Genomic DNA, 251,492 nt, shown 5'->3' on the forward strand with positions numbered 1-251,492 from the left:
GGCCGGGGATTTAGCTCAGTGGTTCCGCTGCCTGCTGCGCAAGCACAAGGACCCGAGTTCGATCACCGGTACCAAAAGAAAAAAAAAAAAAAAGACTAGCAAACTTTGGACCAGGGATTTAGCTCAGTGGTTCCAGCGCCTGCCTCACAAGCACAAGGTCCCAAGTTCGATCCTTGTTACTAAAAAAAGAGTCTAAATACATATACACAACATGTATGTGGGCATGAAAGCCTCTCCCCCACTTGATTCTGGAAGCAGGAGAGGTAAACCATTGTGGGAGAAAAAACAGACGTCTAACCTTGCCACTTTGTTTTTGTTGCATCCTACCGGAGTGTTAGGACAGAGGGGAGACAAAAGGTAATTGAGCTGGGATTCTGGGGAAGCATTTCTTAAGTGAATAAAAGGCCACAGTGATGAGTTCAGTGGCAGAGGGAGTTCCCAAACGTATCTCCAGAGAATATGGAGTGAACCTAAATAGAAAGACTTTCTTTTTCAAAAATGCATAAAATGCTAGGTTTAATATTAGCCTCGCGCAGGTGACAAGCGGTTTTCTGTTTGGACCTCAGAGCACAACCTCGGGTGTTGGGGTTCACAGAATGGCAGAGCGGGAATTGTGCGCCATCTACTGGCTGCAGCAGCAAGGAGCGCCCTGCGCTTCGGGAGCAGAGCCAGGCAGCAGATCGTGCCATGTTTAGTCCAGAGGGCTTTGCGAGCCCCACTGCTTCAAAGAAAAATAACAAAGTGCATATGCTTTGTGCCCATTTCCCAGCTTTCCTCCCCCAGTTATCCTTTGGAAGAAACTGCAGAGGAAAAGAAATGAAACTGTTCCCTTAGGAACGCAGGGATTGGGGGGGGGGGGTGCTGTACCCTCGGCTTCAGAAAAGGCTTTAACTCATTCTGAGATCCTCCACCCCCTCAGCTCAGCTACTTGATGAGAGTGTCGGATACTGGGGCCCAAGGGGCTGGCCAGAAACAAAGGGACGGCGGGACAAGGTCGCCGCAGACTGAGCCAGCAGGCTGCACTGGGGTCCGGTCCAAACCCGGCACGGAGCAGGCGGGAGACGAAGGCCCACCTTCCTCTGTGTCCCAGCCTGCTGCTGGATTGAGGAACAGCCTCCCTCGGGCAGCCTCTGTCTCCCAGGCCCACAAGAGTGTCTCTTTTTGGAGGGGCCTAGTTTCTGGCAGTGGCTCCCCAACCCCTCTTCAGACAACACAAAACCTCAGTCCTCGCTGCCTTCACGACTTCCCAGTAGGGCGCGGCTTCTCTGACCCAAGCAGACACTTTGGGCAGAAGGCCCCTGAATGGCCGCTGAGAAGTCCCCACTTCCAAGGCATTCCGAGAACCACAGGATTATCTGTTTCACAGCGTTGGCACAGCAAAGCCAAAATCCACTCCAGGACCCAAATTAGGAACAGTCTCTTAGCTATCATGTTCAAAGAATGGTACAGCACCTCCCTTACTTGTATGAGGATTCTGGCATGTGACTTGATCAAAATGGGAAGCCATTCCCTTAGGGAAAGCACAGTGACATCAGGTTAGCCGGCGCGACGGTGACAGCACAGTGGTGTCCCCCTTACCCCTTCCTTGGGAGATCTGCAGCCCCATCACCCACCCAGCGTGGCAGTAGGAGCTCTGCCAGCAAGGCAGAGGCTGGCCCTTCATTCACCCCACAGACTTGGGGCTGCCATCTCAAAACCATGACAATCTTCTTAAAGAAAACCAAAAGCACATGTTTTCGAAAGGATTTAATGACTTTTTTAAGATGAGGCAAGAGACACTGTATTGGATTAATCCCAGATTATCTCCATTTTGCCAAATGCCCTTAAAATCAAAATAATATCAAGAAGAAAAAACACAAGCACACTCTGAATGCATTTTGAAGCCTTACAAAATTTAGCAGAAGGAACTGTATTATGGATTTGCATGGGTTTAGATTTTAAATTACTTAAAACCAGAGAATAACCTCTATATGAAAGAGTCAGGTATGGGTGTATTACACAGCATACAAGAATGGTGGATAGAACAGAGATTTCGAGTATATCTATGACACCATGTCCTTTCTTTCAGAAACTCTTTGACATTTAAGTTCCCTTTTTTTTGGAAACTAAATCTTAACCACCTCTTGTAGATTCACTTAATGACGCGACATCTAAGCGGGTGTGTTTGAGGAGGTGTTGATAACATAGGAGGTGAGGCTCTGTGGAGAGCAAGATGATGTGCCTTGATATGTCCTTGTGCATTCTTTCTGTGCTGACTACATCTCTCTTGTTAAAGCATCAGCTCCTCCTGGAAAGCCTTTGCTTTTCTTCCTGCTCCACAGTTCGGGGCCCTAACACAGAGCTTTATAGAGAGCCAGTACTTGGCAATTGCTCCTAATGGACCCACCTCAATTTCTAAGGGACTCGGGCAAATCCAGAACAACTTCTCTTGGCTCCCATTTGGGACCTGGATCCCAGGGGAGGACACAGGTCTTCCCTGTGATCCCAGAGTCCTCCCTAGTACCACCTCCCTCATGTTGGCCTTGTCATAGACAGGACCTTACCACAGGCCTTGCATCTAGATTCTGGCTGGTAATTCCAGTTGCCTTTTGCACTCCTTTTGGATCTCTAAAGCTGTGTTCTCAGATTACGACCAGCACCTGTTTGCCTAGGCTGCTAAGCACTGGCGCCCTGTCTCTCTCTCCTGGGCTCCTGGCTATTTTATCTCATCTTCAACTCCTTGGGTATAAGTGATTTGCTGATTGTGACAGACATTACTGATTATTGCTCACCTTTGTATACCCAATTACCTGGCATATACAAAAGTAAAGTATACAATAAATGTACAAAAAACAAACAAAACAATAAATAGATGATACTAGTTTTTCTCAATTGGCATCACTTCTTGAGCGGGGTCTATAACTCTCCAGAACCAATTCATGCCTAACAAGTACATTGTGCACCTAGTCTCAGCGTCTCCTGACTTCTGTCTTCCCTTATAGATACAAATCCAGAGATAGGTTAATGTTCCACAGTGATTCCTCAGAGGGCCCATTCTAGTAGGCAAGTACTTAACCAGGCCTGAGTCTTTCAGAAGTAGCATCTAGTCATGAGAAGACAGCCATTCCACTGGTGAGTTTGCAATCTGTAGCAGACATGATAGAGACAATTTTCAGACCTAGCCTCCCCTAGACCATCATTTGATTTAATCATCATTTGAAAGTGTTTGCTTTGTCCAAGACACTCATTTAATCCTTATAACAATTCTATGGTTTATCATTTAATTTGACCCACAAGAAAATTGAGACAGAGTGATGTTCAGTCACTGTCCAAAGTCACACAGGGGGAGGGCTGGCATTACACTTGGGCAGGCAGGTGCCAAAGCCCACAGCTTGTTCTCCAGGATACACTGACTCCCCACACTGTGACCACTCTTATGTTTATTCTAGTCACCTTGTCAAGAAAGAAGGCAAGGGTCATTTTGCACAAGGTCAAATTTATACCAAATATGAAACTCCAAAACCAACGCTACCGAGTATGTCCATCTATTCTGTTCCCCAACAAAATACTACTTAATGTATAACAAACCTTCCACTGACAGGTAAGACTGAAGCCATAGGGATTCAGAGAAGAGGCCAACTGGATAGTGCTTTAAGAGGAAAAATGGAAAGGCTATGCTATCCTGGTGAGGGAGAGATTAGAGAGGAGGCAGAGTCCAGGATGGCTTCTGTGCTCTTGGTGCTGTCTCCTTGAGCAAATGATGGTGTCTTCAGCAAAGATGAAGAGTATAAGCATAAGAGGAACTTCGGGGAGGGAAAAAGCAGGGACAATGACTTACTTCTGTATGTGCTGAAAAATACAAAGATAATTAAGACATGATCTGTCCAAAAGTGCACATAATGTAAATGATAGCACCTTTGCAAAATTGTGGAACAATTTGAAGACATTTTAGACCTATAGAAATTTTCATTTACCTAAAATTTGAATATATCCTTTTCACAGGATATATCATCGAATGCACACTATTACACAAACTTTGATGATTTTGTGTCTCTAACTTACACATGGACATGATTATGTTTCCAAGATCTGGGGCCATACTTCTGTCTAGGACAGTCCAGGAGGTAAAGGGCCATCTGTGCTCCAGATTCCTCTTCATCTTCCCAGGAGGCTTCCAGGGCACCACGCTGCAACAAAGGAGCTCCTGCCAGGCAGGCCCCAGGTGTTGGAAGGCATGCTCAGACGTGGTCTGTACCTCACCCAGGAGAACCAGGCCAGCTGGGCCCTGCTCAGAGGCATTCAAGATTGAGACCAAAATTTTGATTTAAAGCAAAACATGTCTGGAGTAAAGGAATCACAAGAGCTAACATTACAAAAATGCATGAGATGCTTTCCTAAGATTAAAAACATGCATTGAATACATCTCTTCAGCCTTGCATGGCCATCAGAGGAAATACAAGAGCACTCGAATAAGAACAGGGAGGAGCACCTAGATAATCTCTAGGGGAGGCACCCATTAATGGACAGTAGCATATGTTCCATGTAGCCAGTTTTCCAATGACACACACTCAGGTTTTTATGATCACTCTTCCTCTGGCTTTCCCATTCCAACCTCCAAGAGAGTCCATGGAAAATCTACACCTACTCCTCTAACAAAGCACCCGTGGGCATTGAATATGCTATCAGCAGGAGCCTTCATTGTGTTCAGTGTAATTGGAATACAACCTATCCAAAGTGTCTTCCTAATGAGTACATAGGGGCTAAAGTTGCCAGCAAAGAAAAATACAGGACTTCTAGTTAAATTCAAATTTTAAGTAAACAATTATTTTTTTTTAGTACAGGGATGTTTCATGGGCTATGTGGAGATATATGTACTATAAAATCATTTTTATAGATTTAAATTTGAATTTAACTGGGAATTCTATATTATATCTGGCAACCCTATGTGAGGTCCAAAAGTGTTTAGATTTTGACAGATTTGGGGCTTAAAAATTAGGACCTTGTTAAAAGCCAATGCTGATTGCACAGGTCTGGAGGAGGGCTAAGGATTCTACATTTTGATCTGGAGGAGGGCTAGAGATTTTACATTTTTAACACATTCTTTGGTAATGCGAACACGGCTGCCTCACCAACCACATTTTTTTAGCAGCAAAGGCTTAAGCCACAATGACATTTGTAGTTTATTTAACAAGAAGAAAAGGAGGCAGTTCAAGACTTGTCCATCCAGTAGCTCAGTGATATCATCATACACCCATCTTTCTATCCATTCCAGTGGTTTGCCAGTAAAATGTAATAACTAGCAAGAGATGATATTTGCCAATTTTCATGGTGTAAATACTCCCCACCATGGTTACTTTCAACCTACCAATGTGATGCCAACTGACTTGGAAAACTACTGAAAATTTCACAATCAAATTTCAAGGGCCAGTATAAACTGGCTTCAATACACCACTGAATACAGGGCTGTGATCCCAGGGTAAAGGCAAGATTAGTCCCCATAGGCATATGTTCTGAGCCCATGAGTTCTCAGCTGGGCAGATTCATGGCAAGTCAGCACCATTCTGTTCAAGGCCAATGGCTGAGCAGCAGATCTTATACCTGGTTTACCTTGTCCTACATGGTTGAGGACTCTTTCATGGTTAAAAATTCTGTTTCTCTGTGAGAGGGAAAGAAAAGAAAGGAAGGATAGAAAAAAGGAAGGGAAAGAGGGAGGGAGGGTAGGAGGAAAAGAAAGAAAAAAAGAACAATAAAAGGTGAATATGCAGAATATGGTCCATTGAACACATGCATATTGAGTACCTCTGATGTCCCAGACCCAATGGCATAGTGAACAAAACAGCTAGAATCCCTTTCTTTAGTGTTTACCATCCAAAACCAGAGTTGATGCCCCAACTGAAAAGCATGAAGTATTCAGTGTGAAAGTGGGACCAAAGCATAAAGAATATACAACTATACAAAGCACAAATATGGTCACTCCATGCGGAAAAGGATTTTTGTCCATTTTGCTCATATCTTTATTCTCAGCACCTCTCACTGCCTAATGTTTAAAGCTCAACTGTGATCTCTGAAAAGATGCAGGTAAAGTCATTCCATGGTGCAGTATCTTGGCTCTGTGTTCAGAACAGGAGGGGAGCCAGAATTTGAAAGATCCACATTGAATGACAGGTGAGGGCTCGTGTTGTAATAGATGTTCCCTGTAAGCCTCGTGAGATCATAGGTGGACTTTTAAGAGTGACTGGATTAGGAGGGCATTTTAGCTAATTGTGTTAGGAGGTGGGGTCTGGTCAGAAGAGGTCACTGACCTAGAGGGTGCATCTCCCTTCCTGACTCTTCTCTTCCCTCTGTGCTTTACACCCTCCACAAGGTGACCAACTTTTCCTCTCTAGGCCCCTCTGCCATGTTGCCCTGCCATGGGACCAGCCAACTACAGACTAAAAACATGATCCAATATAAACCTTGCCTCTTTTAAGTTATGAGTGTCGGATATTTCATCCCAGCAATCAGGAAAGTGGCTCAGACAGTGCACTAGAGTGATGTTCCTGTAAGAAGCCACAGAATCAAGAATTGACATCTGCTGCCTGTGAGGTTCTTCACTTAGTTCAGAAAATTCCCATCAAATTTATAGTAAAGCCTAACTAGGACAGCTGTTAAGAGGCTAGAAATACCCAGAGCCTGGCAGAGGGCTCTTGGTCTCTGTGTTTCCTGGCATTTCCCCTAATTCACAAGAAATTAGCCTGCAGCAAAGGAAAGCCATTCGACCCTCATGTGTGGTTCTCCCAGGCTGTGTCTTCTTTCTATGCATAGATTCCCTTCCCTTAATGTTGAACTATCTCCCCTTCTACTCTGACCTTCATATTCTAACAACCCCTTGTGCAATGGATACTAAATAAAAGAAAAGAAAAAGGTCTGGGTTTTAATCCTGAGGGTGAGTGCTAAGCTCCAGGTCAGTAGACTCACGTGAACACACAGATGGTCTAGGAGAAAGCTCGTTCTCTAATAGGAGTCTCTGTTGGCTAGAAATTCTCTCCACTTCTGGAGAAAAGATCCTAAGGAGATGAGCTTCTTTAGGTTAATAGCAGTGAAATGAGTAATATTTCTGGATTTTCCCCCTAATTTTATGAAACTAGTTAAGATTAAGGTTCAAAACTCTATAGATTAAATTGTGTCTCCCAGAACTCACAATGAAGGCCCAACCCTGATGTGATGACGTGTATTTGGAGATGGGGCCTTTTGGAGATAACTGTATAAGAGGTCATGAAGGACGTGATGTCCTCATAAAAAGAGAGAGGGGGAGACAGACATATTATCTCCACAGGTACACCAAGGAGAGATCAGCTAAGGACCCAACAAGAAGGTGCCTGTCTGCAATCCAGGAAAGGAGCCCTTACTAGAACATAACCACACTAACATTCTGGTTCAGACTCCTAGCTCCCAGAATTATAAGAAAATAAATTCCTGTTGTATAGCCATCAAATGTGTGATATTTTGTGAGAGCAGCCTGAGAACACTAATACAAAATTATTTGAGACACATACAAGGCAAAAAAATCTGTAGACTGCTTTGAAGAAATGGTCACTCAGACCTCCTTCCAAAACCACACATCAGATTTCCCTGGAACAAGCTGTTGCTGGCTGCAAAGGTGTAGGGGCCACCATCTCCTCTTCCCTGCTACAGCAAAGACCAATAAGAGAGCTACACGCACCCAACTCTCCTGCACACTGTGCCAGCCTATGGGAAGTCAACAGTTAAACTACAGTACAAGCTGGATGTGGTGGTCCACACCTGTAATCACAGCCCTAGGGAGGCTGAGGCAGGAAGATCATTGCAAATTCAATGCCACCCTGAGTTACATAATGAATTCCAAGCCAGTCTACACTACATAGTGAAACCCTGCCTTTAACAAAGAACTTATAAAATAAGTAAATGAATCTGATGCTAGCAAAACACAATTTTTAAAGGCAGGTGGATGGAAAGGGGGGAAAAAGAATTGAAATGTGTTATGTACATGTACCAAGTCCCCACAATAAATGTAATCATTAGGTACTGCAAATACGTAGTAATAAAAATTTTCAAAAAACAAATGAAAAAAAAAAAAACCACCAGCATAAGTTTCATTTGTTTTTATCGCTGCTCCAACCCTCTATTATAGGAACTGCAGCCTCAACCAGAGGTCCTATCTGCCCCTGCAGAACAAATGCTAGGTGTACCTAGAGGACAATGTGATCCCAGACTTCTCCCTTTCAAAAACTCCCCCTGGTGAAATGCTAGTGAGGTATCTGCCCCGGAAGAAGCAGCCACTTGAAGCCACCCCGTGTCCTCCAGAGTCCTCCCCACCCAAAGCTGCCTGCAACCCTTGGCTCATGTGTGGAATCATATCACTCCAACTTCTGCTCCTGTGGTCATATCTCAGACCCTTACAGTCTTGCCTCCTTATTTTCCTTATAAGGAGTTATAAGAGAACACTATGCAAAGCTGTATACCAACAAATTAGATAACCTAGTTAAAATGTACAAGTTCCCAGAAAAACAAAAACTATCAAAATTGACTCCGGAAGAAATAAAGAGTCTGAAGAGATTGAGTTAGTAATTTAAGACTTCCCAAAAAGAAAGCCTCTGAGCAGATGCCTTCACTCAGGAATTCTGCTAAACATTTAAAAAAATACCAATCTTTCACAAAGTCTTCCCAAAATATAGAAGAGGAAAATTTTCCCTACTTGTTGCCTCTGTGTTAGTCCAGTATTACACCAATATCTTACTAGAACAATATATACCAAAAGGAATAAAAGACCACTATCCCCTAAGAATATAGGCACAAAAATCTTTAACTAAATACTTGCCAACCAAATCCAGAAACACATGACAAGTATTATACACCATGACCCACATGTGACATTTACTCCAGGAAAGCAAAGTGGGTTTAGCAACCAATAGTCAATGCAGTATACCATACAAATAAAATAAAGGATAAAAGCCACACCGTCATCTCAATAGATGCAGGGAAGGCATTTGACAAAATCCAACCCCCTTCCATTATAAAAACAAACAGCAAACAAGGCATCAGAGAGAACTTCCCTAGCCGGTCAAAGGAATCTATGAAAAGCCCATAGCTGAGCTCATACTTAATGGTGAAAGCCATTGCCCTAACCTCTGGAACAAGGCAAGAATACTCGCACTCCTACCTCTGTTCAGGACTGTACTGGTGGTTCTAGTCAATAAATTGGCAAGGGGGGTAAAAGGGATCCAGATTGCAAAGGAGAAGTAAAACTACCTCTACCACAGCCACAGCCTGAGTGTCCTAACCGCACTGCAACCCAGCGCCTCTCTCTGCTCAGACGCCCCTCTTTACTCCTCCCACTTTACCTCTGTGATAAACTGCCTGCCTGTAAATCTCAGCATTTACCTCCAGGAATCCTGCAAGAAAGGCAGATATGTAAATGAAATTTGTTTTGTGAACTGTGATGTGCTATTCAAATGTTTCACATGGTCACACCTGCCTGCGAGTGCATGGAATGGGCAAATCATCAGTAACAAACCAGCTGCTGTGTATTCCAATTAGCTCAGTGGACCCAGCCTCCCCCCTTCTTCACCACTTCTCGTGCCAACATTTCCTTTAACCACTATGCAAGCTCACTACCTTTCCAGATGCATGCACTAGCTCCTGAAAGCCACTGCTGTCCTTTTTTTAACCAACACCTTTATAATCCCTGCCTGGTCTCTACAGCATTGTGCCATATCTCTGCAGAAACAGAATCATGATGCATCTTCAGAGCAAATAACCCACCATCTTGCCATGGCCCATGAAAGTGCTCTGAGGCTCTTTTCTTTTTCCTGGGCTCTGGGCAGCGGCCTCTCCAAGGAGGAGCATGAAGCCACATGTGTCTCAGAATTAAAGTCCCTGATAGCCAGAAAAAGAAATGATGGAGGAGGGAGATATTCCTTTTCCAACACCAAATGAGTTGAATCTTAAGACAAATGGGAAAACAGCACCATCAAAGGAGACAAAGATACTGATCAGTAGGGGATGGGGTTGGATAGAAAAAGCTAATGATTAAAATGATATGGAGAGGAAAAGGGGGAAGACTACACCAAAAATCCTAAATGTAGATGGGAGTTTTAAATATATTTATGTGCTTATGTTATTACTTTTACTTGAAAAAAAACCTCCATCTGAAGAAAAAAGAGGAGGAAAAAGCAACTTTAAAAATTGCATGCTTCAGGGAGGGGCAGGGGAAAGGAAAGAAGGGAAAGGAAAAATGATGAGAAATGGAAAAAATGGAAGGAAAGTCTTTGTAAATAGGGAAGGGTGGAGGGGGTGAAAGGAGGGCTAGGAATGGGGAAAAAATAAGAACCAAGATGCATTATGTAAAGGTACAATTCCCAATGAGAAATGTAATTGTGCTGTATGCCTAAAATATACCAATAAAAGAAATTAACCAAAAAAAATTGCATGCTTCAGGCATGTGGAAATCTACTGTCTGCCAGCATCGGGCATGGTATTTACTTAGGCCATATTCCACTTGAATTTAGAATTGTCACTTAGTAATTTAAAATGACAAGAAAAATTATATAATGGATGTGTGCCTGATTTCTCCTTCTCACATCCCACAATAAGGGAGAAGGGTCTGAAGGCTTTTGGCTATTCTCTCAACAGAAGGAACAAAGACTTTGAAAAGAGAAAAGTTAGGTTTGGTTTCTGTTCCATGACCTGAAACTGATTCAACCCAGGAAGAGAAGAAGCACACTCTGAGGGCATTGGCCTGGGGCAGAAGGATGGACTGGTGCTGCCAGGGTCTGCACTTTTGGGTCTCATATGTTGAAACCTACTCAGCAGTGTGAGGAATTAGGAGGTGGGGCCTTTGGAAGGTGATTAGGACATGAGTGCCTACAAGGACAGAAAATAGTCTAAACAGAAAGGCAATCACAGGCAATAGAAATGGACACGACTACCATGTGGGTGTTACAAATTCGAAATAGTAGTTGCCTTATCTAAGCACAGAAAAGTTAGAGGAACTTCTTGGGTTTTTTATTCCTAAGAGTTCAAATCTAAATGTGACCTCATTTTTTATGAACGATTGGGCCAGAAAGCTGAAATTGAAGCAGAAACAGTGGGAGGCTCCCTCAGAAAGATATAAGGAACATTCTATGGGGACACCTGGGACAGGTTGACTGTCAGAAGACTGCTGGCTTCGGCCAGCTGAGGGAGCCCAGTAGGTCCCACTAGGTTGCAGTGTGTTTTCAAAGAAGCACCCATAGATGCCTCTACTGAAGGCCTGAGGCATTAGATCTTTGGCATAGGACGGAGTCAGCACAAAGAAGAGGACAGCTCCTACCCCTCCACCACCACTACCCTGCTCTTAGTCCCACTAATCCTTTGGGAAAGGTGAACAAAAAGGGAAATGTCCTTACTTCCTGGGCAGTTTGAAGTGTCTGAGACATCACTGGATGAGATTCAATTCCCAGGAGCTTCCTTGATTCTTTTATGCCTTTCCTAGAATCAGAGTTCTGAGATTTAAACTTTTATAGACAATAAAGTTATATCTTTACACACTCAAATTTGTGGGTATAAAATTTGTAACACTCAGGAATAAGAAAGCTGGTCCCCACACCAACTAGAAACCTGAGGTTTTCTGACAGATATGTGTGGAGTAACTCTGGAAAATATTAAGATTGAAATGAACAGAATGAACAATAATGAGTGAAAAATATGACTTCTCTATGAAGCAAACCATTCCCCAAAACACCCATCCCTGTCCCAGTGACAATGGTCAACACTCATTGCATGCTTGTGAACTACCACAAAATACCTGCTGCATAAAATCTAAATAATAGCTCATGATTTTCGAGGCATAATTTCTTTTTCATGCATTTTATCCACCACAAACAAATGAGTTATATTCAGAAAATAAAGTTAGCCAGAAAACAGATCATTCAAATTTTCAATCTACTGAGTTTCAATAAACCCCTTACTATGCCAGTGTTTATGTCTGGAGAGATAGATGCCCTCCAAAAAGTTTAATTAAACATTACGTGGTAAGTACTATAAAGAAAAATGGAAGCCAGGCATGGCGGTGCACACCTGTGACAGATCTCCACCCTCTGGGAGGGGGAGGCAGGATGATCACAAATTCAATCACAGCCCGAGCATGTGGACAAATTACCAAAATCTTATCTCAAAATTTAAAAAGTTAATTAATGCTGGAGATAGAGCTGAGTGTGAAGCCCTGAATTCAAACCACAGTACAAGAGAGGGGCTGGGAGGAGGGGAAAGAAGAAAGGAAGAGAGGGAGAGGGAGAGAGGAGGAGAAAGAAAGAGAAAGAGAGAGAAAAGGGAACAAAGGAGCTAGGTAAAGGAACATGGAGAGTAGCACATGTCAGGTTAAATATTCAGGGAAAGCTTCCCTGATAAAGTGACTTTCGAGTAGTTATTAATACAGAGAAGGAATAAGTTACTGGCTACCAAAGAAAGAGCGCTCCAAGCAAAAGGAATAATCAGTTCAAAAACCCAGAAGTCCAAGTATTTGAAGACCAGGAAGGAAGCCACTGGAGAAGAAGCGAGTGAGGAAAGGCAGGAGATGGTAGGGGATGAGGACAAACAGAGAGTGCTGGAAGCCATTCTCTAGGGCCTGGGGCCATAGGAAGGACTTTGAGGCCTGATTCTGAGGCAATGGGAAGCCACTATAGAGCTGAAGAGAAGAATGGGATGATATGCCTGGCTGCTGTGTTTACAATCAACTATGAAAGGTTACAAATTAAAATGGAAAGGCTGCTGAGAAGCTTTACACAAGTCTACCCTAGAAATCATATTGAACCATAGGGTTGGCTAAAAAAAATGGTCATATTTAGAATGTGAAAAAGGCAGAATCAGTAGGATTTGTTGATGGATTAAATATGGAATATGAAGGAAACAGTCAAACACAACTCCCAAATTTTTGGCCTACAATTATCATTTGCTGAAAACTAGCTTTTAAAAAAGCAGCTTGACAGAAAAAAAAATCAAGCTGGAAATGCCAAGTAGATAAAGTATATTTTAGTCTATGACACAGAAAAAGGGTTAGGACTGAGCATAGTATATGAATGGAATTCATCAACATATGGATGGTATTTAAAGCATAAAGCTATGTCCTTTATGGTTCCTCAAGAGTAAATTTTTCCTGAAGGACTTCCAAACTTATGAAAATAATGTTGTCAGTTTACAGCCTTAAAAATCAAACTCATAGAATAGATATTCTTTAGTCTTTTACATCAGTCAAAAATATTTCAGCAAGATAAAAAAAATAATAAACTAGTTCTATCATGAAAGATAGTGTTCCAGCGAGGGAAGGTCAAACATCCAGATTTCTTGAAATTTTAAAGCAAGAGACTAATATTTCCGTTCTTATTGTTTTCATTCGCTGTATGGTACATATTAAAAATATTTCTGCTCAGTTTTCTGAAGCTGACTCTAGACAAACATCACAGATAAACTTGTTAAAATCATTCAGTAAATATGTGTTAAGTATTCATCATTGCTGATTAATAGAATTGTTAAAACAAATAGAAGGGAACAAATTCAACAATTTGTGTTCTTCTCCATGCTGCTTGAGTCATGGAAGCATTTTATAAAACCTTACATCATTGTTAACACCTGTTAAAATAATTACTTAGGAGGCCATTAGCTAGAGGCAGCTCCAGTGCCTTTGGATCCCACACAAGCAAACTAAAACCCTATATTTGGTGTAATCAATCATATTCTAAGAAAATGGAACTCAAACTTAACCAATCAGAAGCTGCAACTGATCTCTAACTAGTGACTTTCCACTATAATGATCCATAAGGCTACTGTTCCACCTTAACCAACCAAGGGATTTTTTTTTTTTTGCCAATGCCCTTCCAGTTTGGACCTGCCCAATTCAAGCATTGCTGTTTGCACAAATAAACCCTTCAATATTTTAATGTGCCTCAGTTTACCTTTTAACACCCCTATTCAAGATTTTCTTGAAGCATAGGGGACATTTGCCAAATATTTACTAATCGAAGATAAAAGGAGCAAAGTGAATTATGATTTCTCACAGATATCACAACACAAGTGAATGAATAAGCTAAATTTGAACAAGAAAAAGCACTAGTGCTCACTCCAGCAGCACATATACTGAAAAAGAAAAGGGAAAGCTTTCTTATGGCAAAGCTAGACGAGTATAAAAATTTATATTGAAATTTTAAAACTTTTATTATACATGTAAATAATAATGATTTTATATATTTTTCTAACACAAATCAATATGCAGAAGATTTTAACATGATTGACAGTATTGTGTGAATCTTTAAAAAATTTGGAAAACACTAATGATCAATTTAAAGTTCCTTTTCAATGTATGTAATATCTCTTTGAATTTGATATTAACTAATACATTACTTCAGTTGGTGAATTTATTTAACTTGAACAGATATCATTTTTGTTTTGTTTTGTTTATGGTGCTGAGGATTGGATCCAGGACCTTGCACATGTAAGGTAAACACTGTACCACTGAGCCGCACCCCTAGCCCCACATACAGTTTTACGTTTCTTTTTAATTCTTAATGTGGCCACCAGAAAATTTAAAATAATATATGTAAGGGCTGAGGATGTCACTCAGTGGTTGCATTCATGCTTAGCATCTGGGAGACACTAGGTTCAATCTCTAACGTCATAGGGGAAAAAATGTAGCCTAAGATATGGGTGGCAGTGAATGTACTTGTAGTGAGAAAGTTTCTACATAAGCCGTATGTATTGGATATGAAATGCTTAAATAGAAACACCTTTAAGGCTAGGTAAAAGGCTGAAGTTCATTGTTTTGTTTTTACCAATAAGACATTTATTTTTTGCTGAGACGTTAAGCAGAAACTTTTTTCCACTTAAAAGTATCACACTCTCTGCTAGCAACAAACTTGACAAATTTGACAGAGAGGATACAAATGATAAAGTACTAAAAACTAAACTTTCAAATTAAAGAGAGAAAGCATATCCCCAATATATTAAAGTGAACTCATATTTATATAAGCATTTCATAAAGAAATCAACATACTTGAACAAGATTTATATATCTATCTACTACCTTGAACAACTATACTAGCCAAGATCAATTCCCCATGTTTTGTAATAAGAGTACTAGAGTAGCAAGTACAGCATAGACTATAATGAACATATAGAAGACAGTGAAGAAAGTCAGAAGGAAAAGTGGACTAGCCCCAAACAGAAGCCAGGCCATTCTATTAGGCATGCATGTCAGGGCTAAGCACTGCCCTCACTACAGCTCACCTGAACACTTCCCAAATCAGGAAATAACCAAACATACTTACATCCACACTCAGACTACACAGCCTAGTCTAAGAATAATACAGGATGCAGATCACTTGGCAGATATATTGATGATACCTTTAATATCTTCAAAATATTTAAAAGAGAAATGGCCAGATGATCAGTTATCTGGCCTTGAGTCCATCACTGGAGGGTATTACTTTCCCTATCTAGAATTTCTTTCTCTTCTTTCTCTCTTTTCTCTCTCTCTCTCTCTCTCTCTCTCCTCTTTCTCTCTCTCCTCTCACTTCTCAGCCATCAGAATCTCCTAAGTAGCCTGAATACATGTACATTTCCACCTCTGAGGGAGTCTTGTTATTATGAGTGGGAGAAAATGAGGATGATCTCAAACAGGAAGTTTGTTACTCAGTTCTTGCAAAACTCTCAGGCTGAGTCCCACACATTGTTCTCCTCATTCACCCTACACTCCACCTCAGTCCCCAGCCAGTTTAGAACCACTGGACTAGATAAATCACCATGGTCCTCCCCAACTAAAATCCTGATTCTATGACTCACTGACTCATGAAATAATCTAATGGATATGGCATAGTACAAGAGATCTCCTGCCCAATGAATCCAGTGACATTCGACCGTAAATAGCCTTCAGAGGATAATGAAGTTCTTGTGACTGAACACTCTCCCCTCCCCCTGGAAAACCTTCAACAACCTCCCTTTAACTCATTCAAATCAGTTTCGCATACAAACCAGAACCAAACTGGGAAATTAAACCTAGCAGACAGAAATGCACTACACATTTGCAGAATAAGCACATACAAAGTACAAAAATCAGTTTTTATTATGAAATTTGTAAAAGCAACTCATTTCCAATTTGGAATCTTCTTCCTAATGAAATCATTTTTCTCATCCTCCAGCTGCATTGGGCGGGTGAGCTATCACAGTCCTCACTGTCAGAACTCGAGTTCCACAGAAGTCGAGGACTAAATGAGCTGCTCTCTCACCATACAGATCCAATGGCAGGCACCTGTGATCTGGGGAAAGAGTGATAACAGAATCTCTGGAACCTGACATCTCCCCTCCTGACATTTCTTGACAGGTAGACTCAGTATTTGTGTAAGTGAGCAAATTCACATTAGGGGTCTCCTGGGAGAAGAGGAAGGTGACCCTAACCTTAGGATATTTGGGATGATCCTACTGAATGCCTGGTGATGTAAAAAGACACTAAGGACCCAAGACAGAGCAGAAGTCTGGAGTGATCCTGTCTTTCAAAACAAGGGCCTGAAGCCTGGGGAAAGGGATTATGCCAGGGCAGGACATGGCTGAGTCTAGAAGGTTCTCATGACCCAACCTGTTATGTGAGTCCAATTATACCAACATGAAAGCAATTGGGATTCTGGGCACACAGCCCCTTTGAGGCCTACATAGAGATCTGATGCAGCCAACAGATTGTTGCCAATGAGACATGTGTGGCCCAAAGAAGGAATGCAAGAAAGATTCCAGGGAAGAAAGCAGGCAGGAAAAGACATGGACTTACTTAACCAAAGCAAGAACTCCTAAAAACAGGACCCATCATCAAGCCAATGAGATTGTGCACCAACCCTTTTACATAAAATACACCCTGGAGTTTCCTGAGACATTCAAGGTAGATTACTCCTCAAGAAAGAATAACTTACTATATTAAGAAAATATGTTAGAACTAGGAAAACATTTATTTGGAGAGAAAGTTAGTGGCTTAAAAAGTTATATTTTTTTAATTTAAAAAGGCTAAATTATTCTATAATTTAGAAGAAGTTTCTTTGAGTGAAGGATTTTTTTTTAAATTGATGTATTTTTGTGCCTTAATATTTATTTCACTTTTAATAAAATGCTTTGTGAAATTTTGAAAAAAAAAAAGAAAGAATAACTTTCTCATAATATGCAACTCTAGGGTGGATCCCAAAAGATTTAAGGAGAGGGATATGACTGTATTCCCTAGCTGGAAAAGCAACATGTATGAACATGCATGTTATTTTAAAGGAGCATGACATATGAAAGAGTAAGAAATATAAATTCTTACATATGTCGATTTTCATTTAAGTTTTTGGGGTTTTTTTTTGTACCAGGAATCAAACTCTGGACCTTGAGCTTGTGAGGTAGGCCATAGGACAACTGAGCTAAATCCCCCCCGGCCCTCACTTAAGTGTTTATGTGTTGATTCAAATATTTATTCACTTATTCAATAAAGACGTGTCAAAAATTGATTGTGTACCAGAACTATGGGTACTAAGTAGAGTAATACACTGCCTAGCTCTCAAGGGTTCCTTAGTGTAGTCAGAGAAAACAAGAAATTACAGCTCAACTTGGTAAGTGCTATCCTTGAGAAATGACCAACGGACTATGGAGGCCCAGATTAATATCAGAAGGAAGAAGATTTACTTCTCCCTTCTCTGACCACTGTTCAATCTCCTTCATATCCCCTTCCTTGTGCATCAATCATAGGAAGGGAAGCCACTGAAGAAGAAGAGAGAAAGTAGAATGCTCACCAATGAAGAATGGCCAAGTCAGATAAACATTGATGATCCTCTTGGATTTAGTCCTTAAAAGGTCATGGGTAAATCATTCAAAAAAGTACTTTTTTAAAATATTGCAATCTTTGAATTTTAGTGAGTTGGGACCCAACATGATGGTGCCTTTGATAGAATTTAATAGAGAAATTGTGCTAATTGTCTAGAGTATCCTACAAATAGTAGCTATTATTATTCCAACTGTGTATCTCGGTTACTTTCAGTCTAAAGTCAGAGCTACTTTTGGAGCTACTCTACATTTGGAAAAACCCTTTTCCCAGGACAAAGATCTCATTCCTCATTTGTGGAGATAGCTAGATCAAGTGCGTAGCCTATATTCCCTCCTCTGTAAAGTACAGATTTTGCGCAGGGAAAGTCTCTGTCTATAAAGCCGAGGGGTTAGGAATGCTTGTCCTTGAAAAATGACAAAGGAAACGCCTTCTTTAATTAATTCTGTTACCTCTGTGTCAGCCAACCTCTCTGAATTCCCAGAATTAACATGGCTTTTTCATACTGAGGCTAAGAAAGAGAGAAAATGATTTCTAATTCTCCCAGTTCCATCCGCAGAGATATTCCTTCAGCTCCTCCTCATTATGTCCTACCCCTCCTCCAAGGAGCTTTATGGGAATTAAAAGTGAAAAAATGAGGCTTCATGACAAAAGCTTTACAAGCAAGCACATCACACCAAAAAAAGTCATTGGTGGATACAGTCACTTATCAAACTTTACCTTGGTGTAATGTCAACTGCCCATTCAATTTTCCTTTAAAAATTCACAGATGTTTGTGGGGCAATAACTGTAAGTCCACTGGCAGCTAATCTGTTTTTACAAAGTGCAAGAGTCGCCATCTAAAACCTATAAACTGTCACAGTTTGTCATCATTGCAAAGATGTGGTCATTATTTAAATTAGACTGTATGATTTTTTTTCCCTCTGTGATGGCTTTTCAGATGGTGATATGTCATACCAAGTCACAATAAACTGGTGTTAAACATTCTCAACACATTAGTCTTCCCCATAATTTGGTGCTTTCAGGAAAGCATACCAATGACATAAACAGGATTTTGTCGCTATTTATGCCTGCCAAAAAAAATCCAATGAAATATATTTGACATAATTACCTGAATATGAGCTGAGTGTTCTGGCTTCTGTGTGTAAAGAAAAAATAAACAGGCCTTACTTATTGCCAGCTAGGGTGGATTCTTCACCAGAAGTCTCTTTTGGGTTTTTGTCTTGTTCTGTTTGTTTTTAATTTATTGCATTTTTATTACTACATTTTTGCAGCACATAACGATCATATTCATCATGGTCAGTTGGTACATGTACATAACACATCTTAATTCTTTCTACTTCCCCTTTCCTCAACCTTCCCCTCCCTTCATCTCTTGGTCCCTTCCCTTTTGCAAAAGATCTATCTCCCTGTTTCCTACTATATATCTTTTATTTTGTTCTTTAAATTATTTATACTTTGGGATTATTTTCAATATGGGAGAAAATAATCCCCATATTTGTTTAGTATTCAAGAGTTCATCAGGCCTTAAGTGACATAATCTAATTTAATTTTCAAATAATGGCCTACCTTAGAAGAATACACATTTTCATCACTATTCTCATTTTGCACATGGGGAAATTGTGGCTCAGAACATTTTTGGTGACTCATTCAAGGTTACAAAAAGTCAATAAATGACCAAAAAACCAAAACCCAATCTTCTGTCTTCAGAACTTCTCCTTAATAAAGGCTGTTGTTGAGCCTTTCCTGGCTTTAATCTCTTTTGTGTGGTGAGTTTATTTTAAGTGCTTTAAAGAAATAAGCAGTCAAGTTCAACAGACAGAACCTTAGTGCAGTGGTCTACAATCTCAGTCCACTTCTCATGCTGCATATGAGAATCACCCAGAGGAATGTTTAAAAATCCTAATTCCCAAGTCAAGTCATTCTCCCGCCTAGAGAAATCAGATCATCTCAGAGTGGGAGCAGATGTCAGCAATGTTTTTAACTCCCAAGAGATTAAAAACTGTGCAGCCAAATGCATTTGTTCTCAAAACTGTTGCATTAGAATCCCCTGAGACGCTTGTTCAATAGCAGTGTACTTTATGCTAGATTTGAGTTTTTGGACAGGTAGATGGTTAGGTGCCTCAGGTTGTTTTGTTTTGTTTTGTTTTGGTACCCGGGATCAACCTCGGGTCCTTGCACTTGTGCAGCAGGTGGCGAAACTGCTGAGCTAAATCCCCTGCCCTAGGTGCCTCAGTTTTTATGAAGTTTTTCCACTGATCTTGGTTGAGAACCATTACTTTGGGGGTTAAAATCAGCTTTTAAATTAGTTCAACTTAGATTTGATAATTCCGGCACTTGTCATCTGTGTCACTCGGTCTAAACAAGTTAGTTAACCTCTCCAAGCTTCAGTTTCCTTACCTATAAAGAGGAGATAATAGAAGTTTTATCCTTTACACTTGTCTTGACATCCAATGATACAATGTTGTGATTCTCACCAGGATCAGCAGCAACAGTATCACCCAAGACATGTGAGAAACACAGAACTGACCAGATCCCACACCTGCTGAAGAGTCAGAAACTCTGAGGGTGGGGCCCAACGGTATTTCTCAAGGAGCCTTTTGAAATGGTTGTTCTATATGCTAAACTCTGATTGTTGCTGCAGTGCTGGAAAAGTGATTAGTCCCGTGCCTGCTGCACAGCAAGTACTCAACAAATACTGGATTTTAGGTTGCGATTTTTCTCATTACTATCATCATCCCCAATGATGTGCAAAGCTTCCAAAAGTAACTCCGAAAGTTATGGCTGGAAATGAAATTACAAAAGGAAGAACAGGCTCAATGTCAAGATTGTGGCTATAATTTCCAGCACAAATGGTCTTTGCCCTCATGACCCATTCAACATTCCTAATAAATTATAATGATCTGATTGTATCATTTCTTTCTGTAAAAGCCCAGCAATAGCCACACGCAGTACCTTACAGCATGCTTGTAATTTAACTATACAGGAGGCTGAGGCAGGCAAATTGCAAGGTTCAAGGCCAGCCTGGGTAATTTAACAAGATCATCTCAAAAATAAAAAATAAAAAAGGTTATAGAATAGCACTCCTTGGATTCAAACCCCAGTACTGGAAAAAAGAAACAAGCAGCATACAACTATCAATAGTGTTGTTTAATTGCCCATAGTAAAGAGTCTAAAGTCTAACCTTCCCTTTTTCAACAGACAGGTGTATATACCTCTCTCTTTCCTTGTATATGAGTCATATTTTGCAGCAGGTGGCCAAACCACTGAGCTTTTTTTTTTTTTTTTTTTTTTTGCTACTGGGGATTGAACTTGGGTCCTTGCGAAACATCACTGGTCATTCGAGAGATGCAAATGAAAACAATGCTGAGATTCCACCTCAACCCAGAAAGAATGGCTGCTATCATGAAATCAACCAATAACAAATGCTGGCAGGGCTGTGGAGAAAGAGGAACCCTGCTCCACTGCTGGTGGGAGTGTAGACTGGTGCAAGCACTGTGGACATCAATATGGAGATACCTCAAAGAACTAGGACTGGAAGTCCCATTTGACCCCGCTATTCCACTGCTGGGGATCTTCCCCAAAGAATTAAAAGAATCCCACCACAGTGATATATGTGCACCCATGTTCATAGCAGCACAGTTTGTGATAGCTAAAACTTAGAAGCAGCCCAAATGCCCATGACCTGGAGACTGGATAAAGAAAATGTGGTTTTTTAATAAAATGGAGTACTACCCAGCCATAAAAAATGAGAAATTAGAGACATTTATAGCTAAGTGGATGCACATTCAGGCCATACTCTTAAGTGACATAAGTAGGACACACATGTGTAAATACTGAATAATTTCTCTGGTGTGAGAAATTGAAAGTGTAAATGAGGACATGTTTCTATCTCTTGATTCGTGAAAATTACCCTACGAATAATCATCATCTCTCCCGAAAAGAAGAAACTACAAAATAAGTCAAGTAGTTAGATGAAATAGAACTGCTGAAATTCTACTGTGTTGGAGTTTTGTACATGAACAAAACAGACCTTACCCATAACTTAATAAGGGGTAACAGGGAAAAACAGACATTAAACAAATGTGTGCCAAATTCTACAAAAGACGAGTAGGAGGTGCCAAGGGACACTATTGTGTGGTACGTGACCTGGTGTGCATGATAGTAGGTGGTGGGGGTTCAGAGGGTTAAATGTGATGTTTAACCTGCAATTGAAGATGACTAGAAGCTAGGCAGGAAGAAAGAGCATGGAGGAGGAGGATGTGAGCATTCCCACTAGTGGGAATAACAAGTGCAAGGTTCCCAAAGTGGAAGGGCACATGATGCATCCGGAGATGGTGTGCCCAGCACACGTGAGAGTGGAGGGTACCTGCCCACTCAGCCTCCTCAAAGACATCAGACTGAAGTGGCAGCCATTTAAGCCAATACTGGGACCATTCTGTGTCTGAGAACCCAAGCACTTGTCGGTAAGTCATGTTGTTTACACTTTGGGAAACTAATGAATGAATGGCCTTAAACAAAATCTAAAGTCCTTGGAATATTTGGAGTTCCAGAATTCCAAATTTGATTTTAAAAATCATTAAAAGTTAGGCCAGAGGCTGGTAAAAAAATGTGACGAAGAGTTAAAAAAAAAAAAAATTAATTTTACCCTAAGAAAGATGAAAAGCAATCTTCTATTGATCTTTTATTTTTGAAAGGCTTTGAAAGAAGATGATCTATTTTCATCATCTCCATTAGGAACAGAAGAAAGGTTCTGAAACAGCAATACTAAAAACATATATTTGTATGAAATAATTTCTTGACAATAAAGAGAATTAAATTAAATTAAATTGTAGGGCTGTTACAAAGGGAGAATAAGTGGTTCCCTGAAGGCATATATAATATATATTCTATATTATATATTATATATGCTATTCTACCTGGAAGCAGATGGTGAACTACAGTATTTCTTCAAGTAGCCTACTATACTGTGAAGTCCATTTCAAGAAAACTAATATCCAATATAAATAAATTGGTACAACAGTGTCATCTAGTGGAAAACTCAAGAATAACACTCCATATACCAATATATGTCTATAAAAGCTAGATGCAAACTTGTTCCAAAATTATATTTTTCCATTCACGACAGCCACATGCACTAAAGGCAAAACAAGTTTCAAATCATCAGGTTGATTAATGACAAATCCTAGAGAGGGAAGTGGCAGATTGTAAGTATTTTGATAGTCACAGTTGAAAGGCCAAATTCAGATAAAATTGGAATGCTTTAATTAAATTCTCAACAGCCACACTCTTAATGTGTGTCTGGGGGTTTCCATATTTGAAAACCAAGGGGAAATCTCTGTTGCAGAGATAAAGGGGAATTACTGATTAGTTGTTGTTGGAAAGCTAAAATGATTGCAGAGTCCTGAGGTTGCCCTCCTTAGAGTCTCTTCAAGATGACTCCTAGAGAGTCTTAGGAGAGACATGTCAGAAGATGGTCTTCCTCATCATAGGTCCCAAAACTCAGCTTTGTCAGAACATTCAGAAATTACTTGGATTTGCAAGCAGTGTCTCTAGGCCAATAGTCAATTTGAATAGACAGGGTTCTTATAAAAACTGGATGAGATAACAAGAATGACATCCATGTAGAAACGACATGCCAGTTGTCAATGTACCACCTCAGTAACCTACATCTATCCTTTATTTTTTGTTCTGCTATAGGAAGCTGGATCCTATGTTTCTCACTTACAGCTTGCTAAATGACAAAGTTTGAACTCTGTCAGTAGAGGGTGCTGGCAGGAGTTTTGCCCTCTGCTTCTTTCCCTGGTACCCTCTGGGCAGGTTCTGCAACTGGTGTGGCCTCCATAGCACCCATGCGCAACTATGCAAACAGCTTCTCTAGAGCCTGGTTCCTGGGGCGCAAGTTGGCCAGCAGAACATGGCACCATCCATGCCTGGCTTTCCACAGCTTCTGGTGAAGTGCCACTGGCCTGGCACCTGCACGCACATGGCTTCCCTGAGACTCCTTTTAGGGGATCTAAGCCTCAGTAAACTCCATCATTTTAAAAGCCACAATAGTCCTCCAATAAAGCCTGGATGTCAAGCTTGGGGTGAGGGTTGGGAGTGGGGTACAGGCTTTCCATACCTAGTCCTTCCTCAGGTTCTCTTTCTTAATCCTTTGCACCTACTATCCCTGTATACGCTAAAGTTCTTTTCACTCCTCGGCACTGGTCCCCATTACTTCAGTTTCCTTTTACAGTTAGTAGATCATTTAATTAGATATCCTCTTTCAAACTACTCTGTGGTTTAAGACTCCTGATTGGACCAATTGACACACCATAGAGTAAATGGTAGCTAGGAACAGACCCAAGTTTTGTGGGATCTGAATTTTGCATAATTTGTTGTCCCTTCAAAAGGAATAATATGCCGGGGATTTAGCTCAGTGGTTTCACCGCCTGCTGCGCAAGCACAAGGACCAGAGTTTGATTCCTGGTACTAAAAAAAAAAAAAAAAAGGAATATGAAATTATTAATAATTAGACACAGAATCTTAGAAGGATCTTGTGCAAATAAGAGATTCTAACATTAGCTTCACAGTAAGTCACTCCTGATGGTAACCATTGTTTATATTAGAAGAAGAGTGTGTGGAATGCATAAATCTCACATTTGATCATTATCTTCTTTGGTATCATAGTATTTGGAAAGCAGAATTAGTCACCAGAGATGTACAGCATTTTAAAGAATGGCTCATCAAAGAATAAGTCTGGCTATTGGGCTCTGTCTGATGTGTGCCTTTGCCTTTATGTGCTCCCCACCCACTCCATGCCCATCAGATCTTGGCTTCTTGGATCCTTTTCTAACGCTTCAAGTCTCAGTTAAGAGGCACTTTGCTTTCGTATTGTCTTCTGCCCTGCTGTCCTGGATGCAGCTATTTTTTTTTTTTTTACTTATGGACAAAGAAAGCTTGAAACAAATCTTAGGAGGTATTCACCAAACTGAAATGTACATATGTATCTGTGTTTCTATCGCCTAGTGCAGTGTGCACATCAGATATTCAGTAAATGTTGTATGCATTGAACTGACTCAAATGATGCGGATTTCAGACATGCTTGAGATGAGTCTGTGCCCACTCTTTCTAATTATCCCTCTAATTCAAAGCCCTAATGGGTGAAATTACTAAGACAAAATAAAGTACCATCTCTCAGATTAAATTCTACAGACACTGGTCTTAGATTGCACAAGCACGTGTTAATCTGACAAAGTAAGTGCCTCGAAATCAGAAAAGATTCTACAGCTCAGCATAGAAGAGAATAGGTATCAGAGGACAAAATACATCTAAAAAGCATTTTTAAATCATTTGCTCTTAAATTATAACACAAAGGATATATCCACAGTGAGTCATTTTCCATCTTTTATTCTTCCAGTAAAAAGAAAGCCCATTTCCTAGACAGTCTAGATCATTCTAAGTGCAAAAGGCTTGGAATTTTCTATTACTATTTCTTAGTTACTTTATCAAATGCTAGTGTTCCAAACTGTTCAAATTTATTCCACCAACTCACCAAGTCAGCTAGCCAACCAGTCAATATAGAAGCTCGCTAAGCATAGTTCTAATTTCAGGAATCCCTCATTCTAATCTGATTGATCGTCCTTTCTTTCTCTACATTGTTTCTCAAAGTAAACCAAAACTTATTTTCCATCATACATGGCCCTAGAAGCCCCTCCCCAAATAGATTCAAACTCTCAAACTCAGTAAAGTTGCATAGGTTGTGTCAAACACAAACATTTGAAATCATGATAATAAACTTGATCTGTGGTCCATCTAGTGTAGATGTACTCAGAATGCTTCCATGATTCCATTTCTTGTCCATTAAACCAAAATACTGTAGCTCTGTTTGCTACAGTGATCATCATTTCTAGTCAGAGCCAGGGTATAAGGCTCTATTGGTTAAATTAGAAGGAATACTATTATCATTATCCTCTCACCAACACTCCAACCAACAAAGGCAGGAGTATAAATAACACAGTCACCAGCTGCCAACACAAAGAATGAAGGGGGGAAATGACGTGTTTATCTATAAACAACAACAAAAAGAAAATAAGGGTAACTATACTCTTCCACCTTGACTTGTATTACTTAGGGAGAAAAATGACTGGTACAAATATTTACTGGGGTCATTAGCTGTTTGATATTTTTAAAAAATAAAGGCAAACTATGACATGAAGGTGGATTATCATAGTTAAAGACTAAAAGCAAAATCAGAATTCTCCTTCCAGCTGGGTGTGTGGCATACGCCTATAATCCCAGCATTTGGGAGGTTGAGGCAGGAGGATCACCAAGAGTTCAAAACCATCCTGGGCTACATAGTGAGTTCAAGGATGGTCTGAACTACATGGTGAAGCCTTGTCTTAAAAAAAAAAATTCTCTTCCATGTACATAATGTAATATATCTGGAGTTTTGGAAAAATTAACTATCACAGAAAGCATATAACTAGATGGAGCCCTAGTGGTCTGAGTATTTCATGCTACACATGGGAGCTAGGTCTCTTAGATGCTACCAACAATTCATATAGCTATCAATGCAAAAATTGCAATGGTACATGCATATCCATGTTTATAACAGCACAATTCATACTAGCTAAATCTTGGAAGCAGCCCCTGTCCATCAATGGATGAATGGATAAAGAATAGGTAGTATTTATATGCAACTGAGTGCTATTCTATCATAAAGAAAGACAAACTTGAGTCACTGTAGGAAAATGGATGCACCTTGAGGCTGACTGTAAGGGAAATAAATCAGGCATAAAACTTAAATATCATGCCGTTTCTCTGAGAAACCCAAAATATAAATCAAGAGCAGAATAAGAGAGAGATATTAGGAATTAGGGAAACAGATCTTCTGTAAAAGGGAAGGGGGGGGCAAAAGATGGAGGAAAGAGAGGGTGGAAGGGAATGCAAAGAAGCTGTGTAATGCACATGTACCAGCTCCCCACAGGGAATGTAATCATTATGCATTGCAAACACACACTAATAAAAAATAAAAATTGGGGAAAAAAGAAACGAGTTCTTCCCTGTAACTTGCCATGTACACAGTAAACTCGGGCTACAAATGAACTAGCTGAATAAAATACCGAAAATAGCATGACAGTTTGCTCGTGTACCAGTCGCCTGAGAAGTTAACTTGCACAGTAAATCAGGGGGTGGCTATCATCCCTGCACTCGGTCCTTCCCACAGAGGACTGGCTCCATAGCCCAGGAAGCGCTGTTTTGATTGTGACAGTACCTTTGAGGCAGAGGCTTCTATTCTTAGTAACTCTCTTGCCCACTTAGTCCACTTGGGGAGAGCAGAGGAATAAATGGAAAACTATGATTGCAAGTAATCATATTCTCAAATTTGTCTTTGCATCAAATCTCTTAACCCTTTAATAGACACAGCATTTGAAACGTCTTCTTTTGATCTTTGAATATTTGAAATAGTTTCCCCCAAAGCATATGAAACTGATCCTAAGTTTAGCTTCAAGAGAAATGGAATGAATATCAAGCATATTAACTCACTCAGGTCATGGTACCTCTCTCCCTGCTTTGTGTTGTGATGTTAAATATAAGTACTATTAAAGTACTAATGAATGCACTAATTACATAAGCTTTAATAGACTTGAACAGAGAATGGTGGTTTCTCCCTATAAGTACCTAATTTACTAGAGGAAGGCTAAATTAGGGAGCAGAGATGACTGGAACTGAGTAATTATCTGCTAGACAAAACAGAATGTAGATGTATAAAGAAAATTGAATTTGCCCAAGTTGGTGAACATCAACATAGGAAACGTTCTCATTTCATTTTGAAACATCTTATTTCTGAGACATCCCTACATAGAGAGTATAAGATGTCCTTCAACTGCAATGAGTATTTCTAAATAATATGTTCCATAAAGTTTAATAGAGTCAATTTATAGAGTCAATAATTGTAACTTTATGGAGTGAGATTTATAAATTAACTCTATTTGAGAAGGGAAAAAATGTCAGCCCACACAAGAATTTTACTTTGCAAAAGAAAACTTAAATATTGAATATCTCTTAGAAGAAACTAATCTTCACCTGTGTTTGTCAAGCAGCATTATTGAGAAAACCAGTATGTCCAACACCAGACTTGTACATCCTAAGGTTCTTTCCATGTAATGCCATATAATGACAATAATTCACCAAAATGTGTCACTCTCCTTGGTGCATTTGGTCCAGTTTGGAGTCTCAAAGGCTCAGCAAATCACTTTTATCAGAACACAAACCACGGGTTCATTCTTCATGAGTAGATTCACAAAAACCTAGCCTCTGAGACTAATGTATCTGTATAGCCATGTTCACAGCAGCATTATTCACAATAGCTACAAAGTGGAAGAAACCCAAGTATCTATCTACAGAGGAATTAAAAAGCAAAATGTGGTATATATGCACATGGTGAGATATTATTCAACTTTAAAAAGGAAGGAAATTCTGACACCTGCTACCACTTGAATGAACCTTGAAAACATTATGCTATGTTGCAAGGACAAACCAGTCACACACACACACGCATGCACACACACACACGCATGTGTGTGCACACACACACACACTAAATACTATATGATTCCACTTATACTCATAGGCAAATGTATAGAGAGAGAGTAGAATGGGGATTACCAGGGGCTGGGGCAGGGAGGGATAGGAGGTCATTGTTTGATGGGTGCAGAGCTTCATTCTGCAAGATGAAGAGAGTTCTGCCTGTGGGCAGGTGGTGGTGATGGTTACACAACAGTGTGAAGGTAGTCAATGGCACTGAACTGTATGCTTCAAATGGTTAAGATGCAAAATTTTAGCTCCTAGAGCAGAGAAGCTGAGACGGTCCCAGTACCCGGAAGGAAGCTCCCCCGCCGCCATCCCAATCTCCTAGGGCAGAGAAGCTGAGCCGGTCCTAGCACATGGAAGGAAGCTCCCCCACCACCAATCCAAGCTCCTAGGGCAGAGAAGGTGAGCTGTGCAGGCGCCAGAAGCACCACCTCCACGTCAAAATGAGAAGACACGTAAACAAGCCTCAGAAACAGTCTTCTGGATCACCTACAGCAACCCCAAAGGGAAACAAGATGGGACAAACTGATACTCAACCACCTGGACTCTCTGAGCTGGCAACAAAAGAGGATCTGGGAAAAATGAAATCACAAATAATTACTCAGATAACACCAAAGATTTTCCTCATGGTGCAAGCCATGATTAATAAATCTAGAGAGGACACAGATAAAAAAATAGAGGATCTGAGGAACATGATGGAATCCCAACATAAGAAACAAATGGAATCCATAAAACAGATGCAAATAGATTTCCAGAACATGAAAAACTCCATTGAAAGTCTACACAGCAGAATGAACCAATGTGAGGATAGAATTTCAGATACAGAAGAAAAGATTCCAATTAGTGACCAGGAAAAGAAAAATTGCTTTAAAATTGTAAAGGAACGTGAGATATCAATCCAGAAGCTGCTAGACGACGAAAAGAAGAATAACATAAGACTGATTGGAGTCAATGAAGAAAGAGGACAGAGTGCACATGACATAAAAAAACTGTTCACACAAGTGATGGCAGAAAACTTCCCAAGGAGGGGAAAAGAACTTGACATACAGATGAGTGAGGCATATAGGACTCCAACTAGCCTTGATCAAAAAAAATCCACACATAGGCATATAATAGTTAGGATTCCACAAATCCAACAGAAGAACAAAATTCTACAAGCAGTGAGAGAAAAGAAACAAATCACATACAAAGGAAAGCCCATCAGAATCACAGCAGACTTCTCAAACCATCAAGACAAGAAGAGCTTGGAGTAACATATTCCAAGCCCTAAAAGTAAACAGCCTCCAACCCAGATTGATGTACCCTGCAAAACTATCTTTCAAAATTGATGGAGAAATAAGATACTTTCATGATAAAGACCACCTCAGGAACTTCATGAATATCAAACCGGCACTCCAAAAAATTTTGGACAATACCCTAGGAAAAGACAATAAGGATCACAACCCCAGGAAACCCAACAGAATGAATCCACTGGGTGTGACAAATTAAACGCAAAGGGGGAGAATCCAACAAAAAGAAAAAGTCATGACAAGGCTTTTAAAACTTTTGACTTCATCTCCCTAATGAGTGTATAATTCAATCTTGTTATTGTACTGATTAGGATTTTTCTGATTCTAGAGTTGCACACCTTTCCTTGTGCTGTACTGGCTATTTATCATCCTCTTGTGTCTACATTTTAATTGGGTTGTCTATTAATGAGCTCTAAGAATTCTTTATATATTCTGGTCATAGGTTATATGCATTGTAAATATGGTCTGTTTAAGGACTACTTTTCATTTTAATGATGTCATTTAAAGTTTTAAATTTTGATGGAATCTCATTTATCAATTTTTTTCTTTTATACATCATGGTTTTTGTATCCTAGGTAGTTCTTGCCTACACTGAATTCATAAATATTTTCCCTTATAATTTCTTCTTAAAGTTTTATACTTTTAGGCTTCCTTATTTAGGTTCATAGATCCCTTCAAGTTATTTTCATGTATGGAAAAAAAGGTTGAGGTTAATTTTTTATATACGGATATCAGGAGTTCTAGTGCCATTTGCTGAAAACACTATCACTTCCTCGGCTCTTGAATTGAGTTTATATACTATAAAATGCTAATGTTAAATAATCTTTCAAAACTCAGTGGACCATATATGTGTGGTTCTATTTCTAGATTCTCTGTTTTATTCCAATCATCTATATGTCTTTCCTTACACCAACACTGCCTTGATTACTGTAGCTTTAGAAGTCTTAAAATTAGGTAACTAAATGTCTTCCAACACTGTTTTTGTTTTTGTTTTTAACTTTTCTAGGTCCTTTGCACTCCTACGTAACTTTTAAATTTCAATATCCAATTCTTCATTTATAGCAAGTATACACAGACCTGAATTTTTATATATACCTTGTGTTTTCTAATCCTGCTAAATTCAAATACAAGTTCTAGGGGATCCTCGAGATTTCTTAGTATTTTCTCTGTAGATGGTCATTTCATCTACATGTAAAGATTTTGCTTCTGCCTTGCCAGTCCTATCCTAATTGTGTCATTTTATTGCCAGACTATTTTGGTGGGGCCTAGGTTTCAAAGTTTAATGGACAGATAAAGAGTAAGTGTATGCCCTTGTTCCCCACCTTAAGGAGAAAGCATTGTATCGTCTCCATTCATATAAGGCATTCTCACTGGAAGTATGGAGCACATGTCTTTAATCTGTTGAGAAGGTTCTGTTCTACTTCTGGTCTCCTGATAGCTTTTACCATGAACAGCTGCAGAATTTAGTCCAATAATTTTTCTCCAACTAGTGACAGGATCATATGGCTTTTTCCTTTCCTCTGTTCAAATGATGACTTTTGGGGGTGGATCTTCCAATGCTGAACCAACACTGCCATCTCTATAACAAAACCACTTTCTACATCCTGCCAGATCTGACTTCTAAGAGTTTGTTTTGTTAAACAAATTTCTATCTATGTTCATACTTTTTTCTTCTATTATCTTTATCCAGTTTTAGGATTAGCACAATGTTGAGTTCCTAAAATGAGGGGAGAAGTGTTCCTTCTTTTTTCTGCTTTAATTATTTGATATAATTTATCAGTTAAAATGTTTATGAGCCGGCTGTTGTCATATAGGTAGGTTTTCAAGCTAGGAATATATTTTCTTTAATAGGTGCTATTCAAATTTTATATTTCCTCCAGAGTTAGTTTCATTAATTTGTCTTCCAAGGTACTTCTTACAAGTTGTCAAATTTATTTCAAAACAGATTTTTGAAATATGCTTTCTATATCCTTTTAAATTCTCTAAAATCTGTGGTAATGTCTCCTAGATCTTGATATTATAATTTAAAAAATGTGTAATTGATATTGTGAAACAGGAAGAAAAGGTATAAAGGTGCAGGGGAAGTGGGAGGGGTAGGGGAATGGAAAACAGGGAAAAGAAAATATATGAGAAAAGGAAAAAAATGGAAACAAATTCTTTGCAAATAGGGAAGGGTGGAGGGGGTGAAGGGAGCACAAGGGAAGGGGAAAAAAAAAGAACCAAGATACTCATGTAAAGGTGCAAGATCCCAATGATGAACGTAACTGTATTTTATACCGAAAATGTACCAATAAACTTAATGGGAAAAAAAAAGATGCAAAATTTTATGTTGCATATTATTTTATCACAATTAAAACATTTGGAATCCTGTTTTTAATTTATATTAAAAAACAGAACTGTGGCAGGAACTTGAATACTTCCACTTGTATACCTACTCTCGTATTTGTGTCTGACAAAAAAGCTAAAATATAAATAGGATGCCTTTTAACAAGAGGGAATACAATGATGCTGATGTTTAGGGCAGCTGTCCAACACAGATGACACATCAGCCTCACAATAGGAACAGACTTGCCAGAAGGGCCAGAACACATGGACTCTGAAGACCAGCACTCCCTGAATTCATCTTAACAATAAGGACAGCCTTGCAAAGGTTTCCTCAAGTTGGACCTGCCACAAACCTGTGTGATTTCCTTTCTTCTAAGACTAGCCAATCCTTTTTTGGATTAACCTAATCTTTCTTTAACTATGTGAATACATTCAATTAGATCACAGTCTAAGCTTTCAGATCCAGAAAGTACTCTGCTTAACATGACCTTAGAGATGATAATGAAAATTGTTCATTTCACTTCAAAGAACTCTTTCTCTTATTTATGAGATTTCAGAGATACTTCATTTTAGTGCTGAGGTCTCAATGGCCCTGAACTACATGATAGTAAATAAAATATTTAGTTTAAATCAATTTTTTTCTGCATTACACTGTTGGCAAATCAAATTTTTTCTGCATTATACTACTGGTGTTTAGGAGGGTCGGCATAGACTCTATATCAAGGACTCATCAATTACGATAAATGAGAATTACTGACAGATTTGAAAACGAGAATATAAGGAAGTGAGAAAATATAATTAAATATGAAATAAAGAAAAAGAAATTAAAATCTTGTATGTTATAAAGTAAATATGTATAGAACAGATGCTATTATTAAAAGCTAGGTGGCTTCAAGATGTCAACAAAACTTGTTAGGACAAAGCTGTTTATTGTCTTCCATGATAAGGGAGAATGTCAGCTCAGAGGGCTTTGCTTTTGTCTCCAACAAAAACTTGGCTTAAGTTGTGGATTTCAACATGGCACTTATTAAGACTGGGTGATGATCATGATACAGTAGTTTAAGGTTGTTCTTAAGAGCAAGATGAGGAGTTTGAAGAATCTTTGGGATAAAAACTGTCTATGGAAAAGTTTGGGAGTATCTTTGGGGAATTTCCTGTAATGAGCAATAAAATAATTTTCCTGGACAAAAGTGTCTTGGAATTATAAAATTATTCCAAAAGCAGAACAGTAAAATCATTTAATATAGAACATAAATTGTAAGATGTCGCTTCTGGGCCTTTTGGCTAAGATCAAGTGTAGTATCTGTTCTTATCAGTTTAATAAATTGTAAGATATGCATGGCCTCAGTTCTCAGGATGTGTATATGTATAGTATACTGTACGTGATACAGTTCATCAGTTGCTATGCATATTACACAACTCCAGGGAGCACCATCCACAGTGCAGTCTTTGTAAATAATGTTTCTGGACTATTCAGTGCAACAATCCTATTATATTTATATCATTACTATAATATATTCAATATGATATATATACTATAGTATCCTATGTATGATTTACATTATACATAGTGCATATCGTACACATATCTATGACAAAAGGTAAAGCACTAGAGGGCTTTCACAACGTACAAAGTGTTACTCCATATGTTCTACTTTTTTCATAGAAAAGTGTCTTAGTCACTTTCTCACTGAGGGGTCACAATACCCAATGACCAAAATTTAAAGAACAGGTTTCTTTTGGCTCATTTTTAGAAGTTTCAGTACTTTCGTGGTTGGCTAGATCCAAGCAGAAGCAGCATGCCTCATGGCAGCCAGGAAGCAGAGAGTCAGCAAGGATCTGGAAAGGCAGATACACCCTCCCGGCACCACTCACAGCCACTGGCCTCTTCTGACTGGACCCCACCCCACAACAGAAGTCAGCTACAATGTCCCATAATCCAATCACCTTCCAAACACATGAGGAGGCTTTCAAGACCATTTAGATCTATACTATAACAAAAGGTGAATTTGTTAGACAAGAACTGGCAGAAAATTCAAGAGAGGGAACTTCTTGAGGTCCCAAAATCTTGCAAAGTGCTTGACCCATGCAAGGCCATCAAGAAACATAAAATGCTACATAAAACTACACCTACCTACAGTTGGAAATGTTTGTGATTTTTTTCATCTGTTGTCTCTTTCCTGCTACCTATGGGAAGATCTAGAAAATGAAAGGAGCAGAATGTACATGTGTCGATGTGTTTGTCTTTTTCTTTCCAGTCATCAGCAAAAGTGTTTATTGAGAAAGCAGTTGAAAACTTTTATGAATGTTTCTTAAATTGTCTTTGTTTTCTAGATTCTATTAGGAAGAATTACCATTACCTCGATTTTAAGCAGTAGCAATCCAACCCATTTAGGTTTTGTTTAAAGATTTCTAAATAAGAACTTCTTCTCTCTCAAAAAGTGACAAAATTAAATCAAAAAGTCGAGGAAACTGCAACAATGTATTTATTTGAAATGAACCAGACATTACATTAACCAGATGAAGATGTAAAATGTGTGCAGCATAACTGGTGCAACATTTTAAAAAATCACAAATGAAAAAAAAAATCATTTTCAAAAGAAAATGCTGTAGCCAAGTCACCTATGAACACCATATTGCAACTCATGTTGACTAAACTTCCAGAATAAAGTTTACTTTAAACTTAATAACAAAAAAGATTTCCTTCCCCAACTAAAAGATCCCTTGGCTCCCAACTGCATATCACATCCTTAAGGCAGATTTCATCACCTGACAGTAAGAAGATGATATTTGTCATTCTTGTTAGAAAAAAAAAGCAAACCCTCCTACAAATAAGGAAAATTCTAGGAAACTCAAGCAACTGATCTCTTAGTGGCCCTCAACTAAATGGGGCACCTAGAATCAACATTCTCTAGAACCTAGAACTTACAGTAAGTTTACTTATTAGTAAGACTTTATTGTCATTTAAGAAACCTCCTGGATTCAAGGGCATGCTGATCTGTAATGAGTCATTACATACACACTGAAGGGGTTTCAGATGTTTTTCATCTGCTCATCAAGATTTCCTGAAACCTGTACTCTTGCCCGCTATAATAAATTTCAGCTTATGTATAACAAACTCTCTTTGAAGAAAATCACCACAAATAACCCATCTGTGGAAATATAAGTACTACAAAAGAGCAGTGATGATAAATACTGTTTGGAAAGGCAAAAATGCTACATTAATTTTCAGAGGCACTATTGTAAAATCATCTATGAAATGGAAAACTGCATGTCTTCTTTGAAAATGACTTTCCTTCCATATAGCCAGCAATGCTTGAATGTCCTCTAATAAGCTATTTGTAGGTGACGGAAGTTGGGAGCCCAAATGCAGAACTGTAGGGTTTTTGCTGAGCTGGTGTAACTTTACTCTTCATCCCAGTGGATTTCAATGGTTTGTTCCTAAACATTCCACAGTTCTAAATTTTCAAATGAAAGGGGAAAATGGCTAAGTGCTTATTAGAGTCTCTCAACTGGCCAAGAGGGGAGGGGAGATCTCAAAACAACAAGTCATTTTTGGAAAATCAATCATAATTGTATTTCATTATCCTAAATTGACGGTAGAAAGAACTAAATTGAGAGGTGTCACAATTTAATGGGGAAATGGCTAAACCTTGTCACTTGTTATCTGTTGCTCACTACCATGTAAGTCATTTAAATAAAAAGGCAGAAAACTTATCAGAATAATTTAGGTCCTATATCAGCGGTGGCGAACCTATGGCACATGTGCCGAGGCAGGCTGCTTGTATCACTGAAAGCTCTAAAAGGTGCTTGCTTTGACAGCACATATACTGAAAGCTCTAAAAGGTTCATCATTAGTGTCCTAAATTATATTTTTGAGCCCTGATATTTTCAAACAATGCTGGTCTAATTTACTATAAAATTAGCAACCTTCTTCTTTTTCTTTACCTTGAGCTGGAGAGACTCAGACACAATGTCCTGCTTTCTCTTCCTGTACTTCTAAAGTGAAGCCTAATCAGACTCACAATGCATGAAGATACAATGTGATAACTGGCACAAAGCAGGGAGGGGGAAAAAAAGCCCCTAACTTCCTTAAAAACCAACAGGATCATGACTAGCAACCATTCTCCTCCTATAGACAATGTCAGCAGAACTGAAGACAGATACACATAAAGTAACATAAATGGTTCCACCTTTCCACCATCAAGTGAAACATGCTGTTCTTTGGAGAAAAAAATACATTCATTTTTTTCAAGTATATCTAAATATACAAAGATGCTCTATCTTTATTTCACTATAAAGACAAAAAGATTTCACATATGCCCAAGGAGAATTCCATTTGAACTTCCCTTGGGTGTAGATTTCATGAAGTTCTGACTGAAAAATAATTGCTCTTAATATATGTCTACTCATTTTATTTGAAAGTGTGAACCCTTTATGTCTATTTTATATATATGTACATAGTCAGCAACAAGAAAAACCAGTCTATATCTGTACAATGGCATAGGATTGGCTTGCTCTAATGAAAGCCAGGTCTGCCTGCTGACCTGGCTCAGCACTGGTGGTAAGTGGTTCCTCCAACTTGGGTGTCCTGCCAGGCCACTGGCATACAGGCTCTTTCTCTCTGGGGTTCTAAGGAGCACCTTCTGCTGCAACCGCAAGTCTTGAATTATGGCTTATTTCCTGTCTTGGCTTTGTTGTTAGGGTTGCAGTTTAGTTCTCTCAGCAGTGATTCACAATTGGCTAGGGCATCCGCTGGCAGAAGCTTCTGGATTTGCTCCACAGTCTTTTGATAAGCCATTTTTTCCTGTTCCAGGGTCCGGATTAAAGTCTTCATTTTGGTCTCTCTGGTCAAAAGATTTTCCAGATTTGATTCCAGGGACTGAATCTTAGCATGAGCCACCTATTTGGCAAGGGGAAAAAAAATCCTCCAAATCAAAAATTTGAAGAGTCTCGTTGTTTATTGTAACAGCAGCCAGGCCTCATTATATTAACTAATTATATCAAATTATTTAATAAAATATTATAAGATGCAAATGTTGTGAGAACAGATTTTTAAGTCACTCAAAAATATAACTATTACCACTAACATGATTCATCTCTCACTGACTGCACCAATAATGCGATGCTGAATCACCACCCTACATGCTGGGGTCCTCAAGCCACACCCACTGGGGTTCCTCTGAGTGAGTGAGGTCTGGCCTTGGTGAAGGAGAAACAGGAGATTTCTGATGTGATCTTCCAGTACTCAAAGCCCTCTGCCTGGAAATGCAGGGTTCTCTAAACATATACTTAGGATCCTATCAGTTTTGATGGGAGTCAAGGGTGCCCAAGAAATTTGATGACTACACCACAGTGTCACTGAAAACTCTGTAACAATTAAGAACAATTATTAACATTAAACAGGTGCAAATTCTCCTTCTCTAATAAGGAGATGCTCAATTAATCATTCTTGAAATGTCCGAGTAATAAGGGACAATACACTGACTGCTTTTTTAAAAAGAGATTATGTTGGCTGTGTTTTCAATAGAAAAAAATGATAAAACTTTTTATAAGCCAGAGATAATATAAGATGACGTAAAGGAAGTTAAGTGCTATTCTTAGGGACTACGTTGTAGAAGCCTTATTTCTAAGCTGTTTTCCATCCTAGCTGGTCTTGCTAGGGGATTCATCAAATAGAGTCACGTTTGAGTGTTTTCTAGGTTGGAGAAGTTGCAGTGCTGGGGAAATGGGGCTAAAAGGGGGCAGCTGTGGGTGAGCAGAACTCAAGGAGCCATTCGGAACTTAAATTCCAACTCAGGGCTCATCTGCCCCCATAAGCTTCTCCTGCTGACATGGTTTGGACATAGGTAGAGTGTGTCCTCCATGGGCCCCTGTATCAGAAGGGTGGTCATCAGTGAGGTGATATTACAGGTGGGATGATTTTTGAGAGGTGGGGCCTTGGCGAGTGGTCCCCAGACCATTGAGGGAGCTGCCCCAGAAAGGGATTATGACAGTTTTCACAGGTCTGTGGTTAGTTGAGGTGAGAGGGTTGTTATCAAAGAGCAAGACTGGCCCCTCTGAATCCAAGTAATCTCTCCCTCTCCCACAGTCTTTCACTATGATGCCACTTGCCAGGGGGGCCCGTCAGAAAGAGCACCATGCTGTTTAGATTTTCAGCCTCCAAAACTGAGATTTAAAAAAAAAAACCCTCTTCCTGATAAGTTACTAGGTTTCAGATATTTCATTGCATACCCAAAACTGGCAACTTCCACTCCCCTGATCATTGTTAAGCCCAGCCCCTCAAGGCATAAATAAAGACCACTTATCATACTAGTTGCAGAGACAGAATACTACTTTATAATAATTGTTTACTGTATCTGTGTGTATTTATATAAATATTTGAGATTTTATTTTCCGGAGTAGTTGTAAACTCCTGGATGGCAGGAACTATATGCTTGATGTTTTCATTCCACTCACCCAGAAACATCTTCTCTTTCCATTTCTATTTTACCCTAGATAATTCTCATCATCCACATTTTTTTGCACATGTCTTCTGGCTGGCCGTCCTACCTGGCTCTTGCCGTCCTAATCTGTCTCCATCAAGCTTTCCAAACTGATCTTTATAATGCATTCAGGAGGCATTCATGGATTTCTCTGGTCAAATCTTTATTTCTTTACCTGTAGTTTTTCTAGGAGGTCCATGTTCTGTCTTTTCAGTTGGCTGTTGGCCCTCTCCAGCTTCTCCAAAGGTTCATTATCCTCACAGGCATATGAAGATTCCTGGAGTTCATCCTGCAACACATGGTATTCTACCTCATAGGCATGTAACTGTTTAGAAATATCCATCTCAAAAACCTGCAAGGGAAACACCCAAGGTTAGTCTGGTCTTCAGTACCAACATTCTCTCTGTATATGCTGTGCATGCAACAACATTCTATCTGTGTACCCCATATCTGTTTCCAAATACTTATTAATGAGGAACATTAAAGCATACAAAAAGGAAAATAGATAGATGTGACTCTCAATACAAGGACAATTAGATCACAGACTATTTGTACCCAACAGAGACATTCTCATAGCAAGATTAAGGCATGAAAATAAATTAAGTCAATATTTTGCAATCAAAATAAAAACATTAGTTATTGAGCAATTATTTCTAAGTTAGAGATGATTATTGCTAATTAGTAAGCAAAACTGCATAGGTTATGTCTATGATACAGAGACTAAAAACATTTCTAATTTATTTGTCAATGGAGCAGAAAGGTCTTAAAAAATGGTTTCACCCACTTGCTCTTCTACATGAGCCTTTTGTGAGTCATTTACATATCCTACTACACAGAGAATCCTCAAAATTGTGCACCCTGGTTTAACTGGGCTGCTGCCACTCATCTATATTATTACCAAAAAGGAAGAGGTTCGTTTAAAAGTTAGAGGACAGGCAACCCTTCCTTAGTCTAGACATGCTGGAGGAGGTGAGGCAGCACTGTGATTTAAGCAAGGTTGTCTGATACTGTGGAGTATCAGATACTGTGGAGAACAAAAAAACATTAAAAAAAATCTGACCTTACTACTTATTAGAGATACTCAAGTATTAGAATTTTAATAAGGGAATTTCTGGACTAACTAGTCATCCTCTGAAACAGCATAATCTTTTCCTTGCCTAGCTGGTACAGGTATGATGTACCATTACACACCCATTAAAAATGATATGCACATGCCTGTAATCCTCTTGGAGGCTGAGGCAGCAGGGCTGGGGATATTGCTCAGAGTAAAGGTCCTGAATTTAGCCCCAGTACGGTGAATGATGGTGGGGATTAGGGATCTGTTTCTATAAGCATGAAAAAAGTCCAACACTTTAAACATATTTTAATTAAAAATTAAGTCGTACAATAGAATTTACAGTACAGTTTCAGTTATGTAAAAGTGTATACATATTTACATATGTATATAAACAGATATATGTGTAGCAGGCCACTTCAAAGATTATCATCCTAGATATTCATTCTATAGTTACTTTTACTTTCCTTTTTGTGCTTTTCGGAACAATTTGCATTTTTTATAATGTCCGTAAATAAAACTCATCAAGGTCTCTTTCAATATCAGGAGTTCATTCCACAGTTAATTAACTCCAACAGTCAGGCAGCTCTCTCTAATATCAAATCCAAAAATACCTAACTATAAATTCTCTCCATTAATCCTAGTCGTAATCTGTAAAACCAGACAATTCCTTCATTAATTTTGAAGACAAGTAACATCTGATTTCAATCTTCCCAAACCACAATTTCCAACAGCTTACCAGTAAAATAAAGTGCTGAAGAATTAGTAAACAAATAAATACGTAGAAAAAATCTATACTTTCCTGCTTACAGAGTATCTTAATATATTGCTTCCTGGCCTTTTGGCTAAGATCAAATGTAGTATTTGTTCTATCAGACTATCTTAATACATAAAACTGATATTTACAGAATAATTTGTGATTTAGATTTCATGCAGTGGAAAGATTATTTTATATATGATAATACAATGAAGAGTTCATATTAGAGTATTAATTGGAGCATATGAAATACGTTAACTTATAATTTGCAAACATAATAGGACCAATTATTATTGTTTCCTTTTTGGAAGACTTAAGGTCATCCAAAGTCACACAGCTAAGAGGTGGCAAGGCATCAGAATACATTTCAAACCCCCTTCTCTTCTCTAAATTCCATCTTCTTTCTGTTATCCCAATTGCCTTCAGAAAAGTGCTAATCTTGATCAGTGTACATAAGCACGACTGTAGGATCTACAGGTCTGCTCTGAAGGTTGCTAATTTCATCTGAACAACATCAATATTTAACTACCCATATCCAGTCCCTATGAAGAGCCAGGGACTAAATCTATGGTGTGCAGGTTCCTTTTCGTTTACTTCCCAGAGCCTCTCTCTGCTCTCATCCCCTCTGTCTCCCAGGACCAGGCCCCAGTGAACTTCATGCCCTATGCTTCCTTCCTGACTGCTTCTGGTTGGGTTTGGTCAAGGGCAGGTGCTAGCAGGAGATTAGAAGGTGCAGGGCCAGGTGGGGGTACAGTATTTCTCCCTGGGCCCTTGCCTGCTTAGTTTATCAAGACCACAGTAACTGCCCTTCCTCCATAGTTCCAACTCTCATAGGTCCTGATCACCATTAAAGGTGTGATCTACAGTGAATGTTCAAATTTTTAAAAAATTATTACAGTAAAAGACACATTGCCATTAACCGCCCTGAAAAACACTCCCCCTCACTTTGAACACACTTTTTCCATTATCCTTGTCACTTCTGAAGTAGTTCTGGAAGTTTTCTTTCATGTCTTTGCATTGTCATGGCTGCCTCAATGTTCTGCGTCAATTTAAACATTTACCTTTCATAGTAATTTTGACTTTAGGAAAGAGCAAGGAGTTGCAAGGTGCCAGATCCGGTGAATAAGGTGGATAAGGACACACCATAATGTTTTTATGAGCCTGCCTTTTTGTTGGATGGCACCAAGCAGCAACATTCACTGTAGTTTTGATCACACTTCATAAAGATACAAATGCAAGAGGACCTCCAGAGCTGGTTCAGAAAGTAGCCAGAATGATAGGATAAGTGTATTTGAACCAGGAGGGAGTATGTTGAAGAGGACTGATGGCAATGTGTCTTTCACTGTAATAATTTTTTTAATTTAAGCATTCACTGTATATTTTGATTATCCCTGTACATTTTCCACTCGCCCCTTCACTACCAGGGTAAGGAGCAGCTTCCCTCTGTTGTACTTCCTAGACAAATGGACATCTGTTTTGATTCCCTCAACCCTCCCCACACTTCTGTAAATGGTCCTATCATTGGACTCAGCAGAGAGAAACTCCCTCCTGATGCAAGTTTCACAAAACTTCCTGGAACATTATCATCCTATTTCGGAGCTGAGAAATAATACAGTTCAGAAGATAAGGATGGCAAGTGCATTCCACACGACAAAGAAAAGACTTACTGACACAGTCATGTCAATCAATAAATTTTAATGAAAAAATGTTAGAAGATGATACAAACCAATACTTTCCAAACCTTATGTTCTCTCATTACATGACCTCCTTGTATATTGTACAACAGAATTGATGGTATGAAAAAAGTAGGTAGATCTCATTGTATTCTCAGATCTTCCTGACTCTGTGCGGTCTATCTATGGTCTCAGGACTGGTTAAATTGAAAGGATTCCTGAAAAACTCATGAAGTAACAGTAACCCATATTTCCTGTGCTACCCAGGAAATGCCACACAGACAATGTCGCTTGTAGAAATTTTGAAATATTTTATTTCTAAGAAAATCTGATCAAACAACAAACAATCTTGAAGAAAATCATACCTGTCGAGCAAAACTATATTTTAATGCAAAAGCATTTAATATATAGCCAGTAGAGAAACTGCTGTAATCTTATATTTTATTATTATTATTGTTTAAATCATACCTGGGTAATAATTTTTTCCATTTCAGAAGTGTTCATATCAGGTAACCTGCTTTTTAGGAATTCAACAATACTCTCAAAGTTTTCACATTGCATTATAAGTGTCTCTTGACTGCTTAGCAGGCTCAGAGCAACCTTAAATATAACTTCAGTTCCCTGAAGAAAAATAATATCTAAAAGAAGAGACAATTTTCATGATCAAAACTGTGCACCCACTATCATAAAAAGAGTACTCTTTGTGTTAAAGGTGTGTGTGTGTGTGTGTGTGTGTGTTTTTATTCCTGAAGTAGAACTAGAGATTATTTTGCAAAAGAAAACATCAAAATCACATAGCTTTTATAAAAAAATTATTTGACAAACAGATGTCTGAATATTTCCCATACTTATTAGAAATATCAGATAAGGCTAAGGTAAAAAGGACAAATTATATATATATATGGTTATCTATGCATTGGTTATAATTTGAATAGCAAATTTAGCAGAGGATCAGTAAACCTCAAAGATCCAACTAATATTTAAATTTTCCTACACAATAGAATATAAAAAATCAACATAACCAATTATTATTCAAACTCTCATAATAGAAAAGAAAATGAGCCAGTTAATATGTAAATCTATATGAGGAGAAAATTGAAGAAAAAAAGCTTTAATAATAAAATCAAAACAAGAGTCAGAAGAAAAAAAAAGAAAAGCTTACTCTAAACTGATTGCTTGCAAATACAAACATGCAATAGTTTTGAAAATAAAATGGCATGAAAATTTTTCTCAATATATATTCTTTTGTTAAAAATATACAGTGGAGGGCTGGGGATTTAGCTCAGTGGCACCGCACCTGCCTCACAAGCACAAGGTCCTGAGTTTGATCTCCAGCACAAAAAAATACAGTGGAGGGTCTTTAAAAAGGGAAATGTCTAGGAATTATTTCAGACATGGTCATTCTTTTTGGTCTTGCATTGTTTCATTTCATGACAGTCTCTATTTTTCACTGAATTCAAAGGAAAAGATTGAGTAATTATCATGCAGCTGATAGTTTCAGTTATAATCTCATAGCAAGAGACAATTAGGAACATTTGTTTCTTGAACCCTTGGTATCAACCTTCCAAGGATAAGTCAATGAGAGATACCACAAAATATCTGTCAAATTTGACATAGAAATACATATATAAAAGGATTGTATATATTTCTCTGAAAACTAGATATATAAAAAGACTTTTAGAAGATTCATTAATAGGAATTCAACCTCCAGAGAAAATTTCACTAGAGACAAAAATCATGTCTATTATGTAAACAAGAGAAATCTGGCAACCATTTGATTTAGTGCAACTTGATTTTATGCTTTTGTTACAATTTGTTTACAAATCATATTTCAACTAATGTAGTGTTTTTTAAAACCACAGCCTTCCCCGTAAGACTGAAAATTATAATCTGTTATATGCACAAGTTACACGTACATCTTCAAAACTGAAGTTTCCCCAAGAAATATTTTTCCTATTTGTTATCTTTAATATTTTCACTGAGTTCTATTTTATGTCATTTTTTAAAATGCTGGTAATGACCTAAAAGTGGGCCAATACTTTAATTTGACCAAAAGCGCCAATTTACCAAAAGCACAGTTGTGAATGAATACTGATGACTTTCACCATGGCTACCAGATAGACAAGCAGAATAAAAACCTGTGGGAAGGCCCGGGGATTTAGCTCGGTGGTTACCCTGGCTGCCTCGCAAATGCAAGGACCCGAGTTCGATTCCCCAGTACCAAAAAAAAACCCCAAAAACAAGCAAACAGAAAACCTGTGGGAACCCTGTCTGCCACTACTGAGAGCCCAAACAACATCATTAGAACAAACCTCTACTGATGAGTTGTTGTTGTTTTTAATTTTTTGTTTGTTTGTTTTTTAAAAGACAGACTTAGACAAACCTAAAGAAAAACTTGTAAACAGAATTAGAGGCCCCAACAGGAGCATAAAATATATCATACTTTCTTTTGTCCTAGTTTCAAGCACCATTATCTGAGCAAGATAGGTGCTCAATAACTTCCCCGGTCTATGTTTAATGTTTCCCCCAGAGCCACCCAATTTTAGAAGTGGCAACAAGCCCTGAACAGGCATGAAAGAAGTGTCACTTAATCATGAAACAGGAATCAAAGTCAAATTGAAATATCCCATTAAAAGTAACACTGATAATAAGTATTTCCATTGACCCAGTTAGAGAAGATGGTTCTCTGTGTTTTGAACCCACATTCAAGAAGACAATTGGAAAAGGGGAAAAAAGAACAAAACAAAATAGAGGTATGAAGATGTACTGAAAAACCATATGATGTATGTCCCTCATTTGATTTTCAAAACTATACTTTAATTCTTAAGCAAAAATAAAAACAAGAGCTCCATTATAGTTTGCTCAAATACGGGTCCATTTTTTTCTACTGAATCTTAATTTTATGTAAGATTAATAAGGCTTTAACTTGCAGAATAGAACCAACCACATTTATTTAACTCTACTAGCAATTTGCTGTTCTGTGTAACACATGATAAAATAGTTGATGTACCACATGGCTAGAAGTATATTTCCTGGAATAAACAACACTACCCACTTAATAAGAGTTTCTTACCAAAAACTCTGGCTACAAATCCTAATGGAAACTGAGAGGCAAACAATGTAAGGAACCAAGGGGCAGCGTAAAGACTGGGGCTGATTTCATTTTCTTCAAGGTGATTGTAGAGCTCTCTGTGGTAGTCATGGAGGAGCCTGGACAGCTGGTACATTTGAATCTACAGTTAATTTGGAGAAGAAAAATGAAATATACATTTTTGATTTATATAAAATATACTAACTTGACGTATTCTAACATTTAATAACAATTCATATATATTCAGTAAGTAGTAACAGTATGACTTTATTTTAATTATGATTTTAAAGTTGATATTCAAGTCCAAGTTCACTCACCTGAGTTTATAAAGCCAGTCACTCTAAGTCTATCTAAGTCTCTTGAGCAAGGTTTTCTATTATGGTTGTTTGAGTATCATGGACATACATGGAAATAATAGTTTCCCTCTTGAAGAGGGCATTGTTTTTGGAATTTAATTTGAACTCTCCTGGTCCCCATTATAAAGATCGTATATGGGGCTGGGGATGTAGCTCAGTGGCACAGCACCTGCCTCGAAAGCACAAGATCCTGAGTTTGATCCCCAGTACCAAAAAACAAACAAACAAACAAACAAAGACCCTATATGTTCACTGCAGAAGCAAAGCTTGGCTTTATTTTCAGGGCTCAGAATTTGATTTATAACGGAGTTCTGGCTAAGGCCCACAGGACAAGCTGCATTGCTAAGATGGAATGGAGGCTTAGAATGTCCCGGGACAAGAAGCTTGAGATGTTTCTTCTAATATCCAAGTTATTCCAGCAACATGTTTTTCACAACAAAGGGGATTAAAATAAAAAGTGCAGCTGTTTCTGAATATTTCTAGAATTAGAAGGGAAAATATTTCATTTGTCTACTGAGTTGATTAACAGCATTTCAAAAAATATTTTACAGACATTGCATGAGAACTTTCAAATTCTTCTGTCTGTGACATTAAACATAAAGCAAATGTAAATAATAAATTTGTGAGTGTGCTTTAAATTTTTATCCACACAGATAATGGATGAGTGATGGACCCATGTCAATGATATAAGCTTGACATTTTGGTGTAAAACGTAAATAATGTTTCATTAAAATCAGAAGAATTTCTTTCCTAAGAAGAAATCCTTAAAATATCACCCTTATAAAGGCAGCACTATGAAAATACCTATAACCTAATATATTTTGAATTTAGTAATTCTTTCCAGAGCATAAATCTATAAAAGAGGTGACACCTTGGGTGAAAAAATTCTTAAAATACTATACAAAAATACCCGCCTACCTCGCAAGCGCAAGGACCCGAGTTCGATCCCCGGTACCAAAAAAAAAAAAATACTATACAAAAATACAGCAAATTATGTTTGATTGTTATCTACAATACATAAATTTGGAAACTAAGTTTCCACAGAAACTGTAAAAGGAAATCAAAGAGCCACAGGAAGTCATAACTATAAAATAAGCAGCTTAGCTGAAGTCAAACACAGAAGTTTTTAAATGTGACTAATATCTCAATAAGTCAAGTTGAAAAAAATCATACATTTTCCTTATGGTTCAGAAATGAGACATAGTGGCACTTATCAACAGGAGAATTGGTGTTTTGGAAACTAATTCTTTGGAAGCCAAGCAAGTGTAATTAGCAGAGAAAAAAGAAAGTATTTCATCACAGACATTCTGATTTTCTTGTACAACTGTGATCATAACAAAGAAGCAATGTGCAGTGTCAAATATTTTTTAAAGGATCTTACTTTACACCTCTCCCCCAACTCCCATCTTCTAAACTTGGGATTGAGGACATTTCTTCCATCATCATCTATTTAGGCCGAGGAAGAAAAGAAAATTCAAGCTTCTTTCAAGAGAAGCTTTAATAATAAAATCCTATTTGTTAAAAATGAATAATCTCCAATTATTCTTTATCAATAACATGGCAAAACTCCAGATGAAAGAGATAAAAGTCAAGGAAGATGCAGAGATAAGGGAGAAGAAGAAAAGATGGAGAAAGAAAAGACTAATGACTTCCGTGAAAAAAGTATTACTTTACACTCAACATAGAAATCAGTAGATACAAAACATGAGAAAATATAAATATTTGAAGTTGAAAGAGAACGCAATCTCATTTTACAGATAAGGTAAGTGAGACATGAGTGTACCCAAGCTCACCACCAGTGAAGCAAGAAATCAGAAACCCTATCAAGAAAATCTAAGCCCACTGGAATAGGCATTTAGGTACACTTCTGAAAGCTGTATTGATTGAAACAAAACACTAATTTCTTGTTCTAGTAAGTGAAAATATTTTATACCTCACTTTATAAAGTCCAAAGATCTATCTACTCTCTTAAAATTAAAGTTCCATAAGGTCTTTAATATTGTAGCCTATAAGAATGTTGCCATCAAAGATTTACAAGTATCCATTTTCAAAATTAGCGATACAAACTATTTCATGCTAATTGCAAGTAATGTTAATTTATGAGTTTTTGTCATGTCAAATAGATAAAGAATTTTTCAGTGGAGAAATTGTTGCATTTCAAAACTATGATAGCTGCATCTTTTTGTTATGGTCCACAATCAAACACTATTCACAGGTACTTTTCATGCTTTGAAAACAAAATTATTTTCAGAATGGGATTAAAGCTAGGACCTTCACACTGAGCTAGCTCTCCAACCTCCTTCCCCTTTTTATTTTTAGACAGAGTCTTCCTAAGTCTCTAAATTACCCAAGCTGAGCTTGCATTTGTAATCTTCCCACCTCTGTCTCCCAAAGTTCTGGAATTACAGGCCTGCACCACCAGGTCTGGCCACCATTCTTTGAAACTCTAATGACAGCTATCAAATTGTTGTTCCTAAAAGTCTGAGTTAAGGCCTTACAATGATGCCAATGAAGTATAAGCAAACTGTTTAGGAAAAAAGTGAAAGATGAAACATTTCATAGTCATTATTTGACCTGTTAATAGAGGAATGAATACTCATCAGCTAGCTACCAAGTTACTGCAATTATGTGTCCTGGGAAACACACCCTGTGTACTCCAAAGTAAACTAAAACATGCCCCATTCATTTGCCCAAGTTCTAAGAAACTAAGTACAAACTTCTTTCATTGTTAACTCCAACTCAGAAGAGAGCTGGTGCCAAGACTGCTGGTAAGAGCCTCCCATGAAAAGCCACCCTCATGAAAAGCCACCACCTCACCTGAAGTGACGTCATGTCCGGTCTGTACTGCTTACGGAAACCTAGGTCATACATGAGAAATTTCAGCATTTCAAAGGCTTGCTCTTCACTCATGTGGAGAAGCAGGACTCCAGCCACGAAGCTGATCCCCTGACAGTAGCCCACTTCTTTGTCCAGCAAAGAATACGCTTTCAGAAGGTTAAAGAGTGATAGCTGCCCTGCCCCAAGCTGTACTGAAAAGTAAGGATGAGTAGGAAACGTCCTTCCTGCAGAGGAAAAGTAGAGAAAATTGTTTTCAGATGTTCTGATACTGTGGAGACCAGAGTAAAAACACAATTCATGCAATTCAGTAAGCTCCAAAAATAAATGAACACTCTCAAATGAGTAAGTTGAGCAAGTGTTGCTTCATCTAGGACTCAATCTTTTTATCTGTCTCTATCAAGTCTTATATGCCAGGCTACCACCCTAACTCCACATATATGATACAAGGGCAAACAATTTTTGCTAGCCAGTACTTCTTTCTAGCAAAACAATAAAATAAAATCCACAAACATATCCAGGACAGATCATAGGAGAATAGAACATAAAATTTATCCTGACTATAATTCAAGACAAGTTCTAAGTGCATATAAAGATCATCCTCTAATTGAAATCAGGATTCTATTAAGAGGCATCATGTTATTTAAAAAGAAGTCTTGGTAGTCCATAAGGAGAAGTATCCCTACTTTTCTTGTAATAGGACTTTCCAGTTTTTGTTTTGCTTTGTGTTCAGTTTATCATTAGGAAATATTTCTTTTTCAAATATCCTTTGGTGTTTGTTCGTCAAAATACTTACATAAACCATGTAGGCCCCCTTTTCTTTCAACATATCCAAAAAAGGACACATATATGTCCAATGAAAGCAAAGAAAGTAAAAGGTTGTGCTAATTTCAAATAAATTCCCCTGTAAAGCTTACCTCTGAGTGTAAAGTTACAAGGCAGATGCCAGCTAGCAAATGAACTCAGTCCTGCTCCCCTAAAACGCTGGTACTAAGCACTAACACAAATCAATCTTCTCCACCAAGGCTGTATACGCTGGTCCAGGATTTCCTTTGTACTACACATGAAATGACTTGTGAAATGATTACTCATGTTAGTTAGAATTTGGAAGAATGATAGATTTTAAAATGTTTTCTACTACATAGGCTTAAAAGTGATTTTTTTAAAGGAACTGATAAGATTAAGTGTGCAGAGTAAGGGAAAGAAAAGAGAAAATAACAAGAATATGCTGCAGAAACACAGATGGCTACAAACAGAGTGAACGAAGCAATTTTTAAAAGTATCAATTTACTTTCTCACTTAAAAATTTTTCTAAAGAAAACTATAAATACACTGTCTATCCACAAAGCTTGACTTTAGCTCCATTTCTGTCTCACCAGCCTGTCCCCGAAAACTGATCTCATCATCTCCCTCATTATTAGCATATGTGGGTCTATCGTGATTGGAACCCCTCAATTGTTTGTGTTTTTTTTGGTACCGGGGATCGAACTTGGGACCTTGCACCTACAAGGAAGGTGCCAGAACCACTGAGCTAAATCCCTGGCCCTCAATCCTGGTTTTTACCACTAATTTATGGTCATAGATCTACAGCTCTGCACAGGACCCTAGGGACTGGTTAGTCCAAAGTCCCCACCTAACAGGGAAGATTGAGAGGCAGAAGCAAAGCAACTAGTCTAAGATCACAGTTAGTGGTAAAATCAGGACAACAACACAAGTGTTCAGTTTCTGAACTGTGCCCATTTAAATTTTATTGCACCCAAAAAGGATTTAATTGAGCTAGGCTCTTTCCCAACAAAAGCTGCTTGCTATCCAAAAGGAACAGAGGTTAAAAACTCAGGTTTGGTCAGTGATATTTTTATGTTCTAACGTAAGATTATGACAAATACAAAGCAATCCCCTATTTACCCTCAGGGGCTTGAGTAACATATCTGGCCACCTGAAATGTATCACAACTTTCAGTACTCAAGAAACAGTCAAATAGCAACGTTTAGGTATTTTAAAATAATAAAGTTTGTTTAATAGGTTAAGAGAAAAATAGTATAATTTTTAAATCATACCATTTTTATTTTCCACAATTTATTTGAAATTCAGCGTTAAAAAGATTGCTTTATGGTGCTGATACTGACAATTCTCCCCCAGACATAAGTACTCATCCATCAGCAATGAAACAGTTTTCCATCCATGTGATAGGTGGTGTTCATGATTTCCACATCACCTCTTATTGTATTGCTTTTTTTCTGGGGGTTCTAAAAAGCGATCCCCTCCTTTCTTTTTGTGAAGAGTGGGCTAGGTCCACCTGGCACTGGCTGCATCTACACCTGCATGCTTCCCAGAGCCATCCAATCACTCCTGGGGCCAGAGGCAGGCAACTATTGCATTGCTCTTGAAAAAGATACCTAAAGACTTATTTTTATCAGTTTGTCCAAGAATTCTTAAAACATCTTTGTTAAATTTTTTGGTCTCCATTTAACCCATTTTAACTTAATTCAACATCAGCACTGGTTAAGATATAAATTGCCCATCCCAAACAAAAGTCATTTGTTCAAAATACAGTATCTGAGGGTGCCCCATAATATGACCTTTGTAGTGGGTCAACTATAAGATGATTCCTTTTTCAGAGAGAAAGTTTTGGGTGAAAACTTCCATTTTATACTCAGACATTTGTGGTACCTTCGGAAGAGAAGAAGGCTAGCAACTCTGCAGGTACCAACAGATCCTCTCCATCGATGCCAACCAACAAAAAACTTGTTCATTTGCATAATTATAATCAGTGACACACATACCCAAATCCACAAGAATCGCATGCTGCTGAGCAGTGAGCTGCTTTAGAAGCTCCTTGTAGGATGTGTCAGGAGGTTGGTGTTTATTAGGCAGTCTGTGTCTCAGACGGTATTGTAAAGCTAGGAACTGCCAAATTTCTCCTCGTCGACTTTTGGGAACTCCTATAACCAAAGAGAGATTAAAAACAAAGCAAAAAAAAAAAAAAACAAAGCCTTGAGCCCTGGAATAAAGTTGTTAAACTGTAGTTGGTGAACTACGTAACTCTTGAAAGCAAGCAACTGTCCTGTCCTGCATGCCATCCTCAGGTCACACAGTACAATATGGTGACAAGTGTGTTTTGACAAGTTTAATTCTATAGCTCCTGACATCTTGCAAATAAAAGCCTTCAAACGATGATAATAATAGCTATATTAGCAATAACATCAACCAATAGATTGACCACCTAATTAAAGATTTATTAAGAATTTTTAACTACTGAACATTGTCATTCAAAAAGAGAAAAATGCTATGAGATAGCTAATTACTGTTAGTACCACTTTACAGATGGGAAAGTTGGTACAGAAAGAATTTAAGCAAATTTCCCAAGTTCACACGGCTAGTAAGTGCATACAAAATTAGAACTCTGAAAGTCTGGTTATAGAAGCCAAATCCTGTAATCCCAAAATTTATTATTGCCTAATTCACCTTTTATTTGGCTTGATGACAGCAACAAATGCTAATCCTCACATTATAATTTCTAAGTGTTTGTCATCCACAAGTAATTTTGTAAAAATATAATGAAAACACATTCTTATATAGTCATAAAAGAACAAAATAATAAAAGTAGTAAACATAATAAGAGGGTATAACTAAAGCATTCTAGAACTGCATTCAGCCATTATGAAGAAACTGCTTAGCACTTACAGTGAAATACTAACCCTATTATGCTTAAAATACAAAGAATATCATTTGAAAGTATGCTAAAATTATGTTTTCATTCGAAGAGACAGGAAGTAAGTGTGGGAAGGACAAAACTTTAATCCTATATTGTGTAGGTAACTTTATTTCACTCACTTAAGAGTTTTCAGTTCATTAACCTAGATCTGAACACGTTCCTTAGCTCCAGCTGGTTAAGGGAAAGTTTAAAGGCAGTAATCTCTTCTGACTGATCCCAGTGTTTGCGAAAGGTAGAAATGTTATCATCCAGCAGGTAAAGCTCAGGTTTGACCTGATTTATAAGCCCCTCACCAGAATACAGCTCCAAGCTACCTTTGTTAGCCCCATTTCCTGCCATACGACAGAAGACTGTGGTTATGTTCACTCCTCGAATGTCTTGCTCCTGCTGTTGCCTTTATGGAATTCCAAAATTTGATGGCCCCAACTATTACTGTTCATCTCTCTGATAAGCCTGAGCGTCATTTTTTCTGCTGAAACTTTCACTGTCATCTTTAAGAACAATCAATCCTTTTTTGCATACAATTTGATTCATATTGAAATGTTGCCATGTTGGTTTACATTTAACTCTGGACTCTACGCTTGTCCATTTTCCCCAATGTAGATGGTGAGTTCCTCTGGAACAGTGAGCATACTTTCATCTCTGAAGGATGAATATATCTTGCTACTTAAACATTTGTTGAATGAATGAAAGCATATAAAATGTCATTTTTAGAGAATAGCTTTCATTAGTTCATTAATAAATCACTGTTAATATGACTTGGCTGTTTTTCTACCCATGCAACAACAAATTTCCAAGGAGTTAATTCATGTTAATTAAACAAACATTAGTTGGGCTGCTAGTATGTAGTGGAACACAGAGAAGGCACTGAGGATATCTCATCTCAGACAGGTGAATAAACCCATTCTCAAGAAAATCAGTCTAATTCATCGATCCACCCAACCATCCACCATCCATGCACCCATCCATCCAATAAGTAACTTGTGTAAGATACTATCTTGGGAGCTAGCTGTGCAGGTGGAGCAAGAAAAACACTAAACAAACATAAACATTAGTATAAAATTATAAATTATGATAAGTATCATTGATTATGAGAAAGAATAATAAAACAACAGATTTATTTTGGTTGTGAGGACCAGGGATGGTGCTCTGAGGAAATGGTAAGAGAGAATAGAAATCTCCAGGTTGAGAGCGTTGGCAACAATCACTTCAGGAAGAGGGTTGTGTGAGGGACCTAAGAGGCACAGAGGGAAGGGAGGAGAAAAGAGGACTAAGAAGAGGGAATGGAAAAGAGGGGAAACAGGGAGAAGTAGAGAGGTAAGGAAGGAAGAGTCAAAGAAGGACTGGAACACTCCATGGAAGAACTAGCCCGGGACCCAAAGTAGTTCAGCCTCTCTGCAGGACACAGTACAAAGCAGAAAAAGCAGAAATGGCATCAGACAGATGGAAGAAGGAAAGATCATGGAGGCCATGGGTGCAATGTGAAGAAGTTTAAATTGTATCTATAAGGAAAAGGAATTGAGCACCCCTAAAACATCTTTAAAAGTCATACCAAAGAATGGTGAGACCTACAGCTCACATACATTCCATTAAACCACTATTTTCTCTCCCAAATAATGTACTCAACAAAAATCTTTAGGATTTCCAAATATTCAAGGAAAAAGAATAAGATACTGGGCTTGTAAACATGGCATTTTACAAAATAAATGTTATTTTAATCTAAAGTGTACAACAGTTTCACCCATTATCACAGGCTTTTAAAACAAGATTATCAGATTTCTTGGGGTATTCTGTAATTTTTATTTTATAGCCAGTTTATGCAAACCATGGGAGACTCTCGTTTTAATAATTTAAATCTGGGTCACATAAATTGCACACAAAATATTCATATTTTTGTTTTAATTTTTAAGTGTTTAAATATCAGGCATTAAAATATCAGGTAATAACACAAGAGTAAATAAAATATGGTGGCTCTATAAAAATCATTTCTCCAAAGTAAATGAAGCTGGGTGCGGTGGCGCAGGCCTGTAATCCCAGCACTCGGGAGGCTGAGGTAGGAGGATTGCTCCAAGTTCGAGGCCAGCCTGGGCTACATAGTGAGTTCAGGGCCAGCCTGAACTACAAAGGGAGAACGTGCCTCAAAAAAAAAAAAGTAAATGAAGGAATGAGAGGATAGAGAGGAAAACGACTGCTTAATAAGGCAAATCTGTATATATAAATACATACATTGTATATAAATATACATTAATATATAATAATATATAATATACATGATTGTATACACACATTCATATAAATATACACACGTTAATATACAACTCTGACAAAATGATGGAAATGAGTCAAGTTTGTAAGTACAAGCTATTGTCATGGCAGTGATCAAAGATTTGTACCAAGGCAAGCACTTCTTCCTTGGTAAAAGCTGAAGATAGCTGGCTGAAGCAAGCAGGAGAGTATAGAAAAGAGGTCTGCCACCTCCTCAGGGGCAGTGTCTCCATCAGCACTATTTTTTTTTTACCAACTACATTACCAAAGTACAAGCAGAAATAAATTACTTTCCTTCCTTTATAAGCAAAACCACAAAGACAAAATTATGTCTGAACTACAAAAATCAAAAACTTCTCTGAGGTTTTTTCTGAAAAAGAAAGATTATTGAAATTAGCATGAATACCTTCTTTGAGAGTAGTATGAATATCTTCCATATCACATCTAATTTTTGCTCTGCAGTTTAACAGCTTCTTATCCCATGTTATTAAGACCTCCTTCTGACATACTCCGACCTCTTCATAGTCTAACTTCACTTTCCTAGACTGGAGTTCATCTCTTCTTGCTAAAAAAGAAAATAAATTTATTAAGAGCAATGTGTTTGAAAACAGTATTTTAAACATTTTACAGTATTAATAAAATCATACTCAATGACTGTTAGAGATCAATCACTAAAATCAAAAACTTTTTTAAAAAATTAGGACAATATATAAGGCCCAAATGACCTTGAGTCATTTCATATGAGAAAATATATGCAATAATTTTCTAAGGAGGTTTTACCCTATATCTTATACATAATAACTCTGCTAAGCATTAAAAAACAAACCATGTGGCTATGTCATAACCTCAACTTGCTCACAAATGTAATACCTCAAAAGTGACTGCTTACATCATTATAAACACCATTTAAGTGTTAATATTTTATATATGATATATGTAAGACCATTGCTTCATGCTAACCTTAACTTGAAAAATATTTAACCATGCTAACCTCATCCACTTTTTTCTATTTCCAGAGTTATTCCCCCTGCCCTTACCAGTGTGTTTCACCATTCCTTTTTTAACAATCTTTCCATTTTGGTGCTACAAATTGAACCCAATACCTTGTGCATAGCAAGTGCATACTCTATCACTGAGCTACAACCCCAGCCTCTAGTTTTAATAATCTTAAAAATTCATTTCACTGAAATTAACACTAATTCAACTTTTTAAATAATATAGCACTCTTTTCCATTTGATGGCCAAAATTTGGGTTCAGAACTCATTAAAATACTTGCCCACAAAAGCAACCAGTATCTTGACTTATTTATCCTGATTAACTGACTCCAAAAGAGGAAAAGAAAACACAGACATGTGAGCATACTTTCATTAGGGTCCCCCTGAACAGGAATCTTGAAGAGTGGGCAGTATGCTCTGACACTCCTTGTGCCTCCCTGGGCCCCTTACCTTCTGCAACACAAATCTTTGTTATGCTTCCAAAATTCTCGACAGCACAAAACCAAAAGCAAAAGGAATGTTACTCTTTGTTTAGTGTGTTTGAAACCAATTCCAAAGGGTTTAAATATTTTAAAAACAGACTGTTCTTCAAGCAGCACAGCAAAATACACTCAAGAGGAATCACACTACAGAAGTATTCCTCCTAGATACCACTAGATGGCTTTCTAACACAGTTTAGCTTTGCTTCTCAGTATTTGCTTTATATTTCTCTATAATAACCAAAGAATTTTTCAAAAGAGGAGTATGTTTATTAAAGCTAATAATAAGCAATACTGCATACAGCTTTTTCCTTCTCTGGATCATTGTCCATTTAAGACAATCTGAAAAACCCACTTTATGCTACAATATGCCTTTAGAATACAATACTAAGCTTTAATATTCCCTCAATTAGATAACTGTAAAGAACCCTAAAGAAATAATGATTATTGCTTAGAATTTCAATAGGTTAAATTACTTCTGGCTTTGTTATTTAAGTGCAGAAGTACACAGAACTGATAAAGCTTTCTTGGAGAATATTCTAAACATCAGCTCCTTCCTTTCTTATACTTTAAAATGATACAGTATAGCAGAGCTCCATGTAGACATGTAATCATTTCTATTAAAGCCATCTATTTCTTTAACACCCACAGCTAAGAATACGTGGCATATGCAGAAGACCCCAAGAGCCAAGAGGAACAAATGTAAGTCCCAGAACTTGTTCTGCTAGTCTGTCATTGGCCTAGGGTCAATGTCTTACCTTCCCCAAAGTAGTCACTAACTACTGCAGGCTACAGGATGAAGAATCCAGCTAAACAATCCTATGGCTGTGTTCTGCTCAATCAGTTAATGATTATAAAACTTCCTTTGGTATTTAATAAGATTTTTATTTCTACATACTCCCTACTGAAATATAATTTCATACTTTAAATTTTTTCACCTATTTTTTCTGTTTATGAGTTAGTTCAAGATATAACCAACTGCTTAAAAATATGAATTCCTGCTGAGATTTTTGAAAACTTGAGTGAGTAAATACACATTTTGTTACACAGAATTTTTAAAAGCCATGTCAATGACAATTAATTGAATTTTGTTTTTAAAGAAAAGATTGACTTCCTAAGAATATTCAACAGTTCATGGTTTTTATTCTGCTAAAAATATAGCAATAAAAATAAACAGGTCTTTGCAAACTAAATAAATACTGTTAAAATAAAACTGATTTGAATATAGGTGTAGTAACAACAGATACTAAACTCAGAAATATGTACATCTGTATTTATAAAGCTTTTAGAAAGATAACAAAATAAAAGCCAATGAAAGAGAAACCAATAACCTTAAAAGTCAAAGGATCCACTTAAGCAAAATAATTCATTTCACAGATGTAAAAAACAAGGCCATTTTAGGTGAAGCAACTTAGGTTAAAAGCTTTCACACATTTTTTAGATTTTGGTACTTGTGTAGGCATCTCGTGTGGTTCTATCAACACTGGCAAACTCATTCTTTCAAAAGGCTGAAAAACACATTCTAAAGTATTTAGTATCATAAACAGCAGTCACACAAATTATACAATAGCTATTATAAATTATTTAATTATAAAATTATTGACTTGAATGATTTTCAAATAGAAAATTTATAAAACATTAACAAAAAAATAGGAATTCTGATTTGATGACAGATTTTTTTAATAATTAATTGAAAAAGAAGAAAATTTGCTTGTTCATATTTAAAGGTTTCTCTTAACGCACAATGATATTAAAATTTCCAAATCAAATACACTGATTTCAGGTTATCTACATTCTTTATTACCCAAATGTAGTCTAAAAGCTCCTGATATTTTGACTCTATTAAACAAAAATGCACATAGATGAAGCTGATCTTTTCCATTTCAGAATCATTTAACAAAATGGAAATAAATCATTATAATCCACACATATATACAAAGCAAGTATGAGTGCAAATGTAGACTTCAGCCCTGTTTGAATAGCTAACCTTCAAGTTTCTGGTTTTCTTTCTCCATTCGAAGCAACAAGATTTGTTGATGTATTGCTTTTTTCCACAAACTCTTTAGTTCTTTTGATTTCTTTTTTTCTTCAACCTTTCCTGGGTCATCATCACTGGACAAGAATATAACCAGCGGTTCCTCCTCCATGGTGGGAGCAAGAGGCGACAGTGGCAAAAGCTCATTCCTGTCCAGTCCATCTGCAGAGAAGAAAACCGTGAGAAGCATTCCTTAGTAGTAACCCAGACTACAGAAGTTTTTTCTGGCATCAACAGTCTCTCATCTTAATTTTTCCACATTTAAAGGTGTTCACAAAGCCACTTTCCAAGCAACTATTAGTTTCCAGAACTAATAAATTTAAGTAAAGTCACTAGACTGAATTCCCCTTCTAGATTTCCCTCTCACAGTGAAATAAAAGCATATGTCATCTCACCACTTCTTCTTTCTACACAAAGAGACCTGGAAAAGGGCTGTTCCAAAATGAACTGGGCTTTCCAACACTTCTGCAATTCTTCTATGTGTCTTCTTTGGCTATGCAAAGCAGGACTGCATGGGAAGGTACAATATTTGTGATTTCCTAGGGTCCACAAGCACCATCAGAGTCCTCAGAAGGGCAGCTGAGCAATGCTGGGCCCTTCCTGGCTAAGTGTTGAATGCCAGTGCTCCCTCCCCCTGCAAAATTTTCTTAACTGATCTGGAGTTCATTCCCTTTCCATTCTGGGCCATTTTCCACATACTTCCAATTATTTTCCTATTAATAAACATGATCATATCTCTTAAAACATGTCAATGACTGCTGCTAGTCCAGAGCACAAAGTGCAGGCTCCTGGGAACAGCACAGATAGCTGTCACACTCTGGTCTCACATCTCAATCTCCACGTTATGTGCCCTACATGCTCTTTCTCACAATTCTCTGACCCACAAAGTTCTCTCACATGACTCTGAAACATTGCTAAGATATGTTTCTTCCTGTGATGATTTTAAATATTTAATTTTTTCTGCGAAGCAGTCTCTGACTATCCTAGGCAGAGTTAATTTTATCTTTAGTAATGCAAATCACGTTCTTTTTCTTTTTGTAATTCACTTACCTCTGCCCTAATTTATAATCTCATGTTTTGTTGTCTTTTTCTAGATTATTGAGTTGACACTCAGAACATTTGATTTTTGGCTCTCTTAGTTTTAGATGACACATTCGTGGCTATGAAATGTCCTCTAAATAGCATGCGGTTGTGAGATGCAGGGTATGGATCATGATACTTTATGCCTTCTAGTTTCTAGGAGTAAGTAAAGTTTGAAGAAAATATCAAATTTTTCAGTCATCTTTTTTTTTGTAGTGGTAGGGATCAAACCCAAGGCTTTGTGTCGGCTATGTAGTGCTCTACGACTGAGCTACACTCACAACCCCAGTTGTCTCTTAATCTTTCCTTCTGTCTGTCCATCCATCCTTCCCTCCTTCCTATCCTTCCCTCTTTTATTTTCCACTGTGATCAAAGAATACGGTAGACATGATCATGATTGTCTAGAACTTACTAAAATATCTTTTTGGCCAAGTACATAATTAATTTTATGAATGTTTTATATATGCTAAAAATGAATGAATTTTCTCTGCAAAGGAAAAGTTCTATATAAATATTAGATCAAGCTTCTTCAGTTCTGGTACTCAAATATATATTTATATTTAATTTTCCTATATTTAATTTTCAGACAGGAATATGTTAAAAACTCCTAGGAGAGCTACTGGTTTTCTCCCTCAAAATTCTTTTAAGTAACATTTTCCAGCTCTCAAGGCTATATAATAATGCATGTTCTCATTACTGTTATATCTTTTTGTTTAATGATATAATTATCACTTTGGATGTTTCTGCTCTACATTCTAATAGGTTTAATATTTGAAGAAAGTTGCCATGCTCTCTCTTTTGATTGACATTTACCAAATGCAATATATTCAACTTTTATTGTTCAACATATGTATGTCATTTTCTTTTATATATCACTTTTACAAAAGACTGTACTCTGTATTGCTTCTCTAATAATTAAAAAAATGTTCTCTAATAATTAAAAAAATTTTCTAGCACTATTATAGTTCCCTATGCATTATGAAATAGGTCCAAAATGGGTTTTGGAAACTCATTCATTTATTCATTCAATAAGCATGTACTAAAGTACTGAATATCTAGTGTGTTCTGATGATACCTGAGAAGAAAACCAACTACATTAGATATAGAAAGAGAAGTTATTTTTTCCCCTATAATCTCTTAAATCTCCTGAATCAAGTGTTTCTGTTATATCCCCTAATTTAGGACACCACGAGGGGAAATTCTTCAGTGGTTACCACACAGACCTGGGTGCTGCATTGCTGAGGGAGACTTATTCATGGGAGATGCAACCCGCAGGAAAATGCGCTGCCGCCAGGAGATTCTGCGAGGAATGACAGGCGTTCCCCCAACACTTAGGGACTCGTTGCTACAGGTGGATGAGGTCCGTTTCCTCCCTTCTCCATCACTGCAGAATGCCAATGAATGTTTAATTTGTAGGGAAAATTGTGTAACATAGTACTTCACAACCTAATGGTAGCACACAAGCCATTCACAAGTTCTGCCACGGGCAAGCACAAGGCACAGGTGACATGGACCAATGCGTCACTAGCACATTGGTCCCCCAGGCCATCACATCCTGGGAAAACTGCAATCCAGGCAATAAGCCCAGCCATGATATGCTCACCTGTTTCTACTTATTCCTCAAGCAGTCCTGGTTCTAATCTGAAGAACAGAAGTACTTATACTGAGGAGTAGACGTTACTTAAGTAATGAACTTGTACTTTCCCAAAGACGTAAAATAAAATAGTTTATTCTAAACAATGTAAATGTTCCATAAAATGACCAAAAAGAGCTTTTCTTATAGCTAAGATAGTCTAATCTAGTAAAGACAGATTCTATCTGTAACTGTTAGGATCTGTCTATAATTGTTATTAGAATTAGTAGCTATTAATACAGCTATTAGTAGCTGGATCATGGCAAAAAATAACCTGTAAATAAGCAGAATAGTCAACCCTGAGATTATTGTTAGGTATATTAAGGGTGGAAAAATGGGAGTTAAATAAGGTTGGATAAGTGAAGTTTAAACAATATTAACTAGAATTCTTTACAGCAGAACTTCTTAAAGACAGTTTAACGCTGGCCTGCACTGTGATGCTCCATCAGGGAAATACTGTATAGAAATTCTTCGACTTAGTTAATATAATTGATTCTTGACTCATTATTCCCAATGTTTTTAAGGGAGTAGGAGATATCACACTTTAGTGCTTTGTAAAACTCACATGTGGAAATACTGGTCTGCTCTAAGAATCTCATTTCCTAAGAAAGATCATTCTGAGTGATGTTAGGCCTATATGCAATAAAAGGTCATCATTACTATGGTTTAGATTTAAAATATCCACAGAGTCTCCTGAGTTCCAAAGTGGAGTTTTCAAAGGGTGATTGGATCATAAGGGCTCTAATTTCATTCATGGATTAATCCATTGATGAGATCATAACTTGATGGAATTATTGGTAAGTAATGGAATTTAGGAGGTAGGAGCAGTTGAAAGGACTGAGTCACACAGGCATGACCTTGGGGACTATATCTGACCCGTGGCCCATTCCTATCCAGTTCATTCCCTCTGCCTCTGCTTCTTCACTGCCATGAGGTGACCACTTTTCCTCTACTATGTTCTTTGGCATGATATTTCTGCCTCACTATAGGCCTAGAATGAAGCCATGTGACCATGAACTGAAATCTCTGAAACAGTGAGCCAAAATAAATCTTTCTTCCTTTAAAATATTCTCAGGTATTTCATAACAGTGACAGAAAGTTGACTCAAAGTTACTTTTGAGATCCAGGCTGTCTGCAGCTAGCAGAAATACAATAATTGTTGTTCTTAAGTGATAGGAATATTTTACCTTTTTAAGTTTCACAATCTGTGAGCTTTCCTGAGAGAATGGTGAAAATGTCAGTACATATTCACATGTGATGACAACCACAAGTGAAGGTGTAAGATATCTAATGGAATCAAGAAGTCCACTACTTAGGTAAGAAATAAAACTCAGAAAATCTACAAGTCTCTCAGACACTCAACAGAACTCAATAGTGCTGAGGTAATTAACATGAAGAGAGCAATTCAAAACCACCTGTTACATTTTTATTTATCCTATGTTTCCATATTTTCAGTTATCAGGCAGTTTTTATTTCTAGTCTAAATCTATCATGCTAGGAATATCACTTTTGAATTGGCTAAATTAAGGGTAAGAAAAGGACATACTCATGAGCTGGTATGCAAGAAGCAAATATGGTATGCTATACAATTTTAGAACATAGCTGATACATACATTTCAATATAGTCACACCCTTCTGTTATGTATCCTGGATAAATTGTAACCCTACTAGGCATCCAATATCCCTACAATACTGATAAATAACCTTTATGTTTACTTTGGAAAGCAGTGATTCAAGTATTTTCCTTTTATTATCTGTGATTCTGGTGTTCTCTGTATAATAGGTATATCTTGATAAATACTCTTAAGAGTATTCTGTATCTTCATTTTCATAGCACTATTTCACTGGGATTATTTGCTAAATACCCAGATCAGGGGTATACTGCAGCAATATATAGTATTATAGTGTACTTCTACTATAGTACCAGTAACAGGCAAATAAACACTCAACAAATAATCATTGAATAAATTAATACTTTATGAAACCATGTGAAATATTAACTCAGAAGGTTAAATAAAAGGGACAAAAAACTATTGGCTGTACTAACATGTCAAGAATAAATAAAAGCTCTACCCTCTTCAAACCCTTTATAGGTAGTCACAACTTTAAGACTTTCTAGCAGAAAGTTCTAGAAGCTGTTTCCCCAAACTGTGAATTGAGCTGCTGATGGCAATGGTAGCATCCACAATGACAAAACTCTTAACAAACAACAAAAAGCATCTTGTCCTAGTAAGTGCTGTTCCTGCCTTACAAGATGGCATCTAATTTATAACTTATGATTCGAAAGCTAAATTAAATATTCATGTTAAAGCAATTTACAGGATAAATATTCAACAAATATTAGTTTCTCTTTAGACTTTTAGGAACTTTACAAAACAAACCAAAAGATTCTGAAATGTTGATATTTTAATGCTGGAATTAAAACATCTTTTTAAAATATCATCTTCCAATTCACTGTTAATGACATATAAAGTGTTTAGAGAGTACTAAAAATAAAACTGAGCAGCACCCTTATCAGTTTAATTATTACCTGTAAAATGTAAGATTTGAAAAGAAATATGCTAAAAATAAATTCAGAAAATATTCTGACATTAGCCTATTATTATATTTTTTAAAATTTCATTACATCTAAAATTTTAAACCCCATAATCTGAATAAACTGTCAAGTGACAGATTTTTCCTTCACATATATGGAATTTAATGGCCAGTGTCAGCCAAAACTTAGTATTCAAAATATAAGAATAATACACCAAAAGGAAGAACTTACATAACAGACCAATGGCCCTTTATCTTGTACTAAAAAACTATTTTATGAAAAAGAAGCTTAGTTGCTGAGGTAAGGTGAAAGCTGCTCTGCTTCATTTAATAAGAAAAGATAAGTATTCAGAAGTTGGGCTCCTGACAATGCAACTTAACAACAATTCAGTGTTTAACAGATACTTAGCCAGTAATCTAACACTCTTAAGGTGGTAATTTCAAGAGCCAAGCCTTTATGAAACACACTGTGCATTGAAATTCCTAGATCCCAATTTGGACACTACTCTAGTAAGGGGGCGGGAGGGTTCTTAGTTTTATTTCTGGTTTTTTACTGCATTAGTTTTCACTTTAACTTCTCCTTTAATTAAACTTAGCATATAAGCCAAGGGTAATGCCTATTTTCTAAGTGAAAATAAAACAAAACAACGTGTGCTGTATACTATAATAATAATGCTAAGGCTCAAAAAAAGCACATACTACATACCAGGCATTGTTCTAAAATTTTACACAAATGAATTAATTTCATCCTCACAGCAACCATATAGGGTAAATGTTATTACTATTCTCATTTTAAGTGAGACAACTGAGGTAGAAGAAGGCTAAGTAATTTGCCAATAATCACAAAAATAATAAGGGAAGGAGGCAGGACTCAAACTCAGGAGGTCCAGAATCCAGACACTTAGGCACCATGGTTCATCGTGCTGATGTAAACACTCTGCATTAGTTTCTACAAAATCTGTAAGATCCTAAAACCAGGGCCGGGGATTTAGCTCAGTGGCACCATGCCTGCCTCGCAAGTGCAAGGTTCTGAGTTCGATCCCCTAAAACCAAAGCTGTTACAAGTCTCAGGATTCTCTGTATTTTAGTAAAAAATTCAGTCTCTAATTAGCATTAAATCTTTCAGTTGATTATTTTTCTTTCCATTTTTTAATGGAATAATTTTAATTCAGCAAAAAATAAGTTCAAAGCACTACAAGTGCTTTATTTCTGTAAATGTCTCACTTTGCTTTGAAATAAATGCAATTTAAAATATAGCTATTTATTTTAAATAGAAGTACTAAATAAAAGACACCTTAATATAGAACATACATATATTGACATTATAATCATCTTTATATTTTAAAGTAATAAATTACAGTTACTCCCTTATTTTTTCATATAATCTTTTACCTCCTTCTTTGGTGTTTTGGAATATGAAGATATACTTTATAAAACTGCTTCCCAACAGTCATAATCAGGAAAATTACTGTGCTAGAATTTCTTCTATTAGAAATTTATAAAATTAAAGGCAAATAACTAGGAAGGAAATACAATTCACACACATTTTTTGTGTTGGTATATTCTATATGTATTGCCAATTAATAAAGAACCCCAATCCGTAAACACAAATGAAGGCTTAGAAGCGGAGAAAATACCTCATGTTATGTACATCACCATGTTGGTTTCCAAGTACTCTGTACACAGCATCTATCAAAAGCTATAGATATAACAGGAACACCCTCAAGCTTCAAAATAACTTTAATATTTCCTTAAACAGTATCACATCAATTACTAAATTAACATTATACTTACTATGTGAACAAAGACTTCTTAATGCCCACTTGCCTACTTTAGTAAGAATTCATTCACTGGTTACCATACAAAATGAAGATCTTCTAATGACCACCTTCCTCTTAGGGGAACATAGCTACACTCTCCCAAAGTAAGCTGTTCTGCCAGTTTTACAAAAATGTTCTGCTGAGCAACAAACTGCCTCCCACCCTCCTCCAACTCCTCAGCACCAACTAAAACTACTAGCCTCATGAAGCCCAAATAAATGACTACACATTGGCTACATTTATATCTAAATCACAATGTATTACAATTGAAGATAAATAACAAAAATCAATTAAACTGATAACTATTTAATAGAAAGCTGAAAAGGGGTTCTCTCTATAAAATGCCTTAAGAAAGCCTGCACTGAACAACATACTGATGAAGTTTAACTTTTGTTCTACAGGATCCACAGTACAATTTAACTCAGAATTGCAATAAGTGCACTAATACTTTATATAAGTTCTATGTTTCCACTGGGTACACATCTGTCATTCTATGGAAAAGCTTTACTAACTAAATAAAACTGAGGTTGACCAACTGTAATACATAGTAACCTGAAATGTGAGTCAAAAGAGATAGATTAGTCAGTGGAACAATGTGTAGGAAAAAAGACTGAAGAAAACAAAGAGTTTTATTTCCTAAACTCTACACACTGAATGCAGATATTTTTTAAATGCTTTGTACATTGAAATTTAAAATATCTGTAGGTAGCTCATATGTTACTTCACATTCTTATAGCCTAAGATAAAATGATACCCAACAAAATACAAAACCTCTCTGAGGCTGAATCTAATCATGTGTAAAGTAAGGCTAGACAATCCCTAAGGAAATAAACAATTCTAATTCTATGCCTAAGACAGAACCTCAAAAGGCAAAAGGCAAAAGGCAAAACAAACATTTCAACTGGACTTTTAAAACTAGATAAAATTATTTTTTAAATGGTCAGACATCCAACCCCCAAAAAAATATATATAGGTCAATTACAAGTCTTTAGAAATAAGCTCCTTTTTATCTCACAATATGGCCGAAACAATTTTCTGAACATTTTTCTCTTCTTGTATAGCTCACTCTAATGGAATCTTTACTACCATGTTTTTACTGCAGATGTTAAAAAATCTAAACATTAGTAGCCTCAAATAGGAAGACGGGTATGCATATTTCTCATGGGAGCCTGTGAGATAAGCAAAATGTAGAAACTGGAACAAAGCAGAGAGTAGAAGTTCATGGTTAAATTGTTCAGCAGTGATTCTGAATTTCTCCACAGAAAGCATGTGAGTCATGAGGAAGAGGTGTCACCACAACGTGGTGAGACTTCCATAATAAGAAACTAGGTATTTTCTTGCATCCAGACCAATGCAACATCTGCAAGGCTTTAGCAGTCTCTCAAAGCGACCAATGTGACAGGAATTAAGATGAACAAAAACACAGTAATACTTCCCATTTAGTGAAAAAGATTCCATGAGTATGTTTCAAAATGCTCCTTTCTCCATTTTTTTGACATTTGGAAGAAACTCCTCATATGGGCATATGTATGTCTCAACTAGTAAATTCACTTTTATTAATTTAAAATCAAAATTAGGCCTTTAATTGAAGGAAAGGAAATTTCATCTGTAAGGAAATTTCAACATGGAATAGAGTAGAAACAGGGTATTTGTTTGCAATCAACATTTTATATGGCTATTTGTCTCTGTTTATACGAAGGATAACATTTCCCTCTGGGTGGATCTCAGAGCATGCAAAGTGACAGCATGCGTTCAGGAGACAATCTAAACTCAGGGTGAGTAGAAGAACTTGAGAATTTTTTACATGAAAATATTTAGATATCTAATCACCTTGATTCTGAAGCAGTATCCTGTCTAGTATAACAGAAAAACAAGGAATTGCATTAGCACGCAGACTGTCCAAAATCAGGACTTTGAATAAAAAGGCATTTCTACAAGTCACCAGTAAGTTACAGATAAGGTTACTTCAACAGTGAGCTATAATGAATAATTATGCTGTTTTTAATCAATGGATACAAGAAAACTATCAAACCAAAACTATATTATAAGTACTTCATCAGGAAAAGTCTTATTTTCTCATTAAGAAGTTTTATAAATGGGTAGAAATAATGAGTACTATTTTTTAAAAACCATCATTTTCCTTTGACCAATGTAAGTTAACACAAATATTTTTTAAATATAAGCTTAAAATCTAAGAAGCAGTTTTAAGGGGTAAAAAAGATATCTGTTGATAGAAAGGAAACATTACATTTGACAAAGGGATGTTATAAAAATACACCATCATGCAGAACTGTTTTTAAATACTAATTCAAAATAAGATGAAACAAAAAAGACAAATTTTCCTTCCTTTATCATTTCAACTCTGCAAATGAATTCACAGCCAGCATGCTTAAAAGAAATAATCTAACATGTTTTATATATTCAGGATAGTAGTCTTGGAGAATGTTGTTTAACCTGAATTTAAAATTTCAAATTAATATATTTTAAAAAGTAATAGTCTGATTAGCCTACATCCTTCCCTATTTAAACTACGCATATTTAGAGATTCATTTCATGCAACTAATAAGATATAGGAACCCAAGTGAGAAGAACATTATAATTGGTAGCAACAGGAATCTCCTTCCCTCATTATTCCAGATAGTTCCAGATATCATGGTAATTATGTGTACACAATGTTCACTCTGAAACAAGTGGAAATGAGAGATGTAGAGTTCAGAAACCACTAGATTAAAATCATGCTCTTGAACATCTTTATTCTTAGAAGATACACTCTAAAGTATTGAGTAAAGGACGTGTGGTATCCAACTTATTTACATATGGTCTAAATGAAGATATTTATATATAAACAAATACATATATGGTATGTGATCAAAACATATAGTAAAAGTTTAAATTTTAAAAATGTATTACAATAAGAGACACATTGCCATTAATACTCCTCAAAATACTCCCCCATTGAACACACTTATCCCATTATCCTAACCACTTTATGAAGCAGTTCTGGAAATCTTTTCATGAGTGTCTTTAGTTGTACTATCATGGCTGCCTCAGCATTATGAATCAATTCAAGATGTTTACTTTCACGGTCATTTTGACTTTGGGAAAGAGCCAGAAGATCCATGGATGAGGACCATTCTTAATGTTTTTATGAGCCTGCCTTTCTGTCGGATGACACTGGGTAGCAGCATTTACTGTATTTTTTTTAAATCATGCCTATTAAAGACATGCAAAATGACAAAAAATAAAGTGGCAAGAATGATGGGATAAGTGTGTTCAAAGTGAGGGAGAAAAAGGCAAATGGGAATATTTTGCGGGGGATTAATAACAATGTATCTTTATCATAATAATTCTTTCTATTTCAACATTCACCGTATGTCTGATCATATTTCATATATACATCTATAAAAATGATTAATCCAGATAAAGGATTAAAAAGAATCCTTTGTAATATTTTTGTAACTGTTCTGTAAATTTGAAATTATTTCAAAATACAAATAAACCACTTTCACCAAATTATAACTAGTAAATATATGTGTAAGTGACTTACTAGGTGAAGAAAACCTGAGTATATTTTGTCCAATAATTTTACTACTGTGTAACTATTCATCAATAATGCATATGTATGTGCAACTAACAATATGTACAATAAGACAGCACTCCTTTCAAAAGCAGAAGCCTAGACACCACCACCTGTCCTCCGGGAGAGCATGGATAAATTGTGATATATTAAGTAGAATTCTATACAGCAATAAACTAAAGTACAAATAAAAACAGGAATTAATCTCATAAACTAATGTCAGGTAAAGCAGCCTAATATGAAAGAACTGTCTAATATGAAAGACATTGTCTCTTCCCATTTGTATATAAAGTATAACGTGCACACCTAACTGATGATATGAGAGGTCAGTCTGGCAGTTATGGGTGGGAAAATGAGAGCTTCTTTAGACTGCTGGTAGCCTTCCGTTCTTACCTGAGCAGCAGAACACAGTGATGGTCCCTCTCCGATGGCCCCCTGAGCTGTATGCTTATGATTGGTGCTTTTCAATGAAAGAGTTGTTTTTTCCTAAGTGTACTTTTGGCCTATTAATTCTAAGCTGTCAAGCTAAAAGAAAAATGCACAACAAAATGACTCCGATTTGAGAATTTCTCATAACCAAGAAAACATTTAAAAGAACTGGAAATAGAATGATTTTTAGTGACCCTGAATGTTTAAATATATCACTTCAAATAATAAAACTTCCAAAAAATGAAGTTTTTCAACCCAAATCTAATACATATTTACCTTTTGACTTTAATACTCTTGTGAGGTATTGAGGGATATGAGAAACTATTGGCAAAAATAATACATACATTTAAGCTGGAATTCCTAAAAGCAAAAGAATAACCTTCTATTAAACAATATAAGTGATCTTTTTAAAAAAGTCACTTCTTTTGTAGTCTACATCCTATTCTTAGCCAACCTTTGACCTTCCCGCTGGCTATTTCTAATTGTCACTTTTCAGACACTACTGTTTCAGGAAGGATACCAGAACTCCCTCTTGCTCACTTTAAATATAACAATAAGAAAATGGAAATAGGCTTGACTGAAACTACCATATTCTTATTAACAGGCAGTATTAAAGGGATAAGGTAAAGTGGTATTTTTAAGTGTGTACATTCTTTATTCTCTAAATTCATGGCATATTTCAGATATATTACAATATTTTTGTAGCTAACTTTCTTTAAAACTGCTCTCACAATGATATCCATGAAAACTCCTTAAAATAAATTCTCTATTATCATTATCAGAAATCAGATTCAGTGCTCAAACATAACTTTGTACTAATTCAAAGCAAAGTTCAGAGGCATAATTATAGTAATTCAATGTTAATAATCTTTCTTAGAGTGAAAATAAATTGACACACTTGGACAAAAGATACTCCAAAGTAACTTAAGGATTGGCCTAATTGACTAATTCAGGAGGGCCATCTAGTTATATGCTAATTTTTAGAATTTCCTAAGTCTAAAAGAAAATAGGCCAAAAGCTATTCAAGATTTTGGTGGCACACAGGTTGGCTGAAGGCATGTTTTTCTATCCTTGACTACAAGAACTGCCAATTATCAAATAACTAGAAGTAGCCCAAATGTCCATTCTTAAGAGTGGATAAAATGTGGTGTATTAAACGGGCGACTATACAGCAATAAAAATGAATGAGGCAAGCTAGATAGCAAAAAAGAATGAATCTCACAGACTCTGGGGCCAACAATAACCCATTTAGAAGGGTTCTGAATTAGCCTACCACTTTTCAGAGGCTTCCAACACTCCACTAAGAATATGAATAATTGATATAATTTTGGCATAATTTAAATGAAAAAAAAAGCAATTCTCCAAAGATTGCAACACCTAATTTCATGTAGCTAAAAGGAAAACCAAGAAGATTTAATAGGCTATATACATTTTCCATACCAGGAACAGAAATAAAACAAAACAGAATAGCTACAAGATTCAGGAAATTCCCCCAAACTGTGTGAGAGTTCTTGTCAACATGATCCTGTACCCAGACTCAGAAAAGTAAGTCTGTCATTGAAAAACAAAAGCTATGTCTAGGAAATAATCTACATACTTATGTATATACTCCATATACTTATGTATCGGCTGTTTTAATCAGTGGTTTTTGGGTTCCCTAAAACACACGCAGAGAAGCTAAGGAAAAAAGTATGATCAGGGAAGGTTTGCTAAGTATGTGTTAACACCAGTTCTTGCTCCAAACACTACAAAGTTCAGACTCTGGGGTCTGAGGTAAAGAAACACAAATAATATGAAAAAAAGCCAAAAAAGATAATCAAGTCATCAAAAAGCGTTGAAACTACTGGTTTAAACGTTCTTAATAAAATTAATTGGAATTGAAATCACTATATTAGAAAACACTATATTAGAACAAACACACAGAAGGATGCATAAATATCACTCCAAAATTAATCAGCCACTTTTTAGTAACTTATCAGCGTATCACGGCAGAAAATTTGGCTTTGCAAACAAAGGGCACTGATCTCACCTGATTTCATGTTCATACTGTGGGGACAGTCTACCTGAATTCTGGTAAAAGCTTTTCAGGAAAGAAGGGGCAGAGAAGGAAGGGGCAGAGAAGGAAGTGTGGAGGCTTGGAAGACTGGAGGAAGAGTTACTCTCCTTGTGTATGCGTCGAACTGACGGAAGGAGGCTGAGTACAGAAAATACAGCAAATTTGTCTTAATTTATATTTCAGCAAAATCTTCATTCACTATGCAAAAGCATATAAACAGGTTCTTGCTATTAATTTAAAGGCTAAGGGATGTTTCAAAGGCTAAGGGATGGATCTTACACAGGAAAGAAAAAGGGGACCATGCAGTTGTCTATGTGGGTGACTGCCTTACTATCTGAATTCCTCACCTACAAAATATCGCTGTGTTCATCTCTTAAAAAATTCTTAATAATTTTAGGACAAAAATTGTGGTTTTTTATGCAAAAGACACATTGAGGAAAAAAAGCAGAAAGCACAAATAATGATAGGAAAACAAGTTCCAGAAGGAAAGCATGATTAGGAGTAGTTAAAGACTTTAAACACTTCTAAATATTGAAAAACAACATGTTTGGTTGTTGGACATTATCATATCTTTGGCTTAACCAATATTAATGTCAGGTGTGTTCTTTTCTGAAGCCTGTGGAATTAACTATGGGTTAATCCAAAGCCCTAAGTTTCCCACACAGGTCTTTTTCTTTTTAATAAAATTCTTTGTATGGCAAGTTTTTATAATGAAACAACAGCATTTTTCTATATAGACAGAAACTATTTGAACTTATAGATTATAAAAATGTAGAAAACATAGGGAAGAACTGAAATATCATGTATAGTTTGAAATAACTGATGTTTTAATTCTTGAAAATAATGTTTCCTGGAAAAATAAATGTATTACCCTGTATAAATATAACTGAAGTAATCATTTTAAAAATCATAGTATGTTTATGAATACTTAATCTCCTTCATACATAAAAATCTGTGGACAATTAACTCTGTTGACTCATTTATTTTTACATTATACATATCTTATTTTTAACTTTCAAATCATGTAGAAAACAATAAGAATAAAACTGTATCCTTAAAAGCATGCTAGTAGGTTGGGCAATCCCAACATTGGACAGCTAAGGCAAGAGTATTCCAAGTTTGAGACCAGGCTGGGCAATTTAGTGAGACCCTGACTCAAAATAAATTAAAAAGAGCTAAAGATGTTGCTCAGTACAAATGTTCTGGGTTCAATTCCTGGTACTGCAACAACAACAACAAAAATGCTAGAAAATTGGATAACACTCAATGTAATAATTAGCCTTTTTAGTCAAGTTGTTACTTGAAATTTTGTTTTTATTTTTCTGCAATGGGCATCCTTAGCTAATCCTGTTTTCTGTATCAAACCCATAGGTAAAGAAGAGAAACAAGATTAGCTCTAAGATATGATTCTATCTGAACTTCATGGTAAGAAATATAACCATTCCTCATTTCCAGCCTTACTTCTTTTACTATTTCTCATCACATGTCAAAGAATTTATTAAATTATTATTAAACACCATATAAGATCATTTATAATGGACATTGCCTACAATTACAGTATATACACCTTTTTTAAATGACATCATTTTATTTTAGATAAAATTTATTGCAATTTTCATATCTAGCTTTAATTTATTGTGTAACAAAATACAGCCAATTTTCTCACATATGAAGGTAACTCAGATGTTACTTTAACCCAGGTACTCTACTGTAGGCCAACAGGAAGTTCTACTGCTTTGTCATTTTCAAATTTGCTGACTGATTTTTTTGTAGCCATCACTGAGACTGAGTAATATGTGTTGTCAGTAAGTTTTCAGAAAAAAACAACTACGTATCTTACTTTTTCTATTTTTCTGAGAGAAAAAAAGTTTCTATCCCAAATGCATTCTCTTTTCTTTCTGGATGTGCCTCAACCTTGCCCCATTTCCCTCAGTCACTGAAGGAAAGAAAAACAATTTATTTTCTACAGTCTTTCTAAAAACTAAATGCTGGCAACAGTAGGAAACGATGACTCCAGAGTGACCATACAGGGTCACAGGGGAATTGGATCTCACACCCTGCACAGAGGTCTGGACTTACCTGCACTGCTCGCTGGAGCTCTGCCTCAGCAGAGGGGAGCGCACCCCATGGGCCCTCAAGTCCTGCAGGTTCAGCTTCCTCTTTGAACTTGATGGTGGATGGCTGAATGTGTGCGCTCTTCTTCTAAACTGAGGCGAGTCGGAATCCTCCTCAGGGAATGCTTGCCATGCAGAGGACAGCGGGGAGGCTGGTGGTGTTCCTGGTGGAGAGTCCCCTGGTGAGTAGTCCTGAAACGCAAGCACATGTGAGGTCTTTCATTCCTACTTACAAGGGTCACAGCAGAGCTGCTGAAACCCAGAGGTCAACAGCCACAGGGCGTCTCATCTTCCTCTGAGTCATGACAAAACATATTTTTTTTCCTTTTACTCAATCTATGGTGAAGATTAATCAGTATCACCACAACCCACTGCTTCTGATAAGCAGTTGTAAGGCAGCATCTGTCAAGATAGGCCAGAAAGTGAAAAGGATGATAAGAAAAGGTATTCTTTCCCGTAAAGTGCTGTGGTCAAAGGCAACTGTATTTTTCTCATTGTTAGAGATGAAAAGAGACCAAGATCAAAGAAGGCAGAGCCTGTGTCTACATATCTCCTAATTTCCATGGCATATCATTGCATGCTTCCTGTACTGTCAAAACAATATCACAGTCCCTAAGTGTCCAAGTCTCATGGCAAAGACTTTAGAAAAATAAAGTGAAGTTTGTTAAGCATCTTTCTTCACTCTGGATGTTTCCATCCAACTACACTCTCCCTAAGGTAAATTCCTATAAAACAAATGAAAAACAGGAAATGAATAAAAAGTCAGCTATGCTGGAATGCATGTCCTACTACACGAATAGAATAGACATCATAAATCCTTCAATTCAATTAGGTATGCTGTTTATACTTTCCTAAATTTGCAGGCACTACTATAAAAAGGTTCAGCTTGATAAACATGGGTTAGGGATAATAGTCTCATAGCTGGGCTAATTCCCAAATCTATCAACAAAATGTTTAATAAAAAATGTTAATATTGTCCCATTTGAAAATACTGCAGGGGGAGCGGGGATTTAGCTCAGCGGTTCTGCCGCCTGCCCCACAAGCACAAGGACCTGAGTTCAATCCCCGTTACCAAAAAAAAAAAAAAATGGAGTTTCATAATTATTATTTGGGGCCTGGGATTTAGCTCAGTGGTTCCGCCACCTGCCTCGCAAGCTCAAGGATCAGAGTTCAATCCCCAGTACCAAAAAAAAAAAAAAAATACTGCATATGCCTCAGGTCACATGTTGCACAATATGAGAAAAAGAAAACAAAACCTACTGAGAGTTGTCTAGGACATAATGAGGTGATGATCATTCATACCTTTTATTGTCATATCACTGATATGATAAAAAAATGAGAGGGAAAGTAAAACAGAACAACAACAACATGAAAATCACTGTCCCAGTATAATAATTACATAGTTCATTTTATATGGATTTGGATCAATGGATGCTCATATACTGTCCTCCCAGCAGCCTGTCTACCAATGGCAAATACCTGAAAGAGCTCAGTGATAGCCTATGAGGGAGGCGCTCTGTCCTAGCAGGGAAAAGCTTAGCTGAATTAAGAACATGCTAATACCCAGATTATTATTAAGATAATATTTATTTTTTAAAGGATTCATATAAATTAGGCATGCATATTACTATATCAGTGAGGGGTTTTGCTCAGTTGCACTTTGCATTAAACAAAAGGGAGCTTTGATTAGATACCTTCTCTGAAGCAAGACTGTTAGACCGTTCAAAGCTGTCCACACTTCCAAGCCGACCTCTCATTCTGTTAGCTCCCTAGTGAAGAGAATAAAAGTAATCCTTTTTATATGGTCTGCATTTTTACTTTAAAACTACAGAAGGCAATCTGTGGTTGCCTCTCCATGTGAGCACTGAATCAATCCTTTGTGCTTCACTCATTTGTCAGCTATTTAACTAACTATTACATGGAACTACAGTATTACCAATCTATTGACATTATTTCTAAGTCAGCTGTTAGATAACAAAATACTCAGATCAAGCATTTGAAGTGATTTTAGTTAAAATGTTAAATATTATTCATTCATAAGATCAGTGAAAACTCTAATAATTTTGCACCTCCTACAGATAAATACAAATGTGGAAGCTACAGCAAAATGAATTTTAAAAAATTATAAAGATAATAATGGTTTAAGGCACACAACTTCCAAACTGTGTATTAGTCAGCACAATCCACATTATAGGATTATAACAAATAGATTAAAAATAAAATAGAAAACTGCCATCACAAATTTATTAATTTTGCTTCATTCATTATTGGTAAATTGGTTTTATTTTTTTAGTTCTGAGGATTGAACTCAGGGCCTCTTGCTTGCATGCACTCTACCACTGAGCTATATCAACGCTTTTAATTTTTATTTCTGAGACAGGGTCTTGCTAAATTACCCAAGCTAGGCTCAAATTTACAAGCTTCCTGACTCAGCCTCCTGAGTACCTGTGATTACAGGTGTGAGCCACCCACCCAGCAGTAAATTGAATCTTTTTGGTGTAGATATCAAAAGCGATCAAAGAGGGCCCTAAGAGATTGTCTTGCCTATTCCCCTCACTTTACAAAGGAAGGAAGGAAGGAAGGAGGGAGGGAGGGAGGGAGGGGAGGGGAGGGGAGGGGAGAAGGGAGGGGGAGGGGAGGGAGGGGGGAGGGAGGAAGGAAGGAGGGGAGGGAGGGAGGAAGGAAGGAGGGGAGGGAGGGAGGGAGGGAGGAAGGAAGGAAGGAAGGAAGGAAGGAAGGAAGGAAGGAAGGAAGGAAGGAAGGAAGGCTGACTAATGAAAGATAGGATACTACGGCAGGTTAGGAACCACATAATAAGAAAGTCTTAAGAGACCAAACACTGACTGAGGAGTTCTACATAACGCTAAAACAAATAAAAAGGTTCTAAAAGGAATGACTGGAAGTAAATGTCAGGTTGATGTGCCAGTGAGTCCAAAAAGAAAGCATGTACAACATTTGCATAGTACTTCATAGTTTTAAAGTTTGTCTCCATACATATGTGGGTTTAATGGAGGGAGCAAAGGAGATTAACTCATTTTAATTTTTAAAGTAATATCTAGACAAAATTTCAGAAGTCCAATTGTACTATCAAAGTTTATAAGCAAAAGTGGCAGTCAGCATCTTCTCCCACACTTTGAAACTCATTCCCCCAAACTAAATCTTGAAATTATCTATATTGATGCTTCTAGGATTCACCTCATATTACTATTCCCTAATCTTTCCATTTCAGGTGCTATCTGTTGACTTCTTCCTCTAGAAGATGACATTTTAGTACTCTTACTTCATTACCCACCTGGACTCCTCACACACACATTTCTCTCTCTCCTCCCTCAATATATATAGTTCCATCACAAGTTTCACTATCAGTGGCATGTACTTAGATTATTACAATTTGGTAAATACTGTTTGCAGCTAAGTTACACATTTGCTAGAATTACATCTAACCACACCTCATTTCTTGTTTCTTGTGGAATTAATGATTCCTTCAGCAATTAGGAATTTATTACAAAACTCTCCAGTAGATCACCTATGATCAAACATCATGAAACAACAATTAAGAGTTTTTTTCTTTATCTTTGTCATTATGTTATGTCATTATTTCTTTATATTTGTCATTATGGAGACATCTGCATTCTTGCCCTAATCTGGACTTCACCTGATAGATCTCTCCTAGTACACTGTCCACTCTCAACTTAGAAATTTCTTTGAGCCTCTCTCTTATGTTGAAATGAATTTCTGTCTCCTTGATTCTATGACTTCCTCTTTTTCAGTTTACGTCCTCATTTTGATTGAACATATTCTTCAGGTGCTTTCTGAGAAAAGGGAGACTGGGAGGTAACTTAACTTACATGCCTTTAAATTTCATTATTCTATGCTTATCTTTCATTACTAGTTTTGCTGAATATACAATTCTCATTGGTAATTTCCTTCATCATACGTCAGCATTGCTCAAGTGTCCTGTGGTTCAGAGGTCAAGTGCCACTGAAAATCATGAACCTATTGCCTGTGTAAACGACCAGTTGTTTCTTTTTGAAACAGAATCTAAGTTTACCCTTGGGCACTCTGAAACTTCACAATCATGTGCCCTGGCATTACTTTTATTCAGTTGTTCTAATGTACAACGTCTTAACCCATTAAATCTGAAAACTCATGTTCATTAGCTCTAAGAAATATTTTTAATTACTTCTTTTAAAATTCCCTGCATGCATTTTCTCTTTCTGGAGCACCCACCAATTGGTTTTTGGATTTCCAGACTGATCTTTTAATTTTTGGCTTGTTCTGTTTTTTCTTTTTTTTGGTACCGGGGCTTGAACTCAGGACCAACATTTTGCAGGGGGGGGGTGGGGGGGTTACCAGAGTTCGAACTCGGGACCTTGCACTTGGCAAGGCAGGCGGTGGAACTACTGAGATAAATCCCCGGCCCCTCACCTGACTTTCTATGTGGACAATATCATCTTGTTTCACAGAAGCATATTTATTCTTTTCCATACATAATGTATTAACTATACAGTAGTTATGACAATAGTTATCACTAATAAAATTAATAACTGCATCTGATATTACTGAATGCATTTATCATGGGCCATACATTGTGTGAAGCATTTTGCAATGGATTATCTCAATCCTCACAACAATTCTGTGGGGTAGGTATAATTATTTACCTCAACTTCATAGACAAAGATACTGAAGTTCTGATAAATTATGCTGTCCAAGTTTACACAGCTACAGGCCAGAGCAGCACTGTGAACACCATAAGCACAATTTAAAAGAGAAGTTATTAAGCCCTTTCTCAATACTGCCACTCTAAAATGGAGTTTAGTGAAAAACAGAGTTACAAATAAAATAACCTACATTGGTTAAGTGAAATTTTTGCAAATGTCCTTGTACCTCCTCAAGGTTCTTTCAGTTCTTAAATTCTATGCTATATCAAACATACTTCTAGAAATAAACTAGTAAATTATTGGGTTAGTGTGTGTGGTAAAGAGGAAAACAGTAAAGACCAAGTTGCTTTCTGACATTTTTGGCTGCTACATATACGGCAAAATGTCTGGTACCTCAAACAGGTAATTTGCTCATATCAGAGAAAGTAGTCAGATAAGTACCAACCATTTCCATTATTAGAAAAACAATTTAAATTATACATTTTACTCATTGTGATATTTTATGTCATTTTTGCACAAAGAAGAATAAACTTATTTTAAACTATACCACCATCATTAATTTATTGATTTCCACAGGTAGACAGTAGATTCTATATTGCAGAAAGTGTGAAATAAGGGCTTATTTTCAAAAGGACTAGCACTTTATATTAGTATTTGTTTTGAAAAATTTCAACAAGCAACAGCAACAAAGTCAGAATACAGGATTTTGTCTTTTACCTTTGAATGACAATTTTTTCAGTTTCACTACATAATGCTTTTGTAATTCATAGTGGAACCCTTTCCCTTTGACCTACTTTTTACTGTTTATGAGCTGAGCTTCAAAGCTTTTTGTAAAACAGATCCTACAACTGTTCTTAGCTAAATAAAATATTTTGATATATAAAAATGGCTGCAATTATGAGCTAAACTCTACAACTGGAATGTGAATTTTCTACCATACAACTCAGAGGGAAAAAATAACAAGCTGTAGTACCCAAAGCCCTTTTGCTATGTACCTTTTAACACAAGTTTCCAGCCTTCTTAGCAAGTCTATTCTGCTGCATATGGCACAAATAAGATCTTGTTAGGTCATAAAATTTATGACATCTGGCATCACTTTGGGATACAAAAGGTACCATATTCACCTTGACCAAAATAGATTAGCTGTGCCCTTTCTGGGAGTCATCACAGCAATTCAAGGCATGCAGAAGAGGACCTTTAAAATCAGCCATGTGCACACTGTAGAGAAGGCCAACGTACTAAATTAAAATAAAACAGCACCACTCTAATGGTGCTATTCTATAAATGATAGAGCTTTTGAGCTTACTATTGGACATGCCAACTCAGATATGCAGTATAATGTTTCCCTCACATACTGACATTTAATCCTTAGAATAATGTGAGGTAAGTTGGAATTGCTATGTGGTTTTTACAAGTGAGTAAATTACATGGCTTAGAAAAACAAATTGTCCAAGTTCAAAAATATAAAATCTGCTAGGGCCAGATCTTGCCTTCAGGTCCCCTGACTGGCTATTTAATGTTCTTTCTAACAAAATAAAATTATTAAACTGTGTTCCATCCTGGCAGATTATACCATTGGATACTGGTTCCCTGTTTATGGTATTAGTACCAAAAAAAAAAAGAATTAGAGTGGTAGCTCTCCAACTTCAGCGTCAGTTGGAAGACTTGTTAAAAACCAGATTAGTGGGCCGGGGATTTAGCTCAGTGGTGCCGCCACCCGCCTCGCAAGCACAAGGTCCCGAGTTCCATCCCCAGTACCAAAAAAAAAACAAAAAACCAAAAAAACCCCAAAAAAACCTAGATTACTTGACCCCAACTATAAAATTCTGTATAAGTAGGCCAAGATTTTATATGTCTATTATTCCCAGATAATACCAATGATGCTTGTGTGTGGCCATAATTTAAGAACAAATAGCCATCTGGAGCAGGGACAATCACAAATAACAAGTTACAAAATTAAGACAATTTATTAAATCACTAGTAGAGGTTCTAAATTACACAAGTGTCACTGTCTCACATGCTAGGTATTTTCTTACAGTGAAGGTTGGGTTGGGCCTCGACATCTGCACAAATTTTGGAAAAGTCCATAAATGCTGCTGTTCACAGGACTAAGACTGAAGAGACAAATGGGCAGATTCGATTAGATCCACAGGAGTGCTCATTTCTATGAAATTAGTTCTTTGCTAAAATAAAAGTGGTCATTCTCTTTAGTAAGGCTATTATTTTTTAAAAAAGAAAATTGCAAATATTGTCAAGAATATAGATAAAATGGAATCTTCATGGATTGCTGGTGGGAATGAAAAAAATGATGCATCTAGCAAAGGACACAACCAGCAGAGTGAAGAAACAACATATAGAATGGGGAAAAAATTTTGCCAACTACTCCTCAGGCAGAGAACTGGTATCTATAATATATGAAGAACTCAAAAAATTAAGACTCCCCAAAATTAAAGACCCAATAAGAAATGGGTAACTAAAATGAATGACACTGCTAAGAAAAAGTACAAATGGCCAATAAATACATGAAAAAAATGTTCAACATATCTGGCCACTAGAGAAATGCAAATTAAAACAATCCTGAGATTTCCGTTTACACCAGAAAGAATGGATATCATCAAAAAAATAAATAATAACAAATGCTTGTAAGGCTGTGGGGAAAAAGGAACCCTTCCACATGGTTAATGAAAATGTAAACTAGTAACAACTATTATGGAAATCAGTATAGGGATTCCTCAAAAAACTAAAACTAGAAATTCCATTCGGCCCAGCTATTCCCATTCTAGTTATCTTCGTGAAAGAGTTAAAGATATCCTATTACAGTGATACCTGCACACCCATATTTATAGCCGCACGATTCATAAAAGCTAAATCTTGAAAGCGGCCTATATGTTCATCGACAGATGAAGAGATAAACAAAATGTGGCATTTATAAACAAAGGAGTATTGGTCTGTCAAAAGGATAAATGTGTGTCATTTGTAGGAAAATGGATACACCTTGAGACCATAATGTTAAGTGAAATAAATCAGACACACAAGCTTAAATAACACATGGTTTCTCTTATATGAAAAACCCAAAATATAAATAAAGAACAAAATAAAAGATAATAAGAAAAAGGGAGACGATCTTTTGCAAAAGGGAAGAGGTCCAAGAGACAGAAGGGGAAGGAGGAGGGAAAGGGATGAAAAAAAGAATTAAGATTTGTTGTGCGCATGTACCAACTCCACATGAGAAGTGTAATTATCATATACTGTAAATATGTACCAATAAAAAGATAAAAGCTTTTTAAAAAGTTGCATCCTCTATGAAAATCAACATGATTTCTTTCCCAAATAAGATATTCTCAAAATAAAAATACAGTTACCATGTATTTCAACAAATTCCACTTCTGGGTACATGCTCAAAAGAACTGAAAGCAAGGACTCATATATTTGTAACCCATATTCATGATAATATTATTCACAGCAGCTAGAGGTGGAAGCATCCCAAGAATACTCTGATAGAAAACTGAATAAACAAAATGTGGTACATACATATGCAGAATATTATTTGGCATTAAAAATTCTGAAACATGCTACAACCTTGAAGATATTATGCTAAATGAAGTAAGCTAGTCACAAAAGGTCAAATATTGTATGATTTTACTTATAATGAGATTCCCAGAGAAGTCAAATTCATAAACACAGAAGGCAGAATGAATGGTAGTTGCTAGGAACTGGGGGTGGGGGATAAAGAATAAAGAGTTAGTATTAAATGTTTGGGAAGATGAAAAATGCTCTGAAGATGGGATAGTGTTAATGGCTGAACAACAATATGAACATAGTTACTGCCACTGAACTCTACCTTTAAAAAAGTTAAAATGAAAAGTTTTATATTAGTGTATGTGTATTTTACCAAAATAAAAAAGAAAATAGCTACAGATGTAGCTCACTGGGAGACCACTTGCCTAGCATGTACAAGGTCCTGTGTTCAATCTCCAGCACTGCCAATCAATCAATCAGTATACTGACAAGGCCTTAATTCTCTTTTTCTTCAGATCTACCCTCTGAATCTTCTCTGGAGATTGTGTTAACTGAGGGTGTGACCTGCATTTCATGAAGGACAAGTAGAAATGAATGTTTTACTAGCTTGAGTCAGTGCTTTACATAGCCATCTACTCCTTTTTTTTTTTTTTTTAGTTTAACAGTTAAAAAATACTCTCCTCCACTTCTGAGAAGACAGGATACCATTCTTTTATATCCAAACATGTATTTCTTTGACAATATACATCATTAATTTATAGCCTATGACTTTCAGCTTTTGTAATGAAGAGCTTCCCAACCTTTCAAACCCTAGCCTGTCTATAATAACATATTTTAAAATTCTGGGTTCTGCCAAGGATTTAGCTCAGTGGTTCCGGCGCCTGCCTCGCAAGCGCAAGGTCCCAAGCTCGATCCCTGGTACCAAAAAAAAAAAAAAAGTAAAAATTCTGGGTTCTCACAAAGATTTTTTTAAAAGACCTTGATTTTGTACCTTTTGAATATATTTTTATAATGACAAGATAATTTTTAATTTATTTGATTTGTATAAGACTGTTGTCTTTGTTTCCATGAAACAAGTAAGCACTTTTGCTTCAGAGAATCATAGCCAGTTCTTTATTTTAATGAACTTACTTTAAATTGGGTAAAAAAAGGTAAAGCTGGATTCTAACCAGGTGTGGTAGTTAAGGTGGAGTTTCCGCTTGACTGGCTTTGGGATCCAACCCAGGGGATTGATGAAACACACTTCTAGGTGTATTTGGGTGGGTCAAGGAAGCACTGCCTTGGGATTCTATGTCTGGTCACCCCCCCCACTCCCTCTCTGGCACTGTTCCCCTGCTCTGCTTCCCAGCCACCATGAACTAAGCAGGTTTGCTCAATTATGAGCATCTGCCATGATGTTTATGCCTTGTAGCCTACCAACCATGTAGTCAATCTCCTGAATTTATGAACTAAATTAAACTTTTCCTCCTTTAAACTGTGGATATGGGGTATTATATCTCATTGAAAGGAAAGTGAACTAATAAAGCAGGCATTCTGGCATACAACAGTGTTCCTCAGTGATTTTTTCTGTTTGTTTAGGAACGGACTTTTGTTCATTTTTGGACTTAGAAAGGAAGCAAACAAAGAGAAATGGAAGGCAGGTGAAAGATAGGGTACTAATTTATAAATTTTGAAGGAAAAGGGCATGAAAATTTTATGAACAGCTGCATTAACATACTGCTGATGAATCTCCCAGGTATTCTTATCTGAGAGTCTGTTTTCTACTGATATAACAATGGCATTCGCAAAATTCTAGCAAAGAAATAAAAACACCACAACACCAAGTCCTTAATGCTCTATTGAACGAACATGGAAAAATTCAAAATGTATTCAATTATCTGAATAAACATGTTCTCATAATGTTGTTAATGCTCAACAGCCCTAAATACATTCTTTAAAATGAGAGTTAAATTGTTTCAGAGCCTCTCTCAAACTCTTATGAATTTATATCACCTCTTTAAAGGCACTTAAAGATTCCTTGAAAAATATAATTATAGACTAAAAGTGAAATTTTCTTTCTATAGTAAGAAGGCCAAGAAAGTTTTTTTAAAAAGTCATTAAGAGCATCTCTAAGAGCATCTTTGGGGGGGGGGGGGGGTACCGGGGATCGAACTCAGGACCTTGCACTTGCAAGGAAGGTGGCAGAACCACTGAGCTAAATCCCCAGTCCCTAAGGGCATCTTTTGAAACTACTGAAGAGTTAAAACACCTACCACCAAACCAGTCTGATTACCTGGTATATACATGAAATGTATTGTGTAAAGAAAAGGCAATTATCGACAGTACAATGGTGGTATTTCTGACCCAATGACAGTCTGAAGTATGGATTGATATGAACAACAACCAAATAAAACCACCCGAAGGGACTGTGTAAAGTATGTATGACAAACAAGTTTACAAGAAATGATTTTGCTTTGCTTTTCTTCTGAAAATAATCTCTAATGTAAAGTTATCAGTACAGATTTTCGAAGACTATGAATAATTTGAATAAAGAAAATAAGGTTTCAACATCTTGAAATATTTTAGTGTGCATTTTCTATAATCAAGGACTTTCTCTAACATATTACTTATGATCAAAATATACAGTGACTGCTTAACTAAAAATTTTTTAAAACTTACTACAATAAAAGACATGTTGCCATTAATCCCCCTCAAAACACTCCACCTGGCTTTGAACACACTTATCCCATCATTCTTGCCACTTTCTGAAGCAATTCTGGACATTTGTGAGCACCTTTTTATGGATGCTTCAATGTCCTGTATCAATTTGAAATGTTTACAGCAATTTCTGTCAAACAGAAGGATAATGGTATTCACCTTATACACCAAATCTAGCACCATATAACTTTGGGCTTTTCCCCAACATAAAAACGACCACAAAAAGTAAACATTTTGATTCGATTCAAGACATTGAGGCACCCATAACAGCACAACTAAAGACACTCATGAAAAAGGACTTCCAGAACTGCTTCAGAAAGTGACAAAGATATGAGATATGTGTGTTCAAGGTAAGGGGGAATATTCTAATAAGGATTAATGGCAAGTGACTTTTGGTATAATAATTTTTTAATTAAACATTCACCGTATTTTTTTCTCAACTGCTCAACTTCATATATCAGAGAAAATAAATTTAGAAAAGGAATCTTATTTTGAGAGATTATCTTAAATAGTATTAACTAAATTAAAGTTACCTTAGAAGGTTTTTTAAAGGAAATCTTCAATGAAGCAGCTGAGAATGAAGCAAAACAGAAAACAGAAGCATGTTTAGCTTAAAAATTCTCATTTTAATCTTACCCTTGAGAAGATATTTTCCAGGGAGCTAGTTAAGGATCTCTTTGCTTTATTTTTCAGAATGTCAAGTTTGAACCTTCCACTGCTTGTAGCATTTTCTGGGACTGCACTGTTTGAAATAGTCTAGAGAAAGAAAAATAAGAGTAATTTTATTTTGGACAAATTGAAGGTTAAATGAGGCTTAAAACTAAACCATTAAAAAACACAAGAATTCTTCAGTAGCTCTATTAAGAAGTAATAATTTAGGTTCCACTCTGTGGACACAAAGATTGCAATGTTTAACACTTAATATTATAAGTAATAAAAAGACAAAAATAAGATCTTTTCTTTCCACTAAAATATTCCTCCTTCATTTAACAAAAATCAAACTTGAGATGTCAATTTTCCCCCGTTTGGTTATTAACTACCACCATCCCTTTCCAAGGTGTTTGTTTTATATCTAAATTACCAAAAAAAAAAATCCAAAGGAAATAAGTTTCAAAGAGCAAAGCACTTTGCACACACAAAAAAACTGGATTCTAGTAATGCCTCTGTCATAATTCCATTTTTGTTTTGTTTTGTTTTCTGGAGGCAAAGACTCATTACATAATTCAGGCTGGCACTGAACACATGGCAATCCTCCCACCTCAGCCTTCTGAGTGCTGGGATACAGGCGCACACCACCATGCCCAGCTCATAACACCATTTTCATTTGTGAGAAGGTGATTTATTCTCTACATTAATAAGTTTTCATTGATAGTACTAAGCCATAGTAGAGTCTGTGAAGCATCCATTACATTAGGTTCTCTTTATCCTACTGAAGGGAGCAGCTCCTATGAGCTCAAAAACTTTCAAGAGATAACTCTTATAATTTGCTAAGAGAGAGCACAACAACATAACAAATATTGAATAGGTAAGCATGAATATTGACGACAGATCTCAGTGGTAAGAGGAAAGGATACACAGGATTCAGACAGGCAGAAGAAAAGAGACAAAGACTTCCCCAGAATGGGAGTTGGTTGTTGGCAAAATCATAACTAGATTTGTTTAAAGGACAGAGCCAGTGGGTAAAATCAATGGCAACAGTGGAAGACAACAAGAGAAACTGCAGCTGGAGGAAAAACCCTGAATGGTCTTATGTGTTGAGTAAATAGGAAGAATGCTGACCTGCACTTATAAGGACAGAAGCAACCCTGTCAAAATCGTGCTTTAGGGAAATTTATCTTAAGGGAGTGTTCAAAAACACCTAAAGATCAGGGAAATCAGAGACTGAAAGATCAAACCAGATGAGTGGCTTTAGCACAGTCCAAACAAGAGGCAATAAAGGCCCACACCAGTGCCAGCTCTGTCAAATCATTCAAGAAGTTACTGATGCAAGACATATAGTGATATAAAGACCTAACAGGAATTAGTGTTCCAAAACGGTTAGCTTACTGTGATCTCCTTCAGTTCTGTTGTATTTGTCTTGGTTTAACTCTGTGCAAAAGGGAATAAACTCTAGACCATGTGCACACAAATGCCAACCTTTAGTTTGCAGGGAGGGCACATGTACTACCACTGCTTCCTCCTCATTTTCATCATCTGGGCCATCTAAGCTTTCGATTTCACGTGAATTCGAAAAAAACAAGTAATGGACTAACATAACTAAACATGCATGGTCATTCTACATCATGAACACATATGACTGCTTCTTTTAAGCAAAACCATAAATTCACTCATATTTTAAAACTATTATTTTGTCAATGTGCCAGTGCCTGCCACCATTTCCTATAAAGCTCCTAAAATGCTGGGCTGGGAGAGGAGGAAGGATCTGATAGGACACTAGCCCTGAAGGAGAAATGCCTTTCCTATTTTAGACAGACACATATATTCGTAACAAAAGTAGGTCAGGGAGAAAATATCCTCTCACCAATGGGCCGTCCCCAATATGTACATGTGTCTTCTGCTTGGCTTCACACAGCTGCCTCAGGTGTAAAATCACAAGTTCATTTTCTTCCTGGTCACTGATTGGCTTCATTTTCTGTTGAACAGACAAACCCAAGAGTGCACTGTGGCAACACAGCTCCTCTCACTTTATTCTCACTTAGTTTTATCTGTTTGGCAGATAAACATAGATATAACAATGGCTTTCTAGTTCAACCATATAGTCCCAGAGGACATATAACTTTAACTTCAGACAGAGGAATGAAAAAGGGAATTCACAGCAACAGGATCTCTCATTCCTTATATTTTATTAATGAGAACTACAAATAATGGTACCTGAACTCGTTCAAAGATGTCAGCTTGCTCATTATCTGTCAGTGATGAGAGATGCCTCTGTATTACGAGCTTGGCTCTTGGCGGGTAGAGACCTAAGAAAAGGATGAGGGAAACCATGAAGTAGAGACATCATAGTACTATGCCCTTGCCAGCAGGCTCCTGAATGTTAATAACCTCAAGGAGATGTGTCCCTGTCTATAATGAACCTCACAGCGCAACACAGAGATAACGAAGAGAAACCTCTCTACCAAATCAACAGCCCCTTAAACACTCATGGAGTTAAAATTACTAACAATTTCTAAATGATATCATGCACAACTAGGTATGACTTAACACCTCAACAAGCATAGCCACCAAAGATCCTCATAGGTGAATTAACATTATCCTAGGATCTGGCCTAGAAACAAAAGCCAAAATATCTAAGCTTACAACTTGATGTTTAAGTAATAAAAAATAATTAATAAAATAGAGGGCAGGACTACAGATGAGAAAATGACCTTTCTCCCCTTTGTGGCTCTTGAACTGTGGAAATAAAAGTACGGCATCAGTATTAAATGCACTTTTAATGCCACTGTTTTACAAAGAAATTGTTAGCTTCTTTACAGTGTGCAATTTATAGTTCCTTCATATTTTTATACTCAATCTGTATTAAGTCCTTTGGGGGAAATTTTCCATGAATACATTTCTGATTTTATTTTTTTAAAGAGAAAGTTTAATTTACGGTTACAATAATTCAAGTGATCATTCATTTTTAAGAATAGATCTTTCAACACATAGTTAAGTGCAACTTACAGTATTACTACTGTATTTTGATATAAAGAGCATATCTAGCTATACATAATATTTAATAAATCTTATCAGTGAGGGGCTGGGGATGTACCTTGCACATGCTAAGACTTGGGATTGATTCCTAGTACCACAAAAACAAAATGAAACAAAAAAGCCCTTATAGATGAACTGGCATTTTTAAGTCATCTGCTATTACAAGCCTATCTTTCACAACTGCAGTGAAATACATTATAAGATGTTAAGCCATAATTTGAATATTTTTCATGTATTCATTAGTTCTATTTACAAAGTGTAATGCAAAGTGACTAAAAATATTATTTATTTTGCTAAGTTGTATCATATAATTTACAAATAATATCATAGTCTGTAAGTATATTGCTCAATTTTCTAACTATTTCAAGAATATAAGTGGTGACTGCTAATTAAAATAAAATGAAGTGTTCGTATTTAGCTACGTTTTAAGGTAAAAAATTATTTAGAACTCTACAGGCACTATAGGCACTTTAAACTACCCATTGTTTTAAAAGAAGCAGAATTTCCACTACAACTGCCAGATACATGCAGAATTGGCCTATTGTAAAGGCAATACTGCTACCCCTGTTCTAGGTCACTGTATCACATGGAATTTAGTTACATTCCATACTTCAAACAGTGTCTGAAAAACCTCTCAACTCCATCTTTGTGCAACATATAGCAAAACTCTGTGAAAATCTCTGCAATCACATATGGAAAACAAAAATGCATTTTGATGGTAGTATACTACTCATGATCCTAGCTTAGTATTTTCTGGAAAACTCTACCAAAACAAGCATAACACTGGGTTTCACAAACACAGCCCTTACTTTTCTACTGTAAATTTTTACTTTATCATAATAGTAGCTGGCTGTGTGTCTCAGTATCTTTCCCTGAGGGATAGAGGAAGTAATCCTTATGTTTACCCAGTTGGTATGACAAATGGAAAGGTGTATGCACCTGTGCAAAAGTGTCAAACTGGAATTTTCACTGACATTTTCCTCCGCCTAACAGGTTTTCCATATGTTTACCTAAGCATCACACAGGGTATATAATACACACTAACCACTCTAGGATTTGTTTTTTCAAAGTTTTCTTTTAATTTTTCTGGTAGAAGTAGCCCAATTCAGTTCAATGACACGTGGAAAACCAAATTTACAAGTTTTGGAGCGGGTAAAAAATGAATCATCAATTTACTCATGCATGGATGAAGATGATCCATTACGGTAACATACATGTTTTCATAACAGAAGAGTAGTGTGCATGGATGATGATGACTTTGACATTGGCCATGTGAACGAAAGTACCTGTGACAGTGAAATGGAGCAAGAATCGACTGATACAGACACAGGGAATGCAGACCTCTTTGGATTCAGATGACAAAAGAAAAAGCAATGTGAGTGTATATTTGACTAGTTGAAATGTTAAAAAATGGTCACACAACCAAATGGAATGATCCAATGTTAGAACTAGGTCCAAAAATATAGTGAGGACCCCTTGCCAGGGGTGAAATCTATTGGACAGAATGCCAGCACTCCCATTCAATGTTAGAAATTGTTAACAGATGAAATGCTACAAGATGTAAAATACACAAAGACTGAAACACAAGTAAAACATTCTGTATACACCAATAGCCATACTCAGAAATGTATTTATTATGATACTCACTAGCTGAACTGAAAGCATTCACAGGTCTGCTGTACTTAGCAGGGCTTTCTCATGGTAACTGAAGGAATGTAAACTAAATGACTTATGGAAGAGCAATGGGTGTGGGCTTGAGGTCTGTAGAATAACAACAACACTGAAGGGATTTGGTTTCCTTCAAAATTGAAGTTTGATGACAAAACTACCCCCTAAAAAAAGAAAAAAACTGATAATCTGGCTGCTACCCAGTCACTGTTTGATAGATTTGTGAGTAATTGCCAAGCAATTTACACACCATCTGAATACATGACTATTGATGAACATCTTGCAGAATTTCATGGCTGCTGTAACTTCAGGGAGTGCATGGCAAAAAAACCCTTCAAAATATGGCATAAAAACTTATGCCCTTGTAGATGCAAAGACTTACTATGCTTTCAATTTAGAAATTTCTCCTGGAACTCTGCTACTAGGTCCTTATTTATATATTAATACAGTGAATGATGCCATGAACAGGCTTGTTGCTCCCACCTCCCAAACTAATTAGAATGCAATATTTGACAATTGGTTCACCAGTTTCTAATAGATATTATGGTTTCTCACAGAGCACAAGTTGACCAGTGTAGGAACTGTACACAGGAACAAAGCAGAAATTACAAATGAAGTACTGCAATTTCAAAACAGAGAACTATATAGTACAATCTTTGGATTTCAGAAAGATTTACATTGGCCTCATATATTGCAAAGAAAAACAAACAGGTAATGCTGATGTCAACATTGCACCATGATGAAAATATTGATAGGGAAACCTCAACAAAATGGAAGTCTGAGATGGAAACTTTCTACAACAAAACCAAAGACAGAGTAGTTGTTGTTGATGAGTTATGCAGCAACTATGATGTCACTTGAAACACAAAGCATTGGCCAATGGTTATGTTTTACTCAATCCTAAACATGTGTGGCATAAATAATTTGATAGTTTAAAAAGAAAATAACAAGTGCAAAATACCATGGAGAAATTTTCTTACTGGGACTGGAACTCATAAGAGATCATTTACGGCAGAGAAAAAAAAATGTTTGTATTCAAGAAACTACACCAAAAAATTGTGGAACACACTGGTGAGAGGACAGGTGAACAAGCAGGCCCAGCAATCCAAAGACCTACTATGACAATAGGAAAACCAAAAAGATGTGAACTGTTCCCTGCAAGAAAGGACAGGAAGATAAAATGTACATGCAATCAGTATAAGCATTACTTGGGTATGGAACATGAAATTTTCATGTATGAAGACTGCCTTGGGGATATGAAGGTGATCTGGCTGGAACATCTGTCACCCCATTGACTGCCAGGGTTGATACAGCTAATGTGGCTGGCTAAACAGTTGTCCCCTTCTCCTTCACCACTCCATGTGTGTCCCTCCTGAAGCTGCACGCTCAGTGGAAAAGGACGACCACCTCCAATAGAGGAGGACCATTTCCTTGGTCAAGGGTATACAAGGAGATGTGCTCCCCTGCTAGAACCTCCAAATGAGCTCGCAAGACCGCCTTCCGTGTGACAATTGAAGCAAAGGTTATTTCTGTTGTACAGTTCTATTGGTATTTTCATTGTAGTTCATGTAGGTTTTTATTTATGATGTTATCTTTTAGGTTTTGTAAGCAAGTAAAAACTGATGTGCAAATGTTGATGTTTATTCTAAATGTGCAATACATATTAAGAATTTAATACTTTGTTTTAAAACCCCAACAGTGTATTTCACAGATCTAGAGAAAACAATCCAAAAATTCATTTGGAACCAGAAGAGACCTAGAATAGCAAAAGCAATTTGAGGCAACAGAGACATAAGAGGGGGTATCACAAACCCCAACTTGAAACTATACTACAAAGCCACTGTGATAAAAACAGCATGGTACTGGCAAAGAAACAGACCAGAGAATCAGTGGAATAGATAAGAAGATACAGAAACAACTCCAGACATACTCAGCTACCTCATCTTTGACAATGGAGCCAACCATCCTCACTTGAGGAAAGACAGCCTCTTTAATAAATGGTGTTGGAAAAACTGGATTTCAACTTGCCAAAGATTAAAACTAGACCCCTATCTTTCACCATGCACTAAACTAAAATCGAAATAAATTAAAGATCTAAATATTAAAACAGAAACACTAAACTTGCTGGAAGATAAGTTAGGTAGATCTCTTGAAGATATTGGCATAGGAAAAATCTTTATGAACAAACCCTCAGTAGCAAGGGAACTAGCACAAAGGATCAACAATTGGGATCTCATCTTATTAAAAAGCTTCTGCACTGCAAGAGAAGCCACCAACAGAGATAAGAGACATCCTACAATGTGGGAAAAAAAATTTTACCAGCTGTTCCTCAGACAAAGGTCTACTATCTAGAATATATAAAGAATTGAAAAAAAATCAGACCCCCCCCGTCAAAATATAAAGACCCAATTCAAAAATGGGCATCTGAAATGAACAGACATTTCTCAGACAAAGAAGTAAAAGCAGCAAATAAATATATGAAAAAATGTTCAACATCACCAGTCATTCAAGAGATGGAGATGAAAACAACACTGAGATTCCACCTCACCCCAGTAAGAATGGCTGCTATCAAGAAATCAACCAATACTGGCAGGGTTGTGGGGAGAAAGGAACCCTTCTTTATTGTTGGTGGGAGTGCAGACTGGTGCCCACTGTGGAAATCAATATGGAGATACCCCAAACAACTAGGATTAGAAGTCCCATTTGACCCAGCTATTTTTCTTCTGGGTATCTTCCCAAAAGAATTAAAAGAATCATACCACAGTGATATATGCTCACCTATGTTTATAGCAGCACAGTTTGTAATAGCTAAAACTTCAAAACAGCCCAAATGCCCATCAACTGGAGAGTGGAAAAAGAAGATGTGGTTTTTCTATAAAATGGAGTGCTACTCAGCCATAAAGAACGAGGAACTAGAAACATTTATAGCTAAGTGGTTGCACATTGAGGCCATACTCTTAAGTGAAATAAATAGGACACACATCTGTAAATACCGAATAGTTTCTCTGGTGTGAAAAACTAAAAGTGTAAATAAGGATCAAAATGTATAACTGATATTGTGAAACAGGAAGAAAAGGTCTAAAGGAGTAGGGGAAGAGCGAGACATAGGGGACAGAAAAGAAGGGAAAAGAAAAAATACAGGAAAGAAAAAAATGGAAACAAAGTTTTTGTAAATAGGGAAGGAAGCGGGGGTTGAAGGGCGGGCAGGTGAACGGGGAAAAAATAAGAACCAAGATACATCATGTACAGGTACAAGATCCCAATGATGACTGTAACTGTATTGTATACCTAAAATGTACCAATAAACTTAATGAAAAAAAAGAATTTAATATTTTATTTTATTAATATTTTATGTTCCTGTCAACTAGACATTGTATAATACAATAAGAACCTCCTGACAAAACAGCCAGAACAGTGAGATCTCAAGTACGTCCTACTTTTGCCAGGAAAGCATAATACGTATGCTGTCAGTGTAAGTGATACTTGTGTATGGAACGTGCTGCTGTCATATGTGATGACTGTCTCAGGTGTGATAAATGAAGTAAAGATTTTTTTTGTAGAGTGCCATTGGTATTTTCATTGCATTTCACATAGGTTTTTATTTATTATGTTCTTTTTTAGACTTTGTACACCAAAAACAAGTCAAATGTTGAAAATTTTGATGCTTTTATATAAACACTCAATAAATATTAAAAATGCAATATTTTTGTAGGGGTTTTGCTATTAATTACTCACTTTAATATAAAACTCAAAATTTAAATTAATAATCATCAATATAAATATTCTAAAGAATGAACATGGGTTTGATACACCTATATTGTACCTTTATGACAAAAAATGTGTTATGTCCCCCTTAAAAGGCTTTGAATAAACTGATATTAATTCACATCCCAAAATGATAAGAAGAAACTGATGAAAGGCTTGTACACAGGCTGTGGGAGACCAGGGCAATGAAACAACTGCACACAATGGGGAACCTTGATTCGATCCTGAAACCAAAAAGCCACTAATGAGAAAGCTGATAAAGATCAAATGAAGTGTTTCTTCTGTATAACAGCACTGCATCAAAGTTAATTTCCTGTTCTGATTATTGGCACTCTGCTATATATAACATGTTACAACAGGGGAGGAATATTTATAATAACTCTGCAAATATTCTGTAACTCTGTAAGATCAAAGTTTTTTTTAACTATATATATATATATATATATATATATTTTTTTTTGGTACCAAGGATCGAACTCGGGTCCTTGTAACTAATATATTATTCCATATATTCTTCCAGATATAGCGCATACATATATATATATATATATACATATATATATATATAGTTACTTAGTACATGCTATTTAGCAAAATATTTTTTCACTCAACAATATAATTTTAAGATATATCATGTTGACATAGAGTTCAAATTCATTCCTATCAATTGCTTCTTTATATGACTATACTTCAATTATAGTATTGATGAACTTTCAGGTTTTTTCCAATATTACATTAGCTACATAATACAACCATGAAAATGTCACCTTTTACACACATATGTTAAGTTTTTTCTTATCAAGATATGGAACTTTTGGTTAACAAGGCACGTGCAATTTTAGGTTAATTAGTTTATATTAGTTAATTCTCCCCCAGAAATTGGCTATACCAATTCACAGTTCATAAGTATTACGTAAATATACCAATATCCCTAAAATTTCTCTAATAGTTGATCTCATGAGTATCTTATTGTTCCAAATGAGAAAAAGTAAGATTCAGCAACTTCTCATTTTCATTACTGGACTGTTTAATTTCCTTTTCTGAGAAATGTTTTTAATATGACTTGCACAATTGTCTAAAGGATAGTTGTATCTTTTTCTTATAAAGTGTTTACAAATTTTGGATATTCATCTGCTATCTCTTCATTTGTTGCTTACTATTTTGCTTCGAAATAAGCAGTTATTATTGTGTAAATATGTTAAATTTTTCATTAAGTCAAATCTGCTAGTCTTATTTTAATAGTTTTTGCATTTTTTTGTAGCTTACTAAAAGAAATAAGAATATTCTTTTTTTCCTTTAATGATTTTAATATTTGGTTTGTTTACACTGAGATTCCTGATCTACCTGGGATGCCTTTTAAGTTGGATAAGTGGAAGAGATTTTTGGCCCTGTGGATACCTAATTGTCCCAACATCATCTCCTTGGTAATTCAGCTCCCCAATCCCGACAGAAATTTACCATGCTCCCTTGATCATACATAAAAGATTATTCTATTTTTGTGTTTTTCCATTTTATGTCTTTCAAAATAATGTGCATTCTATAAAATTATGGCTGTGAATTTTTAAATCTGAGTATTAAATTGAAGTAGCGTTAGATCACGCAGTTGTGTGGGTAACGCTGCTGCTCATCACTGTTGCTGCCATATGCCTCTGATTCTGCTGTCTACAGAACAGAAATTTTATCTTGCATTTACAATAAGTAGAGATATCTTTCTCTTTTGTTCTGAAGTTTGTACTCTTTCCATCTATTACGCTGAATTAAATTACTCCCAGTGCCTGTCATCTACTCTGGACTGAAATCTTTCTAGGCACACAGGCCATATCTCAAACATTTGTGCATCGCAGTCCCCAGCACATCGCCTGGTCCACAGCAGACACTTAATATACTTTTATTAAATTCTGTCTCTCCTTTCGTGCAGTAGTTTTCAACATTTTTTGTTAGGAGAGATAATGAGAAGAAAGGGAAGATGAGCCATAGGATCACCGGTCCTTTGTGCCCTCCCTCTTGCTCAGAACACATTTTTTTAAAAACCTGCTTCATGATTATCACCTCCACGATCTGTCATTCACAAATGCCCCTAAAAGCCAAGCAAATTTCACTACAGTTCCACATTTTTAGAGAAAAAGAGTAAACACACATCACCACGTAAGAGGAAACAGAAGAATTAAACACACTGTGTTGGCTTTGCCTCCCTTCATTTGTCCAACAAATATTTGCTCAGTTCTCACTGTGCACACAGCAGGGAGTTAAGAACTGTGGGAAATACAGGTCCCTTCCTTAAGGGCATTCAGAAAGGAAAAAAGGAGAGAGAGACAGAGAGAGAAAGTGAAGCACCTAGAAGAGACTGACAGCCCACTCAAGTCTGACTGGACATGAAAGATGATTCTCTGGGTTCTTCTTTCCTATAGAAACAAAGAACTATTCAATGACAGTAGGGACTCTCATTTCCCAAATGCCAAAGCAAACTCCACTTTGCAAGGCCAAGTTATACTGTACCTTCAATCCTTTCACAGAGCTTATGCAGAGAGTGCATAGGGCAGGCCTCACACAGCTTGATCTGGGTCTTGGCACTCTGCAGGGCTGCAGCCGTGCTGAAAGCCTGCTTCAGAGTCAGCATGACCTCATCAACCTACAAGAAGGAACAAAATGCAGCTATACAAGTTGGCTTTCATGGAAACACTAAAAACCCAACAGCAATGTGAGCCTTTATGGATGCAGACTAAATAATAAATAATAGAATTTTGATGGCTACAGAGCTAGCAGAGAAAATATTAAGTCTGGAAGTTAGACCTTTCATCCATATAACTGAAAGCTGGGTGAAATAAGATTATTTCAGTGTGTGTAATGCAATATTCACCTTTACCAGGGTGCTATTTTCAAATTGCATGGAGGGCTACACTATCCCAGTCAGTTTAATTAGTAGACCAGGTTTTTGTTTAATTTAAGTTTATCAGATAAAGCCCTCTTTGGAAGTTTTGTCTGCCATATACAGTACAAAGAACAAGGAAATAGGTTTAACATTCACTTGTGTTACTAAGTATTCTTCTTGCTTTAATGTTCTAAGTCATTTTTAGTGTAAAACCAAACAAGATATTGTTGAAGTGACATTTGAGAGGAAACGAGTTCTATTTCAATGGCAGAAAATGACTATGAATATTGCTAGTCTTATCACTACAGCTTCAGATTTATTATGATTCCAATTCTGATTTATGGTACTAGAAAATGACATCACAGTGTCTGATAGCAAAGTCTCACCACCAGGCTAGGAGCTTGAAAACTGCCAACTGGTTTCTTTCTTACTTTTTTGTTGAGCCAGTCAAGAAATCTGAATGCAACCTGCTGATTTCATGGTTGCTTCTTTGAGACCAACTAACAGCTAGCTCATCCTTTGGCCCTGAAACCACATCAGTCTGCATGTCCTTTTCTATGACACAATCACCAATGTAAGATGTGATTTTTCCCACACACTGTGGAACTTAGATCAAACTCTAAAACCTATATGACAGAGCTATTGAATCCATGCTTGGAAAATCATTTTTTCTCTCTTTTTCCCCCTATATCCTGGTTTAAGAATAAACTATTATTTAAAGAATTTTATCTATTTCTCCATGTGAGTGTATGAGGAAACTGGAATAAAAAGAAACTTTACTCAATATTACTGAAAGCAGAGATCAAACACTAAGAAGTTAGCCTTCATTCTGATGTTTTATATTAGGAACCTTAAAAAGGCTTAAGAATAATTTCACAGCATTCCATAAATAAAAATAAATTATTCCATGTTATACTATAATTAAAAATAAAAACTTTTAATACTTAGAACTAAAGCACAGCATGTTTAATGTCTTCACATTTTTATTTCATTTGCCTTGTTATATATTCAAAGGCAATTTAATTATTTACACAGACGTTCATTTCTATTTTCTTGTTTTTCATTTATTTAAGATACTAAGAGTTAGTAACTGGCCTAGTAATATAAATAGCTTTCATAGAGGTTACTAGTTATTTAATAATTCTGCATTGTAAAAAGCCTCATGGATGTGCAAGCACAAGGACCCAAGTTCGATCCCTGGTACCAAAAAAAAAAGCCTCATGGAATTATTGAGTATTTGTGTTATCATCATTAATTCTCATTGAAACAAGAGGCTACTTCAATGGTGTCTAAAATACGGAGGACAACATCATCTGGCCAAAAATATTACTACAAACTTTATTTGATTAATAAAATGTTAAATGTTTTATTTTCCAAAATGTATCACTTTTTCCAGATGACCTATAAAGTCTATCATGACGTCAGTGTGACTAAAAGTTCAAATTAGTTCACTATAACTACAACAAGAAAAAAAATCATAGTCATGTCAAAAAGTTAAAAGCAAAGTTATAAGCAAAGATAAATCAACTATATGCAAACAAAAACAAAGTATTCTTGGCACTGACATCCAGAAAAATTACATTCCCAGTAAAAAGCATGAAGTTAGACAAAGAAAGTTAATTTATGATAATAAAGGAGAAATCTATAATAAATATAACACTCATAAATATTATACACCAAACAGTATTATATAGCATTTTAGAATAAGTCTAAGAATCATACATGTGTAAAGACTTCAAAAGATCTAACTCTCTGGAAAAACTTAAAATTTCATACTATCTAATAAGGTATGGCCTCAATCCTATTTTAACACTTATTAACAACGACATGGTCTATTTCAGCTCTGTATGTGTTAGGTTTTTAAGCCCATGTACTACATTCTATACTGAGTGTAAGTTCTCACATGCCAAAGTTACATCGTACACTTCTTCTTGGGCTAAATGATGTCAATTATATTGTGTCTTTCTTCAGATGAGATACTCTTCATAGATTACTGCTTTTCTCTCAAGCATCTGCAACTTTTCATGTAAAACAAATCCCAAACTTGAACTTACGTCTTCACCTGCTATCCTTCTTAGGTTGCTTGTTCCTTAACTGTTAAGCAATTTACTTTTAAAAGTAGAATCCATACCACATATAAAAGAAAGATGTCCTACAATATCTACCTCATTCTTCATAAATACGCTAATATTTCATTTCTAATTAAATACCATGCTTATTTTATTAACTATTAACCTCATATAAATTCAGAATCTTATGTAGCACTGATTTTTTCTTTCCTCCTTTTCATTATATCTTTCTTGCCTATTTTTTCTCTGAATTTATGCCATTTAGATTTTGTCTACAAGTAGCTGTAGTTTGCACTTTGTTCCATACTCTTTAAATTAATTTTAGAGAAAGTACTTTTATTTATTTTTATTGTAATGTAATACAAGTAGATATTAATAAAGAAAAGATAAAAATGGTTCTATGAAAAAATAATTTTTCATAACAAAAATAATTGGAGAGTAACAGTGCTAAAAACAGTGTATCATGATTTTAAGAGAATATGTTTTCATCTGTTAATCTATCTATCTTTTCCTACAAATTTCAAGAGTTAGCTTAATAAGATTATTTTATTTTATTTTTTTTGGTTTTTTTGTTTTTTGGTACCAGGGATCGAACTTGGGTCCTTGAGCTTGCACAGCAGGTGGCAAAACCACTGAACTAAATCCCCGGCCCAATAAGATTAGTTTAAAAAGACCTGTGCCTGTATAGCTCTCAGAAGGAAGGAAGGAAGAAAAGGGAGGAAGAAAGGTAGAAATGGAGGGTGGGAGGGGAGCATTAAACATTTAAACTTCCTGTGTAACTCTCCATGGTCCCTCAGAACACTAATTTATACCAACTGTTACAAAGAAGCAAAAGAAAATGCTAACTGTGTGTTCTTGCTACCCAGAATAAGTGTCAGCATGTGTGGTTTTGCAGTATTTTCATCTTGTACAACTGCCAAACCACATCAATCATAACACTGCTTAGACCCATATTACTTATAATTGGCTATTTTGTTTTGTTCCATTTGTCATTTGTTTGAGCCATTCCCAATTATGCAGGAAATACACATTTTTTTCTTCTGGCTTGTAGTTCTGATGTCTCACGATTTAGGTAAGATGCCTACTGATAAAATGAAATAGGGTTTGAATGAGCCTTCTTAAGAACAAAGCCAAAGCTCAGAAGCCATACTGCTTCAAGTAACAGGAACTGAACGGTGTGCCCAGCCAGCACCGCTGAGTGCCTTGGTCACAGAGTATGGCAGGGAAAGGTAGCACGTCCCAGACCTTCTCCTGTGACTCCTATGTCCAAAACTCATTCTACAAGTATGGGGACAAAATGCAAACACTAAATACTCAAAATAAAATGAAACCCATAAAAGAGAATGAAAAAAGGAAAGTTTTACATAGTTTTTCTTTTAATGAAAAGGACACAGTGAAGATTGGCCAGCACCTGGAAGACAAATGCCTGGAGCTAAGAGCAAAGTCTCAAAATAAGAAAACACTAAGCACAGCCCAGAAACATAGCACATAAAAGACAAGGGCCAACTATGAACTTCCCAATCAGTGGAGTGGCCAGTTAAGTAAACAGATTAAAAAGTAGGGGGCTTGGTGGGAACTGAGAGAGACCTGTGAGCAAAGTGTTGGGAGAGCCCTGATGGAGGACAGTGATAGGACTCGACGCCTGAGAAAAGGGAGTCAGAAAAGTCCTCCGGAGGATGAGACAATCCGGCTGGTCCTGAATAACCCACAGGAGAAGTAAAGAGGAAGAGTGTCCGAGTTATAGTAGGGCAAGGCCATGCCTGCTCTACTGCTGATGAAGCAGTAGGAAAGTAAAGGGCAGCAGAGGTCAACCCCCCTTGTTCAGTAACAGGTGACCCCTGGAGGCTGACCTGGCCCCATGGCCAGCCTTACAGAATGAAAGGCAGTGCACCCTGGTTCTGGCCTCCTCGGACAAGCAGTCTCCTCACTCCACACAGCAATCCACCAGGGGCCTTCACAGAGTTCCAGCTACTCAGAGAAGCCCTAGATCCCAGGCTGAGGTGCAGCTCAATGGTAGAATGCTTGCTTAGCATGCATGAGGTCCTGGGTTCAATCCCTAGCACTGAAAAACAAACAAAAACTCCTTGATTGTGCATGTGGCCCGTGCACTACTCTCAAATCTGCTGATTTCAGGAACAAACCAATATAAAAGCACCACTGCAGCAATCAGCAAACCAGGCTTTGTGGTTTGGCCCAGAGAGGAGCTTGTGAAATGGAACAACATATATGAAGACACAAACATGAAAAGGGCATGGCATGTGTTCTGCATGGAGGGAGTAACAGCACAAGAGGCTGGAGAAGAATGAAGGCCCACATGCTAGATAACATAGATGTTGTCCTTTAATAAGGAGGCACAAACTGAGCTCTGAAAGGAGATTTTGTGAGATATAAAATTCCAGCATAGTATAGACAATAAGCAGACGGGAGATTAAACCAGTGGCAGGAAGAGTAGTTAGGACACCATCACAAGAATTCCAGAACCAGGTCCTGAGGAGGAGAAGACGATGAGATGGATGAAAGAGACATTTCTCTCTTTAAATCAATAGGATTTGACAAACAACTGGACAAAGAATGCATTAAGGTTTCTAAATTGGAAAGCTGAGTGAATGGTGTTGACAAAATTTAAAAATATGGGATCAGTGATAGGTTTTAGAAAGGCAGGGCAGTGTGGGATCCAGAACATGGTAGAAGAACCAGACTTACCAGAGAGATGAAGCAGCAAAGGAGTGATGTGTAAGCAGTACGGATGGGTGGGGAATGCAGCCCCAGCGACAGAGTATCCTAGACTATGCTTTACCAGAATTTACTTGGCTGGCATTTCCCAGTGTTGTATCATTGATTTTTTTTTTTTTTTTTGCTTTCTTTCTCTTTCCTCCCTCTGGGTGTTCATTTACCTCCATTCCTTCTACTATCATTATCTAGTGACCACTTTCAAATCTCTATCTCAAGACTTAAACTGAACCTACTTAGGAGGAGTCATCTGGACACCAACAGGTGGATATGTCATAGGTATAGTTAGTTATCTAGAGGGAAAATGGAACTCCCTAGAATAAGAAACTACTGGGGACAGAAGTATTATATAATCCTTAGAGAAAAAGGCAGAGCTCCAGAGGGCACTAGTCAAAAAGTGCCTTTGTTCCCATCCATACCCACCCCTTCATTATTCCTAACCCAAGTGTCCTCGAGGGAAATGCGGAAGGTGAGAGTTAAGCAAGGGTGACTGTAATACGTACCAAGGAAACAAGGACAAATGCTCCTGGCTTGTGTGCATATGTCTAAGTTGGATGTGTTTCCCTGTGAGAAATGGTGGCAGGAGGGTTATGTGGCTAAGAAAATAGTTTTCTGTAAATTCTTCAAAGAATGGCAATGTATATATCTGAGGGTTTGAATTACAATGATTGGGAGGATAGGACAGGCAGACAAGTAAGTAAAAACTTTGAAGAAAAAAGAAATTAACATAATTATTAGTCAAATGTATTTCCAAGTCTGTCTTATGTATTTCTTCCAAATTCCAATTGCTCTTATAATAAAAGACAGGAGAGGGAAATACTGGAAAGAAGTGACTTTTAAATATCAAAGGAAGGAACTGAAAGTTAAGAAAAGACCACAAAGAATAAAAGATTATAAAACTAAGTACAGGGGCTAATGAAATTAAGAGAAAAAACAAAGTAGTTCTTTATTCTCCTGAAATGTTTGTTATAGCAATTAAGAAAATAACAGATCAATGGCCTTTCTTATTTTCTTCTTTGAGCAATGAGAAAAGTATTGGCTTTTTTTCCTATTAGTCTTTTCCTACCTTTTAAAAATATTCATGGTAACCTGACTGGGTTTGTTCATCCTGAGAAAGAATCTAGGTACTTGCCATGACAATTTGTTTCTATTTTTCTACTTTTGCACTACCTTGAGGGGTAAAAACATAACCCTAATGCCCCCCTTTTCCCCCTGTGAGGCTTGGGTTCACAGAGAGGAGTCCTTTGAGATGGATGTGTTGGCAGCAGTACGCAGACAACAAATGCACCACTTACCAGGGACTCGCTGGCACACTGGAACACATAACAAATGTACTGGCTCAGCCCCGGTTCTGGGGACTCCCGACAGATGAAGCCAAAGTGATCAACATGCTTTATACCCTGGATTAGAGGAAAGAAGGGCAATACAGCATTGATGGGAATATATCCATTCAACAATATGAGAAATCAACATCAATTCTATGTATTTCTACGTACATCTAAGTACATCAGTTCTATGTATTTCTTCTTCACAGCAACGTGATAGGGGACATAATGTCATAGCAAACTTACAGGATGGTCTGTTGGTATGTAAGATAAAGAGTGAGACCAATTTAGATTGTTTTGTTTCTGATAAATACCCTGTGACTCAGGGCCACAGGAGAAAAAAATATTGATGGCGTGATATACTGTGTCTTGTAATAAAACCACTACTCCATGTTTGTAAGTAATTGAGTTTTCAATTTACTATCTTCTTAGAACACCAGTCAGATGATTTATCACAAACCCTGTTCTTGTCTACAGGAAGCTAAGAATCTGAGAAAAATTACAACTGATAATACCTGAATTAAATGCCATGCAATTCCCTAAGGTTGCATACAACAACAGACTGTCTATTCTATTTATAGACATTTAAAAAGCCACACTGTTGAAAGATTGGTATGTTTAAAAGTATGATTGCAAGTGACAATTATCCACATTCACAAATCATTGTATTTGCTGGACTCAGGCTAAATAATTTCAGCTATATTTAATAAAAAATTTATTATTTGTGATTTTCATTTAGTCTGAATACATACATACCAATAAATAGGCACTGTATTATTGTAAAAGAAAGCACAGTGCATATTTTGTAAAGTCAGGTAAGCAATGCAATTTTAAAATGCCCTATAATCACCAAAATTTAAGTGAAAAGAGACTTTCAAATCTCATTTGTGCTTAAATCTTGGTTCAACAAATCTGCTAGGCATGATAAACTGTGCTAGATTGCTAATAATTATCTTTGTGGCTCCACTTTTCATTATAAAATAGCAGTAATGGAACCTGTTATGTGGGATTTAGAACTAACAAATACCTATATGACAGTCCCTGGAATGTTTTATAAATGGTAACCACTTGTCTTGTCATAACAATCTCAATCTATGCAGTGGATATGGAAAAAGGAAATCAACTCTGGAAGAAAGAAGTAAGGAGGAATAAGTCTGCAATTCATAAATTAAAAATAAGCTCAATCTTGTACAACCCGGTAGTGACTAAAGAATATTTTTACTAGTTTAATAATAAATGGGAAAAATTCAGAGGACTTCATCAGCTCAGCTAGTCTTCCAGGTGAGAGCAATGTTTCCAGGAAAGAAAGCCACACCCTACTCTCCATGCTTGCCAGGAAAGCAGTCATACTAATTTTGAAGAAAGAAACATTTGTAGTTGTACGGTATTCCAAAGCAGGCCTGTTCCTGAATACAGCCACACTGTGCTGTGTATCAGCCCAGTTTTCTGTGGAAAGAAGTTAATAGGAACAGAGCTACTGAGTGAGAGAGGGGTCCCAGGCTCAAATGATCAGTATTCTGCTAGGAGGTCTCTCCACCAATTTCCTCCATACTTTCCCTTAATTTCTGAACCAGAATACCAAAATGTACAGTGTGCCTTTAATAAAAATTAAAAGGAAAAGCAAAAATCTTTGCTTTGAACTTCCAGTTTTATACTTGGTTTGGCTGCATCTTCCTTTTTTTTCTTTGTGGTGTTCAATGGCATTGTCTGTTTTCTTACTGGGAGGTACGGGGAATGTAGGGGCAGGAGGTATTGCATTTTAAGGATGTCTCTTGGTGCTGGGGGTAGGAACAATATTTGATTTATACATATTTGTTTCCAGCGCATGGCACCAGGCCCCATAAGCAGAATGGCCCCATTCACTCAACATTCACTGAGCACCTAAGGTTTAAATTCCATGTCAGCACAGCTGATTCTAATGCACCACAGACTAAGATAGCTGCCCTCGTAGAGTTTATAACCTTGCAGAAACCCTCAGCAAACATGTAATTATAAGAATGATTAATACACATTTTTTCAGGTGAATAATCTTTCTACCAAATTTGTACATTGAAGTAGAACTTTAGAAATTTACAATATATTCCTCCTGTATTCAGATGTAGTCACTAATTCACCAGAGAATGCTTATATATACACCATAATTTTGTCTTTACATAATTGAAAGAAAATATTAGAAATGAAACTCTATTACCTGAGACTGAGTTAAACAATAGACAAGATATACAAAAGTTCTCATCATCTTTGAAGGGAAAAATGTCTGAATATCATACCTATTGCAATGCTAACTCCAGAATTTGAGAGGAAAAAGAAGAGGAGAAGGGAAGGGAGGGGCCTGAAGAGGAGGGAAAGAGAGGAAAGAAGAGTGGAAAGAAGAGAGGAGGGGAGGGAGGAGAAGGCAAAGAAGGACAAGAGTTAATAAATAGTCATGATTTTTCAACATTAAAATATAGGCAGAGACTTCATCAAGGTCTAGTCCCTTCAAGGTACATAAAGTCAGTAGGCCAAAAAAGAAATTATTCTCAATTCCAGGGACCTACTCAGAGGCATCTTTGCATACATAACACTCTCACATTTGGATTTCGATATTCCTCTATTCTGGTTAATTCAAAATGTCTTGCTTTGTTCACAATATATTTAGGTAGCTCTAACTTTTGGGTAGATATTCTAAAATATCACTATGGTCCTCGGATATTAGTTTATACCTAACATTATAATTTACACACATTCACTACACTAGTTATTTTTAAAGCACTTAAATACATAGTTGGTGAATTAAAAGAACAAAAATATCAAAACATTTTCAAACCATGGATGTATATTAAATAGAAGTTCAGACACGAGTTCCCCATTTACTATCTGCTCTGGGTATGACTCAGTTACTGCCCAAGATTCTGAGGAACGGTAACTGGGAGGTATTTTCAAAAGAATTCTCCACCACAAAAATTCCACTTGTGGAAGGCATCTGACGAAGTGTCATTTCAAAGGGAAGGAACTGACCAAAATGAAGACAGAATCTTAGGAGAGATGCGGAGGGTCCTGGGTAGGATTTTGTTACAGTCATATACACAAACACATGAACAAATTTTAATTTATAAACCAATTTTCTTTAATAAAAATAAAATTTTAGAAATATTAAAATTTGAAGGATGGGGCTGGGGATTTAGCTCAGTGGTTCTGCCACCTGCCTTGCAAGTGCAAGGTCCTGAATTCGATCCCCAGTACCAAAAAAAAAAAAAAAAATTTGAAGGAGTTTACACCCTATTGTTTCGTGGTGAATTGTGGAACCGTTGTTTTGTAGTTAATTGGTCCTTTAAATACTACAATATAACTCAATACATACCTGGGAACAAGATGAGATATCTTTAAAATTCTTTTCTAGCACAACTGATTTAGTGTCTGGACTGATAAGGTTAATCTCAAATCGTCCAACCTTAAAAATAAAAGTATGTCAATTTTAACTCATTAGGACCTAACATCTTACTATTTATAATTATATATTCAATGAATAATATCTCACTTTACAATTAATATTCAATATTTACAAAACTCCGCAATACCCAACTAATAAAATACTCAGTAATTAAATACCTAAATGCCATATTTTAAATAGACCTATTTCACATGTGCTCCATCCAACACCCGATCCAACAGAAAATGTTAACTCCGAATATCAGTTGTCTCAAAACATTTCTTGCCTTTGTTGAGAAATCACAAAAATTAAATTGGTCTTAAATTATAAGATACAAAAGAGATACTTTTCTCAAAATAAAAATGACTTCAAAAAAGCAGGCAACCTATCTTCACTTCATGATTTCCAAAAATAACAATTATGTATTTATGTTATAAACATACTTTCTCTCAAATGGTCAATTAATAGCAGTGACTATAACAAGCTAAGAAAAATAATCTGATAGCTCAAAGAAGAGAAAAAATTCTTCACCACAGAAAAGACCACAGACACTTTAATTACATACTTAGTGTTAATCACAAAACAAAACAATAACAAAAAACATGAACTTCTGACAAAGCAAATATACCCTGGGACTGTTTACCAAGATACTGTATGGTGTGGAATTTCCTTCTCAGGGATTCTTTAAAACAGAATAAAAGGTCAGTCATTTATTTTTTTCAAGAAAACTCACATGTTACAAGCTGAAGATCAATGACTCTCTACAGGGCCTGGTTATGAATTAAGATCTTTAAGTAGAACTTGATGTTTTCTATACACTCTTGCGTCATTTTAAAAAATTATTTTTAGAATCAAGAATTATCTTTTATGTTCATAATTGTATACCTTACATCAAATTATTCAGTAAATGGCCTGGTAGATTAAAAGACCAGAGATGAACCCTTAACCTTCCCTCTTGTGTGCCACGGTAAATTGGTGTATTCCCATCTGAAAGACAACTATGAAAAGTCTCTGGAATTTTCCTTTTTCTCCCTAAAAAAAAATCCTTTTTATCTCCATGACAAATCACACTGTCTTAGATTCACATCTCTACATTCTTTCTGACAGAGGCTTTCTAGAGTTATTTGTTTAAAGGCATTTATTTAAGAATCGGCTCAAGGTAAATGCAGATGGCAGATACCAAGAGTATCTGTCATACACTCATTCACAGATATTAAGGGTAATCTTCTATCCCTAGTCCTTCCATCAACTTTCTCTGCTGCTCCTCTAATTGCTTTTGCTTTTTCCTGCTCCACCTGCCTTGAAAGCTGGGTTTTTGGTTATGGCTACACTTTGGGTTATGGGGTGATCAGGTGGAGGAACAGGGAGCACACACACATACACCACCCCCACCCCCCACCCCCCACCCCCCCCTCCCGTTTGCTCTGGTCCCGCGGTTTGAGGTTTGCAGGGAGCAGGCCTGGAGCCCCACCCGCACCTGGAAGAGCATCGTTCTGTTCTTCTCGGAATCCGAGGGCTGCACGTGACTAGGGGCACTCGCGTGTCTGCGTCGCGGCTGTGGCTTCTGGCCGTTCTCGTGAACTTTCCTTTGAAGGACCCCGGTGACACTACTGCACCGGGACCGGAACTCCTGCTGCTCATCAAACCCACAATCTTCCAAAATCCGCTCAGGGAAGCAAACCCGGGCGCTGGATGGCACGGGCTGGCTGGCCAGGGCTGGCAAGGCAGGGTGGCTGTTCTCCGCCTCCTCCTCCTCCTCCTCCTCGGGCAGGCTGTCCCGGGGGGACCCCAGAGCCTCACCCTCCAGGACCAGCTCCTCGCCAGGGTCCGCGGCCCGCTCGCCCTGGAGCCGCAAGCGCTGCTGTTCGTGCAGGCTGAACTTCTCGATGCAGTCATCGATGAGGCTGGACTGGGCCACCTTGTGGGCCACTGTCACCTTTCCGCAGTACAAGACTTCGAACTTCTGAGAGTTGTAAAAGGCGTCCTCATTGTCTTTGCTGGGTTTGGCATCCTCTTTCATGGCGGCTTTGGATAACTGCCTTATGCTGCTGATTACATCAGGAACCTGGGGAAAAAAATTTGAAAATCCTGTTTTATTGGAACATTTTGAGATAATTTTTGTGTATCGAGACCTATTATTAGCACATGGAATGGATTTTCATTCTAAATCACAGAACACTGGAAGGAGTAAACCCTACACAAGATAGAGTGTAAATTTAAATTACACCATGTGACATAATGACTTTAAGGTAAAACTGCAATGTAACAAAAATTATTAAAATTGAAATTTAATAGATGTATTATACTTTCAAATTGTGAATGTATTAGTTTCACAAAAAACCATGAAACTATATAGGTCACTGCCAACTTTTATTCTTTTAAGAAGTTGTCAAATTTATTTCAAAAAAGATTTTTGTAATATGCTTTCTATAGCCTTTTAAATTCTGTAAAATCTGTGGTAATGTCTCCTAGATCTTGATATTGTAATTTTTAAAAATCTATAATTGATATTGTGTAATAGGAAGAAAAGGTCTAAAGGAGCAGGGGAAGTGGGATAGGGGAAAGGAAAAAAGGGAAAAGAAAAAATATGAGAAAAGGAAAAAAATGGAAACAAAATCTTTGCAAATAGGGAAGGGTGGAGGAGGTGAAGGGAGGGCTGGGGAAGGGGAAAAAAATAAGAACCAAGATACTCATGTAATGGTACAGGATCCCGATGATGAATGTAACTGTATTTTATACCTAAAATGTACCAATAAACTTAATGGGGAAAAAAAAGAATACATCTTTTAATTATTTTTGAAAGTTTTTACGAGCCTCATCTGAAGGAAACCAAATTTCCAACAATAAAGATAAAATTAACTTTTTAGATAAAGAGGTTAAAACTGGAACGCTATCATCTGGATTAGCAAAATAGAAAATACAGACTGAAACCATGCAACCAGATAACACTACACAGATGCTAGAATGACTGACATCAAAAAGACCACAGGCCAGCAAGAAGGCGGGACAACCAGAACTCTCATAGGTGGGTCCAGAAAAGTAAATGACTCAGCACAGTAGAAAGCAGCTTCTTAAACCTTAACCATAGACCTAAAGAAGGATAAAAGAAATAAAGATAGATAAAAGGAACCAAGGAAGCTCAATTTTTATCTTCCTTATCAAGGAATTGTTAGTTTAGGAAAAACTGGCAAAACGAGGTTTTATTAAACCTAAAGTTACATAATCTATGTAATCCCCCTTCAAGATTGGAGTTGCCAAGATGAAAGTAACTACAGTACTTTGCAGGCTTACAGCGACATCTGATTGCCAACGTTTATAGCATGGCCTAGAAGTAAGCAGTCACAATCCTAAACCTGTGATCACCTAGGCTACAGGAAAGGCAGAACCTCAGAGACCGCCTCAGGATGAGACCACTCTCTGAGCAAGGACAACTGTCTCAGGAGAACCCAACTGCCCCTCCAGGGATAAGCATTCTCTGGAGCTTCGAAACCAGCACTGAGATACCTGTGCACACCCTGGTTTACCTCAGCTAATCCATAAAAGCTGACATTCTGTTTTTGTGAGCAGACATCTGAACTCATCAGAGTGAGCCCCCTCCAGTCACTCTAACTGCAGTCTTTTTTCCTATTCTCTCTTACTTCCTAATCTGCCTAATAAACCTCCCTATGCCTCACACTGACTCGTCCTGAAGTTCTTTATCGGTGATGTGCATCAGGAACCTTTCAACAGACTGAACCAAGGTCATCACCTACTCTTTAGGGGGCCTCCTAGGACAGGATCCCATGACAGACCTCCCTCATGAACCAGCCAAAAGACTAGAAAACATATCCACAGAAGAGCTTATATGCAAAATATCACAGCAGCTTTGATCACAATGCCAAAACACTGGAAAGAATCCAAATGCCCATCAACTGAACAGGAAAGAAAATATGGTTGACACATACAATGGGATACCACTTATCTTTCCCCTGGTTTACTCCAATACCCTTTTAACTAGTTTTCCACCCCCTTCAATCTACTCTTAAAAGCCAAAATGATCCTTCATAAACTGGCATTTAAGGAACAAAAAAACACCACCCTAAAGTATATCACTCTGATGTACTGATTATTTTGAGTTAAAGGTACTAACAGTAGATGCAAGACAGGCATTCTGACCTTCCTTTGCTTCCTGAAAGCAAAAGACAACTCCAGAGTGAAAGATGTCCTCCCAGAACCACAAGAAAGTCATTCTTATCGCCAACATGGGACTCAAGGCCAAGAGAAACCTAACAAACCAACTATGTTAAAGTAGTCCTACTTTCTTAGTCACTTTTCTACAATTATCTGCCTTAGTCCAAAACCTCGGTCTTGTCATGTTTTCCTAATTTACTACTCTTTCTGCTTCTTTGGACCTTTGTTTTTCTTGTGAGAGAGCCCATGTACACATAAAAATTACTAAATAAAAATTGGATACCTTTCACCTTGACTCTATCTCATGTCAGTCACTGCCAGAGACCCTTATAGAAAAACACCCTCACACACATTACTCACAGTAGCTCCCTCCAATATCTATTTGATGAAGAGTAAAAGACAAGATCTTGTCAACCACAGATGATATACATAGAGATTAAATCTGCACTGTGGTTACATATCTTCCCTGTGACTTTATATGGTCAACCTGGACTTTGATCTTTTCATCCTCACCTCATCTCCTCTGACCTATACTCCTTCTACATTCCTTTCCTGCGCACTCCACTCCAGCAACCCTGTCTCCTTGCTAGTCCTTTACCCTACTTGAAGGTCTCTAGCCTCCAGCTAGCTACCCACCAGGCTCACTCCTTCAACTTATCTAAACCCATGTCATCTTATGAGCCAGCGGCCCCAGGTGTCTCCCAGACCAATGTACATGCTTACACACACGGCCACCCTTCCTCTGGATTTTTCCCTGCTCTTTGGTTCCCCATAGCACTTACACCTTTAACATTCTGTATAGCTTATTTATTATGAAAAGTAAAATATATATGCCAGGCACACTGATATGTCTGTAATCCCAGCACTGAGGGAAGTTGAGACAAAACAATCACGAGTTTGAATCCCACCTTGGCAACTCACGTACACGGTTTCAAAATAAAAAATAAAAAGGGTTGGACATGTACTTTAGTGGAAGAGTGCCCCTGGGTCCAATCCTCAGTAATGAAAAATTTAAAATATATGTTTTAAGTGGATGGTGATTTCTGTCCCTTTTTTCTTCTATTGTTACCTATTGCATTCCTAAGCTAAGAATAATTCCCTGTACATAACAGGCTTTCAGTATTTGTATTAACCAAAAAAAACTTTCTCAGTAATTTTTAATTTTTGACAAAAAAAGGAAGACCATCCTATATACAGAGCTGCTTCATATTCAGACATCTATGGTATGTCTTTAAGCTCCTAGTGCCAATTTTAAAACCAGAATTTCTTCTCTTTCACTTAATTACCTAAAATACACTATCAGGGCCAGGGATTTAGCTCAGTGGTGCCACCACCTGCCTCACAGGTGCAAGGACCCGAGTTCAATCCCTGGTACCAAAAAAAAAAAAAAAAAAATACACTGTCAAAGCATTCACAGTTTAAAAAGCACAAGCTTCAGGTGGCCAGAGTATTTCCTATGAAAGGATAAAGTCCTCATACTATAGTTTCAGTGACCCCCCCCTGAGTATTTGACATGTCTAAGAGACAGTCAGGTGTCAGTGTTAACATGTGACTAGCAGTCTTAGAACTCGGTCATTTTCTTCTTGCCTTAGTGTGTGATTTACCCCACCCAATGAGATGAAAGCTATGGAGAGTAAATTAGCTGACACTGAATCCTGTACAAACTAAAACAATTCTAGTTGGTTGAGCAAAGCCCTAAGAGAATGATTTATTCTTCCTCATTAATTCTATTCTATTAAATACTGCTCATTTGATTACTAACCCAAGCACTCTTAAACCTTTACAAGTATCTCTGTAGGGTACAGAATCAGAAATACTATCTAGGACTCTTTTAACTTGTAGATTTTTAAACTTGCTAAACTATTTTATCTATTTGAGTACAGCCTTAAAATTATATTCTCCAAGTGAAACTGGAAATAAAGCCAATTCAACCTCATTTGTGTCAAATCTTCTCAACTGTCTTTTTTTCCCCCCTCTACTGTTAAATGGAGACCTCTTAAGTGAAAATCTGATTAGTGGCTGAATTTCTGTATCCACCCAAGACTCCTCCCTATGACCATAGGGAAAGGCTCAACACCTAAATGTAATTCAGCAAATGACGCAATTTTGATAAGCAAAGATTATCATCTTGAGTTCTGAACTGTGCAGGTAATTTAATCTCCCAATAATCTGAGGTGTTTATATCATAAAACAGATTCTAGTTAACTTTAATACCTTCTCCCAGCTTTAACTAATGACAACTTTCAATTACCTGAGCTGCAGACTCTAAGCACAAAACTGATCCAACAATTAGGTCTGTTTTTGCTGATCCTTACATGAAAGACACAATATAAAATATAGCATTATACAGCCCCTGACTACATACTCATCCCCCACCAGAAGGGACATACTAGTAATAGAAGGATAGCAAAATATCCATAGCAAAGAAATAAATTATCAAAGAACCTTGCAAACCTTTTATTGAGGCATTTTACCTAAGGGATGTATCAGAAGCCACACAACCAAAATAAAATCTCTTTCCTGTGCTTGCCTACACACAGTATTTTGGAATAGCATTCTCCAATAGCATAGTGTTATCTGATACATTTTTATCTGTACTAAGCATTGTTGAAAGGATTTAAGTCCTTTGTGTATATGTTGAATCTTTCCAACATCTCTTTTTCATGTACCATTACACTGCAAGCAAAGAGACAGACTGAGTTGAGGTGACTTTGTTTCCTGCTACAGCTCTTCTGCATCACCACTAGAAAAACTACCTGTGCTCAGAAAAACTTGAATGGTTGCCATCAGCAAACATGGGCAGACATAGTAGTAAACAAGTACTCAAAATGTCATAAAAGTTCTCAAGGACTGATACAGGTTTAGTAAATTCCTGTTAATGATTTAAGAGATCTGGCATCCCCCAAAATGGAAAGCCATGGCTTTTCATTCTGCTCATTGCTCAGCCCAAGTAGGAAGTAACTGTGTGTTTGCAGAATACCTCCAAATGCTACAGAGTAACTCAAGGATGTTGAAGTACATTCTAGCTATTCATACTCAAGCTACAAATAACTCCATTGCTCAGATTCTGCATACAACCCACAGACTATAATGTAGATCTGCTGCCAATTCAAGGGAAACTTTTTACTCTGCAGCACCATTTAATCTTTAACACAAAACAACATACTGAAAAAGACTCCACTAAACTAATTACTAGGAGGTTTATATTCTACCTCCAGCTTTGCTAATAATTTACTCAGTACCTTTGCAAAGAAGTGTTTCACTGCTGTTGACTACAAATTTTCAAAAGCAAAATGAGGAGGGAACTAGACAGATGGTCAAAAAGGTCTCATGTAGTTCCAACTTCTGTGACATTATTTTTGGGTCAATGTCAACATAAGAGCAAGATAATGTAAACTAAGGAGAAGGGAAATCATTATTATTATTATTATTATTATTATTATTAAACCAGAAATAGACTAAGTTGTTGGTATTATTCATCTTCATTAACACACAACAATCAATTTAACAAGAAAATGAAAAAGCTTTGGTGCAAGTGTTTCAAGATATTTTGAAAAAGCACAGTGCCACCTTTACCCAGTATTTGGTCATTACATCTTCACTGACCTTACTAAAACAATGTAGATTCAAGTACTACCAAGACTCAGACATGAAAACAACTTCTCACTCTAGACAAAAAATTGTCACTAGAATCCTTCAGCTTACACTATTTCCCATTATATAATAATTATTTATAACAGTTTAGGAAGGGAATTGATATTTTTAACACTGCATTTCACTCAACTTCAAAAGAAGACACATTTTACAAGTACCACACACTGATTATTTAAAGGTTTATGCAAACAAGGGAGAAAAAAATCTGGATAATATAAAGAGACTAAGAAAAGATACTGTACCTTTGATCAGGAAGCCAGTTGAATACTGGCATCTCTTACAAAACAGCACTGAATAAAGCCAAATTGATGTTGGCCTCAGTATTAGCCCTTTGTTGCATTTTAGAAGTTCTCTTTCCTTCTAAATAAGCCAGCAGCGGTTTCATTGTATTTGTGAAAGTCCACACTATCGCAATGCAGCCAATTATTAAACTTCCCCGCAAGTGACCATTATTGGTTCAAAGTTAAGTATTTCCTGCATCTGCAATCAGGAAATGCACAGATTGCCTAGGACTAAAGAGCAAAAGCTTTATCTGTCTTTGAAAAGCTACACTTTAATTCTGATGACCACTGCCTTTCTTGTGCTGTTTAAACAATCACAAACAATTACGGAGATAAAAGAAGATTAATCTATATAGTATGATGTCTTTTCGCCTCAGAGGGTTAGCTGAACTTTGATAAAACACTTTAAAGCAAACACAAATGTGAATGTGAAAATAAACTTCCTAAAATATATTTAAACCAAAAGAATTAGGTTAATCTGTTACCACTGACATGAGATTAACTGCTTGCTTCCTTATTAATTGATTCATAATAATTATAGTAGGCACAGCAAGATTCAGATAACTGTAAGAAAATAAAAGTTGAGAGAAAACATTATGGAACATTTTAAGTAAACTGGAATAACTGCCTAATAAGTATAACAATTTAGTCTTGCATAGAGACAGTATGGAAAAGAAATATGTTTTGGAAGTAATGCATGCCTCCTTTATAATTCTTTAAGAAATGATTAAAATTAGTTTATAGCCAGGGGTTTATTTAGCTCAGTGGCACCACACCTGCCTCACAAGTGAAAGGTCGTGAGTTCGATCTCCGGTACCAAAAAATAAAAAAAATTAGTTTATAGACTGTGCAGGCAACATGGGAAGATGTTGAAAATATAATAGCATGAAGTAATTTACTCATTTAATGTTATCATCTTATTAGGCTGTTAAAAAATCTCATCTTTAAATAATGAAATATGGTGGGAAGTGTACACATGCCAGTGCACAGGCCATTTGTATGAAGGAAACGCTAGCCATTCTCGGCCGCTTTTCCAGCCTCCTGTGCCTGGGAGGCATGTATAGTCTGTACTGTGATTTTCTCAGAGGTGAGACTGTCTGACAATCTCATTTTAACTTTTATCCTAAAATACTTCTGAGAGTCTTTGTATTGAGTTTTTTAAAAATCTAAATTATTACTTTAAAGCCAATTTTTCATAATAAAATGAGTTTATTTTTGACTGAGTCTAGATGCCTTTTCAATCACGGAATTTTACTAACCGTGCCCTTAAGAAATCACCACCCCCACCCATCTTGTTTCACACATGTGTAAACAAACTGTTCACATCAAAAGTTCAACCAGAAAAGAAGAAAATAATGAGATTAGAAGAGACTAAACTATGTGGAGCCAAAGAAAGCAAAGCACAGTATCTCTCTGACTTAAACCAGTCATGTAAGTAGCTTTGTTTTTCCTCTCTAGGCGATGAGCCAAGGCAGTTTCCTCTCACACCAGGCTTTAGTTCTTAGACATCTTCAGCTCCTTTGCTCCAAATGCATTTATAATTCAGCTCTTCTCTGCTGCTTACTGCTTCCTTCATGCCCCCACCACAGGTAGCAGAGATAGAGATGCCTTTCTTAAACCTTTCTAAATTCTTCCCTCTCATTCTGTCTTACTGCTCAGAGCCTTGAATTCCTCCTCTGAAAGATACGACTTGTGTCTTCTTACCCCATGACCATTATAAATTCACAAGTGGTCAGATATAAAATGTACAAAAGTAGGTCAGGAAAAAATCTGGGGAATCATGAGACTTAACTAAGAGAATGGAATCTCCGAAGAGGTTATGTTTGGTACTAAAGAGAAATATAAATGTCAACAAGACAGAAGATGGGATGGATGGTAAGAAGTTACAGGGTGAAGGCAAAGACTGTCGTGTTCAAATTCCCTTTCAAAAGCAAAAATGATTATTTTAAAAGGGAAGTAAGCTGGGTATGGTGAGATATATCTGTAATCCCAGCACTCTGGAAGGCTGAAGCAGGAGGACTGCAAATTTGGGCCTAGCCTGAGCAAATGAGTGACTTAGTGAGACCTTGTCTCAAAAAATAAAAAGGGCTGGGGATGCAGCTCACTGTGAAGATTCTGGGTTCAACTCCCAGTATCACATACACACACACACACACACACACACACAAAACACACACACATACAGACACAAAGTAAATAGACCATCCATGACAAATTAGAAATGTATAAAACATGGAGGTCGAGGTCTTCAGTTTAAAGCCCCACTCCAATACTTATAATCATCCATAGAAAATACATTATGCCGTCTCAGCCTGAAGTTTTTCCTCTGAAAAATGGAAGTCACAACATTTATCTCAGACCTAAGCTGGGAAAATTGAATTAAATGTGCAAATATCCCTGACAATGCTACCACAGCGAAAATACTCAATAATTAATAAATACAATTTATAAAATTATATTAAAATGTTTAACAGATATATTAATTAAATCTAAAGTATAATTTTAATTTGTGCTGTGTACGGGGATAAAAGAAATAAGAAGCTCTTGATAAAAATCCCTGACTTCACGAAATTTAAATGGGGAGAGGGTGACAGAAATAAGGAAGAAAAAAAATAATAAACAAAGTAAGTAAAATATCATGAATTTTAGATAATGAAATTTCCAAGGGAAAAAAATAAGGAAAGGAAGGAGAAAAATTGGAATGATGGAAAATTTAGAGGGAAAGTGTTGCATTTTTAGAGAAAAAATTCTGTAAAATAGTCTCTGAGAAAAATCTAAGGTCAGCAAAGACATGAGTCCTACAAATATGCTGAGGAGGAAAACAGCAGGCAGAGAGTCCAAAGACCCTGAAGCACGAATGTGCCTGGTGTGTTCCAGAAGCTTCGGGGAGCCAGAGGGCTGGATGCCAATGAGTGAGCTGTGGATTATGGACAAGGAGACTGCCAGGGACATGGGAGATCTAATCATGCAGGGCCTTGAATGGATTTTGGCTTTTATTCTTAGTGAGACAGAAAGCTACTGGGAGGGTGCTGAGTGGAGAAATAACATGACGTAAGATATGTTTTCAGAGGATCCCTCTGGCTACTGTGTGGAAAATAGACAATTGCACTGATCTCAGGTAAGAAGAAGACAGCCAGGGAAGTGGCAATCAGCAGCAGCTTCTTGATATAATTTTAAAGGTATAGATAATATGGTTTTGTTGGTGTATCTGATGTGGGGAATAGGAGAAGGAGAGGAGGCCAGGGTGACTTCATGGTTTTGGGCCAGAGGGATGAGAAAAATGGAGGCGTGGTAAAACAGGCTGTGGGAAGGGGATGGCTTAAGCTTAGCTTGGGATGCGTTAATTCTAAGAAGCTTGTAGATCCCCAAAGGGAGGGATATGTATGTGGTGTTCAGTGGGGAGTTCAGTGCTGAGGTACAAAACTGGAAGTTATGAGCACATTAATTGCATTTAAAGCTATGAAATTAGGTGAGTTCATCAAGAGAGTGAGTATACATAACAGAGAGGGGGGATAAAAAGAAAGACATAGAGAATTAGGCAGAGAGACACAGAAATATTTCTGTGGACTCCCTGAGGAGCACAGTTTGAAAGATGAAGAGCTATGAACAAAGGAAAATACAGTACTACAAGATCCAGCGGTAAAAACCAGCTGAGTGTGGTATCAAGAAGCCCAGTAAGAAAGGTTTCCAAGCTTGACATGGTAGTGCACACTGTAATTCTAACACTCAGGAGGCTCAGGCAGGAGGACCATGAGTTTGAGGCCAGCCTGGGCTATACAGTGAGTTTGAAGGCAGCCTCAATCAAAAAGAAAGGTTTCCAAGAAGAAAGGAGTAACCAATATGAGATCGTAGGTGAGTACGACAAGATGAGTTTTGGTGGGGGCTGAGGGCAAAAACCTTAGGTTCTAAAGAGAATGTCAAGAATGCAGTCCAAAACAATAGGGACAGACAATCTCTTAGGACAGGAGCTGGAGAACCACATGAGTGAAGAGAGGTTCTCTCAAAGATAGGAGAAATGACAGCTCCCAACGGAAAATATCCAATAGTGACAGGAAGATTAATGGTCTAGAGAAAGACGGCAGAACTGCTACAGGGATGGCCTTAAGTTGGCAGAAGGGAAAAAACCAAACTGACCCGAGATATAGACAGTTCATTTGGAAAGAGAAGGTAGAACACACAGGCACAAATACAGGCAGACTTGGTGGGAGTTGGTAGTTTTTCTCCTCCAATTGCTTTAATTTCTTTCGTAAGACAGAAAGCATGCTTATGAGCTGAGATGAAGATGGCGAGGAAGATTCAGCAGGACACTGAACTTGAGACATTAAATTTAATTCAAGGTTGAGTGTAGGCCAATCTGGCTACCCTTCCCGAACTCACATGGGGGGCATTTGCCTTTTTCAAGTATGTTAGGCAAAACTCAGAAGTTAGCCGATACATACATACATACATACATACATACATATATATATATATATATATATATATATATATTAAAAAAGAGGTTTTGCAACCACAAATCAAACCATGTAGGCAAACTTCTTTCTCTGCCTAGGATGAGACTGGGAGCTGTCATATATAAATTATATTTATATAAGAAATAAATTTTGGAAAAAGTTTGTAAGTACTTAGGCAAAAAAACTATTATATACCCTACCAAAATAAGAATAACAGTTTGATTGTAAAATATTTGTGTCGCTGATGAAAAATAATTCTATATTTCTTTTTTTTGGATATGGAATGTTTGTGCAAGATTCTTACAAAGCAAAATAAAAAACAAAATCATCAAAGCAAGGAAGTAAAATTTCTTATAAACAAGAAAATCTTCAATTTTCTAACTGAAATAACATCCTAAGAAACACCCCTGAAATGCTATTTATTTACATAAGCTGGTACTATGAGATCCATGGTTCTGAATGCAGCATATTCCTCTACGCAACCACAAAGCACATATATTGTGACATCAACCTACCACCTATTTATTCAACAGGATGATTTGTATTCATCAAATTAGTTTAACAGCCAGGTGTGGAGGGACATGCCTGTAATTCCAGCATTCTGGGAGGCTTGGGCTGGAGAACTGCAAATTCAAGCCCAGCCTAAGCATCTTAGTAACGCAGTGAGAGTGAGACCCTGTTTCAAAATTTTAAAAATTTAAAATAGATTCAATCTTCAGTAGCACTCCCCCTGCCCAAAGGAAACATTTGATTATGTGCTTAATGCTCACATTATTTTTTCAATTACAGATAAATAGCATTTGCATTTTCTCCAACAAACACAAGAGGGAGCTTGCCTGCATAGCCTACTTTAAGTAAAATTTTAAAAATACAAAAATGTATCATATAATATTGAAAGCAATGCTATGGTCTATAAAATATTATTACTACTCCTTTTGTTTTAAGTTCATAAAATTGACCAAAGGCATGTAAGTTAGCTGGAATTTTAGCTGACTAGACAAATTTGACAAAATTAATAGCCTAATAAAATAAAGTTCAGCTGAAAAATTACAGTATTACAGGATGATGACATTTACTCATTAGTTACTTTCAAATAGGACACAATAGGACATAATAAACTTAAGAAAAATATGTGCTGGTCTTTTATCAGGATATTCACAAATGTAATGGAAAAATAAAATGAGTATTTAAATTTTTTTAAATTTTTATAGTAAAAGACACATTGCCATTAATCCCCCTCACAATACTCCCCCTCACTTCAAACACACTTATCCCATCATTCTTGTCACTTTCTAAAGCAGTTCTGGAAGTTCTCTTTCGTGTCTTTAGTTTTGCTGCTATGGCTGACTTAGTATTCTGAAATTCAAAACATTTGTATTTCACGGTCATTTTGACTTTGAGCAAGAGCCAGAAGTCACATGGTACTAAATCTGGTGAAGAAGGTGGATGAAGACACACTGTAATGTTTTTATGATCCTGCCCCTCCGCTGGATAATACACAGCAGAAGAATAGAGAGGACTTCCAGAATGGCTTCAGAAAGTGACAAGAACCATGGGATAAGTGTGTTTGAAGAGCAAGGGGAGTATTTTGAAGAATTAATGACAATGCATCTTTTACTAAAATAAACTTTATTTAAAGATCCACTGTTTTTGAACATCGTTTTATGGAAGTACAGAGTCATCTTTAAAAATGTGAAAACTGGACAGTTAATTAGTAGTTTCAACTCATGAAAGGTCTGAACTCGTGAGGAAAGTTCTGAGCATGGGTTGGTTGTGCAATGAAATGGGCTTTAGGAAAGACACAAGGGAGTGAAGGCTAAGCTCAGAGGAATCTGGATGTCACAGGCTGTCCCTGAGATCAGTAGATAAAGCTGTAATATTATCCAGAAATACACACGCCACACATTTCTCAGAAACCTATTTTTGTCCTGGCCTTCCATATTACTTCAGATATTTATACCACAACAGATTTTCCACATTGCAAATGAAAATAATATAACATTCCTGAACTTCTATTCAGAGACTTCAGTTTCTTGTAAACTTTTATCATTAATCATTAAAAGTGTGTATGTCTCCCTTCTTCAAAGAAGAATACGAAGTGCATGCCACCTAAGGAGACACGAAAACACCCAGTTGCCTCTCTCCAAAAATAGGCTGCAAGAAAGGACAACCAGATGCCTCACCTCTGACCTGAATGTGCACTTTCTTGGGTAAAGACAGAGCACTGGTCTGCATGTAGTAGTAACTATTCATATTGGAGCTCCATATGGCACTGTCTCCAACACTCACAATAGAATTAAAACTCCTGGAAACAGCATGAGTCATAACAGAGTGCGCCTGATATGGTTACCCCCAGTGAATGAAAAATTAATACTACAACATTTGCAGCAAGATTGACTTGTTGGCCCTCATTCCTTCTTCCTGTTTGGGACCTATAATGAACATCACCTTGAAAAGGTTCTCATCAAAAAAAACATCTTCGGGACTGATATAATCTGTTAAAAGGATTCTTCTTTGATCACTAAATATCAAAGCCCTTTCCGTGTGTTCTGGCAAAATGACACCAAGGAAAATCGGGTAACACTTCAAGTGATTCAAGTGATATGATTTTCCTGTCATCTCTGACACAGAAAACAATGAAAGGCTTGAGACTTTCAGGGTCTTGGAGAAAGATCATATTCCTATGTACCTCACAGACATCTGCCTTGAAGCTTGATTAATACATAAAATAAGTATTAACACAAGCAATAAATGCCTCTCTGTGAAGTCTCTAAAACGTCACCATACTGCCTGAAAGCCACCTAAAAGAGATCACTGTGACAGGACTAGCTTTTGTCCACTCTAGACCAGACTCTACTTACTCTTTGTAAGCATGCCCTCTGAATAGATCTCCCCTCCCCTTCCACAAAACTCAGCCCCATGATACCATGACTTTTCAATTAATTGCTCTTTTCTAATTTGTTAAGATTTAAAGTAAACTGGTAATTCAGCATACCAAAGCCCTTCTGAAAATATTTTACTTGTCAAATTTTACATATAGCAAACATACAACTGTCAAATTTTAATTACCTAAAACAGCTCTCTAGTTTTAGAGTTTTTAATTAAATATGTGATACTAAAATATTTTTTCAGAATGTAACAGCTTTAATTCTCTAACATATGAAATACTTTCTAATATCTACATTAAAAGGATTCAAGAGTATAGTGATGCTTCAGTGTTAGCATTATAATCAACATGACTGAAAATAAATTAGGGAGATCTGTATGGTGTGATAATATGGCCAGAATTCATTTTCATCAACATTCCTAAACAAGGAATCTAAGCTACAGTTTTGTCAAATTTCACAACTTCAAAGTCAGAGAACAAATTCAAAGCAAGATAGCAGCTTGGCTTTTTAAATACATGAACTGCTTTCAACAAGGACTAAGGTGATTCTGATTATAAATTATTTAGGAATCAATGAACTGTGATAAACACTGTTTTGTCTCAGTAGTATCCAGTATAATTTAGAACAAAGAAAGAGTTCCAGTGGATACTGCTAATCCTTGCACCCTTCCCCTGGTGCAACCTCTCCACTCCATACAAAGTAATTACAATAAGGAAATGCAATCCCAGGTGCTTAGGTGACAGGTACAGAGGTGGCCATGCTACCCAAGCCAGGTCAATCTGAGTTGTAACCAAATAGTTTTCTAACAGAAGGTGAGACATAGCTGTTTTCTACCTGGGGTCTTCAGCTGCAAAGGACGTCGGCCTGGTACCACAGATAGCCATATTCCTTCACTAGAAAAAGCCAGTCTGCAATAGTATAAAATGAAACCAAGAGGAAAAGAGAATTAAAACCAACATGTGGAATGAAGGAGTCCTGAGAGGGCCGAGTGCCTGGTTATAGAGCACATACAGTCTTGAAGGAGTGGCTCATGAGTCCTTGGTCCCTTGCAATTCTGGGAACCAATTCAGGATCCTTGTATATGGCTGCTGGTTTTCATCCTTGCCTCTAAGAGTCCTAACTAGTACACAAGTTTGAAAATATATACAAATACAGTAGTTAAGGAATCGGTTAATATGATATATAACAGTGGAATCTAATCACTGGGATTGGGCTCATCACCTTCAACTAAAACCCAAAACAGCAACTGATTACACGTAACAGTTCATTTCCTTCTCACACAGAAGTTCATTTAGAGGTTCCGGGCTGCTTTGGCACTCATTGTCCTCAAATATCAAAGACTCAGGTTCCTTCTATCCCTGTTTATCTACCTTTGGGGCTTTGACCCTATGGTTCAAATTAATGGCAACCATATTCCAGGCAGCAGAATATGAAGAATGAAGTAAAAACAAGAATAAGAAGAATAAGGAAAACAAGGGGTAACACGCCTTTGCACTCAGAGCACAAATGTGCGCACACACATGCACTCCCCCACACATATACCATACATTCTCTTAAGGAAGATTTCTTAAAGAAGCTGCTGCACAATACATGTAAGTACACAACACTGACTAGAACTAGAGGAACTTCTGCCAATACAAGTAGCCAAAAAATGTAGTTCTAGCTCTAGGTGGCTATGTACCTAAAATTCTATTTCTAAAGGAGAAAAGAAAATAGATACCTGGAACAACTGATACTCTTATCATAATTATCAACAAATTAAGAAACAACATCAATCAGAGCTCAACAAAGAAAAGCTTGGGATAGATATACAAAAAAGGAGTCCAGCGTCATAGTGCACACTTGTATCCCAGCACTGGGGAGACTGGAGTAAGATCCCTGTGAGTTCGAGACCAGTCTGCTGAACTATGTAGGGAGAACCCTGTTTTAAACAAACAAACAAAACAACATACAAATGATATACATAAAAGCATTTAAATCACATAATGGTTCTAAAAAGAAAGGACCCAAACCAAAGCCTCAGAAATATATACTTAATAATTTTCTTAAAAGACTGGACTGCATGCTTCAAAAAATTCCCCAATTGAAGAAACAGAAACATTATAAGGAACTCTAAAAGCCAGCTATGGGACTATTCCTTAAAAACTGGAAGATAGCCAAGTATCTATCTGATAGTAATATTAATAAACTACATCTACTTAAATTTAAACAGTCTCTTCCAGATAGAACTATGTTTGTCTAGTGATCTTTAAGTAAACTTTACATTTCCACAGAGACAGTGATAGGGCAAATAACTATTTAAATAACCATTTAAGGGGCTGGGGATTTAGCTTAGTGGTTCCGGTGCCTGCCTCAAACGTGCAAGGTCCTGAGTTCGACCCCCAGTACCAAAAAATAAATAAATAAATAACCATTTAAAAATTACTTCAACCTGCAATTTGGTTCTACATGCATTATTCTGGGGCATTCTTCACAAAGAAATGTGATTTGTTAATAAATACAATTAATATAAATTAAATTTCTTAATGACATCTCAGCTTGGAAAATACAGATTCAATTTTTTCCAAATGGTGTTTTTAATCAGAATTTATCCTGTCACAAGAATTTATTGAGCAGCTGGGGGTTAATTGTTCTTGCCTGTAACTTTTCATTTTAATCATGTGAGTTATGTATTATAAATGTCTTCATAAACATTATATATTATGTATAACAAATTTTTTCTAATTCACAGTGTGAACATCCTGCCTTCAGTGTAACACAGCAGGGGTCTCTAGTTCCTAATCAACTGCTAAATAAATGTTTGTACAGTAGAGAACCTTAAATTTCAGAGTGAGGCAGGTAAATGTCAAATATTCCAGCTACTGTCTCCAAGAAACATTCCTTTTGTGAGAACTGGGGCCCTAGGAGAATAATGTCTATAACCATCAGCTACTTTTGTACCCTTTGTTGTCCAAAACTATAGAAATCTGACATACAAATTACTTCTTGATTTTCTACTAACATCATATTTGCTTCTAGAAGAAAATACCTCATCAATTCTCTTTAATGCAGGTTTCAAAATGGCCCTGAAATAAGAGCAAAAAGGCCTATCTACAACAATTATGTAATACAAATAACACTGTACTATCCCATGGGTGGCACAATGGTAGGTTCAAAAACAAAGGAACAAAACAAAGACTTTCACTTACTACTAGTTATGTATAATTTTACTAATAAATCAGGACCAGTAGGAACTTGCAAATACTTGAATTACAAAACATCTTAGTAGTATTCTATTAATATATTTATTGACATTATATATGCATATATCTCATTTAAACCAGACCAAATAAGAGTTCGCTGGGAAACTCTAGTGCTACAATGAATACATAAAAGTAGCATATACTAGCATATTAATAGCATGCAAAATATCCTTCTAATTGCTAGAATTCACTTATTGCCTTAGTTTCCCTTTTGAAATATAAAAATATTATGAATTGAGATTTTTCAGTTTCAAAATTATAATTTGTTTAATTTGTTGCAGAGCATTAGTACAGCTGTGGGACCATGTTGTTAGCATAAAATCTATCAGCATGATTTTACTCTTTATTCTTTGTTTGACCTTAACTTCTGATTTCCACATATACCAATTTGCATTCACCAATACATCTCTAAATTTTATTTTACTAAAAGCTAAATTCTTCTAATGTGTATTACATTTATATGAATGAATAGATTAAAAACTATTTTCAACAGTTTGGTTTTTGGATGAACAGCATTATTTTTAAAAATTACAAAATCACCTACTGATTCTTATGTTGGACTCTAGATTTTCATAAAATCCTGTAACTACGAAAAAGAAAAGAAAAAAATCATTGAATTAATTACCTACACAATGATTTAAAAGAACACTAAATGGTGGCGCCAACTCGTGGTGATCAGTGAAGCAGCTAGAAATTTGGGGATGACAATGAAGTTTTTACTAGCTCTCATCAGTACAGGAGATAATTTAATGAGGGGAAAGGTTGATCATAGTAATAATAGCTGCTCAAGAATGATGACCTGTGCTAAGACATTCACATTCATTAATTCTAATTCTCACAACTCTCTAAGATAGTCCTATTCATCCCACTTTCAAAAATAAATTGGTTGTTCCTCAACATTCCTGTAAACCCAAACCTGATCTAAAAATAAATGATTAATTAAAGTCTACTCAAGAATAATAAATTGGAACAAAATAAAGACTTGAAGAAGTTAAATGACTAGATCAAAGTCACAAAGCTAAATTATTACTTGATTTACACAACTTTGAACTTATAGGTACATACATAGCTTTTTGGATACATCTATCTAAGGAGGCAAATCTCCAGTGTTCAATGAATTCAACACCTTCAGTGCCAAATACTATCACAATATGTGAGCATATTAATATTTGTACCTATCTGTTTAAAGTTTGTCAACTTGGGCCAGGGATTTAGCTCAGTGGTTTCACCGCCTGCTGCGCAAGCGTAAGGACCCCAGTTCAATCTCTGGTACCAAAAATAGAATAAAATAAAGTTCGTCAACTTCACTAAACCTTAATTGGCAACAAGAAGATGCCTATTTTATTCACATTTATCGCCCACATCTGCCACAGTGAATATCATGAATTCAGTACTCAATAAATATTTGATGGCTGAATTGAATGCTTTAGGGATTCAAAAACCTCTTATGTAATATGAATCTCATGTGCACAATGTCTATTTGACATACAGCTATTACAAACATAAAACTCACTGACATGTTCAGCAAAGAGTGAACACTGTTAAAGATACTCGATGGTTAACTGATGTAGAATTTCTTGTGGCTTTAGATAGCTTCCTTTCAGAAAATGGTTCACTGGCTTCAGACAGTATCATTTTACCCTCTCAGCCAAGATACCTATACTTTGTTGATCCAATCAACTAAATGATAATACTTAACATTATCGGTAAAATTGAGATATCCAAATCAAAGTTAATGTTTCAGTTCATCAGTTTGTCCATCTGACTCTTCTACTAGAAGCCAGCCAATTTTTAATCTGAGATGTCTGCCTCTAAAATCATTAAATTTTCTTTTAAATCTGTAAGAGATACAATACTGAATTTTAAACAACCAACTCTCCATTTTCAAAACACTTTCTCATCATTTTATGTTCCTACACCTTAACTCTATACATTAAGGAGAAGAAAAGAGCGAACAATCTCACACTTTCTTACTCTATATCCTGGTTTCCATAAGACTACATCTTATGGGAGTCTTGACAAAGAAAGACTAAGGTAATCTTCAAAACTGCTGGTACTGCACCGTGGGAGAGTTTTTATCATTCAAATAAAAAGAGAAATATTGTCTAAAAGAGGTCCTTACCTTTCCTGACGTAATTTTGAATAATTTATGGTATTTTTGCAAACTTCATCAGTTTAATTCTATCCTACAAGGCTTACTCAAATACCAAACAGAAAATGAAAGGATAGGTAAAATTGATACACTATTACACTATAAAATATCTAAATCAATATCTACTGGGTGATGCTAACAATGACATCATCAAAAAAATATCAGTTCAAACTACCACATTAAGGTGTTGGGCAATAAATCTGGACCAAAGCCCATAACTATTATTTAGCATCTCTAAAAATGAATGCACTATGAAAACAGTTTTTACAGACAACATTATGTACACTTTATATGGCTTCATTTTATAAAATGGTAAATGTTATAAAATAATGTGATTTTTAATACAGCTTTGTTTTCTATAATGATATATGCTTATGTTAATATAATAAAGTCATAACAACAAATATAAACAAGAAAATACCCAGAAAAAATTCATCCATGGAAATCATAACGAACACTCCTGTACATATCTCTCAAAATTAAAATAGCTAATATAAGGATAAAATTTTGAATAAATAGGGTCATTCTAAAACAAAGTTTTATGACCTAGTATGTGCTTAAAAACATGGCTTAGGTATTTTTCTATCTCAATAATTCAGATCATCAACACTTTTAAAATGCTTTCTAGAAATTCTTACTCTTTAAAATTATTTACAGGCCTCTAAGTGCTTTCATATGTCCAGTTATACCTATCAATATTTGCCATTTTAGAAATTCCAACTGAGAAATTTTTATTTATATATTCATTTAAAATAATAAAATATTTGATATTACTTGATTTTTTTAAATAACTCCATTTTTCAAAACAAAAATTTTAGTGAAAACACTATTATTTCCCATTTTGCAAGTCTCTCTAAGATCCGATTAAATAAAAAGCAAGTGGAGGGATGGGGATTTAGCTCAGTGGTTCCACCGCCTGCCTCCCAAGCACCAGTTCCATCCCCGGTACCAAAAAAGAAGCAATTGGATTTTCATATCTATTTCTGTACTCAATCTGCCATGGTACGAATAAAGACTAGTCTTATACAAACATATAAAAGGCAGGATTTTAGAACCTTTTCAGGTAACAGTGAATATTCTCTTTTGATACTATCCCCAACTCAACAATTGATAATTTCTTGTTTGTGGCAATGTGAAATCTGAAACTGTATCAGTGAACTCTCTATATTCTGTTCCATTAAAATCCATTTCATTTTCTTGTATTTTGAACGTTTTTAAACAATCCATGACTTTGTTAACTGATGCATTGGTCTTTTGGAAAATACCTGTTCACTGACTTATGCAAATGTTAACACATTTTGTAAGACATTATCAAAATATCACGCTTGTTAAAGTCACCACCAGTCTCATCAAGTCTTTAAGATTTGATTGGGCCAGGGATTTAGCTCAGTGGTTTCACTGCCTGCTGCGCAAGCACAAGGACCCGAGTTCGATCCCTGGTACCAAAAAAAAAAAAAAAAGATTTGCAAGCTATCAAGCTCACAATGATGAATACAAGCTTTCCAAAAATTTAAGTGCTGTCAACTGTTTTCCTTGAAGTGGTAAAATCACTTTGTTCATTTTCAACAAAATGTGTGCTAAAAGACTAACCATATTTTTTGTTAGAAATCATTTTAAAAATGGCTATTTTGTTATGAGTTTTTACAAAATAGTGTTCTATGAAATGGTGGCTAGTTCAGCTCACTTGTATTGGTTTCTTGCTGCTGTCCTAAGAAAATAACACAAACTTCATTCCCTTCAGTTCTGTGGGTCATAGTCCAGCAAGTCTCACCAGAATAAAGTCATGGTGCTGACTGTGATCCTTATTGGAGTCTCAACAAGAGAAGCCTTTTTTTAAACAGTTATAGCACTGAGGTCCCCATTTTTTTTCTAATTGTCAGTTGAGAGTTGTTCTCAGCTTCTACTGGGCCTCTGCATTCCCAGGTTAATGGTCCCCTTGATCTATCTTCAGAGATAGCTAGCTGAGTCCTCACATCACATCTCCCCAATCTCCCGGTCCACCTTCTTCATCTCCTTGTAAGGACTCATATGATTAGTTTGGGCCCACTCAGGATACTGAGGATCACCTTCCCATCTTGAAGGCCAGCACTCCAAAGACATGCAAAATAATATATACAGAGGTTCCTGAGATTAGGACATAGACACACTTAGGGGTCATGACTGCCTACCACTCAATTCATAGAACTGCACAAATGCATTCCCCCAGCCAACCACTCTATTGGGGTGTGCAGTTCCCGTTTTATCGCATATTATATGAAAAAGAGCAAAGGAGCAAATTTTAATGAATTGAATGTTCTGTACTAATTCATCAAAGATATCCGTAAATGGAGCTGGCTTTACTTTTTCCTTAAGTTTGACTCTTGGGGGCTGGGGGGTGGGGAGAGTGGCACTGGGATTGAACTCAGGACCTCAGGCATGCTGGATGAGTGCTCTATGCTGAGGTACTTCCCTAGTCCTTAACTCTGAATTCTTGATGGTGAAGAATACAGTGAAAACTGGTAAAATTTGGTGCCACTACATTAATTCTTAAGATTCTTGCAGTTTTGCCTACCATTACTTGTTCACCAACAGTACAAATGTCAAAATAAAGAAGACTCCTAACATTTTAACATTATGATGACAATAGTAGTCTTAATGTGATGACCCCTAATCTCAAAGTTCTGTAAAGCACACTTTAGAACCATGGTTCTAGTCCCCACAGAAATAAACGTATTATAACATTAGCCTAAGTTACCATTTCATTCAATTACCTGCTAATCTTATGACCATATTGGTTTTAATTAGAATTTAATGCCACCTGAAAATGTTCAAACTGGCTCCAATACCAACTCTCTCATTTACTGTCTGTGTGGCCTTACACAAATTTATTATGAATTCTCACGCTTTAGTTTTTTAATTTTTAAAACGGCTTCCAGATACCTACCTCAAATGATTGTTGTAAGGATTTGTGAGATAAAATGACAGCTTGTATGGTTGCTACATACCAAGTACTCACTAAATGATGGCTGTTTTTGATCACTGTCTACTCTGGGTTCATGCAGTTTTTTGCATGTGATTTTTTTGTTTGTTTGTTTGTTTTTGGTACTAGGGATCGAACTTGGGTCCTTACACTTGAGCAGCAGACACAGAAACTACTGAGCTAAATCCCCGGCCCTGCATGTGATATTTTTTAAGTTAGCAGACAGGCTGAAATATTCCAGTCTCTTCTCCATTTACCACACTTAAAACAGAAGGACAGTACTCTGCTTACTTGATTCCCATCTCCATGACAACTTTGTGATACACTTCCAGGAACATTCACTCTACAGACTGTGAGCTATTAATGAGCCTGCAACCAAAATGAATTATAACCTTGAAAAGAGATTTGGAAAAAAAGACAAAAGCTTTAATCAGACTATTTAGGTCTCATATTAAAGTTAAGTTACAACCACATTTCTCTTCTGTACACTTTCATTTATCTTAGAAATGACCATTCAGTCTTTTCCCTTTATTTTTTCAAAAAATACCACTATAAGTAAAAAACAAACTCATTTTTAAAAAAGCTCAATCTTATCTCATTATCATATTTCCAGAGCTGGCTTCTTTTTATTTTCAATTCTGTAGATAATGACAGTTAAACTGACTAAATTCTACAGAATTTTAAAAATCATAATTTGACTAAATCATTTCACAATTTTAGGAAATCATTCTGATAAATGCAAGCATATAATTATTATTACAATTTATAAGTTCAATAAAAGCAACCAAGAGTCATGTATGGTGGCACACACCTGTAATCTCAGCTCCTCAGGAGGCTGATGCAAGAGGATTATAAGTTTGAAGCCCACCTGGGTAACTTAGCAAGACCTCATCTTTAAAAAAATAAATAAAAAATAAAAAGGGATGGGGATGTAGCTCAGGGCTCCCTTGGTTCAATTCCTAATACTAGAAAAAAAAGGTATCCAATCAATCATGCTATGGTGATTGGGTACTTTTGGCCACTACACACCAGTTCTAGGTGTCAAGACAATGGTGTTAGTGAGATGAGGACAAAATTCAACAGACAATGTGGACAGAAAGAAAAGGTCATAAATTAACAAGTTAAAATACAGACAACTGTGAGAAATTATCCATAAATCTTTAGAAATCTGAAGTCACAGGAAGGGTGCCAGAAGTCACAGAAAGAATAAATCTTCAAGATGGGTGATTAACTTAAAGTCTTAAACTGAAAAGGTCAAAACAATCACATCTCAATAGGTAAAAGGTCCAGCATCCAGGAGACTAGGCATAAGCTCACATCCAGAGTGACCTAATGTGGAATCAAATGGGGTCCAATATGAGCACCATCACTGCTGCTCAAGAGCGGTCTGTTGGTTTTGGGGTTTGGTTTTTTTGGTTTTGTTTGGTATTTGCAGTGCTGGGGGACAATTCAGCACATATGAAGCACATATTAATCAAGTGTTTTATCACTGAGCCTTCTATACCCCAAGATCTCTAAACGCTAAGCCCTCCAGTGTTTCTAAAGGTGCTACTCGTTTCTGACACCAAGGAATTCTGTCTCACCTTCAGCAATTTTCATTCACTTTGGGATGTCCATTCCCATTGTCTAAAGACTAATTTGCATTGGTAGCCTCAGAGTTCAAACAATCAATGAATGTGAGCTATAATCTAATATTTTATCTTTCTAACTGTAATTCCTCAAGGCTGAGAATGAGAGCTTAAAGATGTTACATGTGAAGTTCAAAGAGGTGCACAAAAAGACCAGAAAATTACAGTTGACCTCACGGTTAATTGTCAAAAGCTGGCAGTTTCTCTCCTATTTTGGCAGAATCACTGTATGTATATATTATATATAATATAGTATAATAAATATATATGCATGTCTGTATAGATAAGTACATAGGTAGATTAGACAGATGAATGGATAGAAACACAGAGATGGAACAAATATACAGATAAAATATACATTATCTTTAGATATATGTTCAAAAAGAGATTGTACACGTTCCTACCTCTATCAACCAGAGGCATCTGTGCCCTCATACTCTGTCTTCTCTCATGATACTGTGAATTACTGCTGCCAACTAAGACCACCCTCTCCTCCACCACCACCCCATGCAAACACCTTAGACATCAGATGCTAGTGCCCTTTGCATCCTAATGGATGCTGCTGCAGTCATTCCCACTTCACTCTTCTATAGCTTTAATTCTTTTCTTCTCTACTTTATCTTCCCTGTCGGCTTACAAATAAATTGCTCTACAATTCCATCCTAAAAGAACTATCTTGACCCCACTCCCTTCTCTAGCTACCAGGCCAATTCTCTCCCCAGCGGCAGTTGCCTGCACTCATGGTGTCAGACTTCACCCTTTCCTCCTTGAACCCACATCAGTCAGGCAGTTGTCCTGATCCCCCAGCAAAGCAGCTGGTATGACTGTGAGACTGCTAAATCCAATAGCTGATGCTTGTTCTCCATCTTACTAGACCCATGGGGAGCCTATGACAGGATCATCTCCTCCTCTTTGAAATAGTTTCTTCTCTTGGATTCAGAGACACCCACATTGCCCTAGTTTTTCTCCAACTCCCTGGCTCTCCTTTTACAATATCCTCTGCTTACTCCTTCTTGTCTCCCAGGACTCTAAGCCCTGAAGCTACCTCGGGCGCAGGAATAGGTGCTCTTCTCTGTTGGATTTGTATCACACTGCTTAGTCATTCCATCCAGTCCCAAGGATTACAAGACCCCACACTACATGTCCTCACCTTACTCTCTGAGTTCATCTCCTACCACTCCCTCCTTGCTCAGTGAGCCCAGCCACTGATTCTCCCACAGAGCAGCCGGCTTCCTCCACGAACCTGAAGCTCCAAACTGTCCCTCTCTCCTTTAAGTCATCACTCCGCTGTCATTTTTTCAGTGAGAACTTCACTAGCCACCCTGCCTGAAACTCTCTCATTCTTCTTCCTTTCTCTCTTCTTCCCTCGCTCCCTCTCCCTACCATATCCTGCAAAATTTTTCTCTTATGCACACATCACCACATGTACTGTTTTACTTCCTCATCCTTCTAATGTCTGTCTTCACACACTAAGCTATAAGCCCTAGGAAACAGAAGATTTTCAACAAGTAAGTATTTGTTGAAAAACTAAGCCAAAGACTATGTTTAAAAATACACACAAAATGACCACAAAAAATTATATTTAAAACTTATAGTGGTATGCTCCATACATTACTATAACTATTCCCATATCCTCCTCGAATTTCATTCCCACGTCACTCCAATGTTCATGGTCCCTCCCACTGTCCCTCAGATGATACTCTCCTATCTACTCATTTATTCTCTAATCACCTTCGTCCAAAAACAGCAGAGAATATTCTCAAAGCAGGTGATCCACGAGTTCACTGGCACTTGTGAGACCACCTCGGTTATATTCTCTCACGTGCTCGCCTTCATCCACTTGGGGATCTCACTGACCCTGCAGCTGTCTTCTGCTATGTCCTCTAACCTCAGAAGATGTTCTCCTTCCCGGCTCTAGAGTGACTGCTTTATCTTTCCTGAGCCCTTACTCCATGTCCTCGTCGCAGGGACACCAAATCCCACCATACACCACTTCTTTAAGATCTAGAATCATTTCTTTGCTGTGGCCTTTGTCCTTCTAGCATTCTTAAAATTTGAAAATTAAAATACAGAGAGAGATAGAGACAGACAGACGGACTGACAGGCAGGCAGGCAGACAGACAGACAGATAGCCTTTGTTTGCTCTTAATGGTGCACTGAGTTTTGTTTTTTCTTCATTTTGCTGCCAAGCTCTCTACACATGAAGAAGATGGTCATTTCCTAGGCACTGCTGAAGCCTTTGTAGACTCAGTCCTCTGAGCCCTCCTTCTACTGAACGGGTCTCTGAAATGTGACATTTAACCACCTTTTTACTACAAAACCTCATATTTTCTTAGTTCTTAATGTTTATATAATAAAATTCTGTAGGACATACTGTCTGCCAGACCCTGCTGCAAACATTACACAGGGGTAAATGGGTGGATATCCTTGGTGCCTAATCCATTAGGTGATACACAGGCCAGGTCTATAACGTGGAGCAGTTTGGGGTTTCCCTTACCTGGGAAAGATATAGGTTCCACATTCTTGGAAAAAGTTTTTTAAATGGTATAAATAAAAACTCTTTTTTGAATAATATGGATATTCACTTTCCTAGAGGAAAAATATGAGTTAGTATATCACAAGGATTTGGTTTCTGAAAATGTCTACATGAGTTGCTTTGAAATAGGGTTATATAATATTACTTGGTAATTATAATCTTACATATCCAGTTTAATAGTTTAAAAGGTGCTTTTCAACTAATTTTAAGCTAACTCTTACAATTACCTTATGAGGGAAACAAGTATAATTACCTTGAAAAAGTAAAGGTCACATAACTAGTAAACACAGAGCTGATACTTAAGCTTTGAAACTTTAAATGCAAGTTTACTGCCATCTCAGACCCACTTATTTTGAGCTCAAACACATATTAACATTTACGTCCCTATTTATTTGCACTGGCTTGGCAGAGGCAGAGTTTAGACTCCAAAGACTTTAGGTCTTGCTACAACCCCTGTGAATTCTAAAAAAGACTAACATTATCAAACACAAGAGGTTATCAAAAACAATGACATTCATGAAAAGAACCATGGTGACTTTGGCCATGTATTACATCAGTTTGCCAGGTGTTTCAGCTGTACAGTTTTTTAAAGATTTAAGGAAATTATAGAAAAGAAAAGGAATGTCCAGCACAAACTACCTATGTGCCAAATACTTGCCAGAATATTCGCCTTATTATTCAATAGCACAAATAATTATATTTCAAATAAAACAGAAGTCAGATTTGCCAACCATTCTTTAAAAAATTTGAAATCATGTAGCTGGTTGCTTTGTTCATTCATCTATTTGTTGTTATAAACCACAAATCAAGTTTGCTTTTGGCAATGATTCTGGGCACTGAAGCCAAGAGTACTGTGCTTTCAACACAGCAGATTTTGAGTTACGGGGAAACAAGACAGGAACAGAACTGTAGCTAATTAATTTCATTCAACAAACACTCAGTGAGTGACTACAATGTGCAAAATCCTTGCTTGAATTTGGCAGTAAGGGGGAAATTGGTGCCCTTTGCCAAAGGGAATTCATTTAGTATATAAGGTATCAACCAAGCACAAAGCTATTAACAGTCAGAGTGTAGGTGCTAAAGACAGGCATGTGTTTCCAGGTAGAAGTGTGTAGAATAAAAAACAAGTTTTTCACATTTGATTTTATTTTCTTAAAAAATACCATTCCCTTAAATGTTAAGGTCATCCTGTAAGGAACAAAGAACAGGCAGACAGTGCCTGGAATGAACTGGGTGGGTATCAGTAGCAGATAAGAATAGGCCTAAAAAAGCACACATCTCCCTATCAACTCTTCATTGCACTGACTGGCTCTTACCAGGGAGTACCTAAACAGAAATGAACATGTAAAAGGCTCAATTCAAACTCCAAGTCCTTTTTTACTAATTTCTTTTAAAAGTGAGGGCAATTGCAGGAATCATAATATGGAATCCATTCCTCCAACATTATAATATCTGTATACTATTAATACTATTTATAAAAATTCTTTGCGTTACTCAATGGGTTACTAGAAACAGCAAACCCATAAACAGTTTGTGAAGTTCATAACCTACTAGTGAAAATAACTGACACCTTGGTATGTCTCATGGCTCCAGACTAGTTAATATTTATATTCCTTCTATTTTAATTGGTTAGCTTGTTTAAGCTTCCTTATTTATCTACAGGATCAGGTTGGTTTTGCAACCCTCTGGCTCCAGGCATACCCGCTGAGTCCTATGTTTGCCCCACAACTGGCTATTCACGTAGTGCCTGCTTTCAAGCAATATTTTCTACAGGTTTATTTCACCTGCTTATGATTTATGTAAACGGTGAATGTTTAACCCAGTTTCCTTCATTAAAAACCACAAGCTGCAAATCTCACACCTTTCCAGAGGTAGGAAAAACTCAGTCTTGCCTCCCAGACAGTTCCATCTATTATCCTAAAACAATAAAGAATATTTTTCTTCCAGCCATGAATACTGTTAATGGAGTTTATATCCCACCCTTATCACCTCAGCAGCTGGTTCAAAGAAGGGCAAACAACTGACCTGCAGAGCAGAACTGGCCAAAGGCCCACAACCTCCCTGGGCCTTGCTAACAGCGATCTAAGATAAAGCCCACATTCATTCACAGAGACAAACCTTACTGAAACAAGAGTTTTAGGCAATCCTGCCTTATTCCAGGCAGTTTGCCATTTCTTCTAAGAGAGGCCTATCTATTTGTTCCACCATAATGATTTCCTCTTTTAAGTCATTTAAGAGAGAATTTCACTCATTGGTCATCTACTGTACTTAAGTATTTTAAAACTCTAACAACATAGTGTCTGATTACATTTTCTAAAATTCAAAAATATGAACAACAAAAATTAACGATGCTGACCAGACAAATACAAGATCAGAAAATAAAAAACAAGGAATCGTATCTCCCTACATTTATATATACCATCCTTAGCAAACAATGGTCTAGGCCTTTAGGTATTTCTTTTCCTATATAGTTGAAAAAATATTCTGTCACAGAACAGACACCTTTTCAATCAAGGAAGGATTCAGCAAGTTTACTCATAAGACCATTTTGGAGAAACTATTTAAAGATATGTTGGAATGAAACAGAAAGTCACAGGATTTAGGAAATGGCGAACTATCTTTGAGTACTGTACCGCAGCCTCTGCCATCAGCCCCACTGGAACAGAAGAGCACAGGGACCTAGCCCAGGAGCACCAAGGAAACAAATGCCTCACAGATGAGTCTATATGCTTGAGATGTTAAAATCTAAGTCTGATTAAAACAGAAAAGGCAACAAAAATTATTAAGTAGACCCTCAGGAAAAACAAAGAGTTGCACAACAAATAAGGTACCATCACTATACACTGGTACCTTAGTAAATATTTACACAATCACAACAGCATACAGCTCTTTACCAAATGATCAACCTACACAGCGCTGTTCATTATAGGCATTCACGATGCAATGACACTGATTTATAAAAGACAAAGGGAAGATATGAGAAACTAGAAAGTGGAAGTGTAGAAAAATAAAAAAAGGAAAGGTAGTAGATTGACCTAGAAATTTAAGATACTGACAGAAGAGGAAACAACGGATAATGGGAGGAAGATGAGAAAATAGTAACACAACTATATAGTGAGGAGACAGAAAAAGGAGCAGATAAGGTCAATCTACAATCTACAACTCCATTGGGACTTGGTTTTCCTTTTTTTTTTTTCTTCAATTTTTTTGTTTTGCTTTGATTTTTGTTTTGAAGTTGGTTTCTTTGAAATGTACCCATAAGTCAACCATGACCTTCCCAGAATACTTAGTTAAGTGAATTATCAAAATCTACCAAGATTACCTAAACCAGAAGAACCTGGGACTTACTCTACTACAGTGGATTAGAGATGGCTACAAATTCTTTATGGTTCTCCCACTGACAAGTGAGGCTGTTTGTCATCTCTTGAAGCAGGGCTGACCCTACAACCACTTTTACCAAGAACTGCAGTTAAAGTAACATTCTGTGACGTCCCTTCGAAGACACTAAGAAGGGCTGGATGCGTCCTTCTGCATTCAGAAAAAAGTCTGCAACTATGGCAGAAATCAGACTATGACAAGGCCACCACACAATGAAGAGCCCCGGTAGTCCTGTCAAAAGGCCACACGAGGGCAGGGGATTTAGCTCAGTGGTTCCACCCTGAAAGCACAAGGACCGGAGTTTGATCCCCGGCTCCAAAAAAAAAAAAAAAAAAGGCCACACAAAGGGAGAGGAAGACACCTGAGCCACCTCCACACAAAGATGTTTCAGGCCTCCAGCTGAAGCTCCACCCACAAGAGTGGCAATGCCACTTCATTCTGGTCCCAGCAGATGCATGTGATATAGACATAAGCTGTTCTCACCACAGAGAACTCAGATTGCAGGGTAGTGGGTAAATAAATGTGGTTGTCATTTTAAGCCACTAAGTTTGAGAGCAGTTTGCTGTGCAATAAACAAAACAAAAATCACAATCTAGAAGTGGGGCGCTGCCATAACAGAAACCAAAAACATGTGCCACTGGATGTGGGAGTGGGCATGTGTGGAGGCTCATGGGGCCTCAAAGGGACTGCTCCGGGGGGCTGGAAAGGCAGTGAAGAAACAGCTAGGGGTAGCTGTGAGAAAAGGGGATGTATATACCCTGGCAAAAGGACCAACGCTGTTGCTAGCAGTAATGTGCACAGCAGAAAGACATCCAAGGAACCTGGTGCCTGCAGCTAAGAAGATTTCCAACCAGAAAACTGAAAGAGTGACTGACTTCTTTTAGCTTCTCAAGAATATGGAGAAGTAAGATAGGCTAAGAAGGAACTACTGAGTTTTCAAGCAGAAATTAGAGGAACCATAGTGGAGCCAGGACTTTATGGGTCCAGAAGTAAACCTGCTTCTTCTCTGCTCAGTCTTTCTCAGCAAAAGACTCTCAAAGTGAAAGGTAGACTTAGACAAAGACCAAAATAGGGCTTTTCCACTTAAAAAAAATAATAATAAATATCAAAGACTTTCTAAAACCTCAAAGATCCAGAGATCCACCTCCTAGATAGTCTTAACTAGACCTACGGGCTTCTAAGGCCCTTAAAGTATTGTCCCACAACAGCCTGACACCCAGCCTGAAGTACAAAAGAACAAATCTATCTCCTGATGACTTCTGTGAAACAGAACAGATTATAATTTGATATACAGAAAGCCCTTAAAATGTTGAGGAACAATACTGCCTTGGACCAAAATGAAATGAGACTTTTCAAAATAAAACGAAGCCTCCAGCTCCCTAAATTTCTATAGGCAGAAAGCAGGCTGAAAAAGCTATTCATCTGGAACCATCAGCCAATCCTTATTGGAAAGGAAGGAAGGCACAGAGAGTGGAGCCAAGAACAAGAGAAAACCATCCCAGTGACAACTGCAACCTAATCAAGGGTCATGCCCCGTCCCAGAACAAGAGGATCCTGGGCTTTCAAACTTGCCGTAGACCAGTCTCTGTTATGTGGCTCCATAACCCATTCCTGTGCATTATCTTGAACACGGGGGCCCACTGTACTGATCTTAGCCCTATACTGCTATTTATACTTGAGAAATGGGGAGGAATGGCAGATAACCTATCCCTCTAATTCACAAATCTGTGCCTGAAAAGTCACACCCAACCTGTCTGCACATAGATAGAATTTAATGAATAAAATTCTGATATTTCAGTTTGAGCCTGATGCAGTAATGGAATGAGACTGCTAAGCATTCAGGAAGTGAGTGTATTTTGCCTATGAAGGAATGTGAATGCTGTGTGGCCATAAGGCAGACAGTGGTGGGCCAAATATGTGTCCATCAATTATTTGATGGGAGCTATTTCCTCACATCTTGAATCTGGTCTGGCCCTATGACTGTTCTGAACAAGAGAATGTTCCGAGAGTTCTGCACCTTGTTCTAAGGTTTTCAGCTTTAACTTTTGAACTTTGGGAAAAGGTCAGCCATCACATAAGAAGTCAGACTTCTGTGAGATCAACATGTTGGGAGGCAGCAACACCAGCCTGGAGGGACACCACAAGAAGAGAAGTTCCCAGACAGCCCTCAGATGAAAAAGTAGCCTCGGCTGAGGCTCCAAACAGTGCAGAAAATATCTTGAAATTCCCAGCTCTTACCAGTGTCACATGCAGTAGACACAAGCCAGCTTCACAAACCCTTGTACAAATAGAATGGTCAACAACTAAACATCTACAGTTGGCTTAGTCCATTAACAGGTAAAGTGGTTCATTATGCACACTGAATAACCAAAACAGTACATTTCTATTTCCTTTTTCCCCCTTCCACCACACAAAATAATCATTGTTATATCTATCTTTGTAACATTGCTCTAACCAGTCCCCTCTTCTCACTCACTCTGTATATTGTCTCATTGTGTTTTCATGAACCACGCTCAGTAGCTTCCTAATGTTCCTTCAAGTCACCATTGGCATCACACCAAAATACTCCATTCCCCAAATAACAGTCAAATATTCTTGTTAAATGCGAATATAATATTGTATCTGTGCTTAAAATCCTTTCTAGCTCCCCACCATACACAAAAGAAGTCAAAATTCTTCAGCATGGTCCTCAAGGCTTTCCCCAATTCTCCAGTTTCCTGATCCACCATCTCCCGTGGACAACGAGCACGCCCAAAAAAAGTTAACAATGTAAAAGGAAAACCCAGAATAAGCTTCTAGAATCTAAATATATATATATATATATATATATATATATATACACATATACACACACACACACACTCACTCCACTAATTAATCATGTGAACTTGCCCAAATCACTAAACAAGCTGCATTTTCTGTTAACATCATGTCAGACAGGAACAAAGTGATCTTCTGATCTCTCATCCATCTTTAATATGCTGTAGTTCTCTAAATGACTTTAAGAAATGAATAACAAAGAAAGGAAAATATGTTTCAAAGGAGAAGTTCCACATATCACCCTTCTCCTTATTCTAGCTCTATCCTCAAGCCTGCCTGAGATCTTGTTTCCAAGACCCACTCCCTTATCTGAAGTTCCTCTTTCTTTCTCTAAAGTCACAGTATTTTTACAAACCCCAAGCTTCTTTGCCAAAATGTCTCCCACAACAGTGGGGAAGAGCTGAGTGTCAAGGACATCTACTGTAATGTGTCCCTGTGACCTGTTTCAGCGTTAGGTACTTTCCTAGACAACGAATACTTGTATGACTATTTTCAGTCAGGCACTAGCACTAAATGACCTCAGCATTAGGCAGCTTTTTCAATAGCTGAGAAAAAAAGTAAAATCAGATAGAACACAACATTTCACATTCACACAAGAACTGAAAATCCTGTGTTATCAAAATTTATGTATAGAATAAAAAATGCAATGCACTGGCAACAGGAAGGTCTCTTTTTAGCAATAATTAACCAAAGATACAGATTACATTCTCTCACAGAATGCAGAGTTTTTTTCCAGAAATAAAGATAGTTTCAGTTTGGGCTGTTTGTTTGTGGCAACAAATTCTGCTAGTTTTTAATGCCTATACAAAACTAGAAATCATGGGAGAAAACTACACTGTAAACTCCAGGAAATACTTTTTTAGTTCTGGAGACAGGAACACCTGTCAAATGAATAAATGGCTGTTTAAATTAATTACTCAAATCATGAAAATCTGTGGACTTTTGCCCACATGAACACTTCAAATAAAAATATTGCTTGGAATCTCCTAAAAATGTAGATCTTTGGCTGTTCTTCCTCCATTTATTATTACCAAGCTGTTTAAATAAGTTATATGTACTCTGTGGGCTGTGTAATAGTCTGCCAAGGGTACCCCAAAGTCAAAGAAAAACAGCATATATTCTGACATTTACTGGAGGGAAAGGGGATAAAATAATTTTACTGGTAAGCAATTTAAACAATATTTATATTAAAACAATATGTATTACTGAATAAACTAAAATCTACATTATTCTTCAATATACAACAAGGAGATATGTAATTTCGAGCTTGTGGCAAGACTACAAGGATGCTCACCCCTCCCTAGATTACACCCTCAATCTTCCCTGCCCTAAGCTGTGGTGGAAAAATTCCAAAGGATTACACAGACTATTTCACTACTCTTTCAATACAAGAACTATTTCTATAATAATGATTTTAGTCTACTAAGTACTTCCAATTTCAGGTAATAATTTTGAAAAAAGATAACACATTTAAAGTTAAGCATTCTGATCACATTCTCCACTTAAAAGGTCGTTTTCCTGTCATATTCCAATATTTTATTTAGCACATACTAAAGTGAAATAGTTTTTACTTTTATTTTCCATGTTGTCTTCTTCCCAAAGTAAACACATGCATACACTCATACACTCATACACACAGAGACACCCACAGCATCATCATCTTTGATGAAAAGATTTCTAATACATTATTCTGTATACGTATTTTAATTCAAGTTAGCACAGAAAAAAGGGTAAATTTCATAAAGAAGATAAAAATGAGAGAGATAAACAGTATTTCCTGCCTAAGCACAGAAGGGGAAGGGGAGCTTTTGGAGAGGCACAGGTACCCATAGGCATCTGAACCTTCCATCCCGTCAGACAGGAGGAATCTGTGAAGGCTGCCAGTCATCGGGCCTTGGGTTAATCAGCTCCACAGCACAAGATCACAGTATGTCTGGCATCTTCAGTCAAGGGGAAAGAACACACATGGGGAGAGAAAGACTGTTCCAAAATAAACCAAACTGGAAGACTGACTGACTGCCTCTTGCCCACAGAGGACAACATAGCCCCGTACACACCCAGGAACCCGTGGATTCAGGGTCAAGACTTTTAATTCCTCATCTTCAACCAAATCCTCAACTTTACAACGCTTGTCATTTTAATTTGTTAAATTTACTTTTTGAACTGGTACATGCAAACATAAAAGGTTACATATTAATGGGGTACCATGTGATGTTTCAATACATGTATAATTGTATAATGTTTAAATCAGGGTAAATAAACCTGTCTTCTCAAATATTTAGCATTTCTCTATGATAAAAACATCAAAACTCTTTCTTCTAGCTTTCTGAAACACATGGTAAATTATTAATTAAAATCATTCTATTCTACAATAGCACACCAGAACCTCTTACACCTAACTATTCATTTTATTTTTTAAAAAAAGTTTTTGGGCAGAGGAGGGAGAATTAAGAAAATTATTGGTTTTAATTACAGTTAATAAAATTTTTTGCTAAAAATTAGCTTTTCATTATTACTAAATATTTTTATAATACAGACTATTCATACTGTCTATGTAAACTACACTTTAAATGTTTTGGGGTTTTATCATACACAAGAAGTTTCGCATCTATTTTCCATCTCACATGTAAGTAAAGAATAAAGTCAAGAATTGTAAATAATTTTATCATTTCCAACATTTCTAAAATTCACATATGGCTCCAAAATAATTAATGCATATGCAAGGAAAACAATTTACTACTTACTATGATTGGTGTATTTTCTTATGATACAAATTTTAATTCAATTAGTTTCCATAATTACATTTTCCCTCTTCCTAGCTACCTTCACAGCATTATTATAAAAGAATACTTATTAAAATTCAATGTTTCATCTCTTTCTGTGTTTACTATTAAGTTTTCCCTTTACCATTAAAAGCACTCAGCAAACTAAGAAGAAAAACATAGCCACAAGTGCAACAGATAATTCTTAAGAGAAGTAGTAAAGTAAGCATAAGAGAGAGGTGTTTAAATTCAAAAATAACTAAAGAAATACAGATTAAATCAAGAAGACACTAGTTTTGGAAAAGATTATCAAACAACAGATTATTCACAATGCTGGAGAAGGCCCAGGCACCAATATGCATTAGTAGTAAAACTGTAAGCGAAAACAGGCTTTTGGCAAAAAACACTCAGGAAAATCCTTTATATTTTCATGCAATTTAATCCAGTAAATCCACTTTTGGGAATTTATTCCCCTTAGAAAACCATAAATATAAAAATATATTCTATAAGTTATTAAATTTTTCTTTAAAATACATTAAAAATTATTTTTAAGTCTTTTTTAAAAGTTTACACAAAATAAATGACACAGCTGTTCGGCAGCACAGTACTAAATACGTGTATCATATAAAGCCTTTCCTACATGGAAATAGAAATAGTCACATGATTTATAGCACAGTCATTCTGAGGAAGAGTAAACAACACTAAATTTTCTCAAAGACAACAGAAGATAAAGAATACAGAGACTGTATGTACAGTATAAATACAGCACTTTTAAATGATTTATTTCACTTTAAAATAGTTTCAGATTTACGGAAAAGATAGTTGAAGAAAAGTTTCCTTGAAATCCATCCCATTTTTCCTATTGGTAACACCCTCCTAAACCTATATTGTTATCAACTGAAATCAATACTTTATTCAGATGTCTTAAGATTGTCCTCAAATGTCTTTTTTTTTGGCCCAGCACCCCATCTGGGAGACCATATTACATGAAGTCATTTTGTCTAAGTTCCTCTTGGTTGAGACAGTTTCTCATACTTGTTTTTAATGACCTTGACAGTTTTGAGGGGTATTCATCAGGCATTCCACAGAACACTTAATTGAGAATTGTTGGGTGTTTTTCTCATGATTATATTAGGGTGATGGGTTTTAGGAAGGAAGACTACAAAGCTAAAGTGCCATCTGCAAACAACATATTTAATAGAAGGCATTAAAAAAAAGAAAAATAATAAAATGTTAACAGCAATTATGTTTTAATAATGAAGGACTATGGATAATCCCTTTCCCATTACACTTTTCTAAATTATCTTTAAAAACATTTTATTGCAATCATTTTTTATGACTTCAGAAGGAAACATGTAAATTCACATAGTTAAAAAGTGAACAATACTAGAAATATGTCCATCTGCTGTCCTTCCACACATACACAGGAATGGGAGGGTCACACTTGTCCACCAGCTGCTGTTTCTCCTTCATGTCACCAGCAGCCGTGCAAGTGATTTGACAGCTATTGAATGACTTCTAGGTACTGGCACATTATCTAGGACAAGGGTTGAGAGGACAATCTATTAGTGAGGGCTGTAGCGCTACTGACATCTTTCTTACACGTGGGCCATCGTGTATCTAATGTCCTTATAGACACAAAAGAGAAAGATCCAGCTCACTAAATCTCATCAGTCCAGGAAGAAAACCATGATGAACTATTACATTTTTTTAAGGTACAAAATAGTAAAAATAACATGATACAATTTTTGCAAAAGCATATGATTTATACATTACAATACATACATTAAGTCCAGAAAAGTACGCATCAGTATATAATTTCCTAAGGGGAGAAAGAATTGAAAAGGAAGTGGTTTCTTGTTTTTTTTCTTTTCTACTTAAAATCCTCAGGCAATTCTAGTTCAGTGCTACATGCCTGTAATCTCAACCACTGAGGAGGCTAAAGCAGTCATTCATAGTATAAAGTTTACCATGATCACCTTTTATTACTATCCAAACAAGTCATAAATAGTAATACAGTAAATCCTTAAGCCAAAAACTCATTTATTTAAAGAGTTAAATTAACCACCATTCAGTATATGAAATGTCATAGTTCTAAAGAGTAGCCCCAAAAAGGAAGTCAATAAATTTCAAGTATGATACCCCAAGATTATAATTTGCTCTTTTAAGAATGTCAATGTCATTTTTTGTTTTGTTCCTTTTTAATTGAAATTAAATGTAGCTTTCCATATTCCATGCACATCTCTTTCCCTTCAGCAACCATGATTTTAAGAAGGATGTTCGTGATGAGCACTAATATGGAAGAGAGAGACTTCTTACCCATAATTTAATTAATTCACCCAGGCCATTCAAACAGCTGCAGAGACTAAAAGTATACAACTGTGAAGGATCTGTGACTTCATGGTTTTTTTGCCTTTTAACAAGTGGTTTTCATACACATATCTCCAGGGATCTGTTGAGAACACATCCAAGAGTCCAGGCCAGAAAAGCAACATTCAACATCTTCATAGCCATTCAGAAGCTAAAATAAACACTGGGTTCCTTGTAATATCCTGATTTGCATACCTTACTTATGGCCAAGGCCACTTGGCACCACCTGGATTTGAAAAATGGCAAAGGCGTTCAAGTTTGCCATTCAACGCAATTTGTCTTAGTCAAAGAAAGTGGCCCTTTGATAAAACACCAGTAAATACAGTACTGAACAGATAGCACCTTTTATGCCTCTGTCTTTCCTTTCCACCTCAGCACAATTTTCTCAAAGAACATGTAGCAAAATACAGAGCACCAAGGAAATGAAATCTTGGAAGGAAAGTGCAGGTGAGGATAAGAGGATCAGGATGGATTTAGCACTTCACAGTGGCTGTACCCAAGGAAATCCAGAAATAGTTTCCAAACACAGGGCCCTTGGGGACTTCATCTCTGTGAGATATATAGTTCTATTTACTTTTTTTTTACGATTCATGGGAGAGTAAACAAAAGTAATTTATTAGAGAAAGATCACTCAGTACAACTCAGGCAGTTTTCCCCCCCACACCAGACTGGAAAAGTCCTGGCTGATTAGACACAATATATGATCTGTTTGCCCATAGTAAGACTTAGGATAGTTTAGGGCAGAAAAAAAGGAACTAAAGCCATTGGGGAGGGGGGGGACACCACAGGCCTGCCATCTAAGGGTCAGTTAAAGGCCTAGCACACTCACTCAGGTACATGTAAAATGTGAGCAATTGAGACTATCAATATCCTCATGATACTGGAAACTTAACATGACAGCTGTGTGTCATTTCCAGAATAAACTGAGGGACACAAAGAAGAATGCTGAAAAACTGAGTAAAGCTCCAAGAGTGTTTCTGATCTGTGTTTGGAAGGCAGGGAAATGAGTCGTCCAAGGCCCCTAGCTGTGGACACTGATGCGTGGATACCAGCTCTAAACTCTAACCCACTTCATTCAAGCAGTCATCATCTCTCTGCACACCTATTTACTCAGCAACTGTTTATCTAAGTGCTTACTAAGTCCAGAGCCTATGCTAAGTGCTAGGTTTTAAAAGATTAATAAGCATGAACACTTTCCTCAACAATATTAAAATCCTCAGGCAATCCTAGCTCAGTGGCACATGCCTGAAATCTCAGCCACTTAGGAGGCTAAAGCAGGAGGATTGAAAAGTTTGAGACCAGCCTGGGAAACTTAGTAAAACCCTGTAATTAACAAAGAACAAACGAACAAACGAAAGAAAGAAAGAAAGAGAGAGAGAGAGAGAGAGAGGGAGGGAAGAAGAGAGAGAGAGAGAAAGAGAGAAAGAAAGAAAAGAAAGAAGGAAAGAAAGAAAGAAAATCAAGCCAGCCTCATTACTGAAAAAACAAAACAAAACAAAAAAATTCAGTGACTATCTTTTTGCCAGACCAATTTCTTCCAAATCTTTTCCTCAAGTTTTCCAAAGGATTATACATTTTAATTCTGGAAAGAAGCCAACAGCAATGGAAGCATAATTTCTGCATCCTTCAAAATTTCCATATAAAAACAAAAATTAGCTCAAAACCAAAATCCATAGGAAATATTCAGAACAAAATTAGCTGATAAAATATCCTCTGGAATTCAAAAATACAAATGGCTTGGATAAAAAGCACATAAAAGACTTCCACAGTCTCAATATATCTGAGGAAAAAAGTAAAAGGAGACAACAGAGCATTTCATGGACCTGGGAAGAAAAGAATCACAAAGCAGCCGAAAGATACCCACTGCACACCCTGGCCTGCCCAGCTGAGGACAGCAACTAACACGGAAAGGATCTGTCTTCTCCAATCATCAGGTGAGGGAGAAAGGCCCACAGCAAAGTCTTCAAAGTGACCTTCCAGGATTCTGATTTAAGGCAAGAACCTTCACTGACAAGAAATTGCTGCTTATGGAGTCAAATTTGAGCAGGACAGAGACTACAGAGGGAAAGGAAAGAGGACCCAGATAATGAACAAGCCAGGAAATCTCAAAAAATAAGCTACCGTATTTTTCAGTTTTATGAATGTACAATTTACATACCATATATTCACCTTAAAGCATAGAATTCACTGGCTTTTAGTATATTTACAATGTTGTGCAAACATCACCACCATCTAACTTTACAACATTTTCAGCACCCCAAAAATAACCCTGTATCCATTACGTATCAGGTCCCCTTAAGTGACCAAATTCTCTGGCCCTAGTCCTGGCAAACACTAATCAAATTTTTCCATGTATACAGTATGAGTATTCTGAACATTTTATACTAAGAGTGTTATATAGGTCGTGGTCTTTTATAATTAGCTACTTTTCATTTAAGCACTTTTTGAGCTTCAACCACGCTGTAGCATGCATGTATCAGTACTTCATTCCTTCCTACTGCCAAATAATATTCTGTGTAAAATACATCACATTTTGTTTATGCATTCATTGCTTAGGGGATATTTGGGTTGCTTCCACTTTTTGGCTATTATAAATAATGTTGTAATGAACGTTCATGTACAAGTTTTTATATCGAGTTATATTTTCATTTTTCTTGGGTAGATACCTGGGCATGGAACTGCTGAGTCATATGGCAGAACTTCACGCTTCACCATTTGAGGAACTGCCAGGCCAATTTCCACTCCTACCAACAGTGTAGGAGGGCTCCAATTTCTCCTCTTTCTCATCAACTCCTATTATTGGTGGTCCTTTTGATTATAGGTATTCTACTGGGTACGAAGTAGTATCTCATCGTGGTTTTTGACTTGCTGAGCACCTTTTACGTTCACATTGTCACTTGCATGTATTATTTGTAAAAATGTCCATTCAAATACTTCGCTCATTCTTTAACTAGGTTACTGACTTTTTTTATTAAATTATAACAGATCTTTATATATTCTACTTACAAGTCCTTTCAGATACGTAATTTTCAAATATTCATTCTCATTCCACGGGATATAGTTTCGTTTTCTTGAACTAAAAACATAAGTTCTTAATCTTGATGAAATCCAATTTATCAACATTTTTCTTTTCTCCTTTATATTTTGGAGTCATATATAAAAATTTACTTACCATTCCAAAGTCATAAACATTTATTCCTATATTTTCTTCTAAGAGTTTTCTAGTTTTAGCTATTACATTTATATCTATGTTTTGCTTTGTATTAACTTTTGTGTACAGTGTGGAATAATGTCCTAAATCACTCTTTTGCATGTGAATATCCAGTTGCCTCTGCACTACTTAAAAAAATTATTATTTTTCTATTGAATTCTCTTTGCTCTCTTGCCAAAAATCAACTGATGATCAATGTAAGAGTTTACCTCTGGACTCTGAATTCTTTCCTATACATATATGATTACCACACTATCTTAATTACTGTAGCTCTTAGTAAATTTTAAAATGGAGAGGTGAGTCCTCTAAATTTCATCATGTGGTTTAAGATTGTTTCGGTACTGTGGATCTCTTACTTTTCCACATGAATTTTAGGATCAGCCTGTCAATTTCCGCAAGAAACCCAGCTACAATTCTGTAAGGATTACACTGAATTTGTAGATAAACTTAAGTATGCCATTTTAACCATATAATGCTTACAATTCATGAACATAGATGCCTTCCTGTTTATTTACATCTTCTTTAATGTTTCTCCATGTCTTGTGGTTTTTCAAATCTTGTACTTCTATTAAATTTGTTCCCTAATATTTTATGTTTATTATAAATACGTTTCCAATATCATTTTAATTGTTTGATAGTATACAGAAATACAACTGATTACTGTATATTGACCTCATATACTACAAATTTGCTTAACTTATTAGCTGTAATCATTTTTAGTTGATTCCTTTGGATTTATACTACACTCAAGATTATGGCCTTTCATGAAGTTTTATTTCTTCCTTTCTAAGACAAATATGTAATAAACTATGTATAAGAAGATAGTGGCTGATGTAACACTGAAAGTGGTAAGTGATCCAAATATTAGGTCTTAATAATTGTATGTAGAGCATGACTACAGATGGATGATAGATGATGGGTAGATAGATTCATAAATATGTGTATATATAAATTCAGTGTCTCAGACAGAGCTACTGGTTAGTTACCAGTTTTGTTCAAGAAAAATGTTACTGAAAGTTATGCTCTGAATGTATGGTTTTCTTTACATAATGATAGACATATTTTTTTTAAGCCTAGAAATATATATACTAGAGTCTCAACAATGTTCATATTCCAATGATGACTGGCTATGAGTAAATTTTTTCTTCTGATCAGTTTGGCTTTGAATTTTTTCCATAGTAAAAAAATTTTTATTTTTTATTTTATGAAAAAAACAAAATTTTATAGAGAAATACAGAGAATAATAAATTAATATATATTAAAATACTTCTAAAAATGGAATAAGTAATTTGGGGAATTATTTGAACTTCTTATTACTTACTATTTATCTATCTTCTATTTTTTATTTGCATACATATTTTTTCTCATATGAAACCATGCAGTATGTAAACTTATGTGTTGAAAATATAATGTTAAGTAAAATTTTTTTCTAATTTAAAATGTTTCTCAATTTCAAACAGTGGCTTATCACTTCTTCCCAGGAAGTTCAAATGCCTTAATTTAAAAATTAGGATATAATGTCTCATTTAACAACTATTTTTGTTGTTCCACTTCAGTACTCTATTTTGAATCAAACATTCAATTTTCCAGTGTGGATTGTTTTCTTTCGTACCAGGATCCAACTCGGGACCTTGCGTTTGCAAGGCAGGCAACTGAACCACTGAACTAAATCCCTGGCCCCTATTGTGTGGATTTATTTTAAAGGACTCATTTGTTTTTTAACCAACTTCAAAATATTCTAACAGATTATTTGAAATATTAGGTCCTTTTTGAAGTTTTGCAAATAACTTAATTCATTCTATGATTTGATTTAAACTGACCTTTGCTGAAGCTTCACAGTGAAACAAAACACTGAAAACAATTTTAAGAAACAAAAACATAAACCTCCTTAATGAATTAATATTCTGCTGTTAACAAAGACCTTCAAAGAGCCCACAAATGTTCTCTATAACCCCAGCCTCTCTTTAGATATGTATATAATTTCAATTAATAAATTTAACAAACTTCTAGATAGCTATAAAACCTCCTCCAAAACGTGTTTTAAATGTTCTGATCCACCCGAAAAGAAGTTTTAACAGGCTTCAGAATTAAGATTTTTAAATTTACCTTAATCTGATATGCTGCTGACTCTAAAATTCAGTTGCCTGCTTTGCACAAAGGAAATAAAAGCATTCTTAAGATAAAAGTAATGTATATAATGCACAGAGTATATATATAATAATCAGTCAATAAAAGTAGCTACAATTAGTAATAGTGAATATATTTTATCATGTCCCATTTGAAGGCTTTTATACACATAGCCACCTGCCCTTGACATACTAAAAGTTCTTATGTTTTAGTCTGTGCTCCACTGTGTTCTGCCTAAACCACAACCACCACAGTGCATGCGAGTAACGCAGGTGTGAACAGGTCTCAGCAGTATGCGAGGTCAGGACAGTGATTCTTCTGTCTTCTTCTCCTCAGATGACCCTGAAATATCACAACCTATCACCCTAGTGAATTATGCCCCAAATAAACTAGAAGTCAATGAAGACTTGAGGTCAAAGATATAAATAAACTCCATACATGCCATATTTGCTTAAGATAGGTCATGGCACGCTGCACAGAATTAATACCACTGCCTCAAGAGCAGATCTATTTTTTGGTTAACGAAAAATTAAGCATATCTTTTTTTTCAGAGACACATATGAAGCATAGATATAAAATATTTTAACCAGTTTCAAATGCCAGACATTTCACATACACCATGAATCCAAGTGGCGAAGTGTATGTAAGGCCACCGAGATAAAAAAAAAAGCTAAAAATATACTAACATTGTGCAACATATCTTACATCAAATAGTATATCAAATAGTATTCTCCACAACTGCTTCTTTGATTTACTGGGCCTTAAAGCCCAGCATAAACAAAATATGACAGTAACTCAGATTCTAATGCAAGTAACTAGAGTTAAATAAAATAATAATGCCATTCTTTTCGCCTTCACAATGTAATGTAATGAAATGGAACTAGTTACCACTTAGTATGAAATAGGAAGTCTTATGTAAAACCCATTTACCATTTTCACTATGTTTGCTCCATGGATCTGTAGGATCATTCTGAAATTCATTAATATTTGGGGGGGAAACACTCCCAAAATGCTTCAATGACAAGGACCATTTGACAAAAGCAGTTCAAAGAACAAGGGTGAAATTGTTTTATGAAGCTATAGTGACGGCCAAAGCAACCACAGAGTGCTTACGGAGTCTTTTAAGATTCGTAGGGCTCAAAAAGCACTGCTTTTATTTACAATTTTAACAGTTAATTCTAAAAATTTTCATTAGGATATAGATGAATCAGTTAACTTATCAAGATTCACTTACTGAAAAAACACTAGTCATGGTACTCCAAATAAACAGATAATCCAAACACAGACTGAGGCAGGCATGAGGACAGTTGAGACTATGTAGCATTATGGGATATGTGACACTTGTAAACTAAAATGAGTGAGAGGACCTGAAATCTTGAGAAGTCTACAGAAGTTTGGGGTTTTCTCTCTGTATTAATCATCTTGCCAATGCTAGGACAAAATACCTGATGCACACAACTTAGAAGAGGTTTATTTCAGCTCATAGAGGTTCAGTCCATGGTCAGCTGGCTCCAAGGCAGAAACATCATGGTAGAAGGACATGGAAGAGGAGAGCTATTTACCACATGGCAGCCAGGAAGCAGAGAAAGCAAATGAGCCAGAGAGGAGGGGCAGCAGACAACATATACCCATCAAAGGCCTACTTCCTCCAATTGGGCCCCACCTCCTAATAGCCCATTCAGCTATAATCTCATCGACGGATTGAGCCATTGATGAAGCTATTGCCCTCATAATCCAATCACCTTCCAAAAGCTCCACTTATGAAAACATAAGACTGTGGGGTGACATTTTAGATCTAAACAGTAGCACCCTTTCAGTTCACCCTAACTTTGCTTCCCCTCATCCAAAATACTTATCTGAGTGATAATATAGTGTCTACCTCATACAACAGCATGTTTTTAAAATAAAGTAGAACTTAGGTATCTACCCCTTATGGTTTCTATATGCACAAGTGACTTAACTGACCTCTTTATTGTTACCCCTAAATAAAGTTAAATGACAAACTATCTCCAAATTGTTTCAGTTAATCACAAACAAGCAAACAGAATAATAATTAAGTCTTCCTAGGTCATTATCATACAGAGATTTTTAACTTCAAAAGTTTATTTTTTTCCTTAAATTCTTTTATTGGTACATTTTAGGTATACAATACGTTTACATTTATCATTGGTTGCTTGTACCTGTACATGATATATTTTGGTTATTTTTTCCCCATTCCCTGTGCTCCCTTCACCCCCTCCACCCTTCCCCATTTACATAGACTTTGTTTCCATTTTTTTTCTTTTCTCATAATTTTTCCTTTCCCTCCTTTCCTTTCCCTTTCCCCTCCCACTACCGCTACCCCTTTTCTTCCTATTTCAAATTATCAATTATTTGTTTTAATCATTTTAATCCTTATTTACACTTTCAGTTTCTCACACTAGAGAAACTATTCGGTGTTTACATGTGTGTCCTATTTATTTCACTTAAGAGTATGGCCTCAATATGCATCCATTTAGCTATAAATGTCTCTAGTTTCTCATTCTTTATGGCTGAGTAGTACTCCATTTTACAAAAAAAACACATCTTCTTTATCCAGTTTCCAGCTGATGGGCACTTGGATTGTTTCCAATTTTTAGCTATTACAAATTGTGCCACTATAAACATAGGTGCACATATATCGCTGTGGTATGATTCTTTTAATTCTTTTGGGAAAATCCCCAGCAGGGGAATAGCTGGGTCAAATGGAACCTCTAGACCTAGTCAAAAGTTTATTTTAGAATATCCTGAAAAAGGTTTCCAATTAACTCCCAAACTATTGACAAACTCAGTTTCCAACTTCTTGCTCTAGGGAAGCTGGCTGTCATAATCCACATTTAAGCAACATTACAGTTCTTAAGTAAGAGACATATTTACAAAGTTCATTCCTTCAATATGTATTTATTCTTTGACCTGCAACCTAAGAGGCATTCTGCTAGGCAGTGGAATAATAAATATGACAGTAATGGTTCCCTGCCATTACAGAGCTTACAGTAGGGGATACAGAATAAAATACACAATTATAGGACAATGTGGAAAATTCCTTAAGAAGAAAAGTGCAACATTTTGAGCATACAGGTAAATAATGTCGAAGACATAACTCAGTAGGCTCCTTTACTCTAGTATAGGGTGCTCTAATATAAGGTGAACTGGTATAGCTAAATAGATTTGGAAAATAACCACTCTTCCACAACATTCACATTAGCCCATGAGAAGATGATCTCAGCTTCAGAACTAGTCCACTAAGAAAACAAACACCCAGAGCAGTTCTCCTTATCAGGTATCACCTATTGTATAGAAGAAAGAAGAATGTGAATCAAACTGAATACTAGAAATATATCAAATTATATTCATTAAGCAACAAACATATAGAAATTCTATTTTTCAAACCTCCAATACTATTCTGTTTTTGCCAGCGCATACATGTTAAGACTATAACGTATGTGTAGATATGGAATCTTATTTTTTATTATTTATTTATTTATTTATTTATTTATTTATTTATCTTGGTACCGGGGATCAAACTTGGGACCTTGTGCTTGCGAGGCAGGTGGCAGAACCACTGAGCTAAATCTCTGGCTAGATATGGAATCTTAATAACAAGCCAGACTGTTAGTCTTAAAAAGACATAGGTCCTTCTGCCACTGGGCATCATGACATGATATAACACTTTCTATTACACCCTGAAGATTTTACTTGTGGTCTGTATTTCCTCCGTGTATGAAGGGATTCATAGTACCACAGGTATGTATTCCACAAGGTTTTGCATTCCTGGAGCACCTGCCTCAATGGTCACATGCCTTCTTGTTTTCCAACAGGATCCCAAATTGCCAAAAGAAAACATGACTCCTCTTTTGCTTCTAGAGCCTTTTCTACAGTAAGGTTTCTCAATTGCGGTTGCAAGATGACAAGAAAGGTTCTACAAGAGATTGTATTCAGGGTGGAATAAAAATAATACTGCTTAAACTTCACTTGCCCCCTCTAATGACTGTGCTCACAGTGATGTGCAGTGATCAAGCAGAACCACATTAGCAATTAAAAATGTTTCCCTTTTATAGAGGTACACGTTCCACCACATTCATGTGGTTAAGTTCACTCTCAGTTTTCAATGTGATTTAGGGAGGATTCTAGGCCTAGGTCATAGGACCATCCCAAAGGAGATCTGGTGATACCACACACACAAATAAATGGGTGGTTTGTTAAAGACCAGTTCACTTTGTAAAAAGTCTTAATCAAGAACACACAAGTCTGGGCAGGGATTTAGCTCAGTGGCACTGTGCCAGCCTCGAAAGCACAAGGTCCTGAGTTTGATCGCTGGTACCAAAAAAAAAAAAAAAGAACACACAAGTCTGGGAAAAAAATGGAACTCAATGGTGAACTGCTTACAGAGTCAAACTAGCAAGGCCAGACCTTATCCTGTAAGAATGAGGATCCATGCGCCAAAAGCTTTTTAGTATGCTGAGATGATGAAAGTACTTAACACAATCATCCAACCATGAGTGAGATTGATTGAAGAAATTGAGTGTGTGTGCCTTTCTCTGTGTGCATGTTTCTGTGCACTGTATGGAGGAATGATATGGGGGTGCTGGTGTGCAGGGTAGTCAGGTGGGTGGGTGTGTGGGGTGGTGCATGTACGTACATACGTGTGGTAGGGGAAGAGAAGATTGAGCAGGTGGCAAGTTAGAACGCTATGTCAATAATCCAGACAAGGTGATTAAGACAAACTAGGAATTTGGGAAGTGAAAAGGAAAAAAAGTATACAGAAGCCATTCAAATTCAACAATATGAAATTTGAATATAGGGATAGAAAGAAAGAAAAAGTCTGAAATCAAAAGTAAAGTCTGAAGCTTGTAGATAGGTTTCTGATTTATTACAATAAACTAAAATAGGGATATCAGGAAAAATATGCAATACTTAAAAGGATGAAATGGTTTTAGAAATACTGAGTTTGGAGGGACATAAGATATCTAATTGTAGACATTACCAGCAGAGCTCCAATGTGTGCATACTGCTGAGAATGGACTACACTAGAAAAATAACAGAATAATATTTCATAATTAATTTGTTTCCAAAAGCAAGTCTATCATGCCATTTTCACATATGCAAACCATTTGACAGTACTTTTAACCTCCATATTATTCATTTTAATTTACACTGTATTTGTGAATATATAAATATTAAATAAGATACTAACAAAAAGGGGAAAGTAGGTGGGAACTCTGAACTACCTCTGTAACTTTTTTGTAAATCTAAAACTACTCAAAAATTAAGTTTCCTGTATAAATCATTGTATTTTTGAACTTTTTAATAGTTAATTAAAAAGTTAATAAAGCTAATAAAAGTTCATATTTGGCTTAACTTCATATTTGACTTCATTTCCATACATTTGTATTGAATAAATAGATGCTCAACTCTACATGATTCACAATGATGACTATATCCTGATGACCAAGATTTCTCCCTCCAATTTCTAAACTGCCACACTCAAGGAGCCTAAAGTCCTGGAAAAAAATAAGACCCACAGTCCCCAAAGAGCAATATTCTACAGTCACAGAGCAACTTTCCTCCCTGTACCTGCACCAAGCCTCCTCCATCAGGACAGATTTTCCTCTAGTCCTTGATGAAACCTAACACAGGTCCCACAGTAACATGTCAGGAGGTAGGGAAAACAAAACCTCCTAAAATTATCTCAGTCTGGCAATTAATTGCCAAGACCATGTAATAACCAAATTCTGGACTTCAAAGGTCAAGCACTGCTGTTCTTAGAGACAAGCAGGAAGCTGGGCTGGCTCCCTTTCTTGGCTCATTCAGCCCTGGGACCCTGCTGGCTGAGTACTCAATGCTTCTGACACGGGAAGAAAGTAAAGGTGCAGGAAAAGTCCTCAGAGCCCTGTAAATACCTACACTGGTTTGCTGTACAGTTGCTCAGAGCTGCCTGCTCCACTCATAGGCAAGTCCTCTGTCCCATCCTTGACCGGCCTGAATACACCTGCTCTGAGGGGTCACTTGCAATTTCACTCAGTATCTCTGGCCCACTGGAGGAAACAGTTCTTCTCATCCACTGTCCTCTACTCTCAGCTACTGGCATGACTCATATACTGTCCCTTTTATCCCCAAGCCCCAGGGTCCTCACAAAAGGCTTTGCTTGCCACCCTCATGCTGGAAGGGGCCACAGAGCACAATAGCCACTGGTCCTAGAAAGTAACTACCTCCCACTAATTTTCAAATCTCTCCTTTGCCTCAGCAGTCTCATTTATAGGCTGAAAGAGGGTGCTGAGCTGGCATCCCCAAACCTGTCTTCCACACCAACCACTGTGGGTAAGTCCCAGTGGGAGCTGCCCTTTCGGGTGAGTGTGGGGAGCACAGAGGACCTCAGCTCAGACTAACTCTCATTTTATCATCCTTTGAAGTGAAAACACTAGATAGAAAATAGAGCCATAAAAAAATTAAAGTACTGTATGCTTTCAGAATAGGATTCTGCTGTTAGCTTAGGGGACAAGGTTAGGTTTAATCAAAAGCCTTCACATGTGGCAAACAGAGGTGAGTAGAGACCAGGCAGGGGACAGGGCACATTACATGAAGAATGTGGTCTCCATTAGAGCTCAACTGGGCTTTGTAGTTTGTCTTCCTTCCCTTTTTTTTTTTCTTTTTTCCTTTTTTCCAGATAGATAAGAACTAAATACATGGAAACCTACTTTCACTGGTAGCACTTATTCCATTGATTCCTATGTTGGCAACTTACACATAAATGATCCAGATAGCTGATTGGCTTTTCACCTTTTGATTCAGATTCCACTGACTGACAGATAAGCTAAGAAACCTAATAGATATAAGTTCAAATCTTGCCAATGACTTATGTGACCTTGAGTAAGTCACATAATCTCTTCCACATCTATTGTAGTATTAATAACCACTGTTCATAAAATTAAATGGAAGTGAATATAAATCACAGTATGTGGAATGTAATAAATTCCCTATATATGTTGACTGCTATATTTTTAACATCATTATCATTATTACTGTTGAAGATATTAAAAATTAAGCCTTTCTCCTAAAATTATAAAATGATAGATCGGTCGAAGACTAACTTGAAAATCATCTAGTAGGACTCATTTGAAATTAATTTCCAAACTTTTTTACTCCAACCAATGTGAGTGCTTCCTTTTTGCCACCATCAATACTTAGTTTGAGAGATACAGTGTTTGAGTATGTCATAGTACTTACGCTTACAAAATTGGGAAGCCACAATATTAAGAACACTCATCATAAAATGCATTAAAAGACCTTTCCAGTCAGAATGCAGATTGGCAGAACATACTTCTCAAATCTATCCCCCAAAAAGGGATAGATCTAGGACAGGTATGTGGAGCCTGTGGCATTAGTGAGCTCTCCCAAAAGAAGTAGGAACTTCCAGGTGAACACAGGAAGCAGAGAATGCCCAGCAAAGCTAAGATCTTGAACACCAAAGAAACATGCTCTGAGCTATCAGGCTAAAATTTCTGGTTAATTAATCCAAGAAGTGGCCCCTTCACCTTTTCAAATAAACCTGCATTTTTAAGATAGAACACTTGTCATCTACATAAATGTTTAATTGATAATATTTCATGCAATGTTAAAATGAAGTGAAACACACAGGCAACATGAATACACAGTCTCGCATAAACAGCTGCTAATCATTTGGCTCTGAGGGGAGCTTTGCTAAACATTTCAATAGTTTGGGGGGGGGGGTCCAGAAGAAGTCAGATATTCTAAAATTCCAATTGCTTTATTTGAATTATTTTCTTTATTCACTCTCTACTTCCTGCTCCCCCCCCAAAAAAAAACCTCAAACATACATATTCCCTGCTCCCATCACACCAGCAGCTCTAGTACTGCTAAAGGTGAATCAAAGCAGGGGTCAGCCACTCTCCAAGTGACCAAGCCACACGCAGAGTCGCCTGAGTGTTGTAACTCCAAAGAAGATGGAGATCACTGATCTTAAAGTTCATTTCCTATAGCCATTCTCTCCCTCCCTCCCTCCCTCTCTCTCTCTCTCTCTCTCTCTCTCTCTCTCACACACACACACACACACACACACACACACACACACACACAATGGAGATTACATAACTCAAGGTACTTTCACAGTACCATAAATCATATTAGAATATGACTTTACTTAGCCCTTTTACTGTATGCAACTAATTTTTATAATTCCTCAGATAATTCCTTAAAAAAGTTTTGCTGAGGGCCGGGGATTTAGCTCAGTGGTGCCGTGCCTGCTTTGCAAGCACAAAGTTCTGAGTTTGACCCCTGTACCACAAAAAAGAAAGTTTTGCTGAAGTTTTTAAGCAATTATCACCCTTTATAAAGGGTGTGAACACAGGATTTATAAATCACATCCTTTATAGTTCTGCCCTCTTTCCTTTCTAGGCTGGAGGGAAAAACAACAAGCAGTTGAAATGTTGCTCAACATTTTCACACTATTCCTTGGATTTCTCCCGAACAAGGCAAAGAGTGTGGACTTTGCCAACTTTTAATCTTAGTAGTCTATTACCAACTTTAAGAAAATGCAGAGGAAGAAAAGGCAAATAACTAGGTTCTGGTGAGGCATACTTCAAAGCTATATAGAAAACATTATTAAAAATAATATTAAATGAGGAAAAATATTCTTCCAACAATTCTAATAGGTATATTTTTGGTAGCATAAAGGAGTGTAACAATTAGTTTCCCCAAGGAGGAAGTGGACCAAGTAGTAGTATATCTCATACACTAACTTCAGTCACCCAGTCATGAATACCTTGTACATAGAAATGTATTTGTGACTCACCAATTTTATTAAATTCAAAAGTACTGAGTACTTACTACGTATATGGTATCATGTTACAGGCTATGGAAATATAAAAATAAATTATATGACATAATGTCTGTCTTCAGGGGTGGGCCATAAGACACACACAAATAACCAGTCGAACACCAGATATGATAAGCCATAAAAGAACATGTCACTAGCAGAGATTACAGTTTCTGGAAGGACTGGAAATCCCATGCAGGAAGTGGCACTGGAGCTGAATTTTGAAGAGTAAATTTTACTGGTCAGAAATAAGAACACTGTATGAACAAACAAAAATAAAGAGGAAAGAAGAAAAAGTATTTAAGAAAGGAAGATAATGCATTTTAGCATACAGACAACAGGCCAGACAAGGATGGAGAGCCTTGGTCTGGGAAATTCCTCAGTGGCAAACTAAGAAATTAGATGTCACAAGCTTCTAGAAAGGGAGAGGACTGATGCTAGGCAGAGCAGAGGAATATAAGAAAGGGAAAGAGTTGTCGCTTAGCCAAAAAAACTTGACCCCAGCACAGTCCCAGTGGATAAAGGCTACCACTTCTCACCAACTTAATTAGCCTTCTAGCTACATGGTGTCTGCAATTCAGAGAATGCAAAAAATAATTTGAATAAGATGGGTTAGTTTATGGTATATAAATCTTCAGTACTGAGTCAGCACAATTGTTAGATTTTAAAAGGTTTGAATTTCTTTTTAAAGTACCATATCGAGGAGCAATCAACAAAATCTACATGTGAATCCTTCCTTCTATAGTTTAAAACTATATGGATGTCAAATGGGGATTTGTTGAGGCAAATAAGCAAAGAATTCTGAAGTGCTTAAAACAATCTCAAATGCAAAAACTTCTATTTTCAAGATAAGCAGGAGTCATAATCAAATCTCTAAAACTTTCTTGAACACAATCAATCGGAAATGACAGTTTTAAATAACCCAATATAACCATGCTTCCTAAGATCTTTGTGAATTCTACTGAACAATAATTTACAAATGTACCCCAAGAAAACATTAAAGGAGGAAATCATTCAAGGAAATGGTGAACACGTTCTAGACAAGAAATGTAGCACACATTAGAATTGAATGAAGTCTTTGGAAAATAGATCTTATGGAGTATGATGGTGCAGACCTGTAATACCAGCTACTCAGGAGACTGATTTGGTAGGATCACTTGAGCCCAGAGGTTCGAGACTAGCCAGGGCAACATAGCAAAACCCAATCTCAAAAAAAAAAAAAAAAAAAACAGAAGAAAAAATAAAAACAAAGAAAAGACAAAACATCTTGAATGAACAAAAAATACAAAGCAACTATTAGAATGGGGGATGATTTAAACAGACTTAAATTTGGTTATCAAGAACTCAAATTTGGACAGTCAACTGATAAGAACACTTTTCCTCATTTCAAAGATAGAGGATTCATTATCAATGGAAATCCTGCTCACAAATCCACAGCAAAGCACTACTGAACTCTCTTCAGCCCTGGCTACATCTGCTTCCATGTTTCTCCAAGAGAAGTATTCAGAGGAAGGACAAGGAGGGAGTCAACACCAAAAAAGTATTTGAGATGCTCCTGCACATCTCATGAGGGCACAGATGACGTCAGTGACCATAAAACAAACCACCTTCTTCACAAAGCCTTTTCAGACTCTTGTCACCACAAACCATCTCCCCATTCTTGAGGCCATGACTGTTCTCAGTTTCCCATCTCATTTCCAGTCTCCCTAACTGTGTGGTCTTATCCCCCAACCAGATTCACAGAAGTCCTTGAACATGGGAGAGTTGGGTTACTCTTATCTTTGCAACCCCTGGGGGCCTGGCAGAGGTTGTCTGATAAAAATTACTGAATTGGAAACACTTTTACTAAATTTTTCTTGGGTGTATATTTATACATGCTTTCCTGTTACAGAGCGTTCTAAAACAAGAACTCCAGAATAATTATTTTTGCTAAGAACAATTACACTTCAAAGGAGGACTGACGTTACTCTATTACTTGTGTATAGAGTCTTGGAAGAAAAACATGGTATGAATCAGCATATTACAGACTGGTCAAAGAGAGCCCCTCTAATACATAATGATTTAAATACAACAATTTTAGGCTTAAACACACACCTCATTTCCTTTAATACTAAAAACAAGTAGTTTGAAAGCGACAACTTTTCTTAGCAAAAGACAACCACATTCTAAATCTATAAAAGATATTTGTTTTAAAGTTAATTATTGTCTATAATAGATAATGTGAAATAGGAAGAAAAGGGGCAAAGGGGAAGGGGAAGTGGGAGGGGTAGGGGAAAGAAAAGAAGGAAATGGAATAATAAGAGAAAATGGAAACAAAGTCTTTATAAATAGGGAGGGATGGAGGGGTTGAAGGGAGAGCAAGGGAAGGGGGAAAAATAAGAACCAAGAGAGATTATGTAAAGGTGCAAATTTCCAATGATGAATGTCATTATATTGTATACCGAAAATGTACCAATAAAATAAAATTCAAAAGAAAAAAAAGTTAATTATTGAGTCAACATTACTGAATCCATCACATTACTTGTTCTATTTCAGCCAATGATCTACAGAGACATTTTTTGTCCTTTACATATGGTGTAAAAAGCATGTGCATTCAAATGTACATTTATGTACTGAATACTATTTTGAATGTCACAGATATACACAGACCTTAGTCCAAACAAACTAATGTTTCTGATCCATATTGTAAAATATTTGGCAAAAATGAGTTCATCTGCCTCCAGATTCCATATGGAGCTCCCCGTCCCACTGACCAAAGGACTCTATAGACAAATCATCAAATTAAATATAATCCTAACATGTGCAAGAATCTTAAGAAACTGGCTGTAAAAAACCTCAAAATAATTTCACCCTTGAACTTAGGAAACCATTGCTCTGTGACAGTTACAGGGTGAAATCAGGAGCATTCTTTCTTATTAATCAGATACTGGTTCATTTGTCTTCATCATTAAACTTCAATAAGTAGATTACCTTTGTGTCAGGCAAAAATTCATTCATTAACAAGGCAAGGTGGCACACACGTATAACCCCAGCTACTTGGGAGGCTGAACACTGTGAGTTCACGGCCAGCCTGGGTTACACAGTGAGTTCAAACCAACCTGAACTACCTAGCAAGACCTGTCGGAAGGAAGGAAGGAAGGAAACAAACTTAACTCACTAAAATATTTAAATCCATCTTTTACCAAACTGCTATACTTCTGCTAGATTGCTTAGTATTATTTTTCATACTTGTGCCAAGACAACTCTACAACGGATCTTCTCTAGGCATTTACACAAGAGTAACATCAGTAAAACATTTTTCCTAGTAAAAACAAGGACTTACAGAAAAAAGGTTCTCAATGTATTTCTAAATGTCACAGAATATTTACAATTCCCACTCCCCAACCGCCCCACCCAGCTCCCACACCACAGAGTTGGGGATTGAATCCAGAGTCTTGCGCATGGATTAATTTGATCATTTCTCTAAAGAATCCTATCAAGTATTCAGTTACTTTTAGATTCTTTAAAAAATGGATTTTTGCCTTATTTTTCAGTTAATTTGTATGTCTAAACACTGTTTACCAACTCCTTCATTTACCTTAAGTTTTTATTCAAATTAATCTTTTTTTTAAAAATCAGGTCAGTTTTAGCCCTCCATTCTTTACTAATTAGTATAAGCGACCCAGTTGACAGAGTTAACTTATTTTAGTGATATTTTACAAGAGTTCATCTTGGGAGGAATTATTTCAAAAAACAACATGTTAAATTGGAAACTATTAATCTGAACTCAAAGTTATCCCAAACAAGGTCTAAATAGTATTTGCCCTCCAAGAATAAAAAGCTGTTACATTTTAGTGGGTTTTTTGTTTTGTTTTAGGTTAATATATTCATTTTTATAGTTAGATATCTATATATTTCAGTGTTTCTTCTTTAAATAAAGCTAATTGGCAAGTTTTCAGGCACTATCTCAGTAAATTGCCATATCATTCATTTCCAAAAAAAAGGAGCACAGTAACATTTATTTTTTTGTCCAGTTATTTCAGCAGTAAAAATATAGGCAAGCACTACTTATAACAGATGGTCAATTAAGGCCAATATCTTGCTGCAGAAGTAAAATTTTAGTTTAAAGAAAGAGTTTTCCTTTATAATTGGAGAGTAGGGTACATACACAGTAAAGCAGTAAGAGGGAAGGAGATTAAATAACAAGGTTAAATTGAGAGCCAATTAAGAGTTAAACCAAAGTATATGAAGATATTGATCAAGCCCAGTCATTTTAATTCCTCTGCTACTTCTAGGTATTGAAGGGAAAAGACTTCAGTCCAGGTCTATCAACAAAAACTTCCCATTACAGAGCAATTCCACAATTACTTCTCTGTTTTGTCTCCATTTTATGGTCTTCCTAATGTAGTTCCTTATAGGGTCTCTGTCCTAGTTTTATACTCCAAATATTTATTTTCTCTCAAAGGTAAATTTTTAAAATTTTGGATGAATTGGGGAGAATGAGGAGCTATTTAATAAGTACAGAGTTTGGGTTCTGCAAAATAAAAAGAGTTCCGCAGATTGAATAATATGAACATACTTAACACTACTAAGTTGCACCCTTAAAATTTTTAACATAGTAAATTTGAAGAGATTATGGATGAGAAATTGTTCCAAGAAAATAATCACTTAATGAATTTAAAACTTTTTAATAATATTGGATTTGCTTGTTTCCTTGCTTACTTGCTTGCTTGGCTTGGCTTGCTTGCTTGCTCTTGTTGTATTAGAAAGTGTATGTAGGGCCTTTGCACTGAGTTACACCCCTGGCCCTTTTTAATTCTCAGACAAGTTCTCCCTAAATTATTAGGTTGCCTGGGCAGGGCTGGAATTTGCAATACTTATGCCTCTGCCTCCCAGAGTGCTGGGATTATAGGCATGTGCCACTATCGCCAGCTTATGATTCTTTTATAACTGTTCTTTTAAAAGTCATTTTTGATAATTAATACTGTTATAAAGTTTGTAACTATCTAAAGTGCTACAGGTTCACTGTGGTCCCTACCAAAATTTCTATGGTATTTTTCACAATAATAGAAAAAACAATCCTAAATTCATATGGAACTATAAAAGACTCTCATGAAAGCAGTCTTGAGCAAAAAGAACAAAACTGAATGCATCACATCATCTCATTTCAAAATCTACTACAAACCTATATAATCAAAACAGCATAATACTGGCACTTAAAAAGACACCCAGACCAATGGTACAGAATAGAGGATCAAAACAAATTAAAACATTCACATTCACCATCGGGGCTGGGGATTTAGCTCAGTGCCACCACACCTGCCTGGCAAGGGCAAACTCCCAAGTTCAATCCCGAGTACCAAAAAAAAACAAAACAATATTCACCATCAGTTGATCTTCAACAAAGGTACCAAAAACACAAAAAGAAAACGACAGTCAATTCAAGATGTGCTATAAAAACTGGATATCCACATACAGATGAATGAAATTAGACCTTCATCTCACACCATATGCAAAACTCAATCCAACATATATTAAAGACTTAAATGCAAGACCTAAACCATAAGACTTTGGGGAGAAAACATAGGGGAAAATTTAATGATATTAAACTGGACGGTTATTTTTTGTATGAATTCAAATGCAAATATAGACTAATAGAATTATATAAAACTAGTAAGTGTCTGAACAGCAAAAGAAATAATCAACAGAGTGAAAAGACAACCTGTGAAATGAAAGAAAATATCTGCATATCATACATCTGATAAGGGGTTAATATCTAAACTAAGAAATAACTCAATAGTTTTTTAAAAAATTAAATGCACAAAGGAGTTAAATAATTCTCAAAAGAAGATATATAAATGGTGAGTTAGTCAGCTTTCACATAGCTGAAACACAAATATCTGACATCCATGACTTAAAGGAGGACAGATTAAATTTGGCTGATGCTTTCAGGGGATTCAGTCCATGAGTAGCTGGCTCGAAGGCAGACACATCATGGCAGAAATGTATGGTAGAGCAAATTTGTGATGTCCAGAAAGCAGAGAAGGGGAACAGCTGTGGAGAGGAAAAGGACCAGGGACCAGGGACCACATATAGTACTCAAGGTCACATCTCCATGACCTACCCAGATACACCCAAAAGTGTGCATTACTAATCTGCTAGGCATTTCTTATACAATCCAGTTCATATATTGTGCTTAGTGGTTACAAATAGTTAACCAATACATGAAAATTTCCAACATCATTAATCATCAGAGAAATAAAAAATAAAATCACAATGACATACATCTCATAGTTATTAGGATGCCTATTATCAAAAGGACAAGAGATAACAAGTTTGCCAGGGACATGGAAAAAATCATTTTTGATAATGCTTAAGGCACAAATCAAGTCCCCTCGATTAAAAAAATAACAATGAGTGGCCAGGGATTTAGCTCAGTGGTTCTGCCACCTGCCTTGTAAGTGCCAGGATCTGAGTTCGATCCCCAGTATAAAAAAAAATAATAATAATAATAATAGTAACAATGAGTGAAATTACTTAAGAGATTTCACAGAAAATATACATTCAGCTAATAAATGGGAAATGAGCCTTTTTTGTTATGGATGGTGATTTAAACCTGTGATTCTAGACATACAATAAATGTTCTTACTCAATTCATACTTGAATTTAGTTTCTAGAACACTGGTATGAGACCCTAGGAACTATTCATCTCCAGCTCAACATCTTAGCTGATGGAGCAAATGCTACACAGCAATGCTGTATAATCCAATGTCTGTTAATAACCAGAAAGGCAGCTGATGTCTAAAACTAAATGCAAAGGAAACATCCCCAAATCAAAAATCTTTAAACAAAAGTACAAAGAGTGAATATGTTCAAAACACTTACTTCTGTATCATGTATATCAACAATATACGACAGAACTTGCAGAGCAGCTAGCTGGTCAACCTTATCCCACCATGACCCTAGCTTAAAGCTTGACACTGGCTCCTTCCCTATTTAAATCAGCACTTGCTGTCTCTCTGACATTCAATCTCAAGTTATCTGCACCCTTCCTTCCCTGGACTGATAACATCTTGGAAGGACTGAGTCACTGACCTCACTCATCCCTGCATCCTCCTCAACATTTACAATAGTGTGTTCAAGTAAAAAGTCTTTAAAGCCTACACTTCTGTCTTCTTTTGTTCTGTGTGGCTTAGCAGAGCAAAGGGAAAATGCTGCATTAATTTTCTCACTGACTCATTCTGGGAAGTTTTCATTGATTTCTGATGTACTTTGGAAAACATCCTTCTCATAATTTATCAACAAGAGTAAAGGTTGAAATAAGGAATATCTGTAAGTGTAAGAACCATAAAAATAAAACCAGGAACCAAGCTTTTGATACTTGGTGTTCTCTGTATGTATTAAAATGTACAGGGAATACAAAATGCAGCCTTCAGTAATGGTGTCATTTATTACTTTGCAGTTTATTTATTATGTTTTGGGAGGATTTAGGAAGGCCAGAGGATAAGGCATTAAGCAAGCAAAGCTCAAATAGTACAGTATAAAATGCTTTAGCTCACAAGACAGACCTTAAACACATATTCTGCTTTTGTACCACTCAAGGCTTATGTCTGATGAGAATTGACAAATAAGACTTTTATAGAAAAAATGTGAAAGTTTACCCGGGAAATTTTCATATTTTCACATGCACCTTCAGCATGTTTATCCCTCCTTCCTTCCTTCAAAAAATCATACGTAGAGTTAGTATTGGAAATCCAGCATGTTTACTGATAAGAATCCTTACTAAATTCTCTACCAAAACAAATCAGAAATTAATATATAATAGTTTCCTTCAGCTCTTCTGAATAAAATCAATACTCATGAGCTAGATCACTTTATGTATAGATCCAGGAGACTGAATACAACAGAAATGAAAACAGAACAGACAAATAAGGAATAATTTTCTTCCAAAATGCATTATGGCAGCAGAGTTCACTGGATTAGCTCCTTTCATTCATTTTGAAATGGAATTACTCTTTGTCTGAGGCAAAATTGAAAAAGCCTTCATTTTCTTGACCAGAGGCTTGCCATAAACACACAGGGCACATTTGGGGAGAGATAAATAGGAGAATACAGTTCCTTGCTTCAATCCCCTTTATGATACATTCCCTATCCTCCCATCATCCCACTCATTACAGCTTCAGTCTCTATTGAACAGGCCAACTTTAAAAGCTGTAATGACAACAGTAGCCTCACTGCCTCAACCCATGCATCCTGTGGAGATAAGAATAAGTTAACTGTAGAAACTGCCACTGTGAACCACCTGACTGCTGCAAAATTGCTCAGCCCAATATACTCAGAATACCACTCATACTATAGCTACAAGTGGTGACAGTCCTAACTTGGTGACAGCATTTTTTGTCACTTTTAAGTATCAGTGAAAAATTAAAATCATCAAATTATGCCATAAAGTCACATGTTGGAGAGAAGAATGTAACCTCAATAGTTACCAGGCCCCTATTGATAGTTTAGAAATATCACAATAGCAACTTGCTCAAATTTAGCATTTTATGCCTCTGAGTATTAGTGGATATGTGGATAAAGGCATGTCTATAAATGTATTCATAAACAGAGGTAAATAATGTAAACAGGGACATAACATTCACTTATGTTGGGAGTCATGTCTGTTATCATGACCATGGGTGGGAAAGAGCAGAAATATAACTATGCATATTTGTAGCCTTTTGTGGGGTTAGCATTTATCAATTCCACCACACAGACTGAAATACAAATCTTCCTGCCTATGCAAATCTATTCAGTTTCAACATCTGGATAAAATATATTTTAATAACTAAGAATACCTGTATTCGATTGTTTTAAAAAAATTCATACTCTTTCAAGGTCAGGCTTTACATAGACAGGCTCCCTCATGTTATTGGTTATCAAATTCCTATCTTGTTTTTATCTCCTTAGGATCAATAAAAAATCAGTTCCACTTCAATGCAGTCCCTAAAAAACTATACGCCAGTCTGTAAAAAAATGCACACAAAATCAAATATTCCTTATTCTGTTACATAGTTGATGCTAAATTTCCAATCTCATTTTTCATTTTAATGAAATGTATATCATGTAGAACATATCACAATCCATAATAATGCAAAATGATGCAAATTGGAAAATTGGTAGGCAGTCAAATTTTGATACATATTCTTAAGCAGGACTTTTGGTTACAGTGTCTGGTGATTTTTAAAACTCAATTCTCAAAATTGAGATATTAAGTGATTTTTTTAGAAAGTTTCATTAGCCTAAGGGAAAATAATGAAGAGACTGGATGAATTATCAAATAAAAATATTCAATGTTTGTAAAAGAATTAATAAATGAATGGACCAAGTGTTTAGGCAGGTATTTCTGGGACAGCTCTTTTAAAGAATAATGATGCAACCCTCAAGCTACAGGGAAGTTTCAGATGCCAGGAAGGACCTCTTCCACCCTGCACCACCAGCTTCGACCACTCTCTCCTGGTCTCCAGTTTTGTAGGCAATGAGTGGATAGGCCAGACAGAGTAGGGACATGCTACTTACTTAATAAAAGGTACACATTTTACCTCATCCCTATGGCTGGGGGAGAAGACTAGCAATGCCACTGACACTGCCTTCTGAAACTCGGGTGTAAAAGCAGTTACACCAACTTCCAATATAACATCCATACATCAGTGACCAGTGTTTATGAACATCAATTAAATCTCTTATGATTTACTGTAATGTTTAATAGTCTCCATTGTCAATGAAACATCATTTATTGGAAACCAACAATAAAAACACATATCCTGTGCTCTATCCTGCTCTGTCTCCCAATCCTGCTTCCAAAGTTGCTGTGTGATCTTCTGTCTGACTGTCACAAACAAGACTATTTTCATATCTATAAAACTGAGATCGGGACATCTGCCCTAATGACTTCCAGACTGTTGTCATGTTGCATGACATGTCTTACATGAAAGCACTTTAAAAGCCACATCTCAAAGTATCAGCTACTACTTTAACTTTCTTCTTTCAAGTAAGATCAGGTTAGGATGCAAAACAGTACTCTAGTTTGTAATGAAGAATGAACAAGTACTAAATTGTTATCCCATGCCTATCCCCAAAGAAAATCAAATAAAAATAAAGTCAAGAGATTCAGGAGGAGTCATACAGGGTAGCACATGCCTGTAATCCCAGCATTCCAGATGGCTGAGGCAGGAGGACCATAAGTTTGAGCTCAGTGTGAATAAAATAGGAGAAAAAGGCCTGAGGATGTAGCTCAGCGTGATAGCTCTGGGTTCAATCCCCAGGACCAGAGAGAGAGAGAGAGAGAGAGAGAAGAGGGAGGGGGAGAGAGAGGTTCAGGAATACTGCACTGCAAAGAGGGGTCCATAAAGTAAGTAGTGCCATGATCTAAACTAATATTAACATTTTTTTACATCATTAATAATTCACATTCACAACATCTTTATGCTTAATGCTTTTCCCTTTCAGGTAACATAGTAAAGAAAGTAGAGTGTTTTGAATGTCTTACCCTACTCTATGAAGTAAGTCAATATGAAAGTCAACAGCCTAGCCCAGGCAAAGCCAACTTCCCCCTAATCTCCATCACTAAAAGTCTTTTTTTTTTTTTGGTACCAGTGATCGAACTCGGGTCCTTGTGCTTGCACAGCAGGTGGCGAAACCACTGAGCTAAATCTCTGGCCCAAAAGTCTTATTTTAATCTAGTCACAAAGAAAAGTCCAGTTCCAAGTTCAATTAATGAACTCAAACTCCTACTACAGGACAGAACTTCTGGTGTATGTTTACAAAACATAATGATTCCAGTTAACCAAAATTTTTCTTCTAAAAGAAAATTCTCGATAAAATAAAAGCATTAATTTAAATGACCCCAAAATGCTTTTTAAGCTTATGTAGAACTGTTCCTTTTAGTAAAGGTGGAAGGCAGGGAAAACAGTTAGAGGAAAAAATTTAAAAAGAAAAAAATTATAGAAAGTTGAAAAAAATCTGAAATTGCTCATAGAAACAACTCCCCATCACCCCCAATAAAAACTTTAAATGCAAACATTTTTACCAGCTGTTCCTCAAAGGTCTACTATCTAGAACATATAGAGAGATCTCAAAAAAACCAGACCCCCCCAAATATAAAGACCCAATTCAAAAATGGGCATCTGAAATGAACAGACATTTCTCAGACAAAGAAGTAAAAGCAGCAAATAAACATATGAAAAACGGTCAACATCACTGATCATTCAAGAGATGTAAATGAAAACAAGGTGGAGATTCCACCTCACCCTAGAAAAAATGGCTGCTATCAAGAAATCAACCAATAACAAATGCTGGCACGGTTGTGGGGAGAAAGGAACCCTTCTTCATTGTTGGTGAGAGTGCAGACTGGTCCAACCATTGTGGAAATCAATATGGAGATACCTCAAACAACTAGGATTAGAAGTTCCATTTGACCCAGCTAATCCTTTGCTGGGTATCTTCCCAAAAGAATTAAAAGAATCATACCACAGTGATACATGCTCACCCATTTTTACAGCAGCACAGTTTTTAACAGCTAAAACATGGAAATAGGCCAACTGCCCATCAACTGGAGGCTGAATAAAGAAGTGGAGTTTTTTATAAAATGGAGTACTACTCGGCCATAAAGAACAAGAAACTAAAGAAATTTATAGCTAAGTGGATCCACGTTGAGGCCATACTCTTAACTGAATTAAAAAGGACATACATGTGTAATTACCGAATAGTTTCTCTGGTATGAAAAACTAAAAGTGTAAATAAGGATCAAAATGTATAACGGATATTGTGAAATAGGAAGAAAACATCTATAGGAGTAGGGAAAGTGGGAGGGGTAGGGGAAAGGAAAGAAGGGAAAAGAAAAAATATGAGAAAAGGAAAACAATAGAAACAAAGTCTTTGTAAATAGGGAAAGGTGGAGGAGGTGAAGGGAGGGCAGGGGAATGGGGAAAAAATAAGAACCAAGATACTCGTGTAATGGTACAAGATCCCAATGATGAATGTAACTGTATTGTATACCTAAAATGTACCAATAAACTTAATGGGAAAAAAATGCAAACAGGAACTTTGACAAACTTTAGTCTAAGAATCCATCAGAGCATAGGATAATCCTGCCGAACCTGAATAGATTTTTACATGAAACTTGTAACCTACCTAATAAAGTACTGTATTATAAAGACACCCATCTGGAAAAGGAGGAAAACCAGATATAGCCCACATAAAGAAGCATAATTAGGAAAAAAGAGTATTTAAATCTCCAAAGAAGAGTTAAGAAGGTCAATTTACTCACTACAGTAAACAACCCCGTGAACATGCAAAAAAAAAAAGAAAAATTTGACACATTTGTCACTTCAAAATCCATGTTTCTAAGAAATATTTTCACAGTATCTATACCTATATCTTACCATGGATTTACTCTGTAATTGGAAATTATAAAACTTACTGTGTATCTTGATGCAAAGATGACAAAAACTACAGACTTTATGGTGGAAGACATTCCTTTCTCATTATGAAACATACATAACTTTAAGGGACAACAAATTGCCACTCTGAAAAAAAATGGGAATTTAACATTGTTTCATTTCTTCAAAAACTTAAACAAAGGACATTTTTCTGAATTCTAAGTTAAATAGGCCATGTTCAAAACAGGCCGCTTTGCTCCCTCACTCCATCACACTCCAATCTCTTTTCTTTCTTAGTATTCCTTCCTTCCAAACATGTCCAGAGGGCCACTCCTTGAATTTACAGAGCAGAATGAGAAACTGGCAAACACAGGAAAGAGCACACTGCTCAGGCTTCTCTTGTTAAGTGTCTTAGCCTCCCTCACACCAGCTTAGTACTGCAGGCTCATCAGGGGACAGATGGAGAAACTGCAACTAACCAAATGTTTATTATACGTGCAGATGGCTGTTTCTGTTTTGAATCTTCCATTCTTTTATTTCCCAGTTAATTTGTGTAGATATGAACAGTTGCTCCCTTGAGGCATTTTCATGTGTAATTAGGGCTTCTCTGACAGCCTACCCACCTCTTCCTTTTAATATGGCCAGTGCCCTTCCCACCTTGAGTGTGTTTGCTCTCACTTAACTTCTCACACTGCTCTATCCCCCAGTCCTGCTACTGTCACTTCTGACATCCTGGTTGATTCTCCTTCAAAGACAAGATGAACAAAAGCTTTGTGACTTAAAATGAGCTGGACTCGAACTTAACTACTGAGGGTACCCAACAAATGAACACCCATGGCAAGCTTCCGCTAAGCCATTATTGGAAGTATCCCAAAAATAACAAAAGGGAAATGAGGCTGTCAGTTGGCTTTACAATAGCTTTAGCAAATTCTTTGAAGTAATCATTAACTACAAATCATAACTGATGTGATTTGCTATTTGATGGAAGCTAGTAATACATGTAAATTATTATTATGAGCAATCTAAGTTTGGGCTTTGTTTCTATGCAATCTTCCTTCTTCAGAACTTTAAGGAAGCAAGTGTCAAAGTTATCAAGAATATAGATGATAGGAAAGGTTTTTAGGTATGTTTTCTTGTTTTCCTAATTTTCTAAATTACCTTGAATGATCAGTTAGGTAAAAACTGTAATGATATAAGTAAACAAAAGGAATTTTATATTGCATTCTGGTTCATAAAATGGCAAATCAGTTAATTAAACATGTACTATCTACAGTGTGCCTAAACTATACTGATACTATACTGATTCTAAATATGACATAGATTTATGCACAAATAAATTTTAAAACAATGCATGCCATAATTTTGTTTGTTTGTTCAGACAGGGTCTTGCTATGTATTTCAGGCTGGCCTTGAACTATGTAGCCAGACTGGCCTCAAACTTACAGTAGTCCTCCTGGTTCAGCCTCCTTTTGCTGGGATTACAGGTGTGTGGAACCATGCCCAGTGTGCATGCCATATTTAAAAAGAAGTATTGAAAAGAACTATGAAAAGAGAACCCTCAGTCCAATTTAAGGGCTAACATGGACTTTTTAAAAGATTTTAATCTGCTTGAACTGAGTCTTAGAGAGATGAATAAAACTTTGTCAAATGAAGTAGAAAAAAAGAGGATTCCAGGAACTCGTACTCTGGTGAAAAGTAACAGATATCCAACTCAAATTACCTCAGGCAAATAGAGTAATCCTTTTCCTTGCAAACCAGAAAGAGCCAGTGTGAAGTTAGATTTATAGACAGCTGAAACCAGCATACTTCCAACTCTGAAACTAAAGAATGGGCCAAGTATGAAACAGCCAAGGAAGGACTCTCCCTGGTCTGGAGCAAGCACTGAGGCCAAGGGGTAAATGCACTAAATGGGCAAATGAAGGTTCATGGCCCCAGCACTGGGTGGAACTGTAACTATAAACTCCACTAACTTTACACGTTGTGAGGCTGTGGTTTCCTATAGCAGAGTTGGGTCCTGAGCATACAAAACAATATTGTCCACAATGTAACAGGAATGTCAACAACTACCCAGAGAATGAAAAGTTATGAGTGGGATAGAGAGGAACTCTAGGACCCAACTAGCACTACATGAGAAGGTAAAGTTTGACCGGCAGTGTGTGAGGCTATTGAAATAACACTGAGAAAGCCATGCAGGATGTGAGCTTATACCTAAACAAAATACGTACAAGTAGAGAAACTGAAGAGGGCAACTAACACTTCTGAATGTTGGATACACTTTTTATATCCTCATAACCACAGCATAAAGTAAGTATCATATCTTCATTTTATAGAGAAGTAAACAAGGACTGAAAATTTATTTAAACATCCTGCAAAGGTCATGCAGCTAACACATAGTGCTAAAAAACCAAGTGATCTTATCACAGAGCTTATGGCTTTTGCATGCCACCTATCACAAGGAGTAGAACACAGAACTCAGGAAAAATACAAAAGAGCTCCTTCACTCTTGCTCACTGCCATTCCATGCCATTCAATAAACACTTGAGTACCAGCTGCGTGTGAGTCACTTTCTTTCTCATGCCACAGTGATGCACATACTGCCACCCATTCATCAGATCCATCCCTAGGGCCGGGACTAGCTCAATGGAGCTGCGCCTGCCTGGCAAGTGCAAGGTCTTGAGTTTGATCCCAGGTACTGGTAAAAAAAAAAAAACTTAAGGAGCATCAGATCCATCCTTAGTTTTATTCTCTCACACACTGTGGGGAACACAGGAAACTACGCTGGTTCACTTACTCAAAATGCTCTCTGGACCATCTTGCCCTACTAAGTAGTTCTCTCTGAGTAAGTGGAAGTCGTGACTTTAAAAGGGCTTGGAGATTCTTTGCACAATGTGCTCCCACTCCTGCCGTTATAAAACTGTCCAAAGCATAAAGCTACCAATAGCAAAGAGTCATAATATAAAACAATCTACTTTCCCTTCTTTTTTTTTTTTTTTGGTACCGGGGATCGAACTCCGGTCTTTGCACTTGCGTAGCAGGCGGCAAAACCACTGGGCTAAATCCCTGGCCCTACTTTCCCCTCTTAAGAAATGAAAATGCAAGCTGCTTTTCCCTGGTACAAATGTTGAAGCATATAAGATAAAGGCAACAGATGTTACCTAGCCCATTAAATAAATTACCCGCAGGTGAGGCAATCCTTTCCTAACATATCTGATTCATTTATTACACTGCATATAATATTTATACCAAATTGTATTGACTCACACAAAGAGTAAAAGAGCTCAGTGGTAAGCTTAAAAGTTTCAGGTGTAGATAGCTAAAAATATTTCATATATAGCATGTTTACATGTTTTAATAACGTAGACTCTACCTAACAAGGAATTCAAGTTGCATATTTTTTAAATCAGTAGAACAGAAAAAGTTCTGAAAATTGCACAGATCTAAAATTGATCGTATGCATTACTTCTAATTATATTTACCATAGTAAGAGGGGAGCAGGCAAGTTCAACTAAAACATATACAATTATAACAAAGAAAAAACACTGGTATCAACGATACACTTAAATCAGCTTTGAACAGATACAGTATAATTTATTCATGAAAACTTCAAAAGACTTCAACATTAATTCTTTAACAGGGTTACAGAGTTTCTAATTTAATCTTCATAGATTTTAAATGCTAGATATTAAAATGCTGAGTCAACAATAATCTTTATCACAAGGATATCATGCTGTTTCTATAGCTTCCTTTAAAAAATAAGATGAGGGCTGGAAGTGTAGCTCAGTGGTAGAAAACCTAATGAGAATGCTTGATTCCCAGCATTGCCAAAAAAAGTTAATTAACTGAAAAGTAAGAATAAATAAAGTATCTCAGTGCAAGTAGTTTGAAAATGCCACAGAAAATGGCCCTAATGTTTTATTCCTTATTCATTTGCACATCTGTGGGAAGTTGCCAAGATAAGTGTACTTGGCTGGCACGGCTGGCACCCTAAGGCTGAGGCTGAAGCTCTGGCCAGTCTAATGGAAGCCAGGAAGGCATCTTGAGTGATCGGGGGACTACACAGTAGGAGCTGAGAAAGCAGCCAATTTGATGTGAAAATGTGTTACATTCAGGAAGATTAAGCATATAAGTAAATATGCCAAGGATAATGGTAGACATTATCATGTTTGGGCCGGGGATTTAGGTGAGTGATTTCACCGCCTGCTGCGCAAGCTCAAGGACCCGAGATCGATCCCCGGTAGCAAAAAAAAAAACAAAAAAACAAAAAAAAACCAGACATTATCATGCTTCTCACTGATGAAATAAGTAGTAAAAAATTAAAATAGGATGTTAAAATAGGGTCTTAAAAATGTATGCTCAAAAATAACTGGTACAGGGCTGGGGATTTAGCTCAGTGGTTCTGGCGCCTGCCTTGCAAGCGCAAGGTTCCCAGTTTGATCCCCGGAACCAAAAACAAAAAAACAAAAAAAAAAATAAAATAAAATAACTGGTACAGGGCCAGGGATTTAGCTCAGTGGTGCCGCCACCTGCCTCACAAGTGCAAGGTCCTGAGTTTGATCCCTGGTACCAAAATAATAATAATAATAATATTAATAATAATAATAACAACAACAACTGGTACACTTCAAAAATGAAAGAAAAGGAAAAACTTTCAGGTTGAGGAAGACCTAGAGAGACAAATGGATGGGATATGAAGCCTGGACCAAAAAAGATATTATTGAAATGATTGGCGAAATTTCAACGGAGTCAGTGGATTAAATGGTAATAATAGACTGACAGCACCATTATTATCCAACAGGGTCCTTGTTTTTAGGAAAAACCTATTTAAATATTCAAGGGTAGTGAGACATCATGTTTGTAACTTATTTTCAAATAGTGCAAAACATTTATAGTAACATATACAGATATTTTTCAGGAGAATTATTATAAGGCAAATTTGGCAAAAAGGTTAACGTGAAATTTGTGCCGAAGGTGTAAGAAAGTTCTTTGCTATTCTTTTAATGTTTCTGTAAGTATAAACTTCACTACCTGAGTCCAGTAGGAAAATTATTCTCATTGAGTAAACTCCTTAAAGTTATAGAGTCATTATAAACAATTTTTAACGTGGAATAATTTCAAAAACCATTAATATAGTTTTTAAACTATAAAAATAAAAAATGGCCGGGGATTTAGCTCAGTGGTTCCACCGCCTGCCTCACAAGCACAAGGTCCCAAGTTTGATCCCTGATACCAAAAAAAAAGATCATGATACACTAAAAAATACCTAATGTCTTAAAAAGTCTGGCAATTGTCCAGTGGATAATTGACTGTCAGAGAATAGCTAACTCGCCAGTAGCAATTAATTCCTCTAAAAATTGGGCAGGCTGTTAAGTGGCCTGATTTTGCCATCAGAAGTCACAGCTATTCTCTGCAAACTATTTGCAGATACATTTCATCTTTTTCACTGCTGCTAAAGGGAGGTCTAAAGAGTAGAGTCTTGCTTGATATCATTAATAAACATGTTTCCAAAATCGTTCCTGAACACTTTTTGAGAAAATATACCTGCAATCATTAAGTGAAGAAAAATGTTCTTTGCCTAGAAGATAGTCAGAAAGCTAATCAAATAAGGCAAAAAAGAAATGCAGAGCTCTCATCACACTCCAATTTTCCAATCTCATAAACTTCTTATTCTCACTGTTACACTCAATAATTAAAATGAAGGTGAACTGCTCTTTCAAATACAATTTCTACCTTCTGAATTCTTGTAGTCAAGACTTCCTCGTAAACACAGCCCATTCTTGTGCATGACCCATTAATTACATTTTCCTAGTAACTCCTAGATACTTGTAACTGATAAATAACAAAAGGAATAAGCATCTTTATTAAGCTAACCATGCTATAAACACATATACACATTCCAAGTTATTGATAGCATCATGCTTACATTCAGTTTCTGCTAGAAAGATTTGATTATTATGCCCTTGAACATTAGCTACACTTAAAAGACTCATCTTAACAAAAGCCTAAGTCTTTTATGTGTGCCTAGAGACGGATAAAATGAAAAGAGCTCCATCCTAGATGTAAAAAGGGGAACATCCAATCAGAGTCCTCCCAAAGCACTTGTTCTTTCAGAAAGCAAAGCCAGCAACCTTGCTTCCATAACAACGATAGACAGAAATGAATAGAACATGCAAGACGATGAAAAGTCAAGTCACAGATAGTACAACATTAGAGAAAACTTTTACACTAACATTTTGCATACACAAAAATGACATTTCTCTTCACTTATTCTTTGTAGCAATTTGACGTCAGCCTCATCCACTACAGATAAAAGTGACTAATTCACATTCCTGAGATTCATATATTAGAAAAGCCAGATTGCTTCCTATAATTATGTGCCTGTATAAGAACAAAAGGACACATGATATAAAAGTATTTACAGTTTAAGGTAAGATAAGTAGAAATTTCTAGCTACACTCTTTTAGTGCAAATGTTTTGGAAATATGTAGACCATATATTTTGTGAGCAAAAAGCTTAGCTGCTACAGCACAGAGTGATCTCTAGCAACATCTGGTAACACTTCTGTTTGAAAATCTGGGTGGTTTAGGCAAAATAATGCCCCCCATCCAAGACATTCATGTCCTAATCTCAACAAATTACAATGGCAAAAGGGACTTTGCAGGTATGATTAAACTAAGGATCTAAGGTGGAGAGATTATTCTGGATATTCTCAGTGGACGTAATGTAGTCACAAGGTTCTTTATAAGAGAATGAAAAAGGCAAGAGGGTCAGAGAAGGAGATCTGACTATGGAAATAGATATAAGAATGAGGCAATTGCTGAAAAGTGGCCATAAGCCAGGGAATGCATGCAGCTCCTGAAGCTAGAAAAAGCAAGGAACATATTCTCCCCTAGATCATCAAGAAGGAAAGCAGTCCTGCCAACATGTTGCCTTTAACCACACAAGACCCATTTCAGATGTCTGACCTCCAGAACTATTTGGTCATGAATGTGTTATTTTAAATTTCCAGTAATTTGTTACAGCCACAATTGTCCATTTTATCAGTTACAAGTATAAACTGGGTCAGTACAAAAATCAACTGGTATATATACAATATCTGAAAAGCATTTTAAAAAACAATATATTAAACATTAAAATATTTGACTTTTGCCAGCATCTTTTACCTAAAGGATTTTTGTATTCTTCATGAGCATAATGATTATGCAGGTCTCCTAGCACAGCTGAAATCATCAGACAAGCATGTCTAGTATGTGAGACACTGGTAATTAAAATATGAATAATATAAACATATCAGGGGAGAAATCTTCACATTTAAGCAGTTCCAAAGAGACATACAATGGATGAAAGAGTACAACAATGTGATACACACTATAACTGGAAAAAGAAAAAAAAAGACATTTGAACTAGGGGTGCAGGGTACACAAGTGCTTCGAGGAAGAACGGAACAGGTGCCTGAAGGAGCCTGGGCTAATCAAAGCCAGGCTGTATCTTTGTTATGGCTTAGATCAAAAATTCTCAAGTGCTCAGAGGCTGGGCTTTGAAAAGGAACTGGATCATGGGGCACTATAATTGATTTGCTGTTAGGAGGTGGGGTCTGGTCAGAAGGAGTAGGTCACTGGGAGTGTGACTGGAAGGTTGTGCTGAATCTCCCTCCCTGGCTCCTCCTTTTGCTCTCTGCTTCCTGGCTGCCATGTCATGAGCAGCTTTCCTCTGCAGCAGGACCTTCCACCATGCTATTTCTGCCTTGGAGCCAGCAGACCATTGACTGAAACTTCTGAAACTGTGAGCCAAAATAAATCTGTCCTTTGAGTAGAGGGTGTCAGGTATTATGTCACAGGGACAAAAAAGTGACTAAGCCAATCATGAAGTAACCAATAAGCCATGCATGAAACTGGATTTCATCCTTCAAGCAATGAGAAACTAGGGGGGAGAGGGAGTGCTAATAGTGGATTAAGTGACATAATTAAATTTTAGAAGCAAACAAAAGCATTGCCTGTGGTGTAAATCAGGTGGATGATTAGATGAAAAGTGAAGGAATACAAACTGAAGAATGGACCAATTATTGTGTCCTATTTTTATACCACGTGTAGGAAATCAGCTTGACCTAACCGTAGCCATCTTGAGAGGCAACCAACATGACTGCCTTGAAGAACCCTGGTCAGTGTGCCCCACACAGTTTGCCAGCACACTATTTACAAACAAAACCATTCAAGTGGTACGTGGAGCTCTCTGGCAGGAGCCTGGCACCATCAGTGCTAGGAATATATCTGTCATCTTTGATATCAGCGCGAGAAAAACCAGGAACATCCCAACTTGGATGAAATCACTTTTGTCCTGACCATTTTACAAACCCCCTTCCTTCTGACCCAGATTGTAGGGATCCATGGGTCTGCTATCACTTGAGACACACTGCTCTATATAAGTTCCCCCAAGAAAGTGCAAAAGTCAGATCTATGGCCTCTTTCTTTGGTCTCACAGCACCTTGCAGCCAGTTCTCATACACTGGACTCAGGTTTTTCTGAAACACCACCAATTTTAATATTCACAAATATTCAGTGATCATTTACCTTCTATCAGGTAGGTACTAGGCAAAATACTAGATTTGATAAAAAAGAAAAAAATTGTATATACAATGTATAAAATGAACAGAATGAAAGCTGCTATCTCTACTTTAGGGGACTCATCTGGAAATTATATTTTCAAGAATAAATACCAAATTCATACAAAAATTAATATGAATAATTATATGTATATTTCTCAAAAGTGCAATCTGATAAATCTCAAAAAATAAAAATAGAGGAAATTGCATTTTTTAAAAAAAAGACTCAAGATGTTTTTCCCAAAGAACATATTATATTCTTCATATCCATAACATTGAAAATATGATTTCTTGTTATCCATACCCCAAGAATGTCTATGCACTATGTAAAGAATGCACACAGTACATGCTATGATGGAAAACCAAGTAGTAATAACACTTTGAATCAATTTAAAATTGCAAGCTTTGAAAGGATTGCTTAAACTGAGAAACAGAATGGCAACTCTACAGCCTTCCCCACTCCTGCCAAGGAAAACCAACTGTCTTCATTCTCTCTCTGTTCCCACTACAACTTTCCCTTTCCTGAATTACACCAACCATGACAAACCGGTCTGTATTACAGCTCAACTGTCTATGTGTCTGTTTCATCTGTAAGAACAAGAATTAGACTCTCACACTTCTTTTATCTATTGATAGAGCGTAGGCATATTCAATTTTTATGTTCAGTGTGGGAAAGAGAACTTAAGCTAAAAGTACTTAATTAACAGTGATTAGTCATGATTCCCATTTCAGAATGACTCAAATGTTTCAGAAAATATTTGAACAATTTATAAACCTCATAATATATACTATATACATGCTTTTTAAAACTTCTTCACTTATAGAGTGTAACCTCAGAACAAAAATATTCCATCTCACAGATGTGGGAAGTGCTATTTAGTAAGATTTTAGCAAATATTTTTACATGTAACCCCTGAAAAACTCAGTTTTATCTATAAAATTGCATCAATAACAAAAACTGACTGAGAATCATTTTAAAACTAATTTTTTATGGTTTCCACAGTTAGTAATTCATTGTGCTTCTTTATAATCAGATACTTTTGGGGAAATGGGCTAACTGAATGTTTGAAAAATAAATTTAAAGTATTTGTTACCTAAAGTTTTGTACATTTGTAAACTCTAATTACATATGTGAATCCTAATACTCTTCAACAAAACACTAATTTTTAAATATTCAGTATAGCATCTAACAAAGAATCCATGCTCATAAACAACTCATCATTGCTAGTATTAAGATCATATTATGGTTGAGATTATACGCATATAATATGCACATGTGTATTAAAACATTATACTGTATTCTACAAACATGTATATTACTATTACAAAGAAAAAAGTTCAAAAAATTCTTACTTATCAACAGTAATAAAATAAAATAGTGCTCTAGGTATTCCAAAATAAAAGACAAGTCTAAAAATCACTTTAATCTGGTTCTGAAATAATATAATCTAAAATTAACACTTAAATTTGAGTGACTGAATGGGAAGTTTAACAATGAAGAAAAAACAAGTAGTGTCAGAGAAAAAACCAGTAAACAGTGCAGGCTCCTTGTCCTGCCTTGGCCAGGAACTTTTCTGGCCCCTAGTCTATGCTAAAAATAGTTTCAACACTTAACTTCATGAAAAACACCAGTGGCAACAACTGCTACATGTATCACTGCTCTATTTATTTTGTAAAATTTATCATAGCTCCTCTGGGCTTACATGACTAATTAGTTCCTTTAGTTTAGAGGCCCCTAGTTGGAGGAAGGCAGAAAGACAAGGGAATGCAAACAGTGGCTAGGGTATACCACTGAGGAATAATTCTGTACTACTTTTTTCCCTGTTGAAGTTAGCCACTAAGTGTAAAGGGCAGCCAGGCTCAGTGGCACACACCTGTAATCACAGCTATTCTGGAAACCAAGGCAGGAGGATCCCAAGTTCAAGGCCAGCCTGGATGATTTCGTGAGACCCAACTCAAAACAAAATAATAATAATAGTAATAATAATGTATTTAAAGGCTAGGGTTGTAACTCAGTGATACAGAGGCCCTGGGTTCAATCCCCTCTACCATGAATGAATGAATGAATGAATGAGCGAGCTGGGAATGTAGCTCATTAGTAGATTCCTTCCCAAGCATCTGCAAAGTCTTGGGGTTCAATCTACAGCACCAGCACACACACACAAAAGTAAAAGGAAAGATTTGTCACAGTTTCTAAAATTAACTACAGAAAAATAGCAGATATCTGGTATCTAGCAGATAATATCTGACCTTTCCATAAGAATTTGTCAAGTGTTTGAGTATTTTATCCACAGAGGTGGGTTTCCCCGACAGAACAAAGCCCCTACCCAAACAACACTTTCCAGACCACCTAGCAAAGCTGGAGTCGCACTGAGGGGAGCAGTCGAAGGGCTCAGCCCACCTTCTCTTTCTCCACATCAGTGATTCCCAGTGAAGGCAGAAAGGAAGAATTTCAATCCAAATCACCATGGAGGCTTTTCCACTCAAAATGGCTTTCCTACACCCTAAAGGGACAATCTGTTCCCCTGAGGACATTGTTTTGTATTTACTGCTGATCTCTGACCCTATTTGGAATCATAGCCAGGTACAACTCCAGGGACCAGGAAAGATGGGCTCAAAACTTGCCCTATCTCCCATTGCCAGGCCAATCACTTCAGTTTCGGACTCCAGATAGTGGGGATTAAAATATATCCCCATGACAATAGGCTAATTTTCCTAGTTTTCTTAAAGTACTTCCTATGCAGATAAACTAAGGAAAACAAACACCTGAAAAATAGAACAAAGGTAGTTATGGTTGATCTGGACATTCCCAAAAGCTCAAGAAAATATATTTACTTTTGTGGGAAAGGTGAAACAATGTAGTTATACAAATCAAATGATGTTCTTTAGTAAAAAAAAAAAAATTAAATGAATAAATAAATACATGCTGTGACCAAAAGATTTTTTAATTGGTTGGTTAGAGTTTTGTTTGTTGTTGGATTTTGTATTGCTGGGATCAAACCCAGGGCCTCACACATGCAAAGCAAATAATGCCACAGAGGCTTATCCCCACCTGTGGGCATCAGTTTAGATAAGAGAATGATAAAGTGCAAGACGAGAACAGTAAGAAAATGAAGTAAATCAATTTTTGTTCATTCCACCGCTCCCAGCACAGGGGAAGGGGCTTCTGGGCCACTCTTCCACCGCTCCAAGTGCAGAGATAGGGACCTCCAGCCGCCGTTCCGCCACTCTCATCCCAGAGGAAGGGGCTTCTGGGCTGCCATTCCACCACTCCCAGCACAGAGGAAGGGGCTTCCAGGCCACCATACCACTACTCCCAGCCTAGAGAAGGTGAGCCGTCCAGGCACCAACACCACAACTCCCACCCCCCAACAAAATGAGAAGACACTTAAATAAGTCTCATAACCAGACTTCCAGATCACCTACAGCAACACCAAAGGGAAACAATATGGAACACTCTGACACTCAACCAACTGTACTCCCTGAACTGGCAATAAAAGAGGATCTGGAAAAAATGAAATCAGAAATAATTTCTCACATAACAGCTGAGATTGTGCTCATAGTGCAAGATATGATTAATAAATCTAGAGATGAGCTGAGGAACATGATGGTATCCCAACATAGGTAACAAATGGAATCCATAAACCAGATGCAAACAGATTTCCAAGAGATTAAAAACTCCATTGAAAGTTTACATAGCAGAAAGAGCCAATGTGAGGACAGACTATCAGATATAGAAGATAAGATGGCAATTAGTGACCAGGAAAAGAAAAAGTGCTTCAAAATTGTAAGGGACCATGAGAAATCAATCCAGCAAATGATAGACAATGCAAAGAAAAATAACATAAGACTAACTGGAGTCAACGAAGCAACAGGAGAGAGTGTGGATGACATAAAAAAAAACCATTCACAGAAGTAATGGCAGAAAACTTCCCAAGCAGGGGAAAAGAACTTGACATACAGATAAGTGAGGCATACAGGACTCCATCTAGCCTTGATCACAAAAAATCTACACACAGGCAAATAATTGTTAAGATTCCAGAAACTCAACAGAAGAACAAAGTCCTACAAGCAGTTAGAGAAAATAAATAAATCACATACAAAGGAAAGTCCATCAGAATCACAGCAGACTTCTCAATGCAAACCCTCAAGGAAAGAAGAGCTTGGAGTGATGTATTATAAGCCATAAAGGAAAACAGCCTCCAACCCAGACTGATGTACCCTGCAAAACTATCTTGCAAAATGGATGGAGAAATGAGATACTTTCATGACAAAGATCACCTTAGGAACATCATGAATACCAAGCCAGCACTCCAAAAAATTTTAGAGAATATCCTAGGAAAAGACAATGAGGATCACAACCCCAAGAAGCACAGCAGAATGAATACGTCAGGCACAACAAGAAATTAAATCCAACAAAAACAAAAAGTCAGGACAATGATAAGTCAATATGTATCAGTTATAACCATCAATGTTAATGGTCTCAATTCACCAATCAAAAGAAATAGACTGGCAGAATGGATCAAGAAGCAAGATCCAACAATATGCTGCATACAAGAAACACACTTAATTCACAAAGAAACTCATAGACTGAAAATTAAAGGGTGGAAAACGATACTCCATGTGATGAGAACCCCCAAAAAAACAGGAGTAGCTACCCTCTTTCCAGATCAAGTGGATTTCAAACCAACACTGATTACGAGAGACAAAGAATAACACTACATCCTTGTAAAGGGAACAATCCAACAGGAAGAGATGACAATCATAAATATATATGCACCAAACACTAGTGCACTCAACTATATAAAACAAATACTAACGGACATGAAAAGTCATATATGAACTAATACAATAGTAGTGGAGGACCTCAATACCCCAATGTCACAAATAAGTAATGAAATATTAGAACTTAATCAAACTCTTGAACAAATGAACTTAAAGACATTTATGGAGTGTTCCACCCCACAAAATCAGAATACATTCTTTTCAGCTACACATGGGTCATTCTCCAAAGGAGACCACATACTCACACAGAGAACATGTTTAAGTAAGTGCAAAGGAACTGAAGTTATCCCTCGTATATTATCAAACCATAATGAGATGAAATTGGAGATCAATAGCAAAAGAAACCGCAAGAATTTCATAAACACATGGAAATTGAACAACACACTTTTGAATAACCAATGCATCACAGAGGAAATTAAAGAAGAAATCAAACAGTTCCTTCAATTAAATGACACTGACAATACAGCATATCAGAATCTATGGGACACAATGAAAGCAGTCTTATGAGGGAAATTCATAGTAGTGAATACTCATATTAGGAAAACAGAATGAGCCCAATTAAACAACCTGATGCTGAACCTCAAGCCTCTAGAAAAAGAAGAGCAGGACAAACCCAAAGCTCATACAATGGATGAAATTATAAAGATCAGAGCAGAAATCAATGCAATGGAGACTAAGAGAACGATACAAAACTTTAAAGAAGCCAAGAGTTGGTTCTTCGAAAGAATCAACAAAATTGACAAACCTTTGGCCAACCTTGTCAGAAAAAGGAAAGAAAAGGCCCAAATCCATGCAATTAGGAATGAAAAGGGTGAAATTACAACAGACCCAGCAGAAGAGGATCAATGCCTACTGCCAGAACCTATACGCCAATAAGATGGAAAACACAGAAGAAATGGACAGATTCCTACATACGTATGAATTACCAAAGTTGAATGAAGAAGACCTAAAAATTCTAAACAACCCAATATCAATCAATGAAATTGAAAACATAATTAAAAACTTACCAAAGAAGAAAAGCCCAGGTCCTGATGGCGTCACTGCTGAATTCTACAAAACATTTAGAGAGGAACTACTGCCACTCCTGTTTAAACTCTTCAATGAAATTGAAAGGGAAATAATACTCCCAAATTCATTCCTGGAAGCAAAGATCACCTTGAACCCCAAAGCAGAGAAAGACACAAATGAAAAAGAGAAATACAGGCCAATCTCACTAATGAACATAGATGCAAAAATCCTTAATAATACTGGCAAAGAGAATGCAGAAGATCATCAAGAAGATCATACACCCTGACCAAGTGGGATTCATCCCAGGATGCAGGGATGGTTCAACATATGCAAATCAATCAATGTAATACACTATACCAATAGAGCCAAGGACAAAAACCATATGATCATCTCAATAGATGTAGAAAAAGCACTTGAAAAAATCCAACACACATTTATGTTAAAACCCTACACAAAATTGGAATAGATGGTCTCTACCTCAATCTGATAAAAGCCATCTATGAAAACCGATAGCCAATATCATACTAAATGGTCAAAACTGAAATCCTTCACACTAAAATCAGGAACAAGACAAGGATGTCCACTATCACCACTCTTGTTCAATATAGCTTTGGAAACATTAGCCATGGCAATTAAACAAGAGAAAGAAATAAAAGGAATAAAGATAGGTAATGAAGAAATCAAACTGTCATTATTTGCAGATGACATGATACTCTATATAGAAGACCCCAAGAACTCCACCAAAAGTCTTCTAGACTTAATAACCAAATTCAGTACAGTAGCTGTATACAAGGTCAACACACAAAAATCAATAGCTTTACTCTACACAAACAATAGACTCACTGAGACAGAAACAGGACAAACAATTCCTTTCACAATAGCATCCAAGAAACTGAAATACCTAGGAATCAACCTAACAAAAGAAATTAAAGATCTCTTCTCTGAAAACTATAGCACTCTGAAAAGAGAGATTAAGATGATATCAGAAAATGGAAAGACACCCCCTGCTCCTGGGTAGGAAACATCAACATACTGAAAATGGCCACACTTCCAAAACTGCTATATAGATTCAATGCAATTCCAATTGAAATCCCAGCACCATACTTCATGGACCCTGAGAAAACAATCCAAAAATTCATTTGGAACAAGAGACCCAGAATAGCAAAAGCAATTCTAGGTAACAGAGACATGGCAGGGGGTATCACAATCCCCAACCTGCAACTCTACTACAAAGCTACTGTGATAAAAACAGCATGGCACTGGCAAAGAAACAGACTTGAGGACCAGTGGAACAGATTAGAAGATGCCGAAACAACTCCAGATACACTCAGTCATCTCACCTTCAATAAAGGAGCCAAACACCCTAAGTGGAGGAAAGATAGCCTCTTTAATAATGTTACTGGAAAAATTGGGTTTCAACTTGTCCAAGATTATACTAGACCTGTATCTTTCACGATGCACTAAACTAAAATCAAAATGGATTAAAGATCTAAATAGTAAGACAGAAACGCTGAATTGGCTGGAACAGAGGTTAGGTAGAATTCTTGAAGACATGTAGGAAAAGATTTTATGAACAAAACCTCAGTTGCCCATGAACTAGCACAAACAATCAACAAGTGGGATCTCTTTTTATTAAAAAGCTTCTGCACAGCAAGAGAAACCACCAGCAGTGTGAAGAGACAACCCATAATGTGGGGGAAAATCCACCTGCTGTTCCTCAGACAAAGTTCTACTATCACAAATCTATAAAGAACTTAAAAAAATCAGACCTCCCAAATTTAAAGACCCAATCCAAAAATGGGCATCTGAAATGAACAGAAATTTCTCAAAGAAGTAGAAATAGCAAATAAATACATGAAAAAATGTTCAATATCACTGGTCATTCGAGAGATGCAAATGAAAACAAACCTGTGATTCCACCTCACTCCAGAAAGAATGGCTGCTATCATGAAATCAACCAATAACAAATGCTGGAGGGGCTCAGGGGAAAGAGGAACCCTGCTCCACTGCTGGTGGGAGTGTAGACTGGTGCAACCACTGTGGAAATCAGTATGGAGATACCTCAAAGAACTAGGACTGGAAGTCCCATTTGACCCCCCTATTCCACTGCTGGAGATCTTCCCAAAAGAATTAAAAGAATCATACCACAGTGATATATGTGCGCCCATGTTCATAGCAGCACAGTTTGTAATAGCTAAAACTTGGAAACAGCCCAAATGCTCATCAACTGGAGACTGGATGAAGAAAATGTGGGTTTTTTATAAAATGAAGTACTACTCAACCATAAAAAATGAGAAATTAGAGACATTTATAGCTAAGTGGATACACATTGAGGCCATACTCTTAAGTGAAATAAATAGGACACACATGAATAAATACCAAATAGTTTCTCTGGTGTGAGAAACTGAAAGTGTAAATAAGGACTAAATGTATAATAGGTAATGTGAAATAGGAAGAAAAGGGGCAAAGGGGAAGGAAGTGGGAGGGCTAAGGGGAAAGGATAGAAGGGAATGGGATTAATATGAGAAAATGGAAAAATAGGAACAAAATCTTTGTAAATAGGGAGGACTGGAGGAGTTGAAGGGAGGGCTGGGCAAGGGTGAAAAATAAGAACCAAGAGAGATTATGTAAAGGTGCAAATTTCCAATGATGAATGTCATTATATTGTATACCTAAAATAGAATGAATAATTGATAACGCTATAGGAAGAAAAGGTCCAAAGGGGTAGGGGTAGTGGGAGGGGCAGGGGAAAGGAAAGAAGGGAAAGGAAAAATGATGAGAAATGGAAAAACTGGAAATAAAGTCTCTGTAAATAGGGAAGGGTGGAGGGCATGAAGGGAGGGCTAGGAATGGGGAAAAAATAAGAACCAAGATGCATTTTGTAAAGGTACAGTTCCCAATGAGAAATGTGTGTTGTATACCTACAATGTACCAATAAAAGAATTTAATAAAAAAAAAAAGAATCATACCACAGTGATATATGTGCACTCATGTTCATAGCAGCACAGTTTGTAATAGCTAAAACTTGGAAACAGCCCAGATGCCCATCAACTGGAGACTGGATGAAGAAAACGCGGGTTTTTTTATAAAATGGAGTACTACTCAGCCATAAAAAATGAGAAGTTAGAGACATTTATAGCGAAATGGATGCAGATTGAGGCGATACTCTTCAAGTGAAATTAATAGGACACACATGGGTAAATACCAAATAGTCTCTCTAGCGTGAGAAACTGAAAGTGTAAATAAAGACTAAAAGTTATAATAGATAATGTGAAATAGGAAGAAAAGGGGCAAAGGGGAAGGGGAAGTGGGAGGGGTAGGGGAAAGGAAAGAAGGGAATGGAATGGAATTAATATGAGAAAATGAAAAAATGGAAACAAAGTCTTTGTAAATCGGGACAGATCGAGGGGTTGAAGGGAGGGCAGGGGAAGGGGGAAAAAATAAGAACCAAGAGATTATGTGAAGGTGCAAATTTCCAATGATGAATGTAATTATATTGTATACCTAAAATTTACCAATAAAAGAAAAATTTTTTTAAAATTTTTCATGTTTCATGTCTTTGCTTTACTGAACACACTGATGAAACTTTAAATCCTGGACTTAAAACCACTACAGTAAATTCCTCAGTTTTTCCTGTAAGTCACCTTGAGACTTACTAAACAACTCTCCCGAGAAAGAATAAATAAAATAAAGTACTTTTGGCTCTGCGACTGGTTGCTCATTGCTGCAGTCCAGATGTTTCTTTGTAAACCTACATTACAACTTTTGTGTTGGTGTTATATTAATACATGAATTTAATGTAAATTATAGTGCGTTATAATGCAAATTCATTATGACTTACATGTTTTCATTTCTCTACTTTTCCATATTTGAAGGAAATAATGTTAATAGCAATCATGAATTAATTGCCTACAATGCACCAGTCATAGGCCAGCCAATTTTATGGACACTTGATACACATTATCTCACTTGGCCTTCACAAAATTTCTGTGAAGAGATACAATCATCTCAGCCTTCCAAATAACACTCAGAAAGAATGCACTTGCCCAAGGACAGACATTTGACCACTGGAAGAGCTAAGTCCCAGGGTGTGTGAACCCCAAAGTTTTTGCTTTTTTCTTATACTACACCAAAACTGGAGTTTTCTAATAATATTAAGCACATATTAGAGACTGTAACCACAAAGGTAACTGTCATTTCCCAGCTTTCCATCTTTACAGAATTTGAAACAAAGGGTGGAACTGTTCGAGAAAATGTTCCAGGTGTTATCAAACAATATCTTAAAATATGTAGAGCGGCACACTCCCTTGTCTATGTAACACACTTACTTGATTTATTGTGGAGACCTGAATATGAATTAGCTATGGATCTTGAGCAAATTATTTTCTCATTTGTTTCAAATGAATAATGTCTGATGCATTTTTCTCCAAAACAATTGGAAAGATTCAAGATAATATATGCAAAATTCTTTGTAAACTACAAAATCCTATATAACAGCACTACAGCACTAATATTAACAATCTCACCAGAGTAACATTTAGTAATGCTAATGCTCATTTCTTCTAATTTTGACTAATTTTTTTCCTCACAGTGCTAGGGGTGGAACCAAGTATCTCACACTTGATAACCAAGTACTCTGTCACTGAACTATGTCCTAGTTTTCCTTTCTTCTAATTTTATTGGTATAAGATGAAAAACAAAATATGGATTGATAAACTTACAACTTACTAACATGCAACATACATTGGTTGATGGTAGAAAATGTTAAAATCTAAATGGAGGGCCGGGGATTTAGCTCAGTAGTTCCGGCACCTGCCTCGCAAGCGCAAGGTCCCGAGTTCGATCCCCGGTACCAAAAAAACAAAATCTAAATGAAATTCACTTCTTACTACACCTTTTTTTAAAAGTGTAAACATGGCCGGGGATTTAGCTCAGTGGTTCCGGAGCCTGCCTCGCCAGCGCAAGGTCCCAAGTTCGATCCCCGGTACCAAAAATAAAAATAAAAAGTGTAAACAGATAAAAAGTTGTGAAATATGGTTGTAAAACACTACTATCACAATCCCAATCTAGTTTGATGATATCTGATTCAATAGGCCTGAATAAGAACCTGGAAATATTTGTTTTTAAATTTATTTCCGGTCACTCTAAGTTATAGTTGCTTTGGAAACCACTCCAATAGACTCTCCTTCATATAATCACTGTCCTTACCCAAACTCATGAAACTACACATTCTAAGATGCCATCTGACTACAGAAGTATTAAAAAGTGAGAAGAAAATGTGCATTTTAGAATAAATGAAAGGAGGGTGAAGGAGAGGAAGGAAAGATGATGAAAAAAAAAAAGAACTGAAGAGAAAAATGGAAATAGAGCTTTTGTAAATAGGAAGGGGATCAAGAGTTGGAAGGAGCAGGGAGGGAGGGGAGTGGTGGAGAAAAAAAAAAAGAATTAAGATGTGATATGTACACGTACTGACCCCCACAATGAATGTAATCCTTATGTACTGCAAACTAATAAAAATAATTTTTAAAGAATAAATGAAATTAGATGAATGTAGACTCACACCTTTCTTTTTTTTTTCCTTTAATTCTTTTATTGTTACATTTTAGGTATACAATACGTTTACATTTATCACTGGGCTCACACCTTTCCTTTAGGATAACCCAGACCACTAGAGGGCACCCCGTTTAGAAGCACAGTAGCTGTACTGTATTTGCGAAGTCTCAGTCTGGACATTCCACAGGTTTTAAATCAGAAACAAATCTTGTCTTGCTCATATTTTTATCATCAGATCAGTGACTGTGTTTTTTTTCCCAGAAACTCTCCGCTGTACGTTCATGTCAACTGTCAACAAAAAATGATCCTTTACTACATCACAGCTACTTGGTCGGGTTTTTAAAGGTTTTCTAAACGCAAATGGTTCTCAGCTCAGGATGCTAATGATGTGCTCTTGAAGAAATCATCACACTCCTATGATTGTTATTTCATCTGTGAAGAGAGAAGATGGGTGTAGACTATTCCTGAAGTTCTTTCTAGATTTAAAATTCTATTTCTGATATCAGTGTCCTTAAATTGTTTCTTACATGTATTTCTTATACCAGCAAAATCTTAACTTTCTGTGGGGTACACGGCCACACACACATCTGGTACAAGCCTGGGCTAGGTCTCTGGTAGCTAACACAGGCCTCTCCTTTTGATACCACTTGTTTTGCATTGTTCATTTCTTTTGTTTAGTTTTCATTTTTATTAGTGCATGTTTGCAGCACATAATTATTACATTCCTCATGAGGAGTTGGTACATGTACATATCTTAATTCTTTTTAATTATCTTCCTCTCCTCTCTTCCCACTCCCTTCATCTCTTGGTCCTTTTCCCATTAGCAAATGATCTATCACTCTGTTTCCTATTATCTAGCTTTTATTTTACTCCTGGATTTATTTATACTTTGGGTTTCTCATATAAAAGAAACCATGCAATATTTAAGCTTGTATGTCTGATTTCTTTCACTTAACATTATGGTCTCAGGTTCATCGATTTTCCTATAAATATCCTTCTTTATGGCAGAGTAGTATTATATTTATATGAATATCACTTTTTTTTAATCCATTCAGTTGCTGAGGGACATATTGGCCATTTCCAAGATGCAGTTATTATGAGTTGTGCTGCTATAAACATGGATATGAGCTAGGCATGGTAGCTCACACCTGTAATCCCAGCACTCAGGAGGCTGAGGCAGGAGAACTGCCAGGAGTTCAAGGCCAACCTAGGATACATAGTGAGTTCAAGACCAGCCCGAATTATAGTGAGGCCCTGTCTCAACAAACCAAAAAAAATGTATACGCATGTATCTCTATAATATGATGTATTTAAACCACTGTGCTGCCACCTGGGATTCTCTCCTCTCGGGCTATAAAAGAGTATGCCCCCTTCCTTCCCATGCAGAATGTTCCAAAACTCTTCGTCATAGCTTCAGTAGTGAAATAACAAGCAAACATTTCATGCTAGCTCCTGATTTTACTACTCTTGCAGCTCTTTCGATAATACAATTTCCTGCAGTAAATCTCTTATTGAAAAAAAAAAAAAAAACAGGGGCCAGGGATTTATCTCAGTGGTTCCAGTGCCTGCCTTGCAAGCACAAGGCCCCGAGTTCAATCCACAGTACCCAAAAAAAAAGAAAAGGAAAAAAAAAACCAGACTGCTATCTGTTCAGTACAATAACTGCTGACTAAGCAAAATTCAATTTATATCATTTGTGAATTCAATGAGTGAATTTTTTTTGTTGTTCCAGGGATTGAACTCAGGACCTTGCACTTAAGAGGCAGGTGGTGGGTAGCACTACTAAACTAAATCCCCGGCCCCAGTGAGTGAATTTATTTATATGAATGAATTTATTTGGAATCATCAAAATACCAAATACCACTGCATCACTGGCCATCTAACTCTTAAAGGACTACCTGAATGCTCTTTGTGATGTTAAGGCTATTTACAAGTGTAAAATATATATATATATATATATATATACACATACACACTAGATATTATGTATTAACATTACATAACATAAATATAACTGATATTTAATTATAATCAGATACATTATATATAATGCAATTCAAATGTGTGACTATATACATGTCCCTCTTCCTTTTGAACATAAATTGCAAAAGCTGTGTTATTAGTATCCTAAGTTAATAACCAGAGCAACTTATAAAAATTTTCACATAATCTGCTACAATTTCTAAGACTGAGCTAATTTTTTAAAAGGAGAATTGTTACAGATTACTCCTTACTAAAACATGACCTGAGGAAGGGTTTTAGATCCATGGTGCAAAATTATGTTTATATTAATATACTTTCTCATTACCAAAATACTGTTTTCTTTGTAAAAAGCCCACTCATTTCACTTGCCTTATGACTTAGATTTCAGCACCTCATGTATTCAGCCTATATCATAAATAAAATATTTTAGTCAGTATGTTCAATATAAAACCTAAAGTGATTTTTAAACAAAGGAAATAAATTTTCACATAAATGTCACATAACATTGCATTCGACTTCAAAGAAAAAGTCATTGTCCCGGTTGCTCCATTCATTCATTCAGCAATGAATGCCTTCTAGAAATCAGTGACATAGCAGAAATACAGTGATTGTAACAGTCCCTGTAGAAGATTCACGTACTCAAAGTATCATGCTATAGCTTTTTTTTTCTTTTCTTAAATAGTACTAGAGGTTGAAATCAGGGCATTGCTCATGCTAGGCAAGCACTCTAGTGCTAAGCTATACCCCAGTCTTTCTTTTTTTTTGAGACAGAGACTCACTAAGTTGCCAAGGTTAAACTTACTATCCTCCTGCCTCCGTTTTCCAAGTAGCCATAGCTTCTTTATTAATTACAAAGGAGAAAAATTATCTTTAGATGGAATGATTTGGTAAATACCACCTTAATCTAATTGTCAAAAGTATAATGAGTCTAACTGCCAAAAGTATAATAAAGGGCCAGGAATTTAGCTCTGTGGTTCCGCCGCCTGCCCCACAAGCACAAGGACCCGAGTTCAATCTCCGGTACGAAAAAAAAACACAAAAGTATAATGAAATGGGAACATAACCACATCCATGTAACATTCTTGCTGTGATGCTTAACTTGAAGCTAACAGGAAATACAACCACACAAAACCAGGCTCTGTAAGAAAATTGACCCGTATGCTTCAAATCTGTCAAGATTATGAAAAAAGGCAGCAAGGCTTTTCTAGATTAAAGGAGACTAAAAAGGCATGACAGCCAAAGGCAAGGCATTCTTTTTAGAATCCTAGATTGGGGAAAAGAAGAAAAACAGCTATAAAAGACATTTCTGGAGTCAGATGCACTACTGTTGAATTGTGAGGAGGGCTTAAAAGGATGTTTCTGAAACAACTGGGAAAAATTATTCATAGACTGCTTATCAGGTAATTTTACTATGTAAATATTACATTTCTTGGCTATAATATGATAGAGCAATTGTGGAATGAATGAAAATGTCCTTATTTTAGAAAGATGCATTCTTAAATATCATGTCTCTATCAAGTGGTTAAGCATTCAATAAAGGAGATGATGCAAATAACCCAAAATATTAACAATTGGTAAACCTACATGAAGTGAATATATCATCCACAGTACTTTTTTCTTTCTTTCACAGACTTGAAATTTTTTTGAGATAGAAAGTCTAGGTGTAGAACATGCCCACAAGCTTACAGAATCTGGTATCACCTGCTATATCATCATGACCTTTGGTATCCTCATCTCTAAAAATAAAGTAACAATAAAAATCTTTGTTTGCAACATATTAGAAAATGCAAATTATTATATCCAATGCAAGGAAATTATAATTCTCATAAACTGCTCACTGCACTATATATTGGCAAAATATTTAACATAGGTTACTTAAAAGTTAATGTATAAAATCAATAAAACTATCTTAATCTTCCCATACTTCCCCAGTTGATAATGTACCAAATCTAAGAAGTAATTTCTGCCTAAAAATATCCTCCAATTTGGGCCAGGGATTTAGCTCAGTGGTTCTGTCGCCTGCCTCACAAGCACAAGGACCTGAGTTCGATCCCCGGTACCAAAAACAAATAAACAAATATCCTCCAATTATTTCTACATTAACCACCCTCCAAAGGCAGTAACTATAAAAGGAATGAGAGGAAAAAATGGAAACAGAGCTGTGGTAAATGCAGAGGGGAAGAAAGGCTGAAGGGAGGGGAAGGGAAGGGGACAAAAAAAAGAACTAAGATGTGTTATGTACACGTACAAATCGCCATGATCAATGTGATCGGTATGTACTGCAAACGTGACGAGAGAGAGAGAGAGAGAGAGAGAGAGAGAGAGAAAGTTGCAAATCTTGGTGCACAGTGAAGCTTATACTTTGTATCATCTATGCCTCAGTCTATGAACACATAAATGGATTAATAGTGGAACATTAAAACAAATCAGCCCTGATTCAACCTGTCTCCCACTCCCTCCACACCTGCTGAAGGTGCAGACTTGGCCACCAGGGGTCTGGTTGATGCAGGCCTTCTTCAGCACTGCCTTGAAGCCTCACACTCTACCAGTTTGGAATTGAAAAAAAAAAAATTATCCGGACTAATTTGAGATCAAACAAGTAGAGGTCAAATATTTACGGTTCTGCTATCTCTAAAATTCCTATCATTGCTTCACAGAGTCATAAAAATGTTTCACTAATATACTGTGAAACTGTAATTGTTCAATGTTATGTCAAGGTCCAGGTGAGAAATTTCATTTAGAACTGAGTGTCAAGAAAAACTATTCCTTCTGAGGAGCTGGTGTTTCTTTCAAAAAACCTACCAGGTTTATGTTCTGTTATTAAAATGTTCATGAGTTGAACATGATGTTGACTAAAAACTACATTAACACTTAGAAGTTATATGTTAGCGTCCCTTTTTTCTTTGGTTCTAATCTCCTATTTATTTTATTAACAGCTTTATTAGAAACCACTGGCAAGCCCTTTTTAAAAAGAAATGCACATAAATAAACTTTGTAAATAAATGAAAAAGTACAGCACAGTCAAAATATTTTAGAAGTAGATATAGGTGATGGTTGCACAACATTCTGAATATACCTAATGGTACACTTTATTGAAGATTGGTAATTTCGTATTAGATGAATTTCACCTCAATTTTTAAAAGTGCACCATAATTGCAGCAAATAGGATATGGTTTGCAGCCACACACTCATTACATTCCTCTCATTTTCACTGTGGTATGTGGAAAGAAAAAAACTAATCTCCCTCCTGCCATCTGTATTGCATCTCCCTTGCAATTACATCTCTATGTTCTAGTATAATTTTCTATTGCTCAGCTTATGCCAAAAAAATCCTTAAACATTCTGTGAGGCCAGTGGTTTCTAAATCAGCTTGGTCTTTGGACTCGTGGAGTTATTTTTTTCAAAGAATATCTTTCATAGAAACTCAGTACATAAGTCAAATAAAACCAACTTCTCTGGTTAAAGTTGAGCAAGCCACCTATGACCTCAAGAAACTATTCCACCGGGGTCTCCTTCAGATTTCTCCAACATGTTAACAGGCCACACAGAAAGCTAGAAACAGACTCTCTACCAAGAGAAAAAAGACTTTCAAGTGACATTTCTACTTAACCACAACCAAGAAGTTGTCTCCTGTGATCCAGATAATTACTTCACTCCTCCTCTTCTCTCACATATAAGGAATTGAAGTCTTTTAAGATAAAATATAGTTCAACCTCCTCCACTTTCTTTGGTAAAAATTACTTGTTGCAATCAGTAACAACCTCTACGGAATGGTTATGCAATGAAATGTGGGGTAATATTTAATCATAAAAATTGACAGGTTCTTAAAAACTATGAAATAAAAATGATTTTTCTATAAAACAGTGTTTTAATGCTACATTAATAAAAGTTTCAAATTATTATTTCATTTTTTAAATTCATGCTTTAATTCAACTTTGTCAGTGTGACACATTTTAGAAAGATACACTTACAGTTTTAATTTTTGATTGGTTTTTTTAATTTAGGTTTGTCAATCACTGTGACAAATTTGGGAAAGATATAGTTTTAGAAAATATGTTCATAGTTACTGAACACATGCAGTTTGCATATATTAATTAGGGTATTTGAGGTCATATACTCCAATATAGTATCTCTATTTTCTATGCAAAAGACATAAAAAGCTCTGAACAGACAACAGAGCTTAATGAGTAATCCTGGTTTATAATAAACTGTGACTGGAAGGATAAATACAACATGTATATAATAAATGCAAGCCACTAACAAAATATAGTAAAACTGCCAGTAACTGGTCTAATGAAAGCAGACAAGAGAAAAAGGTACAAAAATAGTCAATATATAGTCTTAAGGAGATTTAGTTCTTAAAAATTAACTTTGCATTTAAGAATTTTAGATGTCATCCAAAAATATAAGACTGGTGGGCTAGGGATATAGCTCAGTGGTACACCACTTGCCTAGCACACAGGAGGCCCTGAGTTTGATACTCAGCACAAAACAAGTGCAAAAATGTAGACTAATTCAAGCACAACAGGTCAAAATAACTGTTATTGTTTGGTTTGCATGATTTAAAAAATGACTAAATGTCAAAGTAATCAAAAATTGATACTCTGAGAGGTAAGTCAAAATACTAAACACAGTGTTATATTCTCATAAGAAGAAGTCAAAGTTATAAACGTCAGCCTTTCCATGGGTAATTTCCTGGAAAATGTCAGAGAATATTATCTCTGTGTGGTGGTATGTATGCTAAAGCAAATAAATGTCAAAGATGCTATCAAAAGGCTTAACATTACAGGGTTGACATCTCTTTCTGAAATTATAAAATAAATAAGCAATAGTAAAATTTGACACATACATCTTTTCAGGAATATACACTAAAGGAAATACACCTTCAGAGGAAAATGAAATTCTGACACTACTTAATAATGAATAAAACAAGGGGGGAAATGTAAAAGAAATGAATACCAACTATGGCCACTTATGATCTAAGGTAGAGTCTCAAACGCAGGTTGGTAAACATATAAAATGGCACTTACAAAAATACATGCACTGGTAAATTTCTGTCTTTTCTGCTAAAATATAAGCAAAATTTCAAGAAAACTATTTAAAAATTCATTTAACTCTTAGCTTATATGAACTTTATTCTTCATAGCTCCAATATACCAGGCACTAATGAGTCGTGACACCTGAACTGATTGATGATACAACTGCTTTATAAATACTATAAACAGGATTTTTATGCAGAATTTGTTTCCAAGTATCCTCAAGCACTGAGTACCACACTGGAATTAAGCTAGTTACAAGGTATTCCTAATTACTCATATTCAAATTCCCTAAAAATTGCTAATAAATAAAACATTTCATATCTCATCCCCTTTATTTTCAATACAATTAAATTTTAATTTTATAATTAAATCTTAAATCTAATAAGAGTAGTCACATATATGCTTCTACCAGAGAAAGAAAACATTTTCTATTTTAAAAATTCTTACTTAATTATATTGAAAAAAATCATGGGTGAAACTTGGTACCAGGCAATGCCGATAAGGAAGGCAAAAATGAAAATAAACAGACTCTATGAAATGCAATTATTTCTAACAATCCCTTCTACAGTTTATCTCCATCGTGATTTTTTTTAAATAAAAAGTCTACTATCCTGAAATGTAACTTAAAATACTTCTTTATTATTTAATAGAGCTCTTTCCATGCTTCAATTGATACAAGTGATAACACTGATAATCCACTTTAACTTCTTTCTAGAATTCTCCTACAGGATATAAAAATACTGTTCATACAGAATTCAAGCTGCATATAAAAATTGCTTCCAAATTTTAAGTAAATTGCTATCATATCCAAAGTTAGACACAAATTCTACCTAGCTAGATTTATTCAGTTTCCACAGAAATCATACAGGAACTGGTAGACTTTATGAAGCAATAGGTTATTTGGCAGGCTGCTTTCCAACAGAATTTATGGGTGGATTTTGGCATGTTAGTACAAGGATGACTCCAACTACAAAAAAGCAAGACCTAACAAGAACCTGCAAGTTTCCAGTCCTTTTTCCCAGGGTTTATAATGATTTGATGTAAAGATACATTTTTTCTTTTTGAAATGCAATCGGTAAAATGTGTAAGTTCCAGAAATATACTGCAAATGTACTGAAATACCTTTTATAGGTGTTAGATTCCTCTATCTCATCCCAAACTTTTTTTTCAAATGTGAGAATTAAGTACTCTCTCTAGGAAAAATGTAAACATGAATAAATGCTTTCCCTAGTTAAACATACGGCTACTCTTTCATCTCAGCCCCTGGACTGTTGATATTTGGAGCCAGATAACTCTGTGGGAAGCTGTCTTCTCATTTGATGCCTGTACCACCCATAGCCCCAGTATGACAACTAAAGTATATCCAGGAATTGCCAAATGTTCACTGGCGAATAAAATCACCCCTGGTTGAAAACTCCTGCATTAAACTACTCGTCTAAATAGAAGAATATGGTAGTGTTCTTTCTAAGTGCTTACTACCCCAGCACAGTCAGGGCATGACTTAGAAATGAAGTACTACAATCCTTAGAAATTAAGTACTACAATCCTTCACCTTCAAGAAAGGCTTCAAGACTTTCACTTGATTCAGTTAATATTTATTCCAAATTTATCCTAAATTGTCTAATCCCAAGTACCTAGGATGCTTATGAATATGAAGTCCTAGGTGCTTGCCCTCAAGATTTAGTGTCAATAGTTCTGGGGTTGGGCCTAGATATCTCAATTGTCCAACAAGCACCGAAGGTGATTTTTATAAATAAGCAAGTCTAACAACAGTATTCTCGGACTGCTCTTTTTAATGTGCACACTTGAGGTAGAAAACCTTTTGACTACATTGCATGACAAAATCTTGAACAATTCCATCAGCATAATAAAAAGGTTTTTTTTTAAATTTAATGTTTAAAGAATTGAAGTCTACTGAAGCTGAAATAAGAGAAAGGAGCTGTCTAGTACTGTGAGAAAGACAAGCGCAGTGAGTGGCTCTGTGCTCTCCTGGGGCCCATGAAAGAGACTCTGGATCTCACTGCCTTCCCTTTCACACCTAAGCACCTTAGAAAGAGAACGCACCATAGAAATTTAAAGAGGGATCCTGTTTCCAGGAGCCTTTCGACTGTTCTTTTGCCTCAACAATCCATTTACCTCCATCAGTACTCTATCTCTTGTCTTGATGTGCCCCTACAGCCCCTGCCATTTTCCACAAGCTGACCTAATTATCAGCTCTCTCACTGGCACACCGATGCCACCAGCAGGCCCTGGGCTGGTCACTCTTCCATGACTCCAGTTCCAGCAGGAAGCTGATCATTGTTGGAGTAGCCTAGGGCAAGCAATGACTTAGCTTCAAGGTCGTGTTCTTCTCACTCAGTCTTTATGTTTTATTCTCAATTGCTTCTCTGCCTTTCCCTCCCCTAACAGATTGGATACCAGTTCCTTCCCAATTTTCTTTTAGCCAATCTGATTGCTCTCTATTAATCTTTACCTTCTCTACTGTGTTTTGATTCCTTGTCTGGCTTTGTTTTATATACTTCCCTTCTAATTGTACAATTTTACACCCGGCTACAATAGTTTAATGCGAACAACTGTAATAAAAATAAACTGCTGTCATGTGAGCATTTCCTTTAGGCACTGTGCTAAATGGTTCACATTAATGATCTCATTTCTTTTTCGTAATTGTGTGATAGGTACTAATATCTCTACAGATGAAGGGGAAAGATTAAGTAATTGGCTAATTCTCTCAATCCCATCTAGTCTATACTCTGCAATGGTCATGCTTTTCCTCCTCAAAATACATGCTACCCTCTGTCTCACTTCCTTATATCTCTCATCTTCTCTATACATATAACATCTTTACACAGTTGTCTGTGGAGGCTCCATGGTTCGTTTTTTTTTTATCCTCCATGGTTTTTTTCTTCAAATAGACAGTGGTAACATTTACTGTGTTTAATTGTTTCATGTTTTCCTTGTGTATCTTTTCTCTTCCAATCACAGAATAACCCTCTTACAACCCAGGTCAAATGTTATAACCCTATACTAGAAGATACATAGCACAGTCTTGCTCAGAAAGGAAACACTCAAAAACAACAACTTGTTAAAGTTATTTCAACAGAGCATAGAATGAATACATGTTAGTCATTTGTTAGATGCTAAGGATACAAAAGAAGACCTGATCTCTCCTTTCAATGAGTTTACAAACTAGCAGTGAAGAGGAGCTGGAAAGGCCACAATAAAAATACAAGCACTGCATTTAAACTATGAATAAGGGCACCAAAGCAGCAACTTCAAGTGGAGGAAGGGCACTGTCTTAGTTCATGCTGTGCTGCTGTAAGAGAATAGTCCAGAATAAATAATTTACAATGAACAGAAATTTATTTGTCTCACAGTTCTGAAGCCTGGGAAGTCCAACACTGAGGGGCTGGTTTCTTGGGAGGACTTTCCTGCTATATTATAATACAGCAGAATACACCACGGAGAGAGCAAGAAGGAGCCAAAGCAGTCCTTTTATAAGAAGCCCACTCCCAAGAAAACAGTATTAATCCATCCATGAAGGTGGGGCTCTTGTGACCTTAACAGCTTTTAAAGCCTCACTTTGCAGAGTCTCCACACTGGGGATCAAATCCCAACACGTGAATTTGGGGGAGACATTTAACAATCGAAGTGGATATCAAAAAAGACTATGGAAAAGAAAGTGACTTTTGGATGGAACTGATAAAGACCAGGAAACCAGGATGGTGGATAACAGCATTCTCCACAAAAAGACCAGCATGCACAGGGAGAGATGCAAGAGGCCAGGTGAACATGAGGCATGGTGAGAAGTTTAGAGAAGCTGGGGAGCACAGCTGAAGTTGGGGTTGGAGGAAAGAGAAAGAAGTAGCAGAACTGCTAAGCCATGGTAAGGATATGGAGCTTGGGCATTCTCTGAGTAACTCCACGGGGCACAAGAAAGAGAAAGACAAGGACTGAAGTAGATAATTGAGCAAGATTTATTCCATGGATAACTTTCAAGTTTACACACTAGATATCAGCATTATACATCTAGCCATAATGTGGTTCCATGTATAGCCAACACGATTTTTCACCATCTTCAATATGATCATGATCACATAAGCGACTAGTTTACAAAAGAGTGAATTTAATTATTCTGCTGAATCTTTGAAGTCCGAAGTGTATTTGTCAGCAAAGCAATGGGGAGCTCAAAATCAGTTTAGCCACTTTTTAAACTATTTTTTTAACCTTTAGAATATGCAATGCATAATGCAAGAAATAAATGTAAATAATGGCTCACACAAAAAAAGATTTAAAGAACATCTGTGTTTATTTGTTCCTCACCTCATTCTAGAAAAGACTGCAAGCGGAGGATTATCTGTAGAGTTCAATTATCGTATGCTCTCCAGTTTCCATTTTCACACATAATAGAGCTATAAATTTCTTTAATACTATAGCTTCAGAAAATTACTAAGTGCTATAAACTTTCCTCCTTTACCAAAATGTTCTTTCAAAGTTGCATGATTACATTAGCAACTTGGAAATCAGCATGAAGCCAATTAAAGAAATTTTTAACTTGAGCAGGGGATTTAGCTCAGTTGTGCTGCCACCTGCCTTGCAAGTGAAACGTCCTGAGTTCAATCCCCAGTACCAAGAAAAAAAAAGACAAGAAATTTTTAACTTGATTAAACCCATAAATGTCACATTCTTTATAGAAATTTAAGAATGACAGAAATATCCCTAATCATTGCACTCCCCATTTCCTATATGCAGACGGCTATATTTGCCTTAACCTGTCTTTCCTACATACAGGAACACGCAAATAGTTACATTTGTCTACATCTGTGTAAGCAGACAGATTAAGAGAGAAACTTCATTGACGAATGAAAATCTCCAAAACACCTAAATGTTAATTATGATTTGTCCCTGAACTCTTAACATGGTGGATAAATGAGTATTCTCCACATAAAGACCAGCATGTACAGGGAGAGATGTGAGAGGCCAGGTGAACATGAGGCATGGCGAGAAGTTCAGAGATGTTGGCGAGCACAGCTGAAGTTGGGGTAGAAGAGAAAGAGAAAGAAGTAGCAGAACTGCTAAGCCATGGTAAGGATATGGCTCTGAAACTTCCACACTCCTTGAGAACACTGCAGATCTCCCATGAGGGAATGTGGTATGTCCCAACAAATGTGTATTCTCTCTACAGCTTCCCCTCCTAATTAACACGTGTTTTTGCCATTACCAATGTTTACTTGTTCCTGCAGAAATCACTTAAAGCTCTTATTCCCAGTCGCTAACCTGCTAATCTCACACTTGATTAGCTTCAATCAATATCTGCTAAGGCCATGGTAGGTCTGATGACAATGATGGTAACAAGGATAATTAAAACAATGTGACAGCTACAAGATTCTCAAAGCTTTCACTGTCTAGTACATAAGAAAAAAATCAACCTCTAAAAGACCCTCTGCTGACACCATTATTTTTGCTATTCTTAGATCAACTAGTTTTTAAATAAAAAGGCCAGTTTGGTTTTGTATAGCAAATGAACCAAAGGAACAGATGCAAATGTGTCCAATATTCTAATGCCTAACAATGATAACTTAAGATTACTAAATGGTGTATTACCTCAAAAGTATTGAAAAGAATGTAATATTTATATCTTGCTTTCTTTCTAGAGAAGTCAAAATACAAATCTATCACCTACTAGACAGAAGAGTTAATACGTTGCCTTCTTCCAGGACTTATAAATTTTCTTCTCCCACGACTTATATCCAACCTGGACAGGGTGGGGAGTGTTGGAGCAGAATTATATGTCACTTAGCAACACCCAAAACCCTACAGCATCATTTTCCAGAGCTGAGACCATCATTACTTCCTTGAGCAAATTGGCTGGCTGCCAATGCAGCCCCAACTGACCATAAATAAAGTCTTAATTATGTTAATGAGAGTAATTTCTTCCTGCAGATGCTCTCATTATTTGGGGCTCTGCCTGGTACCCATGGAGTTGGTATCTTTTTGCCTCCTCCACAACACACATCATCTCACCTCCCTACTGCTCCTAATTATGTTTTAGTATGTCCTGGACTCCTTTCTTCTCCCCATATGCTTCTCACTATCTGACAACTGATATTTATTGGTATTATCAAGTTTCAGCAAAACATGAGGAGTGAGGTCCATTCAACTACTACAGAATGGAACCTTGAGTAGAGCTGATGCACCACGTGACTTCTCACAGACCTGCCCAGCTACTGATACGTGAAGTGATATTTTAACTGCTGTTTATGTGACAGATGGTTCAAACATTCAAACACTTAAGCATTTGTTAACTATTAAAACACTCATAATATTGCCCAAATGCCTGTGGTTAGAGATAGTGTTTTATCATTATGTGAAAAAAAGTCCCAACAGTTGGACCAAAGGTGGTATCAGGAAGCATTAGTGTAATGACTTGATGACATCACTTTGGGTATTCTAATAAGATTATACTGCAAATCCTACAGCCCTTGATATTTCCTGAGTTTAGTATAACCAAAATTAGTTCCTAGTGCTTTCTCATGTCTGTAAACAGTGCCAAATCTACCTAACAGTAAAAAAAAAAAAAAAAATCAGCAAACCTGGGAGTCATCCTTCATTGCCATCTCCACAAAAGGACTTAGTTTTGTCTCACTCATCCACAAAACTTTAAAGTTCACAAAGCAGATAGTATATTTGTTTTACCTCCGTATCAGTGTCCAACACCGACCAGGCATATAAGAAGCATTCTGAACAAGTGAACAACTGGCTAAGGAAGCAAGTGAATAAATGAATGTGGTAATAAACAAAGGCACAACCAGAAAATCACAATCTAGATCAGCTGATTTTTCATGTTACAGGGCTGATTATAGAAGAGTGGTCTAGCACTTCAATATCCTGAGTCCAATGTGGCTTTTCTAGTTAGCAGTCTATTATTTCTATTCCCCTTGGTCACACCTGTTTAGTCAATTATAAGTGATCTCCTTATCCGATGCCACCACACAGCAAATGAAAACTCAAGCCAACCAGTTCACTCATTTGAGACAGACCATCGTGAATATGTTCAAAACAGAGAGTGATGTAGCCACTGATAGGCTTTTCCTGTACTTCTCTGTGTTAGACGAATAAACGATTTGTTCACTGAGAGCAAGAACCAAAAACAGAAAAAGTATACAGTTATAAAGCTTTGAGCAGCATCAGATACTAAAGAAATTTAACAAAGAAAGAATGGGGGGGAGTGCTGGAGATTGGAAATTGAACCTAGGGCTTTCACACTAAGCTACATCCCCAGCCTCTTTTATTCCCAGGCAGGGTCTCACTAAGTCACTAAATTCCCCAGGCTGGGCTCAAACTTGGAATTCTTCTGCTTCACCCTCTCAGAATGCTGGGATTACAAGTGCACGCCACTATGCCCAGCTAACAAAATTAACAGTTTTTTTAATAAGCCAATCACTTCAAAATGTCCACTTGGATTATGGAGGTCTAAGTATATGGAAAGCATTCGTTGCAATTTCCTTTCATGGTGGCTATATGGCCTTAAAAATAAATCATCTGAAAACTGTAGTCTGCTAAAAATAAAAGGACAGGCATACGTATGTCAGTACCACAGTTAACATCCAGTATCAATTCTGGTCTCAAAAGAAAATTCATAGCAAACACAGTTCCAAATATATTATTAATTGGTACAACCACATGCACAAAAACTGATTCCTAATTAAAGAAAATAATGTTTTATGACTCCAATCCACAACAAATATCAACTCTCATATTCAATTGCAGTTTGTCCCTCTACAGAAATGACTTGTGAGTTCATCTACTCTAGGAGGAAAAAAAAATTTAGTAAATAGGCAAGTATGTTTGAAACTATTTACCTGCTTGCCTTTGTCTTAAAAAGTAGCTATATTTGCTGTTCTGAATAATGTACCTTCAGCAATATCTATGTTTTCAAACGTAGACGGAAATCGGGTTTTCAAAGATTACTTCAATCATATAAGAACAACAACAGCCAGGGATTTAGCTCAGTGGTTCCACCACCTGCCTGGCAAGTGCAAGGTCCCAAGTTCGATCCCCAATGCCAAAAAAAAGAACAACAACAAAATGAACCACATATATGACACGCTGTCCCATCAGTGAAGTAAAACTCTCCTACCACATGCAAAGGACACAACTTTAATGGAAAGTGGAGATGAGCATTGCTCAGAGGTAAACAGGCTACAAAGGAGAAAAAAATGCCCTTTTCTGAAGGGTGAAGGACTTGCAGGCACTTTTAGTTTCTCCTAGAAAAATGCAGTAATCTTTCTTCATGTAGTTTTTTTCTTTAAAGTAAAAACCCAACCCATGCATACTGCAGAGCATGAATATCCTCTTGTAGCTTTCTTCATGCCCCAGACAACAGTGAAAAGTATAAATGATCTATCAAAAGCTCCTATTACAAGCATGAGATAAAATAAATGCAAGAGCACAGATTATTCTGTTACAAGGGCATACTATTTTATTAAATGAAGAAATACAGAATACAAATTGTCCCTCTTATTCTTGGCCAATAGTTAGTTGTGGACATCAACCAAAGTTTTTTCTTTCCCGTACCTGCCCTCACCCAAGTGGGGCCTCACCCAGGTAGAATCTCCTCTCCATTCATTTCCCTCTTTGATTAAAAAAAAATGAATAATTGATAATTTGAAATAGGAAAAGGTCCAAAGGTGGAGGGGTGGTGGGAGGGGAAGGGGAAAGGGAGGAAGGGAAAGGAAAAAGAAAAAAAAAAAACAGAAACAAAGTCTATGTAAATAAGGAAGGGTGGTGGGGGTGAAGGGCACACAGGTAATGGGGGAAAAAAATAGAACTAAGATACCTCATGTACAGGTACAAACACCCAATGATGAATGTAAATGTACTGTATACCTAAAATGTACCAATTAATATATAAATTTTTTAAAAATCCAGCCCTGCCTATTTGTTAGAATAGAACTTAAAAATCAGGGTCTAAGAAAATGGTTTGCTTTTGATTAGGCAGTAAAAACTTACAGATATCATTCTCAGGCAATATGTAACTGAATATCCTTCCAAAGAGATCATGTTTCTGCTGAGAAGTCAAACTGAAACTGAAAAGATTTCCAATTATTTCTAAGATTTACTCACAAAACCACTGCGGTTGACCATCTTCCAATCTCCTCAATTCTTATAAGCCAAGGAGACACTCATTCTTATGTGGGCAACCTTAGTAAACTTTCTATTTTGATTAGGAGTGAGAAAAAAGGCCCTTCTCAAATTAGTCTATAAAATATTTTAGTACTTATATGAATTACATATTAAAAGTACCTGCTTTATATTATTAATTAATATAAGCAATATGATAGCTCTAAAAGTGTAAGCATCCACAAGAAAAAAATAATACTGTGTAAAAATATAATCAACATTTCTTTAACACAATGACAACCAAAGACAACAAAGATTTGCAGCCGGGGATTTAGCTCAGCAGCATACCGCCTGCCTGAGTTCGACCCCCGGTACCAAAAAAACAAAAAAAAAAGACACCAAAGACAGGAATATACACATGCTCTTGCAAGTGTAAATTCCTGAGGGCAAAGCCTAATTTTTACTTCCCTTAATGTCCATAGGCTGGAATCAACTCTACTATAGGTCCTGGGCATACAACCATGAACAGACAAGGGTTCTCTCACTATAGAGCTTACATTCCAGAGCTGGTGACAGTATCTCCCCAAAATTTACTGTGTAAGTGTCAAAAAGAAAACAAAGCTGACACAGGAGTGAAAATCTGGGATACCTACCTACTTGGGATAGACAGTAACTGGAAGCCAGTCTGAGGAAGTGACATTTGCAATGTAAGCCAAAAACTGAAATCTAAGGGGGAAATGATTAAGCTAGGAAAAAATGGCAAGCACACATGCAAAGGCTCTAAAGAGATCTAAGGGCTGAGCTTGCTCAGGATGGAAGTGAAGACTTGTACGGTTGACACATGCAGCACCCAGGAGACTGATGGTCTGTGAAGAGACTGGGGAGAAAACTAGGCCCTTGATGATTCAAAATCACGCGATAAAGAATCCGCACATTATTCTGAGTGCAAAGGGACCCTGATCTGGCTTGTGTTCTATAAAGACCACTCCTGCTGCTCCATGGAAGAAGGGATGGATGGGAGGGCAAGATTAGAGGAGAGACAAGAGTGAAGAGGCAGTGCTGCAGGGTAGACAAGAGGTAACCGTGGTTAAATCCAGACCTTGGTACTGGTGACAAAGAGATGTTAGCATTAATAAAAATAAGTTCCGAAGCTGGGCGGGATGGCGCATGCCTAGATTCCCAACATCCTGGGAGGCTGAGGCAGCCAAGAGGATCACAAGTTCAAGCCGGGCTCAGGCAACTTAAGTGATTCAGCAAGACCCTGTCCCAAAATTTAAAAAATAAAGAGGCTGGGGATTCAGCTCAGAGCAAAGGCCCTAGGTTCAATCCCCAGTACTTCAAAAGAATAAAATAAAATAAGTTGCAGAGGCAGAATCTACGTGACTAGCCTCAAAGAATGAAACTGAGAAGTGAAAGTAGAACTCAGATACAATTCTTGGTTACCCACATCAGCACGCCTTATTCGAATGCAGATCCAAGTGCAGATCTGTAAGCACACAGACACTGAAAAATGGGCTCAAAGAAGAGAGCTGGGCTGCAGGGGGAGTGTGGGAGTCAATAAAAATTTATAAAGTTGGTTTTAGAACATGCATGGGTAGCTAGCCATGGTGGTAGATGCCTGAAATCCCAGAGCCGAGGCGCCTAAGGCAGGAGGATCACGAGCTTGAGGCCGGCCTGAGCTACATAGCAAGAGCCTGTCTCAAAAAACAACAACAAAACATGTAAGGCATCTAGAATATCAGATCTACTACTTACTCGCTTATGTCCTTATTGGAAAATTATTTGCTTAGTTTTCTCATCTTGAAATGGGGATTAAAACACATTTTTTTCACAGGATAATCTAAGAGCAGGGACTTGCAAACTTTTCCATAAAGGGTCTGATGATAAACATTTCAGGTTTGGGGCCACTGGGACTGTCATGAATACTCAAGTGTCACTGTGGCATGAAGCATGTAAACATGTAAACAAATGAGTCAGCCTGTGCTACGCATGTATTTACAAGCCCATGGTCTCAATAGTACTGTGTCAAAGCATGTTCCCATACCAGCACCACACATCACCTGGAGAATGTTAGCAATGCATATTCTGGACCTCACCCTGACCCACTTATTCAGAAACTGGGGAAGGGGCTTCAATCAGTACTGTAACAAACCTTCCGGGCTACAACTGGGGTTCTCTGGTTTAGAAAAGAAATAAATATAAAGTGATTAGTTATGATTATATGTCTATTATTATTATTAACCTGGTTCCTAGAAGTTTAGGGTATGGTTTCTAAAGAAAAAATCAAATGCCAGGTTGGAGTGGTGACATATACCTGTAATCCCAGCACTCTAGGAGGCTAAGGAAGGAAAATCAAAAGTTCAAGTGCAGCCTGGGTAACTAACTTAGCAACTTAGTGAGTCCTTGTCTCAAAATAAAATATAAAAACAGGTTGGGGATGTAGCTCAGTGTAAAAGCCCTAGGCTCAATCCCCGGGACTAAAAAAAAAAAAAAAAAAAAAAATGGGTAATTGTAGTGTACCAAACAAAGAGAGACAACAATCTGTTAAATGGGCTTAGGTGAGAATACTTGAGAAGTTAATTTTTTTTCTGCTTTTTGAGACAGGGTATGCCTAGGTAGTCCTGGCTGGCCTCGAACTCACCATCCTCCTGCCTCAGTCTCCCCAGTACAGCGACTATAGGCAAGCACCAAGCAATATTATTTTTATCTATTCTCTATTCCAAAGAACTCCTAAGTTTTCTCATATAATAAAAAGGACATAATTTGTCTTATTCATATTCTACATATCAAAATAAATAACAAAAGTCAAATATGTGGACTTTAGCCTAAATTTCAAGAGAAAGGTTATGTGACAACTTCCAGATCCCTAGTGTTATATTAACTATAAACTGATAGTCTCTACTATTATAACTAATAATATACTTTATTATCTGAACAGAGACCAAACAAATTTATCAAGTGCTATTATTAGTCTGACAGAATAATTCGGCCACTAGAAAGGTTAGAGTCTACAATGGAGGTTAAAACATAAAGGGCTATGCAGAGAATATAGCATCACCTTTTTCATACTGTTTTAATATCACTACTGAAAACTCAACGAAGAAATCTGCCTATGAAGCCTGCCTCAAATTAGATGAAAGAAATATGGATGGATGTAGAGGGGTCATGCCCACCACCACCACTTTGTTCATGCCAACAATACTTGCCAAAATTCCACATGAAAATCAAAGTAAAATCTGTACACAAATTGTTAACAGCCACAGAAGGAGCTGACAGGAAGGGACAAGGACCAGATACCAGATACTGCCTCAGAGGAGAGAGGACCAGCTTCCAGTCAGAAAGAAATCCAGTCAGGCAGCAGTAGACAACACTTAAAGATTTAGGCAAGTGGCACCGGGTAGTAGTCTTCAATGAGAACCACAGCATCAGAATTCCAGATATGTGAGTTATCACAACGTATCATAAAGAACAAGCCACTTATAACTGGAACAAAAACTATCTGGAGAAACAAGCAGAAAAACTATCAGTTTGATGTAGGCAAACGCAGTAAAATCTCTCAGGCTGCCCAACTAATAGGCATTAAGCAGCTCAATCACTAAGAAGTGAGCTGAAAATGCTAAGAACCAACAAGAACCTAAAAGCAATTTCCTTACTGGTTTGTGAAAGATCTACCCCATAATGTATTTGTCCAGATAATACAATTTTTTTTTCTTGGTACGGGGATCGAACGCGGGTCCTCGTGCTTGCACAGCAGGCGGCGAAACCACTGAGCTAAATCCCCGGCCCCTGAAAGCTTTTAAGAAGATCCAATTTGAGATGTAGAAGATACCACTGTGAGATACAAAAGATTGCCAGACGTGCTCAATCGGAAGGACTGTATTTGACCTAGAATCTCAAACTGATTGATAGTTTATTACTACTAACAAGTTATGCAATGTTGCTAGTAACAAAGGCCCATGATCCTAACGTTGAGAAAGTCTAATGTTAGAAATTCACATGAAAATTTATACAAGTTAGAAGTGAAAACTATTCCACTGGTTAAGGGGATCCACAAAATAAAAGAGCTAGAGCAGCAAATCTAGGCTTCTATTTTTAGCCAGGACGAGTCCATTACTTGAAGATCCTCTTTCCAGCCCCATCATCTTCCAAGAAATGAAACTTGGAAAAGATCAGTAACTGCAAAAACAATAATAATTCCCATTTTCTTTTGGTGGGGCTGCACAAACTTATGTCAAGATTATCTGAAATTAAAGCACTCAAAATCTTAATCTCATATTTTGCCCCTTTCTAGCACATGATCATAGATGTTAAAAATGTATTAAATAACATCTAAAAGTTTAAACCCAGAGCTTTCTCAGTTTGTATGTTGTTCAGAACAATGTAATAGTAAACTAAGATACTAACTTAATTATTTTACTGTTATTTAAATATGTTTGCAAAAATCTTGATATAAATTTCACACTTGTAACTCTAGCTTTTAAACAACTCTAACACCAAAATCAATTTACAAAATAACCACAACACAAGTCTAAAACCAATAACATTTATACTAACCACCTAAGTTCAGCATGACCAAAGATGTTATTTTTCAAAACAAGCCCAGGTTTAGCATGTTAATGTTACTATGGACTCTGCAAAACAAATTTTTTTAGGCACTTTTCTAGTTGAACTCACAAAACTATACCACAGCCCATCAGATAATTTGGATTCACCTAACTTTCCTATTTACATTCTACAGCCCTTACTGTTCTTTCCCCTTTATCGCACCCTTAGTCCTAGGTGATTAAAGTAGCATGACATGGGGTCAATGTTTCTTGCTTTATTATGTGTGTTTTTATAATGAAACTAAGATGCACCGCTTTTATACTCTATATTACTTGTTTACTTGATATGCTATAGTTTAATCATTTATCCTTTGTAATACTTTATACAAGTATTTATATGTTATACTTTATAATTCAAAAAATAAGTCAAAATGCCTTGTTGTACTTGTTCCTAAATAACACATCCTAATGATTTTATATTCTAAACTGAAGTTATACAGGTTACAAATAGACACAGGGTTTAATTTTTCTGCTATTCCTAAAGACACTAAATAAAAGATATGCCAGCATTCTGCTTTATCAGCTTAACAAAGACTTTTTACTTTTTTTTAATTTTTGGTACCACGGATCGAACTCAGGACCTCATGCTTGCCAGGAAGGCGTTGCACCGCTGAGCTAAATCCCTGGCCCAAGACTTTTTACTTTTTAAAAAAATTACAGCCAGTCTGTAGTCCCAGCTACTAGAAAGGCTGAGGCAGGAAGATCACTTGGGCCCAGGAGTTCAAGATTACTCTGGGCAAAATTTTAAGAGACCGTGTCTCTTAGAAGAAAAATGTTTTTTCCTATTTTTATGAATTTTAAATTTTTATTGATATTTATTGCCTTTTTGACACACATAATGATGACATTCATCACAGGGAATTTGTACCCATACACAATATGCCTTAATTTTTCATTTTTTCCCATTCCCTTCCCTTCCCTTCAACACTTCTATTTACAAACTTTTGTTTCCATTGTTTTCCTTCCATTCTTTTTTTTTCAATCTTTATTCCCTTTTTTCCTTCTCCTGCCCCTCTCTCTTGTTCCCCTTCCCATTTGAACATTTGCTTCCTACTTCCCATATCTGTCCTCCATTTTGCTCCTTATAACTCTGGGTTTCTCACACAAGAGAAACAATGAAGTATTTAAACATGTGTGTTTGCTTTATTTCACTTAAAATTATGTTCTTGAGGTGCATCTATTCACCCAAAATGTCTCAAGTTTAACCCTCTTTATGGCAAAGTAGTACTCCATTGTGTATAAAAACCACATTTTCTCTTAAAAGAAAAATTTTCAAATTTTTTAAAAAGTACATACTGGGGCAAGGTTGCAACTTAGTGGTAAAGTACTTACCTAGTATTCTCAACTGCTCTGGGTTCAATCCCAGCCTGGGAGTACAGAGAGTACATACAGGATAACTATATCCAAATACATATTCAGCATTAATTATTTTACAAATTTAACAAGTATAATTAACCATTGTGGCTTTAATATGAGAAGGAAAAGTGACAGCATAGAAGTTTATAACACTGACAACTAAAAAACTAATTTCAAAAACTGCATCCTACCATAGCAAGGAAGAAAACAGGCTTTAGAATATGTCTGGAGTGCAGTCTCCTTCTATTCATAACAAGTCTTGTGACCTTGTGGAAATAATCTGACCTTTCTATACCTCAGTTTTCTTATCTGTAGATAATTATCACACCTTCCTCCTTTAAAGAACAAACAAAAACAACTGTCAGGCTGTAATGATTACTGATAGCTTTAAAATAAATCTAGGCCGCCATCCCAAGCTCCTAGGGCAGAGAAGCTGACCTGGTCCCAGCACCCGGAAGGAAGCTCCCCTGCCACCATCCCAAGCTCCTAGGGCAGAGAAGGTGAGCCGGTCCCAGCACCTAGAAGGAAGCTCCCCCACCACCATCCCAAGCTCCTAGGGCAGAGAAGGTGGGCTGCACAGGTGCCAGAAGCACCCCCCCCACCGTCGAAATGAGAAGACACGTAAACAAGACTCAAAAACAGATTTCTGGATCACCTACAGCAACCCCAAAGGGAAACGAGATGGAACAATCCGATACTCAACTACCTGGACTCCCTGAACTGGCAACAAAAGAGGATCTGGGAAAAGTGAAATCAGAAATAATTACTCAGATAACAGCAAAGATTTTGCTCATGGCGCAAGACATGATTAATAAATCTAGAGAGGACACAGATAAAAAAATAGAGGAGCTGAGGAACATGATGGAATCCCAACATAGGAAACAAATGGAATCCATAAAACAGATGCAAACAGATTTCCAGGAGATTAAAAACTCCATCAAAAGTCTGTGTAGCAGAATGAACCAATGTGAGGATAGAATTTCAGATATAGAAGAAAAGATTGCAATTAGTGATCAGGAAAAGAAAAATTGCTTTAAAATTGTAAAGGAACATGAGAAATCAATCCAGCAGCTGCTAGACGATGCAAAGAAGAATAACATAAGACTGACTGGAGTCAAGTTTTCTTATCTGTAAAATGGGGGAAATACTGGTACCGTACATTACACAATTACTGTGAATTTAAAATGCAAAAATCTAGGAAAAGGAGAACAGTACCATCACCCATCAAGAGTTTATTTTCAAAGAATAAATGTTCAGTTTTTTAAAAAAAGTTTTAAAGAGCTACTCAGACAGATAAACAACATCAGAATCTTAAAGTAACATATGAATGACATTTTTAGTTGACATATCCAGTAAGTTACATCCCAGCTCTGTGGTCACAAGGAGATCCACCCTCAAAAGGACATTGAGTGATTTCTATTAGAAATGTCAAAGGACATTTGAGTGATTTCTATTAGAAATCACAACTCAGTGGCTCAGCATGAAAGGAGACTGCCTCTTTTTATGGGATCTTATTATTTGTCTAGGCTAGCCTTGAACTCAATCATCCTCCTGCCTCAGCCCTGGAGTAGTAGCTGGGACCATATGCATGTGACACCTTGTCCCACTACAAACTTTGTCATTTAGCTATAGTGAACTCACACACGGGTTTGTCCTGAATAGTCCAAGTTTGTAACTTGTTATGCTCGTGTAATTATTAGTGAGGCATCTTTCACAATAAAAATTGCCAAAAAATGAATAAATCACATCCTACAGTTAGGTCCATTGCAGAAAAGCAACAGGCAGGAGAGACAAAGCAGAGGCATGCTGATTGGGAGAGGCCTGCAGGCCCCTCTAAGCCACCTTCCAGGCTTTGTTTAATGAATGCAGAAAACAGGAGGATCTCTTAACAATGATCTTAAATCCAGCCAAACAAGGCTGCGCTTCAAATGAAGAACTCAGGAAAAAGCAAACAGCAGGTCTTCCTCCTTCTGATTTCAAGGGTGGCCAGAGCCTACTCTGTATGAAGCCTACTCCTGGAAAATAAAAAAACAAAAAAGGGTTCAATTCATCCTTTCCACACATCTGTCTGCAGAATCACCACTTGTAGAGTGTTTTTAAATTCTTCAAAAACAATGATGCCTCAGGCCGGGGATTTAGCTCCGTGGTTCTGACGCCTCACAATCGCAAGGTCCCAAGTTAGATCCCCAGTTCCAAATAAAAAAAAAAAAATGGTGCCAGCCAGAAGCCATGGTCCTCTTCCAATAACCCTAACTACTTGGGAGGGTAGGCAAAACGGAAAGTTGGGTGCCACCCTGAGCAACTCAGGAGACCCTGTCTCAAAATTAAAAATTAAAAGGGCTAGGGGTACACCTCAGTTGGAGAGTTTTTGGCCCAGAGAAGATTCTTAAATGTTTAAAGTATTTGCCAATAGTTTGAATGTGGAGTCATAAAAATTCAGATTTCTACTTTCTCTTGGGAATCAGAAGGTCCTACACACTGAACTTGTGTTCACTCCTGTACTTTCCAGCTGAAGCTGAGTAGCACCTTGTTATGGTTTGGGTCTAGATGCCCCCACCAAACCCTGATGGGGTCATAGGTGGGTGAATCTAGAATGTGTGATGCTAGGATTAAGGGCCTATGATTACTAAAACACTACACATCAGTGAGTGGCTTGGCACCACCCTAATCCCAGTAGTCTGAATAAGATAAAAGGGGCGGCCAGAAAGACACTGTTGGGTTCTCTTGTTGCTTTTGCTACTTTGTGTGAGCCATGTTGTTTCTCCTCTGCAATGCCTCTCTACCATGTGGCACTCTGCCTTGGAGCCAGCTGATGATGGACTGAAACCTCTAAATAAATAAACCTTTCCCCTTTAACTTTGGGTGTCGGGTATTTTAGTCTCAGCAACAAGAAAAAAATAACTAATACACACCTCAAGAAAGTACACCTACTGTCTAGTCCTCCACAGTCCTCATTCAACCTTTTTCCTGGGCTTTTGAGTTTGTAGCCTCCAATTAATGGCTGGAGATAATCCCTAGGGAGACCACATCTGGCCCTTCAAATGAACTGTTGTCTGCCAGGGATTCTCTCATTCAGAGCAAATAAGAATCCACACCTTCAGATCAAGAACTTATCTAGGAAATAACAGTAAGGAAATTTGGTTTTTATTTTCTTTTATCAAAAGCCATATGGCTGCCATTGCTCCCACTGGACTAAAGGGGAAAAATGAGCCTAAACATGTTGTTTGTGAAGTAGTAACACATTCAGCTCTAACACTTAAATATCTAGTGGAAGTTTTTTAAAAGGTTGCTTGTAATCAACTGTCATTAAATGAGGGCAGGAGGGACTCGATAACCACTACTAAGAACTCAGGATGCCATGATCAGCAACAAAATTACCAAGAGGGCCAGGGATTTAGTTCTGTGGTTCCGCTGCCTGCCTCAAAAGCACAAGGTCCCGAGTATGATCCCAGGCACCAAAAAATAAATTAAAATAAAATAAAATTAGCAAGAATGTGTTTATCACAACTGAAGAAAACCAAAATGCCAGAGAAATGCAGTTTATTCCTCCTTACTGTCAGGACTAGAACTTTTTAATACAATAAAGATAGGGATAACTTGCAAAACCTTTCCAAATTCTTAATATGTGAAAGCTAAGAATAAGTTTTGGGCAAATGAGCATAAAATGAAATGACTGAATCATGGTTGTGATTTTAAGATAATCTGTAGTAAAGGATTTGCAAAAAAAAAAATTTGATCACAAATCAAAATTGCTATCATGTAAGGACTTTGGATTAATAACATATTTATTTTACAATGTAATTGGTAAAATGGAAGGCAAAGAACTTTTCTTCAATTCCACTACAGGCCTTCTGTGAAAAAACATTGGTCAAACAAAGTCTTTCCATTATAGGCACTAGAATTATAAAACAAGAAAAAGTTAAAACCTTACTTATAACATTTTTGTTCATCTGATTATTAATTTCCCAGCTACCAAAAGAACTTCCACAATGTCACATGGTGCAACGTGAGACTTTATTTATTTATATTTAGATAACCCTAGCAATATTTTTCCCTGAAGAACCTAAGGTACTTTGCAAACACTGAATAACCATTTCTAAAGTAGCATTTTTTGGGTGCTTTGATATTGTTTAGCAGATTCTTTACATATCTAAAACAAAAAAAAACTTTTCAAAGGCACAATCACTGTGGTAAAATTTCTCTTCTGGCTGTTAGATAAGGGCTCTTGCCTGTTTATAAGGAAGTAAAAGTTCCGTTTAGTAACAGAACATTTAGATTTAGTAAACTCTGACTAAGAATGTGGGATAAAAATGGAAAAGAAAAACACTTTTAAATGACATTTGAAATCTCTTCTACACTGCTTTTTAAATCATCCAAATACTATGTTTTGAGTGTGTCTCCAATGTGCGTGTAAACAACTGCAAACAAAGTCTGCTTCCCACTCTACCCCCAAACGCAGAACCGTACTCTCTGACAATCTGCTCCCGTCTGGTCACTCCCCTAAGCCCGGCTCGGAAATCGCCTCCAGGAACGGATCTCTGCAGGTGCTTCGGGGACGAGGACGCGACTGGCCAAACGGGTTAAGGTGCAGGACGTGGCCTCACTAGAGAGGAGCCTCTAGGAGCCCAACCCTCTGCGGCCTTCCCAATTACACACGCGCGCACACACCCCACCCGTGAAGGCCTGGCGGGCGAGACCTCTCGGGTCCCACTCCTCCTCGGACGCGCCACCTCCTGCGGAGTACCGAGCCGCCCTCCGGCTCCCTCCCTTGCTCGCCTTCGTCTGCGGGCTGTCTGCTCCCGCAGCTCACCCTGCCCCGGAACCCGCCTCTCCACTCCCACTCCCACGTCCCGAGAAACCCGCGGGCGCCGCGCTCGAGCGCGCCACGTGGAGCGCGCGCCGCCACCCAACCGGAGCGGGTCCTTCGCATGGGGTCCGTGTTCCTCCGCCTGGCTCTCGCAGCCCCACGGCCGGGCCCGCCCCCGGCGCCCCGGACTTGCCTGGTTGGGGTCTGTGGCGCGGAAAACGTGGCAGGCCATCTGCGACTCGGGGTCGTCGGGCTGCGCTTTGATCAGGTAGGCAAAGTAGGTGAGGTCCTGGCTGTTGTGGATGAAGCGCGAGATGTGCTGAGCCTTGTGCTCGAAGATGAACACGGCCGGGTTGGGCTGCGTGGCCGCGGGGCCAGCGCCTCCCGTGCCCCCGGACCCCGGCGCCGGGACGCAGCGCAGGAAGGGCGCGCTGAGCACCAGGAGGACCTCGCGCGCCGCCGGCGCCCCGCAGCCGCCCGCCTCGGGCTTCTGGCTGCGCCGGCGGATTTCGGCCATGAGCCAGGGCAGCATGGGCAGCGTGGTCCTGCGGTCCAGGCAGGACCCTCCCACGTAACACAGCCGGAACCTCTTGTCGCCCGGCTTCCCGAGCCCAAGCTGACCTGGGGCGCTCGGCTCGGGCTCCAGGGGGTGCGGGAAGGGCTCATTCTGAATGCAGCTGGGCGGCTCCATAACGCGCGCCTCACCAGGGTCCCGCGCCCCCAGTGCACCCTCTGTAGGCGCCGCCGAAACTGTGCCAACTACTGCCCTGGGTCCCCGCTCCGCCTCAACGCTGCGAGACCCCGCGCGTCCGCGGCCCTGCCCCGTGCCGCTGTGCCCCGGGGGGGTCAGAGGCTCCGGCTGCAGGCAGCGGGGCGGGCGTCCAGCCGCGATCGGACAGGCGGACGGGCGGGCGGGCGGGAAGGCTACTCCGGCATCCTCTGTTCCCGGGCTCGCACCCCTTCCTCCACCGCGGCCCGCCGGACCGAGCACCAGCCGAGGGTCCCCTCTCCCGCCTCCCGCCGGAGCGCTGCAGCCCTCTGCGGCCACCGCCTCGCCTCGGGCAGGCACTGAGGCTGGGCGGGGACTGGGGCTGTGGGCGGGAGGGGGACTCGGGGCGGAGCTGACTCCTACCAGGGTGACCGGCTGTCACCTGGAAGGTCGGGGCTGCAAGGCTGTGGCGCGCTGGTCCTCCAAAGATCCTGCGAGAACTGTTCCGGTGAAAAATAACAAAAACAAAACGTGGCCTCTCCGGGGCCGCTGCTCCTCCCGCCGCCGCTGCAGCCCAGCTCGCTGCTCCTCCTCCTGCTGTTCCCGTCCCTCCCTCGCTCCTTCCTTCCTTCCTTCCAAGCTGCTGCTTTAACCCGGCTGCTACCGCGCCTGCTGTCTGGCGGGCGAAGAGCTTGGCTCGCTGAAGCTTTGAATCCGCTTCTCCGCCTCTTCTTCCTGACCCAGCCCCTCCATCTCGCCCCGGGAGCAGCAGCCCTGCCCTGGGGCAGGCACTCACCCAACCAGCTTGGGTTCTCTGGGTCCTTTCCTGGGCATCTCTGCTGCCCCCCTGGAGAGGGCACCGCTCGCAATGGGGCGCTGGGACATGGGGGGCGGGGGACTTTTTTTTAAATATTATTTACTTGGCTGCAATTCCTTGTAAAGCCTGCATATTACTTTTGCATTTCCTAATCATCGCAAAAAGCACCTGTGATTATAATAAAATATTAAAATAATACTAATTTTCACTTTAAAATTTAACATTGTATGGCAACATGAATCTTCCTAGTTCTTAATGTTGCGAACTTTTTTAAATATGTAGAAATTATACTGGTACAGATTCCTTGCACTTTTATATGTGGGAATGAATGTTCCCCCAAAAAACTCAAAAAATCTTTAAGCGATAATTTGACCATTCCAATTTTGAAACAAGAGTAGTATACCTTCCCTTATTTTAACAATTAGACTCATTCTCTTTTTACACCAAGTGGTAATTAACAATTAGATGAGAGATAAACACAAAACAAAGGGGGAAACCATTGAATGTTCTTCTAAGGGCTTGTAAAGAATGAAAACCCTGTTCATTGAATTATAATTTAATGGTATTCTCACTGTCTCTAAAGCCCTGGGGCCATTTTTTTCTCTTACTTATGTAAGATCAATATGGTCAACTATTACTCCTATGCTGAATTTCTGAGGGCGCCTTGAATGGCCTTTTATTACTAAGCATCTAAGTTCCAAGATGAAGATATTATTAATTGGTGGGAGTAAGTCCTTTGGTTTAACCACTCCAAAAACATTTGTGCAAAATAGACTCATATCTTTAAAAGCAATAAAAAGTTCTTAGAACATAGACTGAGATCTCCTAGGACCTTAACAGAAACTCATACATAGATCTCATTTCCCCTGGCTGCATAGCTGAGATTTATGAAAGAGAAGAAAAAGAACAAAAAAAAATTGAAAAAAGCACAGAAATCTTGTAGAGTCCACCAGATCAGCCAGCTTGGGAGCTAGTATTGGATTTAGAGCCCCAGCCAGGCAAATCCTGTTGGCATAATAAAGAGAAGCCGCAAAGAACAAACTCTTACTTATTATCAGAAAAGCAGAATTGTCTCTTATTTTTGACACAATAAGGTTGCTTCCTGCTCTGGAATGCCCTCGGGCCTTTCTTTATAATAACTTTATCTTTATAGTAACTTTATCTTACTGTGTGCTGGTGAGCATTATCACAGTTTATCAATATCTGATCCTGGCTACATCCTGACACATGGGAAAATAGCTCTTTCTGCCTCTTTGAAGTTAGTCATAGTGGCATGACGTGTTTGGACAGTGCAATGTGAACAGAAGTAACTTGGTTCACATCTGGAATAGAAGTATTTAATTGGCAGTACAGTAGTTGACAGCCCACTCTTGCTCTGCAATGATCACAACGAAAACATGTCTATATGGAGGAGACGCATGAACAGAGCAGTCCAGAATGCTGAGCCACCCCACTTGAGACGGCTGTCCTAGACAATCTTCCAGGCACGTAGCAGACTCCTTATGCATAAGAAATAAACTTTTGTTCTGTCAAGCCAGGCAGATTGCAGACTTGTTTGCTACCTTGTTATTAATCTGTTATCCTAGCCTGTCAAATAAAATTATTATACTCTAGTACATGCTTAATATCAGTTGTTTTATAGTCGTTTATACATTTGCCTTGGTATTCACATGAACTAGATGGTAAGCTCTTAGTTTCCTGCCATTATTTCACTTGCAGAACTTACAGAATTATACACACATAAAAAGTACTCAATTGTGTACTGATCACTGGAATTTAGAAAAAGATAGGACAAGAGTAAACTAAAACATCGGGTAGCTGCTACACAGAATATGCAAGAAAGAGTATGTTTAGTAAATGTTGAGGTAATAATTCCACCTCTGGTCCCTAGCCCTACCACTCTCAGCCAAACTTACTCCTGAAAAAGACCCAGAGAATGAGTATGCTCATGAAAAGCGTTTCCAACATCTTGATGGAAAATCTCTCCTGAGTAGTCTTATAGGAATGTTGGTCTGTGGTACCCTAAGGGGAACTTCACATTCATATTTTTAAAGTGCTCTTCTAATATCCTAATCTAAATTAATGGTGTCAATATTCATTAAAATGTAAGATGCATTCAAATCTTATTTTAAAAATTTTTACCACATGAGAAACGTAAGGGTTTGATCACAAAGTTCCTCTCTCTCCCCCATTTTGTAATCCCTGAGTCCACTTTCTCCCATTTTTCTTCCCATTGCTAAACACAGAGTTCAATTCATGCTAGTTTTATTTGCCTCTTCCTCCCCTACTCTCACATCCAGACAACCCCTCCATTTCAAATACATTACAAACTTGGGTCTTTATGAGAGAGACTTCCTGACTTCTCACTGGCTGCTATCTCTTGGACTCCACGACTGGATCCCTCCATTTTTCACTATTTAAACACCTATTCATCCACATATTCCTATGTTGATGACCTAAATCAAAGGTCATCTCTTCTGTAAATATATTTCTTACTTTGCCAGCTGGAGTTACTGGCCTCTTCCTTGCCACCTTTTCTGTTTAACTCTTATTACAGTCTTTATAATTACTGGGTGAGTATTTGTGTTCCCAACACAAAAAAAGCATCTTGAGACAATGGATTGTTTGATTTGTCTTGGATTTTCCACCAACAAAAGGCAAAATAGCTGATAATTACTAGATATTTAATAAATATTGAATGAATGAATGAATGAATGAATGTGTTGAATTGAGTAAATAGCTAATTTAAATTTAGAAAACTGGAGAGTAAGAAAAAGAGTTTTATTATCACAGAGGTCATATGCCAAATTATTTAATGAGCTAATTTCCGGTTAACATACTAATTAGATTCATCAGCTAATTACAGAATACTAGAAAATAATAGAATTCCTCCCCCAAATTGTGATGGAATTCTAGCTGGGGATGATAAACAGCATAAGCATCTGTGATTTAATATGATTCTCAGATGCTAACAGGGTTCTCCTCCATTGTTCCCAGTTCACTGTGACCTTGCCCCAGCCCAGGCAGCTGGGGCAGTCCATCTTCCTGCTTCAAGGAAGGGATGACACAGCAGAACACAGACAACAAAAGAGTCCATTCTTAGCTTTCAGGCTTCCAAAGCTAAGGAGCTGGCATGGGGAAAGGATTTAGAATATATGCTCTAAGAGTCTGTTTCTCTTGCTCTAGATACTAAAGAAAGTTTTCTCAAACTCGAAAGATGGATAAGAAGAAAGAGAGAAGAGGGCTTAGATCCTGTGAATCTCCAGAGGGGATATCTCGGTTGTATCCCCCTTGGCTGAGCCGGTGAAGGGGGACCGTGGAACCCCAAGCAGAACCCTATGCTGCCTTACCCAGGAGTTGCCCAGAAACTTACAAGACCTCAGCATTTTCCCATGCCCATCATGGAAAGAAAGCAAAAGAAGCAAGGTGAGAGATAGGCAGACGATCAGAAACAGCCTCTGGAAATGACCGATATGATATGTATGGCAAAGGTACCAGCAGCCTGTCTTTTCATGCAGTAAGGGAAGAGGGACAGACAAGCCAGAGCAGCACATGTGTTTGGCCTTGCTGTCAGGAGGATGACAAGGCAGTCTGCTGCCCTGCCTACCCGTACTAGAACATATAGCAAAGGCCCAAGATAATAGCACTGGAGGAGGTCCAGACATCATCAGATCCAGCCTGAAGCTGAAAGAAGAGGCTTCAGAAAGAATTTTTTTTTAAAAATGTGTTTGTTGTTGTGCAGGAGAGAGACAATGAGACAGAATATATAGTATAATTGAATTTCTGTTTCATATAACAAGTTGGCTTAGTATAGAAGGTCTCAGTCACCCACAGTCCAAATATATAAAAATGCTACTTCCATAGGAAAAAAATCTTAAGTAGCTATGAAAACAAAAAAATTTCCAGATGCCAGAAAGGAAGAGTTAAGCCAAAACCAGTGTGGTAAGTGCAACTGAAACTAATGGCTTATGAGATACTGAACCTAGAAATAGATCTCATTGGCTAGGGAAGACATTTTAATGTCCATGTGGGATTAGAGATGAAGCTAATAGAAGTTGGGAGCTGAAACTGAGCTCTCTGATCAGAGATGGAAGCTACAGCCTGACAAGCTGTCTCGTCTGTCAACAGCCGATTGATAGGAAGAAGCGAGGATTGGCATAGTCAGAATTAACATTATGCGTACCATGGGAGAAATGGAAGTTAAAAATAAAAACAATCTTGACTAGTGAAAATGGAAGATCCCTCCAAGCATCTCCGCAAACTAGTCTCCAGAGGATGAAGTCTTTCTTCATATCTCAGCTTTGTTCTCTGTGTGGGTCCCATTTTTAGCTAACAAGGTGGGCTAGACTACAAAGGTGGATGTGGGTTCAAATATTGGCAGAGATATTAATTGGCAAGTGGTTGGCATTATTTTTCTTTTCACCCCAGAAGCAACAAAGCAAGGAAACCTTGTAAATGTTACAAACTCCCAGAAGTGTGTCTTAAATTGGATACTCCCAGGAGCCTGCCTGTAGAGAAAAATCATATAGGTCAGAGATTCCCAAATCTTAAGAGCCACCCTATTGCCTGAAGAGAAAAATTCTTGTTGCTCTGCAGTTAGAGACTAGCACATTCAGTTGTGCGTGTCTGACTGTATGTGTGTGTGTGTGTGCATGCATGTGTATGTGTGTGGTATGTGTATACAGGCATTCATTGGGAGTGGTCAAAACCCAATGACAAGACAGCTAGGTTCTTTCTCTCTCTTCTTGAGGTTGCAAAAGGCAATGACCTTTGAGTGATGGCAGCTTGAGTAATATGTCCTTACAGCTCCGAGAACAGCAGAAAAGTTAAGACTTATATCCTAGTTTCTCTGGAAATTGTTTCAGACTTAGCTTTAAATGCCCTTTCCTGAAGAAATCATAGTACCAGGAGATTCTGTGCTATGATTGCCTTAGGATTGGTCAAGCCTAAATCTCATGGTCACTTGTGAAGACAGCTTCTAACAATATGCAATAAGAAAATTCCTTATGTTATTATAAATACTGTTCAGTGGAGCAACAATTGAAAGCCCTCCCTGACACTATCATAGCCAAATATCAATTCTGGAAAACAGTTTCAAGAAGGAAGGAAGGAAGGAGGGAAGGGAGGGAGAGCAGGAGGGAAGGAGGAAAAAAATTATAAACCAATCTTACATAGGAGTACAAAGGTAGGCAGGTGTGGTGGCCCACATTTGTAGTCCTAGCACACTTGGGGAATCAGCAGCAAGAGGATCCCAAGTTCAAGCCCAGTCTGATCAACTTAGTGACTTAACAGGATCCTGTCTCAAAATATAAAGAAAGGGCTTGGGGATATAGCTCAGGCCAAAGCCCTGGATTCAATTCTCAGTAACACACACATACAAATGTATACCCATTACATGATAAAATTAACAAATTAAATCCAGCAATACATATATATGTGTGTGTGTGTGTGTGTGTGTGTGTGTGTGAGTGAGATAAGTTTACAGACATATTTTATAGAGAGTCATGCACTGCTTAGCAAAAGAGTTCTGAGACTCATTAGACAACTTCATCATTGTGCAAACATCATAAAATGTACTTCCATAAATTTAAGATGACATCACTAGGCAACATAATCTTATGAAACAACTGATGTTTACTGTCTGTTGTTGACCAAAATGTCATTATGTGGCATATGAATGTATATAAAATATATCTGTAAACTTAGCAGGAATATAAAAATATTTTAAAATTAAGAAAGGTATTCATTAAACTGCTACATTAGAAGACCACATGAGTGAAACTACACAATCATCTCAAAAAATGCCCAGTGCAGGGCTGGGGATGTAGCTCAGTGGCACTGCGCCTGCCTTGCACTTGCAAGGTCCTGAGTTCGATCCCCAGTACCAAAAAAAAAAAAAAAAAAAGGACTATGCAGCATTTAACCAATTAATGAGAAAAGATACTCTGATTTAACTAGAAGTCTTCTAACTTGGTAAAGGTTATCTCCCAGAAATTTATAGTAAATATTATACTCAATGAAATATTTATATTTACCCCCAAATTAGAATCTTCAATGTCCATCAACACAATAATTATGGGATATCCACCTATAAAATTCCATGAGACAGGTAAATATAAACAAGGAAAATTCTTATTTACTGACATAAAAAGATAGAGATAAGTAAAAAAAGAAGCAAATTGCAGAACAATATATGGTTCTGTTTGTACTTTCCTTTCAGAAGACTACATAGTTGTGTATATTGTATTAATATATGTATAAATGCATAGTCCAAGATTCAGAAATATATACAACAGGCTATTAACAGCAGTTACCTCTGTGATGTGGTGTAAGTTTGGATGGTTGAAAAGTTGATAAAAATATAGCTCAATGGTATAGTGTTTTTCTAGCACTCACAAGGCCCTGGGTTTAATTCCCAGAACCACCAAAAACATTGATGAAAGAAGTATTTCCATTTTTATTCTATATAATATTTATTTTTTGGATTTGTATAACAATTGTACTTCTGTAGTAAAAATAGTAAAATCTTTGTCAATTACTACATCATTGGTTAACAGCAAGAGTTAGTAATTTATGAAGAAATGACACTAGTGTACTCATGTATACTTTCATTATTTAGCATTTCTTGTACCTTAAGCATTGAACACCAAAGGTGAAAAATGATTCTTGGCCTGGGGATTTAGCTCAGTGGTTTCGCCGCCTGTCTTGAAAGCATAAGGACCCCAGTTCGATCCCTGGTAACAAAAAAAAAAAAAGATTCTTCTTCTTAATCAAATTAAGAACTTATAAAGTAAATAAGCACATCTTAGACACTTATCTGTACTGACTTCTTGCTCAGTTATATAACAACAGTGATCTTTGCAAGAAATTGCATTGCTTCACTTTAATATTTTATTTCCACTTAAACTGAGATTGAACTTGTGACATAAACCCCAAGTACTGAAAAGTATGCACAGATTTATTAATCAAAGCTGTAGGCTCGAAAAGTGCCCGTTGAATCCACTGTGTCACACTGCCAAATGTAAGGGAACTTTTCAGAGATGATGTCCTCCTCCTTAAAACTTTGTTTTCCCTTAGCTACTATTGTTGATATCTTTTTGTCTTGCTTTTTTCTGAATAGATACAGAAAAATGCAGTCTCACTGAAGCATATAAAATTAAATACATTTCTTAAATATATTTACCTTATTCAATTCATCTATCTGGTAACTTATTTCAGTCTGCTAAATCTAATTGATTTTTTAAAGAATTTTATCAAAATCTGTCACTATAATAACTTTATATAAGGTACACTTTTTTCCAGTGCCCCCCTCCTTTTTGAGAGACAAGGTGTCCTCCTGCCTCAGCCTCCCAGGGTACTGAGATTAAGGTTTGCACTCCCACATCCAGCTCCACTTAGTAGCTCTTTTCTTTATTGAAGTGCTCCTTCAAGAGTACTTGCAAATCTAGTCTTTATTGGATGCAGATTTCCCCCCCACCAATGGGGGGTTTTTTTATTATTAATTTTATTGGTACACTAGGTAAACAATATGCTGACATTCATTATTGGGAATTTGTACCTTTACATAATATATCTTGGTTCATATATTTGCCCCATTCCCCTGACCTCCCTTCAACCCCTCCACCCCTTCCTATTTACAAAGACTTTGTTTCCATTTTTTCCTTTTCTCATATTTATTACTTTCCCTTCTGTCCTTTCCCCTACCCTTCCCACTTCCCCTTCCCCTTTGGACCTTTTCTTCCTATTTCACATTATCTGTTACACATTTTGATCCTTATTTACACTTTCAGTTTCTCACACCAGAGAAACTATTCGGTATTTACACGTGTGTCCTATTTATTTCACTTAAGAGTATCGCTTCAGTGTGCATCCATTTAGCTATAAATGTCTCTAGTTATTCATTCTTGATGGTTAAAACTAGACCTGTATCTCTCGCCATACACTAAACTAAAATTGAAATGGATTAAAGATCTAAATATTAAAACAGAAACACTAAACCGGCTGGAAGAGAGGTTAGGTAAAACTCTTGAAGATATTGGTGTAGGAAAAGATTTCATGAAGAAAACCCCAGTCACACGTAAACTAGCACACAGAATCAACAAGTGGGATCTCATTAAAAAGCTTCTGCACAGCAAGAGAAACGACCAATAGTGTGAAGTGACAACCCACAATGTGAGAAAAAACATTTTTATTTTTTGGGTACTGGGGAACACACTCAGGACCTTGCACTTGCAAGGCAGCCGGGGCACCACTGAGCTAAATCCCCAGCCCTAGGAAAAAATTTTTACCAGCTGTTCCTCAAAGGTCTACTATCCAGAATCTATAAAGAACTTTAAAAAACCCAGACCTCCCAAATTTAAAGACCCAATCCAAAAATGGGCATCTGAAATGAACTGACATTTCTCAGACAAAGAAGTAGAAATAGCAAATAAACATATGGAAAAATGTTCATCCTCACTGGTCATCCAAGAGATACAAATGAAAACAAGGCTGAGATTCTACTTCACCCCAGAAAGAATGGCTGCTATCAAGAAATCAATAACATGCTGGTGGGGCTGTGGGGAAAAAGGAATCCTTCTTCACTGTTGGTGGGAGTGTAGACTGGTGCAACCACTGGAAATCAGTGTGGAGATACTTCACCAATGGGTTTTGAACCCAGGGCCTCATGCATATGCATCCCAGGCAAGTGCTCTACCACTGAGCTGTATTCCTAACCCTCCTCTCCCTCCTTCCCCTCCCCTCTTCCTCCTTCTCCTCTTTTAAATTTTATTTTGGAAAATGGTCTAGCAAAATTGCCTAGGCTGGCCTCAAACTTTCCATCCTCCTGCCTCAGTCTCCTAAGACTTAGTGACATAATGACACCTTGTCTCAAAATTTTAAAAGGCTGAGGAAGTAGCTCATTGCATCCTCAGTAACACACACACACACACACACACACACACACGCACACACAGTGTTGGATTTTTTTTCCCTGGTACTGGGGATCGAACTCAGGACGTTGTACTTGCAAGGCAGGCAAGGCACCACTGAGCTAAATCCCTGGCCCTTAATATTTGATTTTAATAAAGAGTAAGCACTAGTAAATTAATAAAGACTAAGCACTAGAAAAATCAAATATAGACTGTATGACTTTCAAAACAGCCAGAAAATGTTTGATCCATCCATGAAAGGGAATAAAAGGAAATAAAGGACACTAGAAGGGAGAAGGTAAAAGAACACCAAAAATGATACAGCTAAAATTAACTCCATCATAATTACAATAAATGTAAATTAGTTATTCTTACCAACCAAAAGATAGAAACTTAAAGATCCATGAATGTATTATTTACACAATCACTATTTTTAAAAAGATACAGAAATAGTAAAAAATAAGCAGAAGAAAATATGTCACATGAAAAGAAAGCTAGGATAGTGGTTCTAATAAAGATTAAATAAAATTTAAGCATTTACTAATTAAAATATTAAGAATATATTATTTTTTGCCTGGGATTTAGCTCAGAGGTTCTGCCACCTGGCTCACAAGCTCAAGGTCCCGAGTTCAATCCCTGGTACCAAAAAAAAAAAGACTATATTATTCTTGAAGTGTGTGTCCATACACTAAATAATGTTGTCCCAGATATACAAAGCAACAACCAAAAAAATGATAGGAAAAATAAATGCAGCAATATTTTTAGTTAGAAACTTTTAACAAATCATATTCAGATACTATAAGATCAAGTAAAGGAAATATAATCAAATTTAAAGATGGCAATAACAAATATAGACAACAAATACAAATATAAAATTATAGAACACTTGTAAAATATTTACAGAATGTTTATCTTATAAACCAAAATTTCTGATTATTCAGTATAACTTATAAATCAAAAACGTATTTTTAAAGATCCATATATCTGGAAAGTTAAAAACATGGTGTGGAATAACCCTTAATTTAAAAAGCAATTAGAAGAGAAAATTTTAATCATGTGGAATCAAATGACAACAAAAGTAAGTTATGTTAACATTTGTGGAATATAGGTAAAGGTATTGATTAAAGTAAATTTATCAAAAAAAATAGGCTAATCAATGAGAAATATATTTCATGAAGAAATCCAAAGAAATAATAAGAATGTAAGTATCCTTTAAAAAGTTAATATCTTAGAAGTACAGTAGAGAGTAGAAATTAATTGCTATTCTTTTCTATTGCTTTCCCATTATCTATTTTCCTAATTTCTAGGCTTAAATTTTATTACTTTCTTTCTTTTCCTCCCTTTCTCCATCCCTCCCATCTTTCCTTTCTTCCTTTTCCCTCCTTTTCCCCTTGCTTGCTTTTTTATTTAGGTACCAAGAACAGTCTATTCTTTTTTTTAAAAACTGACAGCTAACAGATTTATCATGTAAATGATGTTTTGAAATACATACACATTGTGGAATGGCTAACTCAAGGATTTTAACATATGCATCCATTAACCCACTAGGTTGTCATTTGTGTGGTGCAAATACTAAAAGTCTACCTTTTTCATATCAATCATCAATATTTCTCCTGGAAGGATGTAATGTTCCCTTTTCTTAGTTTTTAAACTGAGGTCAAATTATAGAATCTCTCTAGAGAAGGGAGAGTAACATTTTGTCCAACATGTTTCACATAGTTTGGGTTATTACCTATTTTGGACAGAATGAAGAACAAGATTTTTAAAAAATAAACATGACATTCAGAAAAACTGACTATATATTGTCTTTTGATATTGTTTATGACAACTTTTTGACAAATATTTATTTCTGCCACACACAAATATAGATATTGCTTGTTAATGCTCCTGATAGACAAATGGATGGCAAGAATTATAAAAGTGCTATTGCTTTTTTAGACAAAGAAATTAAGGTTCAAAATAAGTGGGTAAAGAGGGTAACATAGAGAGTGGATGTGATAGCAACTGAATGCTACTCAAACACACAATGCATGGCACTCAGAGAGTTGATTAATAAATAAGTGGAAAATAAATCAATTTAGAGTTCTCTTGAATCCCAGAGCACAGAATCAATTTTCTTTAGACATTAAAAATTTCTACACAGGAAACAGACATTTTTCTCCCACCATAAAGCTGGGATAATTTTACCAGTGCCCATTTCTGTCTTTTACATAATTGAGAATTATGTTTGGTGAAGGTTTAAGTGCCATTGGTGGTCTGAAAACTCTGTCGTCATAAAGCCTATTTGAAAGATGAAGCATAAAGTGAAAGTGAACATTTACTTCATGCATGCTTTCTGGATAGACAGCACCACATCAGCCAAGCGTGTGAGAGAAACCACAAGTTATAAAATATTGTATATTTGAATAAGGGCATTAATGTGAAGCAATTAAACACTTCCTGTGTGCTACACTCCATCATTGAGTGATATCTCATACTTACGTTCTTCAGAATTATGTGGATTTACATTGATATTATTCACTATTTTCTCCTTAACCTAATGAAAACCTTTACAACTAAAAACAATACCTCAATAAGACTGGCCTTTATAAAAGTGCTTCTTATTTAATTGCTATTCCTAATGGTCTCTATAATGTTTTTAAAAAATCTATTTTAGGTTTGTTGTCAATGAAGTATTCCAAGATTTTATTGCTATTTTTAAAAATAACATCATTCAATCATACCACCGTGATATATGTGCACCCATGTTTATAGCGGCACAGTTTGTAATAGCTAAAACTTGGAAGCAGCCCAAGTGCCCATCAACTGGAAACTGGATAAAGAAGATGTGTTTTTTTTATGAAATACAGTACTACTCAGCCATAAAGAACGAGAAACTAGAGTCATTTATAGCTAAATGGATGCATATTGAGGTCATACTCTTAAGTGAAATAAATAGGACACACATGTAAACACCGAATAGTTTCTCTAGTGTGAGAAACTGAAAGTGTAAATAAGGGTTAAAATGATTAAAATAAATAATTGATCATTTGAAATAGGAAAAAAGGTGAAGGTAAGGGTGAAGGGAGGGGAAGGGGAAAGGAAAGAAGGGAAAGGAAAAATTATGAGAAAAGAAAAAAATGGAAATGATGTCTATGTAAATAGGGAAGGGTGGAGGGGGTGAAGGGCGCACAGGTAATGGGGAAAAAATAAGAACCAAGATACATCATGTACAGGTACAAACACCCAATGATAAATGTAAATGTATACCTAAAATGTACCAATAAAAGAATTTAAGAATAAAAAAAATCATTCAAGCTATTAATAATAGAGATTAAAATGAACAAACTCATAATTTTTTTAAACTTGATCATTGTTTTCAATAAGTAATGCTATGGTTTGGATATTGAGTGTCCCCCAAAGGTCCATGTATCAAAGGCTTGGCTCATTGTTGGTGGCACTGTTGGGAAGTGGTGGCACCTTCAGGAGGCTGAGCCCGTGAGAGGCCCTGAGGTCATAGGGACAGGCCTTCACCAGGGATTGAGGGACACTCGTCACTTTCCTCTCTGTTCCTGTTCCACAGGTGACCATTTGCTCCAATGCACTGTCCCACCATGATGTGCCACCATCCACAAAGGTCACCAGACTCCAAACAAATACAGTCTGTCTGATCTTGAACTTTGGACCTCCAATACTGAGCTAAATAAATCTTTTCTCTTTGTAAGTTAGCTGTTTCAGGTAATTCACTGTAGTAACACAAAGCTAATTAATATAGGTAATACATGTAGATGGTACAATATTCAGAAGTTACCTGCAAAATGTGAATTTCCTTTCCACCCCGTTTCCCAACTATTCATTTCTTTCTGAAAGCAGCGAGTGTTCTGAATCTGTTACGCATTTATCTAAAAATGAAATAATAAAGTTCTTTCTCTGCACGAAGAATGCTCACCTCAATCATATAAGTACTAGTACTATTCTTATTTTACAGATGAAAAAACTGAGTCATACAGACATTAAAAATCTTTTGGGCCAGGGATTTAGCTCAATGGTGCCACCGCCTGCCTTGCAAGCACAAGGTTCTGAGTTCGATCCCCAGTACCCCCCCCAAAAAAAATCTTTTAAGAACTACATTTTGGATGTAGGAGAATTTTGGTTCAAAATTTTGATACAGCTCATGTTTGTACCAGTTGTATAATATCCTACTAAAGAACCTAATTAAGAAAGTAAATGAACTAGACAAATAATTTGGAAAGTCTTCTAAAATTAATCACCATTATTAGGTATTATTTATTGAATTCCTAATATGATCAATGCACAGGAAATATTCTTGCCATCGTCAAGGTGCTTGCCCACTAAGGGATGCAGACAAGGGAAAAGCAACTGCAATAATTACACTATATAAAACCAGGATAATGTCACGACAAAACTCTAAACTATGTGTGGGCCGGGGATTTAGCTCAGTGGTTTTGCCACGTGCCTCGTAAGTGCAAGATCCCGAGTTCAATCCCTGGTACAAAAAAAACCCTCTAAACTATGTGATATTGATTTCAGGTCATGGCAGATGGAAAGGAAACTGTTATTGAAGGGTAGAAAAATAACATGATAACTATTTCCAAAGACTGAGAAAATGGCACAGAAACACTCATGTTATATAGTTGTAAAAGTACCATTTGATGGACTTTTAGATTTGACAGAGATTCCAAGCAGAAAATTGAAAGTGTCAGCTGCATATAAGACGTACTTCAAGAAAGATGGATTCAGAAAAGAACTGGCCAATTTGCAAAGAGAACTTAGAGAATTATAGAAAGTCTAGAATTTGCCAGTCTGGAAAATAAATGACCTTTTATTTCCAAGTTCTCAGGCAATAAGAGATTCTCAAACTAAGAAATGGCCTTAGGATAAAGATCAAGTCAAAAGTATGGCTGTAAAAGCTTAGAGGAAATTAAATTGGTGCTTCCTATGTGGAATAAAATGGCTTCTTAAAAATTTATGGATGACATTGAGGTAGTACACACCTGTAATCCTAGCAGTCTGGGAGGGTGAGGCAGAAGAATGGCAAGTTTGAGGCAACTTAACCTGGCCTGGGCCACTTAGTAATTTAACAAAACCCTACTTTAAAAAATAAAAAGGGCTAGGGATATAGCTCAGTATGACAGTCTTGGGTTCCATCCCCAGTATAAAAAAAAAATGCTTGAAGATGTATTATTCCTGTGGAAGCAACAGGAACTCTAAAAAGTAGAAGTCTCTCTTGAAATTAGTTGTGGATATGGCTTCTGAAACATAAGGTGAATTTAATTTGATATCTAGAAAGCCCCCAAAGTTCTTAAGAGAACTATATCAACAAAAGTGCTACCAGCCTAGACTGAGAACAGAATTATTCAGGCTGTATAAAGATTTCTTCCCCCCACCCCCCAGCTTTATACAGTAGGCTGAGAAAGTTATTGAGAAAGCATACAATGAGATTACATAGAATAGGGCATTTGAAATTTTAAGTGTATGTGGAATATCAAAGAATCATTGGAGTTGAGCATATAATTTTGAAACCAGGACAAAGATGGGGAGGTACAGATACAAATTTTGGGGGACTGGGGATTTAGCTCAGTGGTTGCATGGCCTGCCTTGCAAGCGCAAGGTCCCAAGTTCGATCCCTGGTACCAGAAAACAAATTTTGGAGTCATTAATGCATAGTGAAAATCCAAAACTAAAACCCCAAACTTTTAGCCTTGGTTGATATATAGGTGGGTTCTTAAGACCCCCATACCAAAGTGCTATTTAATGAGAACGCCTAACAGAAGCAGAAAGTGCTGACACAACCGCTTTTTTTTTTTTTTTTTGGAGACAGGCCATGTAGTTCGGGCTGGCCTTGAACTCAATATGTAGCCCTGGCTGGCCCTGAACTCATGACAATCCTCCTGTCTCAACCTCCCGAGTGCTGGGATTACAGGCATGGGCCACCACACCTGGCAACTGCTTTATTATTTTATAAAAAAAATAACATCTCAAAACAAAATAAGAGAATAACAATAGTTAATATACTGTGTATGATTATCTTCAAAGTAGTTACTCAAGACATAGACAAAAAAGAGTCTGTCTTACAAAGAAGAAGCAAATAAAAGCACAAAACTTTCGTTTCAATGAACTAAGAGAAACTAATAGTATAATGAAACAAATTTGCATATATATTAAAATGTTTTGAAACAATGGAATAGTTAATTTGGGAAATTATTTGAACTTCTCCCTACTTCCTATTTATCTGTCTTCTTTTTATAATAGCTAGATCTTAGAAATAGCAGATATATCCATCAACAGATGAATGGATAAGGAAGATATGGTATTTATACACAATGGAGTTACTCTGCTGTAAAAAAAACTTGAAGCATTTGTAGGTAAAAAGATGCAACTTGAGAACATAATGTTAAGTGATATAAGTCAGACACACAAATGTAAATATCTTATGATTTCTCTTATATGAGAGACACACGTGCTTTTGAGACTGCAAAACACTGGGCTCGTTTTACAAAACTATCCTATCAGGCTCCCGAAAAAAAAAAAATCATTCTGGATGAGTTCGAATTTAGACTTTAATGAAATAATCATTAGCAACAGTGTTCCATCCAATAAACCAAAGGAGCACAAGTACTCAGAATACAGTATCCCTTGCTGGGTATGGTGGTGCACATTTGTAATTCTAGCACTCACGAGACTGAAGCAGGAGGATCTCCGTGAGTTTGAGGCCACTTGGGCTATATAGTGAGTTCAAGACCAGCCTGAACTGCATAGTGCAAGCCTGTCTCAAAAAATACAATATCCCAAGCCAAAAGGCAAGGAGGGGGGGCAGAAAATATATCTGAGCAGAAAATAATTAGTCCATGTTTTTAATAAATGAGATTTCACAATACTTGTAAATCAGATACCAAAAGAGCACCAAAAATACTGAGCACTAGGTAGATGGAGACAAAGCTATATTCAATTTACCATTCTGAATGTCATTAATGTAAATATGAAATGCTGAAACATGTGAATCTGCTGAGTGTATTCTCTGTAGTTTGTTGAGGAGAAATAAAAAAGCTGTTATATCATTTTACTTTTCACATAAAAGGATGGATATCACCATCACCATCTTATATAAAATGTAATCCTATCTCAGGACAGTAGATACTGTAAAGTTAAAATATTTATGCATTATACCAGGATTACGTGAAATTGTGTCTGTTAGAATCTTTGTAAGAATTGAATTTACATTACACATATAGGTTGTAATATATACACAGCATTGTGATGATTAAGACACTACCTATAAACTTAGTAACTTGGAGTTCTAGTCACTCCACTGGTATTTATTTGGCATGAAATCAATTGCTGATCAGAATTCATAGGCATATTTTGTTCTGGCTTTTTCCCTATAGAATTATTTAAACAAGACAATCTTGTGATTCCAGTAACTTCATTTCTGAACACAATGTCAAGCATGTTGATCATATGATGTGGATAATTACGATCCTAGGAGCTGACATCAACCATGGAGAGTGACAACAATGAGAAAGAAAGGTTGCCTAGGACATCCTGAGTCAATCAACATTTAAAGGAAAGACTGGCAAAAGTGTAGCTTTCAGGCCAGGCTGGGGATTTAGCTCAGTGGTTCTGCTGCCTGCCTCACAAGTGCAAGGTCCAGAGTTCCATTCCTGGTACCAAAAAAAAAAAAAAAAAAAGCCCAGGAGTCGTGTAGTGCCATGAAAACCAAACAGAAGATCTGAAGTGGTCCACATTTTTAAATGCTACATACAGTTCAAATAAGGTGAGGACTGAAATGATTCCATTCAATTTAGCCACTGGCAGGTTACATTAGCTTTTTATCACTACAATAAAATACTTTGACACCAGCTACTTATGAAGAAAAGAGATTGCTTTTGTGCATAGCTTTGGAGGCTAAAAGTCACACAGCATGGTACAGGTTGTGGTCCCATGGCAGAAGATGGATGGTGGAGCAGATGGGGAGGAAGGAGCACATCTTCAGCCAGGAAGTAGAGAGCTGGGTGAGGCCAGGATTGCCCTTTTTTTTTTTTTCCAATACTAAGGATTAAACCCAGGGCCTTTACACTGAACTGCATCACCACCCCTTCTTTTTTATCTTTTATTTTGAGATAGAGTCTTGCTAAATTCCCCAAGTTGGACTTGAAGTTTCAATCCTCTTCAGCCTCCCTGAGTGCTGAAATTACAGGCATGCACCACCATGTCTGGCACTTGCTCCTTTTATAACAGCCCTCTTGAGAGAACTCCAAGTGTTCTGGAACTACTCACACCCCTACATGATGACCTTAGGACCTCCTGTAGGCCCCAGCTCTTCAAGGTTCCACAGGACTCCCTGACATTCTCACCCTGGGGATAAATCCTTTAAAAAACATCTAAACCATAGGATGGGTTGGTACCAAGTCAAAGCACTTTTTGTTGATTCAAAGTCACATAAGCTAGAATGCTGTGGGTAGAATAAATAAAAGGCAAAGACATAAAAATACTAAGTACAGAAAATTTCAGAGAGAAGAAAATGGGCTCGTACTAAAGAAGGTAATAGAGTGGAGATAAGGATTTATCTTTCTCGGTGCAGTTGAATTTTGACTGGGAGAAAGACTTGAGCATGGTTAAATTCTAATAAAATTCTAAATAAATTCTAAACATTCTCATGGAGAAAGGAAGTTGAGCCTACAAAATAAAAGTTACCCAATGGAGCATAGTGCCTGTTACAAAGTAAATAATTGATAAGTATTATTAAATAAATAAGTAGATTCTTCTGAAGGCAAAAAGGCATTTAATCTAGAGACAGGTAGAGGAATTATCTGTAGAATATCTCTTCTATCAAAAAGACAAAGAGGAGGAAATAAGTATGTATATAGGTAAGTAGGTAAATGTGTCAAAAATTTGAGAAACTTTCATTAATGACTTCTGTTTTCACTTGAAATAAAAGGTTAATTCATCAAGAGAAACAAAGGAGGGTAAACTGCCGGTGTTAAGAAGAATGAGAAAGAATTATGAAATAATCTTATAATAATAATGCTTCAGAGAGCTCCTTCAAGCAGCTGAGAGCCTCTGCTATGTGTGCGGAGGTACACACAGTGGTTGCACTGTGTGCTCCCTATACTGAGTACTGAAACAGATTAACTAGTTACCAACTGACACCTTTTCCTGCTCTTCTAGACCACAAACTTCAATGCTTGCCTTTTCCTTTGTTTTCTTTCTACTTTCTTCATATTACTCTACCAGATGGAATACATCCTGATAGCTCTGTAGAAGTTCACAACCTTGGACAATTTTGTCTCCTTACATGCACAGTATTTCATCATTCTATCCTGAGGACATTTACTATCAGCTCATTACAATTCTGAGACCTGACTACACAGGGACTGGCCCTACCATCAAGTCACTTGTCAATAGTCAAAGAAGCAAAGTAGGAATAAATATATGAAGAAGAGTAGTGTGGACTGCATGTTTGTGTCTCTATGCAAAATTCATAGGTCAAAACCCCTAACTCAGTTCTCATCAAAATTTCAGAGGATGCAACCCAAATTCTTGAAAAATATATGTGATTTCATGGAGAACTTTTCCAAAGTAATCATCTAGTAATGCAATTATATAAAAGAAAGCACTGAAAAAGATGGCCTGGAAAATTTCTTTTTAAGCAAATGGTTGGGGTGGGTAGGTGGAAGAAACAAGAAATAATGTCTGAGTAGTTAAAACTAAGAAGCTCTGGGACAGCCATTAGACTAGTCAGTCACTAAATATTCTAATCACTATACAATGTGTAAAAAACGTTATTTAGAGCAGACTGGATATGGCCGATAACTCTAGAGAAGAATTTCTAATCTCTGTTTTGAATCATTAAATTCAATATATGCCTTTGATTAAAATATCACTCCAGTCCTAGCCACCCACTATGACATTCTCTGGTTCATCTTTACTGAGAGATATATTTCTTTCCTTGAAAAAAAAAGACAAAGGCAGATCTCTAAAAGAAGCTTTATTTTTTTCTTGTTAACTGCAAAATTAACAGGTGAGTCCTGGAATAGGTAATCTAGAAAATCTATATCCTTGAACCCTCTTCCCTATTATAAAAGTATAGAAAAAACATATTTCATTTCAAAATAAACACAAAAAATTTTTGACAAATTTCATGCAAAATTATAAGAAACAGGAGAATAGTTGGCAGAATAAAATTCACATAAAGAGGACTAAAAAACTTCAAACTTTCCAACAAAAAAACTGTAAAATGTAATATTTCAAAATAAGAGAAATGAAAGAAGTTTAAAGAAATTAAGATAAATATTGAAGCCATGAAAGAATAATAAACTAGGATTAGAAAAATTCAAAAATGAATGATAGGGCCAGGGATTTAGCTCAGTGATGCCGCTGCCTGCCTCGTAAGCACAAGGTCCCGAGTTCGATCCCTGATACCAAAAAAAAAAAAAAAACAAACAATGATAGCAGAACCAGAATCTAGGGTTATAAAGCAAAAACTTGAGATTTTATTTAAATTTCTCTCTGACATCTCTTTCATCCTGCCTTTCATACTTCAACTTGAGCCCATTATTGTGTAGACTTGCTTCACCTCTGCCATGACTCTTAGCAATTCTGACATGTAATAGCAGATTAAACACACAATAGCTTTAATTGAGCAAGAAGCCAATAAGAAAGCAGAAGAAATAAGGGTAAAAGACAGTAGAACATTGAGAAGGGTTATCTTGTGTAAATAGAAAGATGAAGGCTTATGGAACACTATGCAAAGAAAGAAATGCAGACTGTATAGCAGAAGGAAATGCAAATGTCCAACTTGATAAATCAAGAAAGTTTGAAAGTCTTCTGAGAAATGACTTACTTACAGATCTACTTGAACAAAACAAACTCAGCAAGGGTAAAAGACAGAACCAGGTACTGTGTGTTGCTGGAATTATTAGTTGTTGGAATTACTAGTATTAACCCCTAATGACTGTCCCAGGATGGGAACATCTGAGAGTAAAATCTGATATGCAAGAAATGATCCCTATGTTCAAAATTGCCAACAAAAAAGATGATGTCTAAAATGATCAGGAGATCTCTACCTGTCCAAACAACTGACAGTGTTGAAATCCATGATGGAGATCACAAAATAAGTTTCCAATACCATAATAAGCCAGCTGGATTTGATAGATCAGGAATCATGCCAGAAGCATGAGAAGCTTTGGTTGGCATGAATACCGAAAGAAAATATTTGGAGTAAGCCTTTGGTAAGTAGACTTGATTTCACTGCTCTATTATAATATGAAAGCATTTGCTGTTGGGAAGAACAAGATTCTCTGTCACCTCCTCTTTGTTTTTGTTTTGTTTTGTTTTGTTAGTACATGAATGCAGTACATAATGTTTACATTCCTTGTGTGGAGTTGGTGTGTGTACATACCACATTTTAATTACTTTTTTCATCCTCTTTCTCTCCCCCCTTTCCCTCCCTCTATCTCTTGATCCCATTCTCATCTGAAAAAGATCTCCCTACTTCCTATATCTTTTGTTTTGCTCTTTATTTATAATTTGGGTCTCTCATGTAAGAGAAACCATGTGATATTTAAGTTTGTATGTTCTGATTTATTTCACTTAATATAGTCTCCAGGTGCATCCATTTTCCTACAAATGACTCAAGTTTATCATTCATTGTGGCTGAGTACTCCATTGTGTGTAAATACTCCCATTTTCTTTATTCCATTCACCAGCTGATGAACATATGGATTACTTCCAAGATTTAGCTATTATGAGTTGTGCTGCTATGAACATGGGTATGCATGTATCATTATAAGATGATGTCTTTAAATCTTTCAGGAAGATACCTGGGAGAGGAATAGCTAGGTCAAATGGAATTTCTATTTTTAGTTTCTTGAGGAATCTCCATACTGATTTCCATAGTGGTGGTACTAGTTTACATTCCCAACAACAGTATATAAGGGATCCTTTATCCTTCTGTCTGGACAGCTTTTTTTTTTTTTTTTTTTTTTTTTTGGTACTGGGGATTGAACTTGGGACCTCATGCTTTCAAGGCAGGCACTGGAACCACTGAGCTAAATCCCCAGCCCTGGCCAGCATTTTTTGTTATTTGATTTCTTGATGATGGCCATTCTTTTTTGGATAAGGTGTAATCTAAATGTTGTTTTAATTTGCATTTCTGTAATAGCCAGAAGTGTTAAGCATTTCTTCATGTATTTATTGTCCATTTGTTCTTCTTCTGTGAAGTAACTATTCTTTTTTTTTTTTTTTTAAACCAGGAATGGAACTCAGGGCCTCATGTTTGCCAGGCAGGCGCTGCACCGCTGAGCTACATCCCCAGCTGCTCAGTTTTACTTACCCATTTTTTTATTGGGTCTTTTACATTGGGGGTCTAATGTTTTCAAGTTCTTTATATATTCTAGATATTAGTCATCTGTCTGAAGAAGAGCTGGCAAAATATTTTCCCTTTATGTAGGCTGCTTCTTCACTCGGTTGGTTGTTCCCTTTGCTGTGCAGAAACTTTTTAATTCGATATGATCCCATTTGTTGATTCTTGATACTATTTCCTGTGCAAATAAGGTTCTGTTCAGGAAGACTTTGCCTATCCCTGTGACTTAAAGAGTTTTGCCTATTTGGTCTTCCAGCAGGTTAACTGTTGCTGTTTTAGCACTTAGTTCTTTGATCCGTTTTGATCTTAGTTTAGCACACGGTGAGAGATATGGATTTAGATTCAATCTTCTGCATGTGGAGAGCCAATTTTCCCAACACCATCTATTAAAGAGGCTATCTTCTCTCTAATGTCTGGTTTTGACCCCTTTTTCAGAGATCAAAAGTTGAATGTGTTTGGGGTTGCTTCTGCATCCTCTGTTCTATTCCAGTGATCCTCATGTCCATTTTGTGCTGGTACCTGTCACCTCCTCTTTGATGTTCTGATATTTTTCCATGTTTATCAATGGAATACCTCTTCTGGAAAGGCTATTGCCTTTGTTCTAAATATTAACATTAGTGGAAGATTCACTTAAATAATTAACAACTTATCTCTAGTTCTAGAAGTAACACAACCTTCAGTGGTTTAGAAGACATTCAAAAATGGTTTTATGAATTTCACCTCGTCTTCAGCTCTTTCTTTACCTCCAAACATCTAATTAAGAGTGTAAGCGTCTTGGTTTTTTAGATTGAATATGCATTTGGTAAACATCCATTATAACAGTAGTAGCTTTACCACTACCCATTAGGTCCCAGAAATTTTCTTATACATAAACATGCTTTTTTAAAGCAAATAGTTTATATGGGTTAAAACAGAGAGAACTCAGGACAGAATTTCTAAAACCTTTTTGAAGAGCATAAAAAAGAAAGAACACAAGAGCAAATTAAAACAAATATCTTAACAGAAGTAGGGGATTAAAAAGAGAAAATATTAAGAAAATTTAAAAGAAATGGAGAAAGAAGTAGAATTTGAGAAAAAGAATTATAGAAGAGAGTCAAAGATTCTATATAAGTATACTAGAAATACATAAGGGGGGAAAAAGAGCCATGGAAGAAAACAAAGAATAAAAACCTATGGTTCAAGAAAATTTTCCTGAAATTAAAAAAAACCCTTGAAAATACATTTTGAAAAGTACATGTTATTCCTAGAGACATTAACCAGCACATATTCTAGTAAAACTGTTGAACTTTAAAGAAAGAGTTTAAATACTCTTTATATCTCAACAAAAAATCACTTCAAGAGAAATGATAAATTATCATCAAATCTTTTGAAAGTAACCTTTCATGCTGAAGATAATAGATTGACATATTTAACACACTCAAAACAAGAAAATGCAGTCTGCAGGCTTTATACCCATGCAAATTGATAAATATATAAAGACCACAGACAAGCTGATCAACATTCAAGAGATTAGTAAATATTATTTCTATGTCCCTTTCTGTATTTTCTAAAGAGTGAACCTCCAACAACCAAAATGACCAGAGGGACATCAACATAGGGACTGGTGTGAGCATGAAATATCTATTGACCTGGAGAACTAAGACTCAATAATGGAGGGAAAGGAGAGAGTATAATATGTAACTGGACATATGTTCTGATATTATAGAGTACAACTATCAAAAATATGGGAAGTAGTGGAAAATAAAGGGGAATTAAAAGTAGATCAAGCTAGCTAATTGCCTGATAGTTATTACCTGAAAATAAAAGACATTATTTCAGGTCAGATGTGTAAGAAATGGAAGAAGAGTAAAGAAGAAATCATTAGTGAATCTCAATATTTATCATCATCAGGGATAGAAAAATCACTGAAAGAATGACATAGAGATATTAGTATATAAGCAACCATGCAAGAAAAAATAAAATCTTAACCAATAAAAACTAAGCGAGAAGGAGAAAGAATGCCAATAAAACGGAGAATTATTTCTATAAAACGTGTTAATGTAACATAAAACAATATGGCAAGGCTAAGGTGAAACCTGCAGAGCATGGACATGATTTTATCCTAATATTATTAAGTTTGTGCTTAACAATAATCAAGTTTGAAATGATTGAAATTTTCTAATGGGTAGGACTTTTAAAAACATAAATAAAGTACAGTATCATTACATTGATTATAATAAGGGTCCCAAACTCAAATGGTCTTAGAGACTAAGTGCTAAAAGAAGCTAGATGCCAAAATGTGAAGGCATTTAGTGTGTGTGTGTGTACATTTGTGTGTGTGGATATAATTCAAACTCCAGATTAAAGTGGACAATTACTAGTCAGCTCTAGCCATTTTGGGCACTAGGGAATGTAGGCACATTATTTCTGGGTCTTCTGATTTTTTGAGAGACTCTTAATGATTAAAATACTGTGGGGGCTAGCAAACATTCTCCTGAACCAATACATATGTAATCTCTTAAACTGAGGTTAAATAAAACTACTTTATTTATCTACCAATGATATTATTTGAAATCTTAACAAGGAGCACACCATTTATGACAGGACATTAAAAAAAGATGACCATGTGATTTTATTTTGTAGCTTTATTCATGTTTCACCTACAGTTGAACCATAATTCCTAACTCAAATATACATCATGACTTGAGACAGCTTTCTTTCATCTCTAGATTATTACGTTCATTTTACCTCATCACTCTGTCATCTCTTTTTCTTAATTAGAAAATGTTTTGAAGATGTTAGTATTTCCAAATCATTTGAGTATGAAACTACTTTTGGAAATTTGTCAGAGTTAAACAAGTATCTTTTACTGCCAGTAATTATGGAGCAAGCTGTTTACCAATTTATGTATCATCAATTGAAATATAAAAAGTACATCATCAATTATAGCAATGTGTATTTAGCCCAGCTGCATGATAAAAATTGTTCTTGATGTATTTTGATATCTCATCTTGTAATATGAACAAATATATTTGTAAACTAAAAATGCTAATGTCGTTTGATTTTTCATAAGACATAGTAAATTGCCAAAACTTTTAAAAAGTTGTTATGGACATTTTCATATGAAAAAGACTGTAGTATAGTGAACCCAATATACCTATTACCCAACTCTAACAATTATTAGTAAATGCCTAAATATACTTCCAAACATTTTACCTTACCCCACTTATTTTCAAGCAAATACCATTTATCATATAATTTCAGCTATAACTATTTCTTTAAAAGACCATAACACAATTGTCACACCCAAAAATAACCTTTTATTTCCTTTTTTGCAGTACTGGGGATTTAATCCAGAGGATTAATGTTAAATTACATTCCCAGCCTGCTGCCTGCCTTTCTTTTTGCTTTCTCTCCCCCTCTCTTTTTCTTCCTCTTCCTCTCTTTCTTTCTTCCTTCTTCCTTTCCTTCTTTTCTTCCTTTCTGTCTTTCTTTTCTTTCAACAAGTTCTCCTTAAATTGTTAAATTGCCAGGGTGAGCTTCAACTTGTGATCGTCCTGCCTCAGCCTCCCAGAATATTGGGACAGAAATAATAATTTAATATCATAAATATCCAATTACTGTTCACATATTTATTCTTGGCATGTGATTTCTTCTTCAGTATGCTTGAATCAAAAATTAAATATAGTCCACACATTGCAGTAGGTGAGAATACCTCTTAGTTCTCTTTAAATCCACTGATTCTGCCTCCACATCATGTTTCTTGCATTTTTTTTAATTAGAAGTTTAACTGTCTCACAGTCTAGACGTTGGTAATTGCCTCCAGTTGTGTCTTAATACAATTTAATAGGAATTTAATACAATTCCTCTGTACTTGTATTTCCCAGAAATTAGCACAGTGAAGACCAATACAACTTTCTACCACAATAGAAATGTTTTGTACACTGTTCAATGCAATATCTACTATCTATATATGATCGTTAAACACTGAAAATGTTATTTATACAGCTGAGATAACAAATTTTTAATTTTACTTCACTGAATTTGTTTATTTACATTTAAATAGCCATGTACAGCTAGCGGCTATAGTACTGGAAAGCACAGTTCTAGAATCTTGATCAGATTGAAGGTAAAGTTTTTTCTTTTTGGTTTTTGACAAGTACATTTCATAGGCAATGTTATATACTTTTAGAACTTCCAAAATTTTATTATCATTATGAAAAATGTAAACATACATAAAAGTAGACAGAATCTTAGAATGAACTCCATGTTTTCTTCAATCAACTCCTTGCCATTAGGCGTTATACTCCTACCCACTTTCCTTCCATCCTATATGATTGTAAGAAAAATTCCAGATATCATATAATTTTATCCTTAAGTATTTCAGTAACTCTAAAAGCTAAGGACTATTTTAAAAATAAACAAAATCAACAACTTTACAACTAAATAAGTTAATAGTTACAACTCAATAAATTAATAGTTACAGCTAAATTAGTTAAATTGCAACTAAATAAGTTAATAGTTACTTAATATTATCAAATATACAATGTTATTACTATAAACTCTAGATATATTGTAAATATATTTGATACATTTCAGCTCATTAAAGTTATTGTCCTTACTGGTGCTCAGATTATCCCACCTTTAGGCAATTGGATTTCTTCTCCACTGGTTGCTTTGACAGTATGTTCATCTTTATATTTTTCAACACAGCCTACGAAGCCATCATTTCTCCAAAGAGTCTTGGTATCTTGTCATTGCTTAATATTAGAGAATATATCATACTAATATTACTTATCGCTATTGATGTTAACTTTGATCTTTTCATTAAAACAGTGTTTGTTACATGCCTCCACTTTGAAATTACTAGTTTTTCCCTTTCCATATTTTATTTTTCAGTGGAGTCACTAAATCCAGCCACACTCAGAGGTGGGTGATAGGGATTAAGCTCAATCCCTTGGAGAGAAAAAGTATCAACACACATTATTTGGGAATCTTTAAGGAAAATTTGTTCTTTCTCTCCAAGTGATTTATTTATTCAATTATTTATTTATATCATGATAGTTTCATGAAAATTTACTTTGTTCTTTGGATTGTAGTCCAATACCATGTTATTTCTTTGTTGCTCAAATTGTTCCAGCTTTGACCTTTGTACCCTTTTATATATCCCACTCTTTCTTTCACCTTCTTTTTAGTATTTCTTTGGTCTCTAGCATTACAAGATGTTCTAAGCTCATCTTGTGTTTTGCCTGACCCAGCCAATAATTTCTCTAAAGAACTTATACACTATAATGAGATTTTGGCATATAAAGTTAAATGATATGGGCTGTTAATTTAATTTCAGAATTTTTAAATCCGTGTGATGAATACTAATACCGTGCCTGTGTATAATATCCCAATAGTCCTGTGCTGACCTGTTGGCAACCTTTCTCATCCCTCCTCCCCCAAATATCTTATTACACTGATTATATGGGAAAAGAAGTCTCAGGAGAGATTTTGGTTTTAATTTATTTGAGATATCTGTATCAAGTCACTTGAAGATACATAGTGCCTTTTCTTGACCATAATATAAACTCTGAAAAATAGAGAATGATTACAGGTTTTGCCTTTCTATCCAGGATGAATTAACTAAGACTTATTGAGGCAAATGCTTTTTTTGTTTGTTTGTTTGTTTGTTTTTCCGTACTGGAGATTGAACCACCACAGAAATGCATCCTGAGCCATTAAACAATTGCCCTATCCTCATCCACTCTTTTTTTTTGTATTAAATTCTTTTATTGGTACATTGTAGGTATAGAACACAATTACATTTCTCATTGGGAATTGTACCTTTACATAATGCACCTTGGTTCTTACTTTGTCCCCATTCCTAGCCCTCCCTTCACCCCCTCCACCCTTCCCTATTTACAAAGACTTTATTTCCATTTTTTCCATTTCTCAGCATTTTTCCTTTCCCTTCTTTCCTTTCCCCTGCCCCTCCCACTACCCCTACCCCTTTGGACCTTTTCTTCCTATTTTACATTATCGATTATTCATTCTAATCATTGGTACATTTTAGGTATACAATATAATGGCATTCATCATTGGAAATTTGCACCTTTACATAATCTCTCTTGGTTCTTATTTTTCACCCTTGCCCAGCCCTCCCTTCAACTCCTCCAGTCCTCCCTATTTACAAAGATTTTGTTCCTATTTTTCCATTTTCTCATATTAATCCCATTCTCTTCTATCCTTTCCCCTAGCCCTCCCACTTCCTTCCCCTTTGCCCCTTTTCTTCCTATTTCACATTACCTATTATACATTTAGTCCTTATTTACACTTTCAGTTTCTCACACCAGAGAAACTATTCGATATTTACACATGTGTGTCCTGTTTATTTCACTTAAGAGTAGGGCCTCAATGTGCATCCACTTAGCTATAAATGTCTCTAATTTCTCATTTTTGATGGCTGAGTAGTACTCCATTTTATTAAAAAAACCACATTATCTTTATCCAGTCTCCAGTTGATGGGCATTTGGGCTGTTTCCAAGTTTTAGCTATTACAAACTGTGCTGCTATGAACATGGACGCACATATATCACTGTGGTATGATTCTTTTAATTCTTTGGGGAAGATCTCCAGCAGTGGAATAGCGGGGTCAAATGGGACTTCCAGTCCTAGTTCTTTGAGGTATCTCCATACTGATTTCCACAGTGGTTGCACCAGTCTACACTCCCACCAGCAGTGGAGCAGGGTTCCTCTTTCCCCACAGCCCCGCCAGCATTTGTTATTGGTTGATTTCATGATAGCAGCCATTCTTTCTGGAGTGAAGTGGAATCTCAGCATTGTTTTCATTTGCATCTCTCGAATGACCAGTGATGTTGAACATTTTTTCATGTATTTATTTGCTATTTCTACTTCTTTGTCTGAGAAATGTCTGTTCATTTCAGATGCCCATTTTCGGATTGGGTCTTTAAATTTGGGACGTCTGATCTTTTTAAGTTCTTTATAGATTCGAGATAGTAGACCTTTGTCTGAGGAAGAGTAGGTGAAGATTTTTTTCCCACATTGTGGGTTGTCTCTTCACACTGCTGGTGGTTTCTCTTGCTGTGCAGAAGCCTTTTAATAAGAAGAGATCCCATTTGTTGATTGTTTGTGCTAGTTCACGGGCAACTGAGGTTTTGTTCATAAAATCTTTTCCTACACCGATGTCTTCAAGGGTTCTACCTAACCTCTGTTCCAACTGGTTCAGAGTTTCTATTTTAATATTTAGATCTTTAATCCATTTTGATTTTAGTTTAGTGCATGGTGAGAGATACAGGTCTAGTTTTAATCTTTGGCAAGTTGAAGTCCAATTTTTCCAGCACCATTTATTAAAGAGGCTATCTTTCCTCCAGTGAGGGTGTTTGGCTCCTTTGTCAAAGATGACATGGCTGAGTGTGTCTGGCATTGTTTCTGCATCTTCTAATCTGTTCCACTGGTCCTCAGGTCTGTTTCTTTGCCTGTACCATGCTGTTTTTATCACAGTAGCTTTGTAGTAGAGTTGCAGGTTGGGGATTGTGATACCCGCTGCCATGTCTCTGTTACCTAGAATTGCTTTTGCTATTGTGGGTCTCTTCTTGTTCCAAATGAATTTTTGGATTGTTTTCTCAAGGTCTATGAAGTATGCTGCTGGGATCTCAATTGGAATTGCATTAAATCTATATAGCAGTTTTGGAAGTATGGCCATTTTCACTCTATTAATCCTTCCTACCCAGGAGCAGGGGATGTCTGTCCATTTTCTGATATCATCTTCAATCTCTCTTTTCAGAGTGCCATAGTTTTCAGAGAAGAGGTCTTCAATTTCTTTCATTAGGATGATTCCTAGGTATTTCAGTTTTTTGGATGCTATTGTGAAAGGAATTATTTGCCCTATTTCTGTCTCAGTGAGTGTGTCATTTGTGTAGAGGAAAGCTATTGATTTTTGTGTGTTGACCTTGTAACCAGCTACTTGACTGAATTTGGTTATTAAGTCTAGAAGACTTTTGGTGGAGTTCTTGGTGTCTTCTATATAGAGTATCATGTCATCTGCAAATAATGACAATTTGACTTCTTCATTACCTATCTTTATTCCTTTTATTTCTTTCTCTTGTCTAATTGCCGTGGCTAATGTTTCCAGAACTATATTGAACAAGAGTGGTGATAGTGGACATCCTTGTCTTGTTCCTGATTTTAGTGTGAAGGATTTCCGTTTTTGACCATTTAGTATGATATTGGCTGTTGGTTTTTCATAGATGGCTTCTATCAGTTTGAGGTAGAGACCTTCTATTCCAATTTTTTGTAGGGTTTTTATCATAAATGTATGTTGGATTTTGTCAAATGCTTTTTCTGCGTCTATGGAGATAATCATATGGTTTTTGTCCTTGGCTCTATTGATAGAGTGTATTACATTGATTGATTTTCATATATTGAACCATCCCTGCATCCCTGGGATGAATCCCACTTGATCAAGGTGTATGATCTTCTTGATGATCTTCTGCATTCTGTTTGCCAGTATCTTATTAAGGATTTTTGCATCTCTGTTCATTAGTAAGATTGGCCTATAGTTCTCTTTTTCAGTTGGGTCTTTCTCTGCTTTGGAGATCAAGGTGATGCTTGCTTCCAGGAATGAATTTGGGAGTATTGCTTCCCTTTCAATGTCATTGAAGAGTTTCAACAATAGTGGCAGCAGTTCCTCTCTAAATGTCTTGTAGAATTCAGCAGTGAAGCCATCAGGGCCAGGGCTTTTCTTAGTTGATAAGTTTTAATTACATTTTCAATTTCATTGGTTGATATTGGGTTGCTCAGAATTTTTAGGCCTTCTTCGCTCAACTTTGGTAATTCATATGTATCTAGGAATCTGTCTATTTCTTCTGTGTTGTCCATCTTATTGGCGTATAGGTTCTGGAAATAGGTATTGATGATCCTCTGGATTTCTGCTGGGTCTGTTGTAATTTCACTCTTTCCATTCCTAATTGCATGGATTTTGGCCTTTTCTTTCCTTTTTCTGACAAGGTTGGCTAAAGGTTTGTCAATTTTATTGATTCTTTCGAAGAAGCAACTCTTGGCTTCATTGATTTTCTTGTATCATTCTCTTAGTCTCCATTGCATTGATTTCTCCTCCGATCTTTATGATTTCCTCCCTTATATGAGCTTTGGGGTTGTCCTGCTCTTCTTTTTCTAGAAGCTTGAGGTTCAGCATCAGGTTGTTTAATTAGGCTCGTTCTGTTTTCCTAATATGCGTATTCAATGCTATGAATTTCCCTCATAAGACTGCTTTCATTGTGTCCCACAGATTCCGATATGTTGTATTGTCATTGTCATTTAATTGAAGGAACTGTCTGATTTCTTCTTTAATTTCCTCTGTGACCCATTGGTTATTCAGAAGTGTGTTGTTCAATTTCCACGTGTTTATGAAATTTTTTGAGTTTCTTTTGCTATGGATCTCCAATTTCATTGCACTATGGTCTGATAATGTACAGGGGATAACTTCAATTCCTTTGCACTTACTTAAACATGTTCTGTGTGTGAGTATATGGTCTATTTTGGAGAATGACCCATGTGCAGCTGAGAAGAATGTGTATTCTGATTTTGTGGGGTGGAAGACTCTGTAAACATCTGTTAAGTTCATTTGTTCAAGAGTTCGATTGAGTTCTTGTATTTCATTACTTAGTTTTAGTCTAGTTGATCTATCTATTTGTGACAGTGGGGTGTTGAGGTCCTCCACTACAATTGTATTAGTACATATATGACTTTTCATGTCCGTTATTATTTGTTTTATATATTTGGGTGCACTAGTGTTTGGTGCATAGATATTTATGACTGTCATCTCTTCCTCTTGGATTCTTCCCTTTACAAGGATGTAGTGTCCTTCTTCTTCTCTCTTAATCAGTGTTGGTTTGAAATCTACTTGATCTGCAGAGGATAGCTACTCCTGCTTTTTGGGGGGGTTCCTGTTCCATGGAGTATTGTTTTCCACCCTTTAACTTTCAGTCTATGAGTTTCATTTTGAATTAAGTGTGTTTCTTGTATGTAGCATATTGTTGGATTTTGCTTCTTGACCCATTCTGTCAGTCTATTTCTTTTGATTGGTGAATCGAGATCATTAACGTTGATGGTTATAACTGAAAGGTATTGACTTGTCATTGCCATGACTTTTTCTTTTTGTTGGGTTCTCCCCCTTTACATTTAATTTCTTGTCATGCCACATGGGTTCATTCTGCTTTGCTTCCTGGGGTTGTGATCCTCAATGTCTGTTCCTAGGAAATTGTGTAAAATTCTTTGGAGTGCTGGTTTGGTATTCACGAAGTTCCTAAGGTGCTCTTTGTCATGAAAGTCTCTTATTTCTCCATCCATTTTGAAAGATAGTTTTGCAGGGTACATCAATCTGGGTTGGAGTCTGTTTTCTTTTAGGGCTTGGAATATGTCACTCCAAGCTCTTCTTGCCTTGATAGTTTGTGTTGAGAAGTCTGCTGTGATTCTGATGGGCTTTCCTTTGTATGTGATTTGTTTCTTTTCTCTGACTGCTTGGAGAACTTTGTTCTTCTGTTGAGTTTCTGGAATCTTAACAATTATATGCCTATGTGTAGATTTTTTTTTG

The 251,492-nt window shown here is 36.9% G+C and overlaps 1 protein-coding gene and 2 pseudogenes across 8 annotated transcripts; 2 read left to right on the forward strand and 1 right to left on the reverse strand.

The window, feature by feature from the left end:
• The first annotated feature begins 33,256 nt into the window (after positions 1-33,256).
• Positions 33,257-33,429, forward strand: LOC147823500 (U2 spliceosomal RNA; annotated as a pseudogene).
• Positions 33,430-34,460: 1,031 nt separating this feature from the next.
• Positions 34,461-219,564, reverse strand: Tbc1d4 (TBC1 domain family member 4). Of its 8 annotated transcripts, none has more exons than XM_087192894.1 (20): positions 219,269-219,564; positions 106,860-107,447; positions 105,314-105,403; positions 101,944-102,048; positions 95,477-95,609; positions 86,726-86,817; positions 86,376-86,486; positions 84,491-84,610; positions 74,672-74,746; positions 72,943-73,169; positions 70,837-71,001; positions 60,037-60,197; positions 57,686-57,895; positions 54,630-54,788; positions 51,027-51,185; positions 48,226-48,470; positions 45,035-45,194; positions 42,430-42,599; positions 38,653-38,829; positions 34,461-36,895 (listed from the first exon to the last, which is right to left on the reverse strand). In XM_087192894.1, the coding sequence occupies exons 2-20, from the start codon at positions 107,400-107,402 to the stop codon at positions 36,662-36,664; spliced, it is 3,336 nt and encodes a 1,111-aa protein (XP_087049020.1). In that variant the 5' UTR covers positions 107,403-107,447; positions 219,269-219,564; the 3' UTR covers positions 34,461-36,661. The 8 variants fall into 8 exon arrangements, with proteins under 8 accessions (XP_087049020.1, XP_087049021.1, XP_087049017.1 ...); XM_087192895.1 differs by having other exon boundaries at positions 219,250-219,564; XM_087192891.1 differs by lacking the exons at positions 70,837-71,001; positions 219,269-219,564 and adding exons at positions 66,632-66,655; positions 218,311-219,219.
• Positions 40,357-40,477, forward strand: LOC147823501 (U2 spliceosomal RNA; annotated as a pseudogene).
• Positions 219,565-251,492: the final 31,928 nt, after the last annotated feature.

The sequence above is a fragment of the Heterocephalus glaber genome, unplaced genomic scaffold, assembly GCF_053883595.1.
Source record: "Heterocephalus glaber isolate CG9 unplaced genomic scaffold, H.glaber_assembly_v1.0 deba00001577, whole genome shotgun sequence".
NCBI lineage: Eukaryota > Metazoa > Chordata > Mammalia > Rodentia > Bathyergidae > Heterocephalus > Heterocephalus glaber.

Bases quoted from the DNA above. Each gene is read 5' to 3' on its own strand.
- Tbc1d4 (XM_004845249.4), bottom strand. From the start codon at position 218,808: ATGGAGCCGCCCAGCTGCATTCAGAATGAGCCCTTCCCGCACCCCCTG. The intron at 105,404-106,859 runs GTGCGGGTGGGG...TTTATTTTTAAG, and splicing joins ACAGAACGATGCTCTTCCAG to GTTGGACGATTTGAGATTAA. The intron at 86,487-86,725 runs GTACCATTATTT...TCTGTTCAACAG, and splicing joins ACATCTTTGAACGAGTTCAG to AAAATGAAGCCAATCAGTGA.